The 288,358-nt window shown below is 40.2% G+C and overlaps 8 protein-coding genes across 11 annotated transcripts in view; 3 read left to right on the forward strand and 5 right to left on the reverse strand.

The window, feature by feature from the left end:
* The window catches only part of LOC118816066 (sushi, von Willebrand factor type A, EGF and pentraxin domain-containing protein 1-like), a 12,847-nt gene extending 8,544 nt beyond the window's left edge, over positions 1 to 4,303 (reverse strand). Inside the window, exons 1-8 of the mRNA XM_036582574.1 lie at positions 3,920 to 4,303; positions 3,167 to 3,553; positions 1,965 to 2,072; positions 1,598 to 1,789; positions 1,278 to 1,469; positions 824 to 997; positions 537 to 728; positions 90 to 263 (exon numbers count right to left, since the gene is read on the reverse strand). Coding sequence (XP_036438467.1) covers positions 90 to 263; positions 537 to 728; positions 824 to 997; positions 1,278 to 1,469; positions 1,598 to 1,789; positions 1,965 to 2,072; positions 3,167 to 3,553; positions 3,920 to 3,959 — 1,459 coding nt within the window. The 5' untranslated portion in view covers positions 3,960 to 4,303. The remainder of the gene's footprint in view (positions 1 to 89; positions 264 to 536; positions 729 to 823; positions 998 to 1,277; positions 1,470 to 1,597; positions 1,790 to 1,964; positions 2,073 to 3,166; positions 3,554 to 3,919) is intronic.
* Positions 4,304 to 10,248: 5,945 nt separating this feature from the next.
* LOC118815273 (E-selectin-like) lies at positions 10,249 to 16,792 on the reverse strand. The gene is made up of 15 exons (XM_036581275.1): positions 16,642 to 16,792; positions 16,463 to 16,517; positions 15,961 to 16,347; positions 15,560 to 15,667; positions 15,203 to 15,394; positions 14,905 to 15,096; positions 14,446 to 14,619; positions 14,159 to 14,350; positions 13,878 to 14,051; positions 13,547 to 13,732; positions 12,454 to 12,633; positions 12,236 to 12,352; positions 12,039 to 12,057; positions 11,853 to 11,937; positions 10,249 to 10,910 (listed from the first exon to the last, which is right to left on the reverse strand). The coding sequence occupies exons 1-14, from the start codon at positions 16,642 to 16,644 to the stop codon at positions 11,880 to 11,882; spliced, it is 2,037 nt and encodes a 678-aa protein (XP_036437168.1). The 5' UTR covers positions 16,645 to 16,792; the 3' UTR covers positions 10,249 to 10,910; positions 11,853 to 11,879.
* An 11,511-nt stretch (positions 16,793 to 28,303) lies between these two features.
* Positions 28,304 to 31,536, forward strand: si:dkey-51e6.1 (uncharacterized protein LOC558617 homolog). The gene is made up of 3 exons (XM_036581276.1): positions 28,304 to 28,496; positions 30,993 to 31,117; positions 31,294 to 31,536. The coding sequence occupies exons 1-3, from the start codon at positions 28,355 to 28,357 to the stop codon at positions 31,372 to 31,374; spliced, it is 348 nt and encodes a 115-aa protein (XP_036437169.1). The 5' UTR covers positions 28,304 to 28,354; the 3' UTR covers positions 31,375 to 31,536.
* A 36,487-nt stretch (positions 31,537 to 68,023) lies between these two features.
* Positions 68,024 to 104,395, forward strand: cunh1orf112 (chromosome unknown C1orf112 homolog). Of its 2 annotated transcripts, none has more exons than XM_036581277.1 (25): positions 68,024 to 68,168; positions 69,487 to 69,598; positions 70,152 to 70,191; positions 70,324 to 70,412; positions 70,518 to 70,622; positions 72,072 to 72,212; positions 73,647 to 73,809; positions 74,483 to 74,567; positions 75,076 to 75,214; positions 75,658 to 75,750; positions 75,839 to 75,903; positions 76,577 to 76,725; positions 79,609 to 79,738; positions 81,260 to 81,446; positions 83,057 to 83,139; positions 85,274 to 85,325; positions 86,952 to 87,041; positions 89,365 to 89,550; positions 93,984 to 94,100; positions 95,566 to 95,661; positions 95,846 to 95,959; positions 98,874 to 98,978; positions 100,157 to 100,237; positions 100,341 to 100,469; positions 104,086 to 104,395. In XM_036581277.1, exons 2-25 carry the CDS (start codon positions 69,509 to 69,511, stop codon positions 104,290 to 104,292), a joined length of 2,736 nt encoding a protein of 911 aa, XP_036437170.1. In that variant the 5' UTR covers positions 68,024 to 68,168; positions 69,487 to 69,508; the 3' UTR covers positions 104,293 to 104,395. The 2 variants fall into 2 exon arrangements, with proteins under 2 accessions (XP_036437170.1, XP_036437171.1); XM_036581278.1 differs by having other exon boundaries at positions 68,035 to 68,130.
* A 1,078-nt stretch (positions 104,396 to 105,473) lies between these two features.
* Positions 105,474 to 124,725, reverse strand: scyl3 (SCY1-like, kinase-like 3). The gene is made up of 14 exons (XM_036581279.1): positions 124,485 to 124,725; positions 122,591 to 122,783; positions 120,794 to 120,979; positions 118,003 to 118,116; positions 117,760 to 117,816; positions 117,554 to 117,656; positions 115,389 to 115,500; positions 114,834 to 114,911; positions 114,606 to 114,745; positions 113,002 to 113,189; positions 111,588 to 111,759; positions 111,233 to 111,406; positions 108,348 to 109,099; positions 105,474 to 106,426 (listed from the first exon to the last, which is right to left on the reverse strand). The coding sequence occupies exons 2-14, from the start codon at positions 122,753 to 122,755 to the stop codon at positions 106,367 to 106,369; spliced, it is 2,301 nt and encodes a 766-aa protein (XP_036437172.1). The 5' UTR covers positions 122,756 to 122,783; positions 124,485 to 124,725; the 3' UTR covers positions 105,474 to 106,366.
* A 3,627-nt stretch (positions 124,726 to 128,352) lies between these two features.
* On the forward strand, positions 128,353 to 151,033 carry prg4b (proteoglycan 4b). Its single transcript, XM_036582575.1, has 12 exons — positions 128,353 to 128,383; positions 131,850 to 131,966; positions 135,709 to 135,831; positions 140,322 to 140,345; positions 141,059 to 141,196; positions 142,458 to 143,084; positions 145,162 to 145,248; positions 145,403 to 145,539; positions 146,594 to 146,747; positions 147,366 to 147,461; positions 149,002 to 149,127; positions 150,462 to 151,033. Exons 1-12 carry the CDS (start codon positions 128,353 to 128,355, stop codon positions 150,581 to 150,583), a joined length of 1,782 nt encoding a protein of 593 aa, XP_036438468.1. The 3' UTR covers positions 150,584 to 151,033.
* On the reverse strand, positions 150,696 to 204,025 carry tprb (translocated promoter region b, nuclear basket protein). Of its 3 annotated transcripts, none has more exons than XM_036581282.1 (50): positions 203,851 to 204,025; positions 200,327 to 200,431; positions 200,180 to 200,253; positions 199,094 to 199,190; positions 198,909 to 199,012; positions 197,308 to 197,472; positions 196,338 to 196,430; positions 196,169 to 196,249; positions 195,901 to 195,988; positions 194,858 to 194,998; positions 194,665 to 194,768; positions 193,991 to 194,188; positions 193,024 to 193,131; positions 192,072 to 192,301; positions 190,067 to 190,230; positions 189,845 to 189,987; positions 187,858 to 188,006; positions 187,605 to 187,767; positions 185,732 to 185,866; positions 185,488 to 185,628; positions 184,329 to 184,494; positions 181,201 to 181,367; positions 180,611 to 180,763; positions 178,737 to 179,057; positions 177,855 to 178,048; positions 177,522 to 177,669; positions 176,524 to 176,661; positions 173,957 to 174,088; positions 173,737 to 173,867; positions 173,417 to 173,627; positions 171,780 to 171,926; positions 170,118 to 170,316; positions 169,838 to 170,034; positions 168,283 to 168,356; positions 167,989 to 168,185; positions 166,535 to 166,804; positions 166,241 to 166,383; positions 163,612 to 163,692; positions 163,309 to 163,494; positions 161,446 to 161,577; positions 161,015 to 161,087; positions 159,133 to 159,293; positions 158,923 to 158,991; positions 158,411 to 158,505; positions 157,883 to 157,989; positions 155,385 to 155,483; positions 154,688 to 154,841; positions 152,878 to 152,996; positions 151,088 to 151,177; positions 150,696 to 150,920 (listed from the first exon to the last, which is right to left on the reverse strand). In XM_036581282.1, exons 1-50 carry the CDS (start codon positions 203,999 to 204,001, stop codon positions 150,877 to 150,879), a joined length of 7,032 nt encoding a protein of 2,343 aa, XP_036437175.1. In that variant the 5' UTR covers positions 204,002 to 204,025; the 3' UTR covers positions 150,696 to 150,876. The 3 variants fall into 3 exon arrangements, with proteins under 3 accessions (XP_036437175.1, XP_036437173.1, XP_036437176.1); XM_036581280.1 differs by having other exon boundaries at positions 158,411 to 158,508; XM_036581283.1 differs by lacking the exons at positions 150,696 to 150,920; positions 151,088 to 151,177; positions 152,878 to 152,996 and adding an exon at positions 154,250 to 154,283 and having other exon boundaries at positions 158,411 to 158,508; positions 203,851 to 204,001.
* Positions 204,026 to 238,278: 34,253 nt separating this feature from the next.
* Positions 238,279 to 241,342, reverse strand: pdcb (phosducin b). Its single transcript, XM_036581285.1, has 3 exons — positions 241,291 to 241,342; positions 240,732 to 240,880; positions 238,279 to 238,788 (listed from the first exon to the last, which is right to left on the reverse strand). The coding sequence occupies exons 1-3, from the start codon at positions 241,340 to 241,342 to the stop codon at positions 238,279 to 238,281; spliced, it is 711 nt and encodes a 236-aa protein (XP_036437178.1).
* Between the last annotated feature and the right edge of the window lie 47,016 nt (positions 241,343 to 288,358).

The raw sequence follows: 288,358 nt of genomic DNA on the forward strand, positions 1-288,358 counted from the left end.
GAAACAATAACAAAGAGGCTTATTAGTCAAGTATTTAGTTTCAAAATATTAAATGAAGCTTATAAAAAAGGTCAAGTTCTGCTTCTTACCTTCACAGTAAGGTATCTCTTTGCTCCACTGTGCAGACTTGGTGCAGGTAATATCTGGCGCCCCCTGAAGGTGAAACCCATCATTACAGCTGAAGCTGCAGCTGCTGCCATAACTTTCACCACTGCAGATGATTCTGCCGTTCGCAGGGTCTTCAAGAGTTGGGCATTGAACAGCTGTGACACAGAAATTGTAGATTAAGTCAGGTTGATGTGCACCTAACTAAACAACTTGATCATGAGGTAGATTTCTCAAAGGCCCACAAGTTTTATTTGAAATCCATTTAATTTACATTCGAGCATGAAACGTGTTTAGTTTCTTTCATGCTTCAAGAGTTTCATCTAAAAATGTAAGGAGTGCACCGTACTGCAGCTTTACAGCAAAATAAGTGTAAAGGTCCACTTTGTCGTTGTTAAATCACAGTGTACCTTTTAAGGTGTGATTCTTACCTTCACAGATGGGCTGAGAATCATTCCAATGTCCACTGGCTTCACACATCAGCTTGCTGAAGCTTGAGCCTGTTAGTGTGTATCCTTCCTCACAGGTAAACTCACAGGAGGACTGGTAACCAAAATGTCCCAGTGGATGATCACACTGCATGGAGCTGTGAAGAGGCTCAGTCAGATCAGAGCACTGGACAACTGTGAAAGCAAGAACAGCATAACAAAGATGCTTATTTGTCAAGTATTCAGTCTCAAAGTGTGAAATAAATTGTGTAAATAATCTGCTTTCTTACCTTCGCAGTGAGGCCTGTTCTGGCTCCACTCTGCAGATTCTGTGCAGGTAATTTCTGGCGCCCCCTGAAGGTGGAACCCTTTATTACAGCTGAAGATGCAGCTGCTGCCGTAACTATCACCATTGCAGTTGATCCTGCCGTTCGCAGGGTCCTCAAGAGTTGGGCATTGAACAGCTATGGGACAGAAAATACTGGTCAGGTTGATGTTCACCTAGCTAAAAAAAAACAGAGCCTTGGAAACCAGAAATTTGATCATCATGTAGATTTCTCAAAGGATTTAAATCCAATTTATTTACTTTCAAGCACGGAAGGTGTTCAGTTGTTTTATGCTTCAAGAGTTTCAAGTTTGAGGGGGGCACCGTAAATCTTTACAGCAAAATAAATGTAAAGGTCCACTTTGTCGTTGTTAAATCACTGTGTACCTTTGAGGTTTTTGCTAATTGCAGCTTCTTACCTTCACAGATGGGCTGAGAATCATTCCAGTGTCCACTGGCTTCACACATCAGCTTGCTGGAGCTTGAGCCTGTTAGTGTGTATCCTTCCTCACAAATAAACTCACAGGAGGACTGATAGCTGAAGCTTCCCAACGGATGATCACACTGCATGGAGCTGTGAAGAGGCTCAGTCAGATCCGAGCACTGGACAACTGTGGAAACAAGGATATCATAACAAAGAGGCTCATGGATGGATTAGATAATAAAAAGCAAACATCTATGACAAACATGTCTGCAATTTTTTTTTAATTTAAACAGGGTCCACATTAAATTTGCTCACGTTCACAGGTTGGTGGTTTGGTTGACCAAGCTGCTGAGGCTTTGCACCGTGTTGTTTGTGAGGCAACGGCCTGGTAGCCCTCATTGCAGGAGTACTCGCACTGAGACTCATACGAGAAATCGCCATTAGGGTGGACGCAGTGGACACTGCCGTGTTCGGGAGCAGATATTTCCTCCGCTTGGCATTTCACAACTGCAGATATTATAACAGAAATAATCAGTTAAAAGTGAATAGTTTCCAGGTAATAATGCAAAAAATCTGTGGTCAGCTGAACTCAGCTATTGTTTGGGCCATCATAGGTGGGAACTTTCCCTGTAGGCGACTAATAGAAGTTACTTTGGACAATGTTCTGACCGCTGCCACGTACCGTGCTCGCACTCTTTTCCATAGAAGCCCTCAAAGCATTCACACGTGTGGTTGTTGATGGTCTCCACACATTCTCCGTGGTAGCTGCAGGAGTCTTTCTTGCAGGATGCTGAGAAAATAAAGGACTATTTATTTATCATTTATTCTTCTTTACTAAAGCAGTGTTTCTTACTCCTGGTGACCCACAGCAACTATTCCCTACCCCTAGCACACCTGATTCAGCCCATGAGGGCTTTGTAATAAGCTGGATTAGGTGCATAGAGTAAAGCAAGACTTAAAATATGCACATATCAAAGACAACAGTTTACTGGAAATATCAGTACCCTTACAAAAAAAGTATAGTCATAGTTCATTTTATTAAGTAAACTTAAGTAAAGCTCAAGTATATTTTCCAAGTATATTTTATGTAGTAAGTATGCTAATTTCAATGTACTAGTAGTATACTTGTAAGTCTACTATTTCAGTACCATTTGGGACTAAATTGCCCCCTTTTTTAGTCTATAAAACATGCCACAAGTAAAATTATACCATATAAAACTATTGGCCTGATTGCATGTCTTTGGACTGTGGGAGGAAGCCAACATAGACATGGAGAGAACCCTGGTCACCCGGCTGGGGAATCGACCCCAGGCCCTTCTTGCTATGAGTCAACAGGGCTGCCATGCCCCCCTGATACTTTATAGACTGGCACTTTATACATCTTGATCAAAACATTAAGTACAAGTACAGGCTGAGTATACTTAAATTTTACTGTATACTTGTAAGTATAAGCCAAGTATACCTAAGTATAATTTTGCCTAGTATATCCCTGATACATAAAAATATACTGAAAGCATACTCACTTATTTTTTAGTTTAAAAGAAGTATACTAATAGCACACTTGAATAAACTTCGTTTTTTCTAAGGGTATTTTGTAAATCACTCAACACATCTGATAAACTTTTACTAGAAAGACACCAACAAGGGTTCTTTGCAGCAATGAAAGCCTTAGAAGAACCACTTTTCATTCCCTAAAGAATGTTTCAGTGGATGTTTCTTTAAAACGCTCAGTTGAAACCACTGAACTGAAAGAGCAGCAAAAAATATGACCTGTCTGAAGTTCCCTGAGGACCGGTTTAAAAGGCACTGTTCTATGGCGTCACTCAAAAGACCTTTTCCTCTCACCTTTACATCTAAGAGTGAGTATGAAATGAGTCCACTTACCGGTGTAGCAAAGTGCAGTCTTTTTCTTTTTGCAGGACTCATCGTTCCATTTGCCCTCGTCCTTTCCCCTCTTAATGTAGATCTCCACACAGTCCTCGTTGTTCCGTCCGTTATTGGGCTCCCCTTTTGCCCAGTTCTCAGCCTCCTTTGTCAGCTTTTTGTTAGTGCCCACCCAGGTCCAGCTGTTGTTGATCTTGCGAATGCCTATCCAGTAGTATCCTCTCACTCGGGGAAGGATGCTGTTGAGATAATTGATTTCACCGTGGTTCTGGATGGCCACCATGTCCGTGAAGCGCTCCCTACACCACTGACGAGCAGCATTCCAGTTCATGACATTGTCTGAGTGATGGTAGGACCAGCCTGTTACTGGGGTCCACTGAGGTAACACTGTGTAAGGAAGCAAAAGAAGAGGAGTTTGTTAAAGCTTTCATTCAGGCACATTACTGTACTCCAAATTACATCCAACATATCACTGTTGTCGGAAGAAAACCTTGTATCTCCAAAATGGTAACTTTACAGGAGAAGGAAAAAACCTACTTTACTTTTAATGTAAGTCAATGGAACCAGACTTTTTTCCGAGTCATTTTGGGCTATTTCTTTTGGTCCATTCATCATAAAATTTTTACATAATGTAAAGGGCAACTGGTATTTTCAAATTATGTTAAAAACTGAAAAACGACAAAAATAGAAATACGAGGTTTTGTTCCGACAGCAGTGATACGCTGTGACTTCCAATGGGTGAGTATTTCTTACTTAAAAATAGGAGGATAAAGGAGAACATTGGTCTGTGCATCTTGTGAAAGTCCTGTAAAAATGAAGCAGAGTTTTAGTGAAATTAATGTTCTATCGACCTTAAATGTTCTAAATGTCCAGCAAATAAGAGGCAAAATGGATTAGGACATCATAAGAGCTGCTTTCCATGTACTTACCATTGTAAGCGATGTAATCCTTTCAGCTATGTTTAATATATCACAGTACAGGTGATGCGTCTCAGTCAGAGAACTGTCTGGTTCTGAGCTCAGAGCTGTTGTGATGCTGCGTTTAAATAGGTGGTCCAGCTCCAGCCAGGCTTGCGCTTATTTTTCCAGGAATCTTAAAGTTACATTTACCCATAAGAGCTTTGGAATTCTGCTCACTGGAAATACCCTCTTCTGATCCACAAGAGGAGGAGGCTTTCTCTTCTTTTCACTTTCATTTTTCTCCTCTCTGGGCTACGGAGAGGAAACAAACGGCCTGTCAGGAAATCTCTCCCATGTTTTTATTCTGATATGGCAAAGGGCACAAAGGTTTCTGGAAGGTTCTGCTGTCATTTTATCTTGACAAACACTACCTGGGGAATTTTTGCTTCTGCAGCCCTTCCATCAGTGTGTCTCAGCCCCGGTTCTGGAGACCCACTGCCCTGCACACTTTAGTGCTTTTCCTGCTTTAACACACCCACTTTAATGAGCTGATTTGTTGGATCAGACGTGTTGGGAGCAGGGAAAACACTAGAAAGTGCAGGGCGGTGCAGGATTGAGAAAATCTGGTGTATATATATATATATATATATATATATATATATATATATATATATATATATACATGCACCAATCAGGCATAACATTATGGCCACCTCTTTGTTTCTACGCTCACTGTCCATTTTATCAGCTACACTTTGTAGTTCTACAGTTACAGACTGTAGTCCATCTGTTTCTCTGCATACTTTGTTAGCCCCCTTTTACCCTGTTCTTCAGTGGTCAGGACCCCCATGGACCCTCACAGAGCAGGTACTATTTGGGTGGTGGGTCATTCTCAGCACTGCAGAAACACTGACGTGGTGGTGGTGTGTTAGTGTGTGTTGTGCTGGTCTGAGTGGAGTATTTAAACACTGTCCACTCCATTAGACACTCCTACCTTGTCAGTCCACCTTGTAGATGTAAAGTCAGAGACGATAGCTCATCTGCTGCTGCTCCTTCATCAGCGGTCACAGGATGCTGCCCACAGGACACTGTTGGCTGTATATTTTTGGTTGGTGGACTATTTTCAGTAAGAAGGACGTAAAAGATTTTTAAAAAGTAACTCCAGTACTTTGTTAATATGTGTCATGATTAACTCTATAAAACTAATCCAGGACTCCAAACCAGAATTTCCACAGCCCTGATTTTCAGCACCACTAGTGATTGTATTTTTTGCAGTTCTGCTTGATGACACTGCCTGACACCAGTTTCCTGTCAATCTTTAAACAAGCTTTAAAGTGGTCTCTAGGGGCAGATGGAGCCAGTCTAGGATGTGACACTACTAATGACCACTGCATCCTCACCAGTTCTGCAGTGACCAGTTGGCAAACAGAATTCCTTCCACCGATATAAATATCAGTGCTTTTTGCATGATATCATATCATATCTATGATGGGTTTTGTTGCATTTTGCAAAATGCATTATAGCTCACTTTTTTCAAAAAAGAGGATGATATCTTGTGAGATTGAAAAACAAAGAACCAATCAGGGATTTTAAAAGCCATTTAAAAAGCTATTTTTATATGCACAGAATTTACAATACATTATATGGTACAATGCATCTGAGCGCAGAAATTTCAACCCTTTGGAATGAAAATCAAATAATTTTGTCATTCAGAGAATTAAACATGTGTTTCATGTCATTGACAGTTAGCTTTGATTATAAACCTGAATTGCATTGTTATTTTTTCTCAATGGCTGGCCTAGTCAAGTTAAAGTTTATTTATCTAGAGCCTTTTTCGACAGGTGTTGTCATAAAGCAGCTTTACAGAAAAATCCAGGTCTGAGCCCCCATGAGCGTCGCCAGTGACGACAGTGGCAGAGAAAAACTCCCTAAGAGGAACCAAGACTCAAAAGAGGAACCCATCCTCCTCTGGTCAACACCGGATAGCAAACAATAACAGCAGAGAATAAGGTTTGACCATTAGTATAAGACACGTAAAAGGGGAAAAGCAAGAGACGCAATGTCTAGGACTACAAATGCAGCAGTATCATCAGGAGGGTCAGTGGCATGCAGGTGAGGTTTGCACAGCATTGTTCAGCAGGAAGCTCCATGGTGGTCAAACCCGATCAAGGAAGATGAAGCAACAGCATAAGACGTACAGGATGGGCAGCTGTTCAACTCGGCAAAGTAAAAGAAACTGTAAAGAGAAACTGATTAACAGAGCAGCAGAGACTCCGGCAGGTCTAATTATTACAGCCTCACTAAGAGGGAGAAACCAGAAAGGTAACAGAGACATGAGGCTCCCTGAGATGTCAGCTCCCCTCCGCCGCACCGTCAACAAACCTGAGTGAGTGAGAGCAGCAGTGCTGGAGTTTTTAAACACTGTGTCCACTCACTGTCCACTCTATTAGACACTCCTACCTTGTCAGTCCACCTTGTAGATGTAAAATCAGAGACAACAGCTCATCTGCTGCTGCACAGTCTGTGTTGGTCATCCTCTAGTCCTTCATCAGCGGTCACAGGACGCTGCCCACAGGACGCTGTTGGCTGGATATTTTTGGCTGGTGGACTATTCTCAGTCCAGCAGTGACACTGAGGTGTTTAAAAACTCCAGCAGCACTGCTGTGTCTGATCCACTCAGACCAGCACAACACACACTAACACACCACCACCACGTCAGTGTTACTGCAGTGCTGAGAATGACCCACCACCCAAATAGTACCTGCTCTGTGAGGGTCCATGGGGGTCCTGACCACTGAAGAACAGGGTAAAAGGGGGCTAACAAAGTATCAGAGAAACAGATGGACTACAGTCTGTAACTGTAGAACTACAAAGTGCACCTATATAGTAAGTGGAGCTGATAAAATGGACAATGAGCGTAGAAACAAGGAGGTGGTCATTATGTCATGCCTGATCGGTGTATACAGTGAGCCGACCACTGTGTTGTTCTCTGGCTGCAGCTTTAAGACAGGACTCTTTGTTCTGAAGGTGTGTTACGTGCTGGGAAGAAAAGCAGGATGTCAGTGCTGTTAGTGGAGTACAGGTACTGCTGCTACTGGAGGGACCCCCTTTGGGATTTTTACATGAAATGCAGCACGTCAAGAAGTTGGACCTAACATAACATGACTACAAAGCTCTGTAATATGGAAGCACATTACAGGCAGAATTCATAGAGAGATGCTCTAATGGATTAAAACAAAAAGTAAAACGGCAGCAAATCCTATGATTTTATATCCTCCCCTTATTTACAGATGGATTTTTCAGAGTTAGCTGGAGGTTTGCTAAACAGCTGCAGTAACAGTCTCTACTCTTCTGGGAAGGCTTTACACTGGATGCTGGAACATTGCTGTGAGGATTTGATTGCACTCAGCTACCAGAGCATTAGTGAGGCCAGGTACTGATGTTGGATGATTAGTTCTGAATCACAAACACAAAAGCTAGCTCCAATAGCTAAAGTTATATAAGTTAGATAAGAATTTGTAATACTACATACATGAGATCATGTCAACACAAAACACTACTCAGGCATAGTGTTCAGCCTACTTCTGACACCAGGAGCACATCTTAGTGTGTTGTTTCTCTTATATGCCATTTTTGGCACAAACTGAAAATTGACTCAGGCAAATACTGGCATTTGGTATAAAAGTGATAGTTCCATTCGTAAAGAGGTTCAGATGGTTTATTATGATTTTATTACCTTTATCAGCTATATAGAAACAATACAGTCCCTGTATCACCTGGTTTGAGAGCTGCATTGTCTTTTAGGATAGTTTTTAAAGTTCGTTTATTGTTTTTTAAAGCTCTAAACGTCCGAGAACCTGCACACCGCATTTAATATCTGTCTGTTTATGTCCTAGTATGAAATCTTAGATCAGGCCTCTGTTCTGCTTTTATGATGCAGTTAAGTTCAGGACACATTTTTAAGAAACATTTTAAAGAACATATTTCACCTAGTCTATATTTAAAATACTGTTGTAATTCATTTTATGCCATTTTATCTTGTTTTATTTATTCTGATCATTTTTTCTTTTCTTTAATTACATTCTTTGTTCTGCTTTTGTGTGTTTTTGATTTTATTACTTAATTTCACTGTTCAGTTGTAAAGCACTTTGAGCTGTTTCTTTATGAAATTAATTAAGTTTAGTACATAAACTTTATTATTATTGTTATGAAACTGCAAACTGAAAAATTTATCCCATAAGTCGTATCACTGTCTTAACAGCAAGTGACATGATTGAACATCATAGGCAAAACCAAAACAGTCCCACCATAGAGTGAAAAAATAACGTATTACGTTTGCAGTGATGTTAAAAAAGGGGAAAAAGAAAAAAAATAGAAATGTATGAGGTAGATATGGACTGTTATGGAAAAAATTGCTTGCATTTAGAGCTGCAGTCCATCACATCTTCAATGAAAACAGCCCACTACACTGGCTTTTCCACAAGAGCAGCTGTTTGGTCTCCAGATGTTTCTTTAGTTTTTAGAGCTTAAGTGGCTCACCGGATAAGGTTGAAGCTACACTCTACACACTGGGCTTCTGGATTTAGCATCATCACAATCAAAGTAATAATAATAAACTGTATTTGATCTCTTACCTGCTTCTTTATGATTGGTCTACCAATTTGAGGTTTAATCAATCAATCAATCAATCAATCAACGTTTATTAAACCTCGGGAACATTGAGGGTGACCCTCATTTACAATGTTGCCGAGTTGATACAGGAAAAGGGATTGATAGTGTGTAAGAACCTATCAAATAATAAAAGTAAATTTAATAAATGACTCAAATAAAACAATAATTAGAACGTAGCTAAAATGTAAAAGTTAATAAAATCAAAAGAAATCAAAAGTATAAAAAAAAGAAACTAACATTTAATTAATATAATAATAAAATAATCATAAAATGACTAAAATAATAATAAAATAATCATAATTAAAATAAGAATGAGAATATGAATAATGAAAAATAAACAAATAAATAATGAAATACTGAAAATAAGACAATAATAGTAAAAAATCAGGTAAAACAGTGTGAGGCAGAGTGGAGGTGTTTCAGAGAGTAAGAGATTAAAATGACTGAGTGACCCAGCGAGCTGAGCTGTAGTGTGTCCTGTAGTGAGGGTCCAGTTCGCTGGTGCTCTGGAACTAAAGGCAGATTTTCCCAGTTCGGTGAAAACTCTCAGTACCTGGCCTGTCATCCAACCACTGAAGCGAATCTGATAAATACCATTGTTTACAGATATCATCGGAGTAATATATGCTGGCATACGACAGAAGAGTGTTTCCCACCGAGCTGCTAGTGAGGGTCATCCTTTTCATACAGTTTGCAGTGATGAGTGTTATAAGGGTCTCCAGTGGTTTGAGGGACCTGGCAGGTGCATGTTTGTAAATTACATCACCGTAGTCCATGACCAACAGTTCTTGCATACATGGGGAAACAGGATTTATTTCTATATAGGTAACCAAGCTTCTGTTTACAATTGCCAACCAGTTTATTAACATGGAATTTAAAAGTGAGTTTATCATCCAGCCATATGCCAAGGTATTTATACTCTGTGACTCTTTCAATGCTGGATCCTGCCAGGGTAGAGATATTTACAGTATTAAACTCAGTATTAGTAGATCCACTCAGATCGCTGATGCTGTGCCAACATTCAGCTGTATATTGCAGACAATTAACCACTATAGACTCAATAAAAGACAGCAACTCTTGTAGGCTGCTGTAAACTATACATGCCGTCCTATGCATAAGTGACACCCCAGGCCAAATGACATTATTTTACATGTTGATTTTCTAAGTCAAAAATAAGTTAATATACTCTCCACAGGGGAAAAACTTCAATATGGCATTTTTTACTGCACATTTTAGTGCAGAGTTACTATTTATTTACTGAGCTGACGGAGCTCCATGGAATATCTTTGGGATGAGTTGGAGTGGTGTTTGTCCTGCAGAACATCATCGAATATCAGCACCTGGCCTCACTAATGCTCTTTTGGCTGAATGCAATCAAACCCTCACAACAACGTTCCAACGACGTGCCTTTCTAGAAGACTAGAGCCTGTAACTGCAGCAAAAGGGGGACAAACAGCCTATTAATACCTTTGATTTCAGAAGAAACACTGGATGAGCAGGTGACTACAGACATTTGGTGTACAGATGTTTTATTTAATTTTTGAAAATAAATTCATACATCGGCATCAACTTCAGTATTGCATAACACAAAAAATAAACAATGTGCATTCAGTGAGGCATATCTGAAATACTAACTACGAAATACATATAAAAACATACATTAAAACATTATATAAATAATATTTCACTCACCCACATTTTAATAATGTCTGACGCTTGTTGTGAGCTGCTTTTTTGCCATTTAGAAATCACTAGTCAATACTGACAATGTGCGCTTTTAAATGGCTGAATCACATTAGCTTAGTTTTCTGAACCAAATAAATACATCACAGTTCTCAGGATAAGATACAGTAGTCGTGGTAACCGTCATAAATATATTCAGAAACATAAAAAAGTCCCTAAAACAAATACATAACTTGTCATACATCTCAAGATTCATGCATCTACTCACAAACAATACAGAACAATATGTTCAATACATTAGAAAATATATACTTCCATTAGGAAGAAGACAGTATTTTAAATAATTAGTGACGTCCTGTACAGTCTATTCATTTAAGTGCAGTACAGAGGATCGAGGATCAACCTCGATGTGTTCACTCTTTTATTCATTTCTTCATTCTCTGAAGAGGACGTCCATGCAGGACTGACCGGGGCAACGCAAGTAGAGCCCTCTGTAAAGAGAAGAATGGAAAAACTCAGCTTCATTCAACATCACTGAATGACCCAATAAACAAGAACGCTAGACTGTGTTAAGTGCAACTCTAAGGCCCAATCCCATTTCACCCCTCGCCCCTACCACTGAGCCCTTAACCCTCTGTTTTGCGCTTTCACGACTAGGGGTAGGGTGTCCCGATTCTTGTTGAGATAGAGGGGGAGGGTGAAGTGTTAGAGCTACATGACCCTCCAAACAGAGCTTTTTCAGCAACTCCAAACAGAGAGATATGAGAAAAAAAGAAAAACCGGCAAGATGGCTGAACAAGAGACCAAAGAAACCCACAAATGTGAGAATTTTCTCTGTTAAAAATTACGATAACCACTGTATTATCTTAGTTTAATGTTGTTTCAGTGTATTATGGTCCTTTTCTTCATAACAAGCATAAAAATCGCTAATAGCATGCTAACGTCTCGGTAGCTGTCTAGCTAACTTTCCCATTCCACCTTAAATAGTCCAGCAGTTCTGATGCCTGAAGCGCCAGAATGTAACTGCTGTACCATTTAAGGTGGAACGGGAAAATTTGAACGAGAAGCTGGTGAATATCTGACTTCAGCTTCATATCACTGAAGAATTAGGGGTGGGTGATAATAAATAATTGCCCCCCTCTTTGAAGGCATATGATGCCCTAAATGTAACTAAAGCCCAGCAGTGAGGAGCTGAACTTTACCCTCCTCTGCTGTCACTGAAGACGGGCCGGGTCGCCTACAGAGCAGCGCTAGTAGCTGTTAATGAAGTAATGTTTTATTTGAGGGTCCCATTTCAGAGGGAAGATTTCAACCACTACCCCTTGTAACTCAGTTCCCTCAAAAACAAGGGGTAGGGGTGAAAAGAAGAAATGGAATTGGGTATAACTTTGTGTTACTACATTTAAGGCTTTTATCGTGTTCATTATACTCACTTAGTGTAGTTTGTAGCCACAGTTTCTCTATATTAGACTGTCGATGCTCTTGTATACTTGGGAGGGCACATCGATGTCCGAGTTACTGTAACACATAAACATTGATGAGTCCAACTATAGTAGCTGAGACGAATAAGGATATCAGGTACAATAACAGTTTAGGTTGTGTAGAAAACCGTAACTCACCTTACGTCAAACTTTTCAGCTGTAAGAGAAAAAAAATGAAAATAATTAATATTAGTTTTTAGTTATTCACATTAATACACTTTTACCAACATCCTTATATATTTATTTTATGTATTTTTGCCTAAGATTAATCACACTTCCATATCACTGGGTTACCAAAAGAACTAAAAAATTACGAATACATTTAGTCTGCTCACCTTTCTGCCTGAGTTTCTTCATTATCCAGAGAGCCAGAGCGAGGCTGGACACACTAACGCCTCCTGCTAGGGTCAGGCCGGTCACCAAGGGTGGACTCAACAGGGGCTCAGGAGGAGCTGGACACAAAAAGAAGGAAAAATAAGGATCATTAATATGGGCTGTACTTCATTCTATATCTTTCTAAACAGGCAGCTCAAGTGTGGTTTGATTGTCTTACCTTGGCACTCAGCTGCCGCTCCAGACCAGTTGCCGGTGAGGTTGCATGTCACCACCTCATCGCCGAGCAGACTGTAGCCTTTCAAACAGCTGAAGGAACAGGAAGTGCCGACGGTGACCTCCTCAGAGGAACAGGTCATGAGGCCATTGTCCGGCTTCTGGAGGTTCGGACACATCACTGCTGTGGAGGGGCAGTAGAGAGGGGGAGACTTTAATAAAACTCAGAGAAGCTCTCAGCATATTAGTTTACTTACTTAATAACTGTGCAATAACTGTGTCAATGTCATTTTAATTAATGTGGAAAAGATGTAGACATTTTAATCCAATACATTTAATTCATTACTTTCTCACTGTCAACAATTCAACTAGTATATTTACCAGTTGGTGCTGTGAGCCACTGCTGACTAGTCAAGGACAGTGGCTCATTTTAACTGGCCAGTATTCTACACTGTCTTTGCATTTTATTTTTTTCCTCTGAGATGCAATTTTGACATCAGTTAATGTACCAAAAGAGGCGTAATTTCCTTTATATCACCATTTTCCAATCTCTTAATTCTCTAGAATAAATCAGTCTGTTTTTTGTTACTGTGCCTTTGAGGCGTATGTATGCAAATGAACTCTTTTCTGATTGGTTGCGCTCTGTATATCATTCAAAAGGAAGTTCAGACTGAAACACTCTGTATAATGTCTACTTCAGTGGGCGGGGCTGAATGAATTCTGAACAGGCTATTTCTGCAGATTGGACCATAGTTTCTCAGCTCCCTTGGTTATCGGCCTTTCAATGCCCATAAACAGTACAGCAGTGGCACAGCCAATAGTTGCATGAAGTAAGAGGCTCTAGAAAGCAGTTTATTTGTTGCGAAATGTACTTTGTTAGCCTAGGAATACACTTGAAATGCAACCAAATTCTTCTCCTATACATCTATAGGCACCTTAAAACTAAGCATCCATTGCTAACTGCTAGTAGGATGTAAACAGGACGGCTGACATCAGTGAGTTTTCATAAAGCTCATATTTGAAATGACAATCATGGAGCGCACATGCTAACTGAACAAGACTGCAGAAAGAAATGACAGAGTGATATTCTGCTGTACCTGTGCAGCTTGGGGTGGCTGTGCTCCATTCTCCTGTCACTGTGCACTCAGTACTCGCTGCCCCCTGGAGCTCAAAGCCTGCCTCACAGCTGAAGTAGCAGGTTGAGTTGACTGTGAGGTCGTCTGAGCTTCCGCTGCATCCAAATGTTAGGGGAGCCTGCACATCTGGCAGCTTGCATCTGATAGCTGGGAAAATATATGTACACATCAGTGATGGTTCAGTTGGTGGAAAAGATTCTGTTTGTTCTACCAGGATTTTAATAAGTCTGGCACATTGGCTTATGTATATATGAACATTCAAGCTTATAAAGGGTCAGGTTCTGCTTCTTACCTTCACAGTAAGGTACCTCCTCGCTCCACTGTGCAGACACAGTGCAGGTAATTTCTGGTGCCCCCTGAAGTTGGAACCCATCATTACAGCTGAAGATGCAGCTGCTGCCGTAACTATCACCACTGCAGTCGATTCTGCCGTTCGCAGGGTCCTCAAGAGTTGGACAACGAACAGCTATAGGACAGAAATTATAGACTAAGCCAGGCTGACGTGCATCTAGCATGAAGAAATGTCAGGGTAAATAGTACTTTTTTAAAGTGTATGCTAATTCAGCTTCTTACGTTCACAGGAGGGCTGAGAGTCGTTCCAGTGTCCACTGGCTTCACACATCAGCTGGCCAGAGCTTGGGCCTGTTAGTGTGTATCCGTCTTCACAGGTAAACTCACAGGAGGACTCATAGCCAAAGCTTTGCAGTGGATGCTCACACTGCATGGTGCCGTGAAGAGGCTCAGTCAGATCAGAGCACTGGACAACTGTAAAAGCAAGAACAGCATAACAAAGATGCTTATTCGTCAAGTATTCAGTCTCAAAGTGCGAAATAAATTGTGTAAATAATCTGCTTTCTTACCTTCGCAGTGAGGCATGTTCTGGCTCCACTCTGCAGATTCTGTGCAGGTAATTTCTATTGGCCCCTGAGGGTGGAACCCTTTATTACAGCTGAAGATGCAGCTGCTGCCGTAACTATCACCATTGCAGTTGATCCTGCCGTTCGCAGGGTCCTCAAGAGTTGGACATTGAACAGCTGTGGGACAGAAAATACTGGTCAGGTTGATGTTCACCTAGCTAAAAAAAAAACAGAGCCTTGGAAACCAGAAATTTGATCATCATGTAGATTTCTCAAAGGATTTAAATCCAATTTATTTACTTTCAAGCACGGAAGGTGTTCAGTTGTTTTATGCTTCAAGAGTTTCATCGAGTTTAAGGGGGGCACCGTAAATCTTTACAGCAAAATAAGTGTAAAGGTCCACTTTGTCGTTGTTAAATCACAGTGTACCTTTTGAGGTTTTTACTAGTTGCAGCTTCTTACCTTCACAGATGGGCTGAGAATCGTTCCAGTGTCCACTGGCTTCACACATCAGCTTGCTGGAGCTTGAGCCTGTTAGTGTGTATCCTTCCTCACAGGTAAACTCACAGGAGGACTGATAGCTGAAGCTTCCCAACGGATGCTCACACTGCATAGAGCTGTGAAGAGGCTCAGTCAGATCAGAGCACTGGACAACTGTGAAAACAAAATAACAGAGGCATATGGATGAATTAGATAATAAAAGAAAACATCTGTGACAAACATGTCTGCAATTTTTATTATTTAAACAAAGTCTACTCACGTTCACAGGTTGGCGGTTTGGCTGACCAAGCTGCTGAGGCTTCGCACCGTGTTGTTTGTGAGCCAACGGCCTGGTAGCCCTCATCGCAGGAGTACTCGCACCGAGACTCATACGAGAAATTGCCATTGGGGTGAACACAGTGGACGCTGCCGTGGTCAGGAGCAGAAATTTCCTCTGCTTGGCATTTCACAACTGCAGAAAAGAAATAATCAGTTAAAAGATTATACCTTCCAGGTAATAATGAAAAATCAGTGGTCATAGAACTTGGCTATGGTTTGGGCCATCATAGGTGGTTACTGTCCCTGTAGGCGACTAATAGAAGTTACTCTGGACGATGTTCTGACCGCTGCCACTTACCGTGCTCGCACTCTTTTCCATAGAAGCCCTCAAAGCATTCACACGTGTGGTTGTTGATGGTCTCCACACATTCTCCGTGGTAGCTGCAGGAGTCTTTCTTGCAGGATGCTGAGAGAAGAAAGGACTATTTATTTATCACTTATTCTTCTTTACTAAAGCAGTGTTTCTTACTCCTGGTGACCCACAGCAACTATTCCCTACCACAATACACCTGATTCAGCTCATGAAGGGCTCAATAATGAGTTGAAGAGCTGGATTAGGTGTATTTTTGTTAAGGAATAACTGAAATTATGCCTTTCTTGAAATCTTAAAGCTCACTGGAAGTAACTTCAGTCAAAAGTGGGTCTTTTATGGTAACGTTCATAGGACCCGAGTGTTTCTAAAATAACCTGCGCACTTACCAGTGTAGCAAAGTGCAGTCTTCAGCTTTGTGCAGGACTCATCGTTCCATTTGCCCTCGTCCTTTCCCCTCTTAATGTAGATCTCCACACAGTCCTCATTGCTCTGTCCGTTATTGGGCTCCCCTGCGGCCCAGTTCTCAGCCTCCTCCGTCAGCTTCTTGTTAGTGCCCACCCAGGTCCAGCTGTTGTTGATCTTGCGAATGCCAATCCAGTAGTATCCTCTCACGAAGGGAAGGAAGCTGTTGAGGTGGTTGATTTCACCGTGGTTCTGGATGGCCACCATGTCCGTGAAGTGATCCCTACACCACTGACGAGCAGTATTCCAGTCCATGGTGCCGTTAGAGTGATGGTAGGACCAGCCTGTTACTGGGGTCCACTGAGGTAACACTGTGTAAGGAAGCAAAAGGAGAGGAGTTTGTTAAAGCTTTCATTCAGGTTCATTACTGTACTCCAAATTACATCCAACACATGCTATGATTTTCAACGGGTGAGTATTTCTTACTTATAAAGAGGATGCAGGAGATCAGAAACCGTAAGTTGCCTGTCTTGTCAAAGTCCTGTAAAAATGAAGCAGAGTTTTAGTGAAATTAATGTTCTATCGACCTTAAATGTTCTAAATGTCCAGCAAATAAGAGGCAAAATGGATTAGGACATCATAAGAGCTGCTTTCCATGTACTTACCATTGTAAGCAATGTAATCCTTTCAGCTATGTTTAATATATCTCAGTACAGGTGATGCGTCTCAGTCAGAGAACTGTTTGGTTCTGAGCTCAGAGCTGTTGTGATGCTGTGTTTAAATAGGCAGCTCACCTCCAGCCTGGCGTGCGTCCACTCTTCCCGGAATGTGTGTGACATTGACCCCCCCAAAGCTCTGGAATTCTACTCACAGGAAAAACCCTCCTCTTTTCCTCAAGAGGAGGAGGCTTTCTCCTCTTCTCACTTTCATTTTTTTTTCTCCGTGGAAGAGAGGAAGCAAACAGCCTGTCAGGAAGCTTGCCTTCCCCCCTTCTCCCATTTTATATGCCAATATGGCAAAGGACAAAAAGGCTTCCGGATGGTTTTACAGTCAAAAATGTTAACGACAGCTACCAGGGAAATGTTTGCCTCTGCAGCTGCGGTTAGATAAACCCACGATGGTCTATATAAAAGCCCACACAGTAACTGTTTTTTAATGATAGTGGTTATCAGTAACTTCTGGGTCATAATAAATTATGCTGTTTCATTGTCTGAAGGGAGAGAGTGTCATAGGCTAAAAACTCACTTGTATAGTCAAGCCTTTGGTAATTAGCTTTCCCTGTCAGTTCTACGCCTGCCGGAGTCTCTGCTGCTCTGCTAACACTGTAATCTGTGATCAGTCACCCATTACAGAACTGACTCTCTGTGTGTTTTTCCTTTCTTTCTTTTCTTTGCCGAGTTGAACAGCTGCCCATCCTGTGCGTCTGATGCTGCTGCCTCTTCTGCCTTGATCGGCTGCCACTGCTCGCCAGCCCTCTGGACCAGCTTGACCACCGTTGACCTTGCTGTACAACGCCGTGCAACCCTCACCCTCACAACCTGACCCCACTGATGCTGCTGTTGCTGCATGAACTAAACTAATCAAAAACATAAACTAATCAAATTAATCAATCACCCATTACAGAACTGACTCTCTGTGTGTTTTTCCTTTCTTTCTTTTCTTCACCGAGTTGCCCATCCTGTGCGTCTGATGCTGCTGCCTCTTATGCCTTGATCGGGTGCCTCTGCTCGCCAGCCCTCTGGACCAGCTCGACCACCATCAAGCTCAATGCTGTACTACGCCGTGCAAACCTCACCCCCACAACCTGATCCCACCGATGCTGCCGCCGCTGCTGCATAAACTAAACTAATCAAATTAATCATTTGCTCCACCTGTTTTCCCCCTTTTTGTACTATAGTACTTTATACTAACAAGGTTTACTATCTGGTGTCGACCAGAGGAGGATGGGTTCCCCTTCTGAGTCTTGGTTCCTCTCAAGGTTTCTTCCTGTTTCTCTTAGGGAGTTTTTCCTTGCCACTGTCGCCACTGGCGACGCTCTTTGGGGCTCAGACCCGGATTTCTTTCTGTAGTGCTGATTTCCTTGTAAAGCTGCTTTGTGACAACACCTGCTGTAAAAAGCACTATATAAATAAACTTTACTTGCTCATTCATTTATTTTATTTCCAATCAAAAAAGGCAGGAAACATATTTAAAGGAAATTATATAGAAACTTCATAAACTAAATATTAAGATGTCCAGTATTTACTGTGTCAATTTTTTCCTTTGTTACAACATCCAATCTTTTCAGCTTTCTCTTTTTTTGAAGAAATCTGCAGGGATATTTTTCCACAACTCCAAAGTTCAGTCTTACAAATTGGTTGCTTTTTTTTTTTCTTAGCATTTTCAAGTAATCAAAGATTGTTCTGAGAACACCAGCAGCTTCTTTGTTTGATTCTTAAATTTCCTTTTTTTGGCTATTTTCCTTCTCTCAGTGAGGTTCTTCTTGACAGCTACACATCCTTTCAGACCCACAGCGCTGAGTCGTCTTCTCACAGTGGAAGGATGGACAGAAACACCTGTGGATGTTTTCAGATCTGAAGCAGCTTGATTTTCTCCTCTCTCTCAGAGATGAAAGTTTTAAGTGCTGTTTATCTGATGGGGGCAGTTTTGGTGTCGACCAGGTCTTCCAGGTGGTTGTTAGGAAAATTCTCTCTGTAGCTTTTAACCATTTTTTTTAACTCCAGCTTTGCAAACTGAATTAATACCATAGCCGATGGACTATTTCACAAATTTGTTTTTGGTATTTTTATATTTTTTATGTTATTTTATAATCGTATATAGAATGTATATAATATAATATATAACCGTGTCATTAATTGTTGCTTGTTGTCATATTTCTCTGCAAATGGGTCAGTTACCCCAACTGTCCTTTTCTGATAAAACATACCATTTAGTATATATTTGCAATATAGACACAAATCATATTTAATACAGCATTCATCATACACTTAGAGTAAGAAGAAAGTACACAATCTTAAAGAAAATAACTCCAGTACATTGTCATTCATGTGGAATGAATTAATCTAAAAATAAAAATGAATAACTCTATAAAAATAGTCCAGGACTCCCAGAATTGCCACAGCCCTGATTTTCAGTACCACTAGTAATTGTAATTTTTGCAGTTCTGCCTGCTGACACCGCCTGACAACAGTTTCCTGTCAAACTGTAAACTAAATGGTCTCTAGGGGAAGATGGAGCCAGTCTAGGATGTGACACACAACTACTGACCACTGCATCGGCGCCAGCTCCGGAGCGTCCAACTGGCAGAGGGAATTCCCTCTCCCATCTCACATAGAAATAATTAAAAATTAATGTTAAGCATGAATATCTGTGTTTTTCTATGCATTCTCAGAAATATCATAGGTAAATAAAAGCATAAGTAAGCTGAGGCTGCTGTATTAGAGTGTGTGTGTGTGTGTGTGTGTGTATGCAATGCCCTCCACAAATATTGGCACCCCTGGTAAACATGAGCAAAATGGGCTGTAAAAAACATTTTTATTGCTGATCCTTTTGACCTTTCATTCAAAATGTTAACAGAAATCTAACCTAACTTCTATTTGAAATACAATCATTGAAACAATCAGGATTTTCTTCTTAAACCTGTGTGTGCCACAGTTATTGGCACCCCCTGCTTTAATACTTTGTGCAGCCTCCATTTGCAAAATAACAGCTCTGAGGAGAACACATGGCAAAGGATCTGAGACCGTTCCTCCACACAGAACCTCTCCAGATCCTTCAGATTCTGAGATCCACACTGTGGACTCTCCTCTTCAGCTCACTCTACAGGTTTTCTGTGGGGTTTAGGTCAGGGGGCTGGGGTGGCCATGGCGAAAAACCTTAATTCTGTGGTCAGTGAACCATTTTTGTGTTGATTCTGATGTGAGATTTGGATCATTGTCCTGCTGGAAGATCCACACTATGGCCCAGTTTAAGCTTCCTGGCTGAGACAGTGAGGTTCTGATTTTATTTCTGCTGGTACTTGATGGAGTCTCTGATACCATGTATCTGAATAAACTGTCCAGGGCCTTTCAAAGAAAAACAGCCCCACAGTATCACAGATCCACCACGATACTTCACAGTGGGGACAGGGTCCTTTTCTGCATGGCCCTCTTTGTGTCCACACCAATCTCACCTCTGCTGTTTGTTGCCAAAGACCTCTATTTTGCTCTCATCTGACCATAGAACAGGGTTCCAGTGAAAGTTCCAGTAACATTTGGCAAACTGTAGGAGCTTGAGTTTGTTGGTTCTTGACAACAGAGGTTTTCTTCTGGCAACCCCCCAAAACCACCTGTGGTTATATAGGTGGTGTTTGATTGTGGTTTGGGAGACATTCTGACCCCAAGACCCAACTAATGTCTGCAATTCCCCATCTGTGACCCGTGGAGATTCTTTGTCTACTCGATCCATCCTTCTCCTGGGGTCAGTAAAGACATACGTCCTCTTCCCGGGGGATTATTAACATCGCCAGTTGTTTTAATCGTCTTCATTATTGACCTGTTTAGCTATTTTCTTGTAGTCATTTCCTGATTTGTGCAGCTCAACAACCTTTTGTCATACATTGTTGCTGTTTTCTCTGGTCTTTATCACAGTGATGGATGACTCAGGCAATTTAGCCTGTGTTTCATCTCATATATCCCGCAGTGCAACAGGAAGTCATGGCTGACCATTTAAGTGTTCCTAATCGCTCAGATGAGCTTTAAAACATTAAATATGAGTGGAAATATACTTCAGTTAGATTCTTAAAAAATTTTAAGGGTTCCAATAATTGTGACACATATAGAATATCAATCCAGCCATCACAGAGATTTATTTAATTCAAATAAATGCTAATTAATTCAAATATTTAATGCAAATAAATGCTCACTTCCCAGAATAACAGCTTTTTAAAGTAATTGTCTCAGGTGGCTAAATATTTTGCACATTATTGTAGATCAAATAATTTACAACAGTTAAAAACCAATCAAGGATTTTAGGAACCATTTAAAAAGCATTTTTATCTGCGTAGAATGTACAATACATTATACAATCCAACATGTTCAAGCACAGAAATGTCAACTCTTTGAAAAGAAAATTCCATTCAGAGAATTAAACATGATTTTTGTGTCACTGACATTTAGCTTTGTTTACAAACAGGCCGACCACTGTGTTGTTCTCTGGCTGCAGCTTCAAGACAGGACTCTTTGTTCTGAAGGTGTGTTACGTGCTGAGAAGAAAAGCAGGATATCAGTGCTATTAGTGGAGTACAGGTACTGCTGCTACTGGAGGGACCCCCTTTGGGATTTTTACACAAAATGTGGCACGTCAAGCACATCAAGCACGTCTGGGACGTCAAGAAGTTGGACCGAACATAACATGACCGCAAAACTCTATAATATGGAAGCACATTACAGGCAGATTTCATAGAGAGATGCTCTAATAAATTAAAATGAGTTGGAAAATGGCAGCGAATCCTATAAGTGACTTTATATTCTCCCCTTATTTATAGGTGGAGTTTTCACTGTTCTGTCCCATTTGTGTCCCCCTACTTTCAGAGTTAGCTGGAGGGTTGATAAATAGGAATATTCTTGCTTGTACCATATGGATCAGTGGGGTATAACCACTGCTGTGGTTACGTAACACTGCTCAACGCAATTGCGGTGAGGATGAAGAGGCAAAGAAATTTGTAAGAAATATTCAAAATAATCATAAAATAGAATATGAGCTGGGATGTAGGTGATTTGATGAGAGAATAATCCATTCTGTCAGCACTAAATTCAATAACATGACAGTTTTCCAGATCTATGTCCAAGCTGTGGACGCCTGTAGACACCAATGTTTATTCTGAAATTAAGGGTATTAATAGTGAGTTTGTCCTCCTTCGCTGCAGTAACAGCCTCTACTCTTCTGGGAAGGCTTTACACTAGATGTTGGAACATTTCTGTGAGGATTTGATTGCATTCAGCCACAAGAGCATTAGAGAGGTACTCAGAACTACTCCGTACTACTACCAGGTACTGATGTTAGATGAATAGTTCTGGATAACATACAAAATCTAGCTCCAACAGCTATAGTTAGCTAATATCCAAGTTAAGAATTAATGTTATACTACATACATGAAATTGTGTCAACAGGAAACACTCACGTTAATGTTAATCATAGTGTTAGAAGGCACAGTACAGTCATACGCAAAGGTTTAGGCACCCCAGTCAAATGACGTTTTGTTGATTTTCTAAGAGAAAATAAGTAAACACATCCTCTACAGAGAACCCACAAATTTTAATGCACAATTACTGTTTTTTTTACTGAATAATAAAAAAAAAACATCAAATGTGGGCTGTGCAAAGGTTATGGCACATTTTATATTTTAGGTTTTCCATTAAGTTAAACTCAAACAAACAAAAATTGTGCACTACAATTTGCAGAAAATGGCATGTTTTATATTTATATTATATTTAGATTTTAACTTATTTTCAGTTTAAAAAAAAATCTATGAAATGTGTATTTGACCAGGAGCACCCAAACTTTTGCTTATGACTGCATACCCACTAATCTGGACATCACTACACCACTAATGGGCCCACATCCAAAAACCACATTAGAATGAGTCTTAAGAATGAGCTGCAGATTAAAGACTTAAAATAGCTTCCTGAACCACATGAACGGCCGATTTATCAGTATCATTATTCACTATAAAGTTGACATCTATTAACCAATTGATACACAAACAGGCGGCAGCGCTGTCACTTCACAGCAAGAAGGGCCTGGTTTCGATTCCCCGGCCGGGGCGACCAGGAGTCCTTTCTGTGTGGAGTCTGCATGTTTCCTCCCACAATCCAAAGACATGCAGTCAGGCTATTTGGAGATGCCAAATTGCCCCGAGGTGTGAGTGTGCATGTCCATGTGTCTGCCCTGTGCTGAACTGGCGACCTGTTTCCTGTCTTCCACCAAATGACCGCTGGGATAGGCTCCAACACCCCCCGCTACCCAGGAGAACAAGCAGCTTAAATAATGTGTGTGTGTGATACACAAAACATTCTATCACAAAGCTCTTTAGTTTAGCCTAGGGAAAAGTGGGGCAGAGAGTAAGAATAAAGGTCTCCTCAGGTGAAGTTTGTCATGCTTTTCCATTTGCTTCGTCATCAGTTTCGCCACACTCTGAATGACAACGCATGTTTTTTTTGTCTTTTTTAACTGACCTTTGGTTCAGGGTGTTTGCCCAGAGCCACACCAGCTTCCTCTCATTCAGACAGAAGTCTCACATTTTTTTTCACAACAGAGAATAACAGAAGTTGTGGGTCACACATTCATATGTACATCAAATACATATCTTTAAGCAAATGGTTTTCAAGACGAAATGTAAAATGGCAGCATAATCCTATAAGTGAATATTCTCCCCTTATTTATATATATCCATCGGATTTGTGTCCCCCTACTTTCAGAGTTAGTTAGAGGGTTTGCTAAATAGGAATATCCTTGCTTGTACCATATGGATCAGTGGGCTATAACCACTGCTGTGGTTACATAATTCCTCAACGCAATTGCGGTGAGGATGAAGAGGCAAAGAAATTTGTAAGAAATATTCAAAACTGTCCTAAAATAAAATTAAATGTGAACAGGGATGTAGGGGGTGATTTGATGAGAGAATAATCCATTCTGTCAGCACTAAATTCAATAACCTTACACTTTTCCAGACCTCTGTCCAAGCTGTAGACACCTGTAGACACCTGCTCTGCCAACGTTTATTCTGAAATCAAGGCTATTAATAAGGAGTTTGGGCCGTAGGTTGCATTTGACCGAGATGCTGCAAACTGGAGTCAATCACTTACAGGTAAACTAAGCTTAGGCCTGCGGTACTGAAATTGATATAACATCGATGGCAAGGCAGGGTATTTAGAGCAGTTATTGATTTGCAGGACAGGTTGAACGGGTTCATATTTACTGTTTTCTTAAAAAATATTTTCTGCAGACTATATTTGCTCGTAGTTTCTAGGGGCAGATTGAAAATGTCACTTTTTTCCAGGAAAGTGTTTTTTTTTTAGTTTGCGTTGTTAATATGGCGTGAACAACATCATGTCTAGAAGGAGTCTATCAGGTGCCGATTAGCTTCCGGAGTGGGAAAGTCCACTATTCCGTTTCTCCGGGGGAAAGTTTGGAGAGGAAACAGGGGAAGGAGTGGGAAGGCAAGAGAAAGAGAGGGAGACAGCCTTACTCACGTAAATAGCATAGTTCAACAGTTCAGCATGACTAAGTTTAATCTGTTAGTGTCATTTCCCCTCAGATAACAACATGGAGCTTTAATATGTCTTAACCACACCTTTAAATAATCCTTCATTACTCACCAAATTAATTTATTCGTAATACCAGAGAATTGAGTAAAGGCCCTTCATAACTCAAAGCTTTTCAAACTAGTCTTACTTTATTGAAAATGTCTTTTTGAGGATTTCAGAATATGGGTTGGCTGCAGGCTTGTGGCACAAACAAAATATATATAATTCAGTTCCGTTTTGTGTGGTGCTTTTTACAATAGACGTTGACACAATTGACTACAGTGGAAATTATACAGGGTGTCCCAAAAAAATTGACATCATTTAAGATGTGAATATCTGAGTAACTACATGTCCTGGGCTAATGAAATTAAATAGGCTTCATGTTGAACAATACAAGATTTGTTTATCAAAATTCAAACAAGAAATTCAGAGGGATGTAGATTTTATAACCGATTTCACAGCTTCACAAATGTTCAATATGCGCAATATGACACGACACATGTCAAGTCGGTAGTCCAGCTCCTGCCAAACACACTGAAGCATGCACCAAAACCAGGAAATTTGACCACATTAGCCCAATTTTGTGTACCTTACATTGGTTGCCAGTTAAATTCTGCATTGAGTACAAAATTCTTCTACTGACAGGTTTGAATTTCCTTGCTCCTCAGTACCTCAGTGACCTTATTTCCTATTATCAATCGACACGCCCACTTAGATCACAAGGTGCTGCTCATTATTAGTACCCAGAATAAATAAAGCTACGTCAGGGGGAGGAGCCTTTTCATACAAAGCCCCCCAGCTTTGGAACAGCCTACCAGTCTGTGTTGGGACTCAGACACAGCCTCCGTCTTTAAGTCTAGGCTAAAAACTTACCTGTTTAGTCGAGCCTTTGGTTAATTTGTTTTCCTGTTAGAATAAGGAGCAGATCTGTCCTACGGTAATCTGGGAATGTTGGTACCAAACTAACTATCTGTCCCCCTTATCCCCCCCCTCTTCCCCCAACCCCCCTCTTTCCCCCTCCCCCTCTCTTTCCCTGAGCTGAGCGGCTGCCTGTCCTAAGAGGGTCTGACCTGAGATGCGGCCGACGCTCTGCACAGTGGTGTTAAACTGTATCCACTTATACTGTTTTGTGTCTGCGCTGTTACCCGGTGTCGACCAGAGGAGGATGAGTTCCTCTATTTGAGTCTGGTTCCTCTCAAGGTTTCTTCCTCCTGTTGAGGGGGTTTTTCCTTGCCACTGTTGCCAAAGTTTGCTCACTGGGGGCGTGGACCCGGATTCTCTGTAAAGCTGCTTTGTGACAACATCTGTTGCAAAAGGCGTTATATAAATAAATTTGACTTGACTTGACTTGACTAGCATGTTTTGCACAACAGTTTCCAGTTGGTGCATTTTTATTGAATTTTCTCGAAATGAGTGAATGAATTTTCACCTTGATACTCCATACCAGTGGTCTCCAGTCCTGGTTCTAGACTCTCCTGCAGAGTTTAGTTCCAACCTGTATTCTGAGCTGCTCCACCCCTTACTTAACACTAATACATGAGGCTAAAACACAGACTGTCTTTAATAACAGAAAAATAAAAGTATACCAAAAACAGTATTTCCACTTATTTTCAACCAAAACCACCTGAACACAAATCAAGTCGTACTTACGACCTCCGAAGTCGTAAGTAGGGACCTCCGAAGAGGCCTTGAAGGTAGCTCTCTAGGACCAGGGTTGGAGACCACTGCTCCATACAGTCTGCCAAAGGGTGAGAGCTGATACTCCGAATAAAGGACATGGATTACCCAGTATTTTCTGTACTCATCTAAGAACAGACCATTCATAAATGGACTGAAGGGACATGAGTTGCTGGACGATTCCACACACTGTGAGCCTTTATATAAAAATTTAGCTGCTGCTGTAACCTGGAGCATAGACCGTCGACATGGCTATGGGCTCTGCAGGTGAACGTGTTATCTAATGTGTAAGATCTTACCTGATTAAAATGAGTGTCAGCAGAATCACCAGACCATGGTCACCAGAGGCCCGAGTATCAAATACCATCTCCTCTGTTTTCCTCATATTTAAAATGAGGTAGTTTTCATTACACCACTGGAGAAAGTTTGCTGTTTCAGAGTGGTGGTCAGAATCTTTATATAGTAGGCTTAAAATAGCAGTATCATCAGAGAACGTAAAATATGTTGTATGGGCATCTTACTCCTTTGTAGAAATAGGAAAGAAATAGGTGGACCTTTAGTGTAATTTACTCTCATTTCACAGTACTTTAGTACACTTTTCTTAATCTATCTAAGTGAGTAAATCTGCTCTTGGAAACTTTGCCTACATTATTTTACATTTCTTAAATTCTGAGGGATGAATTGGACAAAATAAAAGTTTTTTTTTTTTATGTAAAGGACACCCCTGCTAACTTGCCATTATAGGAAGCTATTATTTCCCCCCCAAGATACTAGTGAATTTCACTGGGACACTAAAGATCTACATTGAGATAAGTGTCATTTAATTACAGTTGTTTCAGCCCTTTATTTGTCTTAATTGTCTAAGCTGCTTACAGAACACCAGTGAAGTCATTTCCTTGCAGTTAGCTTGAATGAACTGAGAGCTTGAGTCACCTGTAAACACTACATGACCGCTCTGTAATAAAAAATGTCAAAGACAATTAAATTCAGCACTGAATTATCGTATAATTTTAACTGATGGAGTAGCTTCAGAGTACGCCAACTTAAGATGCTCAAGGAATTTTCATTTTTCACTTTCGTCTTTATAGAAGATATTTGAAAACTAAGAAAATGAAAATCTGTGATCTAAATTCATCTAAATTCTGTGCTTTTTATCGATGTGTAACGTCGCCATAGCGGCACTGGTAGCTTCAATGGCAACAAAGTGTTCGGTTTAACGATTCTCCTTCTGGAAATGCTTGTTTCTAGTTTGGTAAAGCAGTTTTCCACATAGTAAGGGAGATTCTACACATCCTCTCATTCAGTTTGAGAAATGAGTAACAATTCTGTGAAGTTAACTTTGTGTCAAAAGTTTAAAATGAATAAATTAATAAACCCACAAGCAAAATGTTAAGTATCAATGTTCAAAATATGTTGCAAATACAAATAATGAGAGTTAAATTTGATTTTTGAAGATTTTAAATGAAGATTCCTACTCATTTTTACTCATTCTGATATAAATATATTGCTCATTTTGCCAGTCTTTGCTTTCATTTTGTCTCTTTTCAGATTTGCTGATGTATTTTTTGTTTCTGAAATTGCTCTTTTGCTTCTGACTTTTGGAACATTTTAACAGGGGGTGGGTCTTAGAAGAGGGCTATCACCTATACTCTCTATTGGTCAACAATTTTATTTTCTTTGCATGGTAATTTTTTTCCGACGGAGCCCTGCTAGTGATATCCTATATAAATACAATGACCAAACCTTAATCATCCTGTTATGCTTTACTAAGTCAAGGCCACATATTAGGTCCTCGTTCCCCCACGCATTAATTTTATTTTTATTTATACAGGCATTATTTTTATGTTACAGGTAATGTGTGTGTGTGTAATATATATATACACACACATATACCTATATAGTGGTGTGGGACACTGGCGTAAGTAAATACAGGGCCAGTATCGCTGAAACTGATACTGATACTTTTTACTAATAAAAGCAGCACTGAAAGCAATGAACTTTCATGTGTGTGTGTATATATATATATATATATATATATATATATATATATATATATATATATATATATAACCGGGTTTTTTTAACATGCACATGATTAACTAATGAACAGTGGAAAGCAAAAATCACAAAATCACTTAGTGGTCATGAAAATGTATTCAGAATAAACATATTGATTATATATTCATATCATAAATCATGACACTCTCTGCTACATTAAAGTGCATACGCTGCTTTTATTAGTAAAAAGTATCGGTATCAGTATCGGTACCAGTATCGGTATCAGTATCGGCGATACTGGCCCTGTTTTTACTTACGCCAGTATCGCACACCACTGGCTGCCGCTTTAAGCGGGAGGAGCTGCTGCGCGCGCCGACTGAAATAGCAGCAGCAGGAGAGTCGAGTGAGAGAAGAAGACATGGCAGACAGCCTGAGTGAAGTCCCAGACGTTGAGATCGATCCTGAGGGAAAGTTTAAATACATTTTAGTGCGGATAAAAGTTAAAGGTGGGACGGATCATAAAGACATAGTGAGGGGCACGAAGAGTGCCGAGTACCACAGTAAGTCTGCCTGCCGGGCCGGAGAGCTACGCCGCTTTGAGTCGCTCTGCCTCGGCTAACTGAGTAGCCTCGCTTCCTTCCCCCAGTCCTGACCCAGCGGCGCTATTTTTAACCACGACAGACGGGCGGACTGCAGGCGTCTGAGCTGTACCGTCGAATATCTGTGGCTGAGCCCGTTTGGCTGCTGTTTGGTCTGAACTTTTTAGGGCAAACCGCTGTTTTTGTCCTAAAGGCTAAAGCTACTGTCAGTGTGGACACAGCAGGGCTGATCCATTGAACTCAATAGCTGCAGCTAATTTCAGCTGTTTTAATGCTGACAGAGTCAGTAATGTCTAGTCAAGCTGAGGTGCTTCTGAAAATACTGACTTGTATATGAACCAACTCTTTCAAACTGCACTGTTTCTGAGTCATTCTATGGAAACGTCCATTTTTGTGTCCCTATAGCGTTTACAGATATATTAAACATGTTAGGGTTACAGTTTATTTATATTTTAAAACAAAACAGTAAGTTATTTTAATAATTACACCTTCTTGAGCCTCTATTTAGCAATATTGGTTTTTAAATCAATCATATAGAACTCCAAGCACCACAGAAGAGCTCGTCCCCACAGTCATGTGTAAAGGCTGAGGCCATATTTTGAGGTCTGCAATTTTAACTACAATAATCTATACATGCCTATGAAATACACCAATTAAATGACATAAAGAAAACAAATGCCAAATAAAAATTATAAAATATATAATGAAAGTCGTGTCACTGGTGTTACTGCGTAACAAAAAATCTCTGATTTTGAAATAAAAGTCACACTGATGACATCACTCGACTTCTTTTACCTGTTTTCTGAGGATCTATGAAGAAAAGCACATGGTGAGTCCACTGTGTCTTTCAGTTATCAGAGATTTTCTCATTTAGCTCATGATTTCATATGAAGCTTTTAGCTGAAGTCACTGGTGTGACCCACTTTATTCTTAGGTAATTGTGAAAAAATAGGATACAAACGGATTAAATTACATATTTTAGTGGACATTCCATGATTGACGACACGTGGTTTGATGCTCTGTAGCAGCCATTTTGTAAAATGCATTGTTCATTAAAAATGTCTCTGGTGTTCCCTTTCTTATGTGTAACACCAATGAGGATCAGTAACACCAGTGACTCCTATGGAGAGATAGAAAAGTGGACGTTTCTGTAGAATGACCCAATCCCATCGTTCTGGTAATGTCTTACAATACCCAGTAACTCTGAGGTTAAATGTAAGGAAATTCCACCATGTTTTTGTATTTGTAGAGGAGTGTAATGTGAAAATTAGAGAAATCTCCACTCTACAGAATTGTTTGCAGTGGTGGTGATAGGAACCAGACATCTGAAACACTTAATTCTTCTAAAAGCTCCCTCACTGAAATTTATTACACAAAGTGGTTACGAATGTGCTGCCTTATGCCTGAGATACCGAGATATTGTTTTATGATGGTTTTGAGAAAAGGTTTTGGCCTAAAGCATTTTTAAAATCCATTAATGGTGTTGAGGTACAGGCAGAGCATTGTGAGGCAAAATAGTACCAAATACAGCGTGATTCAAAAAGATTCATCCAATTTCAAAATGATTTATTTCACTTGTAAATCATTACAGATCAATGCAGTGAACTGTAAATGGTTTAAATGAGCATAAAGTTTATTATGTAATTGTACAAGGTCTCAGTATGAACCTCCTCCAGCTGTACAGACAACATCAACACCATAGTCAAACTCATCCCATACTGGATTGAGCATGTCGGGTGTCGCTGCACTCACGGCTCTTTCAGTGCGATTTCGGAGATCATCCAGTGTTGTTGCTGGCGCATGAACAGAATCCTTAACGTACCCCCACTAAAAAAAAAAAACACACAACATGAGATCTGGTGATGCTGGTGACCTGTTGGTAGCAACGATGAATGCTCTGAGCTGTTGGAGGTTCACTGCCAGTCAGACACTCTATGACCCCCTCTTTCAATTGGTATGTGATTGGTTCCTAGGCGCCTCACGGCGCTTTGAAATCGGATGAATCTTTTTGAATCACCCTGTATATTTTACCGCTGTTAACATTACACATAAAAGCTTTGTGTTGTACTCATTGACCTTTGGTTCCTGTCACCACCATCATAAAGAAGTCACAGCCAATATGTTCCTCTACAGTGTGCCATTCAGAGTTTTTAAAGAACTTGAAATTAACTGAATTATCTACAATACAGTGAAGTGTAACAAGAACATGAGTGTTCATATGAAAAGTATTTACATTTTTACGAAGTATGTCACATTATACCAAAGAAATTGTTGTCATTTTACAATTAGTTACACATACATTAAAAAAAACCAGTGAATCTGTACCGTTTACCACCATCCCAATATGAATGAGCAGTTGAATTATGCAAAACCCTTGGAATAACTGTGGAAATCCTCCTTGAATGTATGGTGTTTGGACTGCTTAGTCATCTCATGAGCTCATCTCTCCCATTTTAGACCATATCTTTGAAAAAGTGAACCCTGCTATGGAGGCTCTAGGGCTGGAGAGTAGTTGCCTTGGCGGAGGCAAGATAGAGCACAACAGCACGGAGAAGAAACTGCGAGTGTTTGGAGAATCTACGGTAACTGAACTTTTCACTAATTCAAAAACAAATTATCTCTGCTTGTTCATAATTCAGTGGAGTTCTCCAGCCTTTAGCTCAGGTGTGGATTTCTTGGACTGAAGCAAAGAAGCTGTTTAGGTTCCAGACCTGAAACTGAGAGGCTTTTCATTTAAATAATCTTCTTGCATTTTCAGGGCTATGGGAAGGCCGATCATGCTGTCACAGTGGAGAAGCTGAAAGCTGTCTTCAAAGACTACGAGATTACTATGGAATAAAAAGAAAAACTGTGAGATCCTGACTTTTCAGATACCATGTCTGGCAGTCATGAGTAAAGGTGTACATGCATTCACAGCTTGTAATGTTCAGTTTCCACAGGAAAGTCTTTTTCTCCAATAACAAGTATTACGACTTTAATAAATACACATATTTTGTCTAAATGGGTTGTAGTTGTTGTCTCTCCAGCAGTTCTGTTCTGACCGGATGCTATAGCAGTGTGAGATGAAGTCAATACAGGAAGTGAGCGTGTGCTGTGTGTGCTGTGAAAACATTTCCTCTCTCTGTTACAGGCCACTGCAGTGACACTGATGTGGTGGTGGTGGTGTGTCAGTGTGTGTTGTGCTGGTACGAGTGGATCAGTGGAGCAGTGTTGCTGGAGTTTTTAAACACTGTGTCCACTCACTGTCCACTCTATTAGACACTCCTACCTTGTCAGTCCACCTTGTAGATGTAAAGTCAGAGACGATAGCTCATCTGCTGCTGCACAGTTTGTGTTGGTCATCCTCTAGTCCTTCATCAGTGGTCACAGGATGCTGCCCACAGGACGCTGTTGACTGGATATTTTTGGTTGGTGGACTATTCGCAGTCCAGCAGTGACACTGAGGTGTTTAAAAACTCCAGCAGCACTGCTGTGTCTGATCCACTCAGACCAGCGCAACACACACTAACACACCACCACCACGTCAGTGTCACTGCAGTGCTGAGAATGATCCACCACCCAAATAGTACCTGCTCTGTGAGGGTCCATGGGGGTCCTGACCACTGAAGAACAGGGTAAAAGGGGGCTAACAAAGTATGCAGAGAAACAGATGGACTACAGTCTGTAACTGTAGAACTACAAAGTGCACCTATATAGTAAGTGGAGCTGATAAAATGGACATTGAGCGTAGAAACAAGGAGGTGGTCATTATGTTATGCCTGATCGGTGTATGTTGACCACGGCAACCATTGCACTGCAATAAACAATGACGAAGGCTGACGTGAGACGCCTACCTGTCTGCTCTGCTGCCAGGTGTGTTTGTAATGTACAGTGAAAAAGGAAAAGCTCCAGCCAGGACAGACCACCGAAAAAGGGGGCTACTATGGAATAAAAAGAAAAACTATGAAATCCTGACTTTTCAGATACCATGTTTGGCAGTCATGAATAAATGTTTACATGAATTTACAGCTGGTAGTGTCTCCAATAAAAAGTATTATGACTTTAATAAGCACGTATATTTTGTCTAAATGTGTTGTAGTTGTTGTCTCTTCATCAGTTCTGTTCTGACCGGATGCTATAGCAGTGTGAGATGAAGTCCATACAGGAAGCGAGCTATGTGTGCTGTGAAAAACATTTCCTGTCTCCATTACAGAATGTGTCTGTTTGGAGGCTTGGAATAGAAAAGCCTGAGCACACAGCTAAATGTGAAAGTGTTCCGTTAATTAATGTGTTAATATAAGTGCAAATGTGTTTATTTTGGCCCACAATTTTCTTTACATTTTCAGCCTAGAGGTCTCCGTGCACGTGGGCATCTCTGTCGGCATGGAAACTCTAATACTCAGTCAAAAACTAACGATGCTGACCCAACCCCTCCCTTAAAAAAAGCTTTTAGCCACATTTTGCAGGTTTCCTGTTGCCTGTGTGAAAATATTTTTCCAGGGCATAAACTGGATGACTGCTTTTTACAACTTTAATAATGAAAGCTTATCAGCTAAGTGGAGAAAACGCATAACACTTTCGTGGTTAAGTTAATCCCTTTCCTTTATATTGACGTAACGGTACGGTGACCAGACAGTCCCCATTTTTGGTGGTCTTTCCCGGCTGGAGCTTTTCTTGGAAATGTCCCCTTTTTTCACTGTACATTAAAAACACACCTGGCAGCAGAGCAGACAGGCAGACGTCTCACGTCAGCCTTCGTCATTGTTTATTGCAGTGCAATGGTTGCCATGGTCAACATACACCGATCAGGCATAACATTATGACCACCTCCTTGTTTCTATGCTTATTGTCCATTTTATCAGCTCCACTTACTATATAGGTGCACTTTGTAGTTCTACAGTTACAGACTGTAGTCCATCTGTTTCTCTGCATACTTTGTTAGCCCCCTTTTACCCTGTTCTTCAGTGCTCAGGACCCCCATGGACCCTCACAGAGCAGGTACTATTTGGGTGGTGGATCGTTCTCAGCATTGCAGTAACACTGACGTGGTGGTGGTGTGTTAGTGTGTGTTGTGCTGGTCTGAGTGGATCAGACACAGCAGTGCTGCTGGAGTTTTTAAACACCTCAGTGTCACTGCTGGACTGAGAATAGTCCACCAACCAAAAATATCAAGCCAACAGCGTCCTGTGGGCAGCGTCCTGTGACCACTGATGAAGGACTAGAGGATGACCAACACAAACTGTGCAGCAGCAGATGAGCTATCGTCTCTGACTTTACATCTGCAAGGTGGACTGACAAGGTAGGAGTGTCTAATAGAGTGGACAGTGAGTGGACACAGTGTTTAAAAACTCCAGCAGCACTGCTGTGTCTGATCCACTCGTACCAGCACAACACACACTAACACACCACCACCACGTCAGTGTTACTGCAGTGCTGAGAATGATCCACCAAATAGTACCTGCTCTGTGAGGGTCCATGGGGGTCCTGACCACTGAAGAACAGGGTAAAAGGGGGCTAACAAAGTATGCAGAGAAACAGATGGACTACAGTCTGTAACTGTAGAACTACAAAGTGCACCTATATAGTAAGTGGAGCTGATAAAATGGACAATGAGCGTATCACATTCATCCCCTACCTCGAAGGCAGCGCTGCCTTCAGAACCATTTTGAGTAGCGATTTCGCACATGAGTATTTTAACGTTGACCAGCAAACTGGAACTGTTCCAAGCTTTTATTTCAGAAATCTGGTTACCTTATGTAACTGAGATACCCATCCATATCATAATTTGACTTCAGTCTTTGGCATAATTTGAAAATACCTGTTACCCTTTTACATTGTGTGTAAATTTCATGATGAATGGACCAAAAGAAACGGCCCAAAATGACTTGGAAAAAAAATCTGCTTCCATTGACTTACCTTGAAAGTAAAGTAGGTTTTTTCCTTCTCCTGTAAAGATACCATTTTGGAGATATGATGTTTTCTTCCAACAGCAGCGATAAGCATTTAGATATTGGTTAGACTGAGTAACAGTGCTACGTAAAATGCTACATCGAAAGATGACTTAACAACGTGACATGAAGATTGGTTGACTGACTCATTTGAAAAGTTAATTTCTTGCCAAGGTAAACTTTTAAGGAAATGCTAACAGATGTTTTTAGAGTTCTCAGAGCAAACAGGACAGCAGTTGTTTTTTCAGCTGGACCTCTGGTCATTGTGGTTTCTGACAGTAGTTTCGTTTTCTTACTGCATGGGTGTTCTTGTTAATGAAACTCTTATCACCACTGTACTAGTTATATCACTGCTGTCGGAAGAAAACCTCGTATCTCCATTTTTTGTTGTTTTTCAGTTTTTGATATAATTTGAAAATACCTGTTGGTCTTTACATTGCATGTAAATTTCATGATGAATGGACCAAAACAAACAGCACAAAATTACTTGGAAAAAAGTCTGGTTCCACTGACTTACATTAAAAGTAAAGTAGGTTTTTTCCTTCTCCTGTAAAGTTACCATTTTGGAGATACGAGGTTTTCTTCCGACAGCAGCGACATGCAATAGTTTGATAGATATAACGGTTAAAAGTCTATTGAATCAGGTCAACAATGATAAATATTCTAATCTGATTAACCTGAACCTCTCCTAAATGAACACCATGAGGAATTCGTTAAAAATCTTGCTATCTAAATATTGCGATTGGGAACCCCCTACTCCTCAGCTGGCTATGCATCAACGACTTCAACATTCATATTCCATATTTTTGCGTTTGGAAGCTGTGGTTTAAATTAGTTAAAAATGTTTCAGTGCATTATGACACTGCAAGTTGATAACAGATTAAAATATTTTCATTTTTGCGTCATGTCTAAATGTATGCGTCATATTTTACTCATGTAAAACTAGTCTAATTTTGCTCCATTCTAACTCAAGCACAGGCCTGACATTAATGGATTTTTATTTTCCTCTCTTGGCTTCCTGCTACACGTGTCGTGGCTACTTGGAACAATGGCAAAGCATTGTGAAGGTGATTGCCGTGAGCTCCCAGCGATGTTATCAGCTTTATTTCTATTTCCAAGCCGCCCTCTTTTTCTGTAATACGAGGATTACATTTATCAGTCCACTTCATATGCATTAAGCACAATAAAGGATTGTTCTTAAAGCTGCTGTGCGAAATATTCAGTAGAAAAGAACAACAGTTGCAGCATTGTGGGGAATAAGTAGAGAGCCAATGTGCTTCAGCGAGTGCAGGTGGACAAATCTGAGCCTTTTATCCTTCAGAAATGAATCACACTCCCAGCAAACATCAACAGAAGACTATCCTGGGGGAAATTTATGTTATGTAACTGTTAGTTATTCTCCCAGAGAGGAACTGGCAGATGTTTCAGTGAAGAGTCAACCCCCAGAGTGATTAATGTCCTCTACCCTCTGCAAACTCATTCAGAGGGCATTAAAGACAAGAAACCGTTTTCCCAGACACAGATTAGGACTAAGCCTAGTGTAAATAGATTTCTAGGGTCAGTTCCCTAGCACCAGATTTAACCATTCATGTCCAACAACAACATTTAGTACAATAAGAGAAAAAATTGGCAGAACTTGTTCTAATAAGATTTAGTTTTGATGAAAGTGTCCATATAAATATGATTACATGTCTTTTATATACTTTTACTTATAAGCAGATTTATATTTTCTATTGTGTTGTTTAAAATCCATAGTCGTATGTAATTAAAGACACAGAAATGAACCTTCATGTGATGTGGGACCCATTTTCAGTGTTTACCAAAAGAAAAAATTATGCGATTTATTCTTATTTAAACCTCAGATTCTTGGTCTTTGCTCATTTTCTGGGAAGAACATATAAAATAACCCATTTTCAGTGTCTTCACTCTATTCACCTGCCCCCGACATATTTATATTACACATGTGGTGTTGGGTGAACCCACGGGGAGTAAAAGTGTGGAGGTGCTGTGTCCTTCACTCTGTTCTCCTCCTACATGGCCACATATATGTGTGTGTGTGTGTGTGTGTGTGTGAGGGTGGACAACAAGGACAGGCTGCTGACTGGCTACAGCTGCTAAAGGAGAACCCGACGCTGGCCTCTTTTAACATTTAAACATCTGGTATTTTCACATTAATAGTTATGGCTGTATTGATTTATAAAACACTAATGTGGTGGGTCCACCAGACCGCTGAGTAACACACACACAATTTAAGTGACTAAAAACACACTTTTTTAGCCAAATGAGATCAGTTTAAATCAGATTTATGTGGAAGTTCAGAGAAACTAAAACTAGACTAGTATTTTATTATAATTATCTGACTGATTAACTGATTGGCTCCTCAGAACTTACACCAATATAAACCTATGAGAGAGAGTGAAATTCCTAGATGCAGAGCTACTAAAATAAATAAATAAATAAATAAATAAATGATGTTTGTTAATAAGTCATAAAATAGATTATTAGAAAACATAAATAAAAATACACAGTAAACATAAATTATATATATGAGAAATAATACACAGCAATAAGGTTAAGCACCCTACACTATACCGATAAGAGTCCTTAGGCAAGACTCCTAACACTAATTTTGCTGAAATGATCAAATTGTAAGATAAGATTGTCTGCCAAATGCTGTAAATGTAAATTCCAGTGCAGAGCCTCTACTAGAGTGATTAAAAAAAATCACATCTAGACAATTTACCACTAAACATCAGCAAAAGCACGTCTAAAAGCAGTGGTGGACAGTAACTAAGTAAATGTAATTCGTTTACTGTACTTAAGTAGTTTATTGTGTATCTGTACTTTACTGAAGTGTTTCTATTTTGGGTGACTTTTTACTTTCACTCCACTACATTTCAAAGTCAAATATCTGACTTTTTACTCCATACATTATGAGAAATCTGTCGTTCCTTTTGGTTTATGTGTGTATAAAAATGTCAAAATGAAAGAAGTGTGCAGCAAGAACACCAATCAGGGCACAGCGCGCACTTTGTTTTGTTTTGAGCTTGTTTTGACCTGTTGGTCATCCCAACCCAGTGCAGCACACGGTTCAACATCAGTGCAGCAGCGTAAATTTTAGGAGAGTCTATTCAACATAAATGATGAACTAACCTAACTTTGTGTAAATAGACCACAATAGAGAAATATGTACACATATGCAGTTGTGACTGACGTGTCTTTTTTCTGAATTTATACAAACACTATTTCATTTTATAGTAAATTAGTTTTGGCTAGTTTATGTTTATGAACAGAGACCTACAGATGCAGTTTAGTAAAGGAAACTCATTTGTGAATCTGAGTTTAAAGTTTGTATCAAACTTAAACTTGTAACTAAGTCGCAAATAAATCTTAAACTGAAACTTTGCTTGTTTGTAAAAAGTGATTTCAGAGCCACTCAGTTCTACCTGATGGAAACTGTTTGCCTTCAGTGTTTTGTGCTTATGATAATTTTAATAGACATCAGCGTCACTAATTAATGACATTCTATTAAAAGACTGGTTTACCAAGAGAGGCACTGGAGTATTTTCACCTAAAACGAGTTAATGAAGCGAGTCTTGTTACAAAAATGATAATAGGACATTAGTCATAATTAATCTTTTAATACTTTTACTTTTGATACTTAAGTACATTTGAAGGCAAATACTTTTGTACTTTTACTCAAGTGGAGGTCTAAAGGGAGGAACTTCTACTTTTACTGGAGTAATATTTTACCTTGGGTATCTCTACTTTAACTCAAGTACATGATTTGTGTACTTCATCCACCACTGTCTTAAAGTTTGCCTCTTTAGTTTTGCATTGGAGTCGTGAGGCTAATGTAACTAAAACTACTGGAAGTCTGTGTCACTCAGTGCCTTTTTGACCTCTGTTACTTGTTAGCTGCATTCGTCTCATGCGTGGAAAACTGTGTGCCAGGCCATTCCATTGTATTCTGCACATCTACACTTCAGTAGGTCTCATTATTGCTGTCATTAGAAGTGGTTGAAAGATTTACCATAGCTCCTGTGCTTCCTTGTGGATAGACAGACGCCTTCCAGTGTCCGAAGAAGAATAGTGCAGGTGTCTGCGACTATTGTTCATGCAATGGCTGCATATCTCTTTAATTGACATTATTACCTCCTTCCCCGCTGTGGGAGAAGCAGCTCTGTCTTTGTCGTCTTCAAGCCAAGTTGAGTTCTGGTAAGTCCTTTGACAGCCACAGGAAGGCTTCAAGATGCATTCCAACACTCCAGAGGAAACCACTGTTTGCAAATCTGGCTTCCAGTCCATCTCCTCCCTACCTACGGGAATCGAGGAGTCTTCTTTGATTACACTGTTTGAGGAAGTCACATGACTGATCACTTACAGTAAAGTGAAGAGAGCAAATGGTGATGTCCCTTGATGATAATCGACTTGAGGCAAAGCTGCAACTATGCTTTTTAAGCTTTGAGAAATGTCCAGTTCACTGTTTCTTAAACTATTTTAACACATAAAGAGTGAAATGAACACTGCAGTAATACTGTATTTCACTGTGGTACACTGAGGCTTTGCTAGTTGTAGCCTGTTTTCCACAACTTTTGAGACAAATGCATGAAAGGGAACCAGACAGAGATGATTAGGTTAGCAGTTATGTGTACGAATACTCAGTGGTGGCTGTGAAAGACTGCATCGCTGCTACTACTAACAGTAGTTTGGTATGATAATATCACGGCATTGCTCTGTTTTATCACTGTTTTATTGACGTAGTAATTTCAAACAATGCCACGGCTAGAAAAAATGAAATTTTACAGTATCCTCCAGAACTATTGGCACCCTCGCTAAAGTTGAGCCAAAGCCAAAATGAGACACTAAGCAAAAAAGATTTTATTTTCTTTGAAGCTCACATGTTCAGATGTGTGTGTGTGTGTGTGTGTGTGTGTGTGTGTGTGTGTGTGTGTGTGTGTGTATAAATGGTTATATGGTATATATGTATATATGTAAATGGTTTAAATGAGCATAAAGTTTATTATGTAATTTTACAAGGTCTCAGTATGAACCTCCTCCAGCTGTACAGACAACATCAACGCCATAGTCAAACTCATCTCATACTGGATTGAGCATGTCGGTGTCACTGTAATCACAATACTGATTTTTTTATATATATATATATATATATATATATATATATATATATATATATATATATATATATATAATTAGTATAATCTTGCCTACTTCTTTTGCAATATAGCTCCAGAATTTTGCATTTTGAGATTAAATGCCACCCCCCAAAAGAGTGTGTGTAAGTCCTAATTGCCCTCTGCCCCTTACTAAACACACTTGTAAACCCATGGTCAAAAAAGTTAGCAGAACTTAAGATAATATTAAGGCAATTAATTGCTTTAATATTTTTAAATTCATAAACATCAAAAGTCAGAAGATTGCCTCATAAACAGTTCTAATGCTGAGCCATGGACTGTGAAGGTGCCCTGTGGTATGTCATTACCAGACATTTGCAGCAGATCCTTTAATTCCTGTGAATTGCGAGGTGGAGCCACCGCGAATCAGACTTATTGTTCCAGTACATCCCCCAGACGCTTAATCAGATTGAAATCTGGGGAATTTGTAGCGGAATTTGCAGGCCTGCCGGTGTGGCAGGGAGAAGTATCCTGCTGAAAGAGGCCACTGCAGAATACCATTGCTATGAAAGGGTGTACCTGGTCCACAATGATGTTCATGTAGGTGGTAAGTGTCAAATTGACTTCCATATTAATGCCAGACCCAGAGTTTTCCCAGAACATCACATGCCCTCCACATGTACTCCACTTGGGTACTCACTTTTGGACTCACTTTTCTGTGGCATTGCTCTGGTTCAAACTCACAATCTCCTGTTTGGATGATGGCTTAGTCCATTTTATCACTCATGGGCACCTCAGGTTCGTCAGCTTTTCGTCCATAAATGTTTAATGCACTGTTGCAAAAGTTGTTGTTTTAACTTTGTACATATGTGCCCTTAAATATTGTTTTGTTGTCCAGTCTAGTATTTATTGTCTTGTGTACTTGTTTGCCCATGTATTTTGTAGTTGTTTGCCCATGCATTGCCTTCTTTCTCTTTGCCCTTTAAGAGTTTGGTTTCATTTTAACCAGGCCAGAATTGGCAGACAGACAGACAGACAGCCACTAACAATAGACATTCATGCCAGAGGAGCAAACAACTTTATTAAGGAAACAACATTAGACGAACATAACTTACCATGGAAGAGTCGTCTATTGTTTATTTCTATAATAACAGAAAGTATGAAAATTAGAAAAACAAAATCAATTTATTTTCTTGGCTTTTGGAGGGCCTCGTCCAAGAAAGGCCCTGAATAGTCAGGTCCATCATTACCCGCGGTTCGACACCCCTGATAGGGTGTAATGGAGAAATAGAATAAAAATCTACTTCAGCTTCATCTAATCTCTGTATGAGAGTCTGATACAGTCATTAAACCAGGGCTGCACCACTTACAACAGATACACACTTGATATGCGGGTTCAGCTGATGGTGACAAATCGATCCAAAGATGTTTTTATTTCAGTTTTGTTTTTGGAAATTAGTAGTAAACAACATGCTGTCTGGTACCGGCACATCTAATCACCATATCAGGAGCTTCACATTCAAATCTGGCATGCTGGTCCAGTGATAGCCCAGAGGTTGTTTGGGGGCCCCCTAGTGGCAAGGGTGGCCCTAAAACTGCTTATGCTTATGATATTTCACAGAGCTGGCACGGATCGTAACCAACGTGTTTTCCCTTTTTTAACTACTCAAAAGGAGGTAGTGCAGTGAATACCAGCTTTTCCAGGTATAACTATATAAAGGTACCTGCAGGGAGACAAGTGTTGTCTCAGATATAATATAGAAAAATGTCATTACTGTAGTTTCTTTGTCTTTTTACAGGAATTTAAACCATTCCTTTCAAAGTCCTGTACTCATTTTACCAGCTTTCGGGTCTTTGGAGGTCCTTTGAAACATGGGTGGACATTACTGTACAGCAGCACCTGCTTTTCTCTATATTACGTTTAATCCTTTTGTTGATAATTGTGCTCTCATTTCAGCATTAATATAATCTGAACTTTATTTTTCTCTCTCTGTATTTAGCAAATTTCCTCCGAGCCTCACAACCTCGTCTGAGCCCCTGGGCCTGCGTGAGGGGCTGAGCACAACTCTATCGGTTCCCATGGATGCTGGGCTGACCCAGCTCCTACTACTGAGACCTTTTGCTGAGTGCGTCTTGACCCCGGCTCAGAGTAAGTCTGCATCAGTACATGGTGTCCACTGAGACCCCCCCTTCACCTCTCCGCACTCACCTCAGCTAAGCGACAGTGGATTTTTGTTGTACAGTTGATTTATTTTGTTACATTCTTGGATCAGGAAATGTACAGAATCCCAACACAATGATGTGCTGATGGCTGTTCTCTGAGACAGGATTTAGGAATGGCAAATTAATGTGGTGCTGTCCCCCCAGAGTCAAGGGCCCACTTATATAACTCTGTGTATGTGTGTGTGTGCCCGTTTTAGCCATATATGAGGACCAATTGTCCTCATGATGATAAGAATAAACGGCAGTTTTGTAGAAGTAAGGACATTTTGCAGCTTTTTTGGAGGAAGAACAAGAGTCAAAAGAGCTTTTGGGTTACTGAGGTTATGGTAAAGTTGTAGGTGTTTGCATAACATACCAACAATACAGAAGACATTGAAAGTCGTCACAAAGACAAGCGTGTGATTTTATGTGTGGGTGCAGTAGACTGATTAAGAAGACCCTGAACACCAATGACCAGCCGTGACAGATGCTAAATATATATCCTGTTCTTTCTCAGGACACCATTTGTCTGCTTGTGCCATGGCCACTAATTGTCCTGGTGATGGCTGTAGAGCACGGTGTAAGGTCAGAAAGGGAGAGAGGGGGGAAAGGAAATGTCCAGGGCCTTTTAGACACTGACAGCTTTCTGTTGTTGTTGGCCTTTTGTAGGAAGGATAGAGAGTTGAGTTTATCACCGCTTGGCCTCTCCAGTCAGCTATCATCAAGAAAGTACGCAAAAGAGAGAAGAGCTGACAACTACCTTGTGTTAATGGCTATGGGTCTTTCTAGGAACAACCACTTTTTTATTCATCTATAGGAGTCACTGGTGTTACCGATCCTCACTGGTGTTATGCATAATAAAGGGAACACCAGAGACATTTTTAATGAACAATGCATTTAACAAAACGGCTGCTACAGAGCATCAAACCACATGTCGTCAATCAGGGAACATCCACTAAAATATGTAATTTAATCCGTCACAATTACTTAAGAATAAAGTCGACGTCAACTAAAAGCTTCATATGAAATCATGAGCTAAATGAGAAAATCTCTGATAAATGAAAAGACACAGTGGACTCACCATGTGCTTTTCTTCATATATCTTCAGAAAGTAGGTAGAAGGAAGTTGTGATGTCATCAGTGTGATTATTATTTCAAAATAAGAGATTTTTTGTTACGCAGTAACACCAGTGACACGACTCCTGGGGACAACTTTCATTATATATTTTATAATATTTATTTGTTTTCTTTGTCACTTAAATCATATATTTCATAGTCACGTATAGATTATTGCACTTAAAATAGCAGAAAAACGTTTTTTACCTCAAAATATGGCCTCAGCCTTCACACATGACTGGGAGGACAAGCTCTTCTGTGGAGCTTGGAATGCTATATGATTGATTTAAAGACCAATATTGCTAAATTGATGGGTCAATGTAAATTGAAGGTGTAATTGTTAAAATAAGTTGTTTTATTTTAAAATATGAAAAGTTCAGTGTAATATATCTGTAAATGCTAGGTAAATAGAATGACCCCTACACTTATGATGAAAATCTGCCATCAGGGCAGTGACTGAACTGCTGAAGTGCTGGTCAGAACCTGAACACTGGTCTTGGCAGTTTGATGAATAAGACACTAAATATTCATTTGATTTACACGAAACACAATTAACATCTACATCGATATAGTACAGAACTTCTGCATTGAACACATGATGTATCACATGAAGATTTTAACCAATTTAATACTGTTCAGCAGTAAATATAAAACAAACATTTCAGAGATACAGGTACAAAATCACTTATGACGTTTCCAGAATAAAAACTACATTTAAAAATGTGGTTAACTGGACAATTCCACAATTTCCACTGCACGCTCAGCAGTTCTGCCCTGTGAGGTACAGTATGTAAAGTAGGCTGAGGGAAAAATGTATGAACTATTCAGAATTATTCAGCTACACTCTCAGAAATAAAGGTACTGAACTGTCATCATGTATTTGTTACTCAGTGGTCTGGTGGACCCACCACATTATTGTTTTTGAAAGATGTTCAAAATATCCAGCGTAGGGTTCTCCTTTAGCAGCTGTAGCCAGTCAGCAGCCTGCCCATGTTGTCCACCCTTCACACAAAGACACACACACACTAACAGCAGGCCATGTAGGTGGAGAACAGAGTGAAGGACACAGCACCTCCACACTTTTACTCCCCGCAGGGTTCACCCAACACCACATGTGTAATATAAATGTGTGGGGGGTGAACAGAGTGAAGACACTGAAAATGGGTTATTTTATATGTTCTTCACAGAAAATGAGCAAAGACCAAGAATCTGAGGTTGAAATAATAATAAATCACCTCATTTTTTCTTTTGGTAAACATTGAAAATGGGTCCCACAGACCTGAACACCACACAAGGGTTCATTTTTCCCCTCCTACCTTGCTGTACCTCTTTCTCCAGGCTGTTTCTGAGTTTTCGCCGTTGCCCGCTGGAGCGGGCCACACCAGTGTGGTTGCCGGGGGTGATGCTACATGGCCAGGCTCAGGTTAAGGTCAGCCTGCACCAACATGTTTGTTGTGGTCAGTACCCTGCACTGCAAGAGTGCAGTTCCGGTGCTTTTCAAATGAGTCTGCATTGTTTTTGTAATGATGGCACTCCAAGGCCTTATTTTCCAAATCACAGTCATTATTTTTATTTTGTTTTAGCTTCCAGCAGTGCCCCATTTCCTGGCCTGGTTAATCACTGATATGCTGGTGTTGACTGCTTCTCTCAGTGTGCTGGAAGCTGGAATAAAACACAAATACAGACTCTCACAGATGGCTATGAGGATTTTTCAACAATGGTTTTACAATGAATAGGTTTGATTCTTTTAGCATCCGGCACGTAAAACAAAACTGCAGTTTATGGGGGTATTGTGTATCATACAATATTAATAAAGCCCTAAGATTTGGCACAGTTTATCAAATGCTTTTATTAATTTATAATATAAAAAAACAAACTTGTGAATGCCTGGCACACAAGCCCCATTACTCTTAATCTAAATCTTAAAACCAATTAGTTTTAGAAACAAAATATTTTTAATAGCCTTTTCCAGATATCTGATTTGGTTTGTATAGATTTTCCAAGTAATTGTTTAAACACATATCGGAAATATTTCGCTCTGCGATTCCTGCTTTACTAAAGCTTTCCATGCCTTGTTATTCCTGCGCTGTGACTTCTCTGCGCTCTGTGCATGAGGCAGAAATCTATCTGATGTGTTACACATGGTAAAGAGGTTATTCTTTAAAGTCCTACAGTTCTTAGATGACCTGAGTGCACTCAGTGAGGTTAAACTGGGATTTTACAATATCATCCAGTTCCCAAATGCGCAGAACTCAAGTTCATCCCACCCCACCAGCTAAAATTGGTCTTTTAGTTCAAAAAACAAAAAGTAAAAACAAAATGACTTAAAATCCTTGAAGGTCTTATGAATGAATCCACTTTTTTCTCATAATAATCATTGATAATGTTATAATATTGCATATTTTCTCAGCAAATAAAAGTTCATTTTTGAGGTAAAATCATCATTATTCATAATAATTCATTATTTTGACTCTCTAAAAATGTACATTTTGATATTGTTGATCTAGGGCGGCACTGTGGCTGTGTGGGGTTGCTCCAGTTTCCTCCCACAGTCCAAAGACATGCAGTCAGGCCAACTGGACATGCTGAATTACCCCTAGGTGTGAGTGTGTGTGTGTGTGTGAATGTGTATGTCTGTGTGTCTGCGATGGACTGGTGACCTGTCCAGGGTGTATCCTGCCTTCCGCCCAATGACTGCTGGGATAGGCTCCAGCACCCCACCGCGACCCAGAAGGATAAACGGCTTTGAAGATGTGTGTGTGTTTTTAATATTTAATATTGAGAAAACAAGTAATTATTTTGACTTCATAAGTCAAAGCTTAAACCAGAAACAAAGAAGGATTAAAAAAACTTTCACCTTCTTTCAGGTGCAAATGGACCTTCATACTAAAAGCATGTGGTCCAAATGTGGTTATATTGCACTGGTTGAATGTTAATTATGAGTTTGTGCCATTTTCTGCTGGGCTGATGACCATTAAAACTGTGCCTGATGTGATTGTAATGTAGCCCAACTTTACAAATGACATTTATGAACCGTACATACGATGGTTACATACCATGGTTTGTTTTTAAGTCTTAGAACGGCACCCATGAACTTCTAATGGGGTTTGTCTGCTGTGAGCAATGCCGTCAGACGTCACTGCTGTCCAACAGTCTGTGCAACAAAATCAACAGATGAATAAAGAATAAATGGATTAGTAGAATAAATACAGTTCACATAAATGTTTTCAATAAGAGTGAATCCGTCATAACTGGGTAACGTGATTTTCATCATCAGTGAACCTCCAACAGCTCAGAGCGTTCGTCGTTGGTTCCACAACACTGGATGATCTCCAAAATCGCACTGAAAGAGCCGTGAGTGCAGCGACACCCGACATGCTCAATCCAGTATGGGATGAGTTTGACTATGGTGTTGATGTTGTCTGTACAGCTGGAGGAGGTTCATACTGAGACCTTGTACAATTACATAATAAACTTTATGCTCATTTAAACCATTTACAGTTCGCTGCATTGATCTGTAATGATTTACAAGTGAAATAAATCATTTCGAATCTTTTTGAATCACGCTGTATTTGAAAACAGTGGGAAATGGAATGTTGACCCCTAATGAAGGGTCCTACATTCTGTGTTCTTGAGACTGGAATGAATGCTCTGCCAAGATACGGACTGTTTTCTATGGGACACACAGCTTCTGAACCATTATAACTCCACGTTTTGAATGCTGCAATATTGTAACTTCTGTAGCAGGTCATTGTCAAATGCTTAGGATCTGCCAGTAAAGCTTCCAGTTGTTATCATTATAGAGTCCGTTCGAAATCTTGTCAATTAGCTGTACCAAAGCAAGGGAAATAGAATATTTTATCAGATATAACTGTGACTTCCAGTCTGAAAATTAGTCACACCCTTGTTCTTGCCTTCAGAGAAATTTCAATGGGTTCAGAGGCTTAAAAAATACAGATTTATAGTTGAGCTATATTTTAAAAGAATCATAAGCCATGTTGTATTTAAACTCTGAAGTATTGCAGTAATACTCTTATTTCATTGTTTGGTCTTGGTTAGAAACAAAATGGTTAAAACCTTGAAAGACCAACAGAACATTGTCCAGTCAGTATCTTCTTTCCATGGTGTCTTGATAGATTAAGCCATGTTAACTGACTCATTGTTTATTACTTCAGTAGCGAAGACAGAATTTTTTGGTGAGACAGAAATTATTGGTCAGCAGTGCTTTGGGTACTAGCGTTGTGTTTATCATGAAACGTTTCTAAAGAGTAAATATATAATTATTTTATTTACCTCTGATTTGTTTTCTGACAAGGAATCTGAGAGTACCCTTTAGCTTTAGAGCAAATAAAGTGTCACACAGTGTACCTTTAAGGTGTGAGCTAATCGCAGCTTCTTACCTTCACAGGTTGGCTGAGAGTCATTCCAGTGTCCAGTGGCTTCACACATCATTGCTGGAGCTTAAGCCTGTTAGTGTGTATCCTTCCTCACAGCTAAACTCACAGGAGGACTGATAGCCCGAAACGTCCTAATGGATGATCACACTGCATGGAGCTGTGAAGAGCACTGGACGCAAAACAAGAGCAAAATAACAAAGAGGCATAGGAGTCATGTATTCAGTCTCAAACTATTACATGAAGCCCATAAAACCTATACATACCTAGATGCTGCGTTGGGTCCAGCCAGGCACGTCAATGGTGCCCCCATTTCGGGGCGGTCATCATCACTGCTGGACAGCATTCAGTACCATCACAGAGCAGTTTACCATAAAGGGCAGTTTAAGAAAGATACTGTCCAAAATTATACTGTTTCATGAATATTGCTCTCAGAAAGTGGGACAGGATTATATAACGGAGAGAAAGCAGTGATCCACACTCATGTCTGTGTGATGTTTATGTAGACATGGCCGTGTGGTTGGTGAAGCACAGAGAACCTGTTGATGTGATTGTTTTTTCCTCTGGTTTTATGTTAAGCTTATTTTATTTAATAGTCTATTCAGGGGATCTTAACTTTATGCAGGTGTTATTTATTTACAGTGATGGTTAAAGCTTTGTAGCTCAGTAAGTTATAGCAATCCTTAATCCGTGTAGATATTCATAATAGATTAACGTCAGCACCTTCTTACACAAACCTGAAGTTAGCTTCTTATTCGCCAGCTTCTTGTTCGAAATTTCCCGTTCCACCTTAAATGGTGCCGCTTCGGGCACCAAAAAGTGACTGCTGTATCATTTAAGGTGGAACGGGAAAACTTGAACAAGAAGCTGGCGAATAGGAAGCCACATTTAGCTTAGTCCTTCTTACTGTGTTTTGGTTTATTTTATTTTTATGTGTATTAAGATTAGAAGTGATTCACACATTGATGGATTTGCTGATGTGTCTGATTGTGTTTCTCGCGCTAAACTCGGTTTTTAATGTCAGGTGCAGACTGAATACTTTCCTGCTGGCCTGGACGGCTAATCATCACGATCAGTTATTACAGAAATAAAAGCTACCGAGAGCAGATCCATGCAGTCTAGATTAATCTGTGTCTGAGGATTATAACAAAACAAATTTGGTGAAAATCGGTTGAGTAATAATGAAGTTGTGGCTGATTTAATCCTGAGACTCATCGTCTCTCAATACAAGTGAATTTATTCCCAAGCGGATCTTGACCTCTCCAACATGGCGGATGCTCAGACGTATCGCCTCAGATAGAGAACAACAGGCAACGCGGCATCTAGGTATGTATGTCTATGGGTATCTCCTGGCTCCACCGTGCAGACATTGTGCAGGTAATTTCTGGCGCCCCCTAAAGGTGGAACCCATCATCACAGCTGAAGCTGCAGCTGCTGCCAAAACTATCACCACTGCAGATGAGTCTGCCTTTTAATTCGCAGGGTCCTCAAAAGTTGGACAGAAACAGCTATGAGAGAGAAAATATTGTCAGGTTGATGTGCACCTAGCTAAGAGCAATAATACTTTGGGAACTAGCAATTTAATCATCATGTAGAATTCTCAAAGACTCTCTCTATAAATTTAAACTCAACTAATTTACATTTGAGTATAGAATTAAGTTATTTTATGCTTCAAGAGTTTGAATTTGAGGAGACAACATACTGCAGCTTTACAGCAAAATGAGTGTAAGCGTCCATTTTGTCGTTGTAAAATCACAGTGTACCTTTAAGATGTATGTTAATTGCAGCTTCTTACCTTCACAAGTGGGCTGAGAGTCGTTCCAGTGCCCAGTGGCTTTACACATCAGCTGGCCAGAGCTTGAATCTGTTAGTGTGTATCCTTCCTCACAGGAGGACTGATAGCCGAAGGTTCCATCAGATGTTCACACTGCATGGTGCCATGAACAGGCCTGGTCAAGTTAGTACACTGGACAGTGCCTGTCAGCTTGTTCTTCAAATTTTCTTGTTCCTCATTAAATGGTGCAGCACTTACAGCAATAGCTTGGCACCAGAATGTAACTGCTACACTAGTTTAAGGTGGAACAGGAAAATTTAAGCAAGAAGCTGCCGTATAAAAAGCCAACTTCAGCCTCGTCAGCCTCGTGCTCAAATGAAGCAATCGTTAATATATCTGTGACTCACATGTCTGTAGTTACAGTCGATCGATTGGAAATTATTAAACCAGAGGGGACACGAAAATAAACGTGAGCTGAACCAGTATCTAACGGCTCGGTAGCCAAACAAAGTTATCCAGCTTCTCTTTTAAATGTGGAGTGTGTGTTGTAATGGCTCTGTTTTGTTAGAGTGCAGAGTGTATTGATATGCTGTGAGACATTATTCAATGTAGTATGAGTAACATGTTCAGGTGCTCCCTTCAGAATTCCTATGTGGTGTTCACTTCCCCTGGTTTGCGATTGCGATTTTCACAGTGTTATTGGATGAATCATACATATCACAGGTGTCAATCAACAACTCTGGGCGGAACCTAAAAAGGCATAGGCAGATATGTATGTGCCTGACTTTCTGTAAACTTCAGTATATTCATAAACTAACGCAACAAGGCAGCAAACAACTGAAGTATTCAATGCAGGTTCTCTGCATACTTTGTTAGCCCCCTTTTACCCTGTTCTTCAGTGGTCAGGACCCCCATGGACCCTCACAGAGCAGGTACTATTTGGGTGGTGGGTCATTCTCAGCACTGCAGTAACACTGACGTGGTGGTGGTGTGTTAGTGTGTGTTGCGCTGGTCTGAGTGGATCAGACACAGCAGTGCTGCTGGAGGTTTTCAACACCTCAGTGTCACTGCTGGACTGAGAATAGTCCACCAACCAAAAATATCCAGCCAACAGCGTCCTGTGGGCAGCGTCCTGTGACCACTGATGACGGACTAGAGGATGACCAACACACACTGTGCAGAAGCAGATGAGCTATCGTCTCTGACTTTACATCTACAAGGTGGACTGACAAGGTAGGAGTGTTTAATGTCCCTCTTACCCCCCCCCCATCCCCCCTCTTTCTCCTTCCCCCTCTCTTTCCCTGAGCTGAGCGGCTGCCCGCCCTAAGAGGGTCTGATGTGACTGATGCGGCCGGCGCACTGCACAGTGGTGTTAAACTGTATCTACTTATACTGTTTTGTGTCTGTGCTGTTATCCGGTGTTGATCAGAGGAGGACGGGTTCCCCTTTTGAGTCTGGTTCCTCTCGAGGTTTCTTCCTCCTGTTGAGGGAGTTTTTCCTTGCCACTGTGGCCAAGGCTTGCTCACTGGGGGCGTGGACCCGGATTCTCTGTAAAGCTGCTTTGTGACAACATCTGTTGTAAAAGGCGCTATATAAATAAATTTGACTTGACTTGACTTGACTTAATAGAGTGGACAGTGAGTGGACACAGTGTTTAAAAACTCCAGCAGCACTGCTGTGTCTGATCCACTCGTACCAGCACAACACACACTAACACACCACCACCACATCAGTGTTACTGCACTGCTGAGAATGATCCACCACCCAAATAGTACCGGCTCTGTGAGGGTCCATGGGGGTCCTGACCACTGAAGAACAGGGTAAAAGGGGGCTAACAAAGTATGCAGAGAAACAGATGGACTACAGTCTGTAACTGTAGAACTACAAAGTGCACCTATATAGTAAGTGGAGCTGATAAAATGGACAATGAGCGTAGAAACGAGGAGGTGCTCATAATGTTATGCCTGATCAGTGTATAACATTATATAGAATTTTTAAATCCTCATAAATCGAAATCAGTATTGGTCTTAAAAATCCTGTATCACTTGGGCTCTAAAATGCTATGACTTTCTGTGGGAAGAATAAATTTCTCACTCATAAAGAGAAGGATGAAGGGAATCAAACACGGTAACCTGTTTGTCTTGTGAAAGTCCTGTAAAAATGAAGCAAAGTTTTAGTGAAATGAATGTTCTGTTGGCCTTATATGTTCTAAACGTCCAGAACATAACAGCCAAAATGGGTTGGGACACCATAGGAACTGCATTCCATGTATTTACCACTGTTAGTGATGTAATCCTTTAGCTATGTTTAATCACAGTACAGGTGATGTGTCTTAGTCAGAGGTTTGTATGGATCTGAGTTTAGAGCTTTTGCCATGCTATGTTTAAATAGGGGGTCCACCTCCACCCTCCTGGTCTGCGTCCCTTCTTCCCAGAATCTGAGGGTGACACTGACCCCTAAGAGCTTTGTAATTCTACCGGCTGGAAATACCTTCCTCTGATCCACAAGAGAAGGTTTTCTTTTCCTCTTACGTTTGTTTTTTCCTATGTGCACCTCTGAGAGAGCCTGTCAGGAAACTTACCTTCCCCCCTTCTCCCCTGTTTTTTATGCTGACACGACAAAGGGCAGTTTTCTTTTCCTGACAGTGGATCAGTGAAGTTCAAACTCATCAGAAATTGTTTTGGAACCTCTTCTGGCCTAATGAGCATTGGCAAATACTTATCTGAGGTCTTCCAAAATCTTGTTTAACAGAGACATGGAATGCACAAACAATGATCCTGTGTGTGGTCAGTATGCGAAAAACCTTTGATTATTTAGGGGGGTCCATGCTGGCCAGTTACTCCAGCACTGGCTGGCTGCTAACTTACATTCCATAGCTTATATCGATTATAGATTATAGATTCAACTTTATTGTCATTGCTCATTACAAGTACAAGGCAATGAAATGCAGTTAGCATCTACCAGAAGTGCAAATAGTAGCAATAGTGCAAAACAGACAGTGCAAATGTGCAAATATATAACTATATGAACAATATATACACAATTATAAATATATCTATGAATGATATATACATGTATATGTACACATAATACTATAAATACTATATATAAGGTATGTTACGTACTGTTAGAGTAAGCAGTTCTGTGTTGCATTTTTATATAGCAGCAAAAATATCTGGTTTAACAGTTCTTCTTTAGAAAATGTCAAATTTCTAGATTTGTAATGTTATTTTCCAGATTTTTACTGAGATTTTACACTTCCCCTCTTGTGTCTTCGGTTTGGGAAATGGGTAAAAATTTTGTAGTTTCTTGGCTATGAATGACCGCCTTACTGAATCAATTTGCAACAGCGCCACCCTGTTAGGTAAGAATATCAAAGACAGAAGGTCATCGTTTCCTGGGTGAAGCAGGCTAAACAATGACCAGATAGCATGCAGGTGTGGGCCACTTCTGGCAAAGATATGGCACTGCTGGCCCATGGTCAGCACTGGCAAACTGTATGTGAGCCAAAAGTGACCCATATATTAAAATGCTCATACGGTCCACACGTCTCAAACCAGATCTGGGCCTCTTCTGGCAGAACTATAGCAGTGCAGAACTGCGGGGAACCATTTAAATTCAGACCCTGGCTATATATAGCACACTGTGAATAATCCAACCTAAAATGTTTGTGACATTTTATTTGTTATTTCACCAAAGAGTAATGATGGGTTTAAATGCTAATTTTAGTTTGTCCAATACAATCTGCCTCAGTACTAGGAACACTACTACATATCCTAGTTTGCAGTTTACTTCAGATTTAGTTCGAAACGATTTGTGGTTGCTTAAAATTTTTGCATTCATTGAACAAAAAAATTGATCTGATTATTTAGTAACTGAGTAGTGCAATGGTGCTAAGTGTTTACTCCTTCATCAGGAAATCATGAGTTCAAATCCCATCAACAGCTTAGCAGTCTACAACTGGTATTCCAAGAGTGGGAAAAACCACCTCTCCCTGAGCCTCATAGCACTGTGCAACATTCCCACCCAACAGGGTAGTTGTAGTTGTTGTAATGGCCTGGTTTTTGAGTGGTGGGTCAGTTCTGGCAGTGGTGGTTTAAAGGTGGCTGAGATGTGGCCTTGTAATGGCAGTAAACAGACTGGGTCCTGGCCCACCCATGTGGTACGTGGGCCGCATCTAAATGGTTTGGACCATATCAAATGTCAGGGTGACCTTTTCCTGAATTTGCATTTGAGCAGCTATTTTTACCTAATGGGCCGCATAACGTCTTAATAAGTTTCGCTTAACAGAGAAACAGCTGCTAACAGAGAAGCAGTCTATAGTTAGATAGTTGTCTATAGTTGCATTCAGAATAGATCTTGAGTTTGAGGAGTGCAAATGTGCCATGAATGAAACCATGGATGCTGAAAGTGATGTGTATGATATGAGATGTTAATGTTATCAGGTTTGGGGCTGGTTAAAAATATCCAGGACTACCTAAAAGCCCAGTCCAGGCAACACCCTGAAGTGTAGAGGACAGGCTGTGTAACCATGGCCGCTTTTCCACTGCAGCGAACGGTTCTGAGCACGGAGGGTAACCGTTCCAGTGGCGTTTCCACACGGACACGGTTCGACACGGAATGCTTAAAAAACTGGGCTCAGCACGTTTTTTTTTTGGCACAGTTAGCTAACCATACTCTGGGCCACAGAACCGTTCGGTGGGATGACGTAACGACTTAACTATTCCCTGATTGGTTCTATGTTTTGTCCATATTGTGCAACTACATACTTCTGCATTATTTTAAACTTGAAAACAATCAGATAAGTTCAGTCTGTCACTCGGACGGCATATAAATAAAAACAGTGCATGATTTTAAACCCACCATTCAGTAAACATCAAAGCTTCAATCTAACACCAATTTGTACATATTAAACGGTGCTGATAACCTGGAGAGAGTAACTGGTTAGCATTAGCTTAGCTAGCTAGCGCTGCTCACTACAGAACAGGTTCGATTCCGACTAACAAAACCTTTACTGACACAAATTTAGATGATAATGACTCAGCTCTGAGGAAGCGAAGTTGAGCGGCTGATGTTAGAGGGATAGAAAAAGCCAGCACCTCTCTTCTAGCTAACTTAGCTTAGCTAAAGAGATCCAAGCACCATAGTACAGGTTCGATTCGACGAACTGGTGCTCTGATATCACGAGCACAGAGAATAAAACTTACAACAGTGAGAGCAAAGTGTGAGGAGTGGACAGAAAGCCGAAATTGAACCTGTTCTGTAGTGCTTTAACCTGTAGCCTGCTAGGCTAACGCGAGTGCACAGTACCTCCCACTGCAGAACGCACTCAGTTTTAGTGAGTTGGTTATTAAAAACACCTGTTTAGAGGATAAAGACTCGCATCTAAGACCACAAATTTGAATGACCGGTGTTAAAGTGGTAGAAAGATAAGAAGTAGAATTGATCTGTGGTGCTTTCCCAGACAGCGAGCATATATCGGTCCGCTGATTTGAAAAGGTTGGCACCCCACTGACTGTTTGCCACTGCTGGTCCACCCTAGGACCGCCCAGATTATTGTCCAGCATACAAGCTCTACCTGGTTATTAATCTCCTCAAAGAGATTAGAAAATAAATTTACACAAATTTTACAAACAACCGAGAGAGAAAAAAAATGACTAGGCCTGATATAAAATGATTCTACAGAAAGCGTTGTTGCTAAAGATGTGCTAGATTAAAATGATTTGCTCATCAAAGTGTAACTAAAGAAAGGAAGGAAGGAAAAATCAGTAAATTGGACTGTGAGTGGAAAATGACGATGAGTGGACTTTTGTCTAATACTCTGCTTAACCGCCACTCGTTTGTGTATTTTTCTTGGGTATTTCCCAGTTCTGATTTAGCAGTACAGTAGATGGAAACAGAAACCGTAACCGGTCACACGAGTCCGGACCAGCGTGGAACGGCCCAGTATGGCCCAGAGAAAGATTTGGCTCGATACCTAGACAGCGAGCATATATCGGTCCGCTGGCTTGATAAGGCTATTTGCCGCTGCTGGTCCACCATCGGACCACCCAGGTTATTGTCCTGCATACAAACTCTACCTAGTTTTCAATCTCCTCAAACTGATTAAGGACTAGGCCTGATGAAATGATTTTATAGAAAATGTTGTTGCTGACACTGTTAAAATGATTTTACTGATTAAAATGATTTACTAAACTAATTTACAACATATAACTAAAGAAAGCTGGTAAAGTAAATTGAACTATGAGTAGAAAATGAGCAATGATAGGTAGAATTTTGTCTAATACTCTGCTTAACCACCGGTGGGCTGCTGAGCAAAACACCACTATCCTCCTGCTATCAGGGTAGTTGAAAAGCGGCCCATGTGCCCATGTAAAATGAGCCACGGGCTCAGCCACTGATGGTGGCACAGTCTAGTCGCATCTCTTATCAAAGCAAATAAATGTGTATTATAGGAACTAATTTTCCTTCCTCTTTCCACTTCTCTCTTGCTCACAGGCACAAATGTGATGTGAGTTTCCTTATGTTTTCTCAGTCTTTACCTTTTCTTTTCCTCTCCTGGCACAAATAGCACCTCTTTTCCATAGTAGCTCCCTAAAGTGGCTGAACATAAGTGTAACATAACAGAAAAGGCAAAACACAACGTTTTCCCCTTTTCTTTTAAGAAATTCTTATCAAAACAGACCCTTCAGAACTGGAAATGACCTGTCTGATAAGGTACAACAGAAATTATTTCACTGTTTCTTTCTTTGTGTTTTTGGAACACTACCACCATGTAAGAATACATGCAGTAACTTTACAATATATTCTCAACATTTCCTTTTCTTTTTCCTTTTTAAATGAACCTTTTAGCCAACTGTGTCTGAGCACATCAGAATTAGATCTCCGCATTTAACCCATCCGTGCAGTGAACACACACACACACTAGGGGGCAGTGAGCACACTTGCCCAGAGCGGTGGGCAGCCCTATCCACGGCGCCCGGGGAGCAGTTGGGGGTTAGGTGCCTTGCTCATGGGCACTTCAGTCACGTACCGTCAGCTGAGGGGATCTAACCGGCGACCTTCCGGTCACAAGGCTGGTTCCCTAGCCTCCAGCCCACAACTGCCCCCCTCCAGCCCACGACTGCCTTTTATGTCCTTACTTCAGTGCATAGTCTTTCATCCAAGAAGGTGGTTTAGACACTCAAACATTCCTCATTGAACTTTCTCTCGCCTTTCCTGGAGTCAGGGTCTGTGCTTCACTAGGGAAGCAGGTGGTTTATAAATATTTAAACCCAGCCTTTCTTCTACATACAGTAATTCTGAATACTGTGCCAAGCCCTTCTTGACCCATGTTGGTCTCTTCACAAGTACCATGTCTTTCTCTTTGACTGTAGGAACCTTGTCCCCCTCTTTACATCATTGTAGGTCTTGCTTCTGGTCAAAACTGACATGTAGCTCATTCAGCTTGGTGGGCATCTTGTGATCATGGAGGGGTTTAAATGGAGCAACACCGAGGTTGCATGTGGAGTGGCACAGAAACCAACATCACTCCTGATTTTTGGGCCATCCATTATCTATCTGAGCATGTAATTGGGTCAGTTGAGGACATTTCTCTGAGGCAGCTGTAAACTCAGCAACAGATGTGTCAGATAAGTCAAAGACAGTAGCTACTATAGTAGCTATCATAATAAATCGCATCATTTTTTCTTTTGGTAAACAATGAAAATGGGTTCCACAGACCCCAAAACCACATAAATGTGTGGGGGGTGAACAGAGTGAAGACACTGAAAATGGGTTATTTTTTTATGTTCTTCACAGAAAATGAGCAAAGGCCAAGAATCTGAGGTTGAAATAATAATAAATTGCATCATTTTTTCTTTTGGTAAACATTGAAAATGGGTTCCACAGACCTGAACACCACACAAGGGTTAAAGATATGTGTCTTTGGCTGATCTTCACAAAGGGTGCCAATAGTTGGAGGACGTTATATCATATTACATTGGCATTGTTTGAAATGAGTAGATCTCAGTGAAAGCCTTTCTTTTGATGAGAAAAGCCTTGTTTTGCAGAGCACGTCCTCCGGCCTGGCCTGAGTGTTGTAATGTTATCAAATCAAATTATGGTTTATATAGTAGTATTAATGGGGTCCTTTGCAGTTGGAGTATGGTGGCTGTGGTGCCTCACTATAGAGTGAAATACAGTCCCAATTCCATTTCTTATTTTTACCCCTACCCCTTGTTTTTGAGTGTCACCCTAACCCCTTGGAACTGAGTTACAAGGGGTAGTGGTTGAAATCTTGCCCTTTGAAGTGGGACCCTCAAATTAAAAAAAAAAAACAAAGCATTACTTCATTAATGGCCTCTAGCAGTGCTCTGTAGGCGACGCGGCCCGTCTGCAGTGACAGCAGAGGAGGGTTAAGTTCAGCTCCTCACTGCCGGGCTTTAGTTACATTTAGGGAATCATATGCCTTCAAAGAGGGGGGCAATTATTTATTAATGCCCACCCCTAATTCTTCAGTGATATGAAGCTGAAGTCAGTTATTTACCAGCTTCTTGTTCAAATTCACTAGAAATGAAAAGGCATTTTGTGTGTTAGAATATGCTCGAACACAGTCAAACAAGAGTGTGCAGCGCATTTTCCAGAAAATTCAATAAAAACGCACCAACTGGAAAGCAGATTTGGACACGGCACAAAAAATTCAAAGAGGAAGGCTGTCTGTGCAGGACAGGGGGGTCTGGACGACCACCAGTATCGGAAGATACTACATTTGTGAAGCTGTGAAATCGGTTATAAAATCTACATCCCTCTGAATCTCTTGTTCGAATTTTACTAAATAAATCTTGTGTTGTTCAACATGAAGACTATTTAATTTCGTTTACCCAGGACATGTAGTTACTCAGATATTCACATCTCAAATGATGTCAGTTTTTTTGGGACACACTGTACAGTGGTTATCATAATTTTTAATGGAGAAAATTCTCATATTTGTGAGTTTCTTTGGTCTCTTGTTCAGCCATCTTGCCGGTTTTTCTTTTTTCCTCATAACTCTCTGTTTGGAGTGTCTGAAAAACCTCCGTTTGGAGGGTCATGTAGCCCCAACACTTCACCCCTACCCCTCTATCTCAACAAGAATTGGGCACCCTACCCCTAGACGTGAATGCACAAAACAGAGGGCTAAGGGCTGAGTGGTACGGGCGAGGGGTGAAATGGGATTGGGCCAGAGTAGTTTTACAGTATTCATTTCACTTCTGACATTTTGAAATATTTTAAGAGACGGTAAACTGTACATTTTTGTTAGAATTTTGTTTGAATTGTGTTATAATTTAAAGATCAACATCAGCATCAAACAGCATAACTTTGCCTTTTGGTTTCTACATTGTGCAGTAAGTTATCAGATCGTGAGATCAAAGAGAAGAAACTGTGAGTGTTTGGAGAATCAACAGTAACTAAACATTTCACTAATTTAAAAGTTACTTCTCTTTGCTGATTCTTACCAACACTGGAATTCTCCAGCCTTTTGCTCAGTGCATTACATGTAGATTTCTTGTGACTAAAATAAAGCAGCTTTTTGAGTTTTGGGGCTTTTCATTTATAAAATATGCCGATGTAGAAACACTTGTGCATGCAGTAGTGACATCACGGTTAGACTACTGCAATGTTCTTTTTTCTGGCCTCCCTGTCAAAACCCTCACTAGGTTACAGTATGTTCAAAATGCCGCTGCTAGGATCGTCACCTTTTCTAAAAAGAATGACCACATCACCCCTGTTCTTCAGAGTCTTCACTGGTTGCCCATTACATTCTGTATTCAGTACAAGGTGTCCTTATAACGTATAAAGCTCTGCACAGTCTGGCTCCTCAATACTTGGCAGAGCTTCTTCATCTATATGTCCCATCCTGTACATTGAGATCACAAAATCTAGGCCTTCTTCATGTTCCTAGATTTAAATTGGCTTCTATGGGTGGTCGATCATTTAATGTAGTAGCTCCCAAGTTATGGAATTCTCTCCCACAGTCTTCATTTAAATCTCTGTTAAAGACTTGTTTTCACTGTGTTACCATTGTTGTGTTTATACTTGAATGTTTACCTGTATTGTCCTTTTGTTTAATGTGTTGTTGTTTAATGTGTTGATGCTCTATGATTGTAAAGCGTCCTTGAGCACGGGAAAGGCGCTATATAAATAAAAGTGATGATGATGATGATGATGATGATGATAAAATCTTCTTCTTTTTCAGGGCTATGGGAAGGCCGATCATGCTGGCACAGTGGAGAAGTTGAAAGCTGTCTTCAAAGACTACGAAATTACTCTGGAATAAAAAGAAAAACTGTGAGATCCTGACTTTTTCGGATACCGTAATTGGAAATCATGAGTAAATTTACATTTATTCACAAAAATAATATTTAGTTTCCACAGGAATGTTTTCTTCTCGAACAATAGAAAATGATGACATGACTGTAATAACACACGTATTTTGTCTAAATGTGTTGTAGTTGTTGTCTCTTCATCAGTTCTGTTCTGACCGGATGCTATAGCAGTGTGAGATGAAGTCCATACAGGAAGCGAGCTATGTGTGCTGTGAAAAACATTTCCTGTCTCCATTACAGAATGTGTCTGTTCGGAGGCTTGGAATAGAAAAGCCTGAGCACACAGCTAAATGTGAAAGTGTTCCATTAATTAATGTGTTAATATAAGTGCAAATGTGTTTATTTTGGCCCACAATTTTCTTTACATTTCAGCCTTGAGGTCTCTGTGCACGTGGGCATCTCTGTCGGCATAGAAACTCTAATACTTAATCAAAAACTAACGATGCTGACTCGCCCACATATTCAAAACACAGTCATATCGTTGCATCAATTTGAAACATCTCCAGATTTATGCCCATGCAGGCTCAGAGAACATATGGGCTGAATGAAATTTAAAATTGCATTTATGGGCACTGGATTATTAAAAAAATCCTGACTGATTAACTGATTGGGTCCTCACAGTTGACACCGGTATAACTGTAAAAACAGTGAATTTTCTAGACACAGAGCTACTCAAAATACATGCACACATCTTCTAAGCCGCTTACCCTTCTGGGTCGCAGGGGGAGCTGGAGCCTATCCCAGCTGTCATTGGGTAGAAGGCAGGATACACCCTGGACAGGTTGCTAAACTAAATAAATATTATTTGTTAATAATTGATCAAATAAATGATTAGGAAATATTCAAATAAAATATACTGTAAACAGGAATGTACAGTAAATAGAACCAATACACAGCAATATTACAACATCATAGTTCATTAAGAGACCCTTATTAGTTCCACAATGGGGAAATTTTTTACCCACACACACTAGGGGGCAGTGAGCACACTTGCCCCGAGCGGTGGGCAGCCCTATCCACAGCGTCCGGGGAGTAGCTGGGGGTTAGGTGTCTTGATCAAGGGCACTTCAGTCACGTACAGTCGGCCCAGTGGATCGAACCGGCGACCTTCCGGTCACAAGGCTTGTTCCCTAACCTCCAGCCCACGACTGCCCCCCAAGAATGAGTCTAAAGATTACAGTGCAGTTCTGGTAACAGTTTCTAAGTGGAAAGTAAATCTGCTAATGAGGCTGACATTTCAGCACAGAGTCATTAAGGAAAAATCACATTTAGACAGTTTTCCACTAAACATCAGCAAAAGCATGTCTAAGGTTTCTCTTTAGTTTTGCACTGGAGCTGTGAGGCTAATGTAGCTACAAACTACTGGACGTCTGTGTCACTCAGTGACCTCTGTTACTTGTTAGCCCCATTCGTCTCATGTGGGGAAAACTGTGCGCCAGGCCATCCCTTTAATGTTTTAGTTATACCGTGCATATTCGTATAGGCCTTGTTATATGTCATTAGAAATGGTAGAAAGATTTACTGTAGTTTGTTTATTTTTTAGGTATCTATAACTAACGTTCATGCAGTGGGCGCAGATCTCTTTAATAGGTATTATTACCTCCTTCCTCGCTGCGGGAGAAGCAACTCTGCCTTCCTCAAGCCAACTTTCTTACACGAATACGGTTACTGTATTCGTGTAAGTCCATTGACAGTCACAGAAAGCCTTCAAGATTCATTCCAGCACTCCAGAGGAAACCACTGTTTCCTCCCTCACTTACGGGAATCCAGGAGTCTTCTTTGATCACTATGAGGAAGTCACACAATCTGATAACTTACTGTAAGACGAAGAAAGCAAATGGCAAAGTGATGCTGTTTGGTGCTGATGTTGATTTTTAAATTATTGATGGAAAAGACTAAATAAAACATTGGCTGATTAGAGAACTTGGAGCCCTCCAAAAAAGCCAATATAAGGAAGCAGACTATGAACTGTATGCTGTAGACTCTCTAACAGGGGGGGAGAGCTTCTGGGCTCACAGAAGGGAGCTGTGCCAGACGACAGTTTAAGGTATAGCTGAAGTACACTTTTGTACGTATATGGAGGGTTGTGTGAGATGGCCTTATGGATAGGGTCCTGTAAGGAGGGTAACAGTCTAGTAAGAGTCAGACCAGAGTAGGTTTAAGAAAAAGGACATCATACTTGTTTGGTTTTAAAGGTTACCAAAAAAAGGTGTAAGGTTTGGACATGATGGGGACTAAAATGGTATGGAATTGTGTTAAAGGGGTGGGGAGATTACCTCATCACCCCAGAGGGGAATAAAAAGGGATGTTCTGAGATGATATTCGCACTGTGGTTGACCAGGAACCATGTTGCCATTTGATGGTCAATAAAGCGAAGGCTTTTTCCTTCCTTCCACAAGAACTCAGCGGCTTTCATTCCTTTTATCCTTTTTCATTTTTGTTGATATTCTTTGATTGTTTTAATTCTTTTTGAAGATATTAGATGACAGGCAGTTATTAGGGCAAATAGTATAGGTAATATTAGAGTTACTTATAAATGTCCAGACCCTGGGCAAAAGAGCAGCGATATTATAACGCAATTGTAATGTCGTACAATTGAGGCAGCTGAGGCGAAGCTGCGTTTATGCTCTTTAAGCTTATGGAAAAATGAATAGCTTTGAGAAATGTACAGTTTACATACATAATCTAAACCGCTTATCCTTCTGGGTTGCAGTGGGGTGCTGGAGCCTATCCCAGCTGTCATTGGGTGGAAGGCAGGATACACCCTGGACAGGTCGCTAGTCCATTGCAGGGTAGACAGACAGACATACATATTCACACACACACACTCACACCTAGGGGCAATTTAGCATATCCAATCAGCCTGACCGCATGTCTTTGGACCGTGGGAGGAAACCCACGCAGACACAGGGAGAACAGGCAAACTCCACACAGAAATGACCCTGGTCGCCCGGCCGGGAATCGAACCCAGGTCATTTTTGCTGTGAGGTGGCACTACCCACTGCGCCACCGTGCCGCCCAATGTACAGTTTACTGTCTCTTAAAATATTTCAAAATGTGAGAAGTGAAATGAATACTGCAATACTACTGTATTTCACTCTATAGTGAGGCACTACAGCAGCTATACTCAACTGTGAAGGACCCCATTAATACTACTATACAAACAATAATTTGATTTAATAACGATGCAACACTCCAGCCAGGCCGGAGGTTGTGCTCTGCAAAACAAGGCTTTTCACATGAAATGAAAGGCTATATATATATTTATATATTTAAATATATAGGGCTATATATTTATAAAATAACCCATTTTCAGTGTCTTCACTCTGCTCACCCCCCCCCACATTTATATTACACATGTGGTTTTGGGTGAACCTGTGTGGAGTAAAAGTGTGGAGGTGCTGTGTCCTTCACTCTGTTCTCCTCCTACATGGCCTCCTGTTAGTGTGTGTGTCCGTGTGTGTGTGTATTTGTGTGTGTGTGTGAGGGTGGACAACATGGACAGGCTGCTGACTGGCTACAGCTGCTAAAGTAGAACCCTACACTGGACACTTGTGATATTTTACACATATGGTATTTGTACATAAATTGTTATGGCTGTATTGAATTAAAAAATCCAGTAATGTGGTGGGTCCAGCAGACCACTGAGTAACAAACACACAAGGGTTAAATCATCACTGTCACTGAAAGCTCCAGATGTGAAATGAAGCTAATAAACAAGAAAGACATATTTTCATAGCTTTTTGCTCATCTTTACTTATCTTTTTTATCTTTACAGATGAGTTCAATTTTTGTATCTATAAGAAACTGAGAGGTGGAGTCCAGCACAATTTGCTGATTTCCTTGCCCTAAAGCAGAATTTTCCAACTATGCAGCTTTATGGTGACATTACAGGCCGTCCCAGTGCAGCGTGATAAAAATGTCACTGTAAGTTTTGAAAAATGTAAATCAAAATGTAACACTTTATTGAATCACTCTATTAATAATGATCTACTCAATATCTGCTGAATGGATCATGTCATGTGATAAATGATGTAACCAGTGACACTTTTAATGTGGATTAAAGTTAATAACTATCATTCTCTGTGGCTTAAAGGTCTGAACTGTTTTAAAGGAGCAGTTTGTAAGATGATCCAACCCTTTTGAATTCATACTCCACACGCCAAATAAACAGGGGGCAACATCTCACCAGAAAATTGTGGTGTCCACCTCTATCATAGGAAACAAGGACATGCACAGTCCCTCCTCCTCCCTCTTCACTCCTCACTACTATCGCTAAATAGCCAATGTTAGCATTGCTATAGCTCTTTACTTACTAGTCTAGAAGAAATGTTGCGAGTTCAGCATCAAACTTTATCCCTTTACAGTGCAAGCCACGGCAATGTTAGCTCTTGTTTTGCTTCTATTAATGTCACTTCTTTTCTTTGCTGCTAACGTGGTTTGTTGCCGGGAGCGAGGGGTGTTGATCATGGCAGAGCTGTTTTAAACCTGAAAGCATGAGAATAGTGATGGCAAAGCTGGTGGTCCACTGGTGTTTTGCTCAGCATTTTCTGGGTGGCCCACTAGTGGTTAAGCAGAGTATTAGACAAAATTCCCCTTATCATCGCTCATTTTCCACTCACAGTCCAATTTACTTATTTTTCCCTTCGTTCCTTTCTTTACTTATACTTTGTAAATTGGCCCTTAGAAACCTTAAAAAATGTTTTTTTGGTATTTTTTGGGTCAATTACAATTACAATTGCAATTATGAAGTATTTACATGTGACAGTCACACATGCCATATGTTGTTATTTGTGAATATGTTATGAATTTGGGTCATTACTGATCAAAAATTTACCTAGTGGCTGCTAAATTTTGTATTTTTTTAAATGACCGAGATCTTGAAAGCAAGTGTAATTGTAGTTATCTTTTCAGAAATTGTTAGTCTGGAGTGTCTGTGAGCTGAAAGTGCAATATTTTGATGGTGATTCATTCTATTAGTTATTATGAGTAAAATTAAACAATTAGCATAAGGAGGACTTTTTTATTGATTTTCTGTCCTATTGGATTCATGCTCAGTGCTAAAACTCTGATACACAGCAAGACAGGCATTATTTTTAATTACAAATTGAGTTGCATATTCAATATCAGATATTTTTAATACTCAAAATCAGTGTAAACTGAAAGCCCTTTGTTTATTATTTTTTATTTCCACAATAAAAGGCTTTTAAAATTGGTATGATGTTAAAAACTAGTTAGAGCTTGTACGCAGGACAGTAGTCTGGGTGGTTCAAGGGTGGACAAGCAGTGGCAAACAGTCAGCAGAGTGCCAAACTTAGCAAGCCAGCGGACCTATATATGCTCGCTATCTGGGAAGAGGAGCCTGGCCACATCCATTTCCCCTGTTATATCAAAAACAAGGCTGCAATAGCGCCCTCTAGTGTTTAATAAACCCAGAAGTCATTACAGTGTGGTATTTCCAGAGCCAGTTTATGAGGAGCCTGGCCACTTCCTATTTCCTCCATTACATCAACAACAGGACTGCAAAACAGCAGAGGGCGCCCGCGAGTGAGTCCTCAATGAATGGGAGTGAATGAAGCTAAAAATAAAAAAATTAAACTACAACCCCATTTCCAAAAAAGTTGGGACGCTATACAGAATGTAAATAAAAATAGAATGCAATGATACACAAATCATTTAAACCATATTTTTTAAAGGAAAATACCATAAAGCCAACATATCAAATGTTGAAACTGAGAAATTTTATTGTTTTTTGAAAAATATATGCCCATTTTGGATTTGATGCTGACAAAACGTTCCAAAAAAGTTGGGACAGGGGCCTGTTTACCACTGTGTTTCATCACCTCTTCTTTTAACAACACTCTGTAAGCGTTTGGGAACTGAGGAGACACTGCTGTAGTTTTGAAAGTGAAATGTTTTCCGTTCTTGTTTGATACAGGATTTCAGCTGCTCATCATTTCGGGGTCTCCTTTGTCGTATTTTTTATTTCATAAACCTCCAAATATTTTCAGTGGTGACAGGTCTGGACTGCAGACAGGTCAGTTTAGCACTGGACTGCAGACAGGTCAGTTTAGCACCCAGACTCTTTTAACACACAGCAATGCTGTTGTAATACATGCAGAATGTGGTTTGATACTGTCTTGCTGTAATATTTATATGCTGTAATAATATAAGGCCTTCCCTGAAAAAGACGTCGTCTGGATGGCAGCATATGTTGCCAAAACATGTATATATTGTTCAGCATTAATGGTGCCTTCACAGATGTGCACATCACCCATACCATGTGCACTAATGCCCCCCTGTACCATCATGAAAACTGGCATTTGTACTGTGCACTGATAACAAGCTGAGTGGTGTTTAGTCCGGAGGACACAGTGTCCATGATTTCCAAAAAGAATTTCAAATGTTAATTCGTCGGACCACAGGACACTGAAATCAGCCAGAAATGAACCCAACACCATTCGCCAAACGAGTAGTCTGATCTTCAGAGTCTGACCAAATCAGACTGAGCCATAAAACTGACGCAATATCAAGTTCAGCTCAGTTTTGTCATTTTTTGCCAGATCAATATTAATGTTGTTTTGTTCCAGCCAGTCTGTAAAGCATCTTACAGCCCATTCTTTCTAGAGAGTGAAAATGCAAATAAGGGTAATTACATTTTAATGATCATTTTGACACGATTATTGCATAATCACAAATACATTTTATTTTAAATAAAGTTACTTATAAAGCATCTAAACGTCTGTGTAAATGAAGTGTCAATGGAAAATTAGAATGGTAAAACTGAATTTTCAATTTGAGTCCAACATTGCGTATATGAGTGGGAAATTTAAATGCAAACATACAAATACTTTGTCATTTTACATATGGGTCATTCTACAGAAACGTCCACTTTCCTATCTCTCCATAGGAGTCACTGGTGTTACTGATCCTCATTGGTGCTACACATAAGAAAGGGAACACCAGAGACATTTTTAATGAAAAATGCATTTTACAAAATAACTGCTACAGAGCATCAAACCACATGTCGTCAGTCATGGAATATCCACTAAAATATGGAATTTAATCCGTTTGTATTCTATTTTTTCACAATTACCTCAGAATAAAGTCGGTCACACCAGTGACGTCAGCTAAAAGCTTCATATGAAATCATGAGCTAAATGAGAAAATCAGGTAAAAGGAAGTTGTGATGTCATCAGTGTGACTTTTATTTCAAAATAAGAGATTTTTTGTCACGGAGTAACACTAGTGACACGACTCCTGGGGGCCACAACTTTCATTATATATGTTATAATATTCATTTGTTTTCTTTATGTCATTTAATTCATATATTTCATAGTCATGTATAGATTATTGCAGTTAAAAACTGCAGAAAAACCTTTTTTTACTTCAAAATATGGCCTCAGCCTTCACACATGACTGTGAGGACGAGCTCTTCTGTGGTGCTTGGAATTCTATATGATTGATTTAAAAACCAATATTGCTAAATTGACGACTCAAGAAGGTGTAATTGTTAAAATAACGTATTGTTTTATTTAAAAATATAAATAAATTGTATCTCTTATATGTTTTTCAAGTGTAATATATTGGCAAACACTAGGGACACAATAAAGGACGATTCTGTAGAATGACCTATATAACATTTCATTTTGATTTTGCTACTGATAAGCACCAATTCTAAAAAAGAAATCTACGGAGCCCCGCTGGTGACATCCTGTATAAATAAAAATAATGCGTGGCCACGACTTAGTAAGGCGTGGGAATGAGATGATTAAGTCGTGGCCACGACTTAGTAAAGCATGGGAACGAGATCCTAATGCGTGGCCACGACTTAGTAAGCCGTGATCTCGTTCCCACACCTTACTAAGTCGTGGCCACGCATTAGGATCTCGTTCCCACGTGTTAATAAGGCGTGGCCACGCATTATTTATATTTATACAGGATGTCACCAGCGGGGCTCCGTAGAAATCAGAAAAATGGTATATCTACGGAGCCCCGCTGGTGACATCCTGTCTAAATAAAAATAAAGCGTGGCCACGACTTAGTAAGGCATGGGAACGAGATCCTAGCACGTGGCCACGACTTAGTAAGCTGTGATCTCGTTCCCACGCCTTACTAAGTCGTGGCCACGCATTAGGATCTCGTTCCCACGCGTTAATAAGGCATGGCCACGCATTATTTATATTTGTACAGGATGTCATCATCAGGGCTCCGTATTATATCATATATAAACAGAGAAAAGAACAGATAATAGAAGATCTCGAGGCTTTACGATCTCATTGATGAGACTTCGGCTTCACTCAAATCCCCCATCGCTTTGGGAACGTACAAACTTTTTGACCAATCACAGACGCGCCTGCTTCTGATGTCACTGCAGCTGCCGCAGTACACGCGGGAATTTCTGAGCCGTACCATTTTCATCGAAATAAAATGAATAATATATAACTATATCAAAGCATACACATTGGATAACATTAAAGGTACATGATTATTATATCTTACTCTATTACGGGATACTTTTAAGGGTAATTTTAATAGTTTTTAACACGTAATATCGTACCGACCCCCCCCCATCCACAGACAGAATGGAACGGTCCACGCGTAGCGTTGAGGAAGCAGGAGGCAAATTCAAAACACAGGACGCCGTTCAGTTTTATTGAGTTCAAAATGCTGTAACTTTTCTCTGCACCTCGTCCAGAAAGTACGTTTATTATGTTGCATCTCTGATTTAGCCCGTCGGTAAGTATAACTAATATTTGCGAGCGAGTTACAGACAGTTTCGCCGACTTACAGGCCAACGTTAGCCTGACTACATCCTTATTAGCGTTAGCTCGGTTAGCTAACTTAAAACTTAGTCTGCCATGGATTTAAGTGATTCGCTGAACAGTAAGACAACGACAAAAATAATAACAGTTATAATAATAATCCAGTGTCCCTGACTGACCAAAACTCCTCGATAGATGGATGGAAAGATAGATAGATAGATAGATAGAGAGAGAGAGAGAGAGAGAGAGAGAGATAGAGAGAGAAAGATAGATAGATAGATAGAGAGAGAGAGAAAGATATATATATATATATATATATATATATATATATATATATATATATATATATATAGAGAGAGAGAGAGAGAGAGAGAGAGAGAGAGAGAGAGAGAAAAATATATATATATATAGAGAGAGAGAGAGAGAGAAAGATATATATATATATGTATATATATATATAGAGAGAAAGATATATATATATATATATATTTAGAGAGAGAGAGATACAGGACAGTTATAAGGGTGGTACAATATAAAAAGAAGAATATATACAAAAAATCTATCTACAGGCGTATATACAACTAGAAATATACAAATGTGAAAGTGTTCGTGGTTTATGTTACAATCTGTTTTGTTCTGCTGTAGCCTTCCTGTCTCCTTAGCTATGATCTTACCAGAGAAATCATATTATTAATGTGTTGATGTTAACTGGAGGACATATTTAGGACATATTCACTGGAGAGAGAAAGGTTACACTTAAACAGGGGCACTACAGCCAAAAGATGATGATTTTCTTGTTTTTAGTCTGGGAAAAACATCTTCTGATGAACTACAGTACTCCAGGATGTTTAAATGTTTCATCCCCCTGCCCTGCAATGCAACGCTATAAAATAATTGCACAACATAATATTAACATTAATTGCTGGTATTAGGCCATAATTCCCCCCCCTTTAAAGTTAAGTTTGGCCACACTACATATCCAATATCGACACCGACAAAAGCAATAACAGTAATAATAATAATTCAGTGTCCCTGACTGACCAAATTGAAATAATCAAGCATTCCAGGAGCATGCGAATACTAATGAAAACACTTTGTAGAGTTTTACTACAAAGCAGCAACCTAAATTTGACTTACACACAGTTAGCCAGTCTGTGATACTCTGTTTATAAGTGCAGCAGGTGGAGTTATGTTACTTTTTCAGTAAGCTGCATGTCTAGTAAGTTTCATTTTGCCACAGTTTAGTCAAACTAATGCCATCTTTTCCTCTTTTGCGAAATATGTTTTTACAGCGCAACTGTAGAAGCTGTCACAATGTCTCAAGCTACACTTTTGGAGGAGGTTGTCCAGTGGAGCCCGGAGACATGCCGACAAGAAGTCAGAGTGGTGCTGCCAAAACTAGTCATATCCTCTGGAGATCTAGCCTTTACATATTTAATAATACAGGGAGATTCACTCGAAAGAGGCCCCGAATATTCTGTAATAACTCTCTCTAGGATGAAGCAATCTGAACGAAACAATGTGCAATGTGCTCCTCAGTATATGGAGTTTCGAACAAGCCGGGTTCCCCCTGCATTGGAGCGATGAGGTAGGCGCCGGACAGCTGTCGCGATGTTTAACCTCCGTTTGCAACGTCTGGGTGCAGACCCCCGTACCCCTTCATATGTCTGGCAGAAAACAGAGATCACTTCCAGCATCGCATGTAATGCAATCGATGACACGTACGTCAAGGTAATGTAGCGTATTTTTTTGGTTCAGATTGCTTCATCCTAACGGGAGCTACAACAGAATATTCGGGGCCTCTTTCGAGTGAATCTGCCTGTAATATTTACATTTGAAAAAATAATACTTAATATGGCCTACTTTACCCGCACTGTTGTACTGATGTTCTAAATTTCAGCGAAGGATGGTTTATTCCATTTATCATGTCTGGCTTTGACCCCTTGACCCGTTACACTCCATGCATCATAACACTGATAGCTGGGAGGAACACATCAGTAAGTCAATCAGATCTGTAGAACTGTGCATTGATGAACAAGTGACTCTCTCCCTCTGTATTTGTTTGCTTTTGTAATGTGATATTTGTTGTTTATTGCTGTGCAATGTCCCTTTGTGGTTTGTGTTTACAGATGTTTTCCGAATTATCGTCAATATGTTCCTTCCTCATCTACCTCTGGTGGAACTGGAGGAGGCGTGTTTCTCCAAAGTCCTACCTAAAGTATGGAGCACTCGCTTGAGGGTGTATGTTTTCTGTGTCTCGTGCTTTCGGATGTCTAGTTTCATCTTTCTGAACGAATATGTTGTCGTGCGTATTTGACAATAGGTGGTGGTGATGTTTACTGGCTTTTTGGAAGAGACCTCCAAGCAAATCGGAGGCTTGTCTAGCCAGAACGCAGAGATTCAAGCATTCCTCAGGAGCATTTTGCAGGTGCAGTAAGCAGTGCCTCAATCCATCTGCTGACTAACAATTTGAGAGTCATTATTTAACATTGAAGAATCAGTGTTAACATTTTGGAGAGAGAAATCACTTCTTAAATATGTGTAGCCCTGTCACAGTTATTACATAATTGCCTGATTGCAGTTCTTCAGGCTAATCACAGTTTTTTTCCACTGTTGTTAGTGTTCACAATGTTTGTGATGTTAAAAACAGATGTGTTTTCATCTATCGGGTCGATGTAAATGGATATAAATGTAAATGTAAAAAGTAGAAAATGCCTTAATTAAGACGTGGCCTTACAGGTACAACCAAAGCTCTGAGTTCTGACTGTCACTGCAGCACTTTTATAGGGCAGCAGCGTGTAATGTTTGTTCATTTTGTACTTGGTAATAACATCTTTAGAGGGCAGTGTTGAGTAGTTTGTTAATTTGAGTTCCATCTGTTGTCAGGTGGGAGCTCCTAAGTACCAACAGCTAGGAAACAAGACGCCCCTTATACACATTTTAAAATAAAGACAAGTTATTAATCACAATTATTTATATGGCAGTTAACCATCAGCTACAATTCCATGATTGTGACAGGCCTAAACATACACCAGTTTTTGTTTTAGTAAATAAATAATGGAACGGCAAGGAGGAATTTATTTCCACCAGTAATCAGATTTACTCTTGATTCCATAATAAAGTTGTGCAGTATCTACAGGTCACTGTCATCCTGCAAGTCAATAGAATTGAGAATTGGTTCTACAAGGCTTCTGTAGTAAAAAAACAATGGTTAGATAAAGAACCATGATGGCTCAGAGAACCACTTGAATGCATAAATGGTTCTTTGGCTTTTTAAAGATTAAGGTTAAGATTAGATTAAGTGACCCTTGTTAGTCCCACAACAGGGATTTTTCACGTCCGCATTTAATCCATCCGTGCAGTGAAACACCACATACACACTAGTGAACGCACACACACTAGGGGCAGTGAGCACACTTGCCCGGAGCGGAGTGGTGGGCAGCCCTATCCACAGCGCCTGGGGAGCAGTTGGGGGTTAGGTGTCTTGCTCAAGGGCACTTCAGTCACGTACTGTCTGCTCAGGGGATCAAACCGGCGACCTTCGGGTCACAGGGCTGGTTCCCTAACCTCTTAAGAAATGGTTAAATAGTTAAATTAAATTCATGAAATTATTAATTAAATTAATTAAATGGTTCTTCTCTACAACCTTGTGCATATAGTTCTCTTAATGTCTTTTTAGACCTTATTAAAATGGTTTTGTACAGCATCAAGAACTGTCATAGGTCATATAACCTTTCTTCCAATAGAGCTTCTCCCATTTTTGTCACTATGTAGAACCATTTTTGCTAAGTGAGTACCACATTAAATTCTTAGGCTCTGTGTTGTGTTAATGAAGGCATATAGCATTTTGGGTTGTTAATAAATTCTCTGTGTCCAGATGATGGTGCAGACCCTTGAGACCCTGTCCGGATGTGTGCGTCATGTCTGCTCATTTGAGGAAGCTGCCTCCCTGGACTCCATACGCTCTTTGCCCGCCTGTGTTCTCCAGATCCTAAAGGACACCTTCCAGCACTGCAAGGTACAGATCCTGTTGCTCTCAACCTGTACCATACTATGTACTTCTGTAGACATCAACACTATTCCTATTAAAAATATCTTTATCTGTACGTTTAGCTATGACATGCTTAATGAAGTATTTTTAGGGTAAACAAATTGTTCTATCATTTAAGTATCCGTCTGGGTCGCGGTGGGGTGCTGGAGCCTGTCCCAGCTGTCATTGGGCGGAAGGCAGGATACACCCTGGACAGGTCGCCAGTCCATCGCAGGGCAGACAGACAGACATATACATTCGCACTCACAATCTCACACACATTCACGCCTAGGGGTGATTTAGTGCGTCCAGTTGGCATGACTGCATGTCTTTGGACCGTACGAGGAAACCCACACAGACACGGGGAGAACATACACACAGAAAGGACCTGGTCTCCCAGCCAGGAATCGAACCCAGGCCCTTTTTGCTGTGAGGCGACAGCGCTACCCACTGTGCCTCCATGCCGCCCTAAATAACAATAAGGCTACGTTCACATTACCAGGCTGAAGTGACACAAATCCGATTTTTTGCCCTAATGTGACTCAGATCTGATGTTTTCAGTGCTGTGTGGACGCAAATCTGATCTTTTCAAATCTGACCTGAGACACTTTCATATGTAGTCCTAGATCAGATACGTATCCGATTCATGACCATGCGACCTTAATGTGACGCTCAGATCGGAATTCATGTGCTTTTTTTTCACCGCGCGTGACCATCATTCAGCGTTACCATGGCAGCAGCGCCGAACAGAAGTTAAAGCCTGTAAACGGTGGAAAAGCAGCTCATCTCACCTTTTTCTCCTTCGTCTCGCTCTAATAATGAAGCTGAGAGCTGATCAGAGTTAATTATCTTCTCAGCGAAGCTTGTTCTGCTCGTTAGTTTGTGCTGATGATGAACGTGATTCATTCACGTGACGTTACTGAGTAGGATGAGCTCATGAGGGTCATTTCAGGACGCCGGTTCGTCACATTAATGACAGATTTGAATCACTTACCTAAACAAGTGTGAACCATCGTGTCAGAGAGATTGGATTTGAGCAAAAAATCGGATTTGAGAAATGAGGCTTGTAATGTGAACATAGCTTAAGTTTTTGCTTTTTTTTTTTTGGTGGGGGGGTCACGTATTGGGATAAATGGCACAGGCCACATTTTATGTTCTATTTTTTCCAAATTATCAGTTATTGTGCATTAAACTGTACAGAAGTGTGTTCTGGAGAGGATGTGTACTTATGTTTTGCTGATTTTGAGTAAAAAACATGTAATTTTACCTGGGCGTCCAAACATTTGCATGCAGCTGTATGACCAGCACATCTTAGTAAATGCTAAAGATTTGCCGGCAACTGTTTGGTGAAATTTTCCTAATAGAGACCTTTTTTATTGTACAGAAGTGTAAAAAGACTTTGTGTAATGTTACTGTGTGCAGGAGAGTGAGGTCATGTACAGTGGGAGGCTGTCACTCGTGGGGGATCTGCTGCAGTGCCTTTTTAAAGAAGCCTACTCTCTACAGAAAGGCTTGATGGAGTTGCTGGAAAAGGTCAGCCTGGAGAAAAGTGCCTCCAGAGAAGAAATATCTGATATAGTGACAGGTTTGTGTCTGACAGAAGTGACCAAGTGTGTCGTATTTGTGTCTGTGGAGTTTCCTTTTTTCCTTTTTAGAGAATTAAACCTGTTATCTTTAAATTTACTTACATATTTTATCCTTGGGGTCAATTTGACCCCAGCAGTTCAAACCTTTGGGAAAGTTCTTGTGGCAGTTACATTTTCCATCCCTCATCACAGCTGTCAGTGGTTCTAGCGCTACTACACTCATGGTTATGTTAGGTTAGTGGCCCTAAAGCAGAGGGATTTTTTTTATAGATTATAAAATTGTATGTCACAGTGACCTCATATCATCCAAAGCAACCCAAACAAATGTTTGTGAAATGTTTATATTTACTATGCTTTGTACAGCTAAAACATCCTGGAGTCCAACTGACCCCAGAGAACACCAGAGGGTCCAAAATGATTTCACTATATTGAAAGCATATCAGTCATTAAATCTGAAGCAAGAAAAAAAAATCATTTATTTAGAGACAGTTAAACATGGAATGCGGTCAAATGGACCCTAAAGATAATAGGAGGGTAAAAAGAGTGATTCCAAGTATTTTGCTCATACTATAGAGGCCTGAGATGAGTATAGGTTATTAATATATGTACTAATAGTGACAATATAGTCAAATAAGGAGTATTTCTCACTGGAAGACTGTTGTTTACATGCAGTGATTCACAGTCTGCTGGACATATGCTCCGTCATATCCACCCTGGACATTGCCCTGCATGCCAACACGTGGAAATTCATCATCAAGTGAGTAAAACTTTCCTCAGAAACACTTTTACTTGTCTTCGGTTTGGAATGGAACTTGGACAGCGTTGAGGTGTGTTGTACCTCAGAAGGCACAAAACTGTCACTGGGGCAGTTCCCTTCTTGCCACTGGGGTGGTTCCCTCAAGGGTGCATCTCAGCACCTTTAGTCAGGGAACATAACTGAACCATAATCCACTGAAATGATATGTTCTAAGCTGTACTGACTCCACACACCCCGTCTCGTCTCCAGGATTTTATTTTACTGTTCTGTTTTAAAACATTCGGTTATGAAAAGGTACAAATACGAACTTTTCACCTGGAAAAACTTATTTAAGGTTCACAATCAGACCTTAAAACCACTGTTGGACCTTTGAGGGAACATTAACACTGTTTGTACCTTGATGAACGAAAAATGTATCTGCACAGAATCTTAATGTCTAAGTGTATCATGCATAATCGCTGATTCATAGACAGAATGATCTTGAATTCTTTATCCACTTTGCTTGCAGGCAGAGCGTGAAGTATCAGTCTATGGTGGAGGAGCACTTGCGGCACACTGACATTGCTTCTTCTTTGTGTGAGGGTCTGCTGGCGTCTGTATGCAGCTCTCTGGAGCTAGCGGAGCAGGTGCAGCAGACAGGTCTGCAGGTACAGTATGCTTGGAGTCTCCACTAGTACTAACCCACATTGCTAAACCACAGAGTCAACAACAGACTCCTTAAAAGAATAGTTTGTTTAGTCTAGCTACTTGTGTCAGATTAAACCAAATGTTTACTTTCGGTTTTGCCACATTTGTATATTAAAGCCTGTAATTGACATAAAGAGCACATTAGTCACTGATTTATGACCTGTACTGTACGTCATAAGTTTTACATACAGTACATGCTAATGTTTAGTATATAGGTGAACAAGAATGTTTATTTGAAATCTGTTATGGGTTCACGCTTATTTCAGTGAAACCCTTTGATGTATTTTGTTATTTAAACTTGATAACCATGAGTGAGAATCTTTCCATCTCTAATATGAGGCATCGGTTGCATTCCGGCATTTTGGATAGTAACCCAGTTGTTTTCCCTTTTTTGGCTACTCAGAAGGAGGTAGTGCAGTGTGCTGAATACAAGCTTTTCCAGAAGGCCACGAAGATGTCCAGGTTTTTTGCGAACACACTGGTTCACTATATAAAGGTACCTGCAGTGAAAGAAGTGTTATATCAGATTTATTCTAGAAATGTCATTACTGTAGTGGTAATGTCTTTTCTTTGTTCTTTGACAGGAATTTAAGCCATTCCTTTCAAAGTCCTGTACTCATTTTTACCAGCTTTGCCTTCAGGTCCTCAGGTAATCCCAGAGTCTCTGGCTACGTTCACATTACTGGTTGAAGTGGCACAAATCTGATTTTTTGCTCTAATGTGACTCAGATCTGATGTTTTCAGAGCTGTGTGGAAACGCAAATCTGATCTAATGTGACGCTCAGATCGGAATTCATGTGCTTTTTTCCCCACTGCGCTTGACCATCATTCAGCGTTACCATGGCAGCAGCGCCGAACAGAAGTTAAAGCCTGTAAACGGTGGAAAAGCAGCTCATCTCACCTTTTTCTCTTTCGTCTCACTCTAATAATGAAGCTGAGAGCTGATCAGAGTTAATTATCTTCAGCGAAGCTCGTTCTGCTCGTTAGTTTGTGCTGATGATGAACGTGATTCATTCACGTGACGTTACTGAGTAGGATGAGCTCATGAGGGTCATTTCAGGACGCCGGTTCGTCACATTAATGACAGATTTGAATCACTTACCTAAACGAGTGTGAACCATCGTGTCAGAGAGATCGGATTTGAGGAAAAAATTGGATTTGAGAAACGAGGCTTGTAATGTGAACGTAGCCTATTTAAACATGGGTGCGCATTACTGTACCGCAGCACTTGCTTTTCTCTGTATTGCGTTTAATCCTTTTGTTGATAATTGAGCTCTTATTTCAGCGTCAAATTAATCTTATTTTTCTCTCTTTTTCCTTAGTAAATTTCCACCGAGCCTCACTGCCCCCTCTGTGCCCCCAGGCCTGGGTGAGGAGCTGAGGGCGGCTGTGTTGGTTCCCATGGATGCTGTACTGACCCAGCTCCTACCACTGAGACCTTTTGCTGAGTGCGTCTTGACCCCGGCTCAGAGTAAGTCTGCATCAGTACATGGTGTCCACCGAGACCCCCCCTTCATCACTCTGCACTCACCTCAGCTAAGCGACAGTGGATTTTTGTTGTACAGTTGATTTATTTTGTTACATTCTTGGATCAGGAAATGTACAGAATCCCAACACAATGATGTGCTGATGGCTGTTCTCTGAGACAGGATTTAGGAATGGCAAATTAGTGGTGCTGTCCCCCCAGAGTCAAGGGCCCACTTATATAACTCTGTGTATGTGTGTGTGTGTGTGCCGTTTTAGCCACATATGAGGACCAATTGTCCTCATGATGATAAGAATATTTGAAAGGTTTTTATAGAAATGAGGACACTTTTTTTGTAGATTTTGCTTCTCACTGCAAATGCAGCTTTTTTGGAGGAAGAACAAGAGTCAAAAGAGCTTTTAGGTTACTGAGGTTATGGTAAAGTTGTAGGTGTTTGCATAACATACCAACAATACAGAAGACATTGAAAGTCGTCACAAAGACAAGCGTGTGATTTTTATGTGTGGGTGCAGTAGACTGATTAGGAAGACCCTGAACACCAATGACCAGCCGTGACAGATAGTAGTATACATCCTGTTCACCTTCAGGTCGCCATTTGTCTCGGGCTGCCAGGGCCAATTATTGTCTTGGTGATGAGTGTAGAGCATGGTGTAAGGTCAGAAAGGGGAGGGAGGAATGTCCAGGGCCTTTCAGACACTGACAGCTTTCTGTTGTTTTTGGCCTTTTGTAGGAAGGTTAGAGAGTTGGGTTTGTCATTAGTTATTATAAGGTATTAGTTACACTGTGTGTAATGGATTTATTCTTTGAGTTTCAAATGAATTTAACATGTGAAGTGTCCTTTTCATCTAATCCTCCTGGAGATCAACCTTTCTGCCAAGTTTAGCTGCAACCCAGAAGTTTGAAACCCAGCATACAGGGTGATTGAAAAAGATTCATCCAATTCCAAAATGATTTATTTGTAAATTGTTACAGGACAATGCAATAAACTGTAAATGGTTTAATTGAGCGTAAAGTTTATTATGTAATTGTACAAGGTCTCAGTATGAACCTCCTCCAGCTGTACGGATGACATCAACGCCATAGTCAAATTCATCCCATACTGGATTGAGCATGTCTGGGTGTCGCTGCACTCACGGCTCTTTCAGTGCGATTTCGGAGATCATCCAGTGTTGTGGAACCAACGCCGAACGCTCTGAGCTGTTGGAGCTTCACTGCCCACGAAAATCATACTGCACCGTTATGACTGATTCACTCTTATTGAAGTGGAGAACGCAGAACGCTTTCTGCTCAGGGGTCTCATCTCCCCTCAGACTGAAGGGAGCCATCTTCCACTGACAGTCAGAAACTCTATGACCCCCTCTTTCAATTGGTATGTGATTGGTTCCTAGGCGCCGAAATCAGATGAATCTTTTTGAATCACCCTGTACTAGGGCTGGGCGATAAAATGATAACGATAATTATCGCGATATAACTTTTCCTCGATAGAGCGATACAACATGTCTGATAAATGTTCGATATAATACAGCACTCTCACACTCCCACGTTCAGCGAAAGCCTTGGTGGCGTTTTCTATTGCAAGGAAAGCGACACTACTCTGCTGTTGCCTGGAGAGGGCGCACTTCCGAGTTTTTCTACATGATTAGAGAGGGAGGGGGCCACGAGTAAGAGGAGTCTTTAGCAACGGCTGAAGCGCGGAGTTATACAGTCGCTGCTTGAGTGGAGTGACCGGCGATCTGCTCTCCTGTGACCGTGTGAGTGACAAGGTCAGTGGTGTAACTGTACTGTCCTACAGCAAACTCACCTCTTTACTAACATCCTAACCAGCTTTAGCAGCGATAAATCACAATCCTCACAACTACAGCGCTGTTACAGCGCTCGGACAGTCATATTTAGTATTAGTGCATTCCCAAGCAACGAAAGTGAAAGAAAGAAGTGGTTCATGTAAATTACAGCCCTGATTTAAACGAAAGTGAACTGAGGAAGCTGTGAGGCATTGGAGAGCGGGAGAGCGCTGTCTTTCCAGGCTGGCTGTTTTTAGCAGCTGGCTAACTTAAAGCAGCGCTTCGTCACTCCACAACACGGAGAACTGATGATACTGTAGATCAAACACGACACAAAAGCTCCGCTTTCAGTTTAAACGTACCTAAAAGTCGGACTCTGTTTGTCTGGTGTTGATATTTTGCGGTTCACCACTTAAACTACTATGACAGTATAGAGGAATCCAGTCGTCGCTGGCTGGTGTCTGAATACTGTGATGTCATGTGTAGCGGGGTAGCCGAGCGCTCGGCACCAGCTAAAATAATCTGATTTCTTTCTTAAATTATGACTTTTACAAAATAGCCGTGCTTTTCCAGCTGGTAAAAACAGCTCACCAGACACTTTCTCCCACTCTTTCATGACAGGTCTGTGAAATGTTCCACTGTTTGGTGAGTGTTTGTTGTGTTCCGATCATAAAGGATAGTGCAAAACAGGATTTAACCACCCAGGAGCAAAAATCAGCCTTGAAACTTGAAAGAAATAATGATTTGACATTTATCGCGGTATGTATCGATATCGAACAATATAAATTTTGTTTATCGTGATAACATTTTTGGCCATATCGCCCAGCTCTACCCTGTACTTTATCCAGCTCATAAAGCCCCTCGGGGGTGAATGTTTCATTTAAAGCATCTGTGGTTGATGAAGCTTTGGAACAAAACTTTGTAGGAAGGTTCATATCCAGGAGAAGGGTTGGTAACCACTGTGTAAGAATATTCGTAGTTAAACTGCAGCAGCTTTAAATTTTCTCCTTTTTTAGAATCTGACAGTGTGATTGCCCCACTGTCTTCGGTCATGTGCTTAAAATCTATCATTTTGGTTTGTTTTCAGAGTGCAGTCCGGAGCTTGCTCTGCCTCAGTGTCTGCTGCTGGTGGACGTTCTGGGAAAGCTCTTCTCTCAGCCAGAGGACACGCTGCGCCTGTGGTATGACGGCAGTCAGTTTTCAGAGGAAACACCAAGGTGTGCCACCTAAAACCTGCCTGAGATGTTTGGTTAAAAAGTCTTTGCTGTTAGGTGCAGAATTGGATGCTGTCACTGCGACTGCAGTTCGAATCCCAGCAATAGTTCATGACCAGGAGTTGCACATTCCTACAGCTTGGAAAAAAAAAACAATATGCCAATATAAGAAATTAATTGTTTGTTCTGTGAGTATCTTTGCCAGTCTCAGCCAGTCCGCATGAGTTTGTGTTGTGTTTTGATGTATCAAGGCATTCACATGATTCAGTAGATCATTAAGCATGTCGCATCCTGGATTCATGAATGTGCCTTTTAATAGATTACAAGGCACATCACAATAGCTGTCATTTTGGGCAGACTTACAATTTGATTAATACAAGCTGGGCAGTATATACACCGATCAGGCATAACAGTACGACCACCTCCTCGTTTTATATGCTGATTGTCCATTTTATCAGCTCCACTTACTATATAGGTGCACTTTGTAGTTCTACAATTACAGACTGTAGTCCATCTGTTTCTCTGCATACTGACTTTACATCTACAAGGTGGACCGACATGGTAGGAGTGTCTAATAGAGTGGACACAGTGTTTAAGAACTCCAGTAGCACTGCTGTGTCTGATCCACTCGTATCAGCACCACACACACTAACACACCACCACCACATCAGTGCTGAGAATGATCCACCACCCAAACAGTACCTGCTCTGTGAGGGTCCATGGGGGTCCTGACCACTGAAGAACAGGGTAAAAGGGGGCTAACAAAGTATCAGAGAAACAGATGGACTACAGTCTGTAACTGTAGAACTACAAAGTGCACCTATATAGTAAGTGGAGCTGATAAAATGGACAATGAGTGTAGAAACAAGGAGGCGGTCATAATGTTATTCCTAATCGGTGTACTGTCACTGTCCAAAAAGAAAGACGTTTTTCCAAAATAGTAACTTCACAGGAGGGCAAAACGTTCTTCATTTTTAATGTTAACCGATGTAAATAGATTTTATAGATTCCAACTAATTTTGGAACATTTCTGTTGGTCCATATCCTCATGAAATTTCACGCGATGTCAAGTTAACTTACCTTTTATTAATCCCACAACGGGGAAATTCACCTCCGCATTTAACTCATCTGTGCAGTGAAACACCACATACACACTAGTGAAAGCACACACACTAGGGGGCAGTGAGCACACTTGCCCAGAGCGGTGGGCAGCCCTATCCACAGCGCCCTGGGAGCAGCTGGGGGTTAGTTACCTTGCTCAAGGGCACTTCAGTCATGTCCTGTCAGCTTTGGGAATCAAACTGGCGACCTTCGGGGCACAAGGCTGATTCTCTAACGTCCAGCCCACAACTGCTTAGCCCATGAAGATACTTGTTTTTTGGACAGTGATGATATTTAATGACATGTATATGACAGTATTGTATTGACTGTAGGAAATGCTTGATGAGGACGATTTCTTTCTCTCACGCACTTTTCTCATGTTCTTTCTTCATTTTTCTCCTCCTTCCATCCCTCTTTCTCCAGGCTGTCTATCTTTGAAGCCGTGTTTCTGAGTTTTCGCCGTTGCCCGCTGGAGCGGGCCATGCCCGTGAGGTTGCCGGGGGTGATGCTACATGGCCAGGCTCAGGTTAAGGTCAGCCTGCACCAACATGTTTGCGTGCATCTGTGTGGCTGTGTGGCGGCACTGCCTGCTCAACACTTCCCCCCGCTGGTCAGTACCCTGCACTGCATAATTCTGGTGCTTTTTGAGTAAGATGGTCCTGTGCATTGTGTTTGAAATAATGGCACTTCAAGCCCAAATTTGTCAGACCACAGTTCACATTTTTATTTTATTTTAGCTTCCAACACTGCAGCATTTCCTGGCCTGGTTAATCACTGATGTGCAGGTGTTGACTGCCTGTCTCAGTGTGTTGGAAGCTGGAATAAAACAAATAAAGCCTGATCATTTTCAAAGCCTCTGTTGTGAGGGTTGTTCTGTGTAGTCTATTTTTGCAGCAAGTAGGTTTGATGCTTTCAGCACACAACAACAAATAAAACAAAATTGCAGATAATTGGCATGTTATGCATTTATTTAAAAAACATGCTTGTAATTCATTCCTGGTGTAATGCGCATCTACAGAGAAAAATAATGATTTGTATCACTTTATATGAATAGCGAAGACTTGAAAAAACAAGTAAATACAAGTAAGTATTTGGTTCCTGGACCTTACTTAGATTCAAAGACATAGATCTAAACCTTTAAAAAGCAAATGCAAATTTATGTAAAATAATTTATGTTAACTATTGTTATGCCCAAAAAGACCGAAAGGGTGTCTGCTGCTCTTTTATGTTTTTGCCTATGCATATGCATTTGTAGGACTTTCCTTCTCAGGGTGCGAATACTGGGAGGAGATTGTGTGTGTGTGTGTGTGTGTGTGTGTGTGTGTATATATATATATATATATGTGTGTGTGTGTGTGTGTGTGTGTGTGTGTGTGTGTGTGTGTGTGTGTGTGTGTGTATAAAATGTTTGAACCTAAAACAAGAAGCATCAAAATTTTTTCCTATCTGACAGAAACAGGCTTTCAGGAAAACAAAGCATATGAGCCAAATGTGGTTATTGTGCACTGAACATATGTTAATTATGAAGTTGTGCTTGTGTTCATTTACACAGAAGTTCTTCATAGACAAGCTGCTAAATTGGCCACCTTGACTGGTGGAAATTGTCGGTAGACTGATGATAATTTGTGCCTTTCTTAGTAAATATAGCAAATATGTTAACTACATTACAGACATTATCTACCAATATTATTCCATTATTTGTGACTTACAAATCAGCTGAAATGTAGTGGCCTCAAAACACTTTTTTTGCAAAAGTACTGAGGGAGTCTGTGTTTTCAATGGGGAAAAAGCACTGTACACAAATTCCAATCTGTATAATCATAATAAGCCATCCATGAGGAGTTAACCATTAAAAAAAATGTTTTTGAGTTTATGTAGTCTGTAACGCACTCCTTTCATCTCAACAAGGAGATAATTACGTGTGATAGAGCAGGGAGAAGATGTGTCTGCTCCAGGATCAGGGCTGGGCAACTGCACATAACTGTTCATGGTTACTGGTCTTTAGTAGCATCATGTGTCATCTGCTCTATGTAGAGAAATAGAACATGTTTGTGTAGAGTGAGTGTAGCTGTAGATCTCGTTTGACAGCTAAAATTTAACATGTAAATGAAAAGCAGGGTCACAGTTACTGCATTTCACAGATTGTCTGTTAAATATCCCTCTCTCTCTTTTTCTCTCTCAAACTCTCCCTCTCCTACCCCCACAACCCTTCATCCGAAGGAGCGCGCCCTGTTAGGCACTGTGCTTCAGTCGGACACCCAGGCGGCTCTCTTGGCCGCAGACGTCTGGTGCTTTCTGGCACGGTGAGTGTGTGCGCACACCCAGCAGTGACCACAGATTTTCCATGGTGCTCACTGAGAGCAAACAGGAACATTCAGAGGGTCGTCCACATTTTTCATGAGAAAAATAGCTTGTTTCCTGTAAACAAAGAAGATACTCTGTTTTTTTTTCCCAATAATATTGGATATAGCTCTGTGACTAAAACCTAAAGGCACAAAAATGCTTTTGTGATACGGTTCAGTGTCGTTTTCCGTTCGGCTGATCAGTTGTGCCTAATGTAACTGATGATCTAGTCGAAGAAACACTGTGTTGTTTCCACACAGTTGCTTTGGCCAAATAAATGCTAATAAATTGATTACAAAGTTCACAGATATCAAGTGACGCAAAATTGTGTATATGGTGCAAATATGTTGTGCTCAGTCATGCCACTAGTGGTTTAAGTTAACGTGGGTGTTTACTGTGTTTTGTTTTTAAATATTTTTTTAAGAGGGACTGCACCTATGAATTTGCTCATGGGTCTTTTTCCTTTTACTTTAGAGACTAACTACCAAAACCATCAGCAGATAAATGAAGATTATAAATCAGATGTTTCCGATCCTAAATTTTTTAATTTTTTTTATTTTTACCCGATTTTCTCCCCAATTTAATCGTCTCCAATTCCACCCGCTAGTTAGGACTCCCCCAATCACACGATGCTATCAACGCTGGACAGCCGAACGCACTCGGAGGAAAGCGCCAACCGCCAGATCTGTTACGTCAGCTAACAGACGCCTGCGCTGACTAGCATCGCGTTGGGTGATGGGGGGAGAAGGAGGGGCCATCCCACCCACCCAGAGAGAGCGAGGCCAACTGTGCTCTCTTGGACTCCCGGCTACGGACGGCTGTAGCATCACCAGGGATCGAGCTCGCGATCTCCTGATGATAGGGCCAACGCTTAGACGGTTGCGCCACTCGGGAGCCCCCGATCCTAAAATTTGATTGGCTGAGCCACGTTCAAAGCTGTTTTAAAATCCACAATATACCGCTCTTATGACGCCTCACAACTACTGAACTCTATCGCTACACCACGTCACAAAAAAAAAAAACCTTGTTCTGTTAAAGGAATAATCTTTGACTCTAATGCTGATCTTATGGACCACCGAGTATATTATATATATATAAGAGCCCAGTTTTTCGGCTGGTGACCTACGTTGTTAACTAGAACTAGGCTGGTCAGCTAACGGGCTAAAAGAGCCAACAGCCGAAACAACTCCATCATTAATATCACAAGCTTGAATTAAAGCACTTACGGTCTGATTAACTGTAAAACTGCAGTGTAAAAGTCTAAAAATATGTCACTTGAATGACTTACACGCTTCAAATGTTCGTGTTTGTCAGAAGTCGCGTCAAACTGAGTCCCAAACGGCTCCGTACTCCCTAAATAGTGTGCTAACAATGAATGTTTAGAAATTCTAGCCTCTACAGCCAAATAGTGCATCGTTTATCGAGTGTGTCTGAGTCCCAAATGACTATTTCTTAGATATATTATGCTCTGTTGGGCTGCAGGCTCCAGTATTGTCATTCCTATGTAGTGCACCATGTAGGGAGCAGGGAGCCGTTTGACATTCAGCCCCAGCACGAGCCGAGGGGCATGGCTGTATTGGTGCTAAATGAGACTCGCCGTGGTAATCTGGTGACCAAAAAGTGCTTATAAAGCAAATGTTTTTGCATTAAACAGTGCTGTGTTATTATATGTTCATTGTTATACAACCGCAGTATACAGTGATGGATTCTCTTCATTCAGCGGTCCATGGTTGCTTGGCAACGATACCGTACCCTAGAGGAACTACATTTCTTGGTGGAATTGTTGTTTATGTCTTATTATTATTAATAATAACTTCTGAAAAGTTGTGTATTTTATCATATTTTATGTTGGCCGGCGTTTCACCGTTTCACATCGTGCCCTTCCCGTGAAAAAGTCGCAGTAACCCACAGCCTCTTGTGGCTTATTGTTTTAATAAATAGACCAGTCGGATAAATTCGGTCCACTCAAATGTTTGCATGCCAGTTCAGTAAGTTGAATGAATGTATGTTGATTTTTCTCTCTCTGTCTGTCTGTCTGCCTTTCTCTCTGTCTCACTTTCTTTCTCTGTCTTTTTTTTGTGTCTCTCTCTGCAGGTACGGCACAGCTGAGTTGTGTTTGCACCACGTTATCCTCATAGCTCACCTGGTAAGTGTGGTCAGTTGGAAATTTGACCTTTGTGTCCGTTCTCCGGTGTGTTTCTGGAAACCTGTCCGGGGAGGGACAGAAGTTGCTGCTCTTCTTGTTGCTGACACCCTGATGGAGGTGACAATTGGTGTCAAATCTGCCTCAGAAACTGGGCACCTGTGTGAACCTCATGCCATTCTTACTGTAGAGCTTAAATAAACTGAAATAAACGAAAGTCAAATTCAATTACATTTAAGAAAAGCTGTAACAGTCTAGGGCAGTGCCTATGTGCCTAGGCTGCATTTCCCGGCCGCTACGTCATAGCAGGCCGTTCCAAAGTGAAGGATCCTTCATATACAGCCCGGAAATTCGCCTGCGTTCGGAGTGATTTCAAGGACACAGATATATCCTTCCAGGCTTTCGGTTACCCACAGTTCTCTGCGTACAAACCACGCGAAGGAAAAAATACAGCACCACGAAAATGGGGGAAAACAAAGCCGTTGGAGCAGAGCTTGTTTTAAAATGTAGGTTATTCACGTCCTTGAATTCGTCTTCGTTACCTTATAAAGTGCAAAATGACTAATTAAAGCATTCGTCCACATATCGTACATCGTCCATATATCGTATTTTATATAGAAGTATTTGTATGTAGTTTATTGTACTACACAAGAACATCTCCATTTCTGTGAAGAAATGAAAAAGCAGCAAACTCAATGCAGCGGCTCCATTTTCTCTCACCAGTTTCCTGACGAGTTTTGCGCCACTCTGGTGACGTCACCACGCAGCCTCGTTAGGACTGCTCTATTTGTGTGACCGATTGGCTACTGAGGAGGAGTCTTCTAACATCACAGCTGTGATGTTATTTCGCGATAACACGCTGATGTGACACATGGGCCTTTGAGCTTCTCAAAGGAAATGGTTCATTGTAATGTTTCAGTGCATTTGAGTATTTTCATATACCTAATACACAAAATACAGGGTGATTCAAAAAGATTCATCTGATTTCAAAGCGCCATATTTTTACACCCGTGAGGCGCCTAGTTGGAACCAATCACATTCCAACTGAAAGAGGGGGTCATAGAGTTTCTGACTGTCAGTGGAAGACGGCTCCCTTCAGTCTGAGAGGAGATGAGACCCCTGAGCAGAAAGCGTTCTGCGTTCTCCACTTCAATAAGAGTGAATCCGTCATAACTGCGCAGTGTGATTTTCGTGGGCAGTGAAGCTCCAACAGCTCAGAGCGTTCGTCGTTGGTTCCACAACACTGGATGATCTCCGAAATCGCACTGAAAGAGCCGTGAGTGCAGCGACACCCGACACGCTCAATCCAGTATGGGATGAGTTTGACTATGGTGTTGATGTTGTCTGTACAGCTGGAGGAGGTTCATACTGAGACCTTGTACAATTACATAATAAACTTTATGCTCATTTAAACCATTTACAGGTTACTACATTGTTCTGTAACAATTTAAAGGTGAAATAAATCATTTTGAAATCGGATTAATCTTTTTGAATCACGCTGTACACTAAAATTCTTACTGGAAATTTTGATCGGTTTCAGCAGGCAGAGTTATGTACTGTACATGCCTAAAAGATTTCAGAGCTCCAGTGATGAATTCTAAACATTTCCTCTGTAACCTGTATTTGTAGATAAAGTCATGTCCAAATGAGGGCTATCGGCTGACCCACCTGGGTCTTCTGCTGAGACGCCTGCTCTTCCTTATGACTCCAAATCACCAGGTCAGTCTGTGTCTCTTACACTCACACGTACACAAGCACACATGCCCTTGCAGTGTTCATCAATTTTGCAGCACAAATGACCCCAAAGACCAGCTCATTCGCGGTTTCCCTAAATGACAATCTCGAGGCCGTGGAGGTGGAATGTTTTTCATGGAAACCATTGGAGGAGATAGTTTGTGTTTATTATAGATGACAGATGAGTTTTTCCTAAACTTAGGAAAAACATGGAAGAATAGATATAAGCATGTATACTGCTGGATTGGTTGATCTAAATAACTGAATAACACTCGTCTTTTTTATTTATCAGTAAATACACTAGTATTTAAGGACTGGTGGATAAGGTGACGTAATATTGTTGATTGTACAACAGTTAGTTCCAGCCACGCAAGCTGATTGGTTGAGAAGCGTTCTAACTGTGCTGTTATTTCACCATAACAGCACTTTTTTTTTCATAAACACTGTATCACTCCGCTGAGACGCCATTGCTAAGCAGTGACTTTGACAGCTGTAGGAGACGCTCAAGCCATTTGAACGCTTTTACTTCTTACTTTGCCACAAACAGAAAACGGACACTTTTAAGATCACATTTGACCGACAGCCGATTTGGTCAGACTCTGAAGATGAGACGACACTAAATTCCCAAACTGTCATCACCACAGAGCAGCTTTTCAGTTGGCAGCTGTGACAGAAGAACAGCTAAACAACCTGGAATCAGCCAGAAATGAAGCCAATACCATTCGCCAAACGTGTAGTCTGATCTTCAGAGTCTGACCAAATCAGACTGAGCCATAAAACTGCCGCAATATCAAGTTCAGCTCAGTTTTGTCAGTTTTTGCCAGATATGTATTAATGTTGTTTTGTTCCAGCCAGTCTGTAAAGCATCTTACAGCCCATTTAGTTTGGCGAATGGTATTGGCTTCATTTCTGGCTGATTCCAGGTTGTTTAGCTGTTCTTCTGTCACAGCTGAATCACAAATAACATCACAGCTGTGATGATCTATGGCGACCAAATCGCAGCCGTGATGTTATTTCGCGGTAACACGCTCCCTCTCGTGTTCCATTGCTTAATTGTGATGATATACTTCTAGTCTTACAGCAGTTCTCACAGTGCTCTTGAGTTTTCTATCACATTATTCAGTTCCATTAAAGTTAAGGCCAAAATATAAGGCATTAAGTGCCGATGGAGGGTGCAGTAGTAACAGCGGAGTATCAGGTATTTTGTCAGCTACCAAGGGTCCAACCTGAATGAAAAAGCTTTGATTGCTGATGACTTTATCATGTTCGTGTGAAGTTTAAATTTGTCAGTGTATGTAGTCTGGATACACCTGATTGAGGGTTCATTGATAATTTGCCATGTGCTCTTTGTGTCGTTCTGGGAATTTCTTTCCATAACATTGAGGTTTTGCTTTTTAAATGTGTGCTTTAACTTATTTTGAAATGTAGCTTATTTTCTGTACGTTAATGGGGTGCACTCTTTGTGTATGAAAGGCTTTGTTCACACAGCAGGTAAAAGTGGCCCAAATCTGATCGTTTTCTTCATAAGTGACACAGATGTGTTTCAGTGTGAACAGATAAACACACTGAATCTGACATTTTCAATTCCGATTTGAGACGCTTTCATATGTGGTACTGAAATCCGATACGTATCCGATATTCAGGCTTGCGACTCAGTCTGAACAGCCAGATCGGAATTCATGCGGCCTTTACGTCAATCCAACTCCACATTCGTCATAATTTCGCGCTGCTGAGACTCAAACATTTAGGCTGATGTTTCTGTACCAAAAAATTAGAAGAAACTCGTCCAAAACCCTCAGAGTTTGAAGAGATTTCTAAATAAATGTCCAAACGCGGCCGCAGGAGAACGAGGCTGCAGCATCAAAGAACAGTTAAAAGTCTGAAAGCAAAGTTTAAAGAATCCGAGGACACGAACCAAAGAAGTGACCGCGCCCTTTTAACGGCTCGAACACATTCTGGGTGATGAGCCCAGCAGTCAGTCAGTGAAGCTTCATGATGGCTCCTGTGATGCTGGTGAAGATGAAGCTGATCCTCCGGGAGCGACTGGCGTTCATTGGCAGTTATGATTGTTTACCTCTGGATGAGCTGTGAAGCAGCGTGACGCTCTGATCTTTTGTGCATGTGGGTCAGTTTAGGAGTTGATCTGTTCAGACTGAAGTCACATACAGATCACATTTAAAAGGTAATCCGAACAGCCAAACAAAAAATCGGATTTGGTGAGAAAATCAGATTTGGGCCACTTTTACCTGCTGTGCGAACCAAGCCGTTGTGTCTAATAACCTTATGTGTATCTGTGCGTTTCTCTAAGATGGAGTTTGTCGAGCGCTTCGCTCCCTCTGAGGAGGACAACCTGTGTGTATGGCGTTTGATTCTGCTCAGGAGTCTTTGTTCCGAGGCGCGTCTGCAAGTGGAGAGAGAGGTGCTGAGCAGAGCTAGATCAGCGCTGGATGCCTGGCAGGGCTCAGGCTACCGGCTGGGGAGCATACACACTCTGGTGAGGACGCTGCTCACTACACCTCTGGCTTTCATTGCACTTCCCCAGTTCATTTCTCATAACTGGGAGTTTTTCCTTCTGTCGGGAACCTCTCTGTTATCAAGGTTTTCAGTTAAATAAGTCCTGAGGACTACATTTGTGGATATAGTTGTTTAGATTTTGGATACATGACATTTGGCAGTTTGGAAAGCTGTTGCCTGTTGGACTAATTTGCCTGGGAATGTTTGGGGAAATGACTTTGACGGGAGGAAAGATGCGTGAGGGCTTCCTTTCTCTTATCGCTGAGCGAACACATACAGCAGGAACGTGTAATTTCTCAGGCTGTGTGGTTTCAAATGCTGGATTGAAAAAGCAGCCCAAAAATGGCTCCAGTGTTAATAATTCATTTGGGTAAACAACTATGTTGTATTATATTGAGTTATAGGTCCAGTGTGGGCAGGTCAACTAGAGCTGGCAGCTGTAAGCAAGATATCTGTCAGCATGTGTGTATTAAAAAAAGTAAAAGCATAGATGCACATTTAGGGCAAGGCTACAGTATTGTGCTCAGTATTCACAGAACTGGCCCTGAATAAACTTGATAAAGGGAATAAAAACAGACCCACCTTAACTGAAGAATAGTAGCTCTTGTAAGTTTATGACCATGAGGAACCCAGGGACATTTATTATCCTTACTAGATTATTATAATTGTTCTTGGATAAGCGTTCTATTGTAGTACGTGTAAATATCAGAAGTGCTGTTTTCCCTTGCTACTTACTGCTAGCTGATGATAATACACATGACAAGAGGAAAAAATAGCGAAACACATCAGCCATAACATTATGACATTGTTTCTACGCTCATTGTCCATTTTATCAGCTCCACTTACTATAAAGGTGCACTTTGTAGTTCTACAGTTACAGACTGTAGTCCATCTGTTTCTCTGATACTTTGTTAGCCCCCTTTTACCCTGTTCTTCAGTGGTCAGGACCCCCATGGACCCTCACAGAGCAGGTACTATTTGGGTGGTGGATCATTCTCAGCACTGCAGTAACACTGACGTGGTGGTGGTGTGTTAGTGTGTGTTGTGCTGGTCTGAGTGGATCAGACACAGCAGCGCTGCTGAAGTTTTTGAACACCTCAGTGTCACTGCTGGACTGAGAATAGTAAGATGGCCATCCTGACCACCTCACACTAAACGATCGAGACGACGCAAGTGCAACACAACTCCAGCAAGACTCTCATGATTTCATTGGAAATTTGAGACAGTGAAATCGCTTGAAAAGTCGTTTGGTGTAAGACCGACATGACTAGATATAAAGCTACAGCTGCCCCCTGTTGACACACAACGGGAACTCTGTTGGATGGTCCGCCTAATTTTTTCCCCCTATTTAGCTGCTGGAATGTAAAGACAGTTTTGCCAGATGTTACGAAAAGTCAACCGCACCTTTTTTTGTGATCAGTTTTTTTATTTGTTTCCTGTTAATCAAGCAGCTCTTTATCACAACATTACAGAACTGAAGGAAGTCAAAAACAAACCCCCCCCCTTTCCCACCCCATCCATCCCTGTCCCACTGGTCCATCCATCCCTGTTTTCTGTACATAGTTTTCTAACAATTTACTAAATAAGATTTAATGAAAAGGATGAGATTCCAAAAATAAAATGAAAAAGAGAGAGAAAAGAACGTCAGCCTATCAGATGTACCTCATAACAGTTTGTTCCAGTCTTTTCATCACATCACTTCAAATCTGTTTCCATGTCTCAAGTATAGATGTTCTAACTTTATTAATCCTGGCTTTGGCCAATTCTAACATAACTATGTCCTGCAGCTGAAATAGCCAGTGTCGTACACTTAGATTATGTGGATGAAACACCTCTGTGCAGTGATTTTGTTTAGCCGATGTTAAACCAGCGAGCCGTATCTTCCTTTGTTTCCCTGTTAAGTTTATATTGGAGTCGTCGTTTAGCAATCATTTTAATTTAGCAGATAATATGGTAGTAGGGTCATTCTACAGAAACGTCCGTTTTTGTGTCCCTAGCTTTTACAGATATATCGCACTTGAAAAACATGTTAAGGTTACAATTTATTTATATTTTAAAATAAAACATGTTATTTTAATAATTACACCTTCTTGAGCCTCAATTTAGCAATATTGGTCTTTAAATCAATCATATAGAATTCCAAGCTCCACAGAAGAGCTTGTCCCCACAGTCATGTGTAAAGGCTGAGGCCATATATTGAAGTAAAAAACACTTTTTTTCTGCAATTTTAACTACAATAATCTATACACGACTATTAAATATATGATTTAAATGACATAGATAGAACACATAAATATTATAAAATATATAATGAAAGTTGTCGTCCCCAGGAGTTGTGTCACTGGTGTTACTGCGTAACAAACTCTTATTTTGAAATAATTATCACACTGATGACATCACTTGACTTCCTTTCACCTGTTTTCTGAGGATCTATGAAGAAAAGCACATGGTGAGTCCACTGTGTCTTTCAGTTATCAGAGATTTTCTCATTTAGCTCATGATTTCATATGGAGCTTTTAGCTGAAGTCTCTGGTGTGACCGACTTTATTCTGAGGTCATTGTGAAAAAATAGAATACAAATGGATGAAACTACATATTTTAGTGGATATTCCATGATTGACATCATGTGGTTTGATGCTCTGTAGCAGTTATTCTGTAAAATGCATTTTTCATTAAAAATGTCTCTGGTGTTCCCTTTCTTATGTGTAACACCGATGAGGATCAGTAACACCAGTGACTCCTATGGACAGATAGAAAAGTGGACGTTTCTGTAGAATGACCCAGTAACCTTTATCCAGAAGTCATTAACATCCCCACAGTATGGATAATGCAGTTTTTGTAAGAAAGCGTGTCCGTGGTGTTAACCACACCTTTTAATACGTTTCTATGATCTTCAGATTTCATTGTCCAGTTTCACTGTCCTGACCATTCCCCCAGGCTCCACAAATAAAGTTTTACGCTTTGGGTCATCATCTGTTCCTTTCTTCTCCTCACTTTCCTCTCTCCATCACCCTGAAATGGACTGATCTTTGACTTGTTTGTCCATTAGACTTTGTCCTGGATCTTTGCAGGCTTTTTTCTGTAAACTCTGCTCTCTGTTCTTGTGGAGTTCATGCTGGTGTAGTTTTTCTGTTTATGATGGTTTTCAGTAAATCTGTGCCTACATGTTGGTAAGAGTTGATTTGTTGAGCTGAAAATAGAATTTTTCCTGATTGAATGTGTAATCAGCACATGGTTCACCTGAATTAGACATGCTCCTGATTTAAAGCCTATGGTGTGCACATCATATTAATCATGAAGTTTAAAGATGCAGAAAAGAGGGATGTCTAATTTGCTTAAATAAAAATTAAATGCTAGCACAGGGTGATTTCAAAAAGATTCACCCAGTTTCATAATGATGTATTTCACTAAATCATTACAGATCAATGCAGTAAACTGTAAATGGTTTAAATGAGCATAAAGTTTATTATGTAATTTTTTTTATTTATTTATTTTTTTTATTTATTCCTGGGCCAACATTCCTTGGCCACACCACCACCCCCCCCTTTTCCAGGGGACATATATATATATATATATATATATTTCTTTTCACTTCGCTATTAATGTCACAACTCATCGTTTATTAATGATCCTATAGATATAAGGTGATGTGGCACCACAACCACCCAACACCCCTCCAAACACCACCCCCCCACCCTCTCACCTCAGAGAAAAAAAAACAGAAGAAGTAAAGAGAAAGGATGAGAAAATAATAATCATAAATGATAATAATAATAATGACAAACTGGACATACAGGACAGACAAACACAGACACTTAACAAAACAATAAACAAGGCAATAATGCCCCCCCCCTTTTATGTAATTATAACGTGGGTAGTTATCAAATCCTATGTAGGGGTTTGTATGTAGTTTTTGTCCTATGTAGTTTATTATGTAATTGTACAAGGTCTCAGTATGAACCTCCTCCAGCTGTACAGACAACATCAACGCCATAGTCAAACTCATCCCATACTGGATTGAGCATGTCGGGTGTCGCTGCACTCATGGCTCTTTCAGTGCGATTTCGGAGATCATCCAGTGTTGTGGAACCAACGCCGAACGCTCTGAGCTGTTGGAGCTTCACTGATGATAAAAATCACACTGCACAGTTATGACGGATTCACTCTTATTGAAGTGGAGAACGCAGAACGCTTTCTGCTCAGGGGTCTCATCTCCTCTCAGACTGAAGGGAGCCATCTTCCACTGACAGAAACTCTATGACCCCCTCTTTCAGTTGGAATGTGATTGGTTCCAACTAAACGCCTCACGGTTGTAAAAATATGGCGCTTTGAAATCGGATGAATCTTTTTGAATCACCCTGTATTTTCTCTCTTTTGCTTGCTCTCTTGTTTACTCACCCTGCTTTGTTTCAGAACAAGGCACTGGGCTGTGTGCTGGTGGTGGTCCGAGGGGAACCCCTGCAGGCTGAATGTTTGGCTTCTTCACTGAAGGTTATTCATCATCTGTGGAGTCGCATGTGTGCTAACCAGGTGAGAAGCAAATGGGCTAGGCCTGCTGCCACAGTCAGCTCCTTAAATTTCTGCCTTTAATTAAAATTTTGCTTCTTTTTACTTAAAATTATTTAAATGAATGCTCTTAATTTTCATTTAATTCTCTTTATTTTGCTGTTACTGAAAATTGTGTCTATTATAGAACAAAATCAAACTTCTTGTGTTACTGTTACACTTTATCACTTGTCTGTAAAGCACTTTGAGCTGCAACTGGTATGAAAATTGCTCTATAAATAATAATAAATATTATAAAAATGATCATCATTACAATTACATCTTTACCCTTTAAACTATAAGGGCCCAAAGTGGGACGACTTTAGTAGTAGTTATAAGAGTTCTTCACTCTTCTAACTACGTATTTTACTTTGTAGTTCCATAGTAGTTACTGAATAAATACTAGTATTCACAGGCAAATAAGCCTTAAGATTAATAATTTCAATAATAAACATACACTTTAAGGCATCCATTTGTGATGTTTTGATCTATTTTATTGTCTAGAGCAGGGGTCGCAACCCAAATGTTAAGAAGAGCCATTTTGTCCTTTCAATCAAAATCAATCCACCTTGAGAGCCACAACATTTTTTTTTGTCCATTTAATTGAAGTAACATTTTACCATTGTGGCTGTAAATATGTCTCAGTATGTGCTGATGTACTAGTATAAGCTAAAAATATAATGTAAACGAAAATACAGACTCACTTTGCTCTACTTTAAGCTTTAGCTCAGCTATAGCTGCTTTTCTTGCATCTCCGGCAGGAAACTTTTCCTCAAAAGTAGAAAAGTTTCTTGTAAAATGTCTCTCAGCGTTAATTTTTTTACGAGGCTGAAGTCGCTTCTCATTCTCCAAAATTTTCCCGTATGTAATTGCTGCACCATTTAAGGTGGAACGGGAAAATTCGAACAAGAAGCTGGCGAAGGAGAAGCGACTTCAGCCTCGTAAAAAAATCAAGCATTGAAAGACGTTTTATAAGAAAAAATTCTACTTTTCTCGTTGCAGATTAAACGTATCAGGAAACCAGCTGGAGTGATTATAAACACAAATAAGTCCATTCGTCTCTAAATTATCGATCTTCGTCTTAAATCTCTCTATTTGCCTTTCCGTTAGCTACTAGCTAGGCTAGATTGTTGTCTGCGTTGCTATGGTGACCAGCAGTCTGTGCTGATCTTCAGGGTTAAAGGGTGAATCAGCAGTTCTACATTAACTCCAGAGTTTAAGACCATTTATTGTTAAACTGTGTTGAACGATCAGCAGAGCTTTATTTTACTGTAAAGGAGGATTATTTTATTATTACCTACAAATCTGATTCTACTGTGGAGCCACAACAGGACAGTAAAAGAGCCGCATGTTGACCCCTGATCTAGAAGATGCAGCATGATTAATGTTTGGTTCTAGCAGACAGAACATTTTAACCTATTTGTAAGTTAAGTTGTCGTCTGCTGTGCAGGTTCAGGTCCATCCCTCTCTTCAGGGTACCCTGAGGCTGCTTCTGTCAATTTCAGCCATCTTGATTAAAAATATAGAACCACATTCCATAATTCAGGTAACAAGCTTTGCTTTGTCATTTCCTTCATAACTGTTTTCCGCACTGTACTTTTCTTCAGTGTTGGCAGTGTTTTCTTCTGAAATTCAGGAAATACTCTTATGCTCAGCAAATAAGGCGGCTCTAATTCCAATGAAGTACAAAATCATTCATATACCATTTAATAACTTTGTATTATTTGTAGGCGTTTTCCTGTCTGAGTGGCCTGCATCTCCAGCAGTGCCCTGATGACCTGGTTATTGCTGCTTTGGAGTTTCTGGCCTCCATGGGGAAAGTTTTCGTTCCCTCTGATATTCAGGTAACCCTAATTTCATACAGCCCTTAAAGGGGAACTCCACCGATTTTGCAAAATTAATCATTCAATGGTTTATATGTAAACAAAATCATTCAGAGTGGTTTGGTGTGAAATGCGCCTTTCTAGAGAAATTTACTAAGTTGAAATTGTTCATCATTATAGTACTAAGAACCAGACGTCTGTATGTCTAAACTACAAATATCACCATTTTGTCCACTCTCCGAAATGACCAGTGAACTTGTAAGGTTTTATATGTCACGCTGTTAATGGTAAAATAGTGTTAAATTCGAAAAAATGTCTTTTTTTGGACACTAATTTTTTCTTACAATGCCCTGCGTGTACCTCTCTGCCCTGCATGCCTTTTTGTGTTGTTTGGGTTGATGCCATTGTGTCACACGGTGTCAGTAAAACTCAGAGCTTATGTGAGTTACATTATTCATCAGTAGAGCTACGACAGATCACAGTTGCTCCTCGCTGTCCTGCCCCGTAAACTGGTGAGCAGAGTAGCAAGTAGTTTGTTGTTGGCACCGTCAGCTTCCATTCGCCCTGGGTTCTTCTGCTTCGGCGCTGGTGGGTGTTGTATCCGATTCAGTTCCCCCTTAAAATTATTGTTCCCTTTGACAAATCAGCTCAGAAAAAGATTGAACAGCCGTGTGTTTTCACCCAGTCCCCAATATAAATTCACCAAAGATAACACGGCATAATTGAGATTCCATCCATCCATCCATCCATCATCTAAACCGCTTATCCTTCTGGGTCGCGGTGGGGTGCTGGAGCCTATCCCAGCTGTCATTGGGCGGAAGGCAGGATTCACCCTGGACAGGTCGCCAGTCCATCGCAGGGCAGTAATTGAGATTCCATGATAAATAATATTTTCAGTTCGAGTAAACAGTAAACAATCATACCGATAAATACATTTTGTACCACTCGTGGCCAATTGGGTGCCGCTGCTGTACAAACCTTTTTGAACCTTTTCACTTCCCGTAGTTCCAGTGTTGCTTGGTGTTATCTGTTCAGTGAATGTGCCGCCTGAGGACCTGATTTGTCAAAGGGAACCTGAATTTAAGGGGGAACTGAATCAGGTACAACGCTGGTGTTAGTTATTAACTATAAAAGCATGTTAGCTCACGCACGTTGATCTCAGTTGAGATGCGGTTTTAAGTAATAGTTTATACTAAAAATATATTTTGGGCCAAAACTTCATAACAAAGCTATCAGCAGAACAATGTCTCAGGTATCAAGCGACACGTTCATAACCATTTTGTGTAATAACTTAATGGGATGTAGCTTTTAGAGCCATTAAACGCATCAGACGTCTGGTTCCTAGCACTACGATGGTGAACTCTGATTCTGTGCATTTTTTTTAGAAAGGTGCATTTCACACCGAACCACTCTGAATGATTTTGTTCACATCTAAACCAAACAAGTAATTTAGCAAAATTGCTGGAGTTCTCCTTTAAATCCAAAAAAGTTCCAGGCCAGTGAGTGAAATCCTGGAGACCAGGTGTCCAGCGCAGTTTGGTAATTTCCCTTCTCAAAAAATCCCCACTAAATCTGACACTTGATAGAGGAGTTCCATCAGGTGCGTTTGAGTGAGGAAATCACCAAACTGTGCTGGACCGAAATGGAAGAGCCCTGCTTAAGGAGGCAGCATATGTTACTGCAGGACACATATATGTCTTTCAGCGTTAATTGTGCTTTCACAGATGTGCAAGTTACCCATGCATGGGCACTAATACACCCCCAGACCGGGACTGACCCTGGCTTTTGAACTTTACGCTGGTAACAATGTGGATGGCCTTTTTCTTCCTTGCCCAGAGAACATCATGTCCATCATCTCCATAAATAATCTGAAAAGTTGACTTGCCAGACAACAGTACACGTTTCCACTTTGCATTAGTCCATTTGAGCTAAGCTGGAGAGGTCAGTGGCGTTTCTGGATATTGTTGCCATATGGCTTCCGCTGTGCATCCCCACTGCAGTCATTCATTTCAGAATCAATGTGTATTTACAAAAACACTGAAATCGCTAAGGTACAACATGAAATATCTTGTGTATACGTTGTTTTCTTTTAAACCCAGGAGATTTCCAAATCACAGTTTTCTGTTTTTATTTGTATTTTACATACACCGATCAGGCATAACATTATGAGCACCTCCTTGTTTCTACGCTCATTGTCCATTTTATCAGCTCCACTTACTATATAGGTGCACTTTGTAGTTCTACAGTTACAGACTGTAGTCCATCTGTTTCTCTGCATACTTTGTTAGCCCCCTTTTACCCTGTTCTTCAGTGGTCAGGACCCCCATGGACCCTCACAGAGCAGGTACTATTTGGGTGGTGGATCATTCTCAGCATTGCAGTAACACTGACGTGGTGGTGGTGTGTTGGCGTGTGTTGCGCTGGTCTGAGTGGATCAGACTCAGCAGTGCTGCTGGAGTTTTTAAACACTGTGTCCACTCACTGTCCACTCTATTAGACACTCCTACCTTGTCAGTCCACCTTGTAGATGTAAAGTCAGACAATAGCTCACCTGCTGCTGCGCAGCTTGTGTTGGTCATCCTCTAGTCCTTCATCAGTGGTTACAGGACGCTGCCCACAGGACGCTGCCCACAGGACGCTGCCCACAGGACGCTGCTGGCTGGATATTTTTGGTTGGTGGACTATTCTCAGTCCAGCAGTGACACTGAGGTGTTTGAAAACTCCAGCAGCACTGCTGTGTCTGATCCACTCAGACCAGTGCACCTATATAGTAAGTGGAGCTGATAAAATGGACAATGAGCGTAGAAACAAGGAGGTGGTCAGAATGTTATGCCTGATTGGTATATTATCCCAACTCTTTTGGAGTTGAGGTTTGAGGAAAGGCTCCTTGTTGTCTTCACTGTGTGTAATTGTTACCCATGTCTGGTCCCTGTAGTCTCAGGTGCTGCCTAGACTCAGTTCTCTGTTCAGCACTCTATTGGCTCATGAATCCTGGCTAATCCGTCAGCATGCCCTGGAGGCCTTCGCCATCTTCGCTGAGGTCAGCCTTTTCCACTATTTACTGTTCATCGAAGTCATTACAACACTCTGTACTGACAAGTTATAAAACAGACTTTTTAATAGCCTTGATGTACCAATATTTTCATATTCTCACATATACTTCTCATTTATAACCAGTGGTGGACGAAGTACACAAATCATGTACTTGAGTTAAAGTAGAGAGGTAAAATATTACTGCAGTAGAAGTTCCTCCCTTTAGACCTCCACTTGAGTAAAAGTACAAAAGTATTTGCCTTCAAATGTACTTAAGTATCGAAAGTGAAAGTACTAAAAGATTAATTATGACTTTAATGTCCTATTATCATTTTTATAACAAGACTCGCTTCATTAACTCAGTTTAGGTGAAAATACTCCAGTGTCTCTCTTGGTAAACCAGTCTTTTAATAGAGTCATTAATTAGTGACGCTGATGTCTATTAAAATTATCATAAGCACAAAACACTGAAGGCAAACAGTTTCCATCAGGTAGAACTGAGTGGCTCTGAAATCACTTTTTACGAACAAGGAAAGTTTCAGTTTAAGATTTATTTGCAGATTAGTTACAAAATTAAGTTTAATACAAACTTTAAACTCAGGTTCACAAATGAGTTTCCTTTACTAAACTGCATCTGTAGGTCTCTGTTCATAAACATAAACTAGCCAAAACTAATTTACTATAAAATGAAATAGTGTTTGTATAAATTCAGAAAAAAGACACGTCAGTCTCAACTGCATATGTGTACATATTTCTATATTGTGGTCTATTTACACAAAGTTAGGTTAGTTCATCATTTATGTTGAATAGACTCTCCCAAAAGTTTACGCTGCTGCACTGATGTTGAACCGTGTGCTGCACTGGGTCGGTATGACCAACAGGTCAAAACAAGCTCAAAACAAAGTGACCGCTGTGCCCTGATTGGTGTTCTTCCTTCACGCTTCTTTCGTTTTGACATTACGTTTTTATTCACACAAAAACCAAAAGAAACGACAGATTTCTCTTAATGTAGTGGAGTAAAAAGTGAGATATTAGACTTTGAAATGTAGTGGAGTGAAAGACTTCAGTAAAGATTCACAAAAACCTACTTAAGTACAGTACCGGATTACATTTACTTCGTTACTGTCCACCACTGTTTGTCAACTGTGTGGTCAACCCTGATCTGAAGCCGCTTTTCCCTTCAAGGTCACCAATCACGAGGAGGTCATCTCTCAAAGCCTGACGTCAGAGGAGACAAAGAGCAAAGTAGTGAATTTCCTCAGTAAGGTATGCGGCTCAGTGTGCCTGATAAACCCCAGCATGTGGGAGTTTATTTGGATGTGATGTAGGTTTTAATGAATATACGCATATCTGATGTGCATCTTTGCAGACGATCACAGCGCAGGAGGCTGAAAAGGTCCGTGTGGAGAGGATGAGAGTAGAAGCAAGTACGGTAGAAAGGCACAGTGAAAGACTGGAGACAGAACAAAAGACAGCTGTACAAACACCTGTGGAGGAGGTGAGACACATACACATGGACACTTGACAGGACGAGAGATGTAGCTCCTAAAACTGAAGTGAACGAGCACTAATGATAATGATAAACGATAAAGAGAACCTTTAAAAGAAGCTCCTCAAAGATGCTACGATCACCTCCCACTTGAAAACAAGTATTGCTGTCAGTGTTAGACAAGGTGTTTTTACTTGTGTCCATCTCATTCTACACCAATGGGTCACTATTTATTGGCCCTTAATCATCAAAGTTGCATGGAAAAATTACAGCTCACCTCATTGTTCTGCCCCACAAACTGGTGACCAGAGTAGCAGGTGGTTTGTTGTTGGCACAGTCAGCTTCGCCCTGGGTTCTTCTGCTTCGGCGCCAGTAGGTGTTGTGTCCAATTCAGTTCCCCCTTTAAATGAACGTTCCCTTTCACAAATCAGCTCCTCGGGTGCCGCATTGACTGAACGATGTCAAGCAACACCAGAACTACGGAAAGCGAAATGGTTAAAAAAAGGATTGAACGGCTGCGTTTTCACCCAATCCCAAAATATTAATTCACTCAAGATAACACGGCATAATTTAGATTCCATGATGAATAATATTTTCAGTTCAAGTAAACAGTAAACCGCCATACCGATAAATACATCTTGTACTGTTTGACACAGATTGGGTGAAAACAGCTGCCGTACAAACCTTTCTGAACCTTTTCACTTTCTGTAGTTCCAGTCTTGCTTGGCGTTGTTATCAGTTCAGTGAATGCGCCGCCCGAGGACCTGATTTGTCAAAGGGAACGTGAATTTGAGGGGGCGATTAACTACAAAGCATGTTAGCCTGCATGCTTTGATCTCAGTTGAGATGGGGTTTTAAGTAACAGTTAAACGTATACTAAAAATAAGTTTTGGGCCAAAACTTCAAACCTTTAATCATCAAAGTTGCATGGATAAATTACAGTTTGGAATGATTTGTGAACTACTCTGCCTCTGAAGCAAACATTTGAGTGCAACTGTTGAATCAGCTTCAGCTGGAAGGTACTAAGCACCCACCCAGGAATGACGAGTCCCGGTTTACCCTCACACATATAATTAATGCAGACCACACCCTTATCAATACAGATATGATCCACTAAAAGGAAAGCATTTAAAAGGCTTATGGCTTTCCTCCTTATAGGAATGCACTATTTTTTCAGGAGCAGCATTGATTTCTTCTAAGACTCCTAAATCTGTCTTATATTTTGTATTTTTGTTTTTTACTACTCAGTTGAATGACTCAGCTAATACAGATCTAAGTCTGCAAATTTCCTTTCACATTTACAGTTTACATCCTGGCGATATTCAAACTGCATTACATACAATTTAGTAGGCCTCCTGTGCATGCTTGTTTTTCTTTTTTAATAAGTATCCTTATTCATGCCATTTTTGATTCCACGAGGAAAGGGTCTCCAGTAATACCCCATTGTATGCATGGAAAATAAAACAGTGACTGAACACACCCAAACCTCTTATTTAAAATGATGGCCAACAACAATTCATGCAATTAAAAATGACCAGACTACAGTTCAGACTAGCTTGGACAGAAGTGTCTCTTGCTCTAACAACAAAACTGATCAGCAGAAGAAGTGGAGCACTTGGTCTTTAATTAGGAGGGATCAAACATGTCGTCGCTGTCCAAAGAAAAAAACATGCATCTCCATTTTTTGCGATTTTCACTTTTCTACATCATTTGAGCTCAGCAGCTGTTCTTCACATTGTGTGAGAATTTCATGATGAATGGACTGATAAAAATGCTCCGAAACTGCTTAGGAAAAAAATTCTTTCCATTGATATACAATGAAAGTAAAGAACGTTTTTGCCCTCTCCTGTAAAGTTACTGTTTTGGAGATAAATGTTTTTCATTATTTTCATGTAAATACCAACATAGTAAATGTGAGTTTCATGTAGAGCTGGGCGATATGGCCAAAAATGTTATCACGATAAACAAAATTTATATTGTTCGATATCGATACATATCGCGATAAATGTCAAATCATTATTTCTTTCAAGTTTCAAGGCTGATTTTTGCTCCTGGGTGGTTAAATCCTGTTTTGCACTATCCTTTATGATCGGAACACAACAAACACTCAAACAGTGGAAGATTTCACAGACCTGTAATGGAAGAGTGGGAGAAAGTGTGTGGTGAGCTGTTTTTACCAGCTGGAAAAGCACGGCTATTTTGTAAAAGTCATAATTTAAGAGAGAAAACAGATTATTTTTAGCTGGTGCCGAGCGCTCGGAGTAGTTTAAGTGGTGAACCGCAAAATATCAATACCAGACAAACAGAGTCCTCCTTTTAGGTATGTTTAAACTGAAAGCGGTGCTTTTGTGTCGTGTTTGATCTACAGTATCATCAGTTCTCTGTGTTGTGGAGTGACGGAGCTGCTTCAAGTTAGCCAGCTGCTAAAAACAGCCAGCCTGGAAAGACAGCGCTCTCCCGCTCTCCAATGCCTCACAGCTTCCTCAGGTTACTTTCGTTTAAATCGGAGCTGTAATTTACATGAACCACTTTTTTCTTTCACTTTCGTTGCTTGTGAATGCACTAATACTAAATTATGACTGTCCAGGCGCTGTAACAGGGCTGTAGTTGTGAGGATTGTGATTTAACGCTGCTAAACCTGGTTAGGATGTACAGAAAGAGGTGAGTTCGCTGTAGGTCAGTACAGTTACACCACTGACCTCGTCACTCAGACTCAGACTCAGGCACAGGAGAACAGATCACCTGTCGCTCTGCTCAAACAGGGACTGTATAACTCCGCGTTTCAGCCGTTGCTAAAGACTCATCTTGCTCGTGGCCCCCTCCCTCACTAATCATGTAGAAAAACTCAGAAGTGCGCCCTCTCCAGGCAACAGCACAGCAGTGTCGCCTTCCTTGCAGTAGAAAACGCCTCCAAGGCTTTCGCTGAACGTGGAAGTGTGAGAGCGGTGTATTATATCGAACATTTATCGGACATGTTGTATCGCTCTATCGAGGAAAAGTTAAATCGCGATAATTATCGTTATCGTTTTATCGCCCAGCCCTAGTTTCATGTATTCTTCAGTAATTATATTTAAATATGTAGTTTACATGAAGAGCCAGCTATAGTCATACATTTATTAGTATGTGCCACAAATCTTTGCATAGCAGTGTTCCAAGCAAAAACATGTTAATTTGCTTTATAAGCAGCATTTATTCATCTAACTGCCACTGCTAGCACAATGCTTATTCCTGCTAGCAACTCTGTGGAATTTGTGCTTCAGTGTTACATTAGTGCTAAGCTGGCCATGCGTTTAACAGTTAAATGCCTTAATATAAACATGGATGTTTGAAGCTTTCAAGACCTTCCGGTAACTCATTTTATTTTCTATCTGTAGTTTAACAGTGACTAACTTGATTTTACTCACCATCACATTCTGAACAGCAGCATGGTGAGTGAGCGGAGGCGGGGCTGCTGCTCCATGTGTGGAGCGATAGGTATGCGGCAGCATGTTTGTCAATTCCCTTTTGGAATTGAACGCATATCTAAATGCATTTCACCGTACGCAGCTTTGAAGAATAGGAGCTCATGTATAAACGGCCGTAGACTCAGACCTTCACCGAACCTCCTCCCCTCCTCCTCTTTCAGCCACTTGCGAAGCGAGCCCGCCAGGAGACCAGCAAGGACGAAGAGTACGAGCGCTACCTGCAAGCAGCAGAAAGTGCCCTGAAAGCACTGCAGGCCATAGACGCACCCAGCACAGCCTCATCACCTCCACAGTGGGTAACAGCCAGACTCCAGGCCCTGCAGACACTCATCAACCAGATCAGCACTTCCACAACCAACAAACTCTGACGCAGATTTTAGTTACAAAACGGTGGAACTGGCTTTCAGGCCAGCTTTATGTTCCAGGAGCACTTTTTTTAAGCTTCTATTAAAAAAGATCCTCTCACTCTGTATTATTTGTATATTAAACTTTATACCTCAGTTACGAGTCTCTCCTCTGGTCTTCTAACAAGCACTGCTTTTAATGATGCTCCATTGTCCAGATCCAATGGTGCCTTACATTCTAGTATACAGAGTATACTACAGAGGTCTCTCTTCATAGCAAAAAGGAGACTGTAGACGGATACTGACTATTAGTGCTGGACGATATGGCTTCAAATCAATATCGTGATTAATTGAATATTTTACCTAAATTACGATTAATAAACAATTATACTGTTTGTTTTTTTTGTTCTCATAGTTCACTGACTAGGTTTGTACTGTAAATTTGTTCTGCATATCTTAACATAAACCGTCTCAACAGCCAGACCGGAATTCATGTGGCTTTTATGTCAATCCAGCTCGCCGTTCGTCATAATTTCATGCTGCTGAGACCTAATAAACATTTGGGTGATATTTCTGTGCAAAAATTAGAAGAGACTCATCCAAAACCCTCCGTGTTTGAAGAGATCTCAAAAGAAATGGGTGAACACGGCCGCAGGAGAACGAGGCTGCAGCTTCAAAGAAAAGTTAAAAGTCTGAAAAAGTTTAAAGAATCCGATGAAGCGAACCAAAGAAGTGACCGAGGCCTTTTTACAGCTCGAACACATTCTGGGTGGTGAGCCCAGCTGTCAGTCAGTGAAGCTTCATGACCTCTGGGAGCGACTGGCGTTCACTGGCGGTTGTGATTACCTCTGGATGAGCCGTGAAGCAGCGTGACGCTCTGTTCTTTTGAGCATGCAGGTCAGTTTAAGAGCTGATCTGTTCAGACTGATGTCTCATACAGATCACATTTAAAAGATAATCTGAACAGACAAACAAAAAAATCGGATTTGGTGAGAAAATCAGATTTGGGCCACTTTTACCTGCTGTGTGAACCAAGCCTTAGCGTCTATTCAGCGTTAACAGAATATTTTTAAAAATCGAAATTAACCTACGTAATCTTGCCCATGTTGGTTGAGGTTCTGAATGTCGGTTTTAATTACTTTTCGATTAATTGCCCAGCCCTACTTTTTCTTCATTATTATTATTATTATTATTATTATTATTATTATTATCAGTCTTTGGCCTAAATTAAATATACGTAGAAGGAAGCATAATTGGTGATGGTACCAACTCCTAATTCTCTGAATAGCAGACACAAAACTTGCCCAAAAGATTCCATAAAACCATTTTATTCCATCAGCAGCTGACAATACAAATAAATTATGCCTTTCTCTCTTCCACACACACAGGCCCGCTCCCCACCCAAATAAACATTTATCTGAATATATACTATATGTACATTTATGTTGAGACTGGCTATTCTATAAGGCTCCTCCTTGTAATGGGTAGAACACATCCGAGAGGCTCATGGCACAAAAAAAATCCGAACTAAAACTGAAAACAAGCGCAGCACATTTACTTCCAGTGAATTTCTCTTTCACTGCAGGAAGATAGGTTCCATCAGGACTTGGCGAAGAGCTTTAGATCGTCCCTAATTAAAAACATTGTCACTTTAATCTGGTGCATCCTGGTTCATTTTCAGAAGATAAGCTAATCTCAATGCCAGGTGGCACAGTTTTGCCAGTAAATCTCATAAGACAGTATTTGTAGTGCCTGGTCATTAATCAGTCCAAGCGATTCATTATCAATGTAATTCTTTTTGAAGATCACATTACATGCTCGTTGTCCGTCTCTCGCGGCGTGAAATGTGCACCCGTATAAAACGGATGCAAATGAGCCGGAAAAAGCAGCCCTGATATTAGAATGCAGTTTGAAATGACTGTGCAAGATGCATTGCATCTTGCATTGTTGGCTTCTCTATTAGTAGCACTGAAGCTCCACTTCTGCACTGAAAGTAGTGTTGACATCGGACATGGCAGTTTGCAGCCGATTTTGCCTCACGTAGTCGCGCTGTCTCACTGATTTGTCTTGCATGGCCTTCTATGGCTTTACGAAAAGGTCACCAGGCATTTTCATCCTCCCAGCTGATGTCACCATCACCCCAGCCCTCGGCTTCGGTCTGTGAGAGACAAGAAGACATTCATTACATCCCACCCAGCCAGTTTTTAAAGAGAGCTGCCTTGTGGGATGAGTAACACCAGTGAAGTGGCTGAGCACTGCTGAACTGCAAAGCCACTGTACAAAAAAAGCTGCGTTGGGGACTCCAGTTAAATCTAGTACAAGTGTACAGTGTTTGGATACTGACCTCATACAAGCTTAAAGGTAGGAAGGTCCTTATCACTGAGTGTGTTTACATGCACTCAATAATCCGATCATAATCTGATTTCTGCAGTTATCCGATTATTCAAATGGTCATGTAAAACACCATACTCCGATTAAGAAATCTGATAAAGAGGCTGGATTTTAGCTCAGTAATCAGATTTCCCGGTGCATGTGAACTCTTACTCTGATTTCTTTCGGATTTCTCAGTCTGCATGCGTGTAGACAGGCGGCGGTACCGGAAATAAGGGAGCAGAGATGCAGCAAAACACTTTTGGAGTGGCGCTGATCCCAAACACGAAATAAAGGATTTCAATATTCTTCGTTTTCTAAATGATGCATGTTCATATTTTCAGGTAAAGTAGGTCGATGTTTAAAAATAATTTAAAAAAAAGCTGTGGCATGAAGTTTTTATGTCTTCTTCTGTGAGTTTTCGGCTGGTTGCAAAGCAGAAATCTGATTACTGTCTGACTTATGTAGACCTGGAGATTCCACATTATCTGATTACTCAAGAGCATGTAACCGTGTTGATCGGATTACTGACAAAATCTGATTTTCTGCAGTTATATTAAGTGTATGTAAATGCATTCACTGACTGGCCATTCATTATGAAAGGAACTGTCATTCATATGGAGAAGCGAAGTCATCAGAATGCTTTCAAAACAGGTTAACGATGAACTGGGGGGTGAGCTGTGCAGCCTAACATGCCCTGTCACCTCCATATTCACCTATATTTGACTCGCTATCAAAGCTCAAAATGACTGACAGCGACAGACTAAATGTATTTCTTTAAAACAGACAAAGTCTGTTCTGCAGAAGTCAGTACAGTTATACTGCTCTGCTGCTACACTGTATTCACAGGTCCTGGGCTTATATGGTCACCAAATGACTCACAAAAAATCCATCAAATGGCGATTCAAAAATATTCTGAACACAACCAGCAGATGGCGTAAGTCTGCGTTTCTTTTCTTTTCCTTCTTGTTTATCACAGTCATTGTTGGCAACATAAACTAAACACTAGAATGTCGCCTGTGTTTTGCTGATATTCTTGGTATGCACTTTCCTATCTCTTGCCAAATTTGTAAAAAACAAAAACAAAACAAAACTGACCACTGTTTGTTCAAAATACACAACTACAATGGCCAAAATTAGGCACTGAATAAATTTGAACGATTCAAAAAACATTTTAAATAAAAAACAATTGTTTTACATAAAACAACAGACTACATTAGCTGCAGATCACTGTTCTTTAAATGTCCCCAGTGGACAGTAGGCGTTAAAACTGCCCATTTGCTTGAACTAGACACCTTTGCATGCTGGGAACTGTAGTGCAGCTCATGGTGAAATGGGCAGATATTAATTAATTAAAATAATTAAATAAATAATTATGTAATTATTTGAATTAAGTAACTAAAATAATTTTGGTGGCCTTGTATTTGATACATGGGCTCTACAGCAATGGTATTCCCTATTCAAACAGACCTACTAAACCGGGCAATTAACTGACGACTTCAATCAAGTGCATTTAAGCAGCAAAGTCAATTTTGCTGGACACTGACCCCCCCAGGATCAGAACTGAATAGCTCTGTTTGACACCGAAGACCTGGAGAACCAGTTTGGTGATTTTTCCCCACTCAACTCATTATTTACCAGGTTTAGTTGGTGTGTTAGACCAGGGAAATCAACCAAGTGTGCTGGCAGAATCGGACAAATCGTCTTACCTCTGTCAGATCTACTGCAGCAAACTTGGCAGTCAGATCCAGTGTGTTTACAGACTGTGTGCCGTCTGGTTCAGTGTTAGATACTGGTGCAGCTGAAGGTCCTGCAGACTTCCCCCCAGGGAAGAGCGTGGAAGAAGATGACAGTTTTATTTCTGGTACCATGTCGGCGAAGAAGTCCAGCTCTGGATCGCTCTCTGGTTTCCTTTTCACCTCGATGGAGAACTCCTCTCCCAGCGCTCCTGCACCCCTGCGTGTGGTTTTAAGTTTGGGCTCTGTAGCTGTACTTGGTTTGCTACCACTGAGATCATCTATGCTCTGGTCCCAGCCAGTATCCCATGATGTGTTCTTCTGCTCTGGAGCAGGTTTCACAGCAGAGCTCAATCTGAGTGCTTTGGACACTCTTTCAGTTCCAGAGCGTGGTGTGGCTATAGATATGGCGGCACTCTCTCTTAAGGGGTTTGACACACTGACTGGTAGAGGTGTGGTAGGCGACTGGTCTGAGGTAACCTCCGGATCCTCGAAGTCGTCCCAGGGTTCCTCTGTATCGTCGGCACCGGTGGTCGGTAATTTGGAGGTAATGTCCACCGGCCGTATGCTGATCTGGACTGGTTTGCCTTCATCTCTGTCTGATTTCTCCTCCGCGTCGCCCCAGTCAGGCCAGTCCTCGTTGAGATTGGCCATTCTGCTGGCATTCTCTTCCCGCTTCCCTTTGCTTAAGCCATTCAGAGGGAGAGCCATATCTCTGATCACCACTGGAAAAATGTAGATATTAGCCATGTTAGACACGAGGTTAATATAATTCTCAATACTAAGGGAAAAAAACCCCTTCATTTTCAGACCTGTATCAGAAGGTGAAGCCATCTCGGTGTAAAGTAATGACCTTTCTGCCAGTAGGGCTGCAACGAACTACTAATTAGGCATTTAATCTATCGAAAGTCTAATAATCTATCGATTACTTAAATGAATAATCAGTTGTTCGGATTATGAATCACTACATTACCAAATAACTTATGTATCTATTAGCTTTTACATTTAGCTTGAGGTTGTTTTATGCATTTGCTAACTAACAATGAAGACAATATAGATCAATAACATTCAAGAATTCACCGTTTTCATGAACTTTCCTGCTAATAGAAAAGATAAAAGAATAAAACTCCAATATATTTTTCCTGTCAAAATTTATAACCAAGAATGTGCAAAGTAGCAGCAATAAAATAATAAAACATTAAGTTTTCCTTTAATCAAGTAAATAAAAAAAATCTATTTAAATTTTAATTTAAACGTAAACTTTAAACAGTGCAGTCTGGGCTCTGTGCGCAAAGTCTTGGTTGAAACGGAGGAAAGTCAGCATCTCTCCGTGCTCCCATGAGAGTCTCGCTCTCCTCTGAGAGCAGATACTCCCCGCTGCAGAGAAGACGCGCTCTGATGGAGCGGATGGGAAAGTGGCGAAAGTTTGTGGCAAACTTCTCTATGAACAGTTAAATTTAAACGATTTTGTGTAAACACTTTATTTTAACAGTAACCCTTTGTCCAACTGCCCTATATGTTCACGGAGAACTAACTTGGTGGGAAACGTTTGCGGGACAACAGAAAACTGTTTTCAGTGTTCGCCACATTCGACCACACCGGTGGCCTCGACGTGAAGACCCCGATGCAGTGTTTAAAACTCTAAACGTTATCTGAAAAGTGAACAGGGTCACTGTGAATAATAGTTACTTGCTTCTCTGTTCCAGCAATTCCAGAGAAAATGCATTTCAAAACAGAAATTGCTACGGTTTAGCTCAGAACATGAAGTAGGACGGAATTTAGCATTAACCTTAGCTAACTAGCACAACTATGGCCGCGTCCCAAACCACACACTTCTGTACTTCACACACTACACCGATGAGTGCACTTCTAATGGTATATGCGCTATTTTACACACTATTGAGTGTGCTAGTACGCGGTTTGGGACGCGGCGTATCTTACCGAGATGAATCTTCTTCATCAGTGAGCCGACAGGTTTCCTTTTCAGATGGTCCATGATGGAGGAGTTTAGCTCCCACACTTTGAGGATTTCGTTCTTGAAACTGACACTGTGCTTTTGTTAACTCTCCAATAAGTGGTAATGTCAAAACGCTCCTAGTGAGCGCGAGAAAGACGCATAATGATGTCACCAACTAATCCGACTACTAAATTAGTTGCCAACTAACTTGGTCGTCGATTTTAGTCGACTAAGTTGAATAATCGTTGCACCCCTATCTGCCAGTAATTACTTAATGATCAGCACTCTTCCCTTGGGCTGCTTCAGACAGACTCAGTGAACCTGCAGTCCAACAGTGGTGGACAGTAACTAAGTAAATGTAATTCGTTAATGCACTGAAGTATTTTTTTCGTGTATCTGTACTTTACCGAAGCATTTCTATTTTGGGTGACTTTTTACTTTCACTTCACTACAAGTTGCAAATAAATCTTAAACTAAAACTTTGCTTGTTTGTAAAGTGATTTCAGAGCCACTCAGTTCTACCTGATGGAAACTGTTTGCCTTCAGAGTTTTGAGCTTATAATAATTTTAATAGACATCAGCGTCACTAATTAATGACATTCTATTAAAAGACTGGTTTACCAAGAGAGACACTGGAGTATTTTCACCTAAAATGAGTTAATGAAGCGAGTCTTGTTACAAAAATGATAATAGGACATTAAAGTCATAATTAATCTTTTAGTACTTTCACTTTCGATACTTGAAGGCAAATACTTTAGTACTTTCTCAAGTGGAGGTCTAAAGGGAGGAACTTCTACTTTTTGCTGGAGTAATATTGTACCTTGGGTATCTCTACTTTAACTCAAGTACATGGTTTGTGTACTTCGTCCACCACTGGAGTCCAACAGCTTCCCAGCCTTACCTGTCTTTGATGCTGAAGGGTGTTGGACAGCAGCATCTTCTCTGACTCTCTGAATGGAACTCAGGTTCTCCAGGACTAATGACTTTCCTTCAGAGGGCTTAGGAAACAGACTCACGATCTTTGAGGGCTGCGAAATATGGGGAAGTGACTGCCCAACAATATGAACCGGTGAGGCTGCACAGGAAAGCCAGACGTTATTTATAAAATACCACCTATTTATTATTCAGCTATGTACATAGACATTTACTAGTAAGCCTTAAACAGGCCCAGTTACATGTGTTCATGCGTTCCACGTAATGATGTGAAGCAACAATGAAAAGCCAATTAATTAACGACTTCAGAGTGAAGAACTTACTTTCTGGGGTGACGTCTGTTGACTTGGTAAAGTTCGGCGTAGTCCGTTTGAAGACCTTTGTCCTTTCCCCGCCTACTACCACTTGTGCCCCCAGCAGTGGGACCAGCACCGCCAGGCTCTGCAATGTCATGGCGACTAGAGTATCATTCGTGTCCCTCATTCCCAGCAAAACCTGCAAAACAGTTTTAAATTATTTTCTAATGAGCTTCATGAAATTGCTAAATAACAACACACAGAAAAGACAAGGAATGTTCAATTATTGCAGATAAGCGTGTCTACAGACACAAGGCATTACATTAAACATCCGTACTGTGTTTTTACTTCTGCTGTCTTATAATGTCACTGTCATTCAACAGATCCTCCCTGCCTTAGGTCAACATTATCAGCATTAACAAGACATAAAGTCATAGGAGAAGCTCAATAAGCCACGTCTCTGAACGCTGAACATGGAGCACAGGGGAGCTATAAATCATCAATGTCGTTGGAGATGTTGAGCAAATGCAGTAATTCAAACAGGAGTTATGGCCCTGGGGCTGTATTACAGAAAATTCTTAAGTCTGAGATCATATCTTATCTGCTTTGTTGTCATGGCAACTTCAGTTAAGACTGAATTTCGGACAGAAGCCATTACAGAACAACAGTTCTTAATTCTGTAATCTTATTTCCAGATAAGAAAACGGTTTTACAGAAACATCCTAAGTTGCCAAAATATCCTAAATATTTTCTTAACTTTAAGATGAACCCAGAGCGTCTTAACCTCTGTTTAACCGTCTGTTTCTACTGTTTTATGCAGTGAGAGGCAGCACAGTTCACTATAACCAGCATAATGACATTTATCTACACTGAAAACGCTGCTTTGAGCTGTGAGTTTTTTTTCTAACAGCGTTTAAAAGCCCCAGACTCTACAGACACGATCTCCACCAAATATTACAGTGATGGTGGTGAATAATGAGGAGATGGAGCTGAACGCGTGTCTGTTTATTAGGAGGAATAACATTAGTACGATCAGCTAAAGTGTCTGGGAAATTAAACTGAAACTGTGGAGTGGCGACTCTGATAAACAGCACAAAAATGCTGAGACAATATTCTTAACTCTCAGTTTATCGCTTTAGTTTTATTTGACCTTTTAACCTCAGTAAAAGTAGCTAACGTCAGATGTCTGACTAACTAACTTGATTACGTGTTCGTGTTTCAGTTGTGCGCGTATGGTCGGCTGCTTGATTGTCAACTTCAATCGAGTAAGTTGAGACTTCCTACCTTCAGATAAGATGCTGTAAGATAAGATTCTTGAATTAAGATCAGATCTGCTTCTGTAATACGGATTTGTGAAAAATCTTATCTCGACCTGTCAGATCTTAAGTTCAGACAAAAGGATGGGACGTTTCTGTAATACGGCCCCAGGATGCCCCTTTACCTGAGGTAGGATCTGGTTCTTGAGTTCGTCATGAGAGAAGAACTCGGCGTAGACATGGATATGGGAGAGAAGCACCATCCGCACGTGCTCCTCGTTAACTTTGAAGAGCTTTAGGAGTTGCGGGATCACATGCCTGCGGTAGAGTGGCATAGACAGCAGGCACTCCTCTCCAACCCCCACTCCAGAATCTGCAACAAAAGATAAGATAATCCTTTATTAGTCCCACAACGGGGACATTCTCAGTGCTACAGCAGCAAAGGGAGAGCAAGGCACTCACGAAAAGTAACAAGAAGAGAATTAAAAATTACTTAAGAAGGTTTTTACAGTTTGTTATTTGTTACCGTATAGACAATATATCACTGTTGTCAGAAGAAAATTATAACTTCACAGGAGAAGGGAAAAACATACTTTGCTTTTAATGTAAGTGAATTTTTTCCCAAGTCATTTTAGGCTGTTTCTTTTTATCCTTTTTCAAATTATGTCAAAAACTGAAAAACGTCAAAAATGGAGATATGAGGTTTTCTTCCGACAACAGCGACATATAATACTAAAGTAAAAAATAAGATGAAAATAGAAACTCTATGCTTCACAAAAATTAACAATATAAAAGATTATAAATAAATAAATGCTAAAATATTTACACTGTAAGGATATTTTACCCGAATTTCAGTTGTTTTGCACATGAGGTACTGGTTTATATTACACATGGGATGGTGAGGAGTGAACAATATAAACATTATAAATTGAAAAGCAAAAAATCTTTACACTGTAGAGATATTTTTAAAATATTGCACACAGGAAATGGTGATGAATTCCACAGTTTATGTTCTGTAGGTGTGTGAGGTCTAATAATCAGTGTAAAACTCATAACGCATAAGTTCACAATCCATAAAGGCTACGTTCACATTACAAGCCTCGTTGCTCAAACCTTATTTTTTTGCTCAAATCCGATCTCTCTGACACGATGGTTCACACTCGTTTAGGTAAGCATTTCAAATCTGTCATTAATGTAAACGAACCAGCGTCCTGAAATGACCCTCATGAGCACATCCTACTCAGTAACGTCACGTGAATGAATCACGTTCATCATCAGCACAAACTAACGAGCAGAACGAGCTTCGCTGAAGATAATTAACTCTGATCAGCTCTCAGCTTCATTATTAGAGCGAGATGAAGGAGAAAAAGGTGAGATGAGCTGCTTTTCCACCGTTTACAGGCTTTAACTTCTGTTCGGCGCTGCTGCCATGGTAACGCTGAATGATGGTCACGCGCAGTGGGGAAAAAAGCACATGAATTCCGATCTGAGCGTCACATTAAGGTCACATGGCCACGAATCGGATGCGTATCCAATCTAGGACCACATACGAAAGTGGCTCAGGTCGGATTTGAAAAGATCAGATTTGAGTCACATTAGGGCAAAAAATCGGATTTGTGCCACTTCAACCTGGTAATGTGAACGTAGCCAGAGACATCGAGAAACATCAGGATGAAAACATACTGCTTTTTTCTTTTTAACACAACTTACACTTGCAGATCTGTGATCTACACGATCTGTAGGTCGTAAAATCAGTGAAACGCAGAACGTATTCAGAACAGTACAGTACCCTTCTTTGGCCGTAGCAGGTGAGGCAGGAAGCTTTTAACAGCTGTGGGTTCAGCAAACACAAGGGAGTTTAACAGCTTAGAAGCCAAACGAGCACCAATTAACTCCTCGGGGAGGCTATGAACTCGGTCCAGTAGAAATCTGAAGACAAAGCACAGTACGTTAATATTATAGTTTGTTAAAATAACAGAATAAAAGACAATTGGAGCAAAGGTACACAAGGGATTACTTGAAGAACTCGTGCTTCTCCTCCTCAGATTTCAGAGTCAAGCTCTTCAGAAAGTTCATGATGTCCAAAAAGTCATTCCTGTTGGAGGAGAATGTGAAAACAATGTGAAATTTCTGATCCGCTGCTTTTATTGAAGCGAAATAAACAAGCCAGAGGAAACTCACATAATACTAGTTTCATTGTGTTAACTAGTTTTGATAACAGATTAGGTGCCATTTCATCCAATTCAATAGAACAGCCAGAATCCTCATATCAATCATAGAGTAAACGCTCATATCGCTGCTTTCGGAAGAAAACCTCACATCTCCATTATTGTCGTTTTTCAGTTTTTGACGTAATTTGAACATGCCTGTTGCCCTTTACATTGTGTGTAAATTTCATGATAGATGGACCAAAAGAAACGACCCAAAATGACTTGGAAAAAGTCTGGTTCCATTGACTTACATTAAAAGTAAAGTATGTTTTCCCTCTCCTGTAAAGGTACCATTTTTGAGGTACGAGGTTTTCTTCAGACAACAGCGAAATGCGAGTAGGAAAATGGGAAAAGCGCCACACCTGAAAAACTCATGAGTCAGTAGACTGCTGAGAGGCGGTCGGGCTGCAGGGTCAGGGGTCAGGAGGCTGACCTGCAGCATGCTCCTCAGACTCTCTGCCAGCTCTTCAGACACTGAGAGGGCAAGAAAGAGAAAATTACACACAGAAAGAACAAAAGCAAGAGTAAGTGTAGAAGACTGGACAGAGATTTAGCGAAGGGAGAAAAGAGAGTCAGGAGAGAATAAGAGAAACCTGTAAAAGTGCTAAATGGACTGATGAAACAGCTGCACGGTGTTTGTGCTCTCTAACAAAAACATTTTTTTCTGAACATGTCACCAAATAGTTCAAATGTCTAATTAGTCATAGTAATAAGGGCTTTTTTTTCTTAATCATAGATTTCCGTACCTGGATGCCGCGTTGTCTGTTGTTCTCTATCTGAGGCGATACAGCTGCGCATCCGCCATGTTGGAGAGGTCAAGATCCGCTTATGAACAAATTCACTTGTATTGAGTGACGATGAGTCTCAGGATTAAATCAGCCACAACTTCCTTATTACTCAACCGATTTTCACCAAATTTGTTTTGTTATAATCCTCAGACACAGAGTAATCTAGGCAGCACGGTATCTCGGTAGCTTTAATTTCCTGCTCTCGGTAGCTTTAATTTCTTTAATAATTGTGATTGTGCTAATTAGACCAGCAGGAAAGTATTCAGTCTGCACCTGACGTTAAAAACTGAGTTTAGCACTTCGGTAACACACACATCTCACACACATCAGCAAATCCATCAATGTGTGAATCACTTCTAATCTTAATACACATAAAAAAAATAAAATCAATCCCCCAAAACACAGTAAGAAGGACAAAGCTGAAGTTGGCTTCCTATTTGCCAGCTTCTTGTTCGAGTTTTCCGTTCCACCTTAAATGGTGCAGCAGTCACTTTCTGGTGCCTGAAGCTGCACCATTTAAGGTGGAACAGGAAAATTTGAACAGAAACCTGGCTAATAAGAAGCTGACTTCAGGTTTGTGTAAGAAGGTTCTAACGTTAATCTATTATGAATATCTACACGGATTAAGGAAGGCTATAACTTACCCAGCTACCAAGCATTAAACAATCACATCATCTGGTTCTCTATGCCTCACCAACCACACAGACATATCTACACCACAACATCACACAAACATGCTCTCCCTCCGTTATATAATCCTATCCCACTTTCTGAGAGCAATATTCTTGAAATAGTATAATTTTGGACAGTATCTTTCTTAACCAGTTATTCTCCAGAGTATATTTCGGTTTTTCCATCTGAATTTACATGACCAGACCCTACGGCAAATTATTCAGTAACTGCATGAAATGAATGTGAAGTGTTAGTGTTTTGTTTTTTTTTGTTTGTAAAAGCTCCCCTGAAATTAACAGAAAATGTGTTTTATGATCATAAACATAATGCCATATGCTTACAATTTACTGCTGAATGCCAAAAATCTCAGACGCTCTTTGTATTTTTTTATAAAAATAATTTTCCGAATTTTTAGAGATCACTGAAGAGACGCCATCTGAGATTCAGTTTATAGCTCAGATTTGTGTGGAGTCGACTTTCAGTAGAACAAAAAATTGAGTTCAGCTTCTTTTATTATAAGGGTTTAAAATTACATCACCCATTTATGTGACTGGAAAGAAGACAGTTACAGCTCTCATACGACCCCCACCTTCTGAATGTAGCTTATGAAATATGCAAGTTATGAAGTAAAGAATATGACGAAGTGCGTTTTGCAACCAACAGTGGTTCCACAGAGTTAAAGAGGTTCTAACGGCCGCTCTGTAAGGGTACTGAATGCAGTTCAGCAGCGATGTTGACCTCCCCAAAATGGCGGCGCCGTTGACGTGCCTGGCTGGAACTAACGCAGCATCTAGGTATGCATATCTATGGTCTTAGTACTTAGGAATCATATACATTTAAAATAAAATCAATGCTAAGTACATCCTCTACTACATATCCATTAACTCTGAACACTGACCTGAGTGAAGGGCTGGCACCAGCACAACTTTGTTCCTTTGTGAAATCCATATATAACTATGAAAGATAATTCATAGTGTGCTGTGCAGGCTTAACGTCTGCCACAACAGGATGTTTCTCAGACACACACAGGTCACTTGGCACACGACTGTCGATGAGGCATTACTAACCATATCCATTCAGGAGGGGAATGAGGGCCTCCACCAGCACACCAAAAGAGTAGGCGTCCCGCGAGTGGGCGTGCTTGTCTGGAAGCATTTTAAACCCGTCCAGCTACAAAGAACAAACTGTTTTTTGTTACTGAGTCATTTAAGTTTAACTGCTAATGTGCTAATGGAAAATCATACAGCCTGCTTTGATTGAAGATGTACTTCACCTTCTCTTCGGGAGGGACAGCACTGCTTTCTCGTACTGCCTGAACGCTGGCGAGAAACTGGGGAGACAAAGCCACACAGAACAAAGATTCTTAAATAATAATAAAGTACATTTTTCCATTATGACAATAATTCAGACACTGGTGTTGGTTTAGCACCATTAAATAATCAGAAACAAAAAAATCAAATGACACTGCAGCAAATTTTGATGGAATTGCACTGTAAGAAGAAAGGCTGGGTCTCACCTCTGGTGTTGCTTCCGCAAACTTGCAAACAGTCTCCATCCCTCCAAGCTTCCAGTGTCCATCCTCACTGACAAACACTGAGGACATGCATACATTGTTGTGGCTTAATTTGCCCTTAGGACACACAGGGAGACAGAAATGTAAGTACAATGCGCTGAAGAACCTAAAGAACAACCCATAAGCCTTTCATTAAACCAGTGTTTCTGAGAATCACTGATGCAGAGGTCTGTAGGACCCACCACAATATCTTGTGGTGTGGGTCTAGTTTTCAGTGTCATACGTGGAAGCAGCACACTGGGGGTAGAGGCAGGACAACTCATACGTGTAGAGCAATCCCACAAATTAATGAATAGCCAAAATAATATGATAATTGGCACATGTAAATAATATCTATTAAATACGGATACACGGCAATAAAGCCAAATACAGGCAAGTCTGACATGAGCCAGTCATTTTCAGCTGTGACTTATGCAGATGGAAACCAGCTATACAGGACGGCAGGCAGGGGCGGGACAAAACTGTTAGGTTGCGAGTGGGAGTGGGACAAAGAGAGCAGATTTTCTGAATGAAATCTTGCAGGAGTGGGACTGAACAATTGGTCCCATGCAAACCTCTACACTAATGACGTTACTAGAGCTGTCATAACAAACCTTTATTACCATATTAAGTGTTTTAAAAAATGGTCTATGTAATCTTTTTCATATCCCTATGTAGAAAATGTATTAGTTTAAAAAACTGTATATCACTGTTGTATCTCCAAAATGATAACTTTACAGGAGAAGGAAAAAACCTACTTTAATTTTAATGTAAGTCAATGGAACCAGAATCCCCCCCCCCCAAGTAATATTGGCCAATTTCTTTGGTCCATTCTAGAGATGAAACGGTAACCGGTTTCACGGTAAACCGCGGTAAAATTAATGATGGTTAGTAGTACCGTTTGAACTTTAAAGTATCGTTAAAACCGCGGTCGATTACCGCGGTGTGAAAACTCGCTTTACAGAGTCAAACAAAGGCAGAATCATCTCTCAGACGCAGCTCTGTGTGTGTGTGTGTGTGTAGAGGGGATGTGGTGACAGAGATTCGGAGATATTTCAGCCTTCTAAGAAGACGAAGTCTGACATTTGGTCATGTTTTGGGTTTTATAAGGATGCAGAAGGAAAGTTAATTGAAGATGACCACCCTGTCTGCAGATGACCACCCTGTCTGCAGAACAGGCCGAAAGAAAATAGCAGCGAAAGGGGGCAACACATCAAACCTTACGAGTCATCTTCGCGACCACCACCTGCTACTTTTTAGAGAACGCAAGGTTAACTTTAACGGAGAAGTCTGTGGAGACTCTGAAATAGAAGAAATGTCACAGTTTGTGTGGTTTAACTTTTGCTTGTGGTTCGTTAATAATATAAAATGAAGCTTTTAGCGTCAAACAATCGGTGAATCAACTGTGAATAGAAACTAAAGCTTGTAACACATATTTCTGTGGAGCAGAGTCTCCAAAATGAGCTCTGAGTTAACTCACACAAGCTCCGGAACGAGACGCTGCAGAGGTTCAATCTGCACAGCTCCCCTTTCTCGTCTCGCGTGCAGTGTTTACTTTCTGAGAAGAGAATAACTGTCTCAAATCACTCAGTGTCCCCTACAGAGGGCGCTACTGTTCAAACACGATCATCATTAACAAGCAGCTGAGTTTTAAATAGGGGATTTGTAACCTGTTGTTAATGTTGATTATAGATGACTTAGTCGAACGTTTCCTGCACTCTTTGGGTGAAGGATTTGCTATTTCATGATCTACGAAGTGCACTACATAGGGAAGATAGTGTGCTTTGAGACAGGACCTCGCGCGAGTAAACGCTGTGTGCCGCTTTTAGGAAAAGCAGAGTTTCAGAGATTAAACTTCAGGAGTGTTTGCTGCCGCAGCTCAGATGCATGTTAATTTTAAGTTATGTTTTAGTTCTAAAATGCTTTTAGAGAAGCAGCTCAACAGGTGAAGACACACTGTGTGAGTTCTACACTGTCTGCAGCTCACAGCGCGGTCACGCAGTTCCTCTGTGAGTTTGGCTGTTTTTCCTGGTGCGCTGTATTGATTAGGGGTTCAGCGCCACAACGGCACAATAATGCTGCAGCTGCAGTTCGGACAGAAATCCCCTGAGTGCAGCGCTTCTTAGAAGTAGTAATTTTCCATTAAGACCCACCTCAGAGTTGGTCGAGATTTAATTCTCTATGCAGGGAAATCCCTAATTATTGTAATTATTATTATTATTATTATTATTAATAATAATAATAATTTACAACAGTAATAATAATAATAATAGTAATGGTGAAACGAATTTCAGTTTGTGTATCAGTATTTATTTATTTATTTTACTTTTCAACGCTTTTGAACAATATCGCGATAATATCGATAATCGTGATAATTCTGGTCATGATAGTCGTGATATGAAATTTTAATATCGTTTCATCTCTAGTCCATTCATCATGAAATTTACATACAACATAAAGGGCAACAGACATTTTCACATTATGTCAAAAATTGAAAATGACCAAAATAGAGATATGAGGTTTTGTTCTGACAACAGTGATATATTATTAATTATTACACCTATTTAACTTACAAAACTCATCTTATTGTATTTTATATACATTATACACTGCCCTAACCTGAGAATACCTTACTTTAAGATACTACCATTGAGACTTTGTGTATTCTATGTTTATTACTATCTATACTCAACAATGTATGGTGGAAATATAAGACGTATATTGTATCAAGCCTTCAGGACTCTACTGATCTTACCCTGTCATGGAGGAAGACCAGGGCCTGCAACAGGTCATAGATGCCTGCGCAGATCTCTTCTGGTGTGAGATTGTCCAGCAGGAGCTCCAACGGCTGAACTCTTTCCGTCACTAAGTGAATGCCTCCGTCCTGCACGGAGCATGACAGGAATCGCAGCAGGCATGGGTGCCTCAGAGTCTTCAGGTGCTAAAAGGCAACAGGGAAAATGTTCAGCTTAATTGTAAACCACAGACATTCAACAGAGTCTGGCTACAGACATGCACTCAGATGAACTCTCGGCCCCAGTGGCGTCCCGTGCACACGCACTCTCTGCCACAACGGAAGAAGCAGCCCGACGGCACGGTAACCTTTGGCTGCTGCTGCTTAGCGATATCATCACTTAATCTATTTTTCAGCCATAACACAGCTGGAGCATTAAGGCCCAATCCCATTTCTTCTTTTTACCCCTACCCCTTGTTTTCGAGTGTCACCCTTGAAATCTTGCCCTACGAAATGGGACAACCCCTTAAAATAATAAAAAAACAAAAAACAAACATTACTTCATTAACAGCTACTAACGCTGCTCTGTCTACGACCCTGCCAGTCTGCAGTGACAGCAGAGGAGGGTAAAGTTCAGCTCCTCACTGCTGGTCTTTAGTTACATTTAGGGCATCATATGTTTTCAAAGAGAGGGGCAATTATTTATTATCACCCACCTTAATTTCTTTGGTGATACGAAGCTGAAGTCAGATATTCGCCAGCTTCTTGTTTGAATTTTCCCGTTCCACCTTAAATGGTGTAGCAGTTACATTCTGGCGCTTCAGGCGTCAGAACCGCTGCTCTATTTAAGGTGGAACGGGAAAATCAGCTAGCTAGCTACCGAGACATTAGCATGTTATTGGCGATTTTTTAATGCTTGTTACGAAGAAAACAACCATAATACATTGAAACGACATTAGACTAAGATAATACGATGGTTATCGTAATTTTTTAACAGAGAAAATTCTGACATTTGTGGGTTTCTTTGGTCTCTTGTTTAGCCATCTTGGAAGTTTTGATGTTTGGAGTGTCTGAAAAACCTCCGTTTGGAGGGTCATGTAGCCCCAACACTTCGCCCTACCCCTCTATCTCAACAAGAATTGAGACACCCTACCCCTAGACGTGAATGCGCAAAACAGATGGCTAAGGGCTGAGTGGTAGGGGCGAGGGGTGAAATGGAATTGGGCCTAAGTTTAACGTACCTCCCTGTTGAAAAAAGTCAGATCCCGTCTAAAGTGTCTATTGGTTCCTGTTGGTGTCCAGTAGTCACTGATGGTATTCTGTGTTTTCCTGATGGGTTGACATCACAGTGTAAAGGATTCAAATCATATAAGCAGGTGTTTTGGGCCTGATTCCAGATCATTTCCTAATAGCCTCTAATGGCAACCATCAAGCCAATTCCTGTTTGGAAGCAAAACCATCAGGTTTTATTGCTAATCGTCTTCAGCATGGCTTTCATGCGTCTCAGCGGTAGCCTGTTTGTTTTTTCTGTGAATAAACCCAACATCATGTCTTATCATCATGGTTTTATTTTGAAAGTTTATATATTAAATTACCTTATTATCAGTATGGCAACGTTAATATATGTTCAGTGTAGCTCTTGTTGACCAACAGTAGGTGGTTCGTCGCAGAGCGGCACTGATGTCATCAATAGGCTGGCGGTGCATGTCAGGCTGAGAGTGCATGTCTGCAGCCAGACCCTTCTCCAGACACAATCAAAGACAGCCAAAGAAACCTAAACCCATCACTTTTGTGAATATCTTTGTGGGGCCAGCGTACCTTGGCAGCTTTGTTGACTTTGTCTTCATTGCCTCGCTTATAGACAAACACAGAAGCAGGCTTGCTGTCCTGGAGGATGGCGGAGTACATCGTGAGGCCCGAAGGCAGGGTCAGCAACAGCTCCTCCAAGATGCAGCTCCGCAGGGCACTGCTCTCCGCTCCCATGGTTGCTCAGAGAGAGCAGCCAACCACACTATCAGGATGAAAAGAGTAATAAGCTGCTTATTAGGCCCCACAGGTAATGACAAATCCCTAACACTGTGATTTAAAAAGCCATGTGTATGTGAGTGACTTTTAATGCCCTGCTAACCTGTGTACAAACATTAATAACATTAAAGGGCCCCTTTCATGGGACACCTTAATGGGCTTTTTATGAACAACAGAGTTGGACGTATTAAGTAAACTCTGTTGACATTTCAAAACCCACCATTCACCCCTGTGAATACAGTTCATATATGGAAACTAAGCTGCAAAAACAACTTCAACTTACTGTGACTGTGTTGTCACGAAAACCAGCACACTTGCATACACCGATCAGGCATAACATTATGACCACCTCCTTGTTTCTACACTCATTGTCCATTTTATCAGCTCCACTTACTATATAGGTGCACTTTGTAGTTCTACAGTTACAGACTGTAGTCCATCTGTTTCTCTGCATACTTGGTTAGCCCCATTTTACCCTGTTCTTCAGTGGTCAGGACCCCCATGGACCCTCACAGAGCAGGTACTATTTGGGTGGTGGGTCATTCTCAGCACTGCAGTAACACTGACGTGGTGGTGGTGTGTTAGTGTGTGTTGTGCTGGTACAAGTGGATCAGACACAGCAGTGCTGCTAGAGTTTTTAAACACTGTGTCCACTTACTGTCCACTCTATTAGACACTCCTACCTTGTCAGTCCACCTTGTAGATGTAAAGTCAGAGACGATAGCTCATCTGCTGCTGCACGGTTTGTGTTGGTCATCCTCTAGTCCTTCATCAGTGGTCACAGGACGCTGCTGGCTGGATATTTTCGGTTAGTGGACTATTCTCAGTCCAGCAGTGACACTGAGGTGTTTAAAAACTCTGATCCACTCAGACCAGTGCAACACACACTAACACACCACCACCACATCAGTGTTACTGCAGTGCTAAGAATGACCCACCACTCAAATAGTACCTGCTCTGTGAGGGTCCATGGGGGTCCTGACCACTGAAGAACAGGGTAAAAGGGCTACCAAAGTATGCAGAGAAACAGGTGGACTACAGTCTGTAACTGTAGAACTACAAAGTGCACCTATATAGTAAGGGGAGCTGATAAAATGGACAATGAGCGTAGAAACAAGGAGGTGGTCATAATGTTATGCCTGATCGGTTCCTTCTCAAATGGACAGTTTTTGGAAATAATTAGCCGATTATTAATTTTATAACTGTTACTTTATTCCCGTGATGTGGAAGCAGCCTGGCTTCACCCAGTTAAGACTGACTAACGCAACACTGACAGAAAACAGAAGTTGCGGGCAGAGGCTAAATGTGCGTTAATACTTGGTTCCTCTGGTGACCAAACAGTCCAAAATAACTCATAGGAGCGAGGACTAACTTAGCTAATGACCAAAACACCCCTAGTTTAAAGACAAACTGAGCAAACGTGAGAAAAGTTCTTCCTCCGACGTGTCAAAGATTTCTGACAGGTTAGCAAAGCTAGCTAGCATTAATGCCGCACGCGCGCCGTTTAGCTAACGTTAGCCAGTCTAAACTCGTTTGTCCGCCAATAACATTGATTTCTAACGCAAGTAATTTTGCTTAAAATCAAGCGACGACCGTTCCACCAACTTAATAACCAGATTTATACAACAAATTCACACCTGGCCGAGTTGGCCGGCTAGCTAAGCTAGGCTAAGCTGCGCTAGCTAACCTGCTCGGCTGTGTCGCTTTCCCAGCTCAGCGCGGATCAGTCAGTCTTCCCGGAGGCTGCCATTACAGCATAGCCGACACTGTAACACCCGCACCAGCGCCTGGTCGGTTCCGACTTCGGTCAAGTCATTTGGACCATCGACAAACTGATTTTGAGGCCAAAAATCAGTTGTTTCCAAAGACCGCATTAAAACACGCAGGACACTCTGTACACAGCTCGGCTCAATTCGGCTTGGCTCGGCTCAGCTCGGCTCAGCGCACATCCTGTTCACCAATCACAAACTCCGGCTCAGCGCCGGGCGAAACCATTTCACAGGAGTTCTGCTCCTATTCAATATATCCCGCTTTATATTTACCAACTAGTCTCTGTGTTACGTTTGTTTTCGAATACACTTTAAATTACATTAAATATGTTGTGTTTCTGTTTTGTACTCGGACTCGTCTCACTTCCACTAACAGCACCGCAGTGGTTCAGTCCCGGTGGTCTGAGCGGGGCGACAGGTTGGCCGAGGACTTTGAGTGTCTGATAACAGAGCTGGAGCTCGTTCCCATCAGACAGAGGAGAAAACTACGGTGCCCTGATGATGGCATCCTGTATAAATAACATTAATGCGTGGCCACGCCTTATTAACGCGTGGGAACGAGATCCTAATGTATGGTCACGACTTAGTAACGCGTGGGAATGAGATGATTAAGTTGTGGCCATGACTTAGTAAGGCGTGGGAACAAGATCACAGTTTACTAAGTCGTGGCAACTCATTAGGATCTCGTTCCCACGCTTTACTAAGTCGTGGCCCTTGACTTAATCATCTCATTCCCACATCTTACTTTACTAAGTCGTGGCCACGCATTATTTTTATTTATACAGGATGTCACCAGCGGGGCTCCGTAGTACCCTGATGATGACATCCTGTACAAATAAAATTAATGCGTAGCCACGCCTTATTAATGCGTGGGAACAAGTTCCTAATGCGTGGCCACGACTTAGTAAGGCGTGGGAATGACATAATTAAGCCGTGGCCATGACTTCTTAAGGCACGCATTAGGATCTCGTTCCCACGCTTTACTATGTCGTGGCCACGACTTATTTTTACTGATACAGGATGTCACCAGCAGAGCTCCATATGAAACAAACCCTCGGCTCAAATGTTTGACTTAGTATCTTGAAATAATTACTTATTTTCTCAAAATATTGGATTGGTATCTTGAAATAATGACTTCTTTTATCGATCTTTGGGCTAATGTCTTGAAATTATTGTTTATTTTCTCGAAACTGAGACTGTAGCCTCTCGAAATAACGGCTGAAATGATTAGCTTACTTTCGCTCTTGAAATGTGAATAACTACGGAGCCCTGCTGGTGACATCCTGTATGAATAAAAACAATGCGTGGCCACGACTTAGTAAAGCGTGGGAACGAGATCCAAATGCATGGCCACGACTTAGTAAGGCGTGGGAATGAGATCACGCCTTACTAAGTCGTGGCCACACATTAGGATCTTGTTCCCACACCTTACTAAGTCGTGGCCACGCATTAGGATCTTGTTCCCATGCCTTACTAACTTGTGGCCACGCATTATTTTTATTTATACAGGATGTCACCAGCAGGGCTCCGTAGTTATTACAGAGTTCAGAAGATCTGAATAGCATGTCCTCAGACTAACGTGGTGCTGTATGGTAGTAAGCAGTAAATAACCGTGTGATGCAGATCCTTCACTACATACAGACCACTACTTTAACATCGGGCAAAACCTGTTTTTTCAGTTTTAGTTATCTGCTCTTCCTTGTGTCTGTGTGTGTTTCTATTTTTAACCCTTTAATGTTCTACTCAAACATTTGGTAGAGCACATTTTGAGTCACCATATATGCCACAAAGTGCCATCTCAACCGTTTGGTAGATGTGAATATTTTAAAAACTGTGGGGTCAAAAAAATGAAAAAAAACACCAATTGTTTTTATTATTATTTTATTATTACATCCCTTGAATATGGAGATGCAGTGATGCACATTAATCTGTAAGACGACGAGAGCTTAAAGGAACAGTGCAGCAAAACATCAAGTTTACTCAGTTTTCCCATTAACCAAAACAGTCAATCAGTCAAGACATGCTTCTAATTAGAGAATTCACCTACTTTAAGGTGCATCCACTGCTGACACAGGTGTTCAATTTCAAACAACTTGTGTTGTCATTAGAAAGCATTGCTAATAGAATGGGATGCTCTGGGTCAGCTGCACATGAGCCTAAGATCTCCATTCCCAATGCCAAGTGTTGGCTAGAGGTGTATAAAGCCAAGCACTGGGCTATGGAGCAGTGGAATTGTGTTCTCTTGAACGATGGACCCCCATCCAATACCTCCAGGATGAGTTGGAATGGAGTTGCAGTAATGGCCGAATGCGATCAAATCCTCACAGCAATGTTCCAACATCTAGTGTTAAGCCTTCCCAGAAGAGTAGAGTCTGTTACTGCACTGAAGGAGGACAAACTCCTTATTAATAACCTTGATATGAGAAGAAACATACTTACCACATAGGTCGTACAAGTACGAGTGGGTCAGACACAGCAGTCTGTCCAATAGAGTGGACACAGTGTTTAAACACTCCAGGAGCACTGCTGTGTCTGATCCACTCGCACCAGCGCAACACACACTAACACACCACCACCACGTCAGTGTCACTGCAGTGCTTATCCAAATAGTACCTGCTCTGCGGTGGACCTGTGGGGGTCCTGACCATTGAAGAACAGGGTTAAGGTGGGTTAACAAAGAATGGAGAGATACAGATGGACTACAGTCTGTAGTTGTATATTTAACAGATGGCCAAATGGACTGTAGGTTACTGGATAACGATTCATTTCACAGCTTTCCCCACTGTGATAAGGAGCTGCTCTGGGTACCTTTGTGCACTGGGACCTAAGGTGATTAAGGGAAAGGTCCATAATAAGGTTATAATAAGAGATCCAGTGTTGAGAAAACCAGCCTTGCATTTTATGTGCTGTACATGGAAACACCTGTATGAGAATTTAGAATAAAGGTGGTAATATAGCTTCAAGCTGTGTCATGGTTTCTGAGGTGTTTTCATAACATTGTCAGGGCTAAATTACCTGGCTTGGATACGTATGAGGCAAACGGTCATGTGAGGAATCCAGCGGACATAAGGTATACAGCTGAAATGTGTCCGGCCCTTTTGTTAACACCCGCCGTTCAGTTTAATCATGCTGCTGCAGAAAAAAATAATTCTAGAGCTCTTCATTTATAGTATAAGCCAGAAGTGTCAAGGTTACATGGAACAGGATGTCTCAAGTGGTGGGTTGCTTTTTAGCTATGCTAATTTAATTTAGCATATTGTGGCCTAAATCAGGTACCTATTCAAGTGTAAAAGGCCCAGATTCAGTGGCCCCCCACAAGTATTGGTAAACATGAGCAAAATAGGCTGTATAAAACATTCCTTATTGTGTATCCCTTTGAGCTTTCATTCAAAATATTAACAAAAATCTAACCTTTATTTGAAGTAAAATCAATGAAAAAAAAATTACCCAGAAATAAACATTTTTTTAAACCTATATGTGCCACAATTATTGCCACCCTTTCATTTAATACTATGTGCAGCCTTCCTTCGCAAAGATAACAGCTCTGAGATTTTTCCTTTAATGCTTAATGAGACTGGAGAACACAAAGGATCTGAGACCTCCACACAGAACCTCTCCAGATCCTTCAGACTCTGAGATCCACACTGTAGACTGTCCTCTTTAGCTCATCCCACAGGTTTCCTATAGGGTTTAGATCAGGGGGCTGGGGTGGCTTATGGAAGAACATTGATTCTGTGGTCATTTTGAGGTTTGCTTTGGATCATTGTCCTGCTGGAAGATCCAAACATGGCCCAGTTTAAGCTTCCTGGCCGAGACAGTGAGGTTCTGATGTTATTTCCGCTGGTACTGGATTGTGTCTGTGATACTACGTATCTAAATAAACTGTCAGGGCATTTGGTAGAAAAGCAGCCCCACAGTATCACAGATCCACCACCATACTTCACACTGGGGATGAGGTACTTTACTGCATGGCTATCTGTGTCCAACTCTGCTGTTTGTTCCCAAAAACCTCTATTTTGGTCTCATCTGACCATATAACGTGGTCCCACTGAAAGGTCCAGTAACGTCTGGCAAACTGTTGGAGCTTGAGTTTCTTGGTCTTAGACAGCAGAGGCTTCATTCCGCCAACCCTCCCCCACAACTTGTGGATATGTAGGTACTGTCTGATTATAGTCTGGGAGACGTTCAGACTTCGAGACCTAACTAATGTCTACAGTTCGCCAGCTGTGATCCTTGGAGGTTCTTTGTCCACTCATACCATCCTCCACTATGTGAGGTCATTTTGACACACGTCATCTTCCCAGCAGGTTCTCAACATTTCCAGTTGGTTTAACCTTTTCAACTCCTTGAGACCACCAGTGGTTCCAAAACGCACTTCGTCATATTCTTCATAACTTTCATACTTCATAAGCTACATTCTAAAGGTGGGGCTCATATGAGAGCTGTAACTGTCTTCTTTCCAGTCAAATCGATGGGTGATGTAATTTTAAACCCTTATAATAAAAGAAGCTGAACTCACAATTTTTTTTTCTATTGAAAGTCGACCCATTTTTCCACAAATCTGAGCTATAAACTATAAACAGATGGCGTCTCTTCAGTGATCTGCTCTGTAAAAATTACTTTTATAAAATAATACAAAGAGCGTCTAAGATTTTTGGCTTTCAGCAGTAAATTGTAAGCATATAGCAATATGTGTGATCATAAAACACATTTTGTGTTAATTTGAGGGGAGAAATTTATAATTATTTCATGCAGTTACTGAATAATTTGCCTTATGATTTGGTCATGTAAATTCAGCTGGACAAGCCAAAATATACCCTGGAGAGTAAGAGGTCAAATGTCTTAATTATTGCAGTGATAGTGGAAATGGGCCTTTTCAACTGTTTAGATATTGTTCGTTGCCATTTCCTGATTTGTGCAGCTCAACAACATAGAGACCTGGAACTAGTGCGGAATTTTAAATATTTTTTCTTTGTTTTAATTGTCATGACTTTACTTTGAAGATTCATTATTTCTGGGTTTACATGAAAGAAATACCAGATTTTCTGTGGGGTCTCAGACTTTTGGACACCACTGTCTGTCTCTTTTATCCTCACTAAAACACTAAACTGAAGAACCTGTGTGTGGATCCTCTTTCTCCAACACTGTGGAGTCGTGCCAGTTAGGTAGAACATTTTGTCTTTAACCACGTCAGGACTAGACTAGTCTGTGATGTCAGCTTGTCAGCTAGTACTGTCTGTAAATCATTGTGGCTTTTTTCCTTTTTTTTCAGAAATCTACGCCAGACGCTGCTCAGAAAAGGAGGGAAACGCTCTCTGAAGTGTCAGATTCCTGCTCTGTCACTGGCCAGACCATTACAGATTTAACACTCATGGTCTAACTGGACTGGATACGGACTAACCCGAGCCAAGGGAATTACACCACAACCTTCCCCTTATAAAAACTCTCGGCAGTGCCGTCAGAGCCGTCAGAGCCGTCTGCCACAGAGAAAGAGTTTTTAAGGTAAGGCAAACTTCTGTTAACTCTCAACTTTACTGACATATTAGACTGACTGTTCACCCTTGTCCACTTTATTTGCACAGGACACTGCAGAGATGACCAGCTCTTATCTTCTGCCGCTGTTAGCGTGTTTGCTTTTTCGCCTGCTCTTCTGCCCAGAGTGAGTGAATCTGTTTTATTGTGCTGTAAAATGCTATGCAAAAACATCTTAGATCTAAATATGTTAATATTTCTCATTTTGAGATTGTTATAAGGTTATTATAAGATTATTTAACTTATTTCTAGACATTTTTACTTCTTTGAAGTAACTTTATTAAGTGAACTGACCCCTACACTGTAAAAAGTGTCTCATCAGGTCTACTTTAAAAATTACTTCATGTGGTAACAAACAATTTAACTAGATTTATTCAACCTAAATAAATAATCTGAATGAATGATCCTTTCAATCAATGTAGTTTTAGTTTAATAAAACTAGTTTAATTGTTTGTTACCACATGAAGTCATTTTTAAGTAGATCTGATGAGACACTTACAGTGTATATTGGCAGATAATTTGACTTCTTTTAAGAAATGCGCTTGAAATAAGCACAATTATCTGCCAATATGGTGAGATTTACTTCAAACAAGTACAAAACATTTAGAAACAAGTTAAAAAATCTTGTAATATCTCTACAACCACCTCAGAATGAGAACTATTACATATATGTGCTCTATTTAAAATGATTTCAAGTGTTAAGGTATCATTTTTGCAGTGAGTGAATACCATGTGAGATGGTAGCTGCTGACACCTATGAATGTGATTAATGGTTCTTCAGATTAGATGTTCTTTTTATGTTATAATGTAGTTTTTAATAGAGATTAAGAGCTATTTTAGTAAAATGAGCAAAAAATACTATGGAAACACCTGTTTTAGTTTTGGTTGAACTAAAAACATGAGAGAAATCATTCAGTGAGGTAAAATGATTCCAAGAATAAATCAATACTTAAAAAACACATTTTCCCAGTGTTAATTGAGTGTGTGGCCTGAATGCCACCTTATATTTGAAGACTTTCATTCCAAAATGCTGTATATTTATTTGTATAAATTTTGGATATAACAGGTTTTTGAAAAGAATCACAGCTGTATGATGGAAATCACCTTTTTATTTCTCTAATAAAGAGGATATCATAATGTACACTGTAAAAAGTGTCTCATCAGATGGTAATAAGCAATTAAACTAGTTTTATTAACTAGTTTTATTCAACTTTATTTAAAAAAATGTTTTTATTTAGTATTTATTTAGGTTGAATAAAACTAGTTAATTTACTTGTTACCACATGAAATAATGTTTTTTAGGTAGATCTGATGAGACACTTTACAGTGTGGCATTGATGTTACTTGTATGTGTAAAGTCCACTATCAAAAAGTGTATATCATAAAAAAAAGAGAAAAACCATGAAAATGGTCTATAATGCATTTTAGAATGAATCTCCTCATTTGTACCACAGTTATGATGGCCTTTAAAGACTAGGTGTGTTCAAAGAAGATGAACTATGAATGAGGATAAATGTTTATACAGTATCCCCACTGTATTACATTCAACACATTTCCCAGGGATCCAATAACGGTGACCAATGTTTCTTCGATCGTTTAATAAAGACTTTCTTTTTTGCCTCTCTCAGTGATTAGACTTCTCACATTTGTTGCTTAAGATCAAACTTAACAATATTTTCCTAAACTTTTTGCCTCTTTTCTACCAAGTGTGCCATTAATCACTCACTCTGTGTTATTTATGTGATTTACAGAAAGCTGCAGAGGCCGTTGTGGAGAAGCGTATTACCGAGGAAACGCATGTCAGTGTGACTACGAGTGTCTCTCACACAAAGAGTGCTGCAAAAACTACGAGTCTCTTTGTACCACAGGTTAGTTTCCTCTGCTTTGACCTGTGAACAGCAGTGATCTCATCATATACATGCTCACATTTAGTGCCATGCTCCGTCTTATTACTCTAGATTTGAAGAAAGTTCTGTTAAGCCCCTTAACAATCCGGGTTTAGTTCATACAAAGGATTATTATTGAGTAACCACACCCTCTAAGGTACTAGAGGTACTAAACTGTCACTGGGGCAGTGCCCCTCCTGTCACTGGGGTGGTTCCCTCAAGTTTATATCTCAGTACCTTTAGTCAGGGAACATAACTGAACCATAATCCACTGAAATGATATGTTCTAAGCTGTACTGACTCCACACACCCCGTCTCGTCTCCAGGCTTTTATTTTACTGTTCTGTTTTAAAACATTCGGTTATGAAAAGGTACAAATACGAACTTTTCACCTGGAAAAACGTATTTAAGGTTCACAATCAGACCTTAAAACCACTGTTGTACCTTTGAGGGAACGTTTACACTGTTTGTAGTTTGATGAATGAAAAATGTACCTGAACAGAACCTTTATTTCTAATAGGGACTTCAATGCAAACTAATAGAGCTATTCTTAGGTTATTGAAATGTGTAATAAAACTGTTAAGACGTTAAAGGATGTTGGTTGTTTGAAGCAATAGCTGAAGAATAGTTGTTGAAAAATTAGATTTTCACAATTCTCTACTTACCCCAAATTTAGTCAGTCAACCCAGACATGTTTGGTCTCTGAAGTTTCCTTCTTTAGTTCTGCATGGAGGGAGGGAAGGAGGCATAGATAGATAGATTAAGATAGATTAAGAAAATGGATGGAGGAAGGGAAGGAGGGAGGGAGGGAGGGATAGATAGATTAAGATAGATTAAGAAGATAGATAGATCGATAGATAGAGAGATAGATAGATAGATAGATAGATAGATAGATAGATAGATAGATAGATAGACAGATAGACAGACAGATAGACAGACAGATAGATAGATAAATAGATAGATAAAGACATGCAGTGAGAGAAGGACAGATATGCAAAGAAATAGATAGACAGACAGATAGATAGATAGATAGATAGATAGATAGATAGATAGAAAGAAAGAAAGAAAGAAAGAACAAACTTTATTGATCCTGAATGGGAATTTGCAGTGTTTCAGTTGCCACACATAAAATTTCACACAAATTTACACATATTAGGCAGAAATAAAATAGGAATAAAAACAGACATGAATTAGGCTGAAATAGAAAAATAGACATAAATTAAACTATGAGAAAGTAGGAATAAGTATATGTATTGTATATTTACGTAGCATATAAAACAGATTTGTTGTATTTACATGAGAGCAGGCGTTGCACTAAGTGGTATGAGGTAGTTACAACACAATGAATATAAGCATATTTATTAACAAGAGAGGTGATATAGTGATGTGACTCCTAAGCTCCTATTAGTTGTTAGCTGGGTGATGCTATGATTGGGGTCCCATTTGCGACCCTCTGATATGTACAGAAAGGTAAAAGACATTCACCCCTCTGAAATATCGGGAATATTCCACAAGCCACATATTCAACAGGAAGGATCGTCAGAACATCAGAAGAAGAAGAAAAATATCTTCTTTCATTCCTTTTTTCTTTATTTCCAACACTATTGTGATATTGACGGACAAGGCCGCTTTGAACGTTCAACACTGTCACCCAAATTATAGATAAAAGGTAAATCAATAATTATAAAGAATATGTTTTGGTCTCACTTTACTTGGATGGTGCAGTATAGATTATCTACAGATGTTCAAATTGTTAACTAACTAACTGTTGATTATAAACAGTGGTGGGGTTAGGGTTAGGATTTGGACCAGGGTTAGGGCTAAGACCAGGGTGAGGGTTGGGTTTAGGTTTTGGGTTGAGGTTAAGGTTAGGGTTAGGATTAGAGCAGAGTTTAGAATTAAGGACAATTTTAGTGAATTAAGTAGATAATTAGTTGAATGTAGCTTAAAACTAAATTAAGTATCTACAAAGCATCTAAAGTGTACTGTAAATCATTAGAATGTCCTTAGTGTCCTCATATCATTAGCATGAATGCTAGTTAACCACATAGATAGATAGATAGATAGATAGATAGATAGATAGATACTTTATTGATCCCAAAGGAAATTTAGCAGCCAGTATCAGTCACTTAACACAGCACAGTTATAATAATAAGGGTGATACAATATATACAAAGACGAATATATACAAAAACCTATCTACTGGCATATATACAACTAGAAATATGCAAAATATGCAATAAGATCTATCCTGACATAAAAAGGCATCGCAATAATGACTGGACAGGGAGGCGCAGGTAACAGCATATAATGACAGTACTGAATAAATATGTGCAGTTTGTCCCTTTTCTAATTCTAAGCTGAAAACTCAACCCTATTTCTCAATGAAACCTTGTAAGATTAAGATATTGTTCCTGAGATGAGTTAAAACATTTTGTCGAATGGTTGAATGCATAATTTCTTAGATTCAGTCTTAAAAATGATAAAAAATCTAGTTTAATGTTTAAGAATTACAGCGTCTAAATGGCGTGTCAATCGTGGAATCACTCGTCTAAATGAGCTACGTAGCTCCAGTCCAAAAACAAAGGAGCAAACTCAGAGTACAGTGTCTTGACTGATCCATAACATTTTAAATAAGGGAAAATCTATTTGAACTGAGGAAATTCCAATTTAAAGCCATAATCAGGAAGAGTTTTAAAGCTATGTGTAACCTGATCAGATGTGGGAAATTCATGGGAATGAAGAAAATCAAGATGCTGTTGCTGAGAGAATGTTGCTCTGCTTCTTTGAAGAATGTAATGGGGTCATTCTACAGAAACGTCCACTTTTCTATCTGTCCATAGGAGTCACTGGTGATACTGATCCTCATTGGTGTTATACATAATAAAGGAACACCAGAGACATTTTTAATGAAAACGCATTTTAACACATGGCCACTACAGAGCATCAAACCACATGTTGTCAATCATGGAATATCCACTAAAATATGTAATTTAATCCGTTTGTATTCTATTTTTTCACAATGACCTCAGAATAAAGTCGGTCACACCAGTGACTTCAGCTAAAAGCTTCATATGAAATCATGAGCTGAATGAGAAAATCTCTGATAACTGAAAGACTCAGTGGACTCACCATGTGCTTTTCTTCATAGATCCTCAGAAAACAGGTAAAAGAAAGTCGAGTGATGTCATCAGTGTGATTTTTATTTCAAAATAAGAGATTTTTTATTACGCGGTAACACCAGTGACACGACTTTCATTATATATTTTATAATATTTATTTGGCTTTTGTTTTCTTTGTCATTTAATTCATATATTTCATAGTTATTTATAGATTATTGTAGTTAAAATTGCAGAAAAACATGTTTTTTACTTCAAAATATGGCCTCAGCCTTTACACATGACTGTGGGGATGAGCTCTTCTGTGGTGCTTGGAATTCTATATAATTGATTTAAAAACCAATATTGCTAAATTGAAGCTCAAGAAGGTGTAATTGTTGAAATGACATTGTTTTATTTTAAAATATAAATTAATTGTAACACTAACAGGTCTTTCAAGTGTAACATATCTGTGAATGCTAGGGACACAATAAAGGATGTTTCTGTAGAACGACTCAATGATTATTCCTACTTGAAAGCTGTGGCTTAACACTCACATAGACCTGACTGGGTCTTTAACACTGACCATGGCACTAATAGAAGGTCATTCTGTGTTGTGATCCCAGGTGATTCGTGTAAAGGCCGATGTGGGGAGCATTTTAAGCGAGGACAAGTGTGTCACTGTGATATTGAGTGTGTTAAATTCAAACAGTGCTGTCCAGACTATGAGGCGCAGTGCACAGTAGAAGGTAAGTCTCCAACTGCATCTTAGTCCTGACTGCTGTATGTAACGTTTTAAAAAATGTTTATACCACCACAAAAGAGCATTTTTTACAATATTACAGCACTAACACACACTAACTGCTTGTATATGTGCAGTATTTTTGATAATATCGCTGCTGTCTGAAGAAAACCTCGTATCTCCATTTTTGTCGTTTTTCAGTTTTTACATAATTTCAAAGTACCTGTTACTCTTTACATTGTGTGTAAATTTCATTAAGAATGGAGGTAAAGAAACGACCCTAAATGACTTGGAAAAAAGTCTGGTTCCACTGACTTACATTAAAAGTAAAGTAGGTTTTTTCCTTCTCCTGTAAAGTTACCATTTTGGAGATACGAGGTTTTTCTTCCGACAACAGCGACATGCTTCACTCACCAGTACTTGGATGCTGTTTCTTATGCTGCAGATCAGAGATGGCACTAATACAATATCAGATATCAATATTAGGCTGATATCAGCATAAAATGCTGGGTCGGACAGGGGAGGGAAAAACGAATAAATCAGATCCAATGCTGTAACAAATCTAGTCTGAAATAGCACAAACTCACATGGGCGGATACTCGATAGTATCAAAGCTCACTGGAAGCTTCGTATTTTGAAATAATGGCATATTTTCTCAAATTATTGACTAAATATCTAGAAATAACTGATTTTGAATATATTGAATATTGACTCACTTCAAAATTATGGCTTAGTGTCTGGTAATAATAGCATAGAATGGCAAAATAAGTACTTACTGTCTTAAAATAATGACTTACTATGTCAAAATATTGGCTTAATATAAGAATAATGTCCTCCAAAATAATGACTTAGTATCTTTAATAAAGACTTACTATCCTGACTTAATTTCTTTAAATTTAATAACTCATTATTTAGTTAATATATGAAAATATGAACAAAATAAGTGAATATTTCAAGAAAATAAGTCATTGTTGCAAGATATTTAAGTCTATATTTTGGGAAAATCAGTCCTTTTTTGAGAGATTCAGTCCATTAATTTCTATGTATATTTATGTATTTTTAGATTTATCATCATTATTCTTTGCAATTCTAATTCATATATTAATTAACTAAGTTGTTTATTTTTAATTTTATTTATTTTTCATTTTGACATTTTGACATATTTTTCATTTTTGTCTAGATTTTGAGAAATCAGTCCTGTTTTTGAGATATCCAGTTAATATTTTGTGGAAATGAGTCACTATTTTGAGTTGTTAAGTCAATATTTTGAGAACATGTCATTCTTTCAAGATTTTAAGTCAGTAATTTGAGAAACTCAAAACTTCAAGGAAAAAAATATTTTTGGAATGTTAATTCACTATTTAGAGAAAACAAGTCATTGTTTTGAGATAATAAGCCAATATTTTGAGACAAGAAGTCAATATTTTAAGAAAATTAGAGACACTACATCAATATTTCGACTGCTTAATGCTGCCAGAAACTGGGAAGGAGAAAAAAACAAAACTCCTCTGATCCACTCAGACCAGCACAACACATACTAACACACCACCACCACGTCAGTGTTACTGCAGTGCTGAGAATGATCCACCACCCAAATAATACCTGCTCTGTGAGGGTCCATGGGGGTCCTGACCCACTGAAGAACAGGGTAAAAGGGGGCTAACAAAGTATGCAGAGAAACAGATGGACTACAGTCTGTAACTGTAGAACTACAAAGTGCACCTATATAGTAAGTGGAGCTGATAAAATGGACAATGAGCGTAGAAACAAGGAGGTGGTCATAATGTTATGCCTGATCAGACATGGGCTGGAGGTTAGGGGACCAGCCTTGTGACTGGAAAGTTGCTGGTTCAATCCCCTTAACTGATAGGACATGACCGAAGTGCCCACCTAACCCCCAGCTGCTCCCCGGGCCCAGAACCAGAGGTTCTTAATCTCTTTTAATAGGTAAATAATATGTAAAGATCCAGACTCAGCTGTGTTGGGAGTTGATACAAAGCTAAAATGGACAAATGGTGGTAGTGGTGGTGATTAGGGGTCAGCAGTGGTGGACAAAGTACACAAACCATGTACTTGAGTTAAAGTAGAGATACCAAAGGTAAAATATTACTCCAGTAAAAGTAGAAGTTCCTCCACTTGAGTAAAAGTACAAAAGTATTTGCCTTCAAATGTACTTAAGTATCAAAAGTAAAAGTATTAAAAGATTAATTATGATTTTAATGTCCTATTATCATTTTTGTAACAAGACTCGCTTCATTAACTCATTTTAGGTGAAAATACTCCAGTGTCTCTCTTGGTAAACCAGTCTTTTAATAGAAGGTCATTAATTAGTGACGCTGATGTCTATTAAAATTATCATAAGCACAAAACACTGAAGGCAAACAGTTTCCGTCAGGTAGAACTGAGTGGCTCTGAAATCACTTTTTACAAACAAACAAAGTTTCAGTTTAAGATTTATTTGCAAATTAGTTACAAAGTTTAAGTTTAATACAAACTTTAAACTTACTATCACTTAAAACTATGATGGACCATATCTGCCAAAATGAAACAGAAATAAAAATAAAAATAAATGACATAAATTAATCAATAAGTAAAAACAACCAAATAAACTATATATTGTTTATTTTGTTTATTGTTATTATACATATACTTCATTTTTATGCTGTTATATATTTCTCAATTTATTTATTTTTTTGTATTATTTATTATTTTTTATTAATTGAATTCATTTAATATGATAATAATTAATTTATTATCATAAGGACAAGGAAATACAGAAATAAAGAAATATAGAAATGAATAGCTGTGGAAATAAATGAATAAAAAAGAAAATATGTTAATAAAGAAACATATAAATAACAAAATAAATGAATACAAAAATTAGTAATTACTAAATAGACATAAGTAAATGCAAACATATTGATTTAAGTAAGGTTTTTATTTATTAATATATTAATTTCTATGAATATTTATGTAATTTTTATATTTATCATCATTATTCTTTGCCATTGTAATTCATATATTAATTAACAGAGTTATTTATTTTAAATTTTAGCTATTTTTTCATTTTGGCAGATCTGGTCCTTCATATAAAACAAGTTTAAAAAAAAATCTAAAATTAAGTTAAATAATCTTATAATTAGCTTAAAACAGTCATGAAATGGGAAATATTAGATATATTTACTAGGTTTAGGTTGATTTCACTTGTGGCTACCAGTGACTGAAAGCTGGTCACAATGAACAACATGCAATGCAAAACATGCAAATACTAATTGGCGCCTATGAACAATTTTGGCTTTTAACTCCGACTATTTCCTTTAAGACAGACTGTGTTCCTTCATGAACGCGTGGCTAAATTCATGCAGACATGAGAGTTTAGCTGGTGAGGTCGAGTCTCTTTAGCAGTAGAAGTAAAGCCGGCTTTAGGTGCCAAAACTAACATCAGGAAGTAAAGTCACCATCACTGAATGGAGCAGAGGCAGCGAAAGGGAGGGAGGAGCAGAGAAAGAGTGAAAGAATGGTGACTCATGGGTAATTGTGCAATATTACTGAGCATTACCAGTCAAGCAGTTCTTGGGAGTTCCTGTCGGGAATGTTGAACTCTGTTCCAGCTTTCGTGTTTCATGCTGGACCCATTAAACTGAACTGAGCTTCAAAAACAGAAACGAAACACCAAACAGGAAAATGTTGCTCACCAATATGTGGCACCAGCATGTAATAATTTGAGGCCTTATGAGTTTCATATTGCAAATTGTTAGGGATCTACAAAGGTAACAAGACTGCAATCACTGTGCAAAATGTAACAGATACATATTTAAACATATCTGCTGGTTTAAAGTCGTGGGCTGGAGGTTGGGGAACCAGCCTTGTGACCGGAAGGTTGCTGGTTTGATCCCCTGAGTATGTGACTGAAGTGCCCTTGAGCAAGGCACCCCCCAACGGCTCCCCGGGCGCTGTGGATGGGGCTGCCCACCGCTCTGGGCAAGTGTGCTCACTGCCCCCTAGTGTGTGTGTGTGTGTGTTCACTAGTGTGTATGTGGTGTTTCACTGCATGGATGGGTCAAAATGCGGAGGTGAAATTCCCCATTGTGGGACTAATAAAGGGAAACTTTAAAGTACTTTGTTTGGCATAACTGTCAAAATTGTGACTTAGTATCTTAAAACGATGGCTTATTTTCTCTAAATTGTAAATTATCTCCTTGACATTTTCAGTTATTAAATCAAAATTCTGGCGTACCATGTTGAAAAAAGTGAGTAATTATTTCAGGAATAATAAGTCATTATTTTGAAACATTAAATCAATATTGTCAGAAAATAAGTCATTACTGTAGGATATTAAGTCTATGTTTTGACATAATGAGTCATTATTTTGAGATATTGTGCCAATATTTCAAGATTATGTGTCATTATTGCAAAATATGGATGCATTAGATAATAAAAGTTTTTTAACGTTTCTCACTTCTGCTTTTTCTGATATTCACTTGGCGACTGGTTTAGACGACTATGACCCTGATGAAGAAGGTGAGAGTGATATAACTATGTGCCCTCCACAAGTAGTAAGACAATAAAGTTCAAATAGTTATTGTTGTTGTCACTAATTGCTATTTTAATACCTTTAAATACAAACAAATGTTTTTATTTAAGAGTATTTGGCGTTGTTGTGAAATTCTAACACTTTTAGTGTCTAGATCAACTTATTTTAGTTGAGCATAAGCATCGAAACAGATGAACTGTGGATTAGATTGGCTATTCTTCCATTTTGATGGAAAAAAAGATGGTTCTATAAGGGTTCTTGAGTAAAGACAATGGCTCTTTTTAGAATCATTATTCAATATAGAATCATTTCATGCTTAAATGATTCTTTGCATGGTGAAATGGTTCTGATTGATGGAGAATGTGTTGTATATGGTTCCATATACTATTGTTACAGTGTCAAGCTTGTAACAATAGAAGAACCCTTTTTGGTTCTATATAGACCAAAGATATACAGCACAGTCTCAATCAATCTGAAGAACTCTTTCACCATGCAAAGAACCATTTAGGCATGAAATGGTTCTATATAGAACTCATGAACCATTGCCTTTACTTAAAGAACCCTTTTTTAAGTCCACTGACTTTTCTTTTTCTGAACTTTCTTCTTTCTGTAATCCAATTAATGCTGCATTAGTTTTCTGCACCAGTTATAATGCTTTATGACACTCTGGCCTGCACTACATATGTTCTTTCGACTTCAGTGATCATTGATGGGACCCCTGTTCCAGAGGTTGCCAGTGGAAGCGAGTCATTGCCCTCAGCTGCTCCTGAAGATAAGGCGATGGACTCGGCTGAAATCGAGCCAACACTTCCCCCTGTCCTGCCTGAGGATAACACAGGTAAGTTTTTAGCCTAGACTTAAAGATGGAGGCTGTGTCTGAGTCCCAAACACAGACTGGTAGGCTATTCCAAAGCTGGGGGGCGTGGCATGAAAAGGCTCCTCCCCCTGACGTAACTTTATTTATTCTGGGTACTAATAATGAGCAGCACCTTGTGATCTAAGTGGGCGTGTCAGTTGATAATAGGAAATAAGGTCACTGAGGTACTGAGGATCAAGGCCATTCAGAGCTTTATACGTCAGTAGAAGAATTTTGTACTCAATGCGGAATTTAACTGGCAACCAATGTAAGGTACACAAAACTGGGCTAATGTGGTCAATTTTTTTGCTGAGAACTCTGGCTGCAGCGAACTGAGTGGCTCTGAAATAACTTTTTACAAACTTAAAGTTTCAGTTTAAGATTTATTTGCAGCTTAGTTACAAAGTTTAAGTTTAATAAAAACTTTAAACTCAGATTCACAAATGAGTTTCCTTTACTAAACTGCATCTGTAGGTCTCTGTTCATAAACATAAACTAGACAAAACAAATTTACTATAAAATGAAATAGTGTTTGTATAAATTCAGAAAAAAGACACGTCAGTCACAACTGCATATGTGTACATATTTCTATATTGTGGTCTGTTTACACAAAGTTAGGTTAGTTCATCATTTATGTTGAATAGACTCTCCCAAAATGTTACACTACTGCACTGACGTTGACCCGTGTGCTGCACTGGGTCGGTATGACCAACAGGTCAAAACAAGCTCAAAACTAAGTGCGCTGTGCCCTGATTGGTGTTCTTGCTTTGTGCTTCTTTCGTTTTGACATGTTACGTTTTTATTCACACATAAACCAAAAGGAACGACAGATTTCTCATAATGTAGTGGAGTAAAAAGTGAGATATTTACTTTGAAATGTAGTGGAGTGAAAGTAAAACAGTCACCCAAAATGGAAAAACTTCAGTAAAGTACGTATTTAAGTAAGTATTATAAAGTAAGTATTTACTTAGTTACTGTCCACCACTGCTCTCATGACAGATAAAATGTAGACCTGATGAAATGCCGTTTTTCTGTCAGTGGGTCCTCATCCTGTTCCTGGAGACCCTTTGCTTTACATAGTTTCAAATATAACCTACCCTCAGCACTCATCAACTGATCCTCACAGCTTTCATGAGCTGGATCAGGTGTGTTATGGCAGAGAACAGGTGAAACTATGCATGCAAGTGGTCCCCAGGAGCAGGCAGCACAGCTGTAAGCATTTCTTCTTCTGTACTTCCTGCAGATCTGAAGGACCTTCCTGTACCAGAAGAAAACCCTGAAAGCCCCCAGGCTGCCTCTGAATCTGAGCATTCTCCCATCCCTTCACCTCCTACTCTACCTCCTCTGGTAACCTCCACTAAGCCCACCACCACCCAGCAGCCATCAGATCAGCCTCTATTTCCCACAAGCCCTGGATTAGGCCCCACTCCAGCATCTGACCAGGATGCCCAAGCAAACATTGAGAGTACCTCAGACCCCAAAACCACTCTTCCAACCACTGCTCATCCAAGTGATCTTGAAATTGATGCCTCTAATCCAACTGAGCTTAAACCCACAAGCCCAGACCAGACTGAAGGAGTGTTGGCCCCAGAGACGAAGCCTGAACCCCAGACAGAACAGCTTCAATTAGAGCCCAGTGAAAACGCAAAGGGATGCGAAGGGGTGAGCGCCACCAACTTGGACCCAACAGAGAAGCCTAGCGCTGCCGAACCAACAAAACCGCAGGAAAATATAAAGGATTCCCCGTCGACAAAAGCTCCTTCCGCTACTCCTGCTTCTGAGAAAGTGGATCCTTCTCCAACCAAAGCACCAGAAAAGCCCACTAAACCTAAAGTTCTTGATGAGGGGAGCACTCAGGATTATCAGGCAGGTAAGTGAATAACGTCAATCATCATGTCATCAAATCACAGCTGCCAGTTGTTTGCGACGGTGATCGACAACTGATAAATTTCACATGAACAAAACTTACAGCTGCTATGATGGACCAGCGATCAGAGAATTGCCTGAGTTTAAGTATTTATGACGAATGTTTTCGTTCTAAAAACGTTCAGAGAATATTTTGCACAAGTTTTATTAATGTTTTCAACAAAAAGGTTTTTTTTTGTTCCCGGAATGTTCTTTTGGGAACGTTCTCTAAAACATCATCATGTAACATCATCTGTGGCCCCAGCAGCATCCTCAAAACACCCTCTGAATGTTGCTGTTAACACATTGTCTTATTTAACATTTAATCTTATAGGAACATTATTTGAAATGATAAACATCCTTAAGATGTTCTTTGAACATAAGATTAAAAGGCTTTTTAACGCTTGTGTGGTGTTCAGGTCTGTGGGGCTCATTTTCAGTGTTTATCAAAAGAAAAAATTACATGACTTATTATTATTTCAACCTCAGATTCTTGGTCTTTGCTCATTTTCTGTGAAGAACATATAAAATAACCCATTTTCAGTGTCTTCACTCTGTTCACCCCCCACACATTTATATTACACATGTGGTGTTGGGTGAACCCGCGGGAAGTAAAAGTGTGGAGGTGCTGTGTCCTTCACTCTGTTCTCCACCTACATGGCCTGCTGTTAGTGTATGTGTGTGTGTGTGTGTGTGTGTGTGTGTGTATATGTGTGTGTGAGGGTGGACAACCTGGACAGGCTGCTGACTGGCTACAGCTGCTAAAGGAGAACCCTACACTGGACACTTGTGATATTTTAAACATCTGGTATTTTTACATATGTTGTTATGGCTGTATTGATTTATAAAACAATAATGTGGTGGGTCCACCAGACCACTGAGTAACACACACATCAACACCACACAAGGGTTAAAAACATTATCAGAACTTGTAGGTAACATTAGCCAAAGTTGTGGGAACGTTCCCGCCTAGCTAGCTTGTCAGATGTCCTAGAGCAGTGTTCCTCAAGCCTGGTCCTGGAGGCCCACTGCCCTGTAGGTTTTAGTGCTTTTCTGCTCTAACACACTCACTTTGACTGAATAAAGGGCTGTTAATGAGCTGATTAGTAGGATCAGGTGTGGGAGAATAATAAACACTAAAAAGTGCAGGGTAGTGGGCCTCCAGGGTTGAGGAACGCTGTTCTAGAGCAATTTCCTTGAGGTAAGCTCAGACATTCATGGGTTTACAAAGACTGTCAAATGCAGCATTAATAATCACGTTCCATTGCATCCTTAATACTGTAACAGATATACTTTATTTTCAAAATACAGGGTGATTCAAAAAGAGTCATCCGATTCCAAAGCGCCATATTTTTACAACCGTGAGGCGCCTAGGAACCAATCACATTCCAATTGAAAGAGGGGGGTCATAGAGTTTCTGACTGTCAGTGGAAGATGGCTCCCTTCAGTCTGAGAGGAGATGAGACCCCTGAGCAGAAAGCGTTCTGCGTTCTCCACTTCAATAAGAGTGAATCCGTCATAACTGTGCAGTGTGATTTTCGTGGGCAGTGAAGCTCCAACAGCTCAGAGCGTTCGACGTTGGGTCCACAACACTGGATGATCTCCGAAATCGCACTGAAAGAGCCGTGAGTGCAGCGACACCCGACATGCTCAATCCAGTATGGGATGAGTTTGACTATGGCGTTGATGTTGTCTGTACAGCTGGAGGAGGTTCATACTGAGACCTTGTACAATTACATAATAAACTTTATGCTCATTTAAACCATTTACAGTTCACTGCATTGATCTGTAATGATTTACAAGTGAAATAAATCATTTTGAAATCAGACGAATCTTTTTGAATCAGCCTGTATTGTTTCTATCTGGTAACATTTAAAAGAGCAGAAATGAATACATAAAGACTTGAATCAGGCATTTCCTTCATAGCAACTCAACACATCATTGAAAACAAGACTGCCCATGAATTCTGAATGCCAGTCCACACTGTGCAGTGCTTCTTGTAGCTGCCTGTGAATTATTTAAAAAAAGTTTCCTTTCCACAGATGCCAACAACGACACTAATCTCTGTAGTGGGCGTCCAGTCAACGGCTTGACCACACTCAGAAATGGCACCATCGTGGTTTTCCGAGGTAAGTGCCAAGCGGCTGCTCTTTAGCTTCCGTGCAACATTCCATGTCACAACAACACTGCTGTGTTCCCAAAGCCAGCATAAATCAGAATGAATCCAACATGTGGTCACATTTTCTCAGTATTTTAAATGTGTCTCTTACTACTCTATACTAGGTCACTACTTTTGGACACTGGACTCCAGAAGGAACCCTGGGCCTCCTCTGGGAATCACAGACGTGTGGGGAATTCCCTCTCCTATCGATACTGTCTACACTCGCTGCAACTGCGAAGGAAAGACCTACTTTTTCAAGGTAAGCCAACCATCACCTGTTAAAACGTTACCAGTCACGGAGAGTGATGTACAAGAAACCACGGAAGTCCAGAGAGGCCATGAGGAGGTTATAGTCCTCTGGATTGTTATTTTGAGATAACGAGTTAACTGTCTTGTTATCTCAAGATAACAAAATTGTTATCTTGAAATAACAAGTTACATATCTTGTCATCTTGAGATAATAAAAGTTGCTGTCTTTAAATAATGAGTTACTTGTGATCTCAAGATAACAAATTTGTTATCGTGAGATAACAAGTTATTTACCTTGTTATCACAAGATAACAAAATTGTTACCTTTAAACAATGAGTTACTTATCTTGTTGTCTCAAGATAACAATCCAGAAAATTAGAGCAGCAGCTTAAGGCTGCTCTGGACTTCCATAAGTATAAACATCCAAAGAGGTCACGAGGTAGTTATAATTTTCTGGATTGTTATTTTGAGATAACGGGTTATTATCCTGTTTATCTCAAGATAAAACTGTAATCTTGAAATAACAAGTTACATATCTTATGATCTTGAGTTAACAATTATTTTAAGTTATTTTAAGATAACAAATGAATTATCCTGTGATATTCCATAAGTACAAACATCCAGAGAAGCTATGAGGCAGTTATATTTTTCTGGATTGTTATTTTGAGATATCGAGTTATTTATCTTGTTATCTCAAGACAAAATTGTTATCTTGAAATAACAAGTTACTTATCTTGTTATTCTAAGATAACAATCCAGAAAATTATAGCGACAGCTCATGGCCTCTCCAGACTTCCGTAAGTACACGATTGTTATCTTGAAGTAACAAATTACATATCTTGTTATCTTGAGATAACAAAAGTTGTTATCTTAAGATAACAAGTTCATTATTTTGTGATCTAAAGATAACTAAATTGTTATTTTAAAATAACAAGTTACTTATCTTATAGTTATCTCAAGATAACAATCCAGAAAATATAGGCCACAGCTCATGGCTGCTCTGGACTTCCGTACGTGAGGAACAGCCACACGAATTTTAGAGTTTGAAACGTGTTTCCCTCAGGGCGATAACTACTGGAGGTTTGAGAACGGCATCATGGACGCTGGATTCCCGAGACCTGTCAGTGCGGGCTTCGGACTGAGTGGTCAAATCACCGCAGCTTTGTCCATGCCTCAGTACCGGAGCAGGAAGGAGTCCGTGTTTTTCTTCAAAAAAGGTTCAAACAGCACAATCTTGCTCTCATCTTCATCAGTGGTGGAGTAAAATCACAGTTACTTATAGAATCACTTCATAGCTAATAGTGCATGAAAGCCACCAGGAGCCTATTAGCATTATGCAAATGATGCTCATTTGGTTTCATGTGTTGTTTAACTTTTCAGTATTTTTGAAGGCACTTCAGTTGCAGTCGTTCCTTTCACTTGACGGTGGCAGCAAAGCTGTAAACCTGCGATTAATATACAATTAACCTGCAAATTAATTACTGAATGACATTTAGTCACGACCACACAAACAGCGCAGCTGAGTGACAATCGGAAATTTTAAGAGTGATGGGAGACTTTTTCATCGAGAACCGTAACAAATGTGTCTCACACGTCAAGAGACAGTAATGAGTTTAATATTAAAGCACATTATTAAAGCTAGACAGACATTACGACAAATATTCAGAGGACAAGAAGGCAAAAAAAAGCAGCTTTTTATCAGAGCAGTTTTTTATCAGAGGCCCTATTTCGATATGGTCCATTCCGGCCCCCTTTGAAAAACGCTTGGACGCCTCTGGCTTAAACTGATACTGACACATTTAATGCTATTTTCCGTTTTTGTTGGATGTCTGCAGGTGGACTGGCTCAAAGATACAGCTACCGCATCACACCTCAATGTGGCAGAAACACAGCTGTGTACACAGTATCAATGAAGGTCAAGAGGCAAGCAGGTAACCAGCACTGGACTCTCCTCTCTCATACAAACAGGAGTCGAAACACACACGCAGTGCTTTTCTTAGTACCAGGCATCCTCAGGGAAAAACACTAAACAGGGACTAAAGGGTGAATGGAGGTGGGGGGCACTGTTGCAAGAGGGAGTGAGCAATGTTTGTGTGTAGATAAGCACTTATGTTTACACGAGTCAAAGAGAACACACCGTAACTGTCAATGAGACTTTGGTTTTTCCGGAAAGCAAAAAGTTTGGGGTCACTTATCTTTTCGTTTGCATGTTTTCTTTTTGGCTCACAAGAACTTAAAGCAGAATTTCTCCATCATTCAGAGTATTTTGATGCTAAATAGTGCCCTGCAGAGAAACGTGACTCTTTACAGTGGTGGCGATAGGAACCAGGGGTCAGAATGTCTACAGTGCAAATATTGTCATTTTATTTACTATCTAAAGTGACCGGTGAACCAACATGTGTCTGAGTTTTTATAAGTAATGTTGACAATGATAAAATAGTGGTCCAGACTGTTTTGTCTTAGAACACTTGCATGTACTTCTCATGCCAGTTTTAGATCAAAACCTTTTTATAAAACTATGACAAAACGACAAATCTCTTAAGCAGCACAAAGCATAATGTATTTAATGTAATGTACACGGATTTATATGAAGTATCACATGTAAATGACAATTACATAAAACAATAATAAAAAAATAGTTCGGGCACCTGATCTGGATGACCCCCTGGACGCCTCCCGGTGGGGGTGTACCCGGCACGGCCTACTGGGATGACACCCCGGGGTCGTCCTAGGACCCACTGGAGTGATTATATCTCCAAGTTGGCCTGGGAGCAGCTCGGGGTCCCCCAGAATGAGCTGGAGGAAGTTGCGGGGGGGACAGGCCTGTTTGGGATTCTCTGCTCTCCCAACTGGCCCTATCTGGATTAAGCGGTTAATAATGATAAATGAATTAATGAATAAAACAATTCCACATGTAAATGATGATGTAAATTAATGTAAATCACATGACAATAAACCATGATCATCATCAGAGAAAGACAAAAATGTAACCATTGCACACATTGTTCATACAGACAGACAACACAGTCAGGAATGCCTGCAAAAGCCGAATGCTTGCATTAAGAAAGGGCACATCGGTTGAAGCTGTTAGGGGAATATTTTGTTTCCCCCCCAGTTATCAGAAATATTTTCAAGCTTGATATTTTATGCAAAATAAACCTGGTTAGTCTTTGCACACTGACAAATAAATCATGCTCATTTATTAAAACGTCTGTTTTTGGATAAGCTAGGTGTCCCCAAACTTTTGACCTACACAGCATGTGTTTATATTAAAGCACCGCTTCAACACTGTGGTTGGTCAAACTACATCAGGCCCTGATACCTTTATATAAACATCTCATGTTCTGATGGTTGTTTTAACAAGGATGACTCGGATACAACAGGGATCTATACCTGAACACAGCAAAAGGCCTTGAGATAATCAAGTTATGGATACAAAAGACAAAACTTTGATCAATTTCTCCGTTTCAGACCCTGAACTCGGACCGGAGATCGACATCAGAAAGACATGGAGAGGGTTTCCCTCCACTGTGACCTCTGCTGTGTCCGTGCCGTCGTCAGGAGGGGACGGATACAAATACTATATTTTCTCAAGGAGTGAGTTAAGCAGCACATGTTTCCACAACCGAGTTACATTTTCCAAAACATTTGTGGCTCATTCACAACTGCTATACGGTGGAATGAGCGTCATTTTCAGGATTTCTCCAACTACAAAACGATTCGTGCATATTTTGGAATGCAGCCATGGTTGTTCCAGACCTTCTCTGAAATCATGTCTAGCTGGGGTCTCCATGAGGTTTGGGTGGGGTAGGAAATCTGACCGTTTCTACAGACCTGGCAGATAAAAAAAAACACCCACGAGAGATGATCGTACTGTCTGGTCATGCTGTCACTAACAAAACATGAGGCTCCCAAAAAGTACATGCCATCATTCTAAAAGAACTGCATAAGTACTTGGAGTAACTCCTAGATCAGGGGTGTCAAACTCAACCAGTAAAAGGGCCACGTTAAAATAAAAACCTCATCAAATCTGCGGGCCAGAGAAAAAAAGTTTTTATTTCATTTTTAATTAATGTTGTGCTATAACACAAACTGACCACTGGCTATTCAAAATATGCAGAACTAAAATAGACGTATTACATGGACACAAAGTATTTAAAACCCCCTATTTGCTTGAACTAGACACCTGGCATCCTTTCTTTGACTTAGGCTCAACTTTTTCGCTGCTGTTCTGATGTTAAGTGTCTATATTGGTTGAAATGCAGCTTAAATGCATTATTTTGGTGATTTGTCTGGTGTGGAACTGTGTTGAACTGAGGTGTAGCCGCTGTTCCATAGACAGTTGTTGGGGTGGGAGAGTCTGAACACAGCGCATTGTGAAACCTTTGCGTGCCAGATAGGATTGCGTGGCGGGCCTAATTTGTGTTTGACACATGGGTTCTAGATCTACAGTGGGACATTTACTAAATCCAGTATCTATCAGCATAGGAACTAAAGTTTGTTGGGGTCTGTTCTTTGTTTTATATATGTTTTAATGCTAAAAGCTTCAAATTGTCAATGTCGAGTGTGACTATTTTCATAGCACAGATGTCACCAACAATGAAATGAACACAAAAAAGGAATTAATAACTAAATATAAATGACTAAAATGCAACTAAGTATAACACAGACTCATTTACTCACTGATATACTTGAGTAGAAGTAAAAGTATTATGATTTGAAAATACTCAGAAATCTATCAATATTTTACTGAAGTACATGTACTTGAGTAAATTTAACTAGTCACTATCCACCTCTGGCAACTGAGCAGTTAATCACTTACTAAAATCAGATTTGTACATGACTTTTTACAGTATTTGGGAGTAGTGAACAATGTACCATTACTACTATTACAACTGCCGCTAATAATACTGTGCTGTTCTCTTTTCCAGCCAAGTACTACAGTTTAAAGATGGAAGGCAACACACCAGTGATTCTCACCCCCAGGGATGGACCAGGGAAGCAAAAATCAGCAAAGAGCTGGTTCAGATGCCCCGAAACACAAAGCCTGTAAAACTAGGTCCTTGAAAATTAGGTTAATTTCTCATTTAAAACCCTTTGCCAACACAAACTAGACATTTAGTGATATTCTATCACACTGAAATATTAATGACTATTAGTCTTTCTATCAAAAGAAGTCTTTATTGTATCCACATAAAAACCAACCAACGCCGTGGCTTACCCACATACATTAAACATAAATGAAAATGATTATAATCAAACACATGAAGCATCTTAACAACAGCTGCAGTCACAATTTGTGTTGTAGTAGCAACGAAATTGAACGCAGCGCTTCTGGAATTTGCTTCATCTGGCAAAGCGCCCTCGAACTCCCATAACTCCTAATCCATCTGCAGGAAGAAACGGTATTGATTATAAACATGTACCATCTTTTGTATATAAAGTATGTTTGACAATTTTGTAATTTTCATTATTAAACCTAATAAAACTTCACTCAAGTTTATCTTGGTCTGTTCATTTGACAACGGATGCCTTCAACAACGAAGGGCTGTTTTACCTCTCTTAACGAAGCCTCCGTGGGGCCGTGCTCGAGTCCACTGCCTTCCAGATGCAGTCCTGGCTTTGGGAGGTTGACTGCTGCTCGTGTCTGAGAATGAGTGAAAGTAAGCGTGCGAGAGAGTGAGAGAGAATAAGAAGGTGGGGTGAGCAAGACGGAGTGTGAATGTGTTTCACTGAACCACAAAACCACATAAGTACACTAACACAGTGAGTGACAACGCTGGTTACATCAACACAGCTGCACAGCCCTTTAAACTAAACCCAAGCCAAACCTGGGTGTTAGTCATTAGATCGTGTATTTAGGTGGGATAAACTGTGCTGTCTTTGGCCTAAATGTCTTATACAAAATGTCAGCGGACTGGAAGCACAATGAGTCAACTGCCATCATAAATTAACAGCAACTCAATGCTAATTGGTGGGTTATAACAAAATCCTTCTAGGAAACTGTTCATTTTGAAAACAGCCTTGTGCAGTTATTTCCAGTCAAACTCCCATTTCTCTGATTGGGGAAAGATCTTTAAACCTGAAACTGGAAGCAACATTAACATTTCAAAAATCTGTGAAATGGTAAAATCTGACAAAACTCGCTTGAACAGTTTGTAGTGTTTGGCTCAAATAACTGGATCAGTCGTGGGCTGGAGGTCAGGGAACCGGCCTTGCGACCGGAAGGCTGCTGATTCGACCCCCTGAGCCGACAGTGACTGAGGTGCCCTTGAGCAAGAAACCTAACCCCCAACTGCTCCCCGGGCGCTGGGGATAGGGCTGCCCACCGACTCCCAGGGTGTCTCTTCACTAGTATGTGTATGTGGAGTTTCACTGCACGGATGGGTGCGGAGGGGAAATTTCCCCGTTGTGGGACTAATAAGGATCACTTAATGCATGAAACAGGTTATTTCAGCTACGGCTTATGCACACATTTCCACAACTCTTCCACAAAGGAGGGCTTTTCTAACTAGTGGCCTTCCCAGCAAACTGATTGGCTCCTTTCACTGAAAGAGCTGGGCTTTAACCGTAAACAGACACCGTGTGCCACGCCGGGCTCAAGGAGGATGCTGGACGCTGGAAGCAGTGACAGGGCTGCAGCAGCCATTAACATAAATTTTCACTGCAAACAACCAAACAAAGCAAACAAAACCAAAGCTTATGCTGGCCACTTTTCCGTGGCTTCAAAACGAGACTTTTCAGTCCTTTTCTCAAAGATGGGCTCTTCCAGCTTTTGCTTCTGCCCGTCCCTCTCTCTCTGTTCCCTCTCTGCTCTTTTCAAAAGGCGCTCTGAGCAGAGAGGGCCAGACAGCTCATTGCTCCACCTCAGTCTGTCACTGGCCCCAATCTCTGGCTCGGCCACCAGGACCGAGAATGAGGCAAAAGTGACTTCGCCGTGAGACCGGAGGCGGGGCTCAGGACTCATGTGCCATAACCTCCTCCCTTGCAGATTTCATCCTCTACCCGCTGACTTCGCAGGGTCTCGTCTGGGCTCGGAGTTCGGGCCCTGCCACAATGAGCTATCCAACTCATTCTTCAACTGGCGAACTGTCTCTTCCTTTATAAGCTTTTATTACTTGTTAAGCTACATAAGCCTCATGACCCCAGTGCAAAACTAAGGAATCAAACTTCAGACACCAAACGAGTCTAGGCTGATGAACTACTTTTTGGGATACTGGGTCAAATTGTGCAAATTTGATCAAACTACTGCCTTAAAATCTTCAGGCTGAACTTTAAGATCAACTGAGTGAACTGACAATGAGAGATCCTGGGGTGCTTAAGGGTGGTGCATGTGTGTTTGTGTACCTGCAGAGCTGGAAGAGGGCTCCTGGCTGGTAGAGGGAAGACTGGCGTCGTCTGAAGGCTGGGCCGGCTCCTCTGCCTCTGTCTGAGACGCAGGCTCCAACGCTGCCTCAGCACTGCTCCTGCATAAACACACTCAGTATCAACTCACACTCTGTCAAAAAGGGTTTGACACATGGGTGGCCAATATATTCGCTGATAAATGTGAAAATGTAATAAAATCAATCCAACACAGCAATTGCGGTTATTACAACCAATAAATAAGCACCTGGTTTTTAGCTGGCAGATGCACATGTAGTCCCTTCATTCCAACTACAGCATAGTGGATAACACCACTGCCCCTCCCACAGAAAACTAGGTGTGTTATTTCCTGTCCAGGCAGGAACTCCTAACTCTACATGCACCTAACATTGTTGCGCTGAACATCTGCTAAATAATGTAAAATTGAAGTTTCATAGCTGTGTACAGTTAATCAGCAATCCATCTGTGTTGATCCCGTCTTATGCTCACTGCATTCCATTTACTGGGTGAACTTGCTTTATAACACGAGAAATTTCTTATCTTCGTCTTAACGCAAGATCTGACAGGTCAAGATAAGATTTTTCACGAATTCAGAAGCAAATCTCATCTCGATTTAAGAATCTTATCTTACAGCATCTTTTCTTATCTCAAGTTAAGAAATCTTAACTTACTCGATCAAAGGCGACAATCAACTGTCATGTCTGTTACCTAGCAACCGACCATACGTGCACAGCTGAAACGTAAACACGCAATCAAGTTAGCTAGTCAGACAGCTAATGTTAGCTACTGAGGTGTTTAAAAAAAAAAGAAAAAAAGGGCCAAACAAAACTAAAGCGTGATAAACTGAAAGTTAATAATATTGTGTCAGAGCATCGAGCTGTTTATCAGAGTCGCCGCTCCACAGTTTCAGTCTCCATTTCCCAAACGCTTTAGCCGAGCGCGCTAACGTTACTCCTCCTAATAAACAGACACATGTTCAGCTCCGTCTCCTCATTATTCACCACCATCACTGTAATATTTCATCATCAACATTAACACATGAAGGTAATAAGAGAGGACGGCGGAGATCGAAGCTGCAGCGTCTCCGGCTTTAAAACGCTTTTAGGAAAGAAAAGTCAAAACACCGTTTTCAGTGTAGATAAACGTATCATTATGTTGGTTATAGTGAACTGTGCAGCATCACTGCATAAAACAGTAGAAACAGACGATTAAAACAAGTTAAGATGCTCTGAGGTTGTATTAAAGTTAAGAAAATATTTAGGACATTTTGGCAACTTATGATGTTTCTGTAATACTGTTTTCTTTTCTGGAAATAAAGTAAGATTACAGACCTAAGAACTGTTGTTCGGTAAAGGGTTCCGTCCTAAATTCAGCCTTTACTGAAGTTACTATGAAAACAAAGCAGATATGATCTCAGACTTATGAATTTTATGTTTTCCACTGGTTCTCTTAAATGTGCAGAAAATAGCTGCTGTATAATATTATAAAAGCATTTACTAATATTACTAGCAACACTTTCACGTGGAAGTTTTGCACCTGGTTTGCATGATGGATTTTTAAACCAGTGGTAAATGTGTTTTTACTGTTACTGGGGACTGTTACCGCTTTACTACAGGTTACCAATACCGGCCATCACACTGACTAATTCCTAAGCTAAAAACTCTGAAAAATGTCATGTCAGCTTCACACAATGGCCCACGTTGGTAAACCAAACAACACTTGCAATTTTGAGTCGCGCAACCAACAGTCTGCAAATCTCCTGTATATCTATTCCACCGTGGCCATCACTCACCCGTCTCCTCCAGCTTCCAGTAGGAGGTCATCACGTTCTTCGGAGGTGCTGGGGCCGGCTGCAGCTGTCAGGCCCGGTGTGGACGTGCTGACCATGGGCACAGACTGGGAGGCGTGTTCAGTCACCTCCGAGGATGTCTCCGAAAACGCTGTCACTGTTTGGAAGGAGGCAGAAACCATTAGCTCTGATTAAAAGTGAACAACACCGAATGAAGGAACATCACAATTACAAGGGTTCACTTCCTCTTACATACTTTCCACCAACAAATTCTACCGCCTGACACCAAGGCTATAGGTTTCAACTCTCCTCCCTCATTAGTAGGTGACAAAGTGTTGCACCTCCACTGTCTACAGTGGCCCACTTTAACGACTGGTAAACTTTACTGAAGCTCTTTAGGTTCCTTGATAAATGTTTGACAAAATGATATTTGATACAGAGAAAACCACTTCAGATCAAACTGATGGTCAACTAACTCTGTGTAGAGAAAGTCTGGAGAAGGATATTAACCAGGTGGAAACAAAGTCTGAGGCTGTTTTTCTTCTCTTACAATGCTGTCGGTGAGCTTGTGTTCACTGATGGGATCAAACTTCATCGACCTAAAACACTTTGGTCTGTTCTCCTTTTGTTACTTTGTTACCAGTGTATTTGTTTGCATGAGTGTGGATGAGTGAGTGAGTGTGTTGCTGGTAACACATACCAGGAGCGGCCACTTGGAGAGGTGTGGTGGGGACGCTGCGTCCACCTGACTCCTCCTCATGAGTAGGCAGGAACAGGGGGCTGTCGTAGATGCCCAGCCCTGAGGAAAAACATAAAATAAAATAAATAAATGAATAAATAAATAAAAAACACACATGGACACATCAGCGCTACACACACCTCCCCACACACAGCCAGGTTAACAGATACACCCACAATAAAGGCACACTCTGCAGGATATGATTAGTGAAGGGACAACCACAGGACCACCACTGACCAGATACCGCAGTGACACCAACATGCTAGAGGTATAACAGTGTGCGCAGTGTTTCTGCACCAGTCACACACCTCTGTCACCACTGGGTTGAGAATCATCGACCAAACAATAATACAGGCTGATTCAAAAAGATTCATCTGATTTCAAAATGATTTACTTCACTTGTAAATCGTTACAGATCAATGCAGTGAACTGTAAATGGTTTAAATGAGCATAAAGTTTATTATGTAATTGTACAAGGTCTCAGTATGAACCTCCTCCAGCTGTACAGACATCAACACCATAGTCACATTCATCCCATACTGGATTGAGCGTGTCGGGTGTCGCTGCACTCACGGCTCTTTCAGTGCGATTTCGGAGATCATCCAGTGTTGTGGAACCAACGCCGAACGCTCTGAGCTGTTGGAGCTTCACTGATGATGAAAATCACACTGCACAGTTATGACGGATTCACTCTTATTGAAGTGGAGAACGCAGAACGCTTTCTGCTCAGGGGTCTCATCTCCTCTCAGACTGAGGGGAGCATCTTCCACTGACAGTCAGAAACTCTATGACCCCCCTCTTTCAATTGGTATGTGATTGGTTCCTCGGCACCTCACGGTTGTACAAAAATGGCGCTTTGAAATCGGATAAATCTTTTTGAATCACCCTGTATTTAGCCACTGAAGTCAGAAACTGACCACTGATGAAGAGCTAAAGGATGACTATCACAAACTGTGCATGAAAAAAGATGAGCCACACTCTCTAACTGGACATCTAGGTGCAGAAACAAACAAAGCAGATGTGTCTAATAAGGTGGCTAGTAAGTGTACATAGAATGGTGGTCCTTTTCCAATGATGGATGGGGGTTGATGGACTGTGTAACAGACAGAATACATTCAGTAACTGTAAACCTACAAAGTGGAAAATGTACTTGATAAAATGGCCAATGAGTGTAGATACAAATATACTGGCAACTCCATGTTCACCAACCAAAATCCACTTTTTCAATAGTGCTTTTAACAAGCTCTGTAGGCGACCCGGCCCGTCTGCAGTGACAGCAGAGGAGGGTAAAGTTCAGCTCCTCACTGCTGGGCTTTAGTTACATTTAGGGCATCATATGCCTTCAAAGAGGAGGGCAATTATTTATCACCCACCCCTAATTCTTCAGTGATATGAAGCTGAAGTCAGATATTCACCGGATTCTTGTTCGAATTTTCCCGTTCCGCCTTAAATGGTGCAGCAGTTACATTCTGACGCTTCAGGCGTCAGAACTGCTGGACTATTTAAGGTGGAATGGGAAAGTTAGCTAGACAGCTACCAAGACATTAGCATGCTATTAGCGAATTTTATGCTTGTTATGAAGAAAACGACCATAGTTTAATGATGTTTCAGTGTATTAAGATAATACAGTTGTTATCGTAATTTTTAACAGAGAAAATTCTCACATTTGTGGGTTTCTTTGGTCTCTTGTTCAGCCATCTTGCCAGTTTTTCCCCTCATATCACTCTGTTTGGAGTGAATCTCTGAAAAACCTCCGTTTGGAGGGCCATGTAGCCCAATCACTTGACCCTACCCCTCTCAACAAAAATTGGGACACCCTACCCCTAGACATGAACGCACAAAACAGAGAGCTAAGGGCTAAGTGGTAGGGGCGAGGGGTGAAACAGGATTGGGCCTAAATGGCACATAAAAAATGCTGCATTTCCACACTGAATCCATGTCAGCTGACTGGTGTTTATCCTGTTGTGGTGTTCCACTCCAAACTTACTGGGTTTGTAGGTCAGGAGGTTTTAATTGTCTAATTGCTCAAGCAGACTTAATTGTGTCAGATGTCACAGATGTTGAAGCCACACCATAAAAGGTGTTGTCATATTACAGATGCTGTTTGAACATTTTTCTTCGCCTCCAAAATCCCACAAAATGCATTAACCTGAAATAGAGTGAAGCTACACACATGGTGTGGGATGTTTATAGCGTTACAATAATTCAACCAAAGAAACAGCTCTTTTGGGATAAACTGGCTGCTATAGCAATTTATAAGTTTACACATTACGTCTAGACACCATAACACTCACTATGGGAGCAAAACCAAACGCCAGTGCCTTATGTAACTACTTCTGGTTGCTGGGCTCCAGTGTTGTCACTGGTCTGACTCCTTTTGTTGATGAACAATGATTATTCTGCATGTGCCCCAAATCGAGATGTGAACTAGCAGGTAGAGATCAGAGGAAACAGGCTACCTCCTTGTGCGGCCAGCAGGCCCATGTCCGAGTGCGTGGAGCTCGTCTGCGGGACGTCGTCCGGGAGGCCGAACCCAAAACGTGGCACTCCGGCTACCTGTGGAGAACTTTCACAACATGGCAGGCACAGTTGCAGTCAGCACCAAACAGTAGGACAAAAAACACACTAAAACACAAAACAGGACTATCTGGCTGAACAAGAAAAGTATACTCTAGTGCTATCTACAAATTAAAATTCAAATAATATTAATAATAATAATAAAAATAATAATAGTTTGGACATAGGTTCCAAGACAGGGACTTTTTTTTATAGATACCACATAACCACCAAATCTACTTGAGAATACTTATAACCTTGATATCATTTAACACAAGTTTATGAATAATGGTATTATTTAGGTGGAATAAAGGAAGGTAAACAAAGGCAAATTTTTATCACTGTAATATAAAATGCCACCATAAAGTGGGGGGGGGGGCTAAAGCTCTACTCTGAACTGGTCTTCTCTCATTGTCACTGCAGGGACTTACTTGACTGTCTCACTGAAGCAGTCTGACCGATGAACCATCAGAGTCGGGGTGCTGGGGACCATGCGGTCTTCCTCTTCATAGAAGTGCTGTTGCGGCTGCTGGACACACAGAGGGACAGGAGCGCAGAGGAGAGGAGACAGAGAGCAGAAACATGAAATTCACTATAAATACACTGATCTGCCAGTTTACGACCTTCCTTTTACCTACACTCACCGGTTATTTTACCATAAACATCTGCCACATGGATGCACTTTGCAGGTTTACAGTTACTGACTGTAGCTCCTCTGTTACAGCAAAATTTATCAGCATCTCCACCAACCCAATGGAAAGGAACCACCATTGACCCAGATCTTATTTGGGTGCTAAACCAGCACAGCAGTGATACCGACATGGCAGTAACATGTCAATGGGCGCTGCCTATTAATAAAAAGCCTGTGTGGGTAGATATATGTACCTAATAAACTGGCAACTCTGTAAAACTCATGCCATCACAAATAGAAAGGACTACTCACTGCACTACCGGCCACTCCAGAAGTAAGCTGAAGGCTACGTGCAGTTGTCTGCCGCCTGACAGGGATGCGCTGCGGAAACACATTCATCTGACCGTCAAACAAGCGTTCACACTTTTCACTGAGCACACAGGCAATCAGTCATAAACCCACAAGCACAGTAAACTCAGCACTTTCAGACTGTTGCCACTGTGGTTGCTGGTGCAACTGTACCTGGACTTGAGCAGGTGGACCCAGCTCCTGTGCGGGCGGGGCCAGGATGTTGAGCCGATGAGGCAGTGGATGCAGAAGTCCCCGTGTTGTCTGTGGAGGGCGGGGAGCAGAGCTGCTGATTGGCTGCTCAGTGAAGAAGTCCCCAGACAGGCTGGCAACCACTGAGGGGTAAGAAAAAGAGACGCTCATGAAGAAAACTGGAGACGATGAAAACTAGTAGGAAGTAGGAACTTCAAACATAACCGGGTGTTTTTTAGTTGGAAGTATATAAAAAATATAAATAAGAACCTAATTAATAAGAGTCAGATATAGAGTAATGTCTTATTTTGCGTTCACTAATGCACTAACGTACATGCAGTCACTAGTAGTGGGCATTTACATTCTTTTCAGCTCACTCAAATCAAGCATAGCATAGTGGATAACACCACCACATGAGCAAGACTGGCGGTTTGATTCCCCATCCAGGTAGGAAAGACACTGCTATATTTACAAGAGAGCTTAGGCAAGACTCGTAGACTACGTTTACATTACAAGCCTTGTTGCTCAAATCCGATTTTTTGCTCGAATCCGATCTCTCTGACCCGATGGTTCACACTCATTTAGGTAAGTGATTCAAATCTGTCATTAATGTGATGAACCGGCGTCCTGAAATGACCCGCATGAGCACATCCTACTCAGTAACGTCACGTGAATGAATCACGTTCATCATCAGCACAAACTAACGAGCAGAACGAGCTTCGCTGAGAAGATAATTAACTCTGATCAGCTCTCAGCTTCATTATTAGAGCGAGACGAAGGAGAAAAAGGTGAGATGAGCTGCTTTTCCACCGTTTACAGGCTTTAACTTCTGTTTGGCGCTGCTGCCATGGTAACGCTGAATGATGGCGCAGTGCGGAAAAAAGAAGCACATGAATTTCGATCTGAGCGTCACATTAAGGTCACATGGCCACGAATTGGATATGTAACCGATCTAGGACCACATACGAAAGTGGCTCAGGTCGGATTTGAAAGGATCAGATTTGCGTGACCAGACAGCGCTGAAAACATCAGATCTGAGTCACATTAGGGCAAAAAATCAGATTTGTGCCACTTCAACCCGGTAATGTGAACGTAGCCTTAACATTATTTTCACTTACCACTGTGGCTCTAGATAAAAGTGTCAGCTAAGTAATGTACATTTATAATTAGTAATTAAAATACTATTTTAATTTTATTTTAATACTAAGTATTGTGATTTTTTGCAACTTCAAAGTGGAAAACTATAGTTGCCCTATAGTGATGTGGGAGTGAGAGGCTACAATCATGGAGGAGTAGGAACATGCACATACAGCCACTGTTGCTTCTCAGTAGACATCACCCTATTCTCACGTTCACATCATTTTCATGTTAAGTCCACGTGAAAGACTCAAATAATGTTACTGAACCACATTCTAATGAAGCTTATTTTGTCCACTCAGCTAAAAAAAAAACGCATCACTTTTTAAATGGAAACAAAATCTTTCCTTAGGGTTTAATTTTAACAAATTAGACAAACACTATTAACCATTTACGACACAAAAGAATGAGATTAACTGCAATTAATTATCTTAATCATGATAGGCCAAAAATGTTTACATTGAATAATGTTAACAATAACTGTCACGTGTGATTTCAGAGTCATGGCAAACTGAGTTTTAATCCATCACTGCACTTATATATGAATTATAGTACTAACTTGTTCTAAAATTATTTTTTTTAAATAAATAAATAGAATAAAAACAATTGTTTATTAGTATTATCAGACAACACAACTTGACCCTGTATTTATTGGTTGTTTACTGCCCATGAATTTCATCATGGTCTTTCTGCAATAATTTGCACAGTTAGAATTGTGATGGCTTACAGTTGTAAGCCTGAGAGTCCAATGCGCCAAGACTCTCCTCTGTCTCAGTGCCGGGGTCTGTGGCATCAGGACCCTGAGAGAGAAGGAGTGCAAGAGAATCAGAGTGTTATTTATTTACAATGATGTGATCAATGAGAGAAATAAGAGACTGTCAAATTGGGGAAAAATGGCTAAGAGTTAGACAGAGATCTAGTCTGGCTCACAAACACCAACTGAAGCTGTACATTACTGGGATTGTGCCAATCATTTCCCCATACTCTCCGCATAAGACTCAGTGCAGTCTCTCTCCAGACTTCCACAACCTCTCTAGATGCTTATGACATGCTAGCAATTAACACAATAGTAATAGTACACACATAAAACAGCACCGCTCCCTAAGCAGAAAAACACTGAAGTCTGTCTGGTGGCTGAAAGTGTGTCAGTGTGTCTACCTCCGTGTCGTCTCCTTCATAGGCCTCATTAGGATCTCCACTGCCGCTCCCCTCGTTGCTCTCCTCTCCTTCCTCTCCCATTCCTCCTTCATCATCGTCATCATCCTCTTCCTCCTCCTCTTCTTGGTAATCCTGAGGCAATGAAGTAACACCAGCATGTCAATACCGCCATTTATGCACGACAGCTTTATCATATACAAGTCGGAACACTAATGTGTAGATTATAAAGTAGAACTGACTCAAAGAACCTTCTGAAAAGTTTTGGTAAATTAATTTAAAATGTTACAATTTCCTTTTATTCTATTTTTCCCCCTGAAGTCCACCTAAGGCATTTGTGTGTATGTGGTGTGTGACAAAAACGTAATTTTCACATGACCATTTTCCAGCATCTCTTTAGGCTTTAGAATTAAATAGGCTCCTTCCGTTATGGTGCCTCTGGGCGTTTTCACACTTGGGCCGTTTCTGTGTATGAAGTGGACTCAGGTGAGTCGCTGAGTCATGGTTTCTTTTGCATATGTAAACAAGACAAACAAACTCAGACCCTCTAAACGGCCCCAAAAACGAATCGAACTGTTTGTGATTCGTTTTGTGGTTCGATTGATTTGTGCATTGTGTAACGGCCCCAGTTCGCTTCTGCTTTGCTTTGCTTTATAGTGAAGACATCGAGGCTCACCTTACACACAGACAGTCTTCCAGCACTTCAGCAGGTAAAAACAGACAAACGATCATTAAGGTTCTACTCAGGATACTCTTTCAAACACACAATTTCATATTTCATTGCAGATGTGGATTTTTGCCGGGTGGATCTCGTTGACGAGCACAGCTGAAAAAGGAGCCCAACACAGCAGACGCGGCCAATAGGAAAGCAGCAGGCGTGTCTGGTAGTTCCTCTCCCCACATAAAAGGTCAGTTTTATTGGAGAACGCTGCCCAATTCGTGAGGACTGCGCAATAAGGACCAGAAAGAAAACCTATATAGAGTCCTCTCTATAGTTCACTTACAGTGTGAACACAAAAAGAACTGAGGTCATTTGCAGTTGGTTTCCTTTCAGGTTCACTTCAACAGAATTTAGTTCTTTTTAAATGAACTGAACTATGTGAAATCCCTGTTTGAGACTGCCATGTAAATTACCCATTTTCTTACTGGCTGCCCTGCATTGTGCCTCGTTCACACAGCAGGTCATGCTGATAAATGGAAATATGTCAAGTTCTGTGACATAAAAACTAAGATTTTAAAATATTTGCAGCTTAGTTTTTACATATGGACTGATGAGTGAACAGTATGTTTTAAAACTTTAACAATGTTTACATAATAAATCAAACTCTCTGTGGAGAGTGGGGTGTGGCCGAGCGTCGAACGCGGGACGGAGAAGCCGGTCTGGCTGAACCAGCGAGCTAAGTAGCTGATTATGTTCACCTGTGCCTTGTTTCTGCCAGCCTACTTATAGCCATCTCTTCCTTCTGTAGGTGGCAGAGCCCAGAGAGATTCAAGGAGACTTATGAAGGCGTGAGAGCTGAACTGAACCGAACTGAACCGAACCAGAAAGAAAGAAAGAAAAGAAAGGACTGAAAAGTCCCAGCGAGCGTCTCGTCTTACGTTGTAGGGCGGAATAGCCGAGTGTTTTGCGTTGTGTATAAATAACAATAAAAGAAAGCTCTCCGTCTTCACACCGGCCCCCGGCGTCTTTCCTCCACCCATCGTTAAAGTTGCTACACTCTCATTTAAAAAAAAAGAGGATGAAAGTGAGGTCTGCCATTACATATACATCATGACGGTACATTACAGGTGGTCACAGTGGAAAATGCTCAGGGCTGGTATGATCAGTTACAGACCTTCCGATAAAGAGGTGTTTGGATGTGTTACCTGCTCCTCTTCATCCGTCTCCTCCTCTTGCTCCTCTTCACTTTCTGAATCACTGACAATAACAATGACTGGCTCGTCAGGCTCATCCTGGCTGTGTGCAGCCTCGGGCTCCTGAGAGAACATTATCTCCTGAGACAACCCGAATTCAGCCCCCCTCTCCAGGGTGGGGTAGTTTAGCTCCAGCTCCTACACACACACACACACACACACACACACACGCATTATTATTATTATTATTATTATTATAGCAAATATGTGATATGTGGCATGCAGCGCACGCATGCACATGCACAAAATACACACCTCACTGGCATCAGGGGCTTCTTGGCTGTCTCCTGGCACAACACTTTCAGCCTCAGTGCTGTCCTCAGCAAGCATCTCCTCCTACAACACACACACACACACACACACACACACACACACACACACACAATCAATACTCACCTTTCACTAAAGGGCTCTGTAGATATTGCCACCCCAATTGCTTACCAAAATGAGATAAACCTAACTTCTAATTAAGAGCCTAATTAACATTTTCTTATTAACAAAACGTGTTATTGGCACTCCTAAAAATTCTTATGAACAAAATGTAATTGAAGCATGTAACTTAAGATGCAGGGAATATAATATTTTACCATCATGATGTTCAGTTTTATTACTGTGATAAACAGTATGCTTCTCTGTATATATAGTAGATATTGTCCATACCTAAAGAACACTGACCAACTGCCTATTTCATTAACTAGAAAACATAATTAGTCCTGCTTCACTGGATTTAGGGCAGTACATTATGAGAAAATGTTGAATAAAACCAAAGTTTCTGATTTTTAAACGTGGCGCTTCTAGTGCCCTGCGCCTGTCAAAATGCTGTGAAAGTCTAAATATCATAGTACTGAAATATGTTTTTGCCATATCACTCATCCCGTTGTTCCATTTATGTTGAACTTTTTCCCCCTTTTCAACTGAGTGTTCAGGAACTTGTAAGCGGTCCACATTTGTAAGAGGTGTCAGATGCCAAATTCCCCTTATTCATCCATCATCAACATGAAGATGAGATAACACAAAAATGAAAATGTGCTGACCTTCATAAGTCAGAGAAGGACTATTTAAAAAGGCTACGTGCCTGAATATGCACTCTGTATCTACTGTCAGGGGAATAATTAAGAAGTTTAGAAAAAACAGAGCTGTAGCACCTGAATGGAAGAGGACTAGTGTCATTTGTGCACACGCATAATGAGAATGATCAAAGAGGCAAACATTTCTTTAACCTCTTATGCTCCAGGGTATATTTTGGTTTTTCCATCTGAATTTACATGACCAAATCATAAGGCGAATTATTCAGTAACTGCATGAAATAAAAGTAAATCATCATTTTATTTATTTTTTTTTGTAAAAGTTTCCCTCAAATTAACAGAACATGTGTTTTATGATCACACATATTGCTATATGCTTACAATTTACAGCTGAAAGCCAAAAATCTTAGACGCTCTTTGTATTATTTCATAAAAGTAATTTATACAGAGCAGATCACTGAAGAGACGCCATCTGTTTATAGTTTATAGCCCAGATTTGTGGAAAAATGGGTCGACTTTCAGTAGAAAAAAACTGAGTTCAGCTTCTTTTATTATAAGGGTTTAAAATTACATCACCCATCTATCTGACTGGAAAGAAGACAGTTACAGCTCTCATATGACCCCCACCTTCTGAATGTAGCTTATGAAATATGAAATTTATGAAGAATATGACTAAGTGCGTTTTGGAACCACCGGTGGTCTCAAGGAGCAAAGACCACATTTGGAGATTTGCAGATGGCGGCAACATTTTTGGGTTACACAAAAAGACACTACAACTAGACACCACCTCCACTCCAACAAACCATTTAGAACCCATTTGTCAAAACAGAAGGCCCGCGGGCCAGATAAGGCCCGTGACACAATCCTATCCGGCCATATTTTAATTTTCTATTAATATTAATCCATTTCACTGTGCGCTGCACTACAGTCCCCAGCATGTCCTGCAAGGCACTGTGCACTCTGACTCTCCTACCCCAACAATAGTCTATGGGACAGCAGTTACACCTCAATTCTACACAATTCAGCGCAATTCCACACCAGTCATATCACCAAAATGCATTTCAGCTGCAGTTCAACCAACATAAACACTTAACTTTAGCTCAGCACCTCAGAAATTGAGCCCAAGTCTTAATGAACTTGCAGCAAAGAAAGGATACCAGGTGTTTACTTCAAACAACTAGGTAGATTTCAAAGACTGAGCACCTGGGGACATACAAATTATGAATATTTCAAGTGTCCATGTAATATTTTAAGGTCTATTACAAGTGTCTGCATTTTACTATTGAGGTTTTTGTGTATTTTGAATAAACAATGGCCAGTTCAGGTTATAGCACAACATGAATATGAAATAAAAACATTTTTTTTATCTGGCCCACAGATTTGTAGAGATTTATATATGGCCCTTTTACTCACTGAGTTTGACACCCCTGATTTAGAAGATGTACCCAAAGAAAGCCTTTTCTTCATCTAACCACAAGAGATTCTGTGTTGAGGAGGGGTCTCAGACTGCTTGCTCAGTATTCTCTAATCTTATTACTGGGTGAGACTTTGATGCCGTTATGCTGGCAAATGGAGGTTGCATGAAGCACTAAATATGAATGTCAAAAGTTGTGATGTGATTTTGTTCATCTAAATAAACACATTTTTATGAGGGTTTTTTGTTAGATTTCACATTTTCAGATTAAGCAACAACAAAAATGTTTTCCATGGCCCTTCCCCCCCCCAACTCCCATCTCTACCAGTGGCGTCAGCCAATAATTATGGAGCTGACTGCATTAACAGAACTGATCTTAGTAGCATTTGCATGTGGAGTAAGGGTAGGCTACTCCAAGCTGCTCATGTGCCGGGTGGAGTCTCACCTCCAGCCCCACTCTCTGCATGCGGAGCTTCTTGGATATGGGAGGCTCGGTAGGCTCCTCCTGGGGCTCGGTGTCCACAGTCATGCTCTCCTGCTCTTCCTCCCGAGGCCGCTTGCTTAAAGCGCTGCCAGGAGTGGCTGATACTACAAAGCACATGAGCTAAATGTTACTGCATGTTTAATTTTCTGCCATTTACATTCATTACTACTTTCCCTATATTTCTCTGCATGTTTTCAGTCACATAATGCTAACTAGAACTGATCTCTTTGGATGAGACATTCGTTTGAAGGTCACCTGCTCCAAATACAGCTGTAGATGTGGAAGGCCTCTCCATCTGCGAGGTGCTGGGTGCAGCCTCCATCATCACTGGAGCTGGAGGAGCAGCTGGCTCCTGACTAGCCGGCTCAGCGGGGGGCAGGCTCTGTTGCTGCGTAGGCTGGACAAAGGCGGTGGTCTGGCTCTGCTGGAAGCTGTGCATGGGCTGGGCCAGTGTGGTCTGCACGTTGGGGCTGGTGCTACTGTATACTGGCACATGCTCCAATGAAGTGTCCGATGACTGCAGGGCTGGAAGAAAGCAATTGGGGTAAAATAAACGATTTAAAAAATAAATAAATAAAATAACTGTTAGTGCTGATTAAGTCTAATCAACCTCCATCAGTTAAAGATAGTGGTGTTCTGGCCCAATATACTGCATAGGCACAGATACTATCTCTAAAACAGACTGGCTGTCAGCCAGATATAACATTTCATATTACATATGACATTTCATAACAGCACAGGACTGTCACCAGTATAGTATGTTTGCCTCTACTGCAGGTGTGAGGAACTGAGGGATAGATTCCAGAACCGTTTAACGAATTCATTGCTCAAACACCCCAAGTGCTGCTGTATTTCAGCAACAATAATTGCAGCAATTACTGTTGCGGAAATTATTATTACCATAATTCATGATTCACACTTTACATGTCAAGGGTTGTGATGCAAACAGAGTCATTTGGTGTGAAATGCTCCGTTCTAGAGAAACTTGTCTAGTCAGAATCGGTTACAGTGGTGGTGATAGGAACCAGACGTCCACCTCTAAAAGCTCCCTCACAGACATGAAATGGTTCTGAATACACTGTTACCTGAGACATTTTTTAGGATTATTTCAGCACTGAAATCCTTTCATGGTGGAGGGATACATAACATGAAGGGTGCTGTGAGGCAAAGTAGTCCCCAATTAAACTTTCCACTATTACCATCATCAATATGACACGTGGTGGTTTTGGATATTCAATAAAATGGCTGTATTTGTGAAGTAGTCATGTTGACCCCTGGTTCCAATCACCACCAATGTAAAGACTGCGAAGAGTGTAATGAAATTTCTCTGCAGTGAAACCACTCTGAAGTATTTCAATAACTCGACCACTGAACTATGTGGGGGTTTTGAAAAAATGGGTTCCCGTTTAACTTTTCCCAGACCCTAAACCTGATACTCAGTCTAATACCTTAACCACAACCCAAAACCTAACCTAAACCTGCTGGTAAATGAACTAGATAGTTTCACCAGACAGTTTACAACTTAAATTTTAAAAGCTATAGAGCACCATAAATAAAGAATGACTGCATGTTTTGATTAACAAAATCTAAATTTTCTGTATTTCACCAATAGGAAAGTGTTTATAGTTATCTGCAACTTATTTCTGATTATACAATTTCTGGTGAATTAGTTTCCAAGACCCTAGAAAAGTACAGAAGCCGTGGTTTACCTTCCTGGCTCTCCAGCTGGGTGGTGGGCATGACTGTGGCAGTAGGAGTCGGAGTGGGCACAGGGGCAGGAGTGATCATTGGCTTGATGCTTGCTCTTGGAGTGGGCTTGTTCCCAGGAATGGCTGGAGGCTTGCTGGGGGTCGCCACCAGCGGAGTGGGCTTTATATTAGCGGTAGGAGGCTCAGAGGTGCTTGCACTTTAAATACAAAGTGTCAGAGAACAAAGATGTATTTTCTGAACTTTTTTTGAACTTTACTTATTAATAGCGACATACAATAAACAGATCAACATACCTTCCCCTTTCAGTCGCTGGTGTGGGCTTCAGAGAGATCTGCCTCTGTTCTGTAGTCCTCTGCTGCTCCTGAGTCTGAGAACACAAAATAAGGAATAAGCACAAAACCAAGCATCGAACATCAACATCGAGGCATAAACAAATAAATACGTTTGCATATGCACTCATGACATCCTGCTGGTGTGGGCTCACTTCAGTTTACACTCTTGAAAAGATGCATACAAAAACTACCAAAGTGCTACGAACTACGTATCGTGGAGCATCATCTTCCTAAACTTGCTTGCTTACAAGTTTCATAAGTTAAGTTGAGCAAATAGAAAAAGAAAAGAAGTTTCAGTCAGCTGCTCAGATGCAGCCCAAAACCTCTATTCTAGAATAGAAAGCCACTGGTATACCTTTAAGGCCAGGCATACACTGTGATTTTAGAAATCTTGTTCTTTGGTCACAGCTCACGCTGTACGTTTGATTCGCTCATCGTGTTCAGCCAAAGCCTGCGTTTCATATACTCACACTGTACGAAAACACTCGGCCCGGCTGACGTGAGTGCTTCCACTGCACGTGAAACTCAGCCCCTACGGACGCTCTGTCTCCAATAAAGCTGTTTCATTCAAAACACGCTGCGCCTCCGATGTCCTGATCAAAACAACGGCTGTATCTCAGATTGCTCCCTGCTCCCTACATAGTGCACCACATACTAAAATAGTTGCTCCTGCACCTATAAAGTGCATCACATATCTAATAAATATCCTTCTGAGATTCAGCCATGTGTGCACAGTTCCATACTGGACAAACAGTGCACTATTTTTGGTGTAGAAGCCAGATTCATCCATTCACAAACCGCTACAACAGTTTTGCTAACTTGTGCCACACTGTGCACTGAAGCTGAAAAACAGACGGTACGGGCAGCTCTACGAAGAACAAAAAAGCATTACGCTGGTGCTGCAAATGTGGACTCTCTTGCCTCCGTGTAGGAGCGGTGGCTGCGATTGTGTGTGGTTTTGGGTGCGACTTTGGTTTGTGAAGCTGCTCAGACTGTGAGACAAGCGGCCAAAATTTTTTGACATCAGAAATCCAACCGATCGTCCGACAATTGGAGCTCGTTTTGGCAGTTAATCGGGCATCGTTTCCCCTTTCACACTGCACAGCAGATGACGGCCACTGAAGCTGAAATTCGGCCCGATCATGAAATTCAGTCGGCTACGCCCAAATTCGGCTTAAACCCAGGCAAAAACTGCAAGGTGTATGCCTGGCTTAACAGCCCTTGGGCAAGACTCCTAACCTTACATTCTCCTACCACTATTAATTGCTCATGAGAACATCTGCTAATCATGTAATTAAAAGAAAAAGCTTTCTTTTAAGGGATAATTGGCAGCCAAATATAAACTGCAGTACACTGCCATTTTTTGCATGTCACTAGTCTTTAAAAATTGCAACAGTATCATGTCACAGCATCGCATAATGGTGCCTCTGGTGATTCTCTCCAGAGCTCAGAAGTTCCTGGTGATCACCTAGTATGTTTTCAGTTGCATAATGCTAACTAACCCTGGTCAGCTTACCTTGCTGGATCCCTGCTCTGGAGGCTCGTCTCTCTGCTCTCCGTGCCTCTCCTGCTGCTCACGAAGGTCCCGAAGCTCCTTCTCCTGCCGGCTCAAGCGACCCTCATACTGGGAGCGCAGAGCATTTACACGCACCTCCAGCTCTTCACGCTGCTGCTTCAGCTCCTCGTTCTCCTTCACCAGTTGACCCTTCACGTCTGTGAGAAGAAGCAGGATCACGTCAGAGTGCTGATCTGCTGATAAGGAAGGCGAGAATTAATCACGGTTTTGAGCTTCTTACCTACGAGCTGGTTGATCTTCTGCTTGGCTCCCATGAAAGCCTTCCTGGTCCTCTCCTCCTTCTCGGCCAGCTGCTGCCTGAGCTGCTCCTCCAGAGCCGATTTTTCCTGCAGCTCCTGACGCATTCGTGTCAGCTCAGCCTGCAAGCGGGAGGCTTGCTCCTGAGCGTTGCGTACCTCTGCCTCACGTTCCCCTACCGTCTGCAGAGAGACCATACAAACATTTCCATTTAAAAGCAGGAAGTTGGGAAATAAGTGGCAAAACCTGGTAGTAGCCACCAAGAAAGGGATGGCACAACTTATTTTGACAGTTGACAGTATTAGCTAGTTGGCTATTTAAGTGTTGAAATTATGTGAAATACAGCAGGCCAAGAGTTTGAGGAAAAATGTTTCATAAGAAACGTTTTCTTATAAAACAACATTCTTTGCCGCCTGAAACTGGTTTGATTTTCTTATATCAGATGGTTTAGTTTTCCTCAATGTACAAAATAGTACAGACTTAAAAGTGAGAATTATGAAATGCATTTAATTACTGCTAATTACCTATCAAATGATGTGGAAAAATGTATTTATATAATTTATCACATCGCTGTTGTTGGAGGAAAACCTCGTATCTCCAAAATGGTAACTTTACAGGAGAAGGAAAAACCTACTCTACTTTTGATGTAAGTCAATGGAACCAGACTTTTTTCCAAGTCATTTTGGGTCATTTCTTTTGGTCCATTCATCATGAAATTTACACACAATGTAAAAGACAACAGGTATTTTCTAATTATGTCAAAAACTAAAAAAAAACCCACCAAAAATGGAGATACGAGGTTTTCTTCCGACAGCAGCGATTTATACAGTTATATATAACATTGGGCAGCCTGATCAAATGACATGTTTTGTTGATTTTCTAAGTAAAACCATGTTAACACGTCCTCTACGGAGAACACACTTCAGCACACCTTAATATAAAAAAAATACCTTACCATTTATTTCATAGAATGGGAAATTTAAAAAAGCAAAATCAAACCCGTGAAAGTTTTGAGACATTTACATTTCATATTCTATTTTTTCCCCAATATGTACAGGGAGATTCACTCAAAAGAGGCCACAAATATTTCGTAATAACTCTCGCTAGGGTGAAGCAATCTGAACAAAACAACGTGCAATGTGCTCCTCAGTATGCGGAGCTTCGAACAAGCCAGGATGCCCTGCGTCGGAGCGATGAGGTGCCTACATGTGTCTGGCAGAAAATGGAGATCACTTCCAGCATCGCATGTAATGCAATCGATTACACATACGTCAAGGTCTGTAGCGTATTTTTTTGGTTCAGATTGCTTCATCCTAACAGAATATTCAGGGCCTCTCGAGTCTTTCGAGTGAATCTCCCTGTACAACTCAGCAAATAAATGCACACACATTAGCAGAAAATGCCACATTGAAAGTTTTTTCTCTGTAGAGGATGTGTTTAATTAGTTTTACTTAGAAAGTAAAGAAAACATGTAAATGTGATCAAGGGTGTTTAAACATTTACATAACACTTACTAGTCACTAATAGCTTCTATTAATGGAAGACCTTAGCAATCTGAGCAAATCCGCTGCTGAACATTGAAACTAGTTTGTGTTTGCAACTGCAAAACACTGTTGAGAAGCTAAGATCCCAGAATCAGACTCACCCTGTTAAGGGTTTCTACTTGGCCCTCCAGCTCTCTGGTCCTGGTCTCTGACTGACTCAGGGACTCTCGCAGGTTCTGCAGCTCCTGTGCCGAGGCCTGCTGAGCCTCTTGGTCTTGAGCTGGAGTCGAGGCCGCAGCTGCCACCATCTGAAAGGAGAGGAGGGGTGCACAAAGATACTAAAGTACTCTGTTCACCGTTCCAGGTGGCAGTATTCAAATACTCTAACCACTAAGTGAGTATGCATTACGCTGCATCATGCAAAGTGAAGGGGGGGTTGAGAGAGAACTTCAGGACAACAAATTAGTGAAACACCTTCAAAAGGGCTGCAAAGTCTGACGGTTTTGCTCATGTTTGCAATTAATTACATCATATTAATTATATGGGCAGCGCGGTGGCGCAGTGGGTAGCACTGTCGCTTCACAGCAAGAATGGCCTGGGTTCGATTCCCGGCTGGGTGACCAGGGTCCTTTCTGTGAGGAGTCTGCATGTTCTCCCCTGTGTCTGCGTGGGTTTCCTCCGGGTACTCCGGTTTCCTCCCACAGTCCAAAGACATGCAGTCAGGCCAATTGGACGTGCTAAATTGCCCCTAGGTGTGAGTGTGTGTGTGTGAATGTGTATGTCTGTCTGTCTGCCCTGTGATGGACTGGCGACCTGTCCAGGGTGTATCCTGCCTTCCGCCTAATAACAGCTGGGATAGGCTCCAGCACCCCACCGCGACCCAGAAGGATAAGCGGTTTAGATGATGGATGGATGGATGGATGGATGGATATTAATTAAATTTCATTACTAGTGCCTCAGGCTATGTTGACACAGCAGGTAAACGTGGCCAAAATCAGATTTTTTCCACCAAATCTGATTTTTTTGTTTGGTTGTCCACATTATGCTTTAAATATCCTTAAAAAGTGCACGTTATTTGGCCACGGCCACTTCTTTGGTTCGTGTACTCGGATTCTTTAAACTTTTTTTGGCGCTGCAGCCTCAGTCACCTCTGGCCGCGGTCGGCCGTTTCGTTCTAAACCTCTTTGAACACGGAGCGGTTCGATGAGTCTCTTCTGATTTTTTGGTACAGAAAAACCTAATGGTTGAGTCTCAGCAGCGCGAAATTATGACGAATGTAGAGTAGGACTGATGTAAAAGTCGCATGAATTCTGATCTGGCTGTTCAGACTGAGTCGCATTGCTGCAGATCAGATACGTATCGGATTTCAGTACCACTGTGAGTATGCTGCCAGGGATGCATTGCTACAGCTGTGACTGAAAAGAAGATGAGAAGAGGAGAAGAGAGGCCCATAAGTCATCACCATCTGCCACAGTTGGCTCTAGTGTTAGCATTAGCTCATCATCAGCAGCCCCTTCTTCCACACATCTAATAGGTTCTGTTTATTAACTCTTATGGAAACTCTATCAAATTTAATCAGAAAGCGCAGTAATACAGGAAAGCATGCAAAACTTATAAACCTAGAATGTGCAGAATATTAAATAAAAAATGTAATTATTGTCAACAAAGCATAACGGTAGCAGGGGCCAATTAGTACGACGCAAATAAGATCATACAAAGTTAGCCACGCTAGCACGATCTTTCATTACTAGTCATGTAAGCGTTTTTGGTCTTAATAGGTTTGAGTCTCGGATCTTACCTTGTCATGCTGAACTTTGAGCTCCTCATACTGGGTTTTGTATCGACGACCAATCTTCTTGACCTGTGTGATGGTCTTGGCCTTCTCCTGTATATCATGTGTCTTGGCTTCCAGGTCTTTCTTCAGGTTGTCTCTCTCCACCGTCACCTTGCCAAGGTTTTCCCGCAGGTTATGAACCTGAGACTGCAGCGTGGTGACTGATCCGCTACTCCTGTAGGGGATTGAGAGACACAGCAGAGTTAAATCTGCAGCCATGGCATTAAGACCAAATGAGAGTATCAAAACACCCAGGACAGACAAGTCAAAGAGACACAAGGTACCTGGCAGCTTCAGCTTTTAGCCGGCTGGTCTCCTCTGTCAGCTGCTGGATACGTTTGAGATGTGCCTCTTTTTCTGAGTGCAATCGCTTGTACTCTTCTGGGTCTGTGTCCTTCTGCTGGCTCACCAGGTGCTGCACAACGACAGATTTAATCCATTTTGATTGCAGACACAAATTTGGAAACACACAGGCAGCAAAAAGGGACAATGTGCCGTACTGACCTGAGTTCGGGCCTTCCAGCGTTTGATGTCTTCTTCAAGAAGTTTCTTCTCAGCCTGCAGCATGCCGCTCTTCTCACTCAGCTCTGCATTGGACTCCTGCATGGGCAAGATGTCCGACTCCAGCTTGCGAATCTGAGAGAGGAGAGAAACAAACAGCAGCAGATCAGCTCATTACGCTCCTGAGTGTAGAGTTATGTGGACAATTGTTTGTTAGATTACGAGCCATAGCCCTGCTGTATAAAACCCTGCTTGAGATGGATTAACTTTATCTGGGGAGGTACAGAAACTGAAAGTGCCAATTTTTTATGGTCTAAATTAATATATTGAATATTATACAACAGTTAGTTCCGGCCATGCAAGCTGATTGGTTGAGAAGCGTGCTAAGCGTGCTGATATTTCGCAGTAACATCACAGGGTTTTTCACAACACTATCACTCCGCTAAGTCGCCGCTGCTAAGCAATGAGTTTGACAGCTGTAGGAGACGCTCAAGCCATTTGAACGTTTTTACTTTTTACTTTGCCACAAACAGAAAATAGATACTTTTAAGATCACATTTGACCGACAGCCGATTTGGTCAGACTCTGAAGATGAGACGACACTAAATTCCCAAACTGTCATCACCAGTGAGCAGCTTTTCAGTCGGCAGCTGTGACAGAAGAACAGCTAAACAACCTGAAATCAGCCAGAAGTGAACCCAACACCATTCGCCAAATGTGTAGTCGCATCTTCAGAGTCTGACCAAATCAGCCTGAGCCATAAAACTGCCGCAATAAAAAACAAAAAAGCTGCTCAGTGGTGATGACAGTTTCAGAATTCAGTGTAAGGAGCTGGAGAACGAACTGCCGGCTGTGCAGCGAGTGGGCGGAGCTCGTTACTCTGACGTAGCAACAAGCTGCTCGTTAAGGAACTATAATTTGGTGAAGGAACTGCGAACATTAAAACGTATTAAACGCCGCGTTCACGGCCCAGTTTATTAATTTATTACTTTATTTATTTAACTGTTGTATAAAAGCAATAGAACACTCGAGGAGTGCGTTATCGCCAATAACATCACGGCTGTGATGATCTACGACGACCAAATCACAGCCGTGATGTTATTTCGCGGTAACACACTCTCTCGTCTTCTATTGCTTAAATAAATTCTCACATTTTTGCATGTATGGTTACGCCTGGGAAAGTACTAAAATATGCCAATGACAAAACCTTAACACTCTTTTGAAGTACGGCAATTTAGGCATATGCGTGCTTATGCACTTGGTAAATGCCCCTTTGCCTCACGGTTTCCAAACCCCACCTCTTCTTACACTTCGCTCCACACTGTGTATTTACCTTTAGCAAATGGGGAATATGGAATGGCACACAGCAGACACAAAAAATAAGCTCCCACTGTAACATTCATAGTAGTCAGAGGCCAGGCTATAGAGACTCCAGTCCTACCGGTCTGTCCTAGAGGTCTTTTTTTAATCAGCCAGTGCAGAAAATGCTTTTTCCACGGCTCTGGATTGCTTGCAAGCATGCACTCAACTGCATTAAGTTCCAATAGTAAATAAGGGCATTAGAATGTTATTCAGAGTCCTCCCGCCAGCTGAGTTTAGTACTTCAGTAAGACGTATTGGAGAGGCTGGTTACACAGAATCTGAAACATGGTCACACCTTCACTCACCGACAAGAGTTGACCAAAAAGCTGTTTTCAGTTTTTAATACAAATGTTATTCAATACAATATTTCCTCTGCTTTCCAGCAGTGCTTTTTTCCCCTCTACTTTGTACAACCCCAGAATGCAATGATGTGCAATGTGCAATGATGTAAACCCTATATTTATTTGAACATAGTACAAAGACAACAAACCAAATATTGTAAATGAGAAATGTTATAATTTTTGGAAAAATATATGCTGATTTTAAATTTGATGCCAGAAACACTTTTCAAAAAAGTTGGGACGGGTTGTGTTTACCACTGTGTTTCACCTCTTCTTTTAACAACATTCTGTAAGTGTTTGGGAACTGAGGAGACACTGCTGTTGTTTTGAAAGTGATTTTTTTTTTAAGCTTATGAAAGCCAAAGGCTTATTCATGACATTGAAAACTAAGCTTCTAAGTAGAAGCCGCACTGTGTTTATAACAAAAAAAAGTGAATTGTGTTAACGAACGAGACCAAATACAGATCTATATAATAAGACATCCAAGAGGAGTTAAGAATAATAAAAAAAAATAAATAAATAAAATAAATAAAAAAAAAACAGCACATTTGAGTGCTTTTGAGTAATTACTGGACAGATAATGCGAGATTTTAATCTAGTACAAATCTGCAACGCGGTCCTGGTTACACCTCGTAACAGACACAGCCATGTGGCATGCTGACGCTGTTACTGAGTGTGGTGCCCGTCATGTACCACACACTCTACAAACTGTGTCAATCAAAACTATACAGACAATTTATCCCCACACACACTGATCAGTCAAATTCCCTACAAATTACAATACCAATCCCCTAGTAATACTAACCCATCTCTAGCAACGCTTATGAGCACCAGCCTCAAATCATCATTATCCCATGTCTCCCGTACCTTGGCTTGAGCTTGCTGGAGCTCTTGCTCCACCCTCTCCTTCTCAGCCCGTAGCATCTTGTTGGTCTCTACTAGTACGTTCATGGTTTCGGTCTTCTTCATGAGCTCATCGTGTTGGGCCAAAGTCTTAGCAGTCACCTTAAGGGAGTAAAAACCATGACTGTCCACATAGTACAGAATATCATCATCCTGAATTAGTATGGATTATTTAACATATCGCTGTTGTTGGAAGAAAACCTCATATCTCCAAAACGGCAACTTTACAGGAGAAGGAAAAAACCTACTTTACTTTTGATGTAAAGCTACGTTCCCATTACAAGCCTCGTTGCTCAAATCCGATCTCTCTGACATGATGGTTCACACTCGTTTAGGTAAGTGATTCAAATCTGTCATTAATGTGACGAACCGGCGTCCTGAAATGACCCTCATGAGCTCATCCTACTCAGTAACGTCACGTGAATGAATCACGTTCATCATCAGCACAAACTAACGAGCAGAACGAGCTTCGCTGAGAAGATAATTAACTCTGATCAGCTCTCAGCTTCATTATTAGAGCGAGACGAAGGAGAAAAAGGTGAGATGAGCTGCTTTTCCACCGTTTACAGGCTTTAACTTCTGTTCGGCGCTGCTGCCATGATAACGCTGAATGACGGTGCACGCGCAGCGGAAAAAAAGCACATGAATTCCGATCTGAGCGTCACATTAAGGTCACACGACCATGAATCGGATGCGTATCCGATCTAGAACCACATATGAAAGTGAATCAGGTCACATTAGGGCAAAAGATCAGATTTGTGCCACTTCAACCTGGTAATGTGAACGTAGCCTTAGTCAATGGAACCAGACATTCTTTTAGTCCATTCATCATGAAATTTACACACAATGTAAAGGATAACAGGCACTTTCAAATTATGCCAAAAACTGAAAAACATCAACAATGGAGATACGAGGTTTTCTTCCGACAACAGCGATATAATTATAATACACTGTTGACATACCTGCATTCTCTCCCGCTCAGCACTGAGTGAGTCCTGTACCTCTTTCAGCTCCCGCTCCAGGTGTTCCACTCGCAGTCTGTGCCTCAAAGTCTCGCCCTGAGCTACCTCAAAACGTGACTCTGCTATCTCCTTCTCCCGGCGCACAAACCTACATGAGCCCACATGCATGTAAATATACAGCTATTTTCACATGCAAATTGATATTTAGCATAAAAACAAACAGATACTGTCTTAAAGATGACGGGGACAAATCACAGACTGTGGCAGTGACAGAACGACGTCTTGGAACGTGAGGGGGGATGACAAAAATAATAGTCAAGAACAGGTGGTCACCTGAGGATCTCGAGGAGCTGCTCTTGCGACTTGCCCTCCTCGGTCAAAGACACATTCAAGGAGCTCTCGCTGGCTGCCTGCTGCTGCTGCAGCTGAGTGGCCATCTTACCACTCATGCTCTGAATTTGCTCATGGAGGAGCTCATTCTGCTTCTGCAGGTCTTCACAGCGTGCCTCCACCTTAGTCTGCTCCTCCTGAGAGACAGAGAGAGATGCTACTATACACAAAAAGAAGCTTCAGATACATCACCATCAAGGAAAGATGAAGATCTATAGACCAATGTGAGTAAAATAAAACTGTAAAACGTGAATGTGAGGAAGCTGATTATACAGGCGATTCAAAAAGATTCATCTGATTTCAAAGCGCCATCTTTGTAAATCTTCCCATTTACAGTTCACTGCATTGACCTGTAATGATTTACAAGTGAAATAAATCATTTTGAAATCAGATGAATCCTTTTGAATCACCCTCTATTTGCTGAGAGTTATTACAGAACATTCACTCGAAAGAGGCCCCGAGTCTCCCTGTATGATACTAGTATTAATATGATGCTAGAGATAGTAATAATTATTTTAGATGTGCCAACAATAATGAGAAGAGGTGTAGATTATTCTAAAATGACTTAGAAAGCTCTGCAACACTGAGAATGGTGAATTTAAAACATTAAAAACCAGAAAGCCTTGCATTTAAGCAGTGGAGACCAAATTTTGAGGCAGATAAAATTATAAACAGATAATTACACCATTATTGTTGAGTCTGTGTTACCAAAATATTGAACAAAAATCGAAAAAGGACTTTTTGGTGTTGAGTTTCTAATAGTTCAATCCATACTGTGTAAATTTCTACTGAATAAAATTGAAATGATTAATATACAACACGTACCTTAAGGATCCTCTCCTGTTCCTCCCAGGAAACGCGGGCCTCCAGCAGCTGTGCACTGGCCCTCTGGGCGTTTTCCTCCAGCTGCTGGCGGAGCTGGGTGGCTCTCAGTGCCTGCGCTTTGGCTGCCTGCAGAGCCTCCACATCAGCGGCGTGCAGCATCATCTCCCGCTCATACTTATCCTGGGCCTCAGTGGCCAGTCGTGCCTGCTCCTGAGCGTCCAGCAGGGCCTGCTGCTCTTGAGCCGCTGCCACCGACACCTTCTGCAGGGCATCCTGATGCTCTGCTTGCAAGCTGTTCAGACTTCTCCGCAGCTCACTCACCTGGGACAGACACAGTTTCAGCATCACTGCTCTTCACAACTTTTTAGAGACTTCAAGAGTGAAAACGTGAAAAAAGGTGTTTTTTTTTTTTAGGAACTGACAGCATCATAACATAAAAGCTAACTGCCAGTATACCGACTGCTCTTCATTTTGATATGTAAGCAGATATAAATATATTTATATGTACATAAATATAAACTATATCATCTTACATATGTACAATATATGTACAACCGCATTTCCAAAGAAGTTGGGATGCTTTGAAAAATGTAAATAAAAACAAAATACAAATGATGTGCAAATCATTTAATCCCTATATTTCACTGAAAACAGTATGACAACATATCAAACGCTGAAACACAAATTTTATTGCTTTTTGAAAAATATATGCTCATTTAAAATTTGATGCCAGCAACACATTCCAAAAAGGTTGGGATGGGGGCAACAAAAGGCTGGTAAAGTTGTGTAATGATTAAAACACCTGGTGGTTGATTGGCAACAGGTCAATAACATGACTGGATATAAAAGAGCATCTCAGAGAGTCTTTCAGAAGTAAAGATGGGGAGGGGTTCACCACTCTGTGAAAGACTGAACGATCAAATAGTGCAACAATTCAAGAATAACGTTTCTCAACATAAAATAGCAAAGAACTTTTGCTTTTCGTCATCTACGGTACATAATAACATTAAAAGATTATTATTAAAAGACAGAGAATCTGGAGAAATCTCTGTATGCAAGGGACAAAGCCGAAAACCCGCATTTGCTAGCCGTGATCTTTGGGCCCTCAGGCGGCACTGCATTAAAAACAGATATGATTCTGTAGTGGAAATCACTGCATGGACTGAAGCGAAGTGGAAAAGTGTCCCGTTATCCGACAAATCAACATTTTAAATTCTTTTTGGAAATCATGGACACTGCGTCCTAAAAGCTAAAGTGGCTAAAGACCACTCAGCCTGTTATCAGTGCACAGTTCAAAAGCCAGTATTCATGATGGTATAGGGGGGCATTAGTGCACATGGCATGGGTGACGGGCACATCTGTGAAGGCACCATTAATGCTGAACGATATATACATGGTTTGGCAACATATGCTGCCATCCAGACGACGTCTTTTTCAGGGAAGGCCTTGTTTATTTCAGTAAAACAATACCAAACCACATTCTGCATGTTTTACAACAGCATTGTTCCGTATTAAAACAGTCTGGGTGCTAAACTGACCTGCCTGCAGTCCAGACCTGTCACCACTGATAACATTTGGCACATTATAAAATGAAAAATACGACAATACCTCTCCACAGTTCCCAAACACTTAGAGTGTTGTTAAAAGAAGAGGTGATGAAACACAGTGGTAAACAAGCCCCTGTCCCAACTTTTTTGGAATGTGGTGTAGTCATCAAATATTTTTCAAAAAACTAACATTTCTCAGTCACAACATTTGATTCGTTGTCTTTCATATCCATGATTACTGTGAGTTTTCAATAGCCTAGGCATTTTTATCAATGTCAAACACTTGTTTTAATGCTGTGGAACAGAATCTGGAAGCAAGGCATGTACCTGCTGCTCAACAGCTGCCACAGCTTTCTGTTTCTCTTCCTGGATTTCTTGCTTCTCCTTTTCAGCTTCTAGAAGCTTCCTTTCCAGCTGCCGGTGCTGCTCCTGAGCCTCCTTCACCTGGCTCTCAACCGAAGCCCTGACTTGTTCGGTCACCTGAGAGAGAGAGACCACATAAGTACTGATGTAATGGCTAATATGTTCCAGGACAAAAGTCCTGCAAGCGACGCTATAGCAAATGAAAGAGCCTTATCATGCTTCTCATTCTCAGTCAAGGACACTACAGTTGTATGCAAAAGTATGGACACCCCTGAACAAATGACTTTTTGTGACAATAATTCAGAGGTTTTGCACAGACCACAATGTTTTTTTTGCTCTCCAATATGTTAAATTCAGCAAATACAACAAACAGTAATACACAAAACAGTTATAGCGCATTAAAATCTGCAGAAGTGTTCTGTGTAGACTACGTGTTAAATTATTTTCGCTTAGAAAATCAGCAAAACATGTCTGGGTGCCCAAACCTTAGCTTAAAACTGTTTATCAGATTGCTTGAGCTCTGAATATTTCAAAGTTTACTCTATCCTCATTACCTGTTTCTCTTTCTCCAGCGCCTCCTCCAAGCTGAGGCACATAGCTCTGTACTGTTCGACGGAGGCGGTAGCGCTCTTCACCCTCTCAGTCAGATCCTCTGCTTTACTCTCAGCCTGCTTCAGACGAGTACGCAGCTCTTCCACGTCCCCTTCACCACCTTGAGGTCCTGCAGCACACAGCCAGGGAAGAGAAGAGTTAAAACAGTGTTGGTTAATATTGCAGAGAACAACATTAAATAAGAGCTATTGGAGCTGAGTTGGCATGATCGCTTGATCTCTCACTGCTGGTCACCTTCATTATTATTTAGGTTAATGCTTTTGGGTGGAATATTCCACTCATTGCTGTGTGGAATTTAAATGTATGGAATTTAAATTATTCAATAAAAAAGGGGGGAAAAGAAGAAGTCTCAAATTTCTGGTCCAAAACAATTTTTTGTGGCTAGAAGACATACCACCAACTATAAAGAAATAATAATAATAATAATAATAATAATAAAAAAAAATAAATAAAAAAAAAATTACACACACACACACACACATACACATACATACATATATATATACATACACATATATATATATATATATACATACACATATATATATATATATATATATATATATACATACCATATATATATATATATATATATATATAGTAACTACTCACTACTTTTTCATAGCCTTCAGGAATGATAGCTATGGAATAAATCAGCACTGACTGTACTACATTTCCTCATGCTTCTTCAATAAACAAATACATTAATTTTTAAAAAATATATTTTTACAACTTTTCAATAAACAGACATGAAGGAAGAAACAAAAGGTAAACAAAAAAGTAAAACGTAGACAATGTAATTGCTGATGCGCTTTTTTTTGCGGGAAAAAAGTACGATTTGATCTTATTTGTTCATATTGGAGGCGCATTTTAGTAAAAATGTATAAATGGAATTGGGCCAAAGTTGATACAGGTACAATCAGGACATGAAACACATGTTAATGCAAGGTGTAAACAGGCTCAAAGTGAATGTAGTGCCCAAAGAATAATTGTCATATGAAAGTGCATTTTTCCCCTCTGAATTTGATAAATACTTTTATTTTGCTAACCCTTGTGTATGTGTGTACTGCTATTGCCAAAGCAGTGCTTTCTGCCTGGACAGGGAACTGAACCCCCTTCCCCTATAGACCACTGTAGTCGTGTCATTTTGTAAGCGGAGAGCCATGCTCTTATGCCCATATTAGGAATGCCAGGTCTAAGCCCCATTTCTCTATGGCCAGAATGAATAGGGTTTTCAAAAAATCGCCTCTATCGCCCCCTGTGGTAGATAAAAATGTACAGAACCCGATACATTCTGCCCTACTACTAATGATCTTTTCTATAACTATGTTTTATCACCTGTCTGTAAAGCACTCTGAGCTGCCACCGGCATGAAAAGTGCTATATAAATAAAATTATTATTAATTATTATTATTACTATGAACATTCTTCTCGAGTATCACTGGATCCTCTGAATTACGAGGTCGTTACATGTGAGCTAAAGGCATGTAAAGGCAGTTCTCTGTTCTTCATCTGATTCTCACTGAAACGCGACAGATCTTTCCTTTTAGCTTGATCTGAAAAGATCTACAAACGAACCTGCACTCAGGTACAGACTCAGCTTAATATCACTGCTGACCCCTGATAAACTGATTTAGGCAATTTAGATTTAGATAACAGGTCAGTGTTTTGTCTCATTTGGTAATGCTTGTGACAGTCACAGCTGCTGCACCATTTAAGGTGGAACGGGAACATTCAAACAAGAAGCTGGGAAAAAAGAAGCTAAATTCGGCCTCATAGTTTTAACACGGGTATTGTTTTTGATTAAGAGTTTTAGTCTATCAAAATATCCCACCCAGAGGTTTTATTTACAGGTATACCAGTAAATTTGCGCTACAGTAGAACATTTTGATAAGGTAGCACAAGAAGTCAGAGCACCGCCACAGCTCGCCTTAGTTTCGTGTAGCTTAGTGACATCAAATTGATGCGCAGTAGCTTTAGCTCGCATGTAGCATTATTAGTATTATAGCTCTTTACGACCTCGTAATTTAGAGGATCCAGTGGTATTTGGGAGAAAAGTGTACACAGAACAAAACGAACCGGGTTCTGAACATTTTTATTAACACAGGGGGCGATGGAGGCAATTTTTCAAAAATCCTATTCATTCTGGCCATAGAGAAATGGAGCTCAGACCCGGAGTTCCTAATATGGGCATAACGAGGACTACAGAATGACGCTTGACTACAGCGGTCCACTGGTGAGGCGGCGGGGTTATCCACTACATTGCCCATTTGTTTGAGTGTAAAAGAAGGGAAATTCCCATCACTAGACTAAAAATAGGATGCAAAATTATAGATCGTAATTACTAGCTGTAATTCCAATACTGCATCAAAAACTATTTTCTCCATTTAACAGCTACACATAACCTAGCCGTTACACATAAGCAGACAGAATGCTTCATTTACGTAATTACACCATAGAAACTTACCATTATTTACGTTTCATTTACACAAAAGTGTCCTAGTAGGGTTTCTTTCATCATCAGTAAGGTTAGCACTTTAGAGTGATGCATACATCTAAACTACTAGAACTACTGTTAGGGTGAGAGTGAAGAGGGAAGGAATATGAGGCTTGAAGGGACAATAGTGTGGGAATTTGCAGCCCACAAAGAGGAGAACAGCCAAAAAGGGACAAGTCTAATAAACGCACAATGAACATATGGTTTACACTTCATAAAAAACCTCTACAAAATATTTTATTAGACTGACCCAATTAATCAACAAGAACAAAATGGCTTTGTTTACGTTTAAGGACACTGAAAGCTGGGCAAAACAGGACTGGCTACAAATATGGTCAGATGTTGGCAAAACTACGTCACAACACCAGTCCTCATGGAGGGAAAGCCTCAATTTGGAAAACACCTAAGACAAATGTACTATTTTGTTAATAACAAATTAGGATTTACAGGATCTAATTAGCATTGTTCAATCCTGATCCATAGTTTTCACTGCTAAATTTTTGGGAAAACCGCACAGTAACGTAGCCCTTACTTTGTTAATATAGTCTAGGTAAAAAGTGTGTGAGCTCTAACCTGTGAGGCCAGTATGTGTGGCGGGCGAGGCCAGTCGACCCTCTTCGCTGCTCACTTGCTGCCGGAGAGTGTTTAGCTCCTGCTGGGCAGTGCTCAGCTGCTCTCGGGTCCTCTGGTACAGAGCAGTCTGGGCCTCAAGCTGCTTCTTAGCATCCAGCAGCTGCATCTGTGAACAGTGACCCACATTTAAGCCCCTCGGTTTGAGACTGCTGACCATTTTCATTATGGTTGAATTTCTCAATATGCTGTAAATCAGAGCTTCAGAATCTTTGAGCATCTGTCCTGAACAGTTTAATGCTTTCCTCACCAAAATGCACCTGATTCAACTAATCATCTAACTAAAGAAGCACTATCGGCTGACAACCTTATCTCTTACTGTCACATCTGCAGCACACAGCTGACTAGGGACAAAAATTTCCTTGTGCTTATAAAAGAACAGCAAACCAGATGACCAAAACATGCTGTATACCAGCGTTTAAGTTTAGAATCACTTGTCATTAACAAATGCTGTTATTTTGTTCAATAGTAACTTATGGTATTAAATTTCTAGAATATATTTTAAGATGTTTTCTTCAATATTTCAAGTGCTTGGGAACATCAGAAAGTTTTTCTTGGTTTTAGAATCATCTACAGCTCAGTTTATCATTTGGGACACATAAAATTTTCTTTTTTTGTATAAATTCATTTGAAATCTGTTGAGATTGTATTACGAATGCATCTACTCGCAATCATTTTATGCATGTATTTATGCAAGAGTTTTATCTGAATGAAAATGGCGATCCCAAACTTTAACACCAGTATATAACCAAAACCAAAATTTACTAAGTACATTACTAAATACAATAAAATCTGAATTAAAAAGTATTTAAAATGTGACTACCATATGCTACAGATGTACCGGATAGCAATTAGATTGAAAAATGCTGGGGAGCTTTAACAAATGAATAAAAGTGAATAAAACTCTAAAACATGAAGGACGTTCTCCAGGGCAGGAAACCACTGCCCTACCAGCACTAACTTTGGCACATTATGAGTGGGACAGTAACATTAAAAGCAGATCCAAGAGAGCCATCAAAGCAGGCAACACAAGAGAGGATCGTGATCAAGTGGCTGAAAAACAAGGCTATCAAGAAGTAATGGAGCTGAAGGCGATGCTTACATCCTGGTTGCGCGCCAGCAGGTGTCTCTGCTCCACCTCATGCTCCAGTCTCTTCTGCAGCTGGCTGATCTCCCGCTCCTGCTTCTCCACCTGCGCCGTCAGCCGCTGCCTGGTCTCAGTCTCTGAACGCTCCAGAGTGGCCTTGGAAGACAGCAAAGATCAGACTAAGTTCTCTGAACACATTATCTTGGACCCAGGCTTTGCCTCCTAGCAGACAGTGGAAACCAGTGGAGAGCACCTGTACCTGAATTGATTTGAGGTTGGTGAGCAGAAGGTTCTGGCTGCGCTGCTGCGAGAGGATGGACTCTTTCTCCTGGGTCAGCCTGGACTCCACCACTTTCAGCATGTCCCTCTCCTTGCGCAGACTCTCCACTTGGGACTGAGAGCCACAGCAAACAGCTCGTCATTCATCACAATTGTTCACTAGGGTTGGGCAACATCTACACTGTTCATATTGTTATCAAATATGGACCCAGAATATGGTATTACCAAGAGAGGGGGCTGGACGTGTGTGATATTTTCAATTCATCGCTCAACGTTAAGTGTCAGTCTAACAACAAGTGAAAATCAAACTTGTGTGTGAAGCTGTTCATCTGCTCGGTTACTTTTATACAGCAGGTAAAAGTGGCCCAAATCTGGTCTTTTTCTCCGTATATGACACAGATGGTGTCTGTGTGTCAGTGTGAGCAGCAAAAAACGCATTGAATCTGACATTTTCACTTTCATATGTGGCACTGAAATCCGATACGAATCCGATCTGCAGCAATACGACTCAGTCTCAAGTCAAGTCAAGTCAAATTTATTCGTATAGCGCTTTTTACAACTGATGTCACAAAGCAGCTTCACAGAAATCCATTAAGGACAAAGTTTTAACATGAAATGTAAATCCGCCAGGTGAGCGAGCCAGGGGCTACAGTGGCAAGGAAAAACTCCCTCAGAGCTGAGGAAGAAACCTTGGGAGGAACCAAGGCTCACAAGGGGGGACCCATCCTCTTCTGGTCAAACTACCTACAAAATTATTATACTACTAATATTAATAGTAGTAGTAATAGTAGTAGTAATCTCTCAACAGCCAGATCGGAATTCATGCGACTTTTATGTCAGTCCAACTCAACATTCGTCATAATTTTGCGCTGCTGAGACTCAAACATTTAGACTGTTTAGTTTCTGTACCCAAAAAATTAGAAGAGACTTATCGCAACTGCTCTGTGTTTGAAGAGATTTCGAACGAAACGGCCAAATGAATCAAAAAAGTTTAAAAAATCTGAGGACACGAACCAAAGAAGTGACCGGGCCCTTTTTACGGCGAACTCGAACACACTGTGGGTGATGAGCCCAGCTGCCAACCACTGGAACTTTATAATCGCTCCTGTGAAGTTGGCGTAAACGAAACTGAAAGCTCCAGGAGCGACAGGCGTTCGCTGGCCATCATGATTGTTTACTTCTGGTGAGCCACGTGAAGCACTGTTCTTTTGTGCATGCGGGTCAGTTCAGCTGGTCTGTTCAGACTGATGTCGCATACAGATCACATTTAAAAGATATTATGAAGCCAAAAAATAAATAAATAAATAAATAAATAGGATTTGGTGAGAAAATCAGATTTGGGCCACCTTTACCTGCTGTGTAAACGAAGCCCTAGATACATCAGCACTAGCACCACAACAAGCAGGGTACACATTAAAAATGTGAATTTTGACAAATTCTTTTGATTGATAAACCTTTATTAGTCTGCGATTAATTGTTAACTGACAGATCACAGACGTGACCCACATGTTTAAAAAAAAATAGATTTTAGGCTTTGTTGAATGAAAAACCCAACCTACTGTAAGACACATGGCAGTAACAGTGTAGTCTACTTACATTTATTACATATCCCAAATCAACAAAATGTGGCCTGACCAGGCTTTTTTTGTTATGGGACTGACCACCTCAGCTAGCTAGCAGCCAACAGACACACATAGGTTACAGCTTAAGGCTCATGTCATGTGGCTAAATATCACAATGATTCTTAGATCTAAATTTTTTCCATAATACAGAAGAGAAATGACATGTGCAGTCATGTATGTATACTGATTATTTTACAAAGGGAAGCCAAAACAGTAAACAAAAACACTCACATCAGCCATGGCAAGTTTCTCATTAGCTGCACGCAGGTCTTGTGTGAGGGTGTGACCCGTTTGTTCACTCTTCTGGACAGCTGTGGCCTGTTTCTGGGTCTTCTCCCGCAGAGAGGCAATTTCTTTACGGTAACCCTCCACATTATCCTGCAGCATCTCATACCTGTCAAATATATACACACGCAGAATAAATAACCAGTGGACTTGGATTAAATCAATGCTTAGAGACGCGTTTAGAGGCGCTGGCTCTCACCGTTTGGAGGCAAACTCCAGCTGAGTGGAGATCTTTGAGTTCTGGGAGCGCAGCTCGGACACTTGGTCTTGAAGCTTCTCACACTGTTCACCCAGAGCCTTCTCACTCTCAGCCTTCTCCTTCTTGTAGGCCCCGAACACTTCCTGCAGCTACACATGTGCGAAAACCTCAGAGCTTTTCCAGAACCAAGAACATTAACAAACTGACTGACTTTATTACTGCATAATAAAGTCAAAAGCCACTGTGACTGTGTATTAACAATTTTGCCAGTGTTCAGGATCTGATTAAATTATTTATTGAATGTTGGTGTATTTTATTATCAATGATTAATAATCACATGCAATCCTTCCGCTATGGCTGTTAAAGCAACAAAGGTTCTTTGCGTATCTACACAATGATTCTATGATTTAAAGTTATTTTCCATTAAAACAGAAGTAAAATGTGTCCAATCATGTACGGATACTGATTATTTTACAGTGGCTTCACACTTTACTCAGCTAATCTGACTTTAGAGCCTGAGCTTTGTTTTACAGTCACACACTACGTCTATCTAGGCATCTATGTCCCCTAAGATTTCTGTACAGCTATCTGCTGCCCTCTAGTGCTCATTCTATTACAAAATCTCAATTCCAAAAAAAGGACAATGTGTAAAATTTCAACAAACGAAGCAGTGACTGGCAAACCCACTTTGACTTGCAATTAAATTGAAATTAAAGCAACAGAAGGACAAGACACTGACCAATGTTTTTGTATATACAGATTCTGAAACTGATGCCTGCAACAGTTCCCAGAAATAAATAAATAAATAAAAAAAGCTGGGACTGGGACAATTTAAGACAATGTGCACCCACCACTTTGTTGGATTTTTCGAGGCATTTTTATGCCAGTTTAAGAACACTGTTCCTCAACAAAACAGTTGCAAGAATTTTAGGTATTTCACACTCTAAAGTGCATAATATCATGAAGATACAAGGAACACAGAGAAATCTCTGCAGGTAAAAAGCAAGACAAAAAATCATGAATCAAGTGAATGCCTGTGAGCTTCCATATCTCAGAGGTCACTGGATTAAAAATCAGCACTCCTTTGTGATGGCTATGGTTTAGCTCTGCATCCACAAATGCAAGTGTGACTGTATTATGCACAGCAGAAGCCACATGTCAACAGAAACGCCAGAAACATCCAGAAACACTGCTGTTGTTTGGCTTTGCAGACATCAAATAAGATGCTTACTTAAAACTAATTAAATAAATAAATAAATAAATCAATCAATCAATCAATAAATAAATCACTTCTTTCTGTTTTCATTAGCATTTCACACAGTTCCAGCATAACTAAGTGTGGCGTGCGCCCGTCCACCAGGCCCCGATGGCGGCCCCCAGATCCAGCAGTAAGGGCCGAGCTCCAAGCGGGGACGAAGCCCGACAAGGACAGCGAGGTGAGGAACGCCGCGAGTGAGAGGGGGGCGGTGCATGAGTTCTGAGCCCCACCCTCTGGGCGGCGCCTCTGGGCCCCGCAAGTTAGGTCATGTTAATTAGCCGCGCGTTTGATCCGTGTGGACGAGCTGCAAGCGGGGGGCGGGGACGAGGAGGCAAAGCAACAAGTGTTCCATCTTGGCTTGGGTGCTCACTGCCCTTAATGAAAGCCAGCTGATACTGATCTGGCTGGCCTTCTAAAAAGAGCAGAGAGGGAACAGAGAGGCAGAGGGACGAGCAGCAGCAGAAGAGACTGAGCGAAGAGCTGAAAAACTTGTGTGACGGAAAAGGACGGAAAAGTCTGTAGCTTGAAGCCACTGAAAAGTGGCCAGCATAGGTTCGGTTTTGGTTTGTTTTTGCCCATTTTCTGTACAAAAAAGATGACATTGCTGCAAACACTTCTCCTGCCTCCAGAGTCCTCCTTGTGTCGGGGTAGCACATGACGTGCTACTCCAAGGTTTATACTAGACAATGCTGCTTAATGATGCAAGACATTTTGCTCTTCCTGACCTACCTGCTTCAGGGCAGCCTTGGCCTCCACTGTCTCTGCAGCCTCCATTGCAGTGGCAACGAGTCCAGTGGGTGTAGCAGTAGTGGGTGTGACTGCAGGGGAGCGGCGGGGGGTGGAGGTGCGGGAGAACTCCTCTGGAATGGTTCCTGGTGTAGATACATTACAATGGTTAACCAAACCCAAAGGCTTGGCTCTCTAAACACTGTGGATGGATGAGGTGTTTACCTTGCTGAGGGAAGCTGACCCCGGTGACCTGGGCTAGCAGAATGCGGTACATGTCTCGCTGGCGCACAATGGACTCTGCCAGCTGCATCTGGTGAGCACGCTGCTCTCTCAGCTGCTCCAGTTCACTCTGGGCCTTCTCCAGACTCTTCTGGAGCTCACTGTGTCTGAGTATGAGCGCACACACACACACACACACACACACTTAACAGAAGTCCCTCACATAGGGCAGGTTGGGGTCAATTCCAACCCAGTTCTTCAGGTACGTTTCATTTTAGACAATTCAAATGGTGAGGTGATGACAGGGCAAGGCATTTTAAGCAGTTCTGACTGCAGTTTTTCAAGTTAACTTCATAATTTCCCTCCTCAAACTCCTCAGAGTGCTGTTGAGAGCTTTAGCAAATGTCGAAGGAGGACAAATTCATGCTTTGTATTTATTTTTTGCTGCATCATCCCGCGACTACAATGAGACATTTGGCACCCACTTCTCCCAAATAAATCAACATCTGTTCCTTTCCACCACTGTGGTTGACAACAAAAAGGCAGAATTGAACTCAAAGTTCTGTTAGGGCTGGGCGATAAAACGTTAATTGTCACAATATAACTTTCCTCGATAGAAATAACCGGAATGTTCGATATAATAGAGCATTCTCACGCTTCTACGTTTAGCGACAGCCCTGGAGGCGTCTTCTACTACAACGAAAGCGACACTACTCCGCTGTCACCACAAGAGCGCGCACTTCCGAGTTTTGACATGATTAGAGATGGAGGGGGCGACGACTAAAACTAGTCGCCAGATATACTTTGGCAATGTCTGAATCGTGGAGTTATATATTCCCTGTCTGAGTGGAGCGACCGGCGTCTGTTCTCCTGTGACCAAGTGTGAGTGCTAAGTGGCATAACTGTACTGTCCTACAGTGAACCCACCTCTTTCCTAACATCCTAAAAGGTTTAGCAGCGTTAAATCACGTCTGGTCCTCACAACTACAGCACTGTTACAGCGCTCAGTCATCTTTTAGTATTAGTGCGTTCACAAGAAACAAAGGTAAAACAAAGAAGTGGGTTCATGCAAATTACAGCCCTGATTTAAACGAAAGTAAACTGAGGATGCTGTGTGTGTGGCACAAAAAACCCATTAATTTCAGTTCAAACGTACCTAAAAGTTGGACCTTGTTTGTCTAGTGTGAGAGAATCACACTGCAGTTAATGCTTGTACACATGCACTCTGTGATACGCTCTGACATGGATGTGGTAGGAGTGATGGCAGTAAGGCGGTGTGATCCATCATTGATGTACCGAGCCAGCTAATGTTTGCTGTTCGTATTAAGCTGACGCTGTTGAGAAACTAAACAGTTTAAAATTTGTAACCAGATAGACTAGCACTCATCACAAGACAGCTTAAAAAAATAAAAAATTAAAAATCTGTTTTCTTTCTTAAATTATGAATGTTTAAGAAATTGCGGCCGTGCTTTTCCAGCTGGTAAAAACAGCTAATCGAAACTTTCTCCCACCGCCCCATCACAGATTTGTGAAATGTTCCACTGTTTGGTGAGTGTTTGTCATGTTCTGACCATAAAGGATAGTTTAAAACAGCAACTGACCACTCAGGAGCAGAAATCAGCCTTCAAACCTTTTTTTTTAATATACATTTATCATGATATGTATCGATATCAAATGATATGAAAATTTTTAGCATGAATATTTTTTGCCATATTGCCAAGCCCTAAGTTCTGCTGACCTCTGTAGTAAATTGCTGTTGGATTTTCCTGTTGCTGCTCCAATGAAAGCAATAGCCAATAATAGAAGAGGGAAAAAAACCTTACTTTTATACTAAATAGAACTCAAACTATCTGCTTTTTAGGACTATTTTAGGGGGGGAAAAAAAAAGTATAATGTAAAAAACAAAAACAATATTGCACTTTGTCCACCCAACCCAAATTTGGGCACCTCCTATTACAAGACACAGAGCCCTCAGGTAGTGTCTGGCACTGATCTACAAGTCACTCACTTGGTGCTCTCGCCCTCCATTTCTTCTTTCTCCTGCGCTTCACCAAGCTCTCGGAGGGCCACCAGGAGGCGCTGGTTCTGCTGCTGCAGCTCCTCTACGCTGCGGAAGGTAACCAGGTGCTGGGATATCACCTCTGAAGTGCTGCTCACATCTGCTGAGCTCACATCATCTTCGTCACGCAACACATGGTTCCCGCGCGCCTCCTCCAGCTCTACCAGCAGCACCCGCACCTGAGAGACAGCGGCTGTGTTTACATGCAAAGATTTTTGCCAGTCTGATTACAGATTAAGACTGAGGGGTTATATTCTCACTCTACTCAACAATGATGGAAAATCTCCGTTTACATTCACATTACAAGTAATCAGATCAGCATGTGTACACTTAGTGTAGACGTTACCATGGCAACCAGCATCACCTGAGTCCAGTCAGAGTGAGATGAGTTTTCATTTGGCGCGCTTGTGCTTTCAATTGCTTTAAAATGATGTCAGACTTAGGAAAACATACTTAATCTTTCCTATTGGACATGTAATCAGATACAGGTGTTTACTGGTTATTATTCTTCTATCTGACAGATTATTTACAGGATTACCCACCTCATTCAATCGGATAGAAATTGTATTCCGAATGGCCTCTACTGGACTAGTCTATTCCGATTCTGGTGTTTACATGGACGTATTCTATTCTGATTCAGCTATTAGTCGGATTATTAGGTTGCATGTAGACGTGGCTTATGACAGGGAGACGGAAACTAAAGAACTTCAGATTTCAGCTTATAAGAAACAGGCTGACAGAGAGGAAAATGCCAGCATTAATATGGCTGAAGAGAAACAAGGAGGCACCAGCTAGTGTTAGATAGCCAGCTACAATTTATTACAGTCACATTCGAATTTCAGGGTCTAAAAGACTCTGAAGGTCAAACTGCAAATCACGGGGCCTCTTCTCAAAGGCTTACCTGCTGAGCCATGTCAGCCAACTGCACCTCAAACCTCTGGTTGTCCCTCTCCAGCACAGATGACCGTTTGTTGGCCTCATCCGTTTCCCTCTGTAAGCGCTGCACTTCCTGACAGACAAAAGAACAGGTTAATTAAACTCAAATCAACACATAAGGTCTCTGGTCTTGCTCAATTAAATTCACTCCTGAAGTGGTTTGTAATGCTCGTTCAATTGGAATTGGTAACGTGAAAAATGTGACAGAATTCATACAGAATGAATGGTGGACAAAAATAAAGCACAATGGTATCCAGCATTATCATTTTAGATGCATAGAAAAGAAAATCAAGGACGACTTTTAAAGCTTTTATCTTCAATAATTTATCAGTATGTTGTCTTTTAGTACTACTTAGCTATGCTGGTTGTGCAAATTTCCCAGGTGCAGGAGGTGCATCATCCTGCCCTCCAAACTCTTCAGAATTCTCTGGCATAAGCATGAATCTTTGATGTCTCCTTGAATCCCAGCACTTTCGTAACTGTGGATTTGACCCAGTCACTGTTTGTCGCAATGTGAGTGATGCAAAACACGCTATGAAATCCAATTTGAGTGGCCAGAGCATCCATCCTGGGATGCATCTGTAAAAATTCGACTGGAATCGCAATTCAAACCACCTCCAAATGTGGTTTAGATCTGATCTGCAAAAATGTAATGGTTTTTTTTTTTTGTTTGTCCAACTCAAAAAAAATCAATTGGATAAAATCTGAATATGCCAAAAATTTGATTTGGGCTGGCAGTCTGATTGTGACAGCACCAATTTTGGAACAACTTCTCTTGAAGCCTGAAATGTTCTTAAAATATTATTACAACATAAGCCAGACTGGCCTTATCGGCCATCTAGCTAAAAAGACTACAAAATCAGCTACATGTCAGGATGGGAGGCCCCCCAAAAACAGAATTTTAGTCAGACCTGCAATGTTTTTGCCCTTACTTGCACGGCTTGCTCCAGTTTGGCGGACAGACTGGCCACCGACTTCTGCATGCGCTCAAATTCCTCCCGCTGCCTCTTCAGGAGGGGTGCCTTGGCCTCCACCTCTTGCACGATGTCATCCAAGTACTTGTTCACACGCTTGTTCTCCAGCCTCTCCAGCTGCAGCTGCTCCTGGGACTCGACATACGCGGTGTAGATCTGCACAACAAGCACATGGCGGACGCTCAGAAGGACACATTCCATTGAAAACGTGGTTTCATTTAATAACCCACAGTCAACAGGAACTCTTCAGCCCTCAGAAATGACTGCAATATAACTGTGCAAACTGCATGTATAACATTATTTTTACAATGACTATTGCCTCATACTGGTTTACATTTATTATTAGAAGCATTTCACTGTTGTCGGAAGAAAACCTTGTATCTCCAGAATGGTAACTTTACAGGAGAAGGAAAAAACCTTCTTTACTTTTAATGTAAGTCAATGGAACCAGACCTTTTTCCAAGTTATTTTGGGTCATTTCCTTTGGTCCATTCATCATGAAATTTACACACAATGTAAAGGTCAACAGGTATTTTCAAATTATGTCAAAAACTGAAAATTGACAAAAATGGACATATGAGGTTTTCTTCCAACAGCAGCGATTTGCATTGACATCTGTCCGGCTGGAGTACCTCAGTGAGCTTCATGCCTGGCTTGATCTTGGTCACGGCTGCCGCGGTGGGAGACATGGTGGTCAGCGGCTCCTCCGTAAGAACTGAAGCAGATGTGGTACCAACTGTGAAAAAACCAAACAGATAAACACTCGACACAATAACTAGAGTTACTGAGCACTACTACTGGGGAGAAGTCACTGCCATCGCTCACCTCGGTGCTTTGTGTCTGACAGAAGTTCGTTGGCGTTGTCCAGCTCTTTCTCCAGGCTGCTGATTTGGTCTTTGAGCTCAGCAATCTCCTGCTGCTTCTCACCTTCCATCTCGGTCATCTTCACCTCCAGAGCTTTGTGGGCTGCCCAGACAAAACACAAACGCTATGCTTAAACTCGCCCAGAGCTCCTCTGCTTGACTAACACAACTGCAAAATCAGAAATTAGCTGCTACAGTAGGGCTGCAAAAAGAACCAGCCAATTTGTCACTGAGTGTGTTTACATGCACTCAACACGCAATCATAATCGGATTTCTGCAGTTATCCGATTAGTCAAACGGTCATGTTAACACCATACTCCGATTTTACAAATCTGATTAGGAGAGCTGGATTTTAGCTCAGTAATCAGATCTCAGTGCTTGTAAACTCTTACTCTGATTTTTTTCGGATTTCTCAGTCTGCGCATGGCCGAAAAAACAGACTGCTGTACCAGAAATAAGCGAGACACAGCAAAACACTTTTAGAGTGATGCTGAAACCAACTACATTCTCGACCAAATGAGATGATGTTTGTTCATATTTTCAGGTAAAGTGGCGTCGAAGTTTTAAAAAAAGCTGCTGCATGAAGTTCGAGGTTTACATTACGTTTACATCACGTCTTGTGAGTTTACTGGCTGGTTGTAAAGCAGAAATCTGATTACTGTCTGATTCATGTAGTTTAACATTATCTGATTACTCAAGTGCCTATAAACACGATCGGATTACTGTCAAAATCTGATTTTCTGCAGTTATTGGATTATTAAGTGCATGTAAACACACTCACTGACTTTTTTTTTAAACTTTTTTCTCTGAGGCATTTGGCATTGAATTATCTGCGTTATCACTTTATCTAGCTGGCATTCTCTTGTAAGCACTTAAGTCATTTTTGCATTCTTGTTTGAATGGAAAGTTTTGCAAACATGATTTTTTTGGAAAACAGAGAAAAAATGTTTCAAAAACATCCAGATATGCATTAAAGAGGCCTAAATGAAGTTGAGCTTCTCTTACCCTCTCCTGCCTCTTTCAGCAGCTTGTGCAGCTCCTCCACAGCTCGGTTCAGCTCCTCACTCTTGGCCTCGGCATCATCTGCTGCTCCCTGGCAAATCAGCAGAGCACAGAGGAACATTTTTATTTAAAAACATGTTAACTAAGCATCTAAAACCAGAAGTAGCTAAATCAATAGTGTGATAAAAATGTAAGATTTTCAGTTAAACCCAGGGTTTGAAAAAACAGAAATTAAACTATTTAAACACAAACCTCTGAATTTTGTCTTTACCTTGTATAAGTTTGATAGCTTGATGTTCGCATTCAGCTCATTCCTGAACTTCTCCTCCAAACTGGCTTGCTGTTCTTTGGCCTAAATGAGAAGCAGCCTTGTTTAGTTGAGGAAGAGTGCAGTGAATGTAGGTGACCGTACTAACGGTAACAGTAGAATGGTGACTCACCTCTTTCAGTTTGCTGATCAAGTCCTCTGTTTGCTTCTGAAGGTTCTCATTGGAGGCCTTCAGACTGGCCACTTGGTCTTGGAGTCTGGCAACCTGCACCAAAAGCATGTACTAGTATGTTTAATGCTTAGGATTAGTTTGAATTCACTTTTCTCTTATACTCAAACTGCATCACTTCAACCACATGGCAGGAAACTTTCTGGACCACCAGCTTAAAACAATTCTACTAGTTACACAAACATGTACACACATTTTACTTTGGGTCGTGGGCTGGAGGTTAGGGAACCAGCCTTGTGACCGGAAGGTTGCTGGTTCGATCCCCTGAGCTGACAGTATGTGACTAAAATGCCCTTGGGCAAGGCACCTAACCCCCAAACGCTCCCCGGGCGCCGTGGATAGGGCTGCCCACTGCTCCGGGGAGGTGTGCTCACTGCCCCTAGTGTGTGTGTGTTCACTAGTGTGTATGTGGCGTTTGACTGCACGGATGGGTCAAAATGCGGAGGTCAAATTTCCCTGTTGCGGGACTAATAAGGGTCACTTAACTTTTACATAGATATACACACACACACACACACACACACACACACACACACACACACACACAAATGTATACACAAGTTCTTTGAGGTATATTGATATACAAATTTCAAGATACAATATGTATTGTCCTTTTTGCACAATACATTTTCAGTTTAGATTTAGAAAATATTTACCGGTTAACATTTATTTTTGCATTTTTTTTTTAATACTTCCCAAAATTTATTGTAATTTAATTATACATTTAAGTCATAACAATCAAATGTTCTGTTCTGAAAGCTACGCAGAATTTTTTTCATGGTTATTACATTCAGGAATGTGACGGACTGTAAAATCATTCCCTTTTCCCCATTTTATACCCTGAAATCTAACTGTATTTGATTCACAGTGCTCACAAACTATACTCTGCACCTGAGGATATTCACCCTCATACCTCGTCTTCCTTGTCATTCAGGCTGCACTTGAGATCCAGGATCTCGCTGCCTTTCTGTCGGGAGAGGGAGAGAAGCTCCTCGCTTTTAGCCTTCAGCTCATCATTTAGCCAGGTCACTTGACCCTGCAGGAGCTCTTTTTCCTGCTCCATTCGCTTCTCCTTGTACTGCAGAGACAGACAGACAGAACAAAAACACACAGCTTGAATAAATGGCATTTATTCACATTTGAATGGTTTCAGCGCTATGAATGCCTACTTTAATTTTAATTTGGTATATTGAAATTCTTGCTTGTCATGCTTCCCCTCTGTATACTGGCATTACAGATGTTTGCATTTTTTCTTCTGCTCATCTCAAGTGTGAAATAATTCCATCCTGCCATTTCTTGCTTCAGTAAAGCCCTGTCGATATGTTGCTGAGTAGCATGCATATGTGCCAGAAATTGCTTTATGGTATTAGTATGTGCTAGGGGTGCGGGAAAAAATCGATTCTTAGATGCATCGTGATGCAGACGCGAACGATTCTGAATCGATTCACAAACGTCAAAAATTGATTTTCTAAATATTTAATTTATAACATAACGTTGACGGAACGCAAAAAGCGGAACTTGAAAGTGGGGAAGTGCAGCGCCCGGACAGTCTGTGGCGGCACATAACAAAGACACTACTGGAGGAGCGAGAAATCCGAACGGCTCCCTCTGCACTAAAAGCCTTTTAACAAAAGGACAAAGATAAAGATACTTTACTGACACAGCGATCCCCCGTCTCTACAACGAGACCAAAACCGAAGTTATAAAATCATTAAAGAAAACGGCTAGAATAGCTGTAACATGTGCTGCGTGGATGTCCACTGCCACTGGATCTTATTTCACCATAACTGCGCATTTTATCGCAGATGAGTAGTGAATGAGAGGCTTCTAGTTCACTTACCACATCACTTCCATTTGATTTATTAAAAAAGATACTGGAAGTAAATTCATTATTGATCATTACAAATACTTTGCTTTAAAAGTACCAGGTCACTTTAAATAACAATAACACAGAGTCACTTAGTCAATTTAAAATGTATATTGTCTCTGTATTCTGTGTATATTTAATATATTTCAGTTGGTTTTTCTTGTATTTTTATTTTTACTTATTTACTTTCTGTACAGTGATTAGCTGAGCCTCACCACAAGCATTTCAATGCATAAATGTCCTGACATGTTGTGCAAGTGACAAATAAACTTGAAACTTGAGCTCACACTGTGAGAAAATATAAATGCTATATATATAAAAAAAAAAAGATGCATCGATAATCGTTTTATAATCGCATCGCAGCCCTCTGAATCGTAATCAAATCGAATCGTGAGGTGCCTAGAGATTCCCACCCCTAGTATGTGCAATAGAGAAGACCAATACAACATTTACAAGCCGGTATCTGGTTCAAAATTCAGTATGGTGCAACACATACATTTACATTTAGCCAAATCACCGGACGATGCAATTTCAGGTTCAATTTTACTCTCAGACCTTAGAACAACTAAGGTCTCAGTAAATGTACATAAGAGTTTCTACACCTTTGAACAAATACAAATTTTTACATTTACAAAAACGCAGCTCACCTTTATCGAGACTTCCGAGGCCTCCAGCTCGTCTAGCTTCAGCTGCAGCTGCATCTTTGCTGCATTAACTTCCACTAGTCGGTCGTTAAGTCGTTTCAAGTCGTCTGCAGAAACAGAAAGAAACAGTTAATACTTCGTTCAGATTGATTAGGCTCACTTTATGTACAGAACAGTCGGACTCATACCACTCTGGCTCTCCACCTCCTGGGATCTCCTCTCCAGCGTCCGCACAAGCTCTCGCTTCTCTGCCTCCAGCTCATCTTTAGCTTTGGAGATTTGACGCTGTGTGAGAATACAGAACACTTTGAAGTACCATCACCTAGTACAGTATGTACACCGTTCAGGCATAACATTCTGACCACCTCCTTGTTTCTACACTCATTGTCCATTTTATCAGCTCCACTTACTATATAGGTGCACTTTGTAGTTCTACAGTTAGTCCTACTGTAGTCCATCTGTTTCTCTGATACTTTGTTAGCCCCCTTTTACCCTGTTCTTCAGTGGTCAGGACCCCCATGGACCCTCACAGAGCAGGTGCTATTTGGGTGGTGGATCATTCTCAGCACTACAGTAACACTGACATGGTGGTGGTGTGTTAGTGTGTGTTGCGCTGGCACGAGTGGATCAGACACAGCAGTGCTGCTGGAGTTTCTAAACACTGTGTCCACTCACTGTCCACTCTATTAGACACTCCTACCTGTAAAGTCAGAGACGATAGCTCATCTGCTGCTGCACAGTCTGTGTTGGTCATCCTCTAGTCCTTCATCAGTGGTCACAGGACGCTGCCCACAGGATGCTGTTGGCTGGTGGACTATTCTCAGTCCAGCAGTGACACTGAGGTGTTTAAAAACTCCAGCAGCACTGCTGTGTCTGATCCACTCAGACCAGCACAGCACACACTAACACACCACCACCACGTCAGTGTTACTGCAGTGCTGAGAATGATCCACCACCCAAATAGTACCTGCTCTGTGAGGGTCCATGGGGGTCCTGACCACTGAAGAACAGGGTAAAAGGGGGCTAACAAAGTATCAGAGAAACAGATGGACTACAGTCTGTAACTGTAGAACTACAAAGTGCACCTATATAGTAAGTGGAGCTGATAAAATGGACAATGAGCGCAGAAACAAGGAGGTGGTCATAATGTTATGCCTGGTTGGTGTAGATCAAGGCAGGGAATTCTAGGAAATACTGGTTTAAATATAATAAAAATATTCAGGGGGGTCTTCCAATGTAGCCAGAATCTCCCCATGTAGCTTAAGCTCTTCTACCTGCTCCAATTCCAGCTTCGCATAGGAGGATTCTTGATCCTTGGTCTTCTCACGCAGACATTTGAGCTCTTCATCTGCAAATAAATAACAGCTCTTAGCATGTGATTTTTTTGTCTTGACACAGGAGACAGTTTACCAAATACTTACCGAGCTTATCCAGTTCATCCTTCAGTTTATGACGTTCTTTTGTCAGCGACAGAAACTGGTCTTGGCTGTCAGTGCACCTCTTCTCCAGGTCAAAGTATTGCTGTTCTAAATTGAACAGACAAAACAGATTCAAATCATCAGAACATACAATTATCAATACTTTGGTTTAGAAAAGGTAAACAAAACAATAACCACATACAAGAAAAACAGAAAGCTAGATGTTAATCAGCCAATTTGTCTATATAAATAAAATAATTAATTGAAAAACACAAATAAAATCAAGTCTGTGCATAATTCTGCTTTTTTTATTTTTGAGTCATGTTTACATTATTTTTTTCTGGCATATTGTGATTGACAAATTAAAAAAAATAAGGGTAACACTTTATTTGGATGGTCCACTGTAGATTCTTTGTAAATGTTCAATATATATTTAAGTAACATTCAACTGAATAGTCATTAAATGCCACTGAACTTGAAATTGAATGTTACTTAGATGGTTCACTATAAATGTTTTGTAAACGCGCAGTCTGCCTTTCAATAACATTCAACTAAATATCCATTAAATTCAATTGAACTTGAAGTTCAGTGTGAAAGAGTTTTTCTACTCCTAACCCTAAACCTAATGTTGTTGATAATCAACTGAGGATCACCAGAAAGTTTGTTAATGATTTAAGTAGCTGTAGAGCCTCTATAGGGAACCATCCATATAAAGTGTGACCAAAATAAGAATCAACAGTACTAAAAATAAATAAATAAATAAATACTACATATTCGTGGGGCCCTTTGCAACTGCTTATGCCTCCTACACACAAAAACGGCCCAGATTTCACCATTACTTAAAGGGAAACCCCTCCAACATTTTGAGATTTCTGCATAATTGTTTGATTAATAAGTCAACAAAATAATTCAGAGTGGTTTGGTGTGGTTTGGTGTGAAACACTCCATTCTAGAGAAATGGACCATGTCAGAATTGTTCACAGTGGTGGTGATAGGAACCAGACGTCCACCTCTAAACGCTCCCTCACAGAAAGTTATTACAAGAATGATGTTTTAAGGTAAATGTGTGATGAATTTGTGATTTTGGTCTAAAACATATTTTAATTGGTTTGCTTTAATCCATTCATGGTAGAAGGATGCAAGAAGGGTGGTCTAAGGCAAAACAGTCCCCAAATATTTTTTTTTTCCCCCCAGACTAACCATTATCTTACCATCATTAACATTACATATAAAAACTCAAAGCACATAGAGGTTCACCAGTGATTTTGGATAATAAATAAAATGAAAATATTTGCATTGTACACAGTGCAAACCCTGGTTCTCATCACCACCACTGTACAGAAACCTGAGTCTGTAAACATTTTACATTAAACCACTCCGAACGACTTCGTTTACATCTCAACCACTGAATTACTGAAGAATTCTGAAAACCAGTTGAATTCTCCTTTAAGTTTGGAAACATTCAAGGAAAATCCTAAAAGAGTTTCACATTTAAACAACATAAATGTCTAACTAGCAGTGGTGGACAACGTACACAAACCATGTACTTGTGTTAAAGTAGAGATACCCAAGGTACAATATTACTCCAGTAAAAGTAGAAGTTCCTCCCTTTAGACCTCCACTTGAGTAAAAGTACAAAAGTATTTGCCATCAAATGTACTTAAGTATCAAAAGTAAAAGTACTAAAAGATTAATTATGACTTTAATGTCCTGTTATCATTTTTATAACAAGACTCGCTTCATTAACTCATTTTAGGTGAAAATACTCCAGTGCCTCTCTTGGTAAACCAGTCTTTTAATAGAGTCATTAATTAGTGATGCTGATGTCTATTAAAATTATCATAAGCACAAAACACTGAAGGCAAACAGTTTCCATCAGGTAGAACTGAGTGGCTCTGAAATCACTTTTTGCAAACAAGCAAAGTTTCAGTTTAAGATTTTTTCATTTTAATAAAAACTCAGGTTCACAAATGAGTTTCCTTTACTAAACTGCATCTGTAGGTCTCTGTTCATAAACATAAACTAGCCAAAACAAATTTACTATAAAATGAAATGTGTTTGTATAAATTCAGAAAAAAGACACGTCAGTCACAACTGCATATGAGTACATGTTTCTATATTGTGGTCTATTTACACAAAGTTAGGTTAGTTCATCATTTATGTTGAATAGACTCTCCCAAAATTTTACACTACTGCACTGACGTTGACCCGTGTGCTGCACTGGGTCGGGATGACCAACAGGTCAAAACAAGCTCAAAACAAAGTGCGCGCTGTGACCTGATTGGTGTTCCTGCTTTGCGCTTCTTTCGTTTTGACATGTTACGTTTTTATACACACATAAACCAAAAGGAACGACAGATTTCTCATAATGTAGTGGAGTAAAAAGTGAGATATTTGACTTTGAAATGTAGTGGAGTGAAAGTAAAAAGTCGCCCAAAATGGAAAAACTTCAGTAAAGTACAGATACACGAAAAAACTACTTAAGTACAGAAACGAATTACATTTACTTCGTTAGTCCACCACTGCTAGCTAGTGAGCAAAGAGTAGTTAGCCAACTACGGCTGGTGTCTTCACAGCCTTTATAATCGCTCACGATTCACAACGTTCACACTCATTTGTCAAAACAAAGTCTGTTCTGTAGGCCTACATCTCAAGCGTACTGATGATAGACGGGTTCTAGTTGAAAACGCTGAACGTTTTTAAACACTAGAATGGACATATGACCGGTCAAAACAACCCACATAACTGTTTTATCAACTAAATCCTGGAATTTCATAATAAAAATCCTTATAACAACTTTTTAAAATATATTTAAAAGGATTTAAGAGGTATTACTGCCACACATGACCATAAGTCTAACAAAAATGACTCAATATGCCTAAAAAAAATCATTAAAATGTCATATAAGTTACCCTGATAAGCCACCTTATTAGTCAACTCATTCTACCTCGTTTCTACACTCACTGTCCATTTTATCAGCTCCACTCTAGTTCAGACCAACTAAAACACGACGTGGGGGGAGCTGGGTCAGACCCAGCCGAACCCCCTGGACTTCTGGTTCTGCAGTTAGGACAATCTCCTGAACGCTGCCTGGACCTTTGACCCATGAGGTCCATCACTGCGCCAACCGCTTCAGTGACTACATTAGCGGTGTTTATCGTTGTTTATTACTGTTTCATGTTTTCCCCAGCATATATAATTCAGCATTTACAAACCACATGATGATAATTAAATTAAATTAAAGTAATTCGGCGCTGTCACTGGATCGTGGGGACATCAGCTAACTAGGTTAGCTCGCAAGCTAACAACACGTCTCAGGTTGGTATGATAAACCAGTCATATCTGTATAGCTGCTGCACCGTGGGCCTCTCTGAGTGTGTAAAACCGGGTTTATTAGTGATTGATATTTAACTATCTAGAGAGCCATTAAGGAACCACGAGCTCAGCCAGCGGCTAACAACACTGAGCTAACCTAGGTTGGCTAAGTTACGCCGGTTAGCTGTGCGCGCGCGTGGGCTGGTATTTACCGCTGTCCACTCGGAACTGCTCATGGCGGGCTTTCAGGTCATCGATCTCACTTTGCTGGTCGGCAAAATACTTTTCCAGTTTAGTCTGCACGGCTTTGGGAAGTTTGGAGAGCTCAGTCCGTTCCAGGATTTGCTGCAGCACTGCCGCCATTTCTCCCCCTGCACGCGCTTCCTCTGCTCTGCGGCGCTTTATGGCAGCAGGGCTCACCACCGCCTGCTGGCCAGGAGCTCCAGAGCGCCTCCGGAATGAGTAGGGTCTGACTGCAGAACAGGAGGCAGCAGTTCCAGGACCGCAATTCCAGGACCAAATTCCAGGATGGATGATGACAGTGGGAGTGTGAGCACAGAACGTGAATCAAGTTTTATATAATTAACGTTAAAACGTTCTGGTGTTTTGAATTAGACAGTAAAGTTAACGTACATAGTACATACATCGAATGCCAATAACATTAGGTTTTCTCGCATCTTTCTCGCATCTCTGCGATGGTTGAGAAACCATCCCAGTTTTAAATGTCTCTTTTTAACCCATTTGCTTTTTTTGTGTGTGTGATTGAGGGGGATTATATCTTACTTGTTGAATGTTGTTGGTTGTTATTGTTGATGTATTAAATAAATATTATGGCACCAAAGCCTTTCTTGTGTCTCAAATATCTGGTTGAGATTTAGTGACTGTAAAAGCAATATGTGCAATTGACTGTATCTTTATTTTTACACAATTACACAAAATGCAACTCTTAATAAACAAGTTTCATTATGAGACAAAGTAGTATTTGGATGGAATAAGCCTTTAAAACTATAAGTTAGATAAATTAGTATTTGGGTGGAATAAGCCTTTAAAACTATAAGTTAGATAAAGTTGTAGTATTTGGGTGGAATAAGCCTTTAAAACTATAAGTCAGATAAAGTTGTAGTATTTGGGTGGAATAAGCCTTTAAAACTATAAGTTAGATAAAGTTGTAGTATTTGGGTGGAAAAAGCCTTTAAAACTGTAGTTATGTAGACAGGAAGGAGCATTGGTCATCCACTTCGCTAGGGGGCAGTGTCGCAAAAACATATGGTCCTGGAATTGCAGTCCTGAAACTGCTGCCTCCTGTTCTGCAGGAATATAGTATAGTCCGGAATCGCTTTAATAAGTGCAAATGGATGGAGCCCCATGGAGCCCTACGGAGACCTACGGAGCCCCATGGAGCCCTACGGAGACCTACGGAGCCCCACAGAGACCTACGGAGCCCTACAGAGACCTACGGAGCCCTACAGAGCCCTACGGAGACCTACGGAGCCCCACAGAGACCTACGGAGCCCTACAGAGACCTACGGAGCCCTACGGAGCTCTACGGAGCCCTACAGAGACCTACGGAGCCCCACGGAGCCCTACGGAGCCCTACGAAGCCCCACAGAGCCTTACAGAGACCTACGGAGCCCTACAGAGACCTATGGAGCCCTGCGAAGCCCTACAGAGACCTACGGAGCCCTACAGAGACCTATGGAGCCCTGTGAAGCCCTACAGAGACCTACGGAGCCCCGGAGTGGACAGAAGTAAAAAAAAATTAACTCGAGTGAACGTTTTGCTATGGTACGCAGCCCCGCTGGTGACATCCTTTATAAATAAAAATAATGCATGGCCACGACTTATTAATGCGTGGGAACGAGATCCTAATGCATGGCCACGACTTAGTAAGGCGTGGGAATGAGATGATTAAGTTGTGGCCACGACTTAGTAAGGCATGGAAATGAGATGATTAAATCTTGGCCACGACTTAGTAAAGCGTGGGAACGAGATCACTAAGTCGTGGCCACACATTAGGATCTCGTTCCCACGCTTTACTAAGTCGTGGCCACGACTTAATCATCTCATTCCCACACCTTACTAAGTCGTGGCCACAACTTAATCATCTCATTCCCACGCCTTACTAAGTCGTGGCCATGCATTAGGATCTCGTTCCCACGCGTTAATAAAGCGTGGCCACACATTATTTTTTGTTGTACAGGATGTCACCAGTGGGGCTCTGTAATTTTTAACTGAATGAACGTTGTTTATTTATTATTATTATTTTTTTTTATGCGGAAAATAGATACAAGTTGTGTTGTTTGTCCTGTGCAGAAGCAACTAACAGCTCCCTGAGACGGTCTGACGGGTTTTGACGTGTTTATGAGGGGTTATGAGGAAACTGCAGCTCCTCTTCACAGCGAAGGGCCCACAGTGTCTCTGCTCCCGTTCAAGCTGCGGTGTTAGAGACCATCACACAATTACAAGACGAAATGATCAGCGTTTCAACATCCTCACATTAATATATCAACATCTGATCTATAGATCTATTAAACTCTCTCTTCATCTGACCTCATCCCACACGAACGCGTCTGTGTGCGTTTAATTTGAGTTTGTTGAAACGTTGACGCTGACCATTTCTTCCTGTAATTGTGCGATGATCTCTAACACTGTTCATTATCTCATCAACCTAAACACAGGACTGCTGAACAGCAGAGGGCGCCCGCGAGTGAGTCCTCAATGAATGGGAGTGAATTGAGCTCAACGGCTAAAAACGAAAAGTTAAAATAGCTTCTAATCACTGAACCAGAACGTTTCTGTAATTTTAGAAAGTAAAATGATGTATTTCACTAAAAAAACAAAGAAATCTTCCCCAAATATTTCCTTTTTTTCTACAATAAACGGGTTTTGGGCGGCAGAAGGCGGGCTTTACTGCTACTGAGAGCTGATTGGTTGGCGAGTGTAGCAGCTCATTGGCTGTTCGCGCTCACAGATGTCATAAACATACATGAGGCGCCGTTTTAAACTCCTATAACTCGAGTTTAAAAGTTCTTAAAAGTATAACAGCAGTGTTAAAATGTTTTTTGCTGCTCTGTGTTCAGGAAATGAATATTTTCTTTTACATTAAAAATGTTTAAGCATTTATAAACTATGATTTTGCTCAAACGCGCCATATCAACCCATTCATTTCGGACTCGCTCGGGAGCGCCCTCTAGCGTATATAATACTTTGCCAGCACAATAAGAAGATTACATTAAAAAATATTCATTTTTCAAATCATTTTGGTAAATCCTTGCTGCATAATCCACCCTATTTCTGTCCTCAGTGACGTTACCTCACTATTTGAATCAAATGAGCAATGATATAAGTTTATGTGTGAATATAAATGTTCAGAAGACTACTTTGCCCATAAACATGATTATTGAAAGGGGAATTCCACCGACTGTTCAAAATTTCTGCCTAATGAAATGATTAAGATGTAAGCAAAACAGTCATTCAGACTGGTTTGGTGTGAAACGCTCTGTTCTAGAGAAACATACCAAGTCAGAATTGTTCACAGTGGTGGTGATGGGAACCAGATTTTCAGATTTATGCCTATTTTACCATATTACACAACTCGAAAGATGTGTGTTGCCATCTCATTCGAGAACTCTCTGATTGTCCCGTCTGTAGAGGCAAGAAGTCTTGGTGTGGTTCTGGATGGCCAATTATCGTTCTCGACTCACATTGCGAACCTAACTCGGTCATGCAGATTTTTCCTGTTCAACATCCGGAGGATCCGACCCTTTCTCTCTCGAGAGAGGCCACCCAGGTGCTAGTGCAGTCTCTTGTCATCTCAAGGCTTGACTACTGCAACTCGCTCTTGGCTGGTCTTCCCATGCAGGCCATCAGGCCTCTGCAACTCATCCAGAATGCAGCAGCAAGACTCATCTTCAATCTCCCAAAGTTGAGCCACGTCACCCCACTGCTGCGCTCCCTTCACTGGCTTCCTGTAGCTGCATGCATCAGATTTAAAACCCTTATGCAAAGCCAAAAATGGACCAGCCCCTCCCTACTTGATGGCAATGGTCAAATCTCGAACTGTACCACGAGCCCTTCGAGCTTCGAGTACAGCTCGGCTTGACCGCCATCTTCCCCCAAGGCGCGCGGAAAGCAAGCATCAAGACTGTTCTCTGTGCTGGCACCCAGGTGGTGGAATGAACTCCCACTGGGTGTCCGAACAGCAGAGTCTCTCGCTGTCTTCAAACGCAGACTGAAGACACATCTGTTTATACAGCACCTAAATGAGCACTGAATTAAGTATTGATTGTAAAGTATTGTACAGCACTTATGTATTGTATTGTATTGTATCGCACTGCTCTGTGTTTAACTCTGTTCCTTTTTCACTAGGTGTCAATGACTTTCTGATTCTAGCAGTATCTGAGCTTAGGACTGACTTTCTCTCTAACCTATTGGTAGCCTAGCGAAGAATCTTTCTCTGGATAGACAAAGCACTTTTTGTGAGTCGCTCTGGATAAGAGCGTCTGCTAAATGATGTAAATGTAAATGTGTGTAACTAAACTGGTAGTTTCGGATGGTAAATAAAATGGAGATTATTTGTGTTATAGACATTGTGACCCCTGGTTCTCCGTCACCACCACTGTAAAGAAATCTGAGTCAGTTTTTCTTCAATAAATCACTCTGAATGACATTGTTTACCTCTCATCCACTGAATTACACAGAACTTACACAGTAGAATTCCTGTTTAAGCACTGCAGAAGTGGCTGTGGGGAATTTGCTGTTTTAAACACGCCACTTCCCAGTCTAAGTATCAGAAGAGGCTGCTGGCTTAACAGAGTTTCGTGCACATCTTTTCCACCGAAGGTAATTAAAAGATTTATGTTAAACTTTGCTGTTGTCGGAAGAAAACCTCGTATCTCCAAAATGGTAACTTTACAGAAGAAGGAAAAAACCTACTTTACTTTTAATGTAAGTCAATGGAACCAGACTTTTTTCCAAGTCATTTTGGGCCGTTTCTTTTTGTCCATTCATCATGAAAAACACAATGTAAAGGGCAACAGGTATTTTCAAATTATGTCAAAAACTGAAAAACATCAAAAATGGAGATAAAAGGTTTTCTTTTGACAACAACAATTTGTTAATAAGGTCCAACAGTGGACATGTTAAGCATCTGTGACCAGGACAAATATACATTTCACTCTCATGTCTTCAATAATAAAAAGCCAATTTCATTGCAGAATAATACATCAAATTATTCTAATATATTAGTCCTGTGCAACGTCTCAGCTTTCAAATACTTAGCAGGGTCCTACGAAGCTGTAAACAAATGAATCCACTTTGGCTGTATCCACTGTAACGAACAAATCTGTAGAAAATTCAGAAGAATAAAGCTATAATACAGTTCACATCAAGAATGAATAGTTTTTAAAAAGTGATGATCAAGTCTAGAGGTAGAAAACCTAACAAAAATATTCATTACAGTACATGAATGATCATTTAATAGGTTATCGTTGATCCCATTATGATCTAAATATCACATAAAACATACAGGCTTAATATGAATTAATCCTACTTGAGGTAATTTAGCCTGATTTTAGACCAAATTGCAGTGTCGGGTGAATCACCACAGAAAATTCTTTTTAGTCTAGGCTTAGGCTTAATCTGGGACTGAGAAGCCAGCCCTTTAAAGCGTAATTCTAATCCTAAACTCTACCATGGCACCTTTCTCATTGAATGTGTTTACATGCAGTTTATTTACATCCGCATAATAAACTGCATAAAATCAGATTTTGTCAATAATCCGATCAACACGTTTACATGCACTTGAGTAATCAGATAATGGGGAACTCTGGGTCAACATGCGTCTGACAGTAATCAGATTTCTGCTTTACAACCAGCCAATAAACTCGCAGAAGACAATGTGAGACAAACGTGCTGTGATGCTCAAACTTCATGCCGTGTTTTTTTTAAACATCGCACCACTTTACCTGAAAATATGATCATACATTATTTAGAAGATGAAGAATATTTAAATCCTTTATTTTGTGTTATTTTGTATTTTTTTCGCTCCAAAAGTGTTTTGCTGCGTCTCACGACATCCACTGTCTGATCTCGCGCACGCGCAGACTGAGAAATCCGAAAGAAATCAGAGTAAGAGTTTACAGCACTGAGAAATCTGATTACTGAGCTAAAATCCAGCCTTTTTATCAGATTTCTTAATCGAATTTCTAGATCGGAGTATGGTGTTTACATGACCATTCAAATGATCAGATAACTGCAGAAATCCAATGATGATCAGATTATTGAGTGCCTGTATACGCGCTCATTGTCATGCCACTCTTCTAGTCTGAATTAAAAGCCTATTTTGTAACATGGATATAGACAGACGCCTCTTAAGAGAGGCCTTTTTAAGCTTTTGCCCATAGCTGTAGTACAAAGGCTTTGTAATTAGGTGAGCTGCATTAAAGCTACACTATGTGAGTTTGGGGGATTTGGAGACCTCGCTGGTGGAAATCTGTAATTGCACACAACTTGCAGAACATTTTGTAATGTTGCTTGTGCTTTGGACCCCTTCCCCGAGGGGATGAACCTGATGATGGCGAACGCATTGAAAGAGTATTCAAAATGAGCTCAGTCTAAACTTGGCGAAGGACGTGTTTTCCAAGAATGTAAGTGAATTATTACCACCATATCTTCGTCAGCATAATGTTATTCTATCAATTGAGACCTGAACTTCGAGCTGGACCTTCTTTTTGAGTCTGTACAAGGTGTCCCAAAAAAATGGACATCATTTTGTAGTCTAACGTAGCCAATTCTCCCTCAAATGATCTCAAATTTTAACAAAATGTATAAAAACTAATCAAGTTTAATTTTTAATGTTTTTTCCAGGTTGAAGAACGGCGTTCACTAGAAATGAAAAGGCACTGTGTGTGTTAGAATATGCTCAAACACAGTCAAACAAGAGTGTGCAGCGGCATTTTCCAGAAAATTCAATAAAAACGCACCAACTGGAAAGCAGATTTGGACACGGCACAAAACATTCAAAGAGGAAGACTGTCTGTGCAGGACAGAGGGATCTGGATGACCACCAGTATCAGAAGATATTACATTTGTGAAGCTGTGAAATCGGTTATAAAATCTACATCCCTCTGAATTTCTTGTTCGAATCTTGTTAAATAAATCCTGTATTGTTCAGCCTATTTAATTTCATTTGCTCAGGACATGTAGTTACTCAGATATTCACATCTCAAATGATGTCAATTTTTTTAGGACACCCTGTACTTTAGGTTAATATGTGAAGACGTACGAAAAACCAACCCAATGCCTCTGATTTTTAAAGGGGAAGAGGCTGATTGTTGGTTTCAGGAGCACGGCAGCTTTTATTTTGCTCTAAAAGTTGAACACGTCTAAAACTGAAAATATTAGGGATGGTTAAATGGGTATCAGTGCCAAACCAGTATACCAGGGGTGTCCAAAGTCCGGCCCCAGGGCCGAATTTGGCCCACAGATTGCTTTTAATCAGCCCTCTGGCCTGTACGCTGCAGTTGTTCCTTTCACTTGACGGTGGCAGCAGAGCTGTAAACCTGCGATTAATATACAATTAACCTGCAAATTAATTACTGAATGACATTTAGTCACGACCACACAAACAGCGCAGCTGACAGTGACAATTAGAAAGAGTGATGGGAGACTTTTTCATCGAGAACAGTTAAACTCATTACTGTCTCACACATCAAGAGACAGTAATGAGTTTAATATTAAAGCACATTATTAAAACTAGACAGACATTTCGACAAATATCCAGGACAAAAACGCAAAAAAATCTAAAGCAGCTTTTTATCAGAGCAGTTTGTACTATTAATCTTACTTGTTCTGTATGCCTATGCTTTTCATATTTTGATTACGGAATATTTAAAGTCATTTATGAATAATATTTTGCCAAAGAATGTCTGACCCTCGGGTATTTTGATAAAGTCCATCCCGGCCCCCTTTGAAAAAGGTTTGGACGCCTCTGGTGTATACCCAGGGGTCAAACTGGCCCGGTGTGGAGCTCAGGCTCCTTTAGTTTGTGTGGACACCTCCCACCCTCAGTCTCCAGCGTTGTTTGTTTTTTGGGCTACAGTTTCGTCATCCTTTTCTCATTCTGCTGAATTTCACAGTCAGTATGTATTAAATGCTTCCTGCACTTTGAACGTTTTAAATTCCTAAATAAACATGTTTGTCATGCTTCAACACTTAAGTAGCCTAGATTGTTTACCGTTATTTACACTGTTCAGTTACACTGTTGGCTGATCCAAATACAGTTCACATCACACTCTTAAAACAGTTGACAGCTGGAAACAGCTGCTCCACGCATTTAGTTAAATGGAAAAGTATTTGTTGTCAGATGGGTCATCAATTCATTTAGCTAGTTTCACTCGATATAATTTTGATGGCAACGCTGAATGAATGCTGACACAGAAAAGTAAATGAAAAGAAAGAAGCAGGTTATTAGTTTTACTCACATTTTTATGACATCAGTGATGACACTAAAGCATTAAATAAACAATATTGTTCTCATCTCATATATTTAGAAAATATAGGGCTCCCCCACTTCTGAAATCCCAATTTAACCTTTAAGTTAAGTTACTTTACTGGTTGCCATCATCATCTGATGATCATAGGATGATCAGTAAAATTAGATCATATTAAACACTCTATAAAACAGATATAAAAAAACAAAAAAGTGTCAGGTTAATGTGTCACATTATGCACATCCTAAAGTAGCAGCCTAAAGCATCTTACCTACATCAGTGTGATATAAATTTGTATGCATTTGAAGTATACACTGTGTGGTTGTACAAAAATCCAAATATCAGATCAAGTATCAACCATATCTGCTGATAATGTTAACTTAATATCATAGGCTCCAGCAGCACTGCCGTGTCTGATCCACTCGTACCAGCGCAACACACACTAACTCACCACCACCACGTCAGTGTTACTGCAGTACTGAGAATGGTCCACCACCCAAACAGTACCTGCTCTGTGAGGGTCTATGGGGGTCCTGACCACTGAAGAACAGGGTAAAAGGGGGCTAACAAAGTATGCAGAGAAACAGATGGACTACAGTCTGTAACTGTAGAACTACAAAGTGCACCTATATAGTAAGTGGAGCTAATAAAATGGACAATGAGAGTAGAAACAAGGAGGTGGTCATAATGTTATGTCATATATATTAGTTATTACTGTTCTGTTAAATCTACTTTATTTTTGTTGTCAAAATAATCAGTAGATTACTTGATTGCTAAACTAATCAATAGTAACAGCCATAGTTATGTGGCTTTTTTGAAAAATGATAGGTAATATAAGCAGTAAGGCCTCCTAAAAGCTGATTCTGCATTTTTTATTCAAATGCAGTATACGGTCCAGTGCATTAGATGGTGCTGTTGATCTTATTCATTTGATGAGCACTCAAACTGTGTCAACTCCCTCACAGAAGCAAGCGTCCAGCACAGCTTGGTGGTTGTCCTGCTCTTAAAGGGCCCGTATAATGGAAATCTTAAAAAATTCCAAAGTTTTTTAAATAACAGAGTTTGATGTAGTGAGTAAACACTGTGGTTTTAAAGTGTACCATTCACTCCCCAGTCCAAACAGTCTGTATATGGAAACCAACCTGACCTACGTTGATTTAATTGTTTTTATGATGTCATACAAACAATCACACTTACATATATCCACCAAGCAGTTTAGCACCACTCATTCATTCTGAAGTTATAAGGAGGTGATTCAGCCTGGTCTGGTTTTTTGTATGTGGCACAATACAGGGCAGCCAATCAGGGCAGAGCTCATTTTATAACAGTCACAAAAGCAAAGTAACAAAACCAGCCTTTTTTATTCTAAGGGATAGTGTTGAGAAACGGTTGTGTAAAATGAATGATGCCTGTTTTTCAAACATAAATCCACGCAAATGTTATAAATGGACCTCAGGAGGTAAAAATGAACTACAAGGAGAATCAAGGATGGAGGCCCTTTAACACACCAGATAAACCTGGTAAATAACTCCAGGTTTGAATGAGCCCTTCTGGACTGGAGTTCACTAACCCTGGTCTACACCTCTGATAAACGCCTCGTAGGAAGTCAGAGACGACTTGTTCTTCATGTAAAAGAGTTGCATAAAGTTATGTTGACTCTTTCCCATCATAGGATGTAATCCAATTGTAATCCAGTTCAATGTAATCTAACTGTACAATGGTTTTGCAAATACAGGCTGAGCAATATAGCAGTGAGTTTAGTACAAGATGTAATCATTAAACTGTGTTTATCAGAATACTCAAAAGTGTGTTTTTTAATTTAGATTAAAAACATTTATATGAGTTGCCACTTGCAGGTGTTTTGATGTATGACCTTTGACCCCAACCTTGACCTTAGGAACGTTTTCACATCCCTTAAGTTCCCTTAAGGTATCATACTGAGCACTGCACTCTCAGAAATAAAGGCTCGAAACTGTCACTGGGGCAGTTCCCCTCTTTTCACTGGGGTGGAACCCTCAAGGGTTCATCTCAGTACCTTTAGTCAGGGAACATAACTGAACCATAATCCACTGAAATGATATGTTCTAAGCTGTACTGACTCCACACACCCCGTCTCGTCTCCAGGACTTTATTTTACTGTTCTGTTTTAAATCATTCGGTTATGAAAACTTTTCACCTGGAAAAACTTATTTAAGGTGCTAAATTAGACTTAAAACCACTGTTGTACCTTTGAGGGAACATTTACATTGTTTGTACCTTGACGACTGAAAAATGTCCCCTCACAGAGCCTTTATTTCTAACAGTGTGGTAATATAAATACGCTGTCTTCTACAAAGAGGGATTTCCCAGTTAGCATAAAGATAATATAATGGCCTGATATTCTACATTGTTCTTGTATTTCATTTTTTCCCTGTGAGGTCCACTTATAACATTTGTGTGGTTTAATATACCAAAAACAATAATTCATTGTACATGAACATTTTCTAATTTCTCTTTATCCCTTGGAGCTGAACAGACTGTTTTTGTTACTATGCCTTTAAGACTGATATAAAATATAAGCTCTGTTCTGATTGGCCGTCCTGTATTGTACCTCATTCAAAAGCACTCAGAGCTGAAACACTCCTTATAACTTTAACAAGAATGTTGTCAATCAACCACTGTCAGTGTTTTTTAAGCCTTACACAACTTTATCAGCCTTTTGTTGCCCCCCATCCCAACATTTTTGGAACGTGTTGTTGGCATCAAATTCAAAATGGGCATATATTTCTCAAAAAACAATACAATTTCTCAGTTTCAACATTTGATATGTTGTCTTAGTACAACCCCAATTCCAGAAAAGTTGAGACGCTGTGTAAATAAAAACAGAATGTGATGATTTGCAAATCTCATAGACCCATAATTTATTCACAATAGAACACAGAACACATATCAGACATTGAAAGTGAGACATTTTACCATTTCATGAAAAACATTAACTCATTTAGAACTTGATGGCAGCAACGCATCTCAAAAAAGTTGGGACAGGGCCGTGTCTACCATTGTGTAGCATCCCCTCTTCTTTAAACAACAGTCTGTAAACGTCTGGGAAGTGAGGAGATCAATTGCTGGAGTTTTGGGAGAGGAATGTTGTCCCATTCTTGTCTGAAGTAGGATTCTAGCTGCTCAACAGTCCTGGGTGTACTTTGCCGGATGTTTCCTATTGGTGAACGGTCTGGACTACAGGCAGGTCTATTCAGCACCCAGACTCTTCTTCTGCAAAGCCATGCTATTTTGGTGGATGCTAGTGTAGTTTAGCCCAGAGAAGTTGGCAGCGTTTCTGGATACTGGTTATGTATGATTTCTTCTTTTCATGCTACAGCTTTAACTTGCATTTGTGGATTGCATGTCATGTGAGTTAGTTGCAAATTACTGCCTCAGCTGTTTTTTATTAGTACCACTTACTTTTCCAGCCTTTTGTTGCCCCTGTCCCAACTTTTTTGAGATGTGTTGTCGCCATCAAGCTCTAAATGAGTTAATGTTTTTCATGAAATGGTAAAATGTCTCACTTTCAACATCTGATATGTGTTCTATGTTCTATTGTGAATGAAATATGGGTCTATGAGATTTGCAAATCATTGCATTCTGTTTTTATTTACATTTATTAACATTTTACCCAACGCCCCAACTTTTTGGAATTGGGGTTGCACTATTTTCAATTAAATATAGCAATTAAATGATTAATCATGTCATTGAATTTTGTTTTTATTTACATTCTGCACAGCGTCCCAACTTTTTTGGAAATGGGGTTGTACTTCAAGCTCCTACACATTTAAAAAAAGTGAGGGAAATTTGTTTTTTCATGATCTGGACCCTGTAAATCCTGTCTCAAGCCTGCCCGACGGAAGAGGAGATAAAAGACATTCCTACCGGACAGCCCTCACTTTGGGCTTAAGTTATTCAGCTAATTGATAAATCCTGCTTTGTGAATCATCCCTCTGGATTGAGAACCAGTGAACCAGCTACATAGGGGGTGCAGCGACATTAGGGTGGGTAGTAGAGCTACTAGTGGCATTTCTGAAGGTGTGTTCACATTTCACACACTTTTATTAACCCCTCTGTTTTGAGACATTCCGTTATATTATTGGCACTTTGCCACAGGCAGTTTCTCCTTTGCTTCTTCCTTCACTTTCTCAATATTTTTCTAAACTCTCTCTCCCTCGCTGCCTCTGTCTAAACCAGTCATAACACATATAATGGAGCCTGCTGATGACTTATCAATATGGAATGTCTAAATGAGTGGCAAAACATGATGAAGGAGCGAATAGTTCATGCAGTTATTGGTCCCTCAGGCAGTAGACACTTACTTACAGTAAGGCCGTCTGGATGGAGAAATACTGTAACCTCGCCTCGCTCTGTTAGGCAGCACTGTAGAACATAGCAAGACCACACACACCATTCTTCGTACATGACTGTATGAAAAAGGGCTTTTATGTCTGTCTCGTCTACAGGCTAATATTTGCTTTTGTGACCTCACTTTATTGCCTCTTTTCAGTTTTTTTGTTCCCAAAAATGACTTCAACTGACCACTTGGAAGTGTGTCATACCTGCATTACTCAAACAGCCATGCACTCATAGTATAAGCAGAAGAGGGGATCTCAGGGAGCAGATCGTTCAGTGGGAATGTCCTCGTGCTCGGCTAAGTTAGCTTCAGTGAGCCATGCAAACCTTGTCTTTGAGAAGCTCGAACTTTGCGACAGAAATTCTGTGAATTATTGCTTTGTCTGGTTGTAAACTTTGTTTTCAAAGTGTCTTTACATTTTGTGTAGCTGTGTAGCTTTTAGCATAGCAGCAGGCTAGCAAAGTAGTGAAGTTGTAACAGCAGTCATGTATAACAAAGTAGTTTGCTATAATAAATCCAGTGTAAATAGATTGAATCGAGTTATATGTTTTTTAAATATGAAGTATTTTATTGTTAAATCTTATAAACAGCTTTGTCAGCCATTTTTGGGGGGTTTGGTTTCTGGGAAAGTTTTGCTGCTAAAGCCAACACTAGTGTTCACTAGCAGTGTATCCCATTTCAGGGGCTGCGTCCTTCGGAGGCTGCATTTGAAGGCCGATTGCATCACAGTGGCGCGACTAGGCTGTCCCATTTCAAAGGCTCCTTTATATGCAGCCGAGAAATGTGTACTTCTTTTCCATGGCAACGAAGGATCCAACGGGTGGATCCTTTGCCAGCCCACACATCTCGAGGTTCACTGTGTCAACAGAGGAGTGAACAGCGGCTGAGGAGACTCTCTTAAATATAAGTTAATTATATATAAATATAAGTTCCGGGTTTAAACTGAGGTGAATAGCTAATGATACAAATGTTTAAAAAAATTTTAAATCTCATCAGTAGCCGGCGGTGAAGCATCTCCAGCTCTAATAAATTAAAAAATAAACAACTAAAATCAAAGTTTCTGGCTCCATCATTAAAGAACTTCAAAAGGACTTGACAGGAGCAGCATTTCGTGGCGCAGCGGTGAGGGCGGGAACAGCGGTGCTGTGACGCAAACAGAAAGTCCACCGTAGGGCAGACCGTCTCATTTCGGTTCAGACCTTCACGGGTCTATGCAGCCTTCGAAGGACACGACTTCGTAGACCACATCCTTCGAAGGATGCAGCCCCTGAATTGGGACACACTGTCTGTCCTTTTGCCCCTCCAAGGGCTCATAATAAACTTTAAACGAGCTAATAAAGTAATGGAACAGTCCCTCAAGATGTGGTCCGGGAGGGGAAACCGTAAGGGCATGTGGATGAAGGCTTCTTAAAACCATACATTTCTACTTACTGAACCAGTTAACCCCTTAAATGGTGGGCCCAAAGTTTTATTACACACTTCTATAACCTAAGAATAGCTCAGCCAGTTTGCACTGGAGTCCTTGTAGTTACTAAATAATAAGCCTTAGTATGTAATAAGCTTGGGATTTCAAGGGGATAATAAGCTGAGTCATGGTCTCACCTGGAACTGTCTAAAAATAAGCTAATGAAGACCAGCTAGCATGATGGCATTTGTGTAGTGCTAATAAGCCACAATTGATATTCATTATCCCTATTAGGACTATTAGGATAGTGGACCACTGTCAGCCCATTGATGGCAAATCTGGCGGTCCACTGGCGTTTTGCTCAGTGTTTTCTGGGTGGTCCACCAGTGGTTAAATAGATTATTAGACAAAATTCCACTTATCATCCATCATTTTCCACTCTCAGACCAGTTTACTGATTTTTCCTTCCTCCTTTCTTTAGTTATACTTTGTAAATTAGTTTAGTAAATCATTTTAATCCAGCACAGTGTCAGCAACAACACTTGCTATAGAATAAATTTATATCAGGCCTAGTCATTATTTTGTTCTCTCTCATTTGTTTGTAATATTTGTAAAAAAGTTTATTTTCCAAAATAAAAGTCTGTGTGCATTTAAAATCTGCTTAGGGAGATTAAAAACTAGTTAAAACTTGTACGCATGACAGTAATCTGGGTGGTCCGAGGGTGGACCAGCAGTGGCAAACAGTCAGTGGTGGGCTGACCATTTCAACCCAGCGGACCGATATATGCTCGCTATCAGAGGTCATAGTGTACTACCAGTGTTGGCATTTTTGTAATGGCGGGCGATACGACAAACATATATTATCACAACACTTCGAGATATTTTCACAATGTTTATTTCTCTGACATCTGATAAGTTGGAGCAGACAAAGTAGTGCCACAAAAAATGCTATGAAAAACTATGAATCCAGTCATTTGTATTCAACATTTCACAACCTGTGCTGTACCTGTGTCCAATTAATCAGCGCTGATGATGATGTCTTCATACTCAAACATGCACTTGGGAAGTTCTGACGATATCCACGACACAACGATAAATATTGTGATATTGCCTAGCCTTACATTTTTGTATTTACACCTTAAAATCCCAGGCTTATTACATACTAAGGCTTATTATTCTGTAACTACAGGGACTTCACTGTAAACTGGCTGAGCGATTCTTAGCCTCTTTAAGCCCCTTGGAACCACCAGTGGCTCCAAAATGCACTCATCCAAAATGAAAGCTGTAACTGTCTTCTTTCCAGTCAAATAGATGGGTGATGTAATTTTAAACCCTTATAATAAAAGAAGCTGAACTCACAACTTTTTTGTCTACGAAAGTCGACCCATTTTTCCACAAATCTGGGCTATAAACTATAAACAGATGGCGTCTCTTCAGTGATCTGCTCTGTAAAAATTATTTTTATAAAATAATACAAAGAGCGTCTGAGATTTTTGGCTTTCAGCAGTAAATTGTAAGCATATAGCGATATGTGTGATCATAAAACACATGTTCTGTTCATTTGAGCGGAGCTTTTACCAAAATAAATAAATAAATAAATAAAATAAAAATGTACATTTATTTCATGCAGTTACTGAATAATTTGCTGTATAATTTGGTCACATAAATTCAGATGGAAAAACCAAAATATACCCTGGAGAATTAGAGGTTAAGGAGTGTATAATAAAACTTTGGGCCAAACGGCGGGCTCTGGCCGTATAAGGGGTCAAGTATTCATGTAATGGACACTTGCTATTATTTATTTCAGAGGCAGGAAGCAACAGCACAAAAACGGGGCGTTGAGGGAGTTTGCACGTGTGTTTGCCTTGCAGAGAGTGAGGCAACTCTCTGCAACAGTCTCTACTGGCTTCTGCTCATGGAAAAGTTTATGCGAGGAATTTTCTGTTTAGTCATTTGTTGTATCTTTTATTCAGTCATTTGTTTTGATTTTTTCTCCTTCTCTCTCTCTTTCTCTCTCTGACAGTTCCGGCACTATGGTAACACACTGAGAAAATAAACCTCTTAGGCTCTGCCGTCGCGTGAGAGCGCTAGATAAGAAACCGTGTAGGAGGCTTCCTAGTGTGTGTGAGGGTGTGTGTTTGTACGTTTGCAGGTTGTAATTTTCACAAAGCAGCCATGCCTTTCCCCCTGTTACCTCCTTCCTCGACCCCTCTCCCTCCCCCTTCCTTGCCTCAGTCCTCACCCTTACCACCAATCCACTTAAATGGGATTAGAAGGCAGTGCTGTCTTGGCTACCAGTGACTGAGAGCTAGTGTTGTATTCTAGCACAACCTCATGGTAACAGGCAACATTTCTATTGTTTTTAGCCATTCTAGCACAGCATGGGGTGAAGTTTCTGTTCAAAACCTCATCACACCCTCTTCACAGGCAACTTCCCTTTTCCTTTTTTGGGAACGTCTTGCTTTGGGTGGTCACTGCTGCATCTGGACTAGCCCAGTTCCGCTCTTTACCCCTCTGCATGACTCATTCACCATAGGCTCCAAATGTTCCACTTGTGCAGTCCCTGACCCCACACTTGCTTTCATAATGTTTATGTTTTGAGGTTTCCTGGAGAGAGACATAGTTAAAGTGCTTTAAAAAGGCTTATGCTTGGATATAAGTTGGATATGAGTTCATAGGGCTGCACAACCTTAACCCACAGATTTAGACCTAAACATAAAGTCACATGGCCAGAAATTGTGCAAGCTACTGCATCACAGTGGTGGGCCTAAACTCTGTATTACTCAGTGTTAACTTTACAGCTGTTTTTGCATGATTTAGTTGGTTGAGGAGAAGTCGCGGGGACTAAACAGAGCAATTGAACGTTGTGATAAGGAGTTATCTCATTGCTCCAGGTCTCAAATAATGCAGGAGGCGATATCTTTGTTTTTTTGTGTATGCATGGTCAAGAAGACTGCAGAAGAACTTTTATTTTAAAATAAAAGTTATAATGTGCACTTTATGGTTATAAAAGAAAGAAATAAAACAGAAATCACAATAGAGCAATGTTTGACTAAGATATTGCCAGTATTATTTCATAAATAATAATGATACTGTTGGGTACTGGATATTGAATGTTTACTGTAATGTACAATACTGTGCAAAAGTCAGAGATCATCCTTCATTTATTTAATTTCCAGCCAAAACAGCCATTAAGCACAGGTTATTAATTTTTCAGGAGACACATATTCAGGTAAAATATGCTTACAGTGTAAATATTCCTTGCTTATTTATTTATAATTCTATATATTGTTAATTTTTGTAAAGGACAGAGTTTATATTGTATATCTTTTTTTTTTACCTTTAGTATTATATATATATTGTCTACATAGTAACAGTAACAAACTGTAAACCTTGTTAAGTAACTAACAAGGCTAATTATTTGCTTGTTAATTCTCTTTTTGTTACTTCTTTTCTTGAGTGCCTTGATCTCCTTTCGCTACTGCAGCACTGTGAATTAATTCCCCATTGTGGGACTAATAAACGACTACCTTATCTACTTCTAATGAGATTAGATATAATATATATATATATATATATATATATATATATATATTATATATGTATATATTTTATATAATCTATTATATTTAATCTCATATATATATATATATATATATATATATATATATATATATATATGTATACATGTATGTGTATATATATATATATATATATATTTGTATGTGTATATATATATATATATATATATATTTGTATATATATATATATATATATATACATACGTACATCATCTAAACCACTTATCCATCTGGGTCGCGGTGGGGTGCTGGAGCCTATCCCAGCTGTCATTGGGCGGAAGGCAGGATACACCCTGGACAGGTCACCAGTCCATCGCAGGGCAGACATACACACTCACACCTAGGGGCAATTTAGCACATCCAATTAGCCACTCAGCCATTCAGGTAAAGAGGCACAATGTTTTTAAAAAAGAAGTTGCGGAATGAAGTTTGAGTTTTATGTTACGTTTACGTCACGTCTTCTTCTGTGAGTTTATTGGCTGGTTGCAAAGCAGAAATCTGATTACTGTCAGACGCAAGTAGACCTGGAGTTTTCACACTACCTGATTACTCAAGTGCATATACATGCGTTGATTGGATTACTGTCAAAATCTGATTTTCTGCAGTTATCGGATTATTAAGCGCATGTAAACACACTCATTGTTTTTATGAAGTTACATTTAGTTGTTTGGGCTCATGTGAAATTTCCTTTTTGTGAATTTTCCTTTTTATCCTGATGTCAAGAAATTAATAACTTGTTCTTAATGCCCATTTTGGCTGAAAATGAAAGAAATGAAGGGTGAACTGTAGGTCAGCTTTTCTTATAAACATTTATATATATTTATCTACACATTAGTCACAGATAACCAGCTATTTTCACTACATTTTCTACCAGCTATTTTCTACCCTATAAGATATAATTGATCTGTTAAGATTAAAGATCTTTTAATTTTTAAAAAGTTTTTCAAAATAATAAATAGCTACTTATTCATTTTTTATCAAAATATTAACATGTAAATATTACTTGAAGTATTTCTTGTTCTTTTTTTCTTAATTTTTAACAGTTATCTTAAAAGATTCTATTTGGATTTGAAACAGCAGTATTTTGAATCAACTGTCTGAGCTTTTCCACCAACATTGAGGCTGAAGCTGAATTTGGGCTACAGTCCTGAAGGGTTCCTATACTGACAAACTGTTTGTGTTCATTACATAAACTGAATGAGGGAGGCTTTTGTGTGGAGGAAGTAGAGCATTACAAAAGACAATTACTTCCATGTAACATTCAGCTCTACAGACAGAAAGACTTTGCAAGACACTGTCAAGCGGCAGTAACTTCATGCTGCTTTTGGTGGAAGTAAATAGGAAACACATCAGCATAAGATTTAAGAACATTTTACTCAGTCTGAACGATAGAAACACGTCTGTGTAGCGCAGTATAATAAAATAAGACTACAGAGGAAATCTTCGCAGCCTTACATTCATTATCCCACCGCAGATCTGCCTCAGTCCTGACATAGATTACTGATTTTTTTTCAATGAATATAGACATACTTTGATTTTCTTTGTTATGATTTAACGAAAGCAAAAACTGAATAGCCAAAAGTCTGATTATTTTTTATCCTCTACACTCTACAGGATACTGTTCAGGTATATTTTTGTTCACCAAGGTAGAAACAATGTAAATATACCCTTTAAGATACAACTGTGTAACTTAAGTAAGTTTTAAAGGTACACAACATTCTCAAAGGTCATAAAGGAATGTTTTAACATGGTAAGATAAAATAAAAAACCTGGAGTCAAAACAGTGAATGTGGAATCAATGTAATTTTATATATATATATATATATATATATATGTATATATATATATATGTATAATATGCATAATATGACATATATTCTCAATCTCAACATTGGTTTTTAATGTACCTTAATGTTTTAAATGTATGTGATTGTTCAGTGGAATAGAATAATTCATCTAGTTAATGAGTTGCAGTGATTTTGGGCTGGTGATGGATGGTAGAAAGAGGTTCTATTGAAAAAGAATAGCAGCCTATTTATTGAGAAAACAAGAAACAAATGAACAACATGAACTAGTTCATTTTTGGAACTGAGAACTTCAAAATTTTAAAAAATGAACTGTGAACTTTTAACTAGTTCATTTTCAGTGTGAACTGAACTTTTAACTAGTTCATTTTCAGTGTGAACTGAACTTTTAACTAGTTCATTTTCAGTGTGAACTGGCACAACACTGCTGAAAATCCAGCAAGAGAGCAGACGTGGCAGGGTGTGCATCAGCCCATGTGGTGTTATTTTATATGCATATCTGTGCTATAATGCGCTCTGTTTCATGTTATCCAAATAATTAAAAAAAAATAAATAAATTACTATTACTAGTATTTAGCATGACGTCACAGTGTACGTCGCCTACATGCTGCTAAAAAGAGAAATGTTCCTAACTTAGTTAGTGTAACGGTAGTTTATTCTAACTCGTTTTGGACCAGACTGTAAAAATGATGCTTTTTCACATGACGAAGCCAAATTAACTTCTAATATTAAGTTGACAGAAAAGTTTGTGTTTTGCATTTGCTACCTTATTAGAAGTTCAATGAAATCTGAATTTGAAGTCAACCAGGGCTGCTTATTGTAAGTTATAAATGTGCATCGTTTCACAGTGCATTTCTGTTTGGTTAGTGAAGAAATTTTAATTCCCATTTTAGAGTTTAAATTAATTATGAATACATTTTAAATGGCCATTTTCAATATGTAGAAATGAAGAAATGATAAAAAATGACCATTTTTACACAAGATATTCTGACAATGACAATATACGATGAAGTCCAAAGGTCTGAAACCATATTGAAAATAGTGTTTTTTTTTCATTTATACCTAGAAATAAATAACAGAACATTTTTGAATTTTGAAAAAAAAATAAAACAAAGAAAAGTTATGACAATTAAAATGAAAAAGAAAATCCCTGAAATTCTACACTAGTTTTACGTCCAATGCAAAGCCAGATTACACTGTAAAAAGTGTCTCGTCAGATCTACTCGTCATGTGGTAACGAGCCAATGAACTAGTTTTATTCAACTTAAAATCTATGTTGATTGAAAGAATCGTTTATTCAAACTATTTATTTAGGTCGAATTAAACTAGTTAATTTACTTGTTACCACATGAAGATATTTTTTAGTAGATCTGATGAGCCACTCACTTTGTGCAGTGTATATTAAAGGCTTTTCTACAAAAAGATCAAATTTTATTTTTAGTCTTATTACTGTTGCACAAACTTATGGCGTCTATGCTTTTGCGCCTGCTGACATTAAAGCAAAACACAAACACTATGACATCGTGAAATTTAACATTCACAGCACTTTCACACAGATTGCTATGCTGATCATTTCATTTGTAATGAAAAGTTGTGTTTGAAATTAGAAAGGAATGCAAAATAGAAGCATTTTCACCAGCAGGCTTTACTAATGCATTTGTGGAAAAAAACTGTATATATTTTTAAATATTATATTTTATTGCTTCCATGTTAAAATTCATACACTGGCTGTAGATCTTCTTCTTCTTCTTCTTCTTCTTCTTCTTCTTATTATTATTATTATTATTATTATTATGTTTTTTAAATGTTATTATTGTTTTACAACACACTGTGATAAATTGTACTCTCAGTGACTTCAGCACAACAAAGTGCTTATTAAAAAGACTGTTTGTGGAGCTGTTTTAGTGCTCAAATTCAAAGGAGCGGCTCTACGTGTTTCATACAGTAATTTAAATATATGTTGTAGTTTTTCAGTGTAATTTTCCAAACAACAGAATCCAGTCCTCTTGGCTCATGATTGACAGCTGCTCAGAGCTCCTGAGGCATTTACTTTCAAGAATAAGCATGTAGAGCTGTAAGCTATATGCAAATACTATCCTTTTAATTTTCCTGCAATGTATTCTCAAACCACTCGCATGGCAACATATCCTTGAGAGTGCGTGAACTGTGCTAATTTCAACTCACCGCAGTTTCTGATGAATTAAATAAAACATTCTTCACAAGACACAGTTAACTTCATTAGGGGCTTGATGGTTTCAAATTTCATCGGTGACCAAAATAAACATAGTTATTTATAGTTTTTATTAATGTTGTTTGTTTCGGTATTAGAAGTATAGTCAAAAATACTGAAAAAGTGAAGTGGAACATCACTAATACACACTGAAAGCATTTCACCACCAGTATTACATCGATAGGCCTTTTACTGAACCTCTTAAATTGTATTGTTCTTTATAACACAATGACAAATGTCACATTTTAATGTATTCTTTAACAATGTTTTGGAAAACACTTTTGAACTTAAATCATTCTGTAGACAAAATTCCAAACTGCTCTTTATACTTAAGGAGACACTTTGATGAATATGAAACTGAGTATTATGAAATATAAAAAAAGTATCAGCTGTTTGATTTTGACAAAAATACATCTGTAGATATTTTCTTACTTAACTAAAAAGTAGAAATTCAAAAAGTAAATTCTAACTAGAAAGGGAAAGTTCGTGAACGTTAAAATGGTGTAAGACTGTTGATAGTTGTTAAAATGTTGCCAAAGTGTTGCTCAGCCGAAGCTGCAGTATCCAAGGTGCAAGGTCAACTGATGTTCCAGCTTAAATTCTGTGCCAACTTAATTTAGCGCTACCTTAGAGACAGTTCCACCTTAAATTCTGTGCCACCTTAAATTTAGTGCTACGTTAATTGCAGTTCCACCTTAAATTCTGTGCCACCTTAATTTTAGTGCAACCTTAAAGAGAGTTCCACATTAAATTCTGTGCCACCTTAAATTTAGTGCTATGTCAATTTAAGTTCCACCTTAAATTCTGTGCCACCTTAATTTTAGTGCAAGCTTAAAGAGAGTTCCGCCTTAAATTCTATGCCACCTTAAATTTAGTGCTATGTTAATTGCAGTTCTACCTTAAATTCTGTGCCACCCTTAAAATAAGATCTACCTTAAATTCTGTGCCACCTTAATTTTAGTGCAACCTTAAAGAGAGTTCCACATTAAATTCTGTGCCACCTTAAATTTATGCTATGATTGAAGTTCACTATCTGTGCCACTAATTTTAGTGCAGCTTAAAGAGTTCCACCTTAAATTCATGCACAAATTCAGCTACAGCACAAATTTGCTTCGTCCTATGGGAAAAAATATCGTCTTTGAACGATGATTTTACGAAAACCGTACACTGGATCGCTTAGAAAAGCTCAAGCAACCTTTTTTTAACCCAACTTAATTAAATTGACAGACTTTTTACTGAATGTCTCATATTTTTATAAAATGTAAATACAATGCAATTTAAACAAAATATGAAATCGTCACTAGCTCTACTACTGTGCTTTGCAGAGAGACTGTATCAGTAGACTATTCGTATCCATGGTGACATATTAAAAATATAGTAATCAAGGTAGCGTGGTCGCCTCACAGCAAGAAGGGTCTGGGTTCTTTCTGTGTGGAGTTTACATGTTTTCCCCTGCGTGGGTTTCCTCCGGGTGCTCCGGGTTCCTCCCACAGTCCAAAGATATGCGGTTTGTCTGCCCTGTTATGGACTGGTGACCTGTCCAGGGTGTTTCCTGCCTTCTGCCCAATGAGCTCTGGGATAGGCTCCTGCTCCCCGTGTGACCCTGGAGGATAAACAGTTTAGATGACGAATGAATTAATAAAATAGTATGATTGAGTTTTACACTGTGGTTTGTCATAAGATCCCAACTCTTCATACAATATAAAAAAAAACTTGACAAAAATTTCCTCTTTGTGTCAGAGATGCAACTTAGAAGAGGAAGATGTTCTTAATATATGGTGGTGTTTTCTCTTTTGGAGCAGTGTCGAAAATGACTTTTTTTTTTATTTTCTGAGTTATGCAAAATAAGTTAACACATCCTCCACAAATAATAATGAAGAAAATTGTAGTGCACAATTACTAACACATTGAAGAAAAAAGGACCAGCAAATATAAAATGTGAAACTTTTGCACAGGTCACATTTTATATCTTATCAAAACATGTCATTTGAGCAGGGCCGCCCAAAATTTTGCCCACGCCTGTTCATCATATCAGCTTCTTCAAGAGTCCTGGATTCTAAAAGCTCACAGAATTGCTCAGCGGATCTCCAGTTGGTAAATGATAATTATTGCCAAAAAACATTTGCAAATACCCACTGGACAGGAAGAAATATCTGGACACCCATCTTAATTATCAACCTTAGGTGATTCAGCCACACTAGTTGCTAACAGGTCATTAAAACCAGGCACATAGCTATGCAATCTCCATAGACAAACATTGGCAGTAGAATGAATCACATTGAAGAGCTCAGTTGCAAATGTGGCTAGATCTGCCCTGGTCAACTGTAAGTGCTATTATTGTGAAATGGAAGCATGTAGGAGAAACAACAGTCAGGTCAACAATATCTGGCAGTCTGATGGAAGAACTTGGTGAATGCCAGGGAAACACTACCTACTGGAATGCATAGCGACAACATTAAAGTTTGGTGGAGGAGGGATAATTGTCTGGCAACTCCATATTAATGCCCATGGTTTTGGAATGGGATGTCCGACAAGCTCATTGGCCTGCTAATGGGGGCCTGGGCCTGGATTTTTGTAAAGCTGCTTTGCGTAAACGCCTGTTGTAAAATGCGACTTGACTCATATAGGCGGGATGGTCAGATGTCCACATACTTTTGGCCATATAGTGTAGCTTGTATGTTGCACAAGTCTTTCCTAAATGCATGTGTCTTGCCCTATACGTTTACCTTTTCAGACACGCCTTCAGTGCATGAAATAGTCACAGGTTCTGTTCTCTGTAATAGCGTCCTATATAGAAGCTCTTGATCTGATTAGGCGACTGTTTTGAAGGCAGCGTCTACTCTTACTTTTCTTTTTCTTCTTCTGCATCTCTGCCTGAGTTCATGGCGCCTGTGGATCCGTGGGAACACGTCTGAGATGAAGGTAGAGATGTTTGGGACTCCACCACCCATGCAGTGAGAGCAGTCTACACGGAGGCTGTCGGAACACGCTCCTCTCGGAACGCAGACGGCCTCGTCGCACGAAGGACCCAGGCGAGGCGGGAGACATGCACAGCGTTCACCGCAAAAAAGAAAAAAGCCTCCTCAGAGACCCGCAGGCCCTCAGCGGGTGTGTCTGCACCGGAGTAAATGTGTTAGTGTGTCACGTTACTTTGCATGACTTTTCCAACGACTTGAAACCTAGAGACAATTAATGCAAACATGCCTTTAAAGTGAACAGTAATGAAATTATTTAAGGATTAGAAGTCGAGTTCAAGTGCTGAGGGCCACCCAAAAGGGAAGGTTTATGGGAGGTTTTGCAGAAGTTGGGCTGAAGTTGCATATCAGCACAGTTAAATGGAATTAGACCGCATAGTTTCTAGTCTATGGTCTAGTGGAGAACACTTTAGGCTACTTGAGTGAAAGTCAATATACTTTGATTATATACTAGGCCTACTTGGATGAAGGTGAACATCTTGATATGCAGTAGACTAATAAAGTCAAAAGTCCAAGGCTTATTTATTCTATTTTAATTTTGAATGACCCTTACAGAGGTCACTTCACATGTTATTAACGTGTTATCACATGTGAAAAAAACGTGATTAATTGCAAAGGCTTGGAAAATATATGTGACTTCTCTGTAAGGGGAGTAACTCACAGATGGCCTAGTTGACACACCCCAGTATAAAATCTCTTTACAGTACTGTAATACAGTACTGTTTAAAAGTCAAAGACCGTCCGTTCATTAATTTAATTTGTAGTCAAAACAGGCATTTTTATGTACAACCCCAATTCCAAAAAGTTGGGACGCTGTGTAAAATGTTAATAAATGTGAATAAAAAACCGAATGCAATGATTCGCAAATCTCATAGACCCATATTTTATTCACAATAGAACATAGAACACATATCAGATGTTGACAGTGAGAAATTTTACCATTTCATGAAAAACATTAACTAATTTAGAACTTGATGGCAGCAACACATCCCAAAAAAGTTGGGACGGGGGCCTGTTTACCACTGTGTTTCATCACCTCTTCTTTTCACAACACTCTGTAAGCGTTTGGGAACTGAGGAGACACTGCTGTAGTTTTGAAAGTGAAATGATTTCTCACTCTTGTTTGATAAAGGATTTCAGCTACTCAGCAGTTCGGGGTCTCCTTTGTCATATTTTTATTTCATAATGCACCAAATGTTATCAGTGGTGACACACGACACGTGTGGTAATACATGCAGAATGTGGTTTGACATCGTCTTGCTGAAATAATCAAGGCCTTCTCTGAAAAAGACGTCGTCTGGATGGCAGCATATGTTGCCAAAACATGTATATATCATTCAGCATTAATGGTGCCTTCACAGATGTGCACATCACCTATGCCATGTGCACCAATGCCCCCCTATACCATCATGAATACCGGCTTTTGAACTGTACACTGATGACAAGCTGACTGGTTTGTAGCCTGGAGGGCACAGTGTCCATGATTTCCAGAAAGAATTTTAAGTGTCGATTCATCAGGCCACAGGACACTTTTCCACCTCCCCTCAGTCCATTTTAAATGAGTTTGGGCCCAGAGAAGGCGGCAGTGTTTCTGGATCCTGTTTATATATGGTTTCTTCTTTCTTCTTTGATTTCCACTCCACTCCTTGCATACAGAGATTTCTCCAGATTCTCTGAATCTTTTAATGACAATATGAATGTCAGCATCACTGCTGTGTCTGATCCACTCACACCACCACCACGTCAGTGTCACTGCAGTGCTGAGAATCCCACCACCCAAAAAAAGTACCTGCTCTGTGAGGGTCCATGGGGGCCCTGACCAATGATGGGGAAAAGAAAAGCTAACAAATTATACCAAAAATAGATGGTCTATAACTGTAGAACTACAACTGTAGAACCTAAATGGTCAGCTGATAAAATGGACAATGAGTGTAGATACACGGTCCCTAACTTAAAGTACTAATAAATGGCTGGTGACTGTATATTCTTCAAAATTCTTTAAAAAAATAACATTTTATTTTGTGCACTTATCAATATCAGCTTTGTGAGCTTTATTTTCATTTCACAAATGCAAGTCAGCTCCAACTGACACTGACCTCCAAGTTATCACTTGACAACTCGCCCTGTACAGAAAAAATGCTCACAGCTGACCTTGCTGGAGGAGACAACACTCAAAAAATTGTTTTGTCACTACCGCCTTGTCAGTTGTGAATATTTATTAGCGTCCTATGGTGGTAGACATTACAAGATTGTCACAAATACAAATACACCAAAATGTCTAGGGAAGTGCTGCCAGGATGATGGGCAGCATGAATATTGTTGATGCTATTGTTGTATATCAGTAATTGTGCATTTAATATTTTCTCTGAACTGAGATGCTTTTAGGGGTGAGATAGAAGAATCTTATTTACTTCATTTATAGTCAAAACATCCATTCATTGTGTAGACAAGTTTCACTTTTCAGCATCAAGAGAAAAGTAGAAAACATGTATTTAACAGAAAATCACACAGAAGACTCAACAAATAAATATAATATATAAAATAAAAAAAAATCAGTGTTAATTGTGTCCACACTCCACCTTTATTACACCCCCATTCGTTTCTGCAGACTTGCTTTCTGTTTTTCAAAGAAATCTGCAGGGATATTTTTCCACACCTCCAAAGTTCAGTTTTAGAAGTTGGTTAACCCTTGTGTGGTGTTGATGTGTTTGTTACTCAGTGGTCTGGTGGACCCACCACATTATTGTTATTTTTTAAATCAATACAGTCATAACAATTTATGTAAAAATACCAGATGTTTAAAATATTACCAGCGTAGTGTCCAGTGTTCTCCTTTAGCAGCTGTAGCCAGTCAGCAGCCTGTCCATGTTGTCCACCCTCTCACAAACACACACACACACACACACACACACACACACACACACACTAACAGCAGGCCATGTAGGAGGAGAACAGAGTGAAGGACACAGCACCTCCACACTTTTACTCCCTGCAGGTTCACCCAACACCACATGTGTAATATAAATGTGTGGGGGGTGAACAGAGTGAAGACACTGAAAATGGGTTATTTTATATGTTCTTCACAGAAAATGAGCAAAGACCAATAATCTGGCGTTGAAATAATAATAAATCACATCATTTTTTCTTTTGGTAAATGTTGAAAATTGGTCCCACAGACCTGAACAGTACCTACTTCTCACAATCCAAGTTATCTCAAACACAGATTTAGACTCATCAGTCCATTAAACCTCATTCCACATCTCAGATGTTCAGTTTTGATATTGATATAGAAAAGCTTTGCAGAATGTCAGCTGTGATTAGAAGTTAAGTTGCCAGTACTGGATGAGCTGTAACTACATTTTTCATCTTTCTCCAATATAATTAAAAGCAGAATGCATAAAGAAAGTGTCTGCAATGTTTTATTTAGTGAGCTAGATGAGCTAAACTAACATCGTCTAAACTGACATCCTCTAAAGTAGTTAAAAATTTAGACATAGTTAGTTAAGTCAGTGTTACTGATGTACTGAAAATAGGCCTACTGTGTATGCAACGCCCAGGTTTGTGTAGCAGTGTCTGTTGTAGGATTGCTTTAGGGAACCTATTATGTCTGCTGAATACTGCCACAGAAATATGTTTTAATAACAGCCTTTAGAGGAACTGAGGATGGTGGTAATTACATGTTCTCACTCTGGTGTCGATTTATAGTCAGACTTTATTGCCTTTTTGTGTGTCTATCAGCGCAACTCGCTTCTTCCTGTGTATCTGTCAACAGAGCATCACCCTGAATATCAAGACGGATAATACCAAAAAAACCCGGACAAATTGGCCTGTTTATAGGGATATAATGATACATGTTTGCAGTTCAATTTTCAATATTTCATTTGTTAAAAGTCTCGATTCTATATTAGAATTATTAATTAGAGCTCTAGTTATGTACTACACAAACTGGCTCAGGAAAATACAATTTCTATATGTGTAAAGAAGTTTGCAAAGTAGCATGTGCTTGTGCAAAATAGTGAACTTGTATAAGCTATGAACAAACCAGGCATATCTCATACCAAACCTTATATAATATATACATACACAAAGGGGACTGAGGGCTGTGTCGATTATACAGTTTTAAAGTCAAACTGAAATTAAAACCTTTTCAACCTTCTTAGTTCATGTTCCTGGTCATGTTAGACACAGTTCCTCATACTGTATCATTTAAATTCATGTTTTCCTCCATCAAAATGGAAAAATGTGCCTCTAAAACATAAAAGAGTTTTCAACTTACACTGAATGGCAGGAAAAATAATATAAACCATCATGTTTCATGTCCACATCCCACCACCCCACACTTCTCATCAGGTGAAAATGCTCACTAGACTGACTCCCCCTTACTGAGTTTCAATTGGAAATACATCACAGAACAAAAGGGAAATGCGTTGTTATTAGAGGTGGAAATTGCCTAGAAAGCAATGGGATGCCAATCCGGAATAGAATAAGAGAGGGAAGGGCATTCTGGCTCAGTTTTCCAAAATCTAGGGAATTATTTATATGAGTGAACACCACCTATGATTGTTTTACATTGGTGCGCCAAAGATACCCAGATGACATACAAATCTGGCCAAATATTTAATAATTTCTTTCATATTTTCATGATATTTTGCATTTCAGATATACACCGATCCTTGTTTCTATGCTCATTGTCCACTTTGTAGTTCTACAGTTACAGACTGTAGTCCATCTGTTTCTCTGATACTTTGTTAGCCCACTTTTACCCTGTTCTTCAGTGGTCAGGACCCCCATGGACCCTCACAGAGCAGGTATTATTTGGGTGGTGGGTCATTCTCAGCACTGCAGTAACACTGATGCGGTGGTGGTGTGTTAGTGTGTGTTGTGCTGGTACAAGTGGATCAGACAGAGTTTTTAAACGCTGTGTCCACTCACTGTCCACTCTATTAGACACTCCTACCTTGTCAGTCCAGCTTGTAGATGTAAAGTCAGAGACGACAGCTCATCTACTGCAGCACAGTTTGTGTTGGTCATCCTCTAGTCCTTCATCAGTGGTCACAGGACACTGCCCACACCACGCTGCTGGCTACAGATTTTTGGTTGGTGGACTATTCTCAGTCCAGCAGTGACACTGAGGTGTTTAAAAACTCCAACAGCACTGCTGTGCCTGATCCACTCGTGCCAGTGCAACACACATAATAAAATAAACCCCCCAAAACACAGTAAGAAGGACGAAGCTGAAGTTGGCTTCCTATTCACCAGCTTCTTGTTCAAATTTTCCCGTTCCACCTTAAATGGTGCAGCAGCCACTTTCTGGTGCCTGAAGCTGCACCATTTAAGGTGGAACAGGAAAATTGGAACAAGAAGCTGGCTGATGCACCATTTAAGGTGGAACAATTCAAGTTTTGTTTTGTGTGTATTAAGCAATTTTGTGAACAACTGATGTTTATTAAAGCATTACTGATTATAAGATATGTAATGAAAATGTCTAGACTGGATAGAGACCCAGATTTATTCACAACTAGCCAAGTCGTTGGCAACGTGTAGATACGATGTGTTTTTCTCTTACAGCTTTAACAAAAAAAGAGGAGAGGTGTGAGGAGGACAGGGTGAAGAAAACAAGGACATAAAGACAGAAGAGTGAAGGGTAGGAGAATAGAATAGGAGCAGAAGGTGTTTTAGAAGCTGAATTTAATGTTAATATTCATTGCTGTTAAATACGATTTCATATTATTAGTTATTACTTTATAGTCAATAAAAAAATCAAGAGAACAATAATTGTAGCTCTCATGTTATAAAAAAGGTGAAGGTAAATTACGTAAAGACAGATTTAATTACATCAAGGGATTTAATTAATGAAAACACTCCCAGTAAAACCACTTATTTTTTCATCTAAAACGTCACACCTTTACTATTTTATCATGGATTTCCGTAGCTGTAATGGACTAATTCCTCTGAGCCTAATGCTAAAGTGTTACAGAGAGCTTGGCGGAGGCGGGCCAGGGTAGCCAAAGCAAGAGCTTAGGTCTGAATCCAATAAGAAGATTTCAGCATAAGCCGTTCAACAAAGATCGCAACTATCACCGTCGCTGAGAGACTTAAAGTGCTGATGCTGGTGCAGAGTTACTGGTAATACTGATGAGCGCAGATTATGAATTGGAGATTTGCTGTGAGCCCTGTCTGTGTGTGCAGGACCGATTATTATCCATTATCACGTGTGCATGCATTCATGACAACTCTGATAGTCTTGGAAGAATCGTAGCTTAGTGTTTCCAGAATAGGTTTCAGATAAATGATTTGGCATGCATATAAAAAAGGTTCCCCTTTCAGAAAAGATTTTGAAGGTTAGAACAGTGCTAGTGCCCCAGAATAGACTGATAATACAGGGTGATTCAAAAAGATTCATCCGATTTCAAAGCGCCATATTTTTACAACCGTGAGGTGCCTAGGAACCAATCACAATCCAATTGAAAGAGGGGGTCATAGAGTTTCTGACTGTCAGTGGAAGATGGCTCCCTTCAGTCTGAGAGGAGATGAGACCCCTGAGCAGAAAGCGTTCTGCGTTCTCCACTTCAATAAGAGTGAATCCGTCATAACTGTGCAGTGTGATTTTCGTGGGCAGTGAAGCTCCAACAGCTCAGAGCGTTCGGCGTTGGTTCCACAACACTGGATGATCTCCGAAATCGCACTGAAAGAGCCGTGAGTGCAGCGACACCCGACACGCTCAATCCAGTATGGGATGAATCTGACTATGGTGTTGATGTTGTCTGTACAGCTGGAGGAGGTTCATACTGAGACCTTGTACAATTACATAATAAACTTTATGCTCAATTAAACCATTTACAGTTTACTGCATTGACCTGTAATGTCACCCCGTATTGTTGGGTGGTTCAAGTTTTAAAAACTTGAACCACCCAACAATAAAAAAATAAAAAACAATTAAAAACTCCAGCAGCACTGCTGTGTCTGATCCCCTCGTACCAGCACAACACACACTAACACACCACCACCACGTCAGTGTTACTGCAGTGCTAAGAATGATCCACCACCCAAATAGTACCTGCTCTGTGAGGGTCCATGGGGGTCCTGACCACTGAAGAACAAGGTAAAAGGGGGCTAACAAAGTAAGCAGAGAAACAGATGGACTACAGTCTGTAACTGTAGAACTACAAAGTGCACCTATATAGTAAGTGGAGCTGATAAAATGGACAATGAGCGTAGAAACAAGGAGGTGGTCATGATGTTATGCCTGATTGGTGTAAAGGTAAAAAGCAAGAGAGTTTTAAAAGTTATGCAGCTCTAATCTACTGTTTTTTTCCATCTTATGATCTTACTCTGCACACTCTCTTACTGTTTTGTAGCACAGGGTTCAACAACAGTTCAACCGAATGTGCTGCTTGATGCTCTATACGTCAGTCTGTCAGCACCTGCAGAAGGAAGCGGCTCGTCAATTAAATTTATGACATATCAAATTGTGGGTAAATAATGAGACACAATCTTGAACAACTCTGCTATGTTGGGATTTTATGTAATGCATGAACTTTTGAACCTGTAGCAGGTCACGTTAAAGGCAAGCGCACAGAGGACAAGGATCCTTAGCAAGTGCAATCTTGCTGCTGAAGCCACATTGAGGGAAAAAGCCATTATTATTTCATGTTTTTTGCACCCTAAATGGGTGGCACGGTGGTGCCGTTGGTAGCGCTGTCGCCTCACAGTGAGAATGGCCTGGATTCGATTCCTGACCAGGGTCATTTCTGTGTGGAGTTTGCATGTTGTCTGTGTGGGTTTCCTCCCACAGTCCAAAGACGTGTAGTCAGGCTGATTGGACATGCTAAATTGCCCCTAGGTGTGAGTGTGTATGTGTATGTCTGTCTGTCTGCCCTGCGATGGACTGGCAAGCCGTCCAGGGTGTATCCTGCCTTCCGCCCAATGACGTGATGTGTGTGTGTGTGTGTGTGTGTGCACCCTAAATGTGTGATGGGGCCCTGACAAGTCTGCAACTGTTCCAGCAGATGTAGTATATGAATAAAAGTCACTAGAAACTTTCCAAAATGGAATCCATGCAGAAAGAAAGTGTTTTGGTTTTCAGTCAGGCCTAAATATATTTTATTTATTTTTAAGACATATGGTTCATAGAAAATTCACCAAGATCCTCGGAATATACACAGTTATTTTCCAAATGGCTTGTCTGTATCTATAAGCCTATTTTTCCAGAAAAATTGAGAATATGTTTTGGGAAAGTTGAGCCTGTGTCAGGTAACTAGTTATGTTGTATATTTACTAAAGTCAAATCAAATCAAAACCTAAATAAATAATACACACAAATTTATTTTAGACTTCTCTATTTAACCTGTTACCTGTCACTTGAACAAACACCACATCATTCAACACATTTTCTCATGCAAGAAGAGGAAGATGTAGATAATAGAGCATTTCACTGAGCACTAGAAATATATATCTGTCTGTTTTTCATCACATATATGGGTCATTCTACAGAAACGTCCACTTTTCTATCTGTCCATAGGAGTCACTGGTGTTACCGATCCTCACTGGTGTTACACATAATAAAGGGAACACCAGAGACGTTTTAATGAACAATACATTTTACAGAATGGCTGCTACAGAGCATCAAACCATATGTTGTCAATCATGAATATCCACTAAAATATGTAATTTAATCCGTTTGTATTCTATTTTTTTAGACCTAAATATTTTTTAACAATTACCTCAGAATAAAGTCGGTCACACCAGTGACCTCAGCTAAAAGCTTCATATGAAATCATGAGCTGAATGAGAAAATCTCTGATAACTGAAAGACACAGTGGACTCACCATGAGCTTTTCTTCATAGATCCTCAGAAAACAGGTAAAAGGAAGTCGAGTGATGTCATCAGTGTGATTTTTATTTCAAAATAAGAGATTTTTTGTCACGCAGTAACACCAGTGACATGACTCCTGGGGACCACAACTTTCATTATATATTTTATAATATTTACTTGGCATTTGTTTTTGTTATGTCATTTAATTTATATTTTTCATAGGCATGTATAGATTATTGTAGTTAAAATTGCAGAAAAATGTTTTTTTTTATTTCAAAATATGGCCTCACCCTTTACACATGACTGTGAGGACGAGCTCTTCTGTGGTGCTTGGAATTCTATATGACTGATTTAAAAACCAATATTGCTAAATGTATGGCTCAAGAAGGTGTAATTGTTAAAATAATTCACTGTTTTATTTTCAAATGTGAATAAATTGTAACCCTAACATGTTTTTAAGTGTAATATATCTGTAAACGCTAGGCACACAAAATGGACGTTTCTGTAGAATGACCCATATCCATATAATATGTAACATTATATCTTTGCCAATCTTCATACATGTTTTCTAAAGTAGTGTCTGTATTGCCATTAAAGCTGCAATAATGTAATTACATAATCCATTTGGGCTTTTAGATTCTTTCAATGACGTCTTATTTAGGTCTAAAAAAGTATTAACAGCCTGCAAAAAATAAATTAGTACTAAAAACTGTATAAAACTCACTTTTTTGCCTCACAGGGTGTTTCAATGAGGCAGAATTAGACGTAGTGTAGATAAAGAATTATCATTCGTCTTTCAGGGGTAACAAGACCAGCGTACAGGTTACAAAGACTGGTCCCTAGATCAGCGCTTTGCTGACACTCGTCAGAGCCTGTTAACCTGAGGAATAATTACACTTATTCTCTTCAAATCCTCACATCTCTTTCAGAATCATCTCTCCACTTCTGCCCAGCCTCCCTCACTCCACATCTGCCTCCTCCCCGTCCATCCTGAGCTCTTTCTCTGGCAGCAGTCCATAGTCGTTGAGAAAGGCCTCCACGTCAGTGGCAAAGAATTCCTCGTTGAAGTACTGCGTGACAGTTAGGAAATTCCCCAGCATCTCTCCAGCTTTGTACACCAGCACAGCCGGAAGCACGTCGTCGGAGAACCGTTCCCCTGCGCCGGTGGCGGCCGCATTGATGCGGCAGAACTTGATGGTGGGGTACTCAGTGGCCAGGCAGTTCAGGCAGTTGTTGAGCTCCTCACAGCCCTTGACGTCATCTTTGTAGATGTGCACCACCACCATGGTGAGTTTGTGCTCCTTCTCGATCACGTCAAGAAAGGCCTCACCGCTGTCCAGGTCGTACACACCCTCAAACTTGGGCCCGAAGCTCAGGCGCTCATGCATCTCCTGCATACACTGCTTGCGATACTTGCGCAAGCACTGCTCATCGTCCTCCTTGAGCAGCTCGTACTCCTGGACACTCATCTGAAAAATAAAGATTACCACATGGGTATATGACATGGGTCAGCAACCCAAATGTTAAGAAGAGCCACTTTGTCCTTACAACAATAATCAAAAGACCTTGGGAGTCACGACATATTATGTCTGTTTTTACCATCTTGGCTGTAAACATGTCTCAGTATGAGCTAATGTGCTAGAATAGGCTAAAAATATAGTATAAACAAAAACGCAGACTTTGCTTTAAGCTCTAGCTCAGCTATAGTCACTTTTCTCGCATCTCCAGCAGGAAACTTTTCCTCAAAAGTGGATGAGTTTCTTAAAAATATCTCTCAATGTTCTACTTTTTATGAGGCTGAAGTCGCTTCCCATCCGCCAGCTTCTTGGTCGAGTGCTCCTGTTCCACCTTAAATGGCGCCTGAGGTGCCTGAATGCAACTGCTGCACCATTCAAGGTGGAACAGGAAAATCTGAACAAGTAGCTGACTTCAGCTTCACGACTTTTTAGTGTTTGACAGACCGTTTATTGTTAAAACTGTATTGAATGATCAACAGAGCTTTATTTTACTGCAAAACAGGATTATTTTTACCTAAATGTCTAATTCTGTTGTGGAGCTGCAACAGGACAGTAAAAGAGTTGCATGTGGCTCCGGAGCTGCGTCTTGCCGACCCCTTGTAGATGAGATGAGGACCAAGCTGGAGTACCAGGTTGACTCTCATGGTTGCACATTTTGGAGCTTTGGTGCTTTGGATTTTTGGGTTTTTACCCAATTATCTTTCCAAATTAATCAGGTCCAGTTCCACCTGCTAGCTAGTCTCCCCCAGTCATGCTGTGCCTCTAAGCTGGGTAGGAGAAAGCTATCAGGTGCTGGCTCTGGCCCAATCCCATTTCACCCCACACCCCAACCACTTAGCCCTTAGCCCGCCATTTTGCGGGGATCACGTCTAGGGGTAGGGTGTCCTGATTCTTGTATTAGGGGTACATGGCCCTACAAACAGAGTGTTATGAGACTCCAAACAGAGAGTTATGAGAAAAAAAAGAAAAACAGGCAAGTTGGCTGAACAAGAGACCAAAGAAATTTTCTTTGTTAAAAAAATTATGATAACCACTGTATTATCTTAGTTTGATGATGTTTCAGTGTATTATAGTGCTGTTCTTAATAAGAAGCATATAAAAATGCTAATAGCATACTAATGTCTCGACAGCTAGCTAGCTGAATTTCTCGTTCCACCTTAAATAGTCCAGCAGTTCTGACGCCTGGAGCTCCAGAATGTAACTGCTGCTCCGTGTAAAGTGGAACGGGAAAATTTGAACATGAATCAGGAAAATATCTGACTTCAGCTTCATATCATTAGGGAATTAGGGTTGGGCGATAATAAATAATTGCCCCCCCTCTTTGAAGGCATATGGTGCCCTAAATGTAACTAAAGCCCAGCAGTGAGGAGCTGAACTTTACCCTCCTCTGCTATCACTGCAGACTGGCAGGGTCGCCTACAGAGCATCACTAGTAGCTGTTAATGAAGCAATGTTCTTTTTATTTGAGGGTCCTATTTCAACTCAGTTCCAAGGGGCTAAGAGACACTCAAAAACAAGGGGTAGGGGGAAAAATAAGAAATGGGATTAGGCCTCTGAGTCTTGTGAAGCCAGCCACCTCCACTTTTCGAACAGCTCAACTTGCTTGTGTAGAAGTTAACTACCTCTTCTGTCAGCTAACCGACTAGCTTTGCACTTGGTGAAGTGGGGAGAGGGAAGACCACCCCACCCACTCAGCATGAGCCTGGCCTGCACTCTTGGACACCCAGCCATGTATGGCTGTGGCATTGCTGTGCATCAAACTTACAATCTCTTCATAATAGGGCGACAGATAATCCTGATTAAATTCTTGTCTGCCTCAAACTTCTTATGCACATCTGATGACTTCCTACTCTACCTTGGAGTTGTCACGCCGTGAGAGAGGAAGAAATGCCTACCTTGCGGTTAAGGCTACCCAAGGAATCATCTTTTGGTTTGTGTGGCGATGACATCTGTCTCAGCAGCTCCCTCTTGTTGGGAGGCAAAGACTCCTGGTCCATGCTTTCCAGCTTAAACTTCCGCCAGTCATTAATCACTCCCTTTGGTCCTGGAGGCGGTTGAGAAAGTGAATGAACCAGCCATGCAAGTCAGATCAATCTGGTTTCAAACATGATCACAATATATCACCTGGTTGGATATTCTTGATAGAAACTGCTTTTGTACTGGAGGCGCTAGAGTCATCACTGATTTAGGCCTAAAAAGGCCCCTTAATCCACCTCTGTAATTGAACCCTGCTTGACACAGCTATCTGCCAAAGCAGCTTTGCAAGTCAAGTCAAGGATGGCATTGTCTCAGTGTCTAGTTTATGAACCTTCGCCAGTCATGTGGTCATTTCTACTCTCATTACTGTTTACTGGTGCTGTTTATTCTATTGATTCTTCATAGCAACATCAAGTCATGACAATTTGGGCACAATGGCAGCTCTGAACAGCTAAGTTTGATGAATTGCACGCTTACCTGTGTGAGTCACAGCCACCTCCTCCTCCTCATCTACTCCTCTGCCAGACATTTTGTTTTCTATATGGGCAGATGGAATATTTTATTATGGAAGGATTATTTTAATAAGCCAGTTAAAAAACGGAAGACCTTTATTGAAGATGTTATTAATAAGAGAGGAACAGTACGGCGCAGAAGTCAGAGACCTTCATTTATTTAATTTCCACTGAAATGTTGTCATCTTACTGTGAGAAGACAAGCGGCTCCGAAAAGCTAAGTTTATTGAATTGCACGCTTACCTGTGTTTGTCACAGCTATGCAGAGTTGTCTTCTCATTGTAAGAAGACAACGTACTATGAGTCTGAAAGGATGTGTAAGTGTCAAGAATCCGTTACTGAGAAAAGGAAATTGAACAAAGAAGCTGCCGAAGGACTCAGAATAATGGACTGACCACACCAGACCTCAACATCACTGAATGTGTTTGAGATTACTTGGATCATGAGAATCATTGGAGGTGTGGAAAATAGTGGAAATCTGAAATAATGGCAAAGAGTGGACACACTAAATAGTGGAAATGTATGTTATGCTTATTTGTTGAGGCATCTGTGTAGATTTCTGTTAAATATACATTTCCTGCTGTTTTGTCTGGAAATCAGGGTGGTCTTCCACTCATTTCTGTACCTAAGCATTTGCATTTTGGTATAAGACTAATCAATCAGTCATAGACATTGTGTAGGTAGGTAGGTAGGTAGGTAGGTAGGTAGGTAGGTAGATAGATAGATAGATAGACAGATAGATAGATATTTTGATCCTGAAGGGAAATTGCAGTGTTTCAGTAGCAGCACATATAATTTCACAGAAACTTACATACACTATGCAGAAAATAAAAAAATAGAAATAAAAATAGACATAAGTTAAGTATAAAAGTAGAAATAAAGTATATCTATTTGCATATTTGAATATGAGACAGATTTGTTGTATTTACATGATAGCAGGCACTGAGTGGTATGAGGTAAACTAAAAGCACAATGAGTTTATGAATAAATGTTTATGAGTCATGTGAGTTTACACTGTGTTCACAAGCAAAGTAGTCCTCTGCTAAAGGTAGTTTTGTGCTAAACATCTATGCTCTAAAACTACAAAAGCTCCTAGAAGGCTGTTTCTTCAAACTGGGCAATGAAATGACCTGGTCTATACATGCATGTGCTCAGACGTGGCAGCTCACTGCGTTGTGTAATTCGTAATGTATAATTCAGCAAAGTGGATCGTAGTGTCTTTAGAGTGACTGCTGCTCTTAGGGGAAATTAGGCTGATGGGGTATTAGAAGATTACTCCTTGATCCGATTTATCAGCTTGGCCGGCACAGGTACCAGGATCCTTGCAGTGGCCGCTGTGATGTCAAGGATTTTCATCATCTCCAGAGCGGACATGATGCTGTAAGGTACCTCATAACTCATACCCTGGGGTTATGAAGTAGCTTGTAATTTATTTCTTTTTTCCATGGAGTTAAATCAGATTACCAGGCAACCTCTATAAGCATTTTCTCATTATTCTCAACAAAGTATTTTGATTTTTGAAGGTATTTCTGAAGTGACGTGTTTATTGGTCCAATATAGTTACTCAACAGTGCAAATGACCATAAAGCTGGGTTAGTTGACAGTATTGAATCAATCGCTAGGTATTCTTGTACTGAGCATCTTATCCTAGTTTAAGAGCCTCTATTATAGCGTCCCCATTCATCTCCGCAACAGCTGCCGCTGTTAAGAAGTCTTTTACGATGAAATACATTAGGCCATTTGTGTTACAGTTCTCACCCCTCTAATTTAAAAGAGTCACCTTAGGGATCATCTGAAAGTCACTGTCTCTTTCAGTACAGGTGAACAGTTGACAGGAAGTAAAGGTGGCTTCCAGCTAATCTCTACAGTGACCCATTTATCTATACTGATGTCATGGCCTATACTCACACCCCCAGGCCCGGATGTGACATCAGAGGATTAAGACACTATTAATCTCTAATTCTAACTAGTCACTCTGAGCTGAAATTCTTATTTATTTAGTTTTTTTTTAATTGTTATTGATTGTTATTGACCAGGTGGGTGCCGGTGTTTTCTGGCCTGTTGGGCCAGGTAAACAAATTAATTAGAGAGATAACTGCTTCACTTATCCTGTGTATTTACAGAAGCTCTTGCATTAAATTACATGCATTTTAATAATTTAATGATCTCAGGTCCCTCTAGCATGGCAAATAACAGACAACAGGCTTGTTGGCTCACTAATTCACGTACTAGATCACTCATCAAACAATAAGCAGCTATTACAAATCCATAATAGTGGAAACGGGTGGGCAATATGACAATATTTATAGTTATTGTGACAAAATACGCGACAATATTTCTTCATGAACATTTTGTGGGTATTATCAGTACTTAAAACACTGACCAGCTGCATATTTATTACAAAGAGAGCATAATTAGGCCTGTTTTCTTGGATTCAGTGCAGAAAATGAAAAGTTGAAAAATAATCTCTCAACTATTTGAATGTGGTATTTTTTTGTCTATTGCAAATCTCAACTAAATATTCCGATGCATATTATGTATCATGAAAATGTCTTGGAAGTATTGTGAGGTCTTATTTTTGCTATTTTGCCAACTAATAATGGTGGATTTCAAGCTAAATTCGAGAATCTTCTTTATAAACACACATTGAATTTCAAATAATCCATGCTGTTCTCTTATTTTATCTCCAAATTTAAGGCATAGCTAGTATTCCTAAAGCTGTTAGAGTGCATTTTGTTTACATCCTCCAGTGTAGGAGGATGAAGGCTGCCTTCATGTTCACTCATGTTTGGCATCATTTTTTCATCACTGCTCATCATCCATCTCTGCTTCAAAATAAACACTCAGAATAACAGTTCTTGAGGTTTCTTGGGTTTCAGCTTGGATTCAAACTCGGATAACTTTTGTTTTATTTGCGTGCAATAGCTGTGGGCCTGTACAAGTTGAAACAAGGCTCATTCGTTAGAAGAGTACATAACAGGCAGCTGTAGTTCTATCAGTTTACAACAGCAATTTGCTGTTGTTGGAAGAAAACCTTGTATCTCCAAAATGGTAACTTTACAGGAGAAAGAAAAAACCTACTTTACTTTTAATGTAAGTCAATGGAACCGGACTTTTTTCCAAGTCATTTTGGGCCGTTTCTTTTGGTCCATTCATCATGAAATTTACAGACAATGTAAAGAGCAACAGGCTTTTTCAGTTTATGTCAAAAACTGAAAAACGACAAAAATGGAGATACGAGGTTTTCTTCCGACAGCAGCGAATTAATGTTCATCTCTTGGTAATAACTTAAAATGAATGCTCCGTGAAAGTGTAGCCTCATCAGCCTAACCTATGAACTGCTGGACATTAAGAGTCAAATCATATTATTTATCAACAAAGCAAATAATAGACTAAAACTATTAAAGAAAAAAAGAAAAATAGACCAAACAACTTGCCATCCTACCTTTCTGTTGTGTCTGAGCAAGCGTCTCTTCCTCTTGAAGTTAGCCCCTACTGGCCGGTTATGTGGTCACTGTCTGGTACCACTTGTCTTTCATGCGTTTTAGTGTGTGTGGGGAGGGCCCAAAAGGGCTTTCTTAGAACGAGGGACATTACACGACATTGTGCCACCCACAAAAATAGCTCAAGGTTCCTAAGAGGATTTAAGTGGAGGAATTAGACCCTAGCTGCAAGTTAGAACATGACCCGTGAAAGATACAAATGTCAGAAAATGAAAACATGTGATTTGAAGCAAAGCAGCAAGATTATCAGTAGTTTTGGATTCCTTTGAGTGTTTGCTGGTGCTGTATCGGCTGCGCGAGGAACACCAGACGTAAACAGCTTGGCTATTATCACAACTGACCCAAACATAGCTTGAAAGTGAAACTGAGGCCTTAAAGGCACCAGCGCTCAGAGAAGTACTCCCACACCAGTCCCGTTAGCTGAAGGAGTCACTTTCATGAGATTATGATCTCAGTGCTTCAAAATATAAATTATGTTGGTTTAAGCTCTGCTGATTTTGCCCCGACCAGCTTTTCGTGCGTCGTCAAATCACATGCCGACCGGCTGAGCCAAGGTTAATTTAATAGGATGGATGTAAAAGATCCCTGGACAGAAATACACCTACGGCAGGTGGAGGGGCACGTCTAATCACCGTCCTATGACCAGATATACCCCAATTTAGAAACGTATTAGCCTTCGAGAATCCTATAGGACTACAGAGTCAACTTTTACCTACAGATCACGCCACTGCAATCATGAGTCAACAGAGTGAGCTGAGACGAAGAGTCACAAGTATTCCTAGAACGCTTGCCTCATCACCCTTTACCTCTTTATCTGCTCTCACCTGGGAGTCGAGGAGATTTACCTCTGTCATGAGAGACTTGTTACAATACAGTACAATACAATGGACACTGTATTTTGTAACAGTATTGCTTAGTAGCAGGTGTGAAAGAAGCTGTGATGTCATCAGTGACTGTAGTTTCACAGGTGTGGCATCATAAACAGAAAAAAAACATCATTTTTGGGGATCTAACAATTGAAAAAACGTCAGACTGTCATTTTCATAATTGCAACCAAGGCTTCAAACTAGTTTAAGGAACAAAAATGGGACCCAAAATGTGATCATCCTCAATCCTCAGCTTATGATTCATGTTTTATAATCCAAACCAGCACATATTTTTGGACTGACATCACCTATTGCATGACATCTGTCAGGCTCGGGCAGAATTCAGACGCTCGCAGGCCACACTTAAATAAAATGGGTTTATTAACCCTTTCATGCATACATTAGTAGAAACTCTTCTCAGATTTGAATCATTTTTATGACTCAGATCTGCATTAATAATCCTATGAATTTTCATTTTAAATAAAAATCACTTTTATTTAAAAAGTTTATCGAACTGTCCACATATGTAGACACCGTTCATTAGTGGAGTAAAACAAAGGAAGGACAATAAAAGATGCAAAACATTTAAAAATCTGTGAGGGTTCACCCTCTGTTCACTAAAAAAGTCATTTCCACTCTGGTAAAAGAATCATGAAAGCCACAACACTTAACAACAGAACAATTAATACTAAAATTAGTAAAGCTGTTCCAGCTGGAATTTAGCTGTAAGGCCTGTGATAGATACAGGTAGGCAGTGGTAGCAAGACATGTGAGTTATTCTACTCTTATTTCCTGCTGTGGAATCCCTCAAAACTGTCTGGACAGAGGGGAAACCTGATATTGGACACAGATATATCTTCTCTTCCTTTTGCATAATTCATAATGGCATCTCATGGCATTCTTGGTGATAGAACTTCAAGGCCAGTAATTTTTATAGCATGGTGCAGTGGGTAGCGCTGTCGCTTCACAGTAAGAAGGGCCTGGGTTCGATTCCCCGGCCGGGTGACCAGGGTCCTTCCTGTGTGAAGTTTGCATGTTCTCCCTATATCTGTGTGGGTTTCTTCACACAGTCCAAAGACATGCAATCAGGCCAACTGGACAAGCTAATCTGTGAATGTGAGTGTGCATGTATATATCTCTCTGTCTGCCCTGTGATAGACTGGCAACTTGTCCAGGGTTTATCCTGCCTTCTGCCCAATGACCGCTGGGACAGGCTCCAGCTCCCCCCCACGACCCAGAAGTGGCTTACACTGAAAAAAAAAGTTGGTGTATTTACATAATTCAAATGTGTACAGCGGTTTGCATGCAAAAGAAATGTTACATCAACTTAATTTAAGTTAAACTAAGTACTTACACATAGAAATTGTGTTGATATTGCATATTTCAATCATGTTGTGCCAATGTATACATTTGAATTATGTAAATTTAAGGCAACCCTTAAGAAACTTTTGGTAACACTTTCTATGAATGTCACCTTTGTAAGCATCTATAAATGCATTCATAACATGTTATAATGCATGCATAAGACAATATAAACACAGCTATAAATATTTATAAAAATGCATTATACATTATAGCCATGTTTATTATGCATTAGCAATTGTTAACATAATGCATTATAAGTACTGATCATAACAAATTATAAGAGCTCATAAGTCGTATTTGTCTGCTCTAAGTAAAGTGAAGAGTACTGTACTAAAGCCTCCTCCAGTGTTAAGAGTGAGGCTTCAAGTTGAAGTATTTACTGAAGGATTTACTGAAACACTAAAACATTCACAATAAAGCTCATTACAGGCTTCAAATGTCAGAGTTTAAACTAGAGCTGCCATCAGTGTTTTACCCAATGTGGGAAAGGTAATGTATACCATCGTTAGCTTGGTATTTGTCTTTACTTTACGCTCTCCAAGCTGGGACTGACTTCTTTGGCACTGACATTATAACATGTTATTAACACTATTTATAATGCATTATATTAACAATTCATAATGTATAATAAACATGGCTATAAAGTGTAATTCAGTGTAATTATTTTTTATAAATATTTATAACCATGTTTATAATGCCTTATGAAAACATTATAACATGGTATAAATGTGTTTATAGATGCTTAGAAAGGTGACATTCATAGAAAGTGTTACCAAACTTTTTTTAGTGTAGAAGATGTGTGTGTGTGTGTGTGTGTGTGTGAAATTGCTAACTGCAATGAATATAGTTTTGCACAAATGTACTACTATTATTCATACACACAACTTAAATCTGACATACATTGTTCAGTTTGTAGCCATTGTTGCATGACATCCACGTTGACAGTTGGTTTCTCAAGTATAAAAACATCAGATGGCAGAAAAACATATTTCACAAAATGTAATCATGTTCATTAGAGTCTGACACAAAAATGTTTTTTTTTAACCTGAGTAGAAACTTTGAACAGTTATATCAGAGACATTGGCTGCATTCTTGGTATTATCAACCATCTTGGATTCTAAGCTTCAGCTCTCAGAAATAAGAATTCAGGAAAATGTCTTTTGTTATATTGGAGCAATGTGCTTTATGACTATCATCCAGTGATTTGAAGGACACAATACATGGCATATACCTTTAAAAGAACTACTATTGACTGTCCAAACGCGTGTTCACCATGCATGGAAGGGTTAACGAAGGGAGGATCCAAAATCAAGGTCAGCCAGTCCAAAGTCAACAGCCAAAACACAAAAACTGTAACCATGAGGGAGGTCCAAAAAAGCAATGTCCAAAAATCAGAAACAAGGTCAAACCACAAAATACAACTGTACTGAAAGGGCAAGGCAAGAGGCAAGGTCAAACAAACAAGGCAAAGGTCATACATGATACAGCAAACAGACAGATGGAAGGCTCAGTAATGCTCTGAGAACAAAGACAATACCAGCTAATAAGCTAAGCTAAAGCCTGGGCTTATATACTAAACTAGAAAGCACATAGAACAAGGAACGGGTGTGGGTAATGAGTAGTCAGGTGAGGCAGACCGGTGTAGAGTCATATGAGGGTAATTAGAGGTCATGTGATCCGGTGTGGGGTTCTGGGTAATGGAGTCCGGAGGTTGGGAGGCAGAGACAGCGGGAATGGAGGGAATTTATTTATAACATTTATACCATATGTACAGTCCACTCAAACGCTTGGAGTGACCATTTCCATTCATATAAAACCAATTTGTTGACGATGTGTGAAGTGATTCTGATACATTACTGCTCTACAACTTTATACCTATTAACTAATAATAGGAAGATGTAAGAGATGAAGAAATGTCCAGCATGATGAACAGAGCTGATTTCATGATAACTGAGAAAGCAGTTTAACATTTAGAATATTAACGTCCAGAATGCCTCATGTTTGAGACGTAATCAGATCTCGAGGCAGATGACTTGTTAAGAAATTACTATACATTTTAATTACGGGATATTATTTATTGTTTAATAACTTCTTGGTGTTTCCAAGAAACATCAGTGACCCTCAGTAACCTGTCAAAAACATATGAGGGCTAGGATTAGGTTTTGGGTTGAAGTTAAGGTTAGGGTTAGGATTAGGGCCAGGACTAGGAGACTTTATTAGTACAAACACAACTGCTGGGTCTAATAGCTTTCCAAACCTACTACTCTATTATATTATTTCTACCTACAGCCTATAGGAAAAACTTCTTCTTTAACACCCGAATATCACTTTGTACCTACATTTGTAGATGATTTGGGCTGTCACTATTAATTATATCATTAATTGAATAGTCTACCAGTTACTCTGAATTAATCCAGAAATTAATTAAGGCAGTTTTTTCAAAGTTTGTAGATGGCCGCTCATCCAACATGCAATCTGTATGCTTATAGGTAGATGGAAGTGCTTTAGTTTAAAATTGGTCATTATAAAGCTTAGTAGTTTTTTAAAGAAGAAATTGCTATTGTTGCTGGCCGATGCTCAAAATTTCAATATTATTGCCTTATTGAGCTTGTATTAGCAATGCTTTTCTATGGAGATTACACAAGCTGTGTGTGTGCAATTGAACCCCTGGGTCAGTAATGGGTGTAAGTTACCTGAATTCACTAATAAGAAGGAGAGTCTGGATCCTTTTGGGGATACAGTGTAGTTTATGCAAAAAAAAGTAAAAAAAAAGAGTCTGTGAAAATATATAAAATTACTATGTGATAAAAACGCATGTAAATGTGTGTTTATCAGGCTCTGTTTCTGTAAGACAGACCAGTAGAAGAGTTAAAAAATATGCATTATCATGCAAATGTCCAACTAATCATTGCTGATTCATTAAAAAAGTAAATTTTACTTGATTGCTTAATTAATTGAGAGCCCTATAGATTTTTTTACCTGCTTTTTCAAACAATATGTAGCAGAGATAGAAGGAAACGGAGCTTGACGGCAAAATGACTGTATCAAAGATGCGCATGTGGTTGTCAGTGTGGAGAGAAAGCTGAAGAACCTGGTTTAGTCTTTTCACACAACAGCCATCATAATTCAGGCCACTGTTAATTCTAGTATCCAAGTGATGAATAACCTTCTAATCTGTCAGGCAGGCAGGCTGTCAGAGGCTTTTTGTTTAGACTACCTGCTGCTTACTGAACTCTCGCTTCTCTGATTGATCCTAGATGCTAAACTCAGGCTGGCTGCCTCAGCAGAGCTGTCAGTGGTGGTGTCGTGACCCATCCACTGAACCGTCATGATTAGCCAATTATGAGTGTGGTTACAGCTGTGATTGTTAGTCTTGGACCCCGTGCTGCATTTCAACTCACCGCATTTGGCAAGCTGCTACAATTTACCTCCCAAATGATAATGACGGTTTTAAGAGTGATTTTCTCAAGATGAAATTTGTAAGGGGGCATGCTTTGAGTTGGGATTTATGCCATGAATTGGCTTGCCTTCAAAGAGGCTCTTCGCAAATGGGAATGTCATGCTTCGGGGCTAATTTATTACATTAATGTTATAATTAATTTCAGTAAGAACCACTTTGGAGGGTGCTGTCAAAGCAATTGATAAAGCCACCAGGCATGCAGGTGAAAAGTAGGCTAGACAGCACACTTAAAGGATTCACACTCTAAACACTCATTTTTGCCTTCTGAACTGTTAGTTTAAGACTCATACAAGGTCTTTCCGATCTAAAGAATCCTGTCAATCAACAATAATATTTAGATTTATGGAACTTTTGGTTTTAGGTTCATTGGGTTCTTGCATCCTACACCGCTTGATTCAACAAGGGCACCCTGAAGAATGATGACGTGTGATTTGTCTTCATGGATTTACATCCATACTCAGCGAAACGAGAGTCTTTAAAGACTGTGGAGGCATTCCGCTTCACACGAACAGCAGGGACGTTTCAGCGTCTGCTCAAAAGCAGGGAATGTGTGCGGTGAGTCTGTTTCATGTAGCGCCCGATTAGTCAGGACGAGAAAATTACTCTCAGTTCAAATGCTACTGGCACAAGACACCCAAAAAAAAACGTCTGAGTGAAGGTATGCACATACATGCAGGCCTACCGTAAGGTCAAAAGTTAAAGTAATAATAATAATAATAATAACAGAGCAGTCAAAATGAAAGAACACCAAAAGAAAAAGGCAAAAATGACTTGTGCCTTGACCTGAAGAGACTAATCTGATTAGGCAGAGAATTCCAAGTTTTGTGAATAAAGTCATAAAGGTGACACCCCTTTATATTTTAGCGAAGGACTATTAAACAGACCTTAATTTGATGACCGTTAGATGATCTCTAATATAGTCATGCATTCTGTAATGCAAGTCTTTTAAATGACTAACACCGATCAGGCATAACATTATGACCACCTCCTTGTTTCTACGCTCATTGTCCATTTTATCTGCTCCACTTACTATATAGGTGCACTTTGTAGTTCTACAGTTACAGACTGTAGTCCATCTGTTTCTCTGCATACTTTGTTAGCCCCCTTTTACCCTGTTCTTCACTGGTCAGGACCCTCATGGACCCTCAAAGAGCAGGTACTATTTGGGTGGTGGATCATCCTCAGCACTGCAGTAACACTGACGTGGTGGTGGTGTGTTAGTGTGTGTTGCGCTGGTCTGAGTGGATCAGACACAGCAGTGCTGCTGGAGTCAATATAGGCCTAAGTAAGCCAAAGTAACTGCCGTATAGTTGCATAAGCTTTACATTAGATATAGGTGAAAAAAGACTACGCTGTGGTATCAGGTGATAGCAATGGGTAGCCAAGTGTGGTAATGTGCTTTATCGATGGAATAAAATTTATATGGAGGAATATCAAGTGCCCTTGAGGGCTGGTGGGCTAGGGTAAGGCGGGGTACTGTGTAGTGAAATTCTGTCCCATGTTTCTACAAGAGAAAACATAAACACGTGGAGGCTGAGATGGTTATCAGATCTGAGTCACAAAGAATAGTTATCTGATTTCACGCCTCGTGCGTGAAGAGGACATAGAAAATAGTAGGTGAACAGTCACTGCTGAATTGCCAGGGCCCCCTGACCTCGATCTGATGAAAAGCTTCCGAGAGGTGTGCGTACAGAATCATGCTGATCTCTTTCTTTCTGGCGTTTGAATCTACAAACAGCAGTTTTAGGCTATTAAATGACCTGAAATACAAAAGGTCACATGCAGGCCCTCCGTCGATTCACAGAGGTACTGTGACAGAAACACCTTTGCTGAGTCATATGAGAACAAAACCTTGCGTGGATGATGGAATGTTTGAATAGAGAGCACAAAAAAGCACAAAGCCTCTTGCTTCAGTACCGTCTTCATGGCTGTTTATCGGCTTAATGGCTTAAAGAGTGCTATTTTAATGTGACTTGAACTAGCAGCAGTGAGCAAACGGGTTAGCAGAGGTGTTAATTCAGCAGAATCAGATCACCTCACAAGGCCCATACAGGTACACAGTCGTATGGTTAAAATGTAAAATGAATTTTGCTCAGGATACATTTCATGGTTTTTTCTGCATTGTGTTAAATTATTAATAATAATTGTGCATTAAAATGTACAGAAGTGTGATCTCCGTAGAGGATGTGTCAATTTATTTCTGGATAAATAAATCAACAAAACATGTGATTCGACCAGGGGAGCCCAAACTTTTACATACACTTGCGGCTTCATACATGCAGGATCTAGTGGCCGCATACAGTCTCTCCTTTCACAAGCAAATCAAAAGAAAACAGTTTTAGAAGGTGACATTTTTTTCTAATTATCAGTGAGTGGTGACGAACCCTGGCGAGGACGGTGGGGAGAGAGCCGCGAGTGAGTGGGGAACGGCGCGCAAATCCCAACCACCGCTTTTATGCCTCTTGTGCCCGTCATCGTCATCATCGTCTCCTCTCTCGTGGCTGACATCCTCCTCCCGCTGTCACTCGCGCCCCTCGACGGTGGTCAGGATTTGTGCACCATTCCCCACGCAATAACGGCTCTCTCCCTGCCATCCTCACTGGGGTTTATCACCCTCCCTTGTTCGGGCCCTGCCTTCCTGCAGGCTCTCGCGGCCGTCATCAGGGCCTGGGGAACGGGTGCATGCCACAGACACTTTTTTGGACTTCTCTCAAATATCTAGCTTACTTGGTTTATACCTCAAAACTTTCAGGAGCAAACTCCTCAGTGTCTGCGGTGCTTACTTTACACTGGCCATTGTAGACTAGGCCTGAAAGATTAATCGTTTTTATATCGAAATCAAATCCCAGGATTGTTTATACACATTATATACATACCATATATATATATATATATATATATATATATATATATATATATATATATATATATATATATATATATATACATACATTATCAAACAAGTTATCTTAAGGGTTAGATGGGGACATTTAACGTAAAGCAATAGAGTTTGTGAACTGCCTGTAGATGAGTTAGATCAATAAGAGGCGACCAAACCTCCGTACGTTGTGATATCAGAACCACAACTTCCTGGCTGTCTGGCACACTATGTTCAGGGGTCGAGCCGCAAGCTAGAAAAAGTAGATATTCTGGTCTTCTTGGCAAAAAAAAAAACAGCCTGAATTTTAAATTTTTATAGAAAATAATTGCAATTTAGATTAGATTAGATTAGATTACATTAGATTAGATTAGATTCAACTTTATTGTCATTGTGCGGAGTACAGAACCAATGAAATGCAGTTAGCACCTAACCAGAAGTGCAAAATACAGTGTTATTTACATATAAAGTGCAGACGGACGGCACATAGTAGTAAAAAATATACAGATATGCAAGTATGAATATAATATACATATATACAGAGTGAGTGGAGAGCGTACAGTGAGGTAGCATGTCCTATGAGAGCAGCATAACGCTGTTGTCGAAAGAAAACCTCGCATCTCCAACATGACAACTTTACAGGAGAAGGAAAAACTTAATTTACTTTTAATGTAAGTCAATGGAACCAGAGTTTTTTCCAAGTCATTTTGGGCCGTTTCTTTTGGTCCATTTATCATGAAATTTACACACCATGTAAAAGGGTAACAGATACTTTCAAATTAAGCCAAAAACTGAAAAACATCAAAAATGGAGATACAAGGTTTTCTTCCGACAGCAGCGATACGTAAAAGATAAGTATGCAGAGTAAACTTGTCCAGTAATTGTAGGTGCAAATATGAATAGTGCAATAATACTAGGATATAAAGTACAATACAGTACAATAAAGATGGGGCTAAAGTGGCGGTGTGGAGTTCAGCAGTGTCACAGCCTCAGGGAAGATTTAAATCGCAGTCGCAATATTGGTCAGAAAATCGCAATTAGATATTTATCCCAAATCGTTCAGCCCTATTGGAGGTTTTTATGGTCCCAATGGCTGCCAGTGGACATTCTTTCAAACCACTTCAGTGTCTCAGGCAGGAACTGAGAGACAAAGCCTGAGGATACGGATAAGCTCTTGTGGATGCCCATGCCAATTAGCCTAGATAAACAGTAGAACAGTACATTAGGCTCACAGTAGAAGTACATTAAGCCTGGTGATCTGCTTTCTCTGCTCATTCATTAAATGACCAAAAGAGGGCAGTCAAGCAAAGCAATAATCGGGTCTCATTATAAAAGCATATGAAAGACCGGGATCTTTTACATTTTACCACACCCAATAGGTTCTTGTCTGGTTCTCAGCTCATAAATTACTGATAGGGTTCAACGGTAGGCTGATGAATCCATATTAGATTGCTTGATACATTGGATTTGGTGGGTCATTAGGAAGTGATGTTTGGGCTGGACGGGTTTGGCAGCGAGAGTGAGGGATAGTTGGATAGTCCTGTCAGCTAAAGCGAAGTGAATGTACACACAGATGGTCCATAAATAGGATTGACCTCATTAGTGTAAAAACACTCTTGGGAAAGAAATCTCCCACGCCTCCTCTCTTTACGGCTCGACTTCCTTTGTGTATTTTACTGACATCAACAACATGAGGCAATATAAATGGTTTACAGAACAAGTGTCCAGTTTCTCCCCTGAAAAAGAACACAAATCATCCAGCTAGTGGATCTAATAAAAGGTTGCTCGGGGCTTTAAAGGACACAGTATAGTGACGCCAACATCAAATACGGCATGTTTGCTTATAGTGTGACGATCACATTGGCCAAATACACATAAATGAGCTACAGTGGATGTTCATGTCTGAGTTTCAGGGCTCGGTGCCACAGTTTAATGTGCAAGTTAAATCGAAATTCCATTCAAGCCAAATAGCTGACGAGACTTACAGCATTAACCAACACTTACATAGTTTTTCATATTTAGGATTGTTTGCATACCTGCACTGCCTGATGTCACCTGCATACCATCCAAGTTCCTTAGGCTCAAACATACCAAGAGATGCCATGCAGCGCATACTTAGATGACAGATCAACGGACATCCGCTGTTTCCATGTTACTGTTACTATATAAGGGGTAGGCGATGTGGCAATATGACATCATGATACTTCAGGACATATTGTGTGTATACACACAGTATACATCGCAATATTTTGTTTTATTGAATTTTGATTAGTTGGTTTAGTTGGACACAACATTGAACTAATAGTGCTAGTTTTAACAAATACTAATTGGTCAGTGTTCTTTATGTTTTGATACTCACAGTAGGCTCGGAAAATGTTATTATGACATAATATATAGAAACAACGATGCATTTTAATCGATACAACGATAGATTTTAATCCATCTTGAATGCTGGGTCGGCCTCTCGGACACAGTTTTAGAATGGTTTTAAATCATATTTAAGTAGTAGGCAGTTCATGGTTTCACTTGGAAATCATTCATCAAAAAGATTTGCCATTTCTTGTGGAGTCCCTCAAGGTTCAGTCTTAGGGCCTTTGCTCTTCTCTTTGTCTGTGCTACCTCCAGGTGATGTCATTAGGAAGCATAGTATTAATTTTTATAGCTATGCTGACGACATCCAGCTATACATTTCTATTCCTTCTGATGATCAAGACTCTGTAGACAGACTGACCAGCTGTGTTTCGGATATTTCTCAGTGGATGTCGCAAAGTTTTCTATAATTAAATCATGGAAAAACTGAAATATTGATAGTTGGTACAGAAACTCAGAGAAAGCTGCTTTATGAGAAACTTGGTTCTTTAGCTTCATATACCAAACCTGAAGTACGAAACCTGGGTGTGATCTTAGACTCTGAGCTCTGTTTCATCTGCATGTAAACACAGACACAAAAGTAGCTTTTTATCATTTGAGAAAATCACTAAAGTTTGGCCTTTTCTCTCTCAGAGCGACGCAGAGAAACTTATTCATGCATTTGTTACGAGCAGAGTTGATCACTGTAATGATCTTCTTACTGAATCTCCTAAGAAAACAATGCATCCCTTACAACTCGTACAAAATACAGCAGCATCCTTACAAAAACAACACAGAGAGATCAGATCAGTCCTGTTTTAAAAGAGCTGCACTGGCTGCCTGAATCGTTCAGGATAGATTTTAAAGTTCTGCTACTAGTTTTTAAAGCTCAAAATGACCTTAAAGCTCCGCTTACATCACAGAGTGTCTGTCTGTTCATGATCTTAGATCTGCAGATACTGAACTTCTACAAACACCTTCCAGAAAACATGAAGAGACTCTTTCAGTTATTCTGCTTCTAAACTGTGGAGCTCAGTTCACCTTTTATTAGACAGTCAAGCTCAGCGCTCACTTTTAAGAAGCATCTAATAACGAATCTCTTTAACTCAGCATTTAAATAAAACTCTATATCTCGTGGTGTTTATCTTTCAATGTGATCTGAGTCATTTTCTTATGATACTAAATAAATACTAATGATTTCTTGTATAATTATGTTTTATCACCTGTCTGTAAAGCACTTTGAGCTGCCACCGGCATGAAAACTGCTATATAAATAAATTATTACTATAATTATTAATTACTGTCATATTTGTCCCGCTATTTTACTGGAACACATTAACCGTTATGTCAAATCATACTTTGGCCTATAAAGAAAAGCATAGTCCCCTCTGAAACACTCCATCAGTAACTAGGCAGTCATTACTTGGAAGGGAATATTGGAATAGTGAAAGCTGAACAGAGGGCTGATTTTGATGAGGTGTGATTAGACACAGGTGCATTTAAACATTACCACATGCTTTAAACATGATGTTACGCACATCCCATGTTACAGTGTCTGAAACTCATGTGTTGTGACAAAGACTTTACTGGAACACCCTGTATAGAGTTACCTAAATATACCCTCTGAACATTTGTGTGCAACTACTGGTATTATGCTCTACAGGGGTGTGTGGAAAAGCCAAATGTCTGTAACCTACAGCAGGCCCATGTGAGTCAGGAGAATTCAAACCAGCATAATTATGTTTTCCTAAACCCAAATGCGACAAATCAAAACCAAATCCAGGGAAAACAATGTATCAGACTGGCCTCCCTATGTCTGCAGCACACAGCTCACTTTAATGGCCCGTGATTATGATTTTCTTCAGATTGTCTCCACTGTAAGGGAAAAAAAGACATGCAATATGTACTGGAAATTACCTCTAGGTTTTCAGGAACATCAATAGACAATTCTATCATTCCTTTACTGGAAAGTTCTATTAAATAATTTATATATTTATCATATACACTGTTAGAAATAAAGGCTCTGCGCAGGAACGTTTTTCATTCATCAAGGTACAAACAATGTAAATGTTCCCTCAAAGCTCCAACAGTGGTTTTAAGGTCTGATTGTGAACCTTAAATAAGTTGATGAATTGTTGTGTGAACCTTTAGCTATTATTGTCATACCGTTCTTACTCAAGGCAACATAGATTATTTGAGAGCAAATTTCTGTCATTACAAACACATATTATATATATATAGTATATATCGCTCCTGTCAGAACAAAAGCTCATATCTCCAAAATGGTAACTTTACAGGAGAAGGAAAAAACATACTTTACTTTTAATGTAAGTCAATGGAACCAGACTTCTTACAAGTCATTTTGGGTCTAGTCCATTCATCATGAAATTTACACAGAATGTAATTATGTCAAGACTTGAAAATTTGTCATTATTAGCTGACGTTTGGTAACTTGTTGGCTATTATGCAATTGAATTATATTCAAGTAAAGCTCAGTTTATTAGCAGAACATTAACATTTGCAAGCATATGCTAACACAAATGAAGTTACTTATCATTAAAATAGCATCAAAATATTGCTATAAAAAGTGAAAGTACTATAAAAAACTATATCAAAACACTAGAAAACATTGTGCTGGCTTTTTACCTAATTTAGAGCTAGTTTAATAATGCTAACCTTAGGTAATGTTTCAGGTTAATCACCTGTACCTAACATTATTATATAGTTGCCACTTTATTGACATCACATTTGAATTTACCACAGAAGTACAAAAGTACAAAAGCTAAGTATCCTGTCTCATGAGGCTCGTGCATTTATCTCTTGTGGTCTTGTTTAACTGGTGACCCCTCTGCTTCAGCCACACACTGTGAGGCAGGGCCTAATTTGTGCCAGAACAAGCCAGATGTGGATCCAGCAACTTCTAGTTTGGATCCAGCACCATTTTTAGAGGACCTGGCAACGTGTTCACTTGTTAAATGTATTTGTACAAAAATCTGTACATCAAAAATAATCATAATATTTCCTACAAATAATTCGTCATAACTAAAAGTGGAAAAGTGAACTGAAAGTAGCGTGCTGTGTCACCCAGTGCCAGGGTACTCACATACTTTCACTTTTAGCTCTCACAAGAGGTTTCATATTTATAAACTACAAAACAGAAGTGGGTTATTCATACCACTATTGGCTTCTGACCCCAACTTATTAACTCTTTGTGCATTAGAATGTGTTTATTTAGTTTTGGGAAGCCCACTTATGAAATAAGGATCAATGCTTAAGGCCCTTTGTTAACATGCCAATGTTATGGAGAATCCAGATCCCTCACTACTCAGTGTTCTGGGACCTCATCACTTACAAATTAAGCCCTGCTGTGAGGCAATGGGTCAGTTATCCAGCATAAAGTGGGTGCATGGTAACATAGATAAAATAAAGAGGAGTGGTTAAATGGAAAATATCATATCATCAATTTTGTATTGAAGAATAACACAGAACATTGGAGCTGATACAACTGTGGTAATGGATTGTGCTATAAAGTGCTATAAAGCCAGAATTCTCAGGTACAATGCAAAAAATAGTATCTTGTCAAGTGAAATTATATTAAATCTAATCGATATATCCAAAATTTCTCCTGTTGAGATGGTTGTAAGCTTATTTTAAGATTATTCAACCTATTTTCAAACATTTTTCACTTGTTTTAAGTGATTGTATTAAGTAAAATTATCTCACTATATTGGCAGATAATTTTGCTTGCTTTAAGAAATGTGCTTGAAACAAGCTTAATAATCTACCAGTATAGTGAGATAATTTTACTTAATACAATCACTTAAAACAGGTAAAAAATGTGTGGAAATAGGCCAAATAATCTTAAAATAAGTGCACAACATCTCAAAATAAGAAATATTAGATACATCATTTAGAATTAAGATACTTTCACTTGACAAGATATTATTTTTTGCATTGCACCTGAGAATTCTGGCTTTATAGCACTTCACAATCCATTACCACAGTTGCATCAGCTCCAGTTTTCTGGGTTGTTCTTCCATACAAAATTGATATTGATATGTTTTCCATTTCACCACTCCTCTTTAATCTATCTATGTTACCATGCACCCACTTTATGCTGGATAATTGCCCCTTTGCCTCACAGCAGGGCTTAATTTGTAAGTGATGAGGTCCCAGAACACTGAGTAGTGATCTGGATTCTCCATAACATTGGCCCTTACAACATGTTAACAAAGGGCCTTAAGCATCGATCCTTCTTTCATACGTGGGCTTCCCAAAATTAAACAAACACATTCTAATGCACAGTCTCAAACAGAGGCTTTAGAAGCACAAGGAACTGATGTTCTTATTCACGTGCAGTCAGAAAAGGCTCATACCTCAGTCCGCCCACTCACCCCAGAGGTGTGCAGGACACACCTATGTGAGAATAGCCATTTAGCCACGAGTCATGAATGTGGCCCTTAAACACGCTGCTCTCAGATTCGTCATTCTTCTGTAATTAGGTGTGGTCTGGTAGTAGGTAAACCTTGCTAACATTCCTCTCCAGTGTTGCCACGGTGCTGCCATAATAACCGGCTGCCAGAACTTGTGTTTCTGCCAGCCGTATACTTAGCAGACTTTCTCATCCTCAATCTACTCCTTGTTGCCGTGTTACACCAACTCCTGCTGCCCTGTTGCAACTTGTTTCTGGCTTCGTGCCTTTAGGTCACTATGCAAGTCTTCCGCTTTCACTTGCCTTTATGACTATTGACAATTTTAAGGTGGTGGTGGCGTCTTTGAAAGGTGCTTATAGGTGAAGATGCTTATTCAGACATATATAGACTGATCAGGCATCACATTATGACCACCTCCTTGTTTCTACGCTCATTGTCCATTTTATCAGCTCCACTTACTATATAGGTGCACTTTGTAGTTCTACAGTTACAGACTGTAGTCCATCTGTTTCTCTGATACTTTGTTAGACCCCTTTGGTGGATCACTCTCAGCACTGCAGTAACACTGACGTGGTGGTGGTGTGTTAGTGTGTGTTGCGCTGGTCTGAGTGGATCAGACACAGCAGTGCTGCTGGAGTTTTTAAACACCTCAGTGTCGCTGCTGGACTGAGAATAGTCCACCAATCAAAAAACATCTAGACAACAGCGTCCTGTGGGCAGCGTCCCTGTGACCACTAAGGACCAGAGGATGACCAACACAAACTGTGCAGCAGCAGATGAGCTGTCGTCTCTGACTTTACATCTACAAGGTGGACTGACAAAGTAGAAGTGTCTAATAGAGTGGACAGAGAGTGGACACAGTGTTTAAAAACTCCACTGCTGTGTCTGATCCACTCAGACCAGCACAACACACACTAACACACCGCCACCACGTCAGTGTCACTGCAGTGCTGAGAAAGATCCACCACCCAAATAGTACCTGCTCTGTGAGGGTTCATGGGGGTCCTGACCACTGAAGAACAGGGTAAAAGGGGGCTAACAAAGTATGCAGAGAAACAGATGGACTACAGTCTGTAACTGTAGAACTACAAAGTGCACCTATATAGTAAGTGGAGCTGATAAAATGGACAATGAGCGTAGAAACAAGGAGGTGGTCATAATGCTATGCCTGATCGGTGTACACTAATGTTCAAAAGTTTGAAATCAGTGTTTTCAATAATATATACTCAATATTGTGGCAGATAATATACATATAAAGCTTTTCTAATATATCAGTCCTGTGTAAATTCACTGGTGTATGTAAATACAAAAAATTAGTAAGAAGCTGTAAGTCAGGATATTAATAATTTTTGATGTGTTCATAATGATGTACAGAGTTATAGATGATTCTAAAATGACTGCAATAAAATTAATACACATAACGCTTTGTTTAAAACTGGCAGCCACATCTCGAGGCAGATGACTTGACAAAAAATCTTATACCTATAACAGATAATTATAGTATATTATTTATCATTTAATGATGATTATGACATCTAAATTACCTTGTGTGGTCTTGTTTAGAATACAGGGTGATTTAAAAAGATTCATCTGATTTCAAAATGATTTATTTCACTTGTAAATCATTACAGATCAATGCAGTGAAACTGTAAATGGTTTAATTGAGCATAAAGTTTATTATGTAATTGTACAAGGTCTCAGTATGAACCTCCTCCAGCTGTACAGACAACATCAAGTCAGATTCATCCCATACTGGATTGAGCGTGTCGGGTGTCGCTGCACTCACGGCTCTTTCAGTGCGATTTCGGAGATCATCCAGTGTTGTGGAACCAACGACGAACGCTCTGAGCTGTTGGAGCTTCACTGCCCACGAAAATCACACTGCACAGTTACGACGGATTCACTCTTATTGAAGTGGAGAACGCAGAACACTTTCTGCTCAGGGGTCTCATCTCCTCTCAGACTGAAGGGAGCCATCTTCCACTGACAGTCAGAAACTCTATGACCCCCTCCTTCAATTGGATTGTGATTGGTTCCTCGGCGCCTCACGGTTGTAAAAATATGACACTTTGAAATCGGATTAATCTTTTTGAATCACCTTGTATTTTAGTCTAGATTATATAAACTGTTATTATATGTTATCGCTGTTGGAACAAAACCATCTTCAAAATATTAAATTTACAGGAGAAGGAAAAAATTTGTAGAATGTTAACTTATAATGGAAGTCAATGTAAAAAGCTTTTTTTCCCAAATAATATCGGACCTTATCTGTTGGTCCATTCATTATAAAATTATAACACGTGTTAAAGGTATCTGGAGATTTCAAATTATGCTAAAAAGTAAAGAAAAACAACAAAAAGTTGAGATATTTTTTTATCGTGACAGTATAAAATAACAAAAAGCTATTAAAAAGCAGTCCTGTACCCGCCCCGGTCAAACGAAATGTGTTGATGTTCTGAGTGAAAATAAGTTACCAACTCCTCTACTGAGAGCAAATGATGGACAGTTTAATGCAGAACTGCTGTTTATTTGCTGAATTTAACACATTGGGAAAAAAACACAAGATGTGGCCGAATTAATATTTTATGTTTGAATTTTTAGCAATTGCATAGAAATTGTGCACTAAAGTTTCCAGGAAAACGCCATATTTAAGTTTATAAATGATGTGTTAATTTATTTTAACTTGCAAAATCAACAAAACATGAAATTTGACCAGGGGTGTTTAAACATTTGCATACAACTTAACATTATAATCTTAACATTAATCCTGGCCTTCACTGCTCCTAACTGTTTTCTTCCAGAGTGCTTTATTTTAGCTCCCACGGCTTTTTTATGTGACCACATAAGAACCAGCATTTCGACACAGTCGATGGGAAATACTCATGTTATGATCAAGGTCTGGCTCAAGTTGTTTTCCTCAGCTGATTCATGAACCTTCATAGAAACCACTTTCTTTCCACGGTGTCCCCATAATTCACTCTTATTTATTTTTATATTTCAGTTGCAGTGTTAATATGACCCATCTGAAAGTCCAGGATTGCTTTTTAGGAGCACACGGAGCCAACAAATTCCCTCAGCGCCTTTTCATTTCCTCTCACTATCTCAGGAAAACATCCCCTTACGTCTGACACGTGTTACTGTCCGTCTGACAGTGGAGGCCTAATCTAGAGGAGTCACGACAAAGTCAAGCTGCCGTAGACTTTACACACCACCTTTGCGGAGGCCTTATGAACTCCCTGGCCTTGTGGGGTGAGTTTCCTCCCCGACCTGACGAGGCTGGGCCTATCTGGAGTTGGCTAACGATGTGCGGTTGGCCCGTTATGCAGTAGTTTTCCACCGTCGTTCGTCGGCGCAGGGCGGAAAAATCCTGCCGCGATCAAAGGGATGGATGAGAGAGAGGGAAGGGAGCCTGGCAGAAGGGTGAGGCTGGCCGGGTAAGAGAGGGAGGGAGCTGGGAAGACTTTCAGAGAAAGGGAGGAAAGAATGCTGAGACAAAAAAATGAACAAGAGGAAGAAAGTGAAGGCAGAGCTCGTTCTTCCTGCAGGCGGTCTTTCTCTTTCTGGGGCCCTCACTCCTAACCCCAAAGTATGTGTTGTGTCTAATCCTATGGTTAGAGCTAATTTATTTCTCGCTACCAATTACAACCCCACTGGCACGCGTGCTCACATCGTCAAGGCGACCGCAAGAGCTTAAGCAACGGAGGAGGTGGAGGAGAAAAAGGGGGTAAACAAATCAATTAGCAGTAAGAGGAAAAACCCCAAACAGATGGAGCTCAGCTGAACTTTTGAATGTGGTCTCATGAGAAAACTAGCACTCTGCGGTGTGACGGTTTGGAGAAGGACACAGATGAGGAATTTCTCTGACTTGATTGGTTAACGGCAGATGTTTTGATATGATTTCATAACATGTATCATACATAACATATACTAGGAATTCTATGGCAACAAAAAATACAGTAAGCTGGTTCAGTGTTTTACAAAGCAGGATTTGCCAGTAAACAAGATTTAACCCTCTATTGCACGATGTTGCCTCAGGGCAACAAACTCATTTTCTTCACTTTACAATGACATGATATGTATTTACTGAACATGAAAGGGTTAATACTTAAGAGAAGAGTTGGAACAGACCGATAAAAAGTGTGCACTTCGTCACATTTGGACATTTTGAAACTTTTTTTTGGGATGGTGCAGCTTTTGAACGACACATGTTACTGCACCAGAAAATTTCCCTCAGAAAAAAAACAATTAAAAAATTTAAAAAAAAATTTTTCATCAGTTCAAAAATACAATTTGCATCTATTAGAATGTAAAATTAATTTACTTTACATTCACCACCATACAAACAATCTGTGGAAATTGTTGAAATATGTTTGTTGCCTAGAGGCAACATTGTGGAGTGGATTTAGCTAGTTGTTAACATAGCAACACAGTGTGAACAGTGCATACATACATCATCTAAACCGCTTATCCTTCTGGGTTGCGGTGGGGTGCTGGAGCCTATCCCAGCTGTCATTGGGCAGAAGGCAGGATACACCCTGGACAGATCGCCAGTCCATCATACACAATCACACACACACACATTCACACCTAGGGGCAATCCAGCTTGTCCAATCAGCCTGACTGCATGTTTTTGGACTGTGGGAGGAAACCGGAGTACCCAGAGGAAACCCACGCAGACTCCGCACAGAAATGACACTGGTCGCCCGGCCGGGAATCGAACTCAGGCCATTCTTGCTGTGAGGTGACAGCACTACCCACTGCGCCACTGTGCTGCCCTATGAACATTGCAGTCATTATATATTTTTTTCCATTTAGAATTATTTTTTGTTTAGAATAATTTTGAAGTTTTTATTTATTTAGGAAATTGAGAAAGTGTTATCGTTTTAGTATTTAAAGAAGTGTAGCTTTTCATTTCTAAATATTTAGACATAAAAAATCTGATTTCTTGACACTCTGCATGATTTGTTTCCATTGTTGCACAATGTTGCTTCAAGGCAACATATCCCCCAAAATATCCACGTACACATTATTATTTTTTTTGTTTTGTATTATAATAATCAGGTCCATTGTATGCAAAAAAGTGAATCAAACTTTTTTTAAATATTGCTCTCATAATACTTGCAATGGGGGTTCATTCCAGAGTGAAGATTATCCAATAAGTTGCCCCTGAGCCTTTCTTCCTTATCACCCTGTGGACTAGTTTTCCTTGTCACATTCATCTTTGAGCAGAAATAACAGCTGTGAATTTACTGCCTCGTGAGAACGAACATACATGATACACGAACATACATCAAACAGCTGTTACAGTTACCTAAGCAGGTGACTTTGTGTGATGCCTTCAGTCAAAAGATCTGTAGGCAAGACCACAGGGAGTTAGGGAGTTAGCAGGGTCTCATCTAGAAGCCTAAAGAAGCATCTTTGATGAGATGCAAAGTGTAGATTACACCATAAGTCAAGTCACATTGACTTGGTGTTACTACACAATTGAAGGTACTGAGATGTACCCTTGAAGGGTCCCACCCCAGTGACAATAGGGGTTTCTTAGCCAGATATAGCAATAAATATTCTGGCTAAAATATAAGAAATTTACATGATGTGGTAAAATAAGCTCCAGTTTGCTTTACTGACATAACAAAATTACATTTGTATTAACTGTTCATGAATATTAGGGCATTGCAGCTGCAGGAGACTCTCACTAAACAGGAACTCATACAGGTTTTGCTTTTGGGAACCGCCCTGCCCTGCCCCCCAAATCTTCACTGGAAAAGGAGGAAGTAATTTTGGAGATTTCTGTGGGTTTATTCGTCATGAACTGAGTACACAATAGAAAAAGCAGTTTGCATTTTTAAAATTTTGTCGAAAATAAAAAAGAAATGGCTATACAAAGTTTGTGTTTATGCTAATCTTTATAATGTCTACATTCTGCTGTTATATAAGTCTGCAGAAATTGTGATGTCCAGTTTTTATGTTATACACTCTCAGAAATAAAGGTACTAAACTGTCACTGTGTCAGTCCCCATCTTGTCACTGGGGTGGAACCCTCAAGGGTCCATCTCAGTACCTTTGGTCAGGGAACATAACTGAACCATAATCCACTGAAATGATATGTTCTAAGCTGTACTGACTCCACACACCCCGTCTCGTCTCCAGGCTTTATTTTACTGTTCTGTTTTAAAACATTCAGTTATGAAAAGGTACAAATACGAATTTTCACCTGGAAAAACTTATTTAAGGTTCACAATCAGACCTTAAAACCACTGTTTGTACCTTGATGAGCGAAAAACGTTCCTGCGCAGAGCCTTTATTTCTAACAGTATTTCTAGTGATGCTGCATCTCACTTGTGTATGTATATATGCATATGTATGTACTAATGAATATAAAGGGCAGTGACTGTGTAGCTTTGGAGAAGAATTATTTTGGGAATGTTTTGGACATTTCCATGTGGTGTTCTTCCATTGGTGACCATACTATTCTGAATGATTCACAAAGGCTTGGTCACTTCCTATGATAAACTGTAGGGAAAATAATAGGTTATGTGCCTGCTTCATCTGACCTCTCCATGACCTCTACCTTATACAGGCTACGCGCACACACACCACACACACAGAGGAAAAATATCTCAATCATGCCATGACTTGTAACTTCCAGTAGAAGAGGCTTACTAGTTTTATTTTCAATCCTTTGTTTTGTCAGAGAACATGCACGAAAAAAGCTTTGGGTGGCGATCCTTCAAAGCGTGGTACTCGTCCTTGGAGGGCCGCAGTGTTTACAGTTTGTTTTAGTTATGCCCAAAAGCATCTGGTTTTACTAATTAGCTTACAGTCTTTGGCAATGCTATGATTTTTATACCACAAAGTGGTGACTCCGTCGCTTGATTCATTTTGCTGTCAAAACGGAAGAGCAGAGAGTGATTTCACTCTTTTGGGATTCAAAGTTAGACCATAGTGGCACCAATTCACTTTATTCTCATGATTTGTCGTCTTATGTACACAGGTGGGGAGCAGGGTTATTGATAGCGGTTATATAATGATGCACTAAATTCATAATTGGGTTCGATATGATATACTGATGCATCAGTGCAGTAATAATAATGAGCCATGTGAATATGTTTTCATTTTCAGTCTGTTTTAGCATTCACCATAAAAAAAGTACAGTATTTTATGATACTTCAGAATGGCACAGATCTACTCAGACTGGTTTCTTAGCAGCATATGAACACTGAACAAAAGCTGTGTGCCATAATGTAACATCAAAATCAAATGTGGTGAGAGAGAGAGAGAGAAAGAGAGAGAGAGAGAGAGAGAGAGAGAGAAAATAAAACAAAACAGGAAATATCATTTCAAGTTAACCACAGCACCCCTAGTAATTAATCAGTCAGCAGCTAAAGGAAACTAGCATTAAGTTAAGTTGCCCTTTATTAGTCCCACAATGGGGAAATTCACCTCTGCGTTTAGCCCTTATGTGCAGGGAAACACCACATACACACTAGTGAGCACACACACTAGGGGGCAGTGAGCACACTTGCCCAGAGCAGTGGGTAGCCCTATCCACAGCGCCTGGGGAGCAGTTGGGGGTTAGGTGCCTTGCTCAAGCGCTCTTCAGTCATGTACTTTCAGCTTTGGGAATCGAACCAATGACCTTCCGGGCACAAGGCTGGTTCCCTAACCTCCAATCCATGACTGCTCTAGTATATTATAATGTGCCCTATTATTGCACATCTTTTTGGTGGAGATAAAGTCCACCAGGTTTATTTCTTCCCACTCAGCCCTTTTAGCAACATTGACGAGTGCCCTGAACACCACAACCAGCGAAGAGACACAGCATCGTTTTTCTACATTAAACTACTCACCAGGCTACAGGTGAGGGGTTTATTTCTCAAGGTTTTTAAGCAAACCACAATGATAAAGATTTCCAGAATGGTACATACAATTAACCCCTTAAATGGCCTTTTATTACACACCTCTGTCCCTGTAGTTACTGAATAATAAGGGTTAATATGTAAGGAGTTAACATTCATCTTCAAGCTGAGCATTTTTAATCACAAATGGGAGAAAAGCTGTCCTACTGTATAGCCCTGCGCTCTCTCTCCGGTTCAGTTTTACCCTCATTTTTGATCGATTACCTTGTTAAAAGTGAGTGTGTTTACATGCACTTAGTAATCCGATAACTGCAGACAATCCGATTTTGTCAGTAATGCGTTTACATGCATTTGTGTACTCTTTTTTTAAACATCGCGCCACTGTACCTGAAAATATGAACATACATCATCTAGAAGATGAAGAATATTTAAATCCTTTATTTCATGTTTGGTTTCATCGGCGCTCCAAAAGTGTTTTGCTGTGTCTCACGGCAACGCTGCTCGCTTACATCTGGTACTGCCGTCTGTTCTCACGTGTTCAAACCGTCTGTTCTCGCACATGTGCAGACTGAGAAATCCGAAAGAAATCAGAGTAAGAGTTAACATGCACTGAGAAATCTGATTACTGAGCTAAAATCCAGCCTCTTTATCAGATATCTTAATCGGATTTCTAGATCAGAGCATAGTGTTTACATAACCATTTGAATAATCGGACAACTGCAGAAATCTGATTATGATCAGGTTATTGAGAATGTTTACATGCACTCGATAATCCAATCATAATCGGATTTCTGCAGTTCTGAGTGGAAACTCAGGTAAGACTGTTTAGTTGAATTATTGGTGCAATTAGGAACACAATCATTTAATGCTACCAGCTACGCTTACACATTAACAAACACATAAGTGTAAGAAAGGTCTCAATCTCTTCAGTCAACCTCTTACTTTCTTTTCCTTATGCCGTCTTATACCTGACTCTTAGAGGTCTTAGCGATGCACAAAAGTCAGAATTTGATTCAACGCAGTCGTCTCTCTATTCGACACATTTTCAATACAGCAAAAATAAGGAGTGGCTGAAAAAGTGCCTTATGTTAAAATGTTTATTAGAGTGTTTAACATTACAAAAGTACCTTAGACCTCTAAAGTCGTGTCGTCATTCATGATCGGCGCCATGCCCGCATTAGGACCTGCGGTTTAACGACAACTGTTGACGATGTCTAAAGTCGCCGTGAGATTCTCGCAGGGTCAACTTCTCAACTTTTTAAAGCTGGTGCTGAAAAACATTGACCCCATACAGAAGTGTAAGCCTCCTGGGTATCTTAGTCATTAATTAACTTAATTAGGTATGACAGAGGGCGGCACGGTGGCACGGTGGGTAGCGTTGTCGCCTCACAGCAAGAAGGGCCTGAGTTCGACTCCCGGCCGGGTGACCAGGATCCTTTCTGTGTGGAGTCTGCATGTTCTCCCTGTGTCTGCATGGGTTTCCTCTCACAGTCCAAAAACATGCAGTCAGGCTGGTTGGACATGCTGAATTGCCCCTAGGTGTGATTGTATATGTCTGTTTGTCTGCCCTGCGATGGACTGGCGACCTGTCCAGGGTGTATCCTGCCTTCCGCCCAATGACAGCTGGGATAGGCTCCAGCGACCCAGAAGGATAAGCGCTTTCGATTATGTATGACAGACAAAACAGCCAGTGAATGAAGGTAGATGTATCTAATAAACTGGCAGCTCAGTGTCTTACTGCTGTATATTAGTTTACTTTGCTACTAACTTGAGTGTGGCTAGGTTAATTATGAAGCCAGCATGTTTCCATATCATTCACTGAGCAGAAAAGAACTTACCTCGTGCAGAGGACTGCCTCTCATCAAATGCTAAACTGTTATCTAGCATCAAAGCTCCTGACAACATGGTTTCAGATGTTTATTTTATTTTAGCACTAAAGATATCCTGCAGAATACATAGTTTCTAGTGTTACATATAAAACAAAAATATATCAATTCATATAATTCAGTAGCAGATAAATGCTGTGAAGATCCGAGCTGCTGCCTGCTGAGAACTGTATGGACATGTCAGGACACATAATGATTGGCATCTCCCTGGCAGCGTAAACAACCCAGTGCCAGCGGCAGTGGTGAGCGACTACGCCATCAATGCTGGAGATCCCTCACAGCAAGCAGGAATTGTGGGGTTCAGCCCTGCATGTTTGAGTCTGAAGAACAAGAGTCTCCCCAAAAGGAAAACAGACCATTTTGCCTCTCTTAAACGATCTGAATGGTGACTAAAAAGTGAAAATGGAGGACAAGCTGTTTAACTGCGGCACGGTGGCGCAGTGGGTAGCGCTGCGAGATGGGCCTGGGTTCGATTCCAGGCTAGGTGACTGGGGTCATTTCTGTGTGGAGTTTGCCTGTTCTCCCCTTGTCTGCGTGGGATTTCTTCCGGGTACTCCGGTTTCCTCCCACGGTCCAAAAACATGCAGTCAGGCTGATTGGACGTGCTGAAATTGCCCCTAGGTGTGAGTGTGTGTGTGAATGTGTATGTCTGTCTGTCTGCCCTGTGATGGACTGGCAACCTGTCCAGGGTGTATCCTGTCTTCCCCCCAATGACAGCTGGGATAGGCTCCAGCACCCCACCGCGACCCAGAAAGATAAGCGGTTTAGATGATGTATGTATTAGTCCCATAATAGAGAAATTCCCTTTGCTACAGCAGCAAAGGGAGAGCAAGTCGCTCATGAGAAGAAGTAACAAGAAGAGAATTAACTTAATTACTTAACAGGGTTTACAGTTTGTTACTTGTTACTATATAAACGATATATATAACACTAAAGGTAAAAAATAAGATGAACAATATAAACTCTTTCTTTTTACAAAAAAAATAACAAAATAAACAATTATAAATAAAAAAAGCAAAAAATATTTACACTGTAAGGATATTTTACCCAAATTTTGAGTTTTGCTCATATGGTGCTGGTTTATGTTACACATGGGATGGTGAGGACTGAACAGTATAAACATTATAAATCAAAAAGCAAAAAATCTTTACACTGTAGAGATATTTTATAAGTGTTCCACATGGAGTGTTGATTATATTTCACACAGGAAATGTTGATGAATTCACAGTTTATGTTCTGTAGGTGTATGAAGTCTAATGGGGGTGGAGGAGGTTCTACTGGGAGCAGTACTGGTTGTACAGTCTAACAGTAGCAGGAAGAAAGGACTTTGGTAATGCTTACCAACTTACGCTTTCATCTTACAACGGGTAGATCACAAACGTGTTGTTGTACCCGTAACCTACAGCTAGCTAGCCAACTGCTGGCCCAGGTCACACAAGCTCCGGTTATGAATTCTTGTGTGCCTTATTGTGCTGAACGCCTGTAAAATACAATTATGGGAAAAGACTGTGAGCCTTTATATTAGGGGAGGTAGCTAAAGTAATATTTATACTTACACTTAAAGTGAACTACTCACTATCGTGCTCTGGAAAGGTCATTTCTCATAGTAGGATCCTGAAACAGGTGGTTTACACAAGTAGGAAAAAGCTTAAATAACCTACTCGCCAGTAGTTTTGGCTGGGATTCAGAGCAGCGGGAGAGCGGTCACTTTATGGGAGAGAGATAAACATGATTAGCTGATGTATACATACATACTGCTAACTCTGATTGGTACTTTGGCAGATCTGACATCACCTACTCCAACTTTTGTCCCACTTAACTCAAACCGAATGGAAGAAAACAGCAGAAAAAATGGAAAAATCTGCCAACAGAAAAGACCAAGACAGTTCTTTCTTTACCCCTTTATAATAAAAACATCACAAAATCTTAACAGAAGAAGATGATAGAAGACAATCATGAAAATGAGCAGACAGATGCCTTAACTCAGCTACTGATTTAACCCACAGAGACTGAAAGAAGCGATTTTTAACGCTTTTGTAGTTTCTCTATAATTTAAATAATTCTCTATTGTTTATTAATGTGCTCCTATCTGCTTCCTTTGTGCGACTCCTTCCTCTTACACTTTGTGTAAAAGTGTACAGCCCTGTAGAACAGACGACTCATAATGTAATATTACAGCAATTCCTAGATTAAAGATGATTCTCAGTGGTTGCCAAGAATTTCAGTTCCTGTGGTCTTTTTTGGCTCCATGTCAGCCAGCTAAATTCTTTTTATATAAGATGATAAATTGTTCATAAGCTGACACGTTTTACCATAAAGACATTTTTCCTCAGAACTCGTGAAATGATGCCAGTTACACTGTTAAAAATGAGAAGTCAGCTAATCTCGAATTGATATAGTAACTGATTACATGACTTTTCTTGAGTTGACTCAACTTGAGGACACCAGACATCACACAACTGAAACTTCTTAGTTGAGTCAAAAGTTCTCTTAATTTTTCAGTTCTGCATCTCAGTTTGGTAAATCAAATGGACCTGTTTTTTTATACTCAACTTCCCAACCAGCCAGGACTTTCTCCATCACACAATACTGCTAGACATCTTTCCTCTTGGGTTCTCACTTATGGATGTGGCATTGCTAGGGCTCAAACTCACAACCTCCTGGTGGAGTGACGGCTTAGTCCAGCGCACCACTCAGGAATACAAGAAGCAGCTCAGATTTTGTGTCTACAAAAGTTTAATACACTGGAGAAGATATTTGTTGTTTTAACTTTAAAGCACAGCATCGTCTCATGTGGTGCAACTGTCTAATAATTCATCCCAACGTCAGGAGGTTGTGAGACTGAACCCCAGCAATACAACAGCTGTCTATATCTGGAAGCTGAAGAGGAAAATCTGCCAGATAAGACTGTGTGATAGAAGGAGCGCCAGCTAGTGGGGAAACTGAGATGCAGTTCTAGAAACAGTAGCTCGGGGAAAGTTTGAGTTGGGTGAACTCTGGTGTCCTCAAGTTGAGTCAACTCAAGAAAAGCCATGAAATCAGTCACTATATCATTTTAAGTTGAGTAGATTTCTTATTTTTTATAGTGTATGAACAACAGCATTCAGAGGTCTGTGGTGGTACTTTTATAATGCTAAACACTCTAATAAACATTTTGACATAACATTTTCAGCCACTCTTTATTTTTGTGGTATCGAATCAAGACATCACTGTATAATATCAAATTCTGAATTTTGTACATCGTTACATCTGAGTCAAGTGTAAGATCCGAAATAGGACTCTCACTACATGCAAACTAACACTGCTGTGCACTGAACTGACATCATTAGACCGATAACCTCACTAAAACACCCAACCCAAATAAGCAAGCAAATGTGGTAGATGAAAGGCTTTGGCAGTTGTAGGCTGCAGTAATGCATCGTCATTTCAGTGCACAGGAGTGTTAGCTTGCTTGTAGTGTGTACATAGCGTTATTCATATTTTGATTTCCAATCAACCTTGTAATTGAGTAAATCCAGTTTGGGGGAAAATTATGTGCCATTTGGACTGTTTTAGTTCACCACAAAAAGTGAAAGCAGCAGTTTTCAAATGTGCCATTTATTGTAGCCAAAGAGAAAAACAGCTTAGACCCTGCATTCCTAATATAGGCAAGACATCGACTGCAGATTGAAGCACAACTTCAGGGGTCTGTATTTGAAACAGATGCTGTGCTTTACAGTGTCCTGATGATCATAGATATACATACCTAGATGCTGCATTGGGTCCAGCCAGGCACGTCAACGGCGTCACCATTTTGGGGAGGTCAACATCGCTGCTGGATAGCATTCAGTACCATTACAGAGCGGCACTTAAAGAAAGATACTGTCCAAAATTACACTATTTCAACATCAGCTTCCTCCTTCGGTAACACTTTATATGAAGGTCACCTTTGTAAGCATTTATAAACACATTCATAACATGTTATAATGCATTCATAAGGCATTATAAACATGGCTATAAATATTTATAAAAATGCATTACATGTCATAGCCATGCTTATTATGCATTATGAATTGTTAACATAATACATTATAAGTATTGTTCATAACAAATTATAAGAGCTCATAAGTCGTATTTGTCCGCTCTAAGTAAAGTGAAGCGTACTGTACTAAAGCCTCCTCCAGTGTTAAGAGTGAGGCTTCAAGCTGAAGTATTTACTGAAGGATTTACTGAAACACTAAAACATACACAGTAAAGCACATTACAGGCTTCAAATGACAGAGTTTAAACTAGAGCTGCCATCAGTGTTTTACCCAATGTGGGAAAGGTAATGTACACCACCGTTAGCTTGGTATTTGTCTTTACTTTATGCTCTCCAAGCTGGGACTGACTTCTTTGGCACTGACAGTATAACATGTTATCAACACTACTTATAATGCATTATATCAACAATTCATAATGTATAATAAACATGGCTATAAAGGGTAATTCATGTTTATAATGCCATATGAATGCATTATAACATTACAAATGTGGCTATAAAGGGTAATTCATTTTTATAAATGTTTATAATCATGTTTATAATGCCGTATGAATGCATTATAACATGTTGTAAATGTGTTTATAGATGCTTACAAACGTGACATTCATAGAAAGTGTTACCCCTCCTTCTTACTGTGTTTTGGGGGGTTTGTTTTATTTTTATGTGTATTAAGATTAGAAGTGATTCACATTGATGGATTTGCTGATGTGTCTAATTGTGTTTCTTGCGCTCAACTAAAGTTTTTACCGTCAGGTACAGACTGAATACTTTCCTGCTGGTCCGGACGGCTAATTATCACGATCAGTTATTAAAGTAGTAAAAGCTACCGAGAGCAGATCCGTGCAGCCTAGATTGATCTGTGTCTGAGGATTATGACAAAACAGATTTGGTGAAAATGGGTTGAGTAATAAGGAAGTTGTGGCTGATTTAATCTTGAGACTCATCGTCTCTCAGTACAAGTGAATTTGTTCCCAAGCAGATCTTGACTGCTCCAACATGGCGGACACGCAGACGTATCGCCTCAGATGGAGAACAACAGATAACATGGCATCTAGGTATGTATATCTATGGTCCTGATCTAATGTGCTAGCCTGGAGCTAATATGTGCCCTAAAAACACACTACCTACAAACTAACATGAGTCACGATACAATATGCTGCAATGCGGTGCAATACAATGAAATATGCTGCAATACAATATGATACATTACATCCCTACTGACCTTGCATGTCTGTGAGCATGTGTGTTGAGTTGAGGGATTCTTGAATGTGTTTTGCAACAGTTGATTACTTTTGCATGTCTTGCGGCGGATTACATGCTTGGAAATGTCTGTCAGTTGAATTACACTCGATCAACAAAAACAAAACAAGCCTAAACAAGCTCTGTTTAACATCAGTCACGACTGAGTTTAACATGGTTGACATGAAATCCTGAGAAAGTGTCAGAAGTCATAACCATAACATGGACATAACACAGGGAGATACAGACACACTTCTTTATTTCGTCTCATACATAACCACTCAGCCAGCCTTTTCCCTATCTACTTTCCTATTCATATGAGATACCATCGACTCTCTGTCTCGGCATGTCTCAGGGAGCTCGGATCGCACTACCCTGTGACTGGTCAGTAGAGGTATGCTTACGTGTTGCACTTTGGGCTTGCGTAACATGGTGGATGATGTGGCAGCCCCTCGTTTTCCCTCTTCATCCCCTGTGGAAAGACTGCGCAGGTCCACTTTCAATTTATTACTCATCTTCACTCATTTGTAGGGGGCCCTGTTTGGACACACATATAAGAGAAGCTTATCCTGAGCCATCTAATCTTCCTGGAGTCCACTAGGTGGCACTGCAAGTCCACCAGGTGGCACTGAGGAGAAACCGCTTGTTCCTCACCTTTCATCATCATCATCAAAGTGTTTCTTGAAGTCCGCACGGATGTCGTGTCTTTATTTATTTAAACGGAGCTTTTGGGAATTTAAAGAAATGGTCTCCGGTCTGAAGTAAGTCAGTCTGCAGTGTGTAATGTGGATTTTGGGTCCTGGTATTAGTGAGTCATATAAGAGCCACACACGAAGACTAAAGCCAGTTTGCCCTGTCTGTAAAGGCACTAGGATACGTTTCCGGTTGTGTCCAGATGGCTACTGGCTTTTTCCACTTACTTTACCCACATGTTCAGCATAGACATGAAACAAACTTACTGTACACAGATTTATCAGAGACCCTCCTGCGTCATGCACCAGAGGTTTTGTTTGCACACCCACAGAGAGGTCAGAGGTTTGTTCAAGGTTAACACCTTTTTTCACCATGGAAGTGAGCAGGACAGGATTGATGACAGCCATGATGACACACCTCAATGACTGACCCACACGCCTCAGTTCACAATTGTATGACTGTTGCCTTGTCAATGAAGCAGCACCAGGGATCGCTTAGAAGGGTGGTTTGTCACAGACCACGCCTCTGTCGTTCTTATCAGGATCTCAGGACCTTGCACCAGATACCGCTTATCAACAGATAACCTGATTGAAGTTTGTTTAACGGCTAGAAGGACAGCAGAGGTCAGATGTTTGGGGAGACATAGCCAGTGGGTAGAAAGATACCACCACAGTCACAACAAGATTCATTGGACCCTCGTTGGGACCCCAGGGTAGTAAACTATTATTATTCTTTTCTATTATTTTGATTGCTGAAGATAATTGCTTTATAACAGTACTGGAAGCAGCCGTGCTTTTAAATACTGTGTTTTCTAAACAGTTATTACTAGTAAAGAAAAAGGCTACGTTCACATTACAAGCCTCGTTGCTCAGATCCGATTTATTGCTCAAATCCGATCTCTCTGACACGATGGTTCACACTCGTTTAGGTAAGTGATTCAAATCTGTCATTAATGTGACGAACCGGCGTCCTGAAATGACCCTCATGAGCTCATCCTACTCAGTAACGTCACGTGAATGAATCACGTTCATCATCAGCACAAACTAACGAGCAGAACGAGCTTCGCTGAGAAGATCATTAACTCTGATCAGCTCTCAGCTTCATTATTAGAGCGAGACGAAGGAGAAAAAGGTGAGATGAGCTGCTTTTCCACCGTTTACAGGCTTTAACTTCTGTTCGGCGCTGCTGCCATGGTAACGCTGAATGATGGTCACGCGCAGTGAAAAAAAAGCACATGAATTCTGATCTGAGCGTCACATTAAGGTCACATGGCCGCGAATCGGATACGTATCTGATCTAGGACCACATATGAAAGCGGCTCAGGTCGGATTTGAAAAGATCAGATTTGTCCACACAGCTCTGAAAACATCAGATCTGAGTCAAATTAGAGCAACAAATCGGATTTGAGCCACTTCAACCTGGTAATGTGAACATGGTGTCTGCCTGTCATGTTAACTGACCCAGCGCTTGACAGAACATCAAATCCTTCTCTAAATCATACTCCAGGGACATGAATTATGTTTTCCACTCAGTATATTTTAATAACCCAGCCATCACAGTAGGCTACTAAGAAATACTGTAGAACAGTGGCTCCCAAACTGTGGTACACGTTCCCCAAGGGGTACGTCAAATGACACTGGGGGGTTATCAGAAAAGTCCTACATTATCTTCACTTGATTTCTTGTAATCAGGCTGCACAATTTCACAGTTTAAAAAATATAATTATGGTACAGTTATGTTCCCTGACTAAAGGTACTGAGACACACCCTTGATGATACCACCCCAGTGACGAGAGGTTTAGTACCTTTTTATTTTATATTTATTTAAAAAGGTGCTGTATACGTTTTTTGCCAAGGTACAAACAATGTAATTGTACCCACAGTAACATTAATCATACCCTGAGAGAACCACCTCAATGACAGTTTAGTACCTTTTTTCTGGGGAGAGTGCACATCTGGTGCATTCTGTCCTTGCTGGATTGGTTTATAAGTCTAAATAAGTGGGTAGAGTAGTGGGTGACACCTCTGCCTTCTACGCTGTAGACTGGGGTTCAGTCCCCCACCTGAGTAAGCACCCTACACTATACCAATAAGAGTCCTTGGGCAAGACTCCCAACACAACCCCAGCCTACCTGTGTAAAATTGTAAGTCGCTCTGGATAAGAGCGTCTGCCGAATGGCATAAATGTAAATGTCTTACAAAAGCATTGTGGCAGTTTGCTTATGTATGTGTCAGACTGAGAGGGGGTACGCAGTAGGACGTGTAATGTCCGAGGGGGTCTGGGAACATTTGGGAACCACTGCTCTAGAGAGAAGTTGCTTTCATCATCATAGTGGTATTGTTAACCTTACTGCTGGAACTCAAACAGGCAAAATCTAATTTGATGCAATTCGTTTTGTGTCCAACCAAACAGTCTCTGGATCTCAGAGACTGAAAAGTAGCTGTTCTGCTATTAAAGGTGGATATTTGTGAATATATGAAAATTCAGCTGGTCTGGTGGTTTAGTAAAAGCTCTATATCTGCCTGCATTTGCTCTGACCGATACGGACAGCTTTGCTTAGAGCCCTCCTGAGTCACGAGGGGTCCCAGAAGTATCAAGGTTTTGTTGTTGTTGTTGTTTTTTCTTCTCAAATATAATTTATGTCAATCACAATGTCGCCTGAAGATACTGTTGACTTTGCTTCCAGATCAAGGAATCCATTCCCATACCACTTTACCACTTACACTGTAATGTATTGTATTTGTATTTATTCATGTACTGTATTATTCAATTTAGTCCGTATATAGTTAATTATTATTCATTGTGTTTATTTCAGCATTGTTTTTAAATTACATTTTCATTCTTTTCCATTCTCACATAAACACAACATGGTTAAGGTGGGTGCGCTTTGCCCCCAGTATTATTTAATGTAGTCAATGTCTAGTTAATTATTGTTCATTGTGTTAACGGGGGGCGGCACGGTGGCGCTGTCCCCTCACAGCAAGAATGGCCTGGGTTCGATTCCGGCCGGGTGACCAGGGTCGTTTCTGTGTGGAGTTTGCATGTTCTCCCCGTGTCTGTGTGGGTTTCCTCCGGGTACTCTGGTTTCCTCCCACAGTCCAAAGACATGCAGTTAAGCTAATTGGACATGCTGAAATTGCCCCTAGGTGTGACTGTGTATGTCTGCCCTGTGATGGACTGGCGACCTGTCCAGGGTGTATCCTGCCTTCCGCCCAATGACAGCTGGGATAGGCTCCAGCACCCCACCGCGACCCAGAAGGATAAGCGGTTTAGATGATGTATGTATGTGTTAACTGCAGCTTTTTTTGTTTAATAATTTTTTCATTCTTTTCCATTCACATATGAAATTAATATTATCAAGGTGGGTGCAGGGTTCTCCAAATAGGATGAAGCTTAGGGCACTCTAATGATCTGAAACGGCCCTGTGAATGCTTAATATTGGCAGTAGAAACAGATTGATTAATTTACAACCACAACATTCATTATAGGTTACTGTGTGTGACTCACTTAGTGAGCATTTCTCAGTGAAATTAGAACAGGTACACAGTTTTAAACAATAGGTCAGAAGGTTGTGATTCATTTCCAGCAAACCTTGATGGAATGAATATATTGTGACTGTTGAAAGGTTCGATTGTGGAATTTTTTTGGATTGTGGAAGAGTGGAATTTTTGTGGGTATAAATGAGCCAAAGTAGGACATGGTCAGGCAACTGGGTAAGATCATTTGGATATAAGAATTTACTATATTAGCTTAGTCATCACTATTCCATGAGATTACATAGAAAAACAGGGGAAAGGTCACACTGAATTGGTGTCTGAGCAGCTACAAGGCAAGGCAAGTTTATTTATATAGCACCTTTCAAACGCTGCTGTCATTCAAAGTGCTTCACAAATGAGAAAATTCAGAGTCAGAGTTGTTTAACAAAAGTACAGTAAGCACAGACAGAAAAACATAATTAAAACAACATTAAAAATGATTAAAAATACATTTAGAAGAGAAAGGCATTAAATTTAAAATTAAATTAGGATAGTTAAAAAATCACATTTTAAAAAAAGAGGCTAGAAATGCTAACAGTGTTTAAACTGAGCTGAAAGCTGCTCAAACAGGAATGTTTTGAGCCTGGATTTAAAGTGTCCAGTGTCGGGGCTCTTCTAATGCTCTCTGTCCACTGGATCCATTTAAGAGCAGCATAGTAGCAAAACACTGCTTCTCCATGTTTAGTCTTCACCTTCGGCAGGACTGACTGACCAGTTCCTAATAAACTGAGAGTTCTGCTCGGCTCATATCGCTGCAACATATAAAATAAATATGCTGGTCCTGCGCAACTGAGTGATTTATGGACCAGTAATGGTATCTTAAGGTCTATTCTGGAACAGACTGGTGGGCAGTGTAAGGATTTAAGAATGAGGGGTGATGTGGTCCCCTCTTTTACTCCTAGTGAGACTCTGGCAGCTGCATATTGGATCATCTGAAGTTGTCCAGTTAGAAGACCATTACAGTGATCAATCCTGCTAGAAATAAAGGCGTGAATGAGTTTCTCCAGGTCCACTTTAGCCAGAACATCTGCGAAGAATTTGAGAACCTAACACATTTTAGTTTGTGCTAAATAAGTTGTAAAATATCAGTGCAAGATAAAATTTCATTCTTTTCCATTCTTGCATAAGCATATTATATAGGTTAATGTGGGTCCAGGTTGCCCCCAGTATTAGTTAATGTAGTCTATATCTAGTTAAGTATTGTTCATCTTGTTAACCTCAGCTTTTTTGTGTTTAATATGTTTTTCATTGTTTTCCATTCATGTATGAAATTAATATTATTAAGGTGGGTGCAGGGTTCCCCAAATAGGATGAAGCTTAGAGCACTCTAATGATCAGAAACAGCCCTGTGAATGCTTAATATTGTTTGAAAAACTAGCTTGCTAGTAGAAACAGTTCAACAATGTACCTGCCTCAAAATGAAATCTTCATGAATAAAAAATGTAAAGCTTACAGTGCTTTTTCTGATCCAGTTGAGATAGATAGGTAGGTAGGTAGAGTAGATAGATAGATAGATAGATAGATAGATAGATAGATAGATAGATTTAGTCGAGTCGATGTGGAGTCTGCATGTTCTCCTCGTGTCTGTGTGGGTTTCCTCCAGGTACTCCAGTTTCCTCCCACAGTCCAAAAACATGCAGTTAAGCTAATTGGACATGCTAAATTGCCCCTAGGTGTGAGTGTGTATGTCTGTCTGTCTGCCCTGCGTTTGACTGGCGACCTGTCCAGGGTGTATCCTGCCTTTCTGCCCAATGACAGCTGGGATAGGCTCCAACACCCCACCGCGACCCAGAAGGATAAGCGGTTTAGATGATGTATGTATATAGTCGAGTCGAGTTTAGGTGAGATTGGAGCTCTGCATGCACAAATTATGTAAGAGGACAGATATGTAGAGATTAAAATGCATTTTCCCATAATTAATCCTAGTGTGGTGTTCAGGTCTGTGGGACCCATTTTCAATGTTTACCAAAAGAAAAATGATGTGATTTATTATTATTTCAACCTCAGATTTCTTGGTCTTTGCTCATTTTTTGTGAAGAACATATAAAATAACCCATTTTCAGTGTCTTCACTCTGTTCACCCCCCACACATTTATATTACACATGTGGTGTTGGGTGAACCCGCGGGGAGTAAAAGTGAGGAGGTGCTGTGTCCTTCACTCTGTTCTCCTCCTGTGGGGGTGGACAACATGGACAGGCTGCTGACTGGCTACAGCTGCTAAAGGAGAACCCTACGCTGGACACCTGTGATATTTTAAACATCTGGTATTTTTACATAAATTGTTTTGGCTGTATTGCCAAACTTCACCTTCCAAAATTATCAGCTTCTGTCAGCTGTCCATCTAATCCTAGAGTTAGATACTATGACCAAGCTCTTAGAGGATAATTTTATCTACTCTAGATAGTGTGGCTCCATTAAAAAGTAAAATAGTAAGGCAGAAAAAACTCGCCCCTTGGTATAATGACCACACTCGGGCTTTAAAACAGACCGCCAGACAACAATGGCGCCTGACTAAGCTAGAAGTGTTCCAGTCCGCCTGGAAGGAGAGCCTTATAGACTATAGACGAGCACTTGCTACAGCACGCTCAGCCTATCTCTCCTCTCTCATTGAAAACAATAAGAATAATCCTAGATTACTTTTCAGCACAATCTCTAAACTAAAAGAGAACAAAACAGTTAGTGAACCCCAGATGCCACCAGCCTCTAGCAGCAACGATTTTATGAACTTCTTTAGTGATAAAATTGAAAAAATTAGACAGAAAATTCAGAATACACAGTTAAACTCCTCAAACCTGCTTCCCCTTAATGCCAGCCTCAACCTTGAGAATATTATAATCCCTGCAGAGAGGCTGGAATCGTTTACCTTACTCCAAGAAAATGAACTAGTTAAAATAGTCTCTTCCGCAAAATCATCTACTTGTATGTTAGATCCGATTCCTACAGGTTTACTCAAGGAAATTTTGCCAGAAATAACGAAGCCTTTTCTGTCAATAATAAACTCCTCTCTTAGCCTTGGGTACATCCCAAAATCTCTTAAACTAGCAGTAATTAGACCGCTGATTAAGAAAGCTAACCTCGATCCCTGCGAACTATCAAATTATAGACCCATCTCGAATCTCCTCTTTATATCTAAGATCTTGGAAAAAGTTGTAGCAAAACAATTAAGCTCCTATTTGCAGAGGAATCAAAAACATGAAAAATTTCAATCTGGCTTTAGGCCACATCATAGTACAGAAACAGCACTAGTAAAAATTGTAAATGATCTATTATTATTCTCTGACCAAGAAAATGTGTCCTTTTTAGTCCTCCTCGATCTTAGTGCGGCATTTGACACAATAGACCACGCTATCTTACTAGACAGACTAGAAAGCCTTGTAGGAGTAACAGGAATAGCTCTTTCCTGGTTCCGGTCCTACCTCACTGATCGCTATCAGTTTGTTAATATAAACGGTGAATCATCTGTTCTCACAAAAGTAAAGTATGGTGTTCCACAAGGCTCTGTTTTAGGACCTGTATTATTCACATTATATATGCTACCATTAGGCACCATTATCTGTAAACATGGCATAAACTTCCACTGCTATGCCGATGACACTCAGTTATATTTAGCAAGCGACCCAGATGACAGAATTAAACTTAGCAAAATTGAAGACTGTATAAAAGACATAAAGGACTGGATGTCGCGTAACTTTCTCCTTCTAAACTCGGATAAAACAGAGGTTCTGCTTCTTGGTCCATAAGCAGCCAGAAACAAACTGTCTAATTTAACACTTAAACTTAACAATTTCTCAGTTGCATCAAGCTCATCTGTAAAAAGCCTTGGTGTCATTATAGACCCTGATCTGTCCTTCGACACACATATAACTAATATTACTAGAACAGCCTTCCTGCATCTCCGCAGTATTGCTAAATTGAGAAATGCATTCTCTCTACAGGATGCAGAAAAGTTAGTTCATGCATTTATTACTTCAAGTCTAGATTACTGTAATGCCCTGCTGGCTGGATGTCCCAGCAAAAGCCTTAACAAGCTTCAGCTAGTCCAGAACGCTGCAGCCAGAGTCCTTACAAGAACCAGAAAGTTCGACCATATCAGCCCAGTTTTATCAGCCTTACACTGGTTACCAGTTAAATTTCGGATTGATTATAAAATTCTCTTACTGTTCTATAAAGCTCTAAACGGACTCGCCCCTCAGTACCTGAGTGAACTTCTCTCCCACTATGAACCATCACGCCTACTTAGATCACAAGGTGCTGGCTTACTATTAGTACCTAGAATTAATAAAGTTACGTCAGGGGGGAGAGCCTTCTCATACAAAGCCCCCCAGCTTTGGAATAGTCTTCCTGTTAATGTTCGGGACTCAGACACAGGCTCAGTGTTTAAGTCTAAGCTAAAAACTTACTTGTATAGTCGAGCCTTTGGTAATTAGTTTTCCCTGTCAGTTCTATACCTGCCAGAGTCTCTGCTAACACTGTAATTTGTGATCGGTCACCCATTACAGAACTGACTCTCTGTGTGTTTTTCCTTTCTTTCCTTTGCCGAGTTGAACAGCTGCCCGATCCTGTGCGTCTGATGCTGCTGCCTCTTCTGCCTTGATCGGGTGCCACTGCTCGCCAGCCCTCTGGACCGGCTTACCAACATTGAGCCTCCTGCTGTACAACGCCGTGCAAACCTCACCCTCACAACCTGACCCCACTGATGCTGCTGCTGTTGCTACATGAACTAATCAAAATTATTCACTTGAACCAATCATTTAAACTAATCAAATGAATCAATCACTCATTGCAGAACTGACTCTGTGTTTTTCCTTTCTTTCCTTTGCCGAGTTGAACAGCTGCCCATCCTGTGCGTCTGATGCTGCTGCCTCTTCTGCCTTGATCGGGTGCCACTGCTCGCCGTGCAAACCTCACCCCCACAATCTGACCCCACTGATGCTGCTGCCGCTGCTGCATGAACTGAACTATTCAAATTAATCATTTGCTCCACCTGTTTTCCCCGTTTTTGTTCTATAATACTTCATACTAACAATGTTTACTATCCGGTGTCGACCAGAGGAGGATGGGTTCCCCTTCTGAGTCTTGGTTTCTCTCAAGGTTTCTTCCTGTTTCTCTTAGGGAGTTTTTCCTTGCCACTGTCGCCACTGGCGACGCTCATGGGGGCTCAGACCCGGATTTCTTTCTGTAATGCTCATTTCCTTGACAACACCTGTTGTAAAAAGCGCTATATAAATAAACTTTACTTACTTACTATTGATTTAAAAAATCAATAATGTGGTGGGTCCACCAGACCACTGAGTAACAAACACATCAACACCACTCAAGGGTTAAGATTGTCCTCTTAGAACAGTATGAGTTATGAAAGTAAGTAAGTGAGCCGCTAATGTGACTGCAAGAATTTAACTGTAATGTGTTACGTTACTTTTTTACAGGGAAAACTTACACTAGTCTAATGCGTTACTTTGTACTGTGTTACTTTTTACCACATTACCCCCAAATCTGATCATTATTAAGGCAAAACCTACCAAGAAATACACTTTGATGAACATTTACTGGTAATTTTTTTATTATCTACACTCTTTTGGGGGCAGTTGTGGGCTGGAGGTTAGGGAACCAGTGCTGTGACCAGAAGGTCGCTGGTTTGATCCCCTGAGCTTACAGGACATGGGCTGCCCACTGCCCTGGGCAGGTGCGCTCACTACCCCCTGGTGTGTGGGTTAAATGTGGAGGTGAATTTCCCTGTTGTGGGTCTAATAAAGACAATGGTTCTATATGGAACCATGAACACTCAAAGAACCCTTTTCATGATAAAAGGGTTATTTGTGTCATGAATTGGTTCTTCGGATTGATGGAAAATGTGCACAAATGTGCTATGGATGGTTCTATATAGAACCTTTTTGAAAGGGGTTCTTGTGTAGCACCTGAAAGAGTTCTTCTATTGTTCCTAGCTTGTCTCCATAACAATAAAAGAACTCTTTTGGGTGCTATATAGAACCATTTTCAAAAAAAATTCTATATAGAACCATCTACAGCACATTCTCAATCAGTCTGATAAACACTTTCATGATGCAAAGAACCCCTTAATCATGCAAAGGGTTCTTTGAGTGTTCATGTTTCTATATAGAACCATTTTCTTCACTAAAGAACCCTTGAAGCATCATCTTTTTTACGAGCATAGTTGAAAAGTAACAGTCAAAATGAAACACTATGTTTCCTCAGACCTTTGACAGGTGGTGTGTACGTTGCTATGGCACATTCAAGCCATGTGTTACTGTTTGCGTGTTTGTATGTGTTCTTGTCTACACAACGCACAATAAATCGCTCCTACTCTTCCGTCCGAAGCTCCGAGGATGAGTGTTTCTAGTGTCGGCTCCACTCTACACGTCATCGTTACCAGTCCACCTGCTAAACAAGCCGTTGCTCATCGAACCTCCTGCTCCTACACACAGCACATCAGTTTAATTACACTGTAAACAGCAAATGCCTGGAAACACACACCTGATCTCTGGTCAGCTTTGTGACCGGATGTGCCTAAATCGGGCTCGTCCTCAGCGCTTAGAGGACCAGCTCAAACGGCTGTTTATTCAGCCGAATAACACATTACCTCAAGTATAAACACCAGTATGGCCTTACGTTTCCGTCTTTTAAAATTCCATGACTAAAGGGCAGGTTTTGGGACAAATAGTTGTCGTTGAAGCCCATATGAAGAGATCTCGCTCTTTCTCTAAGCTCTAGATCAGGGGTGTCCAATCCTCTCCGCAAAGGGCCGGTGTGGCTGCAGGTTTTCACTCCAAACAAGCCGAGGCTCACCTGATTCTACTTGTTTAATCAGTTGGTCTTGGTCTTCAAACATTTCATCAGGTGACGTCCTGCTTTGTTGGAGTGAAAACCTGCAGCCACACCGGCCCTCTGTGGATAAGGCTGGACACCACTGCTCTGGCCTGTCTTCTGTTCTTAAACTAGTCAAGTCAAGTCAAGTCAAGTCAAATTTATTTATATAGCGCCTTTTACAACAGATGTTGTCACAAAGCAGCTTTACAGAGAATCCACGCCCCCAGTGAGCAAGTCTTGGCGACAGTGGCAAGGAAAAACTTCCTCAACAGGAAGAAGAAACCTCAAGAAACGAAACTTTTTGAAGCATTTGTATGTAGAAATCAGAGGCGCGTCAGGTTTGCCGACATTATGTATTGGCCTAAACACTGTTTACACCTGTCAAACTAAATGTTCTTTCATCCTGGATGGTCAGCTCCAGACCATCTCCTGCTAAATTATGTAATAAATAAATAGTCCACAAAAATTTGCTGCTATTGTAACAAAACCTTGCATCTCCATTTTTGTTGTTTTTCAGTTTTTGAGATAATTTGAAAATACCTGTTGCGCTTTACATTGTGTGTAAATTTCATGAAGAACGGACCAAAAGGAACGGCCCAAAACGACTTGGAAAAAAGTCTGGTTCCACTGACTTACATTAAAAGTAAAGTGTGTTTTTTCCTTCTCCTGTAAAGTTACCATTTTGGAGATACAAGGTTTTGTTCCGACAGCAGCGAATTACTGCTAAAATCACTGCTTTGTTAGTGTCTTGCCATATTTTTTTCTATATTACGTTATAATTATAGCTCACTTGAGAGGCAGTTTAAGCCTGTTTCTGCATTTTCCAATATCTCTGGATGAATCAGTGTTATGAAAACACCCTGCAACAGGACGTATGATGAAGGTACCATCATTGGGGCCCCAATATGCAACAAGTCATGTTTTCCTTGGTGGTTTTTGTCATTGTTGCATACATGACGTGCTCCATGTTCCCTACCTACATGGGAATCGGCTCCGGTTGCTAAATATGTAGGTGTGCAGGTGATGTTGATTTACGATCACAACATTCAGGTTTCTGTGTGTGACTCACTTAGCGAGCATTTCTGAGTGAAATTAAAACAGGTGTACAGTTTAAAACGATAGGATAGAAGCTTGTGGTTCATTTCCAGCAAACCTTAATGGAAAATTTTGTGACTGTTGAAAGCTTTAAAAGATTTGATCCGTTCAAGAATGGAAATTTTCCTGGGTATAAATGGGCCAATGATCAGGCCACTGGGCAAGAAATAGGAATTTACTATATTAGCTTAATCAGTACTCCATAACATTACATGGCACATTAAGGGAAAGGCCACATTGCATTGAGTTTGGTGTCTGAGCAGCTGCGAAGAATTTGAGAACCTAACACATTTTAGTTTTTGCTAAATAGGTTGTAAAATATTTATGCAAGATAAATATTTTTCTAAGCGACAAACACATCTCTCCCGCAAATGAAAACATCAAGTTTGTTTTGAATTCCTGCGCTTTGTGAACAGTTCAGCCAAAAGTGGTGGCAGTGGAAATGTTACAACGTACTCCAAAAGGGGGTTTATTGTAAAAGACTGAGTGTAGTCATATGTTGTTTGGACACATATGACTACACTTACAACCAGTCTAAATTAAAAATATATGCATCAAAACCCCATCAACCAAATAAATATTTCCCCACAAAGTAGAACAGCATGATAAAAGTGGAATATGTTTTATATTAACATCACTGTAATGTGTTTCACTTTGTTATTCTATGGATAAAATGTTCTACAAAACGAACTATTAAGTTATTTCGACTAATTAGTTGTGAAACAGCTTTACAACAAACCTGCCCAGTGGAGGCCGTGTTTTAGCCTGGCTGGCTCTTGCTCTGGGTTGGTTATGTGCCTCAAAACTCTTACAGGCTTTGAAAATATCATTAATGTGAAACAGGGGTAATCAAAATTCATATGATGATGTTATTTTCAGTGGTACAAAAACATGGTTGACAGGGCCTTCAGGAAAAGTCAAACTTTGCAGATGGTGCCGCTGGTTCCACCTTAAATGGTACCTGAGCCACCAGAATGTAACTGCTGCACCATTTAAGGTGGAACGGGAAAGTTCGACTTCAGCC

This window comes from Colossoma macropomum, unplaced genomic scaffold (genome assembly GCF_904425465.1).
Source record: "Colossoma macropomum unplaced genomic scaffold, Colossoma_macropomum, whole genome shotgun sequence".
NCBI lineage: Eukaryota > Metazoa > Chordata > Actinopteri > Characiformes > Serrasalmidae > Colossoma > Colossoma macropomum.

Excerpts from the sequence above, each read along its gene's own strand:
- LOC118815273 (XM_036581275.1), bottom strand. Across the intron at positions 15,097-15,202 it reads CAAACCGCCAACCTGTGAAC|TTGTCCAGTGCTCTGATCTG; the intron begins GTGAGTAGACTT and ends TTGTTTTCACAG. Across the intron at positions 14,351-14,445 it reads GAACATGCCTCACTGCGAAG|TTGTCCAGTGCTCTGATCTG; the intron begins GTAAGAAAGCAG and ends TTGCTTTTACAG.
- si:dkey-51e6.1 (XM_036581276.1), top strand. The coding sequence starts at position 28,355 with ATGGCAGACAGCCTGAGTGAAGTCCCAGACGTTGAGATCGATCCTGAG. Across the intron at positions 28,497-30,992 it reads GAAGAGTGCCGAGTACCACA|ACCATATCTTTGAAAAAGTG; the intron begins GTAAGTCTGCCT and ends CTCCCATTTTAG. Across the intron at positions 31,118-31,293 it reads GAGTGTTTGGAGAATCTACG|GGCTATGGGAAGGCCGATCA; the intron begins GTAACTGAACTT and ends TTGCATTTTCAG.
- cunh1orf112 (XM_036581277.1), top strand. The coding sequence starts at position 69,509 with ATGTCTCAAGCTACACTTTTGGAGGAGGTTGTCCAGTGGAGCCCGGAG. Across the intron at positions 76,726-79,608 it reads CGTCTTGACCCCGGCTCAGA|AGTGCAGTCCGGAGCTTGCT; the intron begins GTAAGTCTGCAT and ends GTTTGTTTTCAG. Across the intron at positions 98,979-100,156 it reads CCTTCGCCATCTTCGCTGAG|GTCACCAATCACGAGGAGGT; the intron begins GTCAGCCTTTTC and ends TTTCCCTTCAAG.
- scyl3 (XM_036581279.1), bottom strand. The coding sequence starts at position 122,755 with ATGGGAGCGGAGAGCAGTGCCCTGCGGAGCTGCATCTTGGAGGAGCTG. Across the intron at positions 117,817-118,002 it reads TTGCGGAAGCAACACCAGAG|TTTCTCGCCAGCGTTCAGGC; the intron begins GTGAGACCCAGC and ends TTGTCTCCCCAG. Across the intron at positions 109,100-111,232 it reads CCCTTCAGCATCAAAGACAG|TGGTGATCAGAGATATGGCT; the intron begins GTAAGGCTGGGA and ends ACATTTTTCCAG.
- prg4b (XM_036582575.1), top strand. The coding sequence starts at position 128,353 with ATGGCCCAGTTTAAGCTTCCTGGCCGAGACA. Across the intron at positions 128,384-131,849 it reads TAAGCTTCCTGGCCGAGACA|AAAGCTGCAGAGGCCGTTGT; the intron begins GTGAGGTTCTGA and ends TGTGATTTACAG. Across the intron at positions 145,249-145,402 it reads CACCATCGTGGTTTTCCGAG|GTCACTACTTTTGGACACTG; the intron begins GTAAGTGCCAAG and ends ACTCTATACTAG.
- tprb (XM_036581280.1), bottom strand. The coding sequence starts at position 204,001 with ATGGCGGCAGTGCTGCAGCAAATCCTGGAACGGACTGAGCTCTCCAAA. Across the intron at positions 190,231-192,071 it reads ATGGAGGGCGAGAGCACCAA|ACACAGTGAGCTCCAGAAGA; the intron begins GTGAGTGACTTG and ends GCTCATACTCAG. Across the intron at positions 173,628-173,736 it reads CTAAAAGCTGAAGCTGCCAG|GAGTAGCGGATCAGTCACCA; the intron begins GTACCTTGTGTC and ends AATCCCCTACAG.
- pdcb (XM_036581285.1), bottom strand. The coding sequence starts at position 241,342 with ATGTCTGGCAGAGGAGTAGATGAGGAGGAGGAGGTGGCTGTGACTCAC. Across the intron at positions 240,881-241,290 it reads GGTGGCTGTGACTCACACAG|GACCAAAGGGAGTGATTAAT; the intron begins GTAAGCGTGCAA and ends AACCGCCTCCAG. Across the intron at positions 238,789-240,731 it reads TGGGTAGCCTTAACCGCAAG|ATGAGTGTCCAGGAGTACGA; the intron begins GTAGGCATTTCT and ends TTTATTTTTCAG.